Source organism: Cupressus sempervirens, chromosome 2 (genome assembly GCF_028749045.1).
Source record: "Cupressus sempervirens isolate cs-2001-9-10 chromosome 2, ASM2874904v1, whole genome shotgun sequence".
In the NCBI taxonomy this organism is placed as follows: domain Eukaryota; kingdom Viridiplantae; phylum Streptophyta; class Pinopsida; order Cupressales; family Cupressaceae; genus Cupressus; species Cupressus sempervirens.
This window is the reverse complement of record NC_143119.1, coordinates 725,679,890-725,968,247: the sequence shown is the minus strand read 5'-3', so window position 1 is coordinate 725,968,247 and position 288,358 is coordinate 725,679,890. Positions and strand designations below refer to the sequence as shown.

The 288,358-nt window shown below is 34.6% G+C and overlaps 3 protein-coding genes across 3 annotated transcripts; 1 reads left to right on the top strand and 2 right to left on the bottom strand.

The window, feature by feature from the left end:
• The first annotated feature begins 144,667 nt into the window (after positions 1–144,667).
• Positions 144,668–276,929, top strand: PKL (chromatin remodeling factor CHD3 (PICKLE)). The gene is made up of 31 exons (XM_089815178.1): positions 144,668–145,038; positions 181,348–181,503; positions 181,592–181,729; positions 181,842–181,990; positions 182,322–182,483; positions 183,013–183,260; positions 183,345–183,440; positions 183,533–183,672; positions 183,796–184,020; positions 184,199–184,306; positions 191,543–191,593; positions 191,701–191,800; positions 198,757–198,899; positions 198,980–199,083; positions 199,220–199,358; positions 199,497–199,666; positions 199,772–199,838; positions 200,550–200,672; positions 200,838–200,947; positions 201,048–201,129; positions 217,101–217,310; positions 224,076–224,244; positions 224,369–224,465; positions 224,636–224,710; positions 240,578–240,639; positions 240,747–240,823; positions 241,028–241,158; positions 241,239–241,650; positions 275,536–275,668; positions 275,816–275,889; positions 276,047–276,929. Exons 1-31 carry the CDS (start codon positions 144,994–144,996, stop codon positions 276,512–276,514), a joined length of 4,464 nt encoding a protein of 1,487 aa, XP_089671304.1. The 5' UTR covers positions 144,668–144,993; the 3' UTR covers positions 276,515–276,929.
• LOC149575438 (uncharacterized) lies at positions 251,512–252,289 on the bottom strand. The gene is made up of 2 exons (XM_089815180.1): positions 252,152–252,289; positions 251,512–252,047 (listed from the first exon to the last, which is right to left on the bottom strand). Exon 2 carries the CDS (start codon positions 252,008–252,010, stop codon positions 251,633–251,635), a length of 378 nt encoding a protein of 125 aa, XP_089671306.1. The 5' UTR covers positions 252,011–252,047; positions 252,152–252,289; the 3' UTR covers positions 251,512–251,632.
• Positions 252,904–256,002, bottom strand: LOC149575437 (uncharacterized). The gene is made up of 2 exons (XM_089815179.1): positions 253,254–256,002; positions 252,904–253,131 (listed from the first exon to the last, which is right to left on the bottom strand). The coding sequence occupies exons 1-2, from the start codon at positions 253,862–253,864 to the stop codon at positions 253,023–253,025; spliced, it is 720 nt and encodes a 239-aa protein (XP_089671305.1). The 5' UTR covers positions 253,865–256,002; the 3' UTR covers positions 252,904–253,022.
• Positions 276,930–288,358: the final 11,429 nt, after the last annotated feature.

Below are 288,358 nucleotides of genomic sequence, written 5' to 3'. Positions count from 1 at the left end.
TACTACAAGGGAACCTTTAGAAACCTTACAATTTTTATCATTAAAAGTAACTACACAACCCTCATCATCGAGTTTCCCTATTGAAATTAAATTCCTGCTCAACCTTGGAGCAGCCAATGATTCCCATTCTGCAACTTAATTATAACTTCTCCCCTTCCAATAGTTTAACGGGGTTCATTATCCCCCAACTAAACAAGTCCAAAATCCCCTCGGACATAATCAATAAAATAAGCTCTATGAGGTGTAGCATGAAATGAAGTACTAAAATCTAAAACCCATGAATCATCAATACTTTCTAAAGATAGAAGTAAATCATCCTCTTCAGATTTGTTACTTACCACATTTGTCTCCTTGTTCCCTTCTAGTTTTTCTCCTTCATTTTTCTTTCAGTTCTAGCAATCTTTCTTCTTATGCCCTAGTTTCCCATAGTACTAGTAGTTGTTTGGTCCTCTCAATTGAGACCTCTTCCCCTTTCACTCTCCTCTTGATTTTCCATGATTTTTGGAATTATTTCCTCTCTCAATCATTCTGCCTCTGCTTACTCAAAATAGCACCAATCACATCATCATATTGTAGGGTATTATATCCAAAGATAGAATTACTTAGAGCCATTACCAAGCCATTCCAACTTTTAGGCAAAGAACACAAAATCAAGAGAGCCCTAATTTCTTCATCAAAATTAATACCCACAAAAGATAACTAACTAGTAACAGTATTAAACTCATTTAAATGATCTGCAATAGATCCACCTTTTTCCATTTTCATATTAAATAAATGCTTCATGAGAAATAACTTATTTGAAGTGGAGGGCTTTTCATACAATGTCGATAGGGTTTTCATCAACTCTTCTGTCATCTTCACTTTTTTAATGTTAAATGTCACTGATGGTACTAAGCATAATCGAATGCTTCCAAGTTCTTGTTGGTCTAAAAGTTCTCAGTCCTCATTTCTCATAGTTCCCTAGTTTTTTTGTTTTCCCTTCCAATAACTTCCATAAATCCTTCTGATAAAGATAGTCCTCCATTTGTATTTTCCACAACTGAATGTTATGCCTATTAAACTTGTCAACCTTTAGCTTACCCTTTTTTTCCATCACTCCCACTCAACCATGAGACTCCCACTTAATCGTGAAACTTTCCTACAGAGGATAACTGAAAAACAAAACAACCTTTCTCTAATACCACTTGTTAGGATTAACCACAAACATAAATAACAATTACATGCAAATATAAACAATATCAAAAACAAATAAATCACATAGAAGAGAATACAAGACACCAAGATTTAACATGTTCACCCAAACCCTAGGATACATCCACCAAACAACAAGTTCAATATTATTATGATCCAGTGATTACAACCTAATTAAAATCTATAATCCCTTACAACTCAATATCACCACAAGAAGCAATTTTGCATCACTCCTTATAAAAAAATCCCTAACCGTAAGCTCTCTTATACTATTATTTTTACCATTTTAAGGTTATAATTAATTATTACATGTCGGACCAAACACTAAAGAATTATGAAATATGTATAGTGTTCCCTGATTAGTCACCACAAACTAACAAGTACTTCAATATTTTCTAGGTCTCTGGCTCTCAACTTGTCCATACATCACTTTTCTATATTTATGCCCACAAGTAAGGGTTTCAAGAATTTTGTATCAGCACCTACTAGGGTCTCATGAAATTCTTAGAAATTATTGTCTTGGGAACTTATCCTCTCACACATAGCTTCCTCACACATCCCTCCTCCATCTGTATCTCTTTGATTTAACTTCCTAGCACATTCAATCTACCAAAAATAACTTGCAAGCACTGTGATTGCCTAGCCATACACCAAAGGCTTCTCTAGAGCATCACTTGAAAAATAGTAATAAATCTTATCTAGAGTTATCCTTGGCTATGTACAATATACAAGGGTTATCCTTCCACATCCCTCAAGACCATGATGATTCCATTGTGAAGATTCATGGGGGAGCCACATTTCACAAAAATTGTCAAACCAGGAAGAACAAATTGGCTATATACAAATGATTTTTAAAATATAAACAAGTGTACTCTTATCAAATTGAAATATAAACCAAAATACATAGAATTAACATTAACTACAAGGATCCAACATAAAGAAAAGTCCTTCAATCCATTAAAGTACTCATGCAATAAAAAACACCAAAACTATCAATTCTGGAACAACATTTTCGTGACTTTCAATTTTAGAATTCACTTATTACAACCTCCAAACCTTGAAATGGGCCTCCTTCATGGTCTTATAGGTTCCTATAAGGTTTTCAAACAGTTATCATAACTATCAACCCCATTCTCACAACATGCAAAATTCTTGTCAAATATTGTCATGCAACTTTTCAAAGTTACTGACAACATTTTGCATTTCTAAGCATCTTTGACATTGATCACTTGGAATCTTCCAAATAGATCTATTATGACCTCTATATGATTTCTAAGCATTATTTATCCTTTAGGGCATCAATTCACATGTATTTCCTATTTTTTACCACTTTGACCTAATTGACAACTTTTGCAACAAATTGACAACTTTCTAAACATTGTACTAAATGACAACATATGATCTCCAATCTATGAAAAAATATTTAAATACACCACAAAAGACAATTTAAACTCAAATAAAAAAATTGTCTAGACTTCTAGGGTACAAGACCCATAACCCTAATCGTGCTTCCTAAAACCCTAAACACAAGGTAAGCAAAACATCTAGAATGGATTGAACCTAGTCAAACCCACCTACAAATAAACTCACATGACCTTATAAGGCCCAAACACACCCAAATGACTTTTCTAAGGTCAATATAAGATAACAACCAAAAATGTGGAACTAGGACTAGGAGTTAGCCTAGGTGCTCATGCACCAGTGATCAATCTCAGACATGTCATAAGGCTAATGCCATAGAAGGGACACTTATTGGACAAAGGTAGATGGAAAAAAAAAGGAAAAATATCAACCCCCCATGACACTTAATTAGAGTAGTGCATGTACAATTAGGCACAAGATATGGTAGATCATAATAATACATTAATCTATGTGATTTCCCTTAGATGACACTACTCGAATCAGATGGCAAAATAACATAAACAATTGAAGTGAAAATACAGGAGGAATATGGTAATTTATTTCAATGTGTTTGCAATAATACATATCATAGATGTCTACAAATACCAAAAGAGACATAAGGTTGATACAACATAAACTATAGCCAAAGAAAAATCATATGGAGCAACAAAAATGATCCCTCGACTTGAAACATTCAAGTAATCCACCATAATGCAAAAATGCAAAAAAACTAAATAGAATGTTCCTATAGAAAAATCTGTAAAAACAACCTGCATCACTAGAAAGAGCACATAAAGACCTCTCCAATGATATAAATAATTCCTAAAATGGAGATCAAATGCCCAAGATATGTCTCACAGAGTGCAAAATAGAACTCCTAACTTTGATAGCATAAAAGGCCTTCAAAACTGGAAAACAAATGTACCATCACAACAGTCAGAAGACTAGCTTTATGATGATATATTGTTTGTAGACAATGGATTCCATATGCCCAAGATATGAGCAAAAAAACATCGGTAGGTCCAAACTAAGCCAGAAGGGAAAATATGCGAGATGATGCAAGGTTTGATGTCATCAAGTGACGAGTCCAAATTTAATGGTCAAATGGTCATTGAGGAAAAAAATACTAGTTCTTAAAAAAAAGCCAGAAAAGGACCCGCATGCCAATAAAATATTCCTATTAGAAAAAATACTACGTCCCAGGAAAACTTCATCGAAAAATGTGCCAAAGTCAAAATAAAATTTGCCAGTTCCTAAGAAAAAGCCAGAGGCCTTAAAAAATATCTTCTACTACCAAAAAAAGATGTTGTCCCCCCCCCCACCCCCCAAAAAAAAAAAAAACACCAAGCAATGTCCATACAACTAGCTTGGAAAGTGGGAAACCACAAGACCACCTTACATGTTGACAAAACTACCTTAAAATCACTAAAACCACCAGAGGGAGCATAAAAATACCATAAACCCACAATGGAGGGTAGGTCATCTACATGTCATGTAGATATTGGTGGCAATGAGAAGAGATAGTGAGACATGCACATTAAAAACACATATAAAACACACAAAGAAACAATTCCAACTCCCAAAAAAGACTCTTTGAGTGTTGACACTAATCCTAAGGCTCAAGCAACCCAAAGAAAATGTGTGGCTCCAAAATTCCACCAGAGTACGACTAAGATGGGGTTTGATTCAAAAATTCCACACACATCCAAAAATGCTTGTGCCTTCTCAAAAAAGTGGTCTATTGGCATTGACGTCGGCTGAGTCAAATTTGTAGGGGTTGAGTGCCATGTGGGACCCTAAGGGAGGTGGGCTATCCTTGGTTGGTAGTGCAGGGGCTTAGACGTGTGGCTAGAGGCCATGAGACTGAGGTGGGCTACCATGGGGAGGTACCTTGCATCAGCTATCAGAGAACCACAAGTACATGTCCTATGTTGACAAAGGTGAGCTTTGGGGCACGACCAAAAAAGGACTGTTGATGCACTTCCATGTGACATGAGGCCTCCAAGGCAAGGGATACCTCAAATCATGGCCTAAAAAATGTGAAAAAAATGTTGCCTTCAGATAGCAAAAAGTCACCTCTCCCAAAATGCATGCACCCTTTTATTTTTAAAAATATGTATTTATTTTGATAAGTAGTAGATATTTTCCACAAAAAGTCAAATTGTGATATTGCTATGCATTTTTTTTTAAATAAACAAAAAACAAAACTACCAAATAAAGAAAAATATACTTTTGTGGTTATTTTTTGTTGATTTTTAAAAAAATAATTAGTACTGCTTGACTTTTGTGCCCAAGGTTGTATGACCTTGGGCCAATTTTTTTTGCCTCAGAGTCCAACTATGTCAAAATTGGACAAATTTTATATTGAAATGGAGGTTTTTGGGCACTTTTAGCTCAATGACAATGTCCATTTAGGCTCAAAGTGACCTAAAATGGAGATCCCCCCATATCCAATAAAAAATACCTTGGAAAAATCAAACCCTAAAAAACTCCAAAAATCTTCAAGATTGGGAACAAGTTGCAATAGATCTAACTCTTATACCATGTTAGATTTGAGAAATACAAATCTTTTGAACCCAAGAAACCTACATGTAGAAGCTTGTCACAAGAGAAGAATGGAGACCAAACTAATTGCTCTCAAAGAGTAAAATTCACTAAGAGAAAACAAGTAGACTTATAAATACTGTCATTTTAAAAGGAGAAAATTAAAAGGTAAAAACCTTTAAGGGAAATACACTAGGTTGCATGATAAAAAAATAGTAAAAGAATTGATTATTATATGCCTAAAGTTTAGCTTGAGTAAATTATGGGTAATAAGACAATACCTTATTACTTTATCATTATCTTTTTCCTAAAGAGTTTGTTTTATTTGCTAATCATCAAGCTTTGCAATAATTGAATATTAAAGCAAAGTTCAATAAGAGGTACTTGAAATGGGTTGAGGTTTTGTAGAGTTACACCTTTGTTGTAAAGCACAATAGTGGAAAGTCTATTAGGGTGTAGATTCTCTCAATAGGAAATAATTTTACTTATAGAGATGTAGACTGAGGTTTTTGGGTTCAATGAAATCAATATTTTGCACGCAAAGGATCCCAATTTTTTTTAATCCTAGTGAACTTGTGTATAAGTTGTTAATTTAGACAAAACCAAATGGTTGGACTTTGTAGTCTAGGATGTTATGTTATTTATAGGTAGTCAAATGTGCATTTCAAAGAGTTTCATAAGGGTGAGTCTCATCAAAGAGAAATGTAATGGATGGTTGGATAGACATTTTGGTTTAGATAAAATCATTATGAGAGTCATTATTGGCCATAATTGCATTAAGATGTCAGGAAGTTTGTACAAAGTTGTTGAATATGTCAAATGGAAAAAGGAACAAATCATAATACATGATTGTATCAACCATTACTTGTACCTGAGAAGTCATGGGAGGATTAGTATGGAATTTAGAGGGGCAATGATTCCATTTTTGTGGTGGTAGACATGGTTTCAAAGATGACTCATTTTATTCCTTGAAAAAAGACTAATGATGTTGTTCATTTTGCAGAATCATTTTCCAAAGAAGAGGTGAGACCACATAGTTTACCAAAGAGCATAGTTTCAAATCTTGAGACACCAAGTTTGTTGGATACTTCTAGAGAACATTATAGAAGAATTTAAAGATGTATTTGAAGTTTATCTCAGCACACCATCCACAAACATATGAATAGGTAGATTTAGTAAATAAGAGCTTGTAAAATATGTTGAGATATTTAGTTGGGTATAAACCAAATAGATGAGATTTGATTTTTCCATTGGTAGAATTTGTGTACAATAATTTTGTAAATAGGAGTAAATAAAAATTCAATATATTATATGGAATTTGTCTTAAGAATGCTTCAAAATTATAAAATTTGGACAAAGGAGAGACAACTAATGTTGAAGCTAACAAATTTACATGAGGAGGTGAGGAAACATAGTAATAAAATGAACACACAATATAAAGCTAAGGCAAATGAGAAAATGAGGCATAAGGAATTTCATATAGAAGATAAAGTCATGGTTCATTTGAGAAATGATATATTTCTAGTGGGAACATATAATGAATTGAAGATGAAGAAGTTTGGACCATGCAAAATATCGAGGAAGCATGATTCAAGAAATGCTTATGAAGTAGAGTTGCGTAGTGAAGTCAATATTTCACTAGAGTTTAATATTTCAAATCTAACAAAGTACCATAAAGGAAGTGTTGGATTTGAGGTAGCAAGAGCACTATAGAATATTCTAGTAACTACTTTAGTTTCATACAAGATTGAAGACATCTTGGATAGTTGTAATTGGAAAAAGTGTGTGAAACAAAATATATGGAGAATATTTGGTCAAATGGAAAGGAAGACCCTTGGAAGATTCATCATGGCTATTAAAGGTAGAATTTAACTTCCTTGGTTTTTGATGCAGGAGAATCATGGGTGTGAGGGCAATCTTGCATCACCCAAAAATATTTTATTTTCAGTCTTTTCTATTTTAATAAGGACTAATAGATAGGGTGGTTACTATTTTTAGGAGCTTTCTATTTTTAGTAAGTTTTTCATATTAGCTTAGAATGTTCTCATTTTCTACATGAAGGTTCATTTTAGAATTATAAGCCTACCATGAAAATCTCATTGCTCCAACTTAAGAATCAGAGAAGTTATTGTAGATTTTCAGTGGAAAATTTAGGAGAAAAATCTCCAAGCTCATTGTTGGAGGCCTTAGAGCGGTCGGACGAGATTCGAAAACTCAATGGAAGGGTGCTTGCACAATTCTAAGCTTGTAGATTAGGAGTTGGAGTTTCTGAAAAGTGGTTATAATAGCCAATCAGAGCAACAATTCAAAATTTATGGCCTTTCAAAGTTGGCCTACCCAAAATTTCTAAAATAATCGTCAAAGATGTATTTGATCGACTCTATGTGTACTATTAGGGTCTATTGGCTCTAGATATTGAGTTTCAATGTCTAGAACCTTCCCAGGCGGCATAAAATTGTCTATTTAAGAAAGGCTTGAACATTGTCTAGGACAACTCTAGGTGGTAGTTCACAGCTTAGTCTTGTAGATTACTGTAATAAAGGCGCCCATGTAGGTTAGCATATTGTAATTGTGAATTCTATAATTCCACATTTGTGGTGATAATAAGAAGTCTATATTTTTTTTCTCTCATTTTATTGTTGTTGTTTATTTGTTTCTGTTATGTGTTTATGGTATTAAGGGAAGCATCCTTCATCAGTTTTCCTCACACTACCTGAGATGTGATAAGATAACTTTTTAAATTACTCCAGGTGTCTAATGTAGGAGCATTCATGGTGTAAGGGCATCTTTCATCACCCAAAAATAATATTATCTAGCTTGTCAATAAGGGTTATCTTAGTGCAAAGTTACTATTTTTGAAAATTTACTATTTTTAGTAAGTTTTTTTTTTTGAGATTATAATTTCTTCCCTAAAGGTTCACTTTGGACATGCCAGCCTACTAAAAAAGTTCCATTGCAAGATGAAGTCTAGCTTTAAAGATATTTAAAAAAATGGTTTTGGTATAAGGGTACAAAAACTTTAGACTCGATTTTGAATGCTTTAGAGGATACTAATAGGGGTCAAACCTTGGCATGTGTGGCACTTTATTATTCAAGTTTGTATATTACTTCGTGTAATTTTCAAAATGGGATCATAATACCCAATCAAGGCAACAAAAGAACAATTATGGGCTTTAGAAGTTGTGCTACTTAGGATGGAAAAATAAAATTCCTTCAAAAACTCTTTTGAGCCCTTAAAGTTTTTTAGGGCCTATTCCAATGAAATAAAGGATATAATAATATCTTAGAGATGATAAGCCTCAAAGTTTAGGGTTAGAAATTAAAACCTTCTTGGGAAATTAAATTTTCCCCAACATAATAAAGTCTCGTAAGGTTTTCTAGTGTAATTCTAAGGGTGTATATGATGGCATGGGATTATTGAATATTATAAAAAAATATTATGTGATTGTGTATGTTATATTTCTTAATATTAGAATTACATTTCATTAGAGATAATATGAAGCATGCTTCTTGCTCTTGTAATTGTTTGGATCTTGCAAATTGTTTTCATTTCTACATTGTGTTGCATGTGTTTGTGTTGATAAGGAGAGTACCCCTTGGCACACTTAGAGTCCTTTTTGGAACTCTTTATGTTCTAGCCAATATGGACATTATGCTATTCGGTGGACCAAGTGTTGGACCACCTAACCTCCTTATCCCTTAAAGTCTAATTTTTTTTTAAAGACTTTACCTATTCATTGATGGTACAAACCACCATTTTTCACAACCTATCTAAAGAGAATTCCTTTTATTTTAACATCCTTGAATCTCTCTTAGTTAAAATTTTCCAAATGATTATAGTAGAATTTGTATCTCAAGATAGGTGAAGACTAGGACTCAAAACTTTGAGATACCAAGAACTAAGTAGATCAACAACATTCACTCAAGTAATCCAACCGATGTCTTATTTCTTCATGAATCAACACCAAAGCTTTGAATAAGTCTCATAATGTAAAAATAAGTGATCACATTTTTCCTCTTGATCCCTACACAAAACTTAACAAGAGCCAAAAAAAATCCCATAAAATGAAGCTTGTCCCAAGTTAAACTTTTCTTCCTTTTAGGTCAGCCACAATGAAGCACTCATTTGAGGAACGATAAATTTAAACAAAACCTTTGGGTTACATATATAAAAAAACTTAGTTAAGTAGCTAAGTAGGCATCCTTGATAGTCATAAAGCCACTATTCTCGCTTTTCCATATCACACCTTTTTCTTCAAGCATTTCAATTAGAGGCAATTTATTCATCTTCCTTGATATTTCCTTGCATGCCTTGCTCAATCCTACAATAAGGGAGCCAAGGGAATTTTTATATCCTCTTATAGGTATGCCCTTAATATAGTATTTAACATGCATCCCCTCAATAATCCCAACGTGACACATCAAGGGATTCAAAGAGGAGCTTTCACATAAAAGTAATTTTCCAAATGGTAGTCTCTCTAGAACCCAATTTTATCACCCTTCCATAGTCTCCAAGAAATACCTAGCCTCACATAATGGAAAAAAATATTAAAAAATTATAATTCTTGGCTCCTTAGATAGCTCATAGGGGAATAGAGTGTTCACTCTACTTTGCACATATGCAACTTGAAGAACCTTACTATAGAACCTATACCATTTTGTATAGATCCTCTAAACAAGATTCATGCCCAAATCCATATTTATATTTTTACTTTTCATAATTCCTAAGTTGTAACAAGCTACTAACAAATTAACATCATCCCACCTTACCAAATTATATCTAAATTCATCATTATTATCCTTCTATAAATAGCATTTCTTTAGGTCATCCACGCATTTCAAAACCTTGCTAAGAACTACAAAAATTTTTAAAATTAAAATAGGCATAACACAAAAATAGTAGTCTTGACAGGGGTTATCCTAACTACTAGTAAAAGCTACCTCCCCTTCTAAGAGGCTAACATAGGATACATATTGTTAGTGATGGTGATCCAATTATTGATAAAAGGTCTTTGGTTAAAAAAATGTATACATGGTTACTTGTTAGTCTCATTTGATAATGTTGATAATATTGATAATGTTTATAGAAGAGTCATACCAGTTGTTATGTTGTCATTGATGTCGAGCTTGATTGGTAATACATTATGCTAATACAGTAGATTGCCATATCATTTGATTGATGATGAGGATTTGAAGAAAGTATAATGATGAAGAAAGTATTGATAAGTGTATGTATTTCAATCAGCACTTGATGAGTTAGACTTTGATAGTATACTATTGATTTGATTGTTTTACATTATTTTATTAAGGGTTGAGATCATTTATAAGCAAGTTATAAAGTCATGAGGTGGAAGATAGTTTAGTTAATGAATGATGAACCTTGTTATTAAAAAAGCTACTACAGTTGTCATTGAGTGCATGTAAAGTGAATAAATGAATAACATTATTAATTGACCAAGAATAGTGTTAACCAAGTGTAGTATTGACTAAACAAAGTGTAGTGTTAACCAAGAAAGGGAAATAAGAATAGTTGGGAAGAGACTTAATTTCAAATCGACATTTTATGGAAATAAAGATTGCTTGTGAATTTTCAAAGATAAGGAAAAAGTTAGTTACAAGATCTACAAATGGAAAAATTCAAAGAATATCTATTGAAGAAGATCTTATGATTTGAAATGATGCACAAAGTTCAAGGTGTGATACCTAAGTGTCTAGATTCAATGAATATGAGCTGGATGAAGCTCAAACAATTGTGATTAAGTGAAAATCTTGTGAAGTGGAAAAAAAAAATTCTATTTTAGAGATGAACAAAATGTTCATGTTGTTGATCAAGTTGGTGTAAAAAGGTGATAGCCAAGGGATTACCACGTAGAGCTGCATTATGAAGATCAAGCAAGAGAAGTGCTAAGTTGTTGTGTATGTGAGTGGATAATCCAAAAGGAAGAAAGAGGGTGAAAAAATGATAGAGGATGAGAAAAACATAGATATGATCAAGCAAAGGTAGTTGTTATTTCCAATAGATCATTTCATTATTAATTTCTAATTATTGTAGCAGAAAATCTCTTAATCGAGTGGACTTAGAAATCTTATTTGTAAATCCATTGGTATGGTGATATTTAGTTGAATGTTTTATAAGCCCTTTAGATAATGTCACTCTAGATATTGAGAAGTGATCAGGTCTAGATGATCTTTGGTGTAAATCCTCTAACAAGGTCACATTAACAATGTGTATGTAACCTTTAACAAGGTTGGCTCCTAATAGAGCTCACTTTAGAAAAGTGAAAATTTTGGGTTACCAATCCCAAATGATTTTCCCATTTACAAAGGTTCCACATTAAGTACTTGTATCAAAATGCATGGATGTTGATTGTGTTTCATTTTTGTTTTATGTTTATTGTTTATTGCTACAACTTGCTATATGCATGAACTTTACTCTAATACTCAATATATGAAGTCAACAGTTTGCTAGATAGATTAAGTTAAATGTTATTGTGAAGTTTAATTCATATACTGAGCTACTAATTAGAAAGTTCAAAGTTTTAAGTTGTTGAAAAGTGTTTTAATGACCTGTAGGATAACTAGATATATTTGATTCACCCTCCCACCCCCAAGTTATCTAACAATTGGTGTCAAAGCACAAGTGCTTGAAGGAGAAAGCTTGAAGGGACTTAAGATAGACATCCAAATATGTGTAATAGAGAGGTTCCTAAGCTGAACAAAGATAAATTCTCATCATAGCAAAGAAAAATAAGATTCTACCTATCAATAAATGAAGACTATGCATTATACTATTTGGACAACCAGTACACACCTCCAACCCCTACTATGACAGTTGAGTGGATGAGGTCAAAGAAAGAATACAATAGCCCAATGATATAGATTGCTTCTTCTCTAAACAATGTTGAATTTGATAATATCAAAGACTATGCTATTGCTAAAGAGATGTGGGCTAATATATTACTCATTCATGGAGGATATTAGAAAGTGTTCAGAGCTAGAGCTAAGAGCCTAAGAGGAAAATTTGATGATATGAGAATGAAAGAAGGAGAAAACATTGTAAAATATAGTAACTAAATCAAGGAAGTGGTTATGTCATCAAAGTTTCTAGAGGAATCATAAGTGGTGAAGATGTTGTAAGTAAAGTATTGAGAACTTAGTTGCCTATTTATGCTATTAGAGTATCATCTATTCAAGAATTCATAGCTATTCCTAGTAATGTGCTTACTCTTGATGCTTTGGTCAGTAGATTTATTGCATTTGAGTTAGGTAACTTTGATAATTGTTTACCTAAAGTTAAAAATACTTTCAAGACATCACTAACTATTGGAAGTTTAAGAAAGGACAGTTACCCTTAATATGTTTAAAATGTAATGAAGTTGGTCATATTTCTTCTAGGTGTCCTAAGAAGAGCATGAATGAAAAGAATGACAAGAGAGAAAAAAAAATTCTAAAGGAACAAGGATTACAAAGACAAAGGAAAGAAGTCATGTTACATTGTTGAGGAAGAACACACTGAATCAGGATCAGATGATGAACATGAAGGTGAAGAAATTGTGGATGTTGTTGTGAAAGAAAATTCACGGGATTAAAAAAAATATGAAGGAGAAAAAACCCTTATATCTCATGTTAGTAAAAATGATACATGGATTAGTGATAGTGGTTATTCACATCACATGGCTGGTGATATTGATAAGTTTGATAATTTGGAAGAGTATGATGGTGGATCTATTAACTTGTAAATTATGTTCCATGTCTTGTAAAAGGTAGAGGTTCACTGATGTTGAATGACAAGATTAGATGTGATTATTCTTATTAATATCAAGGTCTGAAATATAACTTCTTAAGTATTGCACAGTTGAATAACACAGGTCACTGATTGGATTTTTTGAACAAAAACTAGAAATCTTTGATGTTGGTGGAAAATTTATTAGAACTGGAGACAAAATTAGAATTAATCTATTTTACCTAGATCCTACTATAATTACATGTCTATTTGCTAAAGTTGAAGATGTTTGGTTATGGCATAAGAGACTTTGTCATGTAAATTTTGATAATATGATCAAAGTGATTAGGAAGAAGAAAGTGAGAGGCTTACTGAACTTGCATAAACCAAATAGTACTATGTGTAAAGAATATCAACTCGATAAGATGATTAAGTCAAGTTTCTCAAGAAAGTCACACTCATCTAATGAAATGTTGGAACTAGTTCATACTGGTATTTAAGGTCTAATGAAAGTTGAAAGTTTCTATGGTGATAAATACTTTATTATATTTTTTGATGAGTTTTCAAGGATGATGACTATGATGTTTCTAAAAGTTAAATTTGATGTATTTCAAATGTTCAATTGGTATATAGAAAGAGTGGAGAAGGAAACTGGTAAGGATTTAAAATGTTTAAGATATTATAGAGGTGGTGAGTTCATATCTAATGAATTTACTATCTTTTTTATTGAGCATGGAATTTAAAGGAAAGTGCACCTAGAACTCCACAATAGAATGGTATTGTAGAGAGAAGGAAAAAAACTATTGTTTATTGTGCTAGAACATTGTTGATTGAGAAAGGAGTTGCACAAATCTTTTGGAGAGAAGCTATAAGCATTGTTATTTACACTCTCAATTGAGTTCAATTAAATAAAGGTACAAAAAAGATGCTATATGAACCCTAGTGTGGACACACACCGAATGTAAGTTATTTCAAAATATTTGGAAGTGGGTGTTATATTCATAAGGATGTTAGAAATGGGAAGTTTGATTCAAAAGGAGATGAAGGTATAATCTTAGGTTACTCTTCTATAAGTAAAGCATATAAATGTTTTAATAAAGTGATTGACATAATGGTTGAAAATGCAAATGTTATAGTTGATGAGGTTGTAGATAAGAATTATGAGGAGAAAAATAAAGAACATGAAGGATATAATATATTTTTCTATGTATAAGATGATGCACCTAATAGTGTACTCATGCACCTAGCCAAGTCACTATAGTGGTACACTAAACAACAACATAGAGAAATTGAACAACAACAAAGGGCAAGTAAAAAACAACAAAGAGAAATTGAGAAATAACCTAAAGTAACTGAGCTACAAATAGATAACCCTGAGCACAGTGTTGAGCCCCAACCGAGTGTTGATAATGCTAAAGAACAAAGAACTAGGCATGTCTTAGTAAAGTATGTTAGAAGGCACCATTCAATAAATTAGATAATTGAATATACAAGTTCTGGAGTTATGAAAATAAGTAAGTTGAGATATAATACATGTTTTATTTGTGAGTTTGAGCCTAGAACTATAAATGATGCACTTGAGGATGAAGATTGGATCAATGCAATGAATGAAGAGATAGACTAGATTGAGAAGAATCACACATGGACATTGGTATTGAGACCCAAAAATAAGAATGTGATTGGAACAAAGTGGATTTTCATAAGCAAGTTGAATGATAAAGGAGTTGTAAGAAACAAGGCCAAACTTGTGTGCAAAGGTTATGCACAAGAAGAAGGAATTGACTATGGAGAAACCTTTGCACCTATTGCAAGATTGGAAAGGGTGAGAACACTATGCATACAAAAGATTCAAGGTCTATCAAATAAATGTCAAGTATGTATTTATGAATGGAATTTTGGAGGAAGAGGTCTAGATTAATCAACCTGAAGGATTTGTGGAACTAGATCAAAGACACATGGTATGAAAACTCTAAAAAATCAATATGAACTGAAGAAAGCACTAAAAGCATGGTATGAGAGATTGCATTCCTACTTGATCAGAATTGGATTTATTAGAACCTGTGATAACAATAACATGTACTTGATGAGTGAAGTTGAAAATAAGAAATTGATAGCAAAAATATTTGTTGATGATATTATATTGGAGGAAATGAATTGTTGTGTAAGTCATTTGTTGATAAAAAGAGAAAATAATTTGATATGTCTATGTTTGGTGAGAAAAAAATCTTTATTGGTTTACAAGTTCATTGAATAAAAGGAGGAATATATGTTACTCAGTCTAAATACATCAAGGAGATACTAAAAACCTTTGGCATGGATGAGTCAAGGCCAGTTGGAACCTATAGTCACTTGATGTAAATTGTCTAAGAAAGACAACTCAACATAAGTGAATGAGACTATGTATAGATCTATGATTAGAAAGTTGCATTATATAGTTCATAGCAGACCTGATATTGCACATGTAGTTGGTATAGTAGCAAGATTTTCAAGAAAACCCAAAGAAGACACATATGACTGCAGTAAAGATAATATTCAAATAATTGAAAGGGACTAATAAATATGGTTCATGGTACAAGAAAGAAGGTGATTTTGAGCTAAGAGTCTACATTGATGTTGATTGAGCAAAAAATATTGATGGAAAAAATAGTACAAGCTGTGGAGCTTTATTTTTAGGAGAAATATTGGTAACATGGATACGTAAAAAGAAAAGTTGAATCTCATAGTCTATTGTTAAAGATGAGTATGTTGTTGCTTCAATTAATTGTTAAAACATTGCTTGAATCAAACAACTATTGGAAGGTATGCAAGAAGAATTCACAAAACCTTTTACTATCTATTATGACAATAGTAGTGCTAATAACATATCAATGAACCTTGTGATGAATGCAAAACTAAAGCACATATCTATCAAGTTTCACTACTAAGAGAGCAAGTTTGAGAAAAAACAAGTCATATTGGAGTATGTGAAGTCTAATGACCAGATAGAAAATATATTCACTAAGCCATTTCCTAAGGATTCTTTTAAGTATCTAAGAGGTAAATTAGAGAACCTTCTCCTATCCAAGATTCACTAAGTAAAAGATGTATGCTACATCAATTCATGGATGATCATGGTATCTTTATGGAGTTGATACAGGGGTTCACTGTAGGAATTATTCCTAAAGTTGTGAAAATGAATGTAATGCAAAAGATGTAATTAGTACATGCAAGGTACATGGTATAACTACAAGGTTTTATAAGTTTCTTGTTGAATATTATAGCTACCTTTGGCATTTTTTTTAAAGGGGGATATGATATCCTAAGGGGGAGTATGAAGAAAAGGAGTTGATGTTGCATGGAAATGATTATATTGTCAAAGGGGAAGAGATTGCATAGGGGAGTGGTGTAAAATTGTCGAGGGAGATGATTGCCTATGGAAGAATATATTTGTACAAAAAGGGAGAGATGTATAAGAAAAGAATAATATTGGAACAATGGTCAAAGGGGGAGCACATGAAGAATTAATAAAGAGAGTAGTTGCAGACCGAACAAGAGTACTCAATAAAGAGAATAGAACTTGATGAAGTCAAAGCTAAAGATGTTTATGTGTATTTGATGGTATTGTCTCACATTATAATGATATGTTATAATATGTTTCCATGAATTGCAGAGGGGGAGATTGTTAGTCCAAACTAATAATATTGATGATATTTGTAGAAGAATCATATCAGTTATTATGTCATCATTAATGTCAAGCCTAATTGGTAAGACATTATGTTGATTTAGTAGAGTGTCGTATCATTTGATTATTGAAAATGATTAGATTGATGAAGAAGATTTGAAGAAAGTATAATGATGCATAAAGTATTGATAAGTGTATGGATTTCAATGGGAACTTGATGAGTTAGACTTTGATAGTATAATGTTGATTTGATTATTTTACATGACTTGATTAAGTGTTGAGACCATGTAAAAGAAAGTTATGGAGTCATGAAGTCAAAGACAATTTGGTCAATGAATGAAGAACCTTAGTATTAACCAAGCTACTATAGTTGCCATCGAGTGCGTGTAAACTAAATGGAGGAACAATAGTATTAATTGAGCAACAGTAGTATTAACTGAGCATAGTATTGACTGAGCAAAGTGTAGTGTTAACCGAGAAAGTGAAAGAAGAACAATTGGATAGAGAATTAATTTGAGGTTGGCATTTAATAGAAACAAAGAATGTTCAAGAAGTTTCAAGGATAAAGGTGAAGTTATATATGAGATCTAGGGATCGATAAATTCAAAGAAGATTTGATGAAGGAGATTTGATGATTTAAAATGATGCACAAAGTTAAAGGTTAAGGCATGATACCCGCGTGTCTATATTCAATAAATCCAAGCTAGATGAAGATCAGATGATTGCAATTAAATGGAAAAAACCATGGAAGAATATGGTGAATTAGCAAAAAGTTTTCTATTTAAGGGAAGAACAAGATGTTCATTATTTTTTTATCAAGTAGATGTAAAAAGGTGATAGATAATGGATAACTGAGAATAGTTGTATTGTGAATAGCAAGCAAGAGAAATGCTAAGTTGATGTGTATGTGAGTGGATCAACCAGAAGGATGTAGAAGGAAGAAAGATGATGAAAAAAGGACAAATAATGAAGGAAATGGAGATATGATCAAGAAAAAGTAGTTGTTATTTCAAATAGATCATTTCACTATTATGTTCTAATCATTGTAGTAGAAAATCTATTAACCGAGTTGACTTAACATACTTATTTGTAAATCCATTTGTATGGTGACATTTAGTTGAATGTTTTTTAAGTCCTTTGGAGAAGGCCACTCTAGATATTGAGGAATGATAAGGTCTATATGATGTTTGGTGTAAATCCTCTAACAATGTCACATTAATAATGTGTATGTAACCTTTAACAAGGTTGGTGATGTAGTAAGGTTGCGTGTCTCTTCCAAACTTCAACACTAGACTTTATAGGCTAAATCAACCCTCCAAGGATTGGTTTGGTAGGATATTCAAAGGCTCGTCCCTTAATTCTCTCTCTCTTAGAGACAAGAACTCACTAAATTAGCCCTCAATTCAAACTTTGGTTATAGGGCTCTCCAAGATACCCTATTTTTTCACCAACACCCCCACCCCCCTCCTACAGGATCTTTCAAATTCAAGGTGTCCAATGCATTCCACAAACATCAAAGTAATTTTTTTTCCATTATATAACTTGGGTTTCACTCTTTTCCCTATTCTTTCTTGACAACTCTAAGCTTGACCCAAAACAGACCTAGTAGAATTATTTGGATACCAAAAAAACACACCAAAAAAACTTGATATTTGGATACCCTTTTGGAGGAACTATCAAATTCCAAAGAATCCCATCTGGGTTCCGTATAGAGATACCCTAATCACAAACCCTCCTTTTTAGGCTTAAATCTAGAGTTTAAAATTAATCCATTTTGTTTCATGGTGAAAACCCTTCACAAAACTTCCAAACCAGGCTCAAATATTCCATACCAATATGTATTTTTCATTTAAGTTTCCAAACCTTGTATCCCAACTCACAAGGTTACCCTAGGCATGTTTTTACTCATTTAATGGCTCAACACTACACTTTTTCAGCCATAAACTCACCATTTTGGCATCACAATGAAGGAGGAAAGGTTGGAGCACATATGTAAAGTAATTTTAATCTTAATCCTATCCATCCACAAAGCCATATCCAGTTAGAGGTCATGGATTGCTAGGAATGCATTAGAAACTCCAAAACCCTAGTTGCTAAGAAAGCACAAAAATGAAAGAAATGAAAGAAATCAATTGGTATAAACTACCATACTAATTCAAATCAATGCTTGAACATTTTAAATAAATATAAGGGCTAGATTCAATCAATTCACCACATAAATCAAAGAAATTTCTTGGAAAAGTACGGATCAACACTCTAGAAAGCACAAAAAATTGCTCCAAAACTTATCTTCTTGACTCCAACCCAAAAAATTGGTGATCTCCAACATATATACATTCCTCCAAAACATTTTTTCATTTCCCAACCAAATTTTCCACTTAGTTATGTATTCTTGAAAAATTTTGCAAGAAATTACAAAAATTGCACTTTTGCAACTTTTGAGCAACTTTTTGCACCACTATGCAATTTGACTCCAACTAGATATGGAATTATCCCAAATCATGTCTAAAGACTAAATATGACCAAAAATGGTGAAATACATCCTTGATTAAACCTTTGACCAAGTATTGACTATGTTTGACCAACCTAGAACAACCTAGACCAAGTACTAGGTGATCTTTTGGCCTCCAAATGAGTTCACCAACCTATCAAACATCACCACTAAGGTCTCTAGGCTCAACCTATCTATTTTTGTTGCCCTTAGAGTTTATTAGACAAAAAAATTGATAAGTTCCTTAACTTAACCCCTTGTTTACCTTGTGCTCCTGCACCAGTTGGTTCCTAATAGAGCTCACTTCAAAAGAGTAAATTTTGGGTTGTCAGTCCTAGGTTACTGTTTTTCTTTTATAAGGTTTCCACGTTAAATAATAGTGTCAAAATATGTGGATGTTAATTGTGTTGCATGTTCATTTCATGTTTATTATTTATTGTTGGAACTCGATATATGTATGAAGTTTACTATGATGCTCAATATATGAAGTCAACAATTTACAAGAAAGGTTAAGTTAAATGTTATTCTGAAGTTTATTATGTTTACCGAGCTACTAATCATAAATTTCAAAGTGATTTAATGACCCACCCAAAGATCCTTGGATCAAGGATTCAATACAATCCAAGATATATTTTTTTACAAGTATGAATGCACATGACAACATCATATAGGGATCACAAAGATCGCAACGGAAGACTTCACCACAATCCCAGCAACCAAAAAATCTTCGAACACCATTACCAAACTAACACACGCAAACAAAAGCCAACAACCACCACATACAAGATGAGGGCTCAAGAAATGACCACTCATCAACAAAACACCAAGCTGGGGTAAAATGTAGAATCCTAAAATTTGGCTAAGCCTGAAATCCTGAAGCCCTAAAAATTGGCTAAGTCTAAATTTCTGAAGCCCTGAAATTTCCTAGAATCTTTATCTTATCTCTGAGAGGTCTGAAACCTATCTCAAAAGATTCGACACATATATTAAAATATATCTTAAGTACAACTTATACTTAAATGATATATTTTAAACCCCCGAAGAACGAACTACAAAAAAGACACAACTGAAATACAAATTGCTCTGCCAAGGGATTGAAGAACACCTAAGAGGGTACCCAAAACCATCCCTGAAAAGTTTGGATCAGACTGAAAAGTGCCTACTGCCCACCCATGCAAGTTTCATAAAAATTGTGCGACACTTTATCAGCATTGTGCGATACTTTACCAGTATTGTGCGACATTTCTCCAGAAGGAGGGCGACACAATCAGGGGTTGGGCGATACTTCTCCAAAAGGTGTGCGATACTGTAAGTGTATCGTATGACATTTCTTCTGAGTGTGTGCAATACTTTAAAGTATTGTACAACATTCCTCAAATTGGCATGCGACACTATATTGTATCGCACCATGCTAACACATGGTCACCCAGGGAAAAAGTAAGAAAACTCTAAGGATAAACAAGCTAAAACATAGATAAAAACCTCCACACTAGGGAGTACTAGATCCACATCTCGAGGCAAAAACACTCGACAAACTGAAAGACGAAAATCCAAAATCTAACCATCTAAATCATATATCAAAGAGAAAGAACAGAAGGAACATCACAAAGAACATAAGAAACATCACAATGTATAGAGATAATATCATAATAACAAAACAACCAAATTAACTACGCGGTTCCTCCCAACCGTCAATAGCATCATAAGACCATCGTGGGTCCTAGCCATCCCCCATGTGTAACATCCCAAGCCACTGATCTGATTATCGGTACTATCGTAATAGGGATGTCATTAATAAACATGCTACAATATAAGCATAAGGAAATCTAACATGCTAGTAGAAAAGCATAAGATAATCCTATAGTAGATAACATCACCTATCACATGCTAAACATCAATAAGCAATAGATATGCTACTATAGAAATTCACATCATCTAATCATATGCTAAACATCATAATATGGGAATGTGTCAAATAAATAACATCATCTAAACATGATATCCAAGCATTCCAATGAAAGCATAAATCATAATAAAGAATACTTTGGAACTCGAAGTACCAAGTGAAAACATCCAGCAATGGTTGCACTAGGACAAAAGATAGTCTCTGTACACCGGTACCTAGCAGTGGTGAAGGTAGTTATGCCTCCCAACCACATGGAACCTATAGGTCCACACTAACCATGCTAACGGAGATAAAGATCCAACCACAAAACACACAAAACAACATCCATGGCTAACATTCATGCCAAACAGTATGATGGTTGCAACCAAGAACCTAAGACAATGTAAGGAGTACAGGTCCTGGTCAGACACTCAATAGGCTACTAAGTAGGGGCTGACATCATGGAGAGTCACTTGGCATCAACAAGCCCAAGCTTGGATCGTGTGTTTCAACTCCTCAACAGAGGGCCCCGCACACACATTTTATTATCTTAAGTTTTATTACCAGTCACACATTTTCTTTAATTATCACTTATTTAAAACTTCCTCTGCCAACCCTATGGGACTAAGGTCACTAGGCTGTGAGATAGAAGCCCCCTCCATATGCTACCCTACCCTACCCATGCTCATCCTATAACAAGTGCCCATGGGCATGCATACTCCCATCCCAACCCCAATGATCATAACTTCTGGAAGTACCACAGAAGATTGACCCTCGCAAGTCACCCAACAAATGTACATGCACGTACTCGTGTGTGGCGCACCACCATCACGAAGACCAAAACACAAGGACAGGATGAGAACACAATAAAAAATATAACACCAAACTAAAAGCAACATGGGAAGGACAAATTTTACATGAATCTCAAAGCCAACAAAATCATACATCATGAAATCACTCAATCGACCTCAATCTGAGAGTATGGATTCTACATGAATCCCAATGATGTAACAAGACCAAAAGTCATGAACTCACTCCACCAGCCTCAATCCAAGAGTATGGATTCTACACGAATCCTAGTGTCCATGAAACAAAAGAAAAGGTCCAACAGAAACCACAACAACAGGTATAAAATCATTCAACCGAACATAAAGTCAGGAGTACGAGTGTGACATGCATCCCAATGCAACATAAAAGTGCAATAGTTGTCTAACTAATATCCAAACAGATCATCCAAGTCCACGACCCACATTGTGCCAAGAAAACTCAAGAAAATAAGGTGGTATGCAAAATGAGGTAAAAATCCCAAAATTTTGGAAAACTTCAAAATTAAAACCCATTTGACCTCTGGGCACAAAAACCTCAAAAATCCAAAAATAAATGAAATTGAACATTGTATGCAAAAACGGCCAACATAACCGTGCAAAATCTCAAACCCTCATCTCAAAAAATAAGGAAATGTTTGTACCCGCCCAACTGGATAGAACTAGCATACAGAAATGGAGGGGAACACTAGTTCTCAGCCTCCAAATGAATGGCTATCAAAAAAAAAGCAAAAATGGAGCAAAAAAAATAAAACGGGAAAGCCCTACCTCACAACCAAAAGGGCAAAACAGGAATCTAAACCAGAAAATAAAACACTTGCAGAAGTGGCTGAAAATCGTGACAATCCAAGGTTTCCCCGAGCTGGATCCAACGAGCTCAACCTCGCAACGATCCCACACCCGTAGCTCCGACAATGAACAAAAAAATAAATCCTCATGAAGAGGATTTTGGGTTTTACTCTCCAACTTTCCAATTTAAAATTGAGAAGTGAGGAATTAAATTGCTTTTTGGATACTTATTCACTTTTTGAGTGAATAATCGATTAGGACAAATAACTAGCCAACCTAGTTAAACCTCAAATTGACCCAAAAAAAATTAGGCTATTCCTATAAATAGGAATTCATCTATGACAAAGATGCCAAAAATTAAAATAAATCAATTAAAAGCCCAAAAACCCAAAAACACAGAAATTTCCTAAAAACTTTCGCGATAATGCGAACCTCTAAATGCACAGACACGCTCACTAGTCAAATCACATAATGCAAATGGGTTCAAATTTATTAATCACCAAAAGGTTTAAATTAAACATTTAATTAAAGATACGTCGACCATACAAGGATGACATTGGTAAAATATGAATGGTTGAATCACTAACTCCATGAGCCACTGCTAGGGATATAAATCCTGCACACTAAACAACATGATCAAGTGCAATTGCATATAATAACATAGCCAAAGCAATAAATGCATTAAATCACCTAATTTAATCATTTATTTAATTATATTAAAATAATCTATTAACATCACTCACGTTTGCATAAAGCATAACAATGCAGGAATGAAGTAAATAACCATAGCATTAAATCCATCACCTAACATAATCAGAGGTATGTCCAAATACCAAATAACCAGATATCATCAAAAAACACACTGTCATCTCAAAATGGCATCGTCATGCAAAATGTCAACTGAATAGCATGGTAGTCTAAAATCTATGATACTAAAATCAAGGTATAACATCTGACCCTCAAGTCCTCTCAAATGTAAAACATCACATAAGTAACACATATCTCATAGATCAAAATATGACAAGGTAATTGTCCACAGCACATAACCAAATAATCCAAATGGATAGTACATTTCTAATCATTTAATCATTTAATAAAGGTTGATTACTCTACATTAAAAAGGCACTTAAAACAATTAAGGGAACATAGTCATACACATGACAAACCACTGCTACAGGAATCTAGTCCAGTGTAGCACGGTAATAATACACAGTGCAATTTTTGCACACATCTTAAGGTAATCATAGAACAACCTCATCATACCACATCGATCCTGGTAAGCACTAGCACAAACATCAGTGAACCATAAATCACATCATAATCTCAGCCAAAGCATAATCAAAGCAACTGATACAGAAACATAAATCCAAACACCTCAACGGTGTAGACCACTCAGGGTCACAAACATGATCCCATCACAACAAAAGATCAACAAGGTTGCATCCATTAGGATGACTTACAAAAGTCAAATGGGAGAGGCACTACAATTAAGTTGTCAAAAAGTGTTTTAAGGATATGTAGGATAATTGGTTATAATTGATTCACCCCTCCCCACCCCCCCCCCCAGTAATCTAACCATACTTTCTTGGGAAAGAAATAAGGGAAATGCCCTCATGTTTTTTGAATGTATAGCTTTTCCAAAGACCAAGTATTAAGAATAAAAATATTGGATTGGAAGAAATCAACTCTTTTCACAACAACTTTAGATTTTTATTATAAAACAAAATGATAGGCAACTTCATAGTTGTTAAGCATTGTTTTCATATTGTTGGGCTCTTGAGCCTTAGTGACACCAAGGAGATGAATATTGTCAACAAATTAGAGGTGTGCCAAGTTCCTAATGGCTCTAAAGAAACCATTCAAGTTTCCAAACCTTCTTTCCTTAATCAAATTTTATCCCAACACCTCAATAATACTGAGAAAAAGAAAGGGAAAGAGTTGACCCCCTTGATATATTCCAAGTTGACCCCCTTGATATATTCCACTTTTACCATGTTAAATAACTTTAAAGGAATGCAGTTGACCATGATATAATATGAAGGGGGGTAAGTACAACCTAGAGCACACCAACACCAAGACTCATAAAATTCAATCTCCCATAACCTTGATCAAGAAATCACATGGAATCCTATCATAAGATTTATTCTATTATGAATAGAAAATAATCCATGAGTGTCCAAACAGCATGGACATGAGAAATAATGGCAATGTTGAAAATATAATTTTCCAATATTTTCTAGGTTTTAGTGAATGACATTTTTAGAGGTCTTTGAGGCTTTTTTGGCCTTCGATACTTTTTGGACAGTCCCTTATGAGTATGGTCATATGTAAAATCACAAGGGATTAAAGCTAGAGATCTTGTAGATCTTTTCATGAGGGATTGAAACTAGATCTTGGATACTTTTCTAGCGTGAAAATGGTTCGCAATTTTGAACCATGGGCGAAAAGTTATGGCTTTTCAAAGTTAGATTACACCTCATATATTATTTTGATATTTTTGGTAGATCTTGGTTTTTTATTTTGTAATGAATATTCCAAACTATTATTTTCAATTCTAAGGGTATTTTGGTGACCCTTTAGATATCATAAACATTGTACAAACATATTTGTAAATGGAACATAATCACATTTAGCTTGCATCAATTCTTTTCAACTTTTGTTATTTCTTGTAATAGGTTTGTCAATATTGCATGTTATACACCAAGTATTTTACTAAAAAATCACAACTTGAATAATTGGTATAGAATCTTATTAGATCGTGTATGTCCTATTACACATGATTATCTTACTCATAATTTGAGTGAAAAGTGAGGGATCTTTTAGATTAGCTATTTTTGAGATGCACATAATCACAAATGGTAAGAAAAATCAACAAAGCATTCAAAACATTATAGGAAGAAGCATTACACAAGAAATGTGAGAAAACGACAAAGCAATTTTACTAGATGATTGGAATTTGATATTAAAAAATGAATACCATAAATTCCACATTTGGTGGACATTTCCCATTCAAAATGCAAGTGAAATATGAAAATCCAACATTTCAAGGAGAAATTAATGGATATATGTTGATGACTAGTTATCCAAGCTAAGAAAAAATCACATTTTCCCTCCTCAAACCTAAGACAAGTAAAACTGACATGGGAAGTTAATTTGATAGTTACGAAACCTAAGGTGGCCAAGAATTTGAGATTTTTTATAGAAAACTTGCATGGGAATATTTTGTGGAACATGTAAAAGACGAGTGTTTCCCTAAGGATACATATCAACATAAATATATGCATTAGAAAATTTCTCTAGCAGAAGAAGCACCAATTAGTTCAAGAGTATGCCAACATGTTTCATGCTCTCTCAACAAAACATGGTGTCAAAGACTTGGAGAAACATCAAAGTGAACTTTGTGGGCATATCAAAATTGATGTAGACTTAATGAATATAGAAAATTTATCCAATTCTTTCAAGTATGCTTTAAAGACTGATGAGGACTTTAAGAAAAATGGGAGGAGGGATACTTTTACGAACAATAAATATAAAGGTGCAAGCAAGAAGCTATAAGAAAACAAACAACCAAATAATAATTATCGTGTTCACCAATAAAGAAGGAATGGGTTGTAAAGAAAATGTAAGAAGATATAGGTGTGTGGTGTGAATTTTTTTAAAAAGCTTCTCATAATACAAAAATAATGTAGAACTTATAATATACAATTTTTTGGTTGTCATTACTGTTTAGTGTGTAAATTATTATGCCGCATTAGGAAATTGAAAGTGGGATCTTTAAACACAATCCCTAATCAATATCTATACTTATAGGAAACTTTGTAACAAGGTACTTTACCTTAATTACAATGATGTAAATTGTTTTGAATTAAGTGATTACAAAGTAATAAGTAAATTGACAAATTGAGATGCAAATAATGAACACACTTGTATGAAATCAAAGAGAAATGAAATGATCAAATATGAAGCATCAATATAGACTCCATGAAATTAAAAATGAATTACAAAACTCACCTTGAAGGTTAAAGTTAAATATTCACTCGTACATGGAAAACTACACTTAAAAACTATCAAAAACTAGAGTTGTTATGGACTTGGGACCTACAAATGGAGATCTTCAAATTTTACCAATCTAGAGGCCAAAGGATGGGGATGAATTCCCTGATTCAAGTCAAGATGTAGCCAAGGGAGACTTGGGTAAGGGATCAAGTCATCCCTTACTTGTTGTGCATAAAGCTCACCACTCCATATCAAAAATTTTAACCTAAAACCCTAGTCTATAAATTTAAGTTATGCAACTCTAAAACCTACAAATCTACATGTGTAAGAAAGAAAAACATATTTTTTGGGAAAGGATGGGATTTCCATAGTCAAGCCTCAACTGAGGAATAAACCTAAAATAGATAAAAATGTTTAATAAGAAAGACAAGTGTAAATATTCACCTTACTTATAAAACTTCTGTGGAATGATTTAGGTTTATTCTCTATAAAGATTTGTTAATGCTTGTAAGATGTTGAAGATGAATGGTCTAGCATGTATCCACAAATTCAAATATATACAATAATACCAAAACATAGATCCATGAATGGGGATATTCTCTTGAAATGCTTCTTGAAAACTTACTTGAATGGATGAGGCCTTCAATTAATATTTGGAATGGATGCTCAAAGATAGTTTGCACATGTAATGTATGGGTTTGATGCAGGAGCATCGAGCTTTGATTTTGGTGGAGTTATGCTTTACATGGTTATGGATGTGTTGGAGACACATTGGGGAACCTTTCCTCATGACTGCATAGAGATTGGATGGATTGAGTTGAAGTTTGAGTTGTTTGTACCTTACTGCTGGAACTGTGTTTTCTTGTTTTTGGGTGCCTATTGTAGGGCATGTAACTAATTTTGTGCAATGAATGAGAGAATTCACACTTTATGGATTGAAGAGGGCCTATATCAATTCCTTTTTTCAAGGGCACACATTCTAATTCTTTATAAGTTGGGAGATATGGCAATTCTCCTAGAGTATCGATTTCTGACAGTTTACACGACAGGTTTCTATGCATGACTTTCAGGATGGATGTGCACTTATCCTTGGTGAATCAGCCTTTTCACACTTAAGGGGTTGTACAGGACCTAAATTACTACCCTCAATTTGAATCATGAGTTATAATTCAATCAGAGCTAGGAGATATCACAATTTTTCTCAGGTATCAACTTCTAGATAGTTAATTTATGTTGGAGGCTGACTTGTGGCTCTTCAAGTATTTAATGTTAGTTTTTGGCATTTTGGGCTTACTTGTGGCTTATATTGGTATAATTAGGGGTTATGGTGAAGTATTTTTGTGATTATTATCCATCTTAGAGAAGAGGAGGTGGAGAGGAGTGAGTTTTTCTTAAGTTGTGGACAAAGCACCAAATGTGAGGCAGTTTACAACAAGATTATGATGGAGTTGTGAATGTGTGGATAGAGCACTAAATGTGAGGAATTTTACACTTGGATCTTGGATAGTGTTTGAGTAGAGCTAGGGTTGTAGCTAGAAAACAAGGAGATTTCTTGGTGGGCTTGAGAGCACAAGTTTAGATTTCCTTGGTGGTTTCTTCCAGATTGTTGTTATGTTACACATCTAGGCTAGCTGGGATTGGTTTTGTAAGTTGGATCTTGAGGGATCTTGTAGAACTAATTTTTTAGTTGTTGTATTTATTTGGCCCTAATTTGGAACGCCTTACAACAAGGCATATTGCATGTAATCAGTTATATTTTATGAACAAATTATCGCAATTTGGTATCAGATCTTGCATTGTTGCTTCTTGTTGTTGTGTTTTCGTTGTGCGGTTATATTGTTGGGGGCTAGGACATCTCCTTTGGTGATTCTCCTACCCTACGTTGCATTAGGGTTGCTCCTATAAATCATGTATGTAATGGATATGTAAAAATGAAGTGAGTAGTCCTCATTTTATATCAATTAATGAATCAAAATTGAAAGGGCCAACTATATTGGGTGGGAAAACAAATAGAAAAAACCCGAAGACAAGTTTGGGTTTCAAGTAAAAACCCTTGGGAAAGGGATGAACTTGTCCCTTATCATGCACAAGGGATAACCTTATCCCCTAAATAAGGGAAAGCGATGATCTTGACCCTCACCCCAAGGTTTTTTGGCCTCAATATAACTTTTTGGGTCTCAGGGATACAAAAAGGGTCATAATAATTGGGGCATAAACTCAACAATAGGAACAATTAGAGCATAAATGCAAACATTAATATGGGATATTGTTAAAGGGAAGGATACAAGTTCTGAAAAATTAAGTTCTTCAATTTTTAGATTATACATATATCCCCCACTTTAGTGGGAATATGAGCCCAATTCAAACTCATAGTATAGTAGATAAAAATCACAATATAATATTATCGAGATTAAAGAGACAAGGAAACAATAGAGACCCCAATAGACTTGAGGCCTTATTGGATCCAAAATCATTATAAGAAAGATATCACCAATGAAAAAAAAAAAAAAAAAAGAGTGTGATCAATTTTCCCAATAGGATTTTTATCTTCCATTATGAATCACACCAAATCCATAAATTGTAATAAAAGATGGAATTGATACCTAGAAAGTGTGTGTGGCATGTTAGTCAACCCATCAAGGATATTCGTTTGGAGACTTGTGTCCTCAAGAAGGGAAATCTAAAATACAATTGATGTGTAAGAATATGTGTATCCTTAATAGACTATAAAATGAAAATATAGGGATTGGGCCTCAAGGACTGAAAATAATCCAAAGAGGGATCCAATAGGTGCAATGATTAGGCCTTATAGATGGTTAGTAGTCAAATAAAGGATTCAAAAATGTAGTGGATCATGCCTTATATATTTTTGGTGATGGAGATATTGTCTTTGATGTCAAATGCATTTAGGAGATAAGTAAAAATGAAGAATACAATTAATGCAAGTATCAAACAATGTCAAAGTGAATTAATAAATGAATCAACCTCAATGATGAAAATGGTAATATGTAAATGCATACACTATAAAATTTAAAGACACAATAATTATTGATCAATTTTATATTATCTTTGATGTTACACAAAATATCATATCTTTACCAATTATTTTATGTCGAGCTCACTTAGGCAATGAAGACAGTTTCATGTGTCTACCGAGAATTCTAGTGTTTGACATTGGGTTCACTTGGGTGTCAAAGAGAAGTTTGTAGAAGTTGAGTGTTAACCAAGCTCACTCTAGTAACAAAGGGAAGTTAGATCTAACCAGTATTAACTGAGCTCACTTGGTTACCAAAGGAAGTCTGTGAAGATGCAGTGTTAATCAAGTTCACTTGTTTAACATAGAAAAATCATTCTAGTGTAAGTGTTATCGAGCAAGGTCAACTAACAAAGGATTTTCTTGTTTTGGCATATTGAGTTTAATGGATTTGTTTGTTGGTTCTAGTCAACTAAGGAGATTAATACTATTATTCTAAGTTGTATTCAAGCCAACTTGACAATGTTAATAATATACATATAAGGTCAAGTTGAGGACTGAATGTGTGAGTGTGTAGAAGAGAAGAACATGCTTAGAGGAAGTGAATTGGAAGGATAAGAAGAATATCCTTGTTGGGTGATGATGAGCCTATAAAATGTCATATCTATATCCATTTATTATAATACTTCATCCCTTTATTTCAATATATTCCCAAGTAATTTCCATGCATTAACTTGATTTGTGAAGCATTAACTATGATAAATGATTTATTGATTAACATTTGTATGTGTACCTAGTTGATGCTAGATTATGATGATTTATTATGATAAATGGTTATTGTTGAGTAATAATAATCTGGAGGTGATTTAAATGTCATTTGTGAGTTATTTGAGTCATTCGTGCAACTGGAAAGAAGGAGAAGAAAGTTGACACTTTTCAACATTCAACAGTTGTAGTAAATGCAAGAAAGTTAAAAATTAGTTTTAGAAAAATAGGCATATCTCACTCAATTCTTAATAAAATTAAGAACGGCTTATGGTTTTGAAAAGATAAAAACAAGGAGCAGAAAATCTTTCAAGCATTTGAGTTGGTTCAAAATAGTTAATGAGCACCATAGATCAAAAGTTGACTGAGTAAAAGGTGGCACGTTTTTAGGCAATATAAAACTACTTTCAATTAAATGGCCATAAGTTCCACATTTCTTAATAAAATTCATATTTTAAAAATGATCTAGAAAGATAAAAAAGAAGGAGCACACTGTGGTAAAATGGTTTGATCTAATTTGAAATAACAAAGGAGAACCATGCACTTGAGTGGACTGCTGAAAATGTGGAGCAAAAAATGCACACTTAGTCATTACTTTTGTAATAAAGTTCTTCCTTGTTTAAAGGAATGATGAGACACTTGTTAGATGGTTGTTAGAGAGTCAATAAGCTTATATATTTGAAATTTTAATCAAGCATTTGATATGCAGACATATATGAAAATCTATAGTTTGTAGTATATAGTTCTTGCAACCATTACTATGTATTTAGATTTATTTACAGCATTGTTATAGTTTATATTTTGCAATGATAGAATAGCTTAGAGATTTTTATGGCTCATATACTTTGCAGACTTGTTTCAAGTATACATCCTCAGATTGACAATTTAAATGAATATTCTCTATTAGAAAGATAACTGCTCATTTTGGATGTCTAATCCATGTGTTGAGTTCTTAGAACCAAGTTATTGATCTAATTGGGAAGCCAACATTTTTTGGTTCCATTTCTTGGGATAGGTCAAGCTATGAGAGTCTCTAAGTTTTTAGCAGCTCTTTGTAATTTTTCTAGATTCTTAGTTTCTTTTCAAAGCACTTAGGATCATAAAAGTTTCCAGCAACACAAAATGGGTTTTAGATCCATGGAGAATGAGAATGAAGAGCCACTATCATTTGCAATAAGTTTGGAAATCAATGAAGACATGTTCTCTAGCATCATAGAGGAATTTTGTTCACATATTGATAACAAAGTGTTGATTTATGAGGAGGAAAATGAAGACAACCTTGTTTTGCAAAATGAAGAAATCGCCATACACAAGGTTGTTGATAAAGATGAATGTGATGTCAAATTAGAACTCTTAATTCAAGAAGAGGATGAAGAAGCAACTCATCTACACAAAGCCAACAAGGAGGGTTCAAAATTTGTTCTTTCATGAGGCTTTCCTATTAGACATCTCATTTATATGGAGGAAAAATGTTATCACAAGTTATGATTGTAGCAAAGAAAGAACTTACAATTGCAGCTACATATGCAGCTGCACCTAAAGGGGAAATATTTCATCTTACTTATGCACTTCAAAATGACAATATAAATTGTCAAGATGGAGTAATAAGTGATTTTGTTAATGTCTTTCCAAAAGTATTGTTGTTTGTGAAGTTTCTATTGATGTTGCAACTATTTCTCATTGTTCATAAGCATGTGAAGCATTGGAAGATTTTGAGAAGAGGAAGATACTTCAAAGAACTAGTTATTGGTTTTGTTTGAGTAGGTCATGTAATCTAGTTAGTGTAGGTTAGGATACGTTAGGGTAAGTTTTTCATTCAATAAGTGTTGTTACATAGTGTCTTAGAGTTAGTCGTTGTCTAGTTTAGTTTGTTTCCTAGTTCTTCTTGTCTCAACGACTATTTTGGAGGAGTTTACAGCTAGTTGGTTGGCCATATTTCAAATCATTTTCGAAAGGCCTGAGTGAGTCAAGTTTATAATTATGGAAGAGAGTATTTGCATATATTTCCAAACATTCCATTGAGTATTTGATTCTTCATGATGTCAAGAATTTTCTATTCAATGATGGTGTCTAGTTGGTATTCTCTGTAGGTTTCATATTGTAACAGTCAGTCCTGTAGCAACTACTATTTGGTTTTAGCAATCGGTCTTGCAACCACTGCTCTTTGATTTAAAAGACAATCCTGTAGCAACTACTATGTGATCCAAAAGAAAACTTTTAGAAAGTATGAAGATAGTACTCATATTAAATATGCAACACTCTTGGAGGGACCTGAATATTCAAAAATAAAGGACCTGTACTTTTAGTTATTTGCAAAGTTTGAAGGTTCTCACAACAACACAAATGATACTATGTTTATGATTTCCATTTATTTATAATAATTATCATTTTTAGCAATTGATTATCTATGCCTTTCATTTTGTTTCTTGATTATCATTGTTGTAATTATATGCTTTATAAGCAATTTGATGCTATCCCTATCCATACATTATCGTTTGAGGACAAACAACCTTTTAGCTAGGGGGAGCACATGTATACTTGGTTTTATTGTCATAGACCATAGGAGGATGGCCTTTCGTGTATACCTTTTATACCACCTTTGAAATTATTGATGATTGATTAAAGTTGTCACAAGATTCCATGCTAAAAGCTTTCATGACTAACTAATGTCTATCCTTTGCTTGAGGACAAGCAAGATTTCAGCTGGGGAGAATGATGAGCCTATAAAATGTCATATCTATATCTATTTATTATAATACTTCATCACATTATTTCAATATATTCCCAAGTCATTTCCATGCATTAACTTGATTTGTGAAGCATTAACTATGAAAAATGACTTATTGATCAACATTTGTATGTGTACCTAGTTGATGCTAGATTATGATGATTTATTGTGATAAATGGTTATTGTTGAATAATAATAATCTGAAGGTAATTAATATGTTTTTTGTGAGTTATTTGAGTTATTCATGCAGTTGGAAAGAAGGAGGAGCAAGTTGACACTTGTCAACATTCAGCAGTTGTAGGAAATGCAAGAAAGTCAAAAGTCAATTTCAGAAAAATAGGCATATCTCACTCAATTCTTAATTAAATTAAGAATGGTTTATGGTTTTAGAAAGCTGAAAACAAGGAGCAGAAACCCTTTTGAGCATTTGAGTTGGTTCAAAATAGTTAATGAGCACCACGGATCAGAAGTTGACTGGTAAAAGGTAGCACGTTTTTAGGCAGCATAAAACTACTTTCAATTAAATGGCCATAACTTCCACATTTCTTAATTAAATTCATATTTTTGAAATGATCTAGAAAGATAAAAAGGAGTAGCACAATGTGATAAAAGGGTTTGATCTAATTTGAAATAACAAAGGAAAATCATGCACTTGAGTGGACTGATGAATATGTGGAGTAGAAAATCAGCACACTTAGTCATTACTTTTGTAATAAACCTCTTCCTTGTTTAAAGGAATGATGAGACACTTGTTAGATGGTTGTTAGAGATTCAATAAGATTATATATTTGAAATGTTAATCAAGCATTTGATATGCAAACATATATGAAAAGTTGTAGTTTGTAGTATACAGTTCCTGCAGCCATTACTGTGCAGTTTCCTGTAATAATTATTGTGTATTTAGATTTATTTCCAGCATTGTTATAGTTTATATTTTGCAACAATAGAATAGCTTAGAGAGTTTCATGGTGCATATACTTTGCAAAATTGTTTCAAGTATACGTCCTCGGGTTGAAAATTTAAATGAACCTTCTCTATTAGAAAGATAACTGCTCATTTTAGATGTCTAATCCATGAGTTGAGTTCTTAGAACCAAGTTATTGATCTAATTGGGAAGCCAACAGGAAAAAAGATTAATCTGATCAAGAAGGATCAAGTATCTAAGTTGGAATTGAGATCTAAAATTAGAAATATAGTTGCATCGGCAATCAAGTCATATCATTGTTACTCTCTAACCATTGTAGTAGTCTATCAAATCTCTTAACCAAGTTAGATTAGCAACTATCTGCCAAATCCTCTAACAAGGTGGCATTTATAGATTGAAGTGTCTAAAGACCTCTAATAAGGCCACTTCTAATAGGGTGATTAAATCCTCTAATAGGATCACATCTAACAATGTACTTTGTAACCTTTAACAAGGTTGGCTCCTAACATGGCTCACTTCAAAAGAGTGAAAATTAGTAATAAGTTGCAATTAGTGGTTTTTTCCAATTTGGGTTTCCACGTTAAATCTTAGTATCACTTGTGTTCATGTTATTTCTTTATGAATATGAAACTAAGTTAAGTAAGGTTAATCACAGTTAATATCTTAAGATCTGTATATTTAGTATTTTATGAGTAACAATTTATATTATAGTACTTTTTGAGTTACAACATATTGTTAGTGCTAACCGAGTGCCTATGTGTTAACCAAGTAACAATAGTTTCAGTAGAGTTTATGTTTTGTATTGACAACTAAGGGATCTAGGATTTATTTTAGTGGTAACTAATTCACCCCTCCCCTCTCAGTTACTCCTTTTATATTTCCAAAAATTAGTATCAGAGCTTTTGGTGCTTGTAGAGAAGGTTCCAAAGACCTAAGTTAAAGATCGAGAAGTCTTACATGAGAGAGATTCCCAAGTTGAACAAAGATAACTTTGAATCATGGAAAGAACTTATGAAGATACATCTAGAAATAGTTAGTGATTCAGATCTAAAATATTTAAATATTAAATATAAGGCTCCTACTGGAACAATGATTTTGGAGATTGTTGAAAAGAAAAATCATAATATCATGATGATTGACATTCCATCAACTCTTAACTATACTAAATTTGATTAGGTCAAAGGATGTTATACTGCTCATGAGATGTGGACAAAGCTAAAAGATATCCATGGAGGTGATGATGATGTGAGAAGAGCCAAGGCAAAAATCTTGAGAGGCTAGTTTGATCAGATGAAGATGAGAGAGGATAAAAAAATTGCAAAATATGTTGACAAAATCAAAGCTAGTGTCAATGCAATCAAAGCCTCTAGAGGGACAATTGAAGATGTGATAGTGGTAAGCAAGGTACTCAAAACCCTTCTTCCCATCTATACAATCAGAGTGTCATCTATTCAAGAGATAAGATGTGATCCAAATAATAAAATAACCTTGGATTCTCTAGTGGGAAGATTGACAACATTTGAGATAGATAACTATGATAATTATGTTCCTAGTTCTAGCAATCTTGAGTTTGCATTTGAAGCCAAGTTGTCACTCAAGAAGAAAGCTACAAAGTCTAAATGAAAACAATCTAAAAGTGAAGAGGAAGACAATTTTGATAGTCATCTTGAAGCCATTGAAGAATTTCTTACAAAGAGGTATCTCAAAGGCAAAGGAAAATACAAAGGTAAAATTCCTCTAATCTATTTTCTTGTGAAGAAGTTGGTCACATTGCTGCAAGGTGTCCAAACAGAGAAGACAAAGATGAAAAGAAGAAAAAAAATTATAAAGGAAAGAAAGATTTCAAAATATACAAAGACTACAAGGACAAAGGTAAGATTTATTTTTTCACGGCTAAAGATTTAGATAGTAGTTATGATGATGAAATGGTCTATAGTGTTGTAAAACATGAATCTGATAATGAAAAAGATAAAATGGCACTTATCTCTCATGTTAGCAAAAATGATACATGTATTATTGATAGTGGTTGTTCTCATCATGTGACTAGTGATAAGACAAAGTTTGAACATATGCAACACTATGATGGCGGAAGTGTAAGATTTGGAAACAATGAACCATGTTGAATAAAAAGAAAAGGTTGTATTTCTCTAACCAATGAACTCAGATGTGATAATGCTTATTGGGTTGAAGGACTAAAACATAATATACTAATTTTGGCACAATTGAATAACATTGGATTCAAGGTAGAATTCATGAATGGAAAGGCCAAGCTACTAAATGGAAAAGGAAATCTAGTTGGGTCTGGTAACCAAATAAAAGGTAACTTATTCTACCCAGATCTTAGTGAAACTTCATATTTTATTGCTCAAGTAGAAGAAATTTGGTTATGGCATAAAAGGTTATGTCATGTGAACTTTGATAACCTGATCAAGATAAGCAAAAATAAAAGAGTGAGAGGTATTTCTAGTTTTAGGAAACCTAATATGAGCCTATGCAAAAATTGTCAAATTGGTAAGATGGGCATGACAAGTTTCAAGAGAAAGAACTATCATTCTGAAGAAGTCTTGGAGCTAGTTCATATAGACCTTTGTGGACCTATTAGAATTGAGAGCTACAGTGGAGATAAGTACTTTATTTTATTTGTTGATGATTACTCTAGAATGATGACAATAATGTATCTAAAAGACAAATTTGAAGCTTTTCAAAAGTTTAAGTGGTATCTAGAAAGAGTAGAGAAGGAAACAAGAAAGAAGCTAAAATGTTTGAGATTGGATAGAGGAGGTGAATTCATTTCTAATGAATTCATTGAATTCTACACTAAAAAAGGAATCAAAACACAAGTATCAGTCCCTAATACACTTCAATAGAATGGTATAGTAGAAAGAAGGAACAGATCAATCATGGATTGTGCAAGAGCCTTGATGATAGAAAAGAATATTGCAATCAAATATTGGAAAGAACCAATCAGTACAATAGTTCATACCTTGAACAGAGTACAGCTGAATAAAGACTCAAATCACACTCCTTATGAACTATGGTATGGCTACAAACCTAATGTAAGTTACTTAAAAGTATTTGGTAGCAAATGTTATATTTTGAAGGAGACTAGGAAAGGTAAATTTGATGTCAAAAGTGATGAAGGTATATTCCTAGGATACTCTAGCAGAAGTGACACATACAAATGTTTGAATATAACCACTCATAAGATCATAGAAAGTACACATGTAAAGATTGATGAATTTGTAGAAAAGAGTGAAGAAGAGAGCAACAAAGAACCTCAAGAATACATAAAGTTTATTTACTTTGGACCTGATACATTGCCTAATCCAATTGGAAGTCAGCAAACTTCACCTCCTGAGTCCCCAAAATCTCAAGAAGCACCCAAGTTGTAGCTAGTACAACTTGAGTCACAATCTGAAGGACCTGAGTCACAGTCAAAGGCTACTGAGTTGTAGCCAATGCAACCTGAGTCTAAATCTGAAGGACTCAAGTCACAAACAGTGGGACCCAAGCATGATGTAGATGATCATGGTGACACAAGTGGAACAAATTCTAAATCCAAAGTACTTGTATTAGCAAGATATGTCAAAAGGCACCATGCACATAAGCAGATCATTGGAGACAATATAGATGGTATAATGACAAGAAACAAAATGAAAGGTACATGTTTTCTTACTGAATTTGAACCTAGAATAGTTAAAGATGCTTTGGATAGTGAAAGTTGGATTAAAGAAATGAATGAAGAGATAAAACAGATAGAAAGGAATAAGACCTAGACTTTTGTTCCTAGACCCAAGGATAAGAATGTAATTAGCACAAAGAGAGTTTTCAAAAATAAGTTGAATGAAGATGGAGAAGTTTCAAGAAACAAAGCAAGGTTAGTATGCAAATGTTATTCTTAAGAGGAAGGTTTTGACTATGGTGAAAATTTTTCTCCTGTTGCAATATTAGAAGGGGATAGGACTTTACTTGCTTATGCTACATATAAAGGATTAAAGTATATCAGATGGATGTGAAATTTGCATTATTGAATGGAATTCTTGAAGAGGAAGTTTACATAGAACAACCTAAAGGTTTTGTAGATCCTAGCAAAAGGAATATGGTTTGTAAACTACACAAAGCATTGTATGGTCTTAAGAAAGCTCCTAGAGCTTGATATGAAAGACTTCATAATTACTTGATGAAGATTGGTTTTCAAAGAAAAAATGATAACATCAGCCTTTACATCAAAGAAGAACCAAAAAAGAAGATTGTGTTGGCATAAATGTTTGTGGATGACACATTGTTTACTGAAAATGATGATTTATGGAAAGCTTTTTCAGAAGAAATGAGTACAGAATTTGAGATGTTAATGCTTAGAGAAATTAAAATCTTTATTGGCCTACAAATTCAATAGAAGAAAGATGGTATCTACATTATTCAATCTAAGTATATCAAGGAGATATTATTAGAAAGGGTAGGGTTGTTGTTGCACCAAAAGATCAACCTATTAATGCCCGATATAACCAATAGTCTTATAGAACCACAGGAGTTGGTTAAGTCATGTCATGAATCCTACAAGGGACACTAGCCCACTACCAGCAATCCCCCTTCCAGTGTCACTCATCGTGGCTAGCAAGATTTGAACCTATGACCAAGCTCTGTTACTAATTGTTAGAAAGGAAAGGGTTTTCATTACACCAAAAGATTAACCTATTAATGCCTGATACAACCAATAGTCTTATAGAACCATAGGAAGTGGTTAAGTCATGTCATAAATCCTGTAAGGGATGCTGGCCCACTGCCAATAGATATTAAAGAAGTTTGGAATGGAGGATTCAAGACCAGTTGGAAAACCTATGTCTACTAGACATAATCTTTCCAAAAATTATGATTCCAAGGAGGTAGATCAAGCCACATATAGATCAATGATTGACAAACTTTAGTATGTTGTACATATTAGGCATGATATTGCTCTTATAGTTGGTATGGTGGCAAGATTTTCAGCTACTCCTATAGAAAATTAGATGATGGCAATGAATCATGAGGTATCTAAAGGGTATTGAAGACTATGGATTATGGTACAAGAAAGGAGCCGATTTGGATTTGAAAGCCTTGACTGATGTAGATTGGGCAGGAAGTGTTGATAAAAGGAAGAGCACCAGTGGTGGAGCATTCTTTCTTGGTAAGAGATTAGTGTCTTGGACAAGTAAGAAGCAAAATTACATTTCTCAGTCTACAATAGAGGTAGAGTATGTTGTAGCAGCAATTCATTGTTCCAATTTTGTTTGGTTGAAGCAACTATTGGTAGGTATGAAGGTAGAAATCAAGGATCTAGTGGTTATCTTCTATGATAACACAAGTACAATTAATATATCAAAGAATACTATGATGCATACCAAGGCCAAGCACATTGCAATAAAATATCATTTTATGAGAGAATTGGTGCAAGAAAAAGAGGTAAGATTGGATTATGTGACTACTAGAGAAAAAAATTGTGGATATATTCACAAATCCATTACCTAAGGATGCATTTTTGTATCTAAGAGGTATGTTAGGGGTTATTCCCCTATCTGAAGCTCACTAAATAAATTTTAGTGATGCATCAATCAGAACATGTTGAAAATCAATCAAGTTGATGCAGTAATGAAACGGCAAAATGCATATGAATTTGTACATCAAGTACATTGATATTCACTAAAAAAATTCTCTTAAGAGGAAGAGTTTGGCTATCATATCATAGAAATTTTATTTGAAGATGTCAAAGTGGAAGAACTTGGTCTAATATCTAAGAGGGAAATATTTCTATCAAAAGAAGATGTTGAAAATGGAGTTTGCTGACAAAGGAAGAAACTGAAGTCAAAGGGAGTTCACACTAATAGAAAGAGTTCTCGTCGATGCGAATCAAAATTAAACTAAGGATATTTTCCTTACTTTATTTTTCTCTAAAATTTCATTGTATTATGACATGTTGTGTTGCCATCAATGCCAAAGAGGGACATTGTTGATCAATTGAATATTGTCTTTGATATTACACAAAATATCATATATTTACCAGTCAATGTATGTCAAGCTTACTCGAGTGATGAAGATAGTCTCATGTGTCTGCCAAGCATTCCAGTGTTTCCCAATTTTAGAAGATAATGTCTATCGAGTTCACTTGGGCGTCGAAGAGAAGTTCACAAAAATTGAGTGTTAACCTAGCTCACTTAGTGACAAAGGAAAGTTGGATGGAACCAGTGTTAACCAAGCTCACTCAACTACCAAAGGAAGTATGTGAAGATTTAGTGTTAACCAAGTTCACTTAGTTAACATAGGAAAATCATTCTAGTATTTGTGTCTATCAAGCAAGGTCGACTAACAAAGGATTTTCTTGTTTTGGCATATTGAGATTAATAGATTTATTTGTTGGTTCTAGCTAACTGAGGAGATGACTACTAATTATTCTAAGTTGTATTCAATTCAACTTGACAATGTTAATAATATAAGGTCAAGTTGAGGATCGAAAGTGTTAGTTTGTGGAAGAGAAGAAGATGCTTAGAGGAAGTGAATTGGAAAGATAAGAAGAATATCCTTGTTGGGAGGTAAAGATTAATCTGATCACGAAGGATCAAGTATTCAAGCTAGAATTGAGATCTGAAATCAACAATCAAGTCATATCATTGTTACTCTCTAACCACTATTGTAGTGTATCAAATCTCTTAACTGAGTTGGCTTAACAGCTATTTGCCAAATCCTCTAACAAGGTGACATCTCTAGATTGAAGTTTCTAAAGACCTCTAACAAGGCCACTCCTAACAAGGTGATTAAATCCTCCAATAGAGTCACACCTAACAGTGTGTTTTATAACCTTTAATAGGGCTAGCTCCTAGCATGGCTCACTTTAGAAGAGTGAAAATCAATAACTAGTTGCAATTAGTGGTTTTTTTCCAAATTGGGTTTCCACATTAAAGCTTGGCGTCACTTGTGTTCATGTTATTTCTTTATGTGTATGAAACTAAGTTAATTAAGGTTAATCATAGTTAATATCTTAAGATCTAAATGTTCATTATTTGTTGAGTAATAGTTGATATTATAGTGCTTGCTGAGTTATAGTATATTGTTAGTGTTAATCGAGTGTCTATGTGTTAATCGAGTAACAACGGGTTCAATAGAGTTTATGTTTTGTATTGATATCTAAGGGATCTGGGATTTATTTTAGTGGTAAATGATTCACCCCTCCCCTCTTAGTTACTCCTCTTAATTTCTAACAATAATAATGTGAACAACAAGATTCATACCTCTTATAAATATGTCATAAATTGGAATGGATAAATTCATCAAAGAAGAAAGTAGTAACAAATTCTATCCAACCAAGAGAAAGAAATTGGAAGATATGTTGAAGTCATTATCAATCCTACCAAAGGTGAAGACGGGAATAACCATGTTTAAGAAAAGATAAGCTCAACTTCAAAGGATAAGGAGGACAAAAGCTAAATAACTTTTACAACCAAACTCTAATATGACTTCTATGGATATTGTTATCCACGCAATTATTTTGGTCATAAAGCAAAAGAATGTAGAAATGGATGGAGAAATAGAAATTATTGTAGGTACTCAATGTAACATTGTAGATATGGGTTCACAAATTCACATGAAGAATACAAGAGAAATGTTGATCTCAGATTGGTTACAACAAGTGAGTGTCAACACTTAAGTAATATCAATACATGTCAAGCACAACATGTAAATATTAGACCATGCCAAGTCATAATGAGTATTGAACCACTCATATGCTAAGTCACTCAAGTGCTAAGTAGATAGACCATGTCGAGTGATTCAGGAGCTGAGTAAGTAGTGGATGTCGAGCAATGCAAGTGTCGAGTCACAATAGAGAGATTAGTGCATGTCGAGCATGAGAGACTTTCGATGCCGAGCGACATAGTTTTGACATATTATTTTTTAATGGCACAAAAAAATATGTAAACCATTTTTTAGCCAACATAAAAGTAAATTATGATATTTTGGAGATAAGAATGAATCTATAATTGGTTCCCTATGCAATTACATGCAACTAATTAGAAAAAGGGAAGGATTAAGTAGCAAATTGGATAAATCTCAATCATAGATTTATACCTAACCCTAAGCCACCAAAGTCTTCTTAAGGAGGACAAAGCCCTAAACTCTTTATGGATGAATGATTGATGAAGGAGAGTTGAAGGAGTGAAGAGGATAGTTCGCATGTGCAGACAAAGAATTCAAGGTGACTTAGAAGTTATGACAAGCAAGTGCCAACCGTAGGATCTATGTTGAGACATTTTAATAGTTAATTTCAGTCAAATCTCTTAAAAGAGTAGTCTTAATAGGTTGTATGAAATCCTTTAACATGGTGCTTACTTAGTTGTAAGTTGAAGTCCTCTAACAAGGCACACTTCTAACAGGGTGTTGAAATGCTCTAACAAGGTGAGACCTAATAGTCTTTGTAAGCTGTAATGCCCTGCCAAGGGATCCAAAAGAATTAACCTAAAGTTTCACTAAGTTTGCTAAACATTTTTTTTTTTTTAAAGTAAGAAAGTATAACATACACATCAAACATATAGTAGCGGAAGCAATAACATGTAATCATCAACAAACATACATAACAAGTTACATTCCTTAAGGATCCCAAGACGTTGAGTCACATTTAAATTTAATTAATTCTAAGTCTAACAACTACCACATCCACATGAAAGAATAATAAGAAAGTCCAATATCCACATAATATACAATTGTTTCGAATGCCTCTTGGAAAATTAATTCGGAATGCTCAATCTTCCACTGTACATGTCACAGGGTATGAAAGGCTTAAAAGAATATACATATGTAAAGATAAAGATACATCATCCTCAAATCCATGATACGAAGTACAGTAAAATAAATGAAACTAATAACATACCTAATACATCCATACATCCATAATGATATAACATCGATCATAAAATCTAACCATCCATCATAATAATCCATGAACAGAATGAAAGTATATGCCAACAAGAATACTCCATCCATGGTGTCTCGAACGGATCTCAATGGTAAGAGTAAAAAGCACTACCACCCGACCGTGTGGAACCTAAATGGTCCACTCCCACCATGCTGAGGAGATAGTCTCAAGTCCCAAATAGGATATCAAATCACTTAACACAAGGCACAAGTACTCTCTAAGTCTGGGAAATCCTAAAAGTATACTAACTCAAAGGTTCCAACATAGATAGACATCTAGACCCAGAGGCACACAAGACACGTAGGAAACCTACTATGTAAGTGGTAAAATGTCATCACATGAATCACATTGGAAGTTACCCGAGCAATCCCTTAGGAATCTCGGGTCCCCAGTAATCTTGTGGCCATCAGTATCCTCTTGTACTGACGAGGCATACTATGGAATGCAAGGTCACAACCAAGCATTCTCTCTACCCCATCCTAGTCTGTACTAGCACTCAAGGCATGGGAGAGAACATACAGTTATCTTATTAGGTTCATTTAAGTTAGTATTTAGGTGAGATGTTTTCACTTATTAAAACAAACAACTTACAATGAGTCATCCCCAGAGCCACTTCGGGTCTCTTGTCCCTCATTGCAAGCCACTTCTCGACACTAAACATAGATAACCTACCCTAGGCTCATGAAATCACAAAACACAAAATCACCTCAGTCCTATACAAGCGACTGGAAAGCATCAAAAGATAAACCACAATAGTCACATCAGTTCTCCATGAGAAACTGGAAAGCATCAAATCATAATCATAATGATCACAACAATTCTCTATCAGCAACTGAAGGCATCATTGATAAGTCACAATATCCAATGGTTCTCCAACGAGCAACCAACAAGTATCCCAATAATAGATCACAATATTGATCAAAGACTCCAGAATGGTCAAGTCATACATGTCACAACATGACATCTTCAAGAACAAATCATCCAAAACATCTCAGTCCCCTCAAAGCAACTGGAAGGCAAATCCAATATAACTCATCGATGACTCAAAAATGGTTAAGTCAGGTATCTCATATACATACACCTCAGCGTCACAAAAGGAAACTGGAAAGCAATAACAAATAGTAATTACATCCATCATAGAGCATACTATCACATTACCTTGGTCGGTTTGAAAAGATCGAGAACAAATCATCATAACCTCACATTCACAAACCCCCGAGCCTCTGGTAACGACCTAAGACTGGTCAACATCTGATCAACCCAAAACCCCAAACATAATATCATAAGAAAATAGAACAGTACAGTACAGTTCATAGTTGGATACATTTTCAGAAAACACACTAGGGTTTAAGTTAAAGTTCAATTCACATTTCTATGTACGTTTCTAGTGTAGAATTTTCTCATTATTACCCTTATGCTTAAACCCGATTATTTACTTATAAATATAAGATTACTCTCAGATTAAAAGTCAATTTCTTCCTATCAAAATGATCTAAAATAATCTTTAATTTTTTATTTTTTTTTTTTTTTTAAATAATCAATAATGATTTAAATTAAATAACTACTATTTTATTAAAAAACATTATTTAACCTGTAATAATAATAACTCCTATTATTATTAAACATCATTCTTAATTAAATTACTTAATGTTTTATTTAAATAAAAATTACATTTATAATCATATATAAATATTAATAAAATTTAACATCTAAAACTATCAATAATATTAATATGAAATTAATTTAAAACTTATTAAAAACTAATTTCACTTTAATAAAAAAAAACCGAATGCCAAAAATATGGATCGACATCATATGTTAAAGTTTCTTTTTTTTTAAAAACAAAAATTATAAAGTGATTTAATAAATCGCTGCCTGCGGCTTAATTGCAGCACAGGGACTGCTGCACAGGGTACTGCTACGTCAACAGTACCTGTTGTCACAGCAGTACTACTGCAGCAGCAGTACCTACTGCGACACGCGGGCCGCTAGGTAGGTAGGGGGACGGGTCAACGACCCCCCCCAATATTAATATATATTTTATTTTCTTTTAAAAATAACATTTTGTTATATGTTTAACAATTTCATTTTTATTTTTTTTAATAATTTATTTAGTTTATAAAATTTTTATAAATAATTTAAGATTATAAAATAATTTTTTTAATATAAATTTATTTATTTATTTATTTATTAATATTATTATTTATTTATTTATTTATTTATTATTATTATTTATTTATTTATTTATTTTTATTTTTATTTTTTTTAATTGATTTTATCTATAATCTAATGGAGAAAACATTATCAACCCTCCAAATTTAGAATTTCATTCTTAGATTCTACCCTTTTCTGATTAAAATCCTATGTTCTTTGATTTAGAAACTCGGGATTTTTCTGATCTCTTTCTAATCCCTACGTCTACAGAAGATTAATTAACAAGCATCTGTTAATTTTCAATATTGGAATGTTTAAACTTTCATCACAGAGAATCTACAGGCACGAAGAAGACAAGAAGTAGGAAAAATGCATAATTAATCAATGATCACAAGACCCTACCTGATCCTGATGCTAATTCAAAAACTCCGAAAAACTGTGAGAGAATCTGCTCCTCTCAATAACTTTCCTTTGAAAAACTTTCCTAGAATTCTCCTTCTGAAATTCACTGCCAAAAGATGTCTCCAAAATTCTGTCTCCCCAAAATTCTTTCCCAAATTCCCTCCTCTCCAAAAATGAACCCCAAAGTTGTGATAAGGAGTTTTCTCCTCAGATCGGGGCACTAATTGTGCGTTCACCCGAGAGGACTCTTTGCTCACAAGACTCAACTCCAAATTAACTTTTATTAACCTTTGCTTTTATCTTTTAATGCACCTTAAATGAATTATTAAATAACTTTATTTAATATTCCACTTGACTTCTATTTTTAATCTTTATTACTTTTAAACCCATGCGCACTTTATGAAATTAAAACAATATTAAATTTTCTCTTATTTTATCTTTTTAATTAATTTCTTTTATATTTTCAACTCATGCTCGCATCATGCAATCTTACAACTTTTTAATAATTAATATATTGTGATATGAATATCAGGATTTAACTGTGTGATTTTGAGTCAAACTCGATGACCCATGTTTCATGAGTAGTGATTCAACATGAATCCATCTCTCATGAGAATAAATGGAACACTTAGCACTCATTGGATCTAGGTGATGCTCACAGGGGTGAAGCACCGGGACTTCCCGAGAGGTCACCCATCCCAGTACTACTCCAGCCTGAGCGCGCTTAACTGTGGAGTTTCCTCCATAGTTAAACCCAAAGCTTGCAACCCCATTTGCAAAACCTTCACCAAGTGTTGTGCCTTATGAACCATTCATTAGAAAGCCCCTTAAGCTCATCAATTGATAAGTAGGAGATAATTTCCATAGCTAGTCAAATTGTGATATGAATATCAGGATTTAACTGTGTGATTTTGAGTCAAACTCGATGACCCATGTTTCATGAGTAGTGATTCAAATTAATATATTTTCACTTTTTAATTTATTTTAGAAACTTAATTGATAGAATATTTAATTAACTTAGATAACAATAATATTTAGCATTTATTTAAAAATGAACTCTAAATATATTATTATTAAATTAAATAAATATTATCACGTTCTAAATTTATCTTTAAACTTTTATCTCCAAATTTAATTCTTTTATTTAATTAATTTCTCAATTAATTAAATATAATTAAATATGAAAATGTCATAATAATTTTCCATTAAATTGAAGTATCCATAAGAAAGCACATGGGATAATAAACCATCTAACTAATCATCATCGATAACTGAAAACATTGAGTAATCATCATACATGCATGAAATATAGAGTACCAAGTAATCTCATCATATAATAAACTAAGTGTAAAACAACATCTGAAAATATCTAAAATAATAATACTAATCATCAAACATAAAATTGGCCTAAAAGAGTTTGGCAAGGATGACTGAAATGTGACTTAGGGGCAGGCACTACATCCACCCCCACTAGACTTAGGCTTACCCCTAGAAGCCTACAAGAAAAGAAAAGCTAAGGGCTCACGGCGCGGGTCCCATTGGACCCTTTCCCCCTGTAGGAGGATAAGACTCCACTAAGTACACTCTCTGGGCTCTACCCATGTCACCAACTATAGGTTCTGAAGCTGCGGGTCCCTAGCCTTAGAATTGTGGTTTCCTTTGAGCACAATGAGATGATTTGTGTCCACGTTGTCCACATGTGAAACACTCTCCATCAAAGCTCCTCTGAACTCTAGGTGCACTAGACTGCTGAAAACTACCCCCACTAGGATAAGACTGAACACTTTGAGATGGTCAATCATACTGGTTGGGCTTGTTGTGATGAGTCTTGTGATAGTTCCTAGCATTGGAACCACCGCCACCACCATTCTATACTAGAGGATAAGTACCTTCCTGCTGCTGATTACCCCCAGAAGGAGGTTTCCTAATGCCACCTGCTCCCTAGCCACCCTTCGATCCTGATGCTGAAGGTTCTCCTACAAAACCCCCTTGTCCTAAGTTCATACTCTACTCTACAAGGACGGCTCGATGTACTGCATCCTTGAGGGTTTTAGGTTCAAACACCTTAACACCCCCAATTAAACGGTTGTTCAAACCTCTAATGAAATGTTGCGCCAACTGTGTTGGGTTGTCACTGAATCTCGAAAAGGGCATGAGCTCAAAGAACTTGCACTCATACTCTATAACGGTCATAGTGTACTACCTCAAGTTATGGAATTCATCTGCTCTATTCTGCTTCCATTCCTCTGGTAGGAATCGCTCAAGGAAGCTCTCTAAGAATAACTCCCATGTGACACTATTCATGGTTAAGCCCAACTTCTTTTCCTCGATTGTCCACCAAGTGGCCCCAAAGAACTCTAAGTTGGTGATAGCAAACCTCGCTTTGACATTACTGTCAAAGTCCTGCATAGCAAAAATCCTATCAAGGGCAATAAGCCACTGCTCAGCTACATATCCAGAACCCTGCCCATTAAAGGGCTTGACCTTGGACCTCTGAAGGTCCTTCATCTGTGAAGATACAATGGATTTATGTCGATCCCTCAGAGAGCTCCTAGACCTAGGTCTATGCTCATGTCCTACCCGATGTGCTCTATCCTGATCATGAACAGGAGGTAGGCGATCAATGATGGTTCGCATCATTTGCCTCAGACCAATCTCCTTTGAGTCAGCATGTTCCTCTCTATGGTTCTCTTCCTAATGCTCACTAACATGCTCTTCCCTATTTTCTTCCTGATTAAGGTCTTCATGGACAGACTCATGGACACTGATAGCTCTGCCTCGTCCACGGCCCCTACCACGACCTCTAATGGAAGACCTCGTCCCAGATACCATCCTACAATAATATCCAAGACACAAGATGCTATAATAACCATGAAACATACTACTGAAAACATAGATAAAAGACACATTTTGCAAACAGTAAAAGTGTCATTTTCAGTTTAAAGTCTTAGTGTTGAAGTATGAAAAATATGCAACTAATAGTTTACATCATGTTTCAGTTCAACTAGTTTCAAGTTTCAGTTTGAAAGAGATACACATAATAGTTTAAAGTTTTCGTTCTTGTTCAACTAGTTAACACTAGTGGCATTCCAATATACCCAGAGCTCCCAATGTAGAAACTCGAGCTCTGATACCATATGTAATGCCCCGCCAAGGGATCCAAAAGAATTAACCTAAAGTTTCACTAAGTTTGCTAAACATTTTTTTTTTTTTAAAGTAAGAAAGTATAACATACACATCAAACATATAGTAGCGGAAGCAATAACATGTAATCATCAACAAACATACATAACAAGTTACATTCCTTAAGGATCCCAAGACGTTGAGTCACATTTAAATTTAATTAATTCTAAGTCTAACAACTACCACATCCACATGAAAGAATAATAAAAAAGTCCAATGTCCACATAATATACATTTGTTCTGAACGCCTCTTGGAAAATTAATTCGGAATGCTCAATCATCCACTGTACATGTCACAGGGTATGAAAGGCTTAAAAGAATATACATATGTAAAGATAAAGATACATCATCCTCAAATCCATGATACGAAGTACAGTAAAATAAATGAAACTAATAACATACCTGATACATCCATACATCCATAATGATATAACATCCATCATAAAATCTAACCATCCATCATAATAATCCATGAACAGAATGAAAGTATATTCCAACAAGAATACTCTAGCCACGGTGTCTCGGACGGATCTCAATGGTAAGAGTAAAAAGCACTACCACCCGACCGCATGGAACCTAAATGGTCCACTCCCACCGCGCTGAGGAGATAGTCTCAAGTCCCAAATAGGATATCAAATCACTTAACACAAGGCACAAGTACTCTCTAAGTCTAGGAAATCCTAAAAGTATACTAACTCAAAGGTTCCAACATAGATAGAAATCTAGACCCAGAGGCACACAAGACACGTAGGAAACCTACTATGTAAGCAAGAAAATGTCATCACATGAATCACATTGGAAGTTACCCGAGCAATCCCTCAGGAATCTCAGGTCCCTAGTAATCCTGTGGCCATTAGTATCCTCTCGTACTGACAAGGCATACTATGGAATGCAAGGTCGCAACCAAGCGTTCTCTCTACCCCATCCTAGTTTGTACTAGCACTCAAGGCATGGGAGAGAACATACAATTATCTTATTAGGTTCATTTAAGTCAGTATTTAGGTGAGATGTTTTCACTTATTAAAACAAACAACTTACAATGAGTCATCCCTAGAGCCACTTCGAGTCTCCCGTTCCTCATTGCAAGCCACTTCCTGACACTACACATAGATAACCTACCTTAGGCTCATGAAATCACAAAACACAAAATCGCCTTAGTCCTATACAAGCGACTGGAAAGCATCAAAAGATAAACCACAATAGTCACATCAGTTCTCCATGAGAAACTAGAAAGCATCAAATCATAATCATAATGATCACAACAATTCTCTATCAGCAACTGAAGGCATCACTGATAAGTCACAATATCCAATGGTTCTCCAACGAGCAACCAACAAGTATCCCAATAATAGATCACAATACTAATCGAAGACTTTAGAATGGTCAAGTCATACATGTCACAACATGACATCTTCAAGAACAAATCATCCAAAACATCTCAGTCCCCTCAAAGCAACTGGAAGGCAAATCCAATATAGATGACTCAAAAATGGTTAAGTCAGGTATCTCATATACATACACCTCAGCTTCACACAAGGAAACTGGAAAGCAATAACAAACAGTAATTACATCCATCATAGAGCATACTATCACATTACCTTGGTTGGTTTGAAAAGATCGAGAACAAATCATCATAACCTCACATTCACAAACCCCCGAGCCTCTGGTAATGACCTAAGACTGGTCAACATCTTATCAACCCAAAACCCCATTGAACATAATATCATAAGAAAATAGAACACTATAGTACAGTTCATAGTTGGATACATTTTTAGAAAACACACTAGGGTTTAAGTTCAAGTTAAATTCACGTTTCTATGTACGTTTCTAGTGTAGAATTTTCTCATTATTACCCTTATGCTTAAACCCGATTATTTACTTATAAATATAAGATTACTCTCAGATTAAAAGTCAATTTCTTCCTAACAAAATGATCTAAAATAATCTTTAATTTTTTTTTTTTAATTTTTTTTTTAAATAATCAATAAAGATTTAAATTAAATAACTACTATTTTATTAAAAACCATTATTTAACCTTTAATAATAATAACTCCTATTATTATTAAACATCATTCTTAATTAAATTACTTAATGTTTTATTTAAATAAAAATTACATTTATAATCATATATAAATATTAATAAAATTTAACATTTAAAACTATCAATAATATTAATATGAAATTAATTTAAAACTTATTAAAAACTAATTTCACTTTAATAAAAAAAAACCGAATGCCAAAAATATGGATCGGCATCATATGTTAAAGTTTCTTTTTTTTTTTTAAACAAAAATTATAAAGCGATTTAATAAATCGCTGCCTGCGGCTTAATTGCAGCACAGGGACTGCTGCACAGGGTATTATTGCGTCAGCAGTACCTGTTGTCACAGCAGTAGTACCTACTGCGACACGCGGGCCGCTAGGTAGGTAGGGGGACGGGTCAACGACCCTCCCCCAATATTAATATATATTTTATTTTCTTTTAAAAATAACATTTTGTTATATGTTTAACAATTTCATTTTTAATTTTTTTTAAATAATTTATTTAGTTTATAAAATTTTTATAAATAATTTAAGATTATAAAACAATTTTTTTAATATAAATTTATTTATTTATTATTATTATTATTATTATTTATTTATTTATTTTTATTTTTATTTTTTTTAATTGATTTTATCTATAATCTGATGGAGAAAACATTATCAACCCTCCAAATTTAGAATTTCATTCTTAGATTCTACCCTTTTCTGATTAAAATCCTATGTTCTTTGATTTAGAAACTGGGGATTTTTCTGATCTCTTTCTAATCCCTACGTATACATAAGATTAATTAACAAGCATCTATTAATTTTTAATACTGGAATGTTTCAACTTTCATCACAGAGAATCTACAGGCACGAAGAAGACAAGAAGTAGGAAAAATGCATAATTAATTAGTGATCACAAGACCCTACCTGATCCTGATGCTAATTCAAAAACTCCGAAAAACTGTGAGAGAATCTGCTCCTCTCAATAACTTTCCTTTGAAAAACTTTCCTAGAATTCTCCTTTTGAAATTCACTGCCAAAAGATGTCTCCAAAATTCCTGTCTCCCCAAAATTCTTTCCCAAATTCCCTCCTCTCCAAAAATGAACCCCAAAGTTGTGATAAGGAGTTTTCTCCTCAGATCGGGGCACTAATTGTGCGTTCACCCGAGAGGACTCTTTGCTCACAAGACTCAACTCCAAATTAACTTTTATTAACCTTTACTTTTATTTTTTAATGCACCTTAAATGAATTATTAAATAACTTTATTTAATATTCCACTTGACTTCTATTTTTAATCTTTATTACTTTTAAACCCATGCGCACTTTATGAAATTAAAACAATATTAAATTTTCTCTTATTTTATCTTTTTAATTAATTTCTTTTATATTTTCAACTCATGCTCGCATCATGCAATCTTACAACTTTTTAATAATTAATATATTTTCACCTTTTAATTTATTTCAGAAACTTAATTGATAGAATATTTAATTAACTTAAATAGCAATAATATTTAGCATTTATTTAAAAATGAACTCTAAATATATTATTATTAAATTAAATAAATATTATCATGTTCTAAATTTATCTTTAAACTTTTATCTCCAAATTTAATTCTTTTATTTAATTAATTTCTCAATTAATTAAATATAATTAAATATGAAAATGTCATAATAATTTTCCATTAAATTAAATCATTAATTAATCTTTTTAATTAGACTTAATTAATAGAAAACACATCAAGGACTCATAAGGCAACATACGAAAACCCATCATAGAAAAACACATACTAAATCAAACAAAAAGGGTTATAATCAAGAAATTACATCATTTGATGCATTCGGAGGGTACTTAACTCAGATACTTGTCCTAGTTATCAATTAGGACAATTGGCTAAAGGGTTTAGGATTTGGACTTAAGAGTTTATCTCCCCTCTCTTACCATTGAGATAATGCGATAGGGTATGCTCATCTTGGCAATTCAGGGAAATCGATACCCAGTACCTACAACCTGCATAAAATCCACGCATGTACAGACACAATATTCTAAGCTAAACAGACAATTGTAGGAAGTGGTGCATCGTGTAGATCTCGACTAGCAGGTGACTACGACTCCCTTCCTTAACCACATCAGAAACACCATACATAAAGAAAAAAAACACGCACACCATACACATGCAGTATGGGGTAAGTATCCATAAGAAAGCACATGCGATAATAAACCATCTAACTAATCATCATCGATAACTGAAAACATTGAATAATCATCATACATGCATGAAATATAGAGTACCAAGTAATCTCATCATATAATAAGCTAAGTGTAAAACAACATCTGAAAATCTCTAAAATAATAATACTAATCATCAAACATAAAATTGGACTAAAAAAGTTTGGCAAGGATGACTGAAATGCGACTTAGGGGCAGGCACTACATAAGCCTTTAATAGGGTAGACCTTTCATAAGGTAGATCACGTTTCATGGTCAAAATATTGTAACCTTCATTAAATACACTTTATTTCTGTAGTAGTGAAAATTTGTGGGTGTCATCCCCACCCTGATTTTACCTTCTCACTTGGAGGGTTTCTGGGAAATCATATCTGGTGTTATGTGTGTAAATGCTTACATGTTTATATGATTTAGACGTATATGTTTTACATGTTATTTTAGTTTATTCATTGAATGCATGAGATGGATCTATGGTAATGTTTTATGGGTCCAAGTTTAAACTACTAATTCTTCCCCCCCCCCCCCCCCCCCCCTCCCAAGAAGTTTACCTTTCCTATTTTAATTCCAACAAGAAATTATATAAAGAACAAACAAAAAGGACCTATGTTCATATGGAGGAAGAAGCTTGGCATAGACAAATAAAATAATGAAACCTCATGTACTTCAAGAAAAAATAATCACAAGGGGAGAAATACAAAATTTTGGAGAAAGAAGATAATTAAAGGAGAAGAAGAAGAAAATACAAGTACAAATTGTAGTTCATATACCTCCTAGTTACAAGGAGAAGCCCAAGATTAGGGGGAGATATGAATAAATCTATTCATTAAACCCTTGGAGAAATGAGTAGGATGATTCAAGACAAATTGATGCTTTGAAAATCACATTAAGAAGATTGATAAGTTGAATGCATTGATGTCAAAGTTTGAACAAGAAACCTTTAAAGAGGGAGATTCAATGATGGTAGTAGTAGAGCATGCAGTAGAGTTAAGTAATTATTCTCAAGAGGAGTACAAGATAATTTTCATAAGGGGAGCATTTGAGGAAATATTGTAGATGGAAGCTTGATGGTTAGCCCATTGCGAATGATGTCAAAAGGGGAGAAAAAGGAAAGTGACAAGAGAGGAAAAAGTGTTGGCATCAATGACAGAGGGGGAGATTGATGGAAATGTTATCATTGATGTTGATCTCATATTGGTTTTGACAAGTGAGTGTCAACACACTTAAGTTACTTACTTAGTTCATATGTGTAGAACCAGAATCAGTATGCAAAGAACATTAACAAATGAAGTAAACATTCACAAACCAAAAACTAAATTCACATATATGCTTAGACTAAGAAAGAAAATAAGAAGTGCAAACCTCACAAGAGAAAACACTCCATGCTTTCTTGATTCTGTAGATGTGTCCTTTTGCTGTGGATGTATGCTCAAGATGCTCAAAAGCTGCTTCAATGGAGATGGGTAATGGCAAATTGGTAGCTTTGTGAGCTCTCAATTTGGCATTATAAGGGTATGGTTGATGGCTTTGGTTCTCAAAATAGCATGGTAACTTTAGCTCAAAGATTGTTGATGAAATGGCTTGGGATGGGATTCAATTTATAGGCTAAGGGGTAGAGGGATGGAGGGCTTAGATGCAAGGATGGATGAAGGCTTAAGGAGGGCTAAGATGCACTCAAAGGGGAGAACATGGATTGTGCTTGTTTAGCACCAATGGGAAGGTGACACTTGTCACAAGGAGGATGAGTGTGAGAGGGTAGGGTTAAGGGTTGGTTAAAGTCATGATGAGTGGGGTTGAGTATGTAAGAGGGATGTAAGAGGAATGAGTGTGGAAGAGGGAAGAGTGTGGAAGATGGGTGTAAGAGTCATGAGTGGGTTTGTAAGAGTCTTTTATGTTTTGTAAGAGCACTCATGACTTAGTGGTTGGGTTTTTTGAGGGGAGACTTTGTTTTGGATTAGGAAAGTCTTAAACTTGTTTAAGGAATGTGACAACATTAGGGGGGTGGATTAGGCTTGGGTTTAGGATTAGATTAGGGATGTTAGAGATGTGCAAGTGGATGGCATTAATGAGGGTGGGTGAGTTAGTGGCTAAGCTTGGTTAGTATGGGTGGATGGGGTGGATTAGGCTAAATGGAGGATTAGAGATAGGTTAGGGTTTTTTTTGAATTTGAGGATTTTATTTATCAAATAGATTTATTTAATAAATGGGGATTTTTGGAATTAGATAGGAGAAAAGGATTTAATTGATAAATAATAGATTATTTGATTTATCAATTAGGACTATAGATGATTAATTAAATTAATCAACTAGGGGATGACAAAGGATTAATTAAATAGAAATTTAATTAATAATGCCTTTTTAGATAACTAAATAGGATTACTAAAATAGTGTAATCAAATTTAGGTGTCTACAATATGAAACAAGTAGTACACATTGAGCACAACATATATATTGTAGAACATGCCAAATCCATAGTGAGTGTCAAGCCACTCATGTGTTGAGTCATTCAACTACCAAGCAGACAATGTATGCCAAGTGATTCAGGAGCTGAGTGAATAGTGGATGTCGAGTGATACAGATGCTGAGTCGCAACATAGAGAATAGTATATGCCAAGCATCAAATACTTCAAAAGCTAAGTAAGACAATTTGGACATAATTATTTGTAAAGGAACAAAAAACTATGTAAACCATTTTTGAGCTGACTTAAGGATGAATTATGACATGTTGGAGATAAGGATGAATCTTAAGTTGGATTCCCAATGCAACTACGTGTAGCCAATTAGAAAATAGGAAGGTTTAAGCAGCAAAATCTCATTGATTCATACCTAACCATAAGTCACTAAAGTCTTCTTAATGAGGACAAATTCTAAACACTATAGCGAGTGTGGAAAGCTTGAAGGAGAGTATAGAGAAGTTTACATGTGAAAACAAAGCATACATGGTGACTAAGGAGTTATGAAGTGAGTTTACATTGCAAAATCAGTTAGAGAAGAATAGAGGAGAGAAAAAGGATACAAAAAAGAGACATTTAATCAAGAAGGATCAAGAAGACAACAATATAGAGGTGATCTATTATCTAGCAATCAAGTGCTAACTATAGGTTCAATGCTGAGACATTCTCACAGGTGATTTCAATCAAAATCTCTTAGCAAAGTAGTCCTAACAGGTAGTATCAAAATCATATATGGTGTCATATGTGTGTGAATGTTTACTTTCTTACATGATTTAGATGTATGTGCTTTACTTGTTATTTTAGTGAATGCATGAGATGGATGTGTGGTGAAGGTCCAAGTTTAAACTATTGATTCACCCCCTCAACCCCCCCCCCCCCTGACCCCCCGCATAGATAAGTAGAAATGAAGAAGACAATTATTGCAAGTATCAAATAATGTCAAAGCAAATAAATATATGAATCAATCTCAATGATGAAAATGGTAATATGGAAATACATACACTATAAAAGATAAAGCTACAATAATAATGTGCACAACAAGATTCATACCTCTTATAAATATGGCGTAGATTGGAATGGATGAATTGTAGAATTTTCCATTATAAATAAATACATGTTATGAAAAGAAGAAATTATAAAAAATAAAGCATTCAAATTTGAGACTTGATAATATATACATTAAATAAAATATGCAAGTTGTTGGTTAAGAATATTGTAAGGATTCAAAAGAGGGACTAGACAAAGAACAATCATCAAATGATAGGCGAGTAGCTCGAAGGAGTATGAGAATAATAAAAGGTGAGTTGATGAAAAGAGAAAAGTATAAAATAATCACTGTTTGAACATAGAATATTCATTTTTTAAATTAACATTAAATAAATACAATATATGTGTTATATGAATCAAAAGTATGAACGCAATGACATTGGGTGTCATCATTTTTAGAAAACCATTCTCAATGTTAGTGTCTAGAGATGATCACCACAGGCACCACTAGAAACTAATTGTTGTTGAAATGAGATTGTTGAAGTGAAGAAGATTGATTCAACTATCATGGAACAATCATTATTTTTTCACTGATGTCAAGCCTACTACTTGTTGGTGAGACAATTTCTTACTTTGGTATGAATGTTATCATTTTCTTGATTGATGAAGAGGATTTGAAAAGAAAGGATAACAAGAGAACCTAGAGAAAGGTTGAGTTATTTGGTGTATAAAAGGTGCACTAGGACTAAGAAAGACATTGATAATATTATGTATCGTTGATCTACTTAAGGCTATAGTGAATGATTACTTTAGCTAAGCCTAGAAGAAGTGTTTTCATTAAAAGTGTTTGCTAAGCCTTGCCAAGCAAACAGTACAAGCCAAGAAAACTTAGTTCAAGCCGAGTAGAATTCAATATGTGTTGAGCATTAGAAAAATAATATGTGTTGGGCATAAAAACAAATAGTTACTGACAAGCATCAGGGAAATGATAGTAATGACCAAGAAAGGGAGACTTAGTTGATGTCAAGGAACTTTGTGTTGATCAAGCATCAAAAGATTGTTATTGTCAAGTGAACAATGTGGATGTCGAGTGACATTAAAAGGAATTTAATCAAAGATTTAATGAATCTAAGGTGAAAAAGTTGATTTCTTAAATTGTGTGAAGCGTGTGGAAGATTTCTATGATGAGCTAGTGGCACAAAATTCAAGATAAACCATTTGAGGCAAACTTAAAGAGGATTATAGAAGAAGTTTCTAGAAGGGACTAAAATGGAAAAGTGGGCAGATTCATTGAATCTTACCTAACCCTAGAATGGACAATTGTGGTTAAGTGGCAAAGACCTAAATTGTCTATTTATAAAGATAGAAGGCCAAAAGCTATAGTTGTCATGTGTGAGAACCTATGAAAGACAAGGAGTCTAGGGTGTTACTTCATATGGTGGCCGAATAGAAGAATCTGCAATTGCCATGCAAAGCAAGAAGGCTTAAGAGGTTGAAGGCTTGAAGGGTGAACAAGCAATCAAAAATGAAGGGTATGAATGCCAAGAAAAATGGAGGATTGAATGTAAGATCTATGATCTGCAAATGAGTTGTGTTTTATTATCATATCAAGTCCTACAACTACTTTCTAATAATTGTATCAGTCTAGATAAATCCTTTGGATTAAGGTTGGCCTAATAGTCATTTGTAAATCCTTTGATAGGGTGACATTCTAATAGAGTGTTCTAAAGTCCTCTAATAAGGCTCACTCCTAATAGGGTGATTGATCTCCTTTAACCAAGTCACATTTAATAGTGTGTTTTGTAACCTTTAATAGGGTTAGCTCCTCACAAAGCTTACTTCAGAAGAGTGAAAATTGGTTGCATGTTATTGTATTTTTTTTCAAATTGGGTTTCCACATAAAATCCTTGTGTCAAAATGTGTGATTGATTTTGTGGTTTTGCATGTTTACATTTCTACAAATTTATTTTGAAAAAGAACAACCATATGTACATGTTTAATGTGTTGAATGGTAAATGCATGCATAGGAATAAGTTGCAGCACTGAAAAGTTTTATTTATACATTTGGACCTTGGATAACTGATTCACCCCCCCTCTCAATTATTCTAAAGTATTCCAATAATTGGTATCAAAGTACTAGGTGCTTGTGAAGAGAAAGCTTGAAGGTACTTAAAGCTAAAGATCAAGATGTATGGAAAGGAGGTGCCCAAGTTAAATAAGGAAAAAATTTCTACATGGAAAATCTTGATGAAGCTGCATCTAGGAGGTCTTGGAGACTATGCACAGTCAACTATCACCACTGAGCATGTTGATCCAACTGATGTTGATCTCAAATTGGTTTTGACTAATGAGTGTCTACACACTTATGTCATTTACTCAGTTCATGCCAAATAAGTAACACATGCCAAGAAGAACATGTATAGAATAGAGAATGTCAAGTCCATAGTGAGTGTCGATCCACTCATGTGCCAAGTCACTCAAGTGTCGAGCAAACAGTGTATGCTGAGTGATTTAGGATTCAAGCAAGCACTGCATGTTAAGTGATATATATGTCGAGTCACAGTATAGAAGATAGTATACACCAAGCTTTAGAGACTTCAAATGCCAAGTGACACAATTTCATTATAGTTGTTTGTAATGGCACAAACAACTATGTAAACTATTTTTGAGCTGACTTAAAGATGAATTTGATATTCTAGAGATAAGGATGAATCATATGTTGGATTCCCAATGCAATTACATGCAGCCAAGCAAAAAAAGGGAAGGTTTAAGTGGAAAAATAGATGAATCATAGCCATTGATTCATACCTAACCCTAAGTCACCTAAGTCTTCTTAAGGAGGACAAACCCTAAACTCTCTAGTATGTAAAGAAGGTGTATGAAGAAGTGAAGAGAGATTTTTTCATGCACAAACAGAGCATTCATGGTGACTAAGGAGTTATAATCTAAGATTGCATTGCAGAATTAGTTAAAGGAGAACAAACAAAGGGAAGACCATACAATAAAGAGACATTTGATCAATAAAGATCAAGAATAAATTAGTTTAGAGGTGATTTTTCATCAAGCAACTAAGTGCTAATTACAGGATCATTGCTAAATCATTCTAGCAGGTGAATCAATCAAATCTCTTAACAGAGTAGTACTAACAAGTTGTATTGAAATCCTCTAACAAGATGCTTACTTAATTGTGAGTTGAAGTCCTTTATCAGGGCACACTTCTAATAGGGTCTTGAAATCCTTTAATATGGTGAGACCTAACAGACTTTGTAAGCCTTTAATAGGGCATACATTTCACAAGGTAGATCATGTCTCATGATCAAACATTGTAACCTTCATTGGATACACTTTATTATTGCATTAGTCAAGATTTTTGGGTGTCAACCCCACCCCAATTTTACCTTCTCATTGAAGGGTTTCTAGGTAATTATATCTTGTGTCATACATGTGTGAATGTTTATATGTTTACATGATTTAGATGCATGTGCTTTACATGTTATTTTAATTTATTCATTGAATGCATGAGATGGATGTGTGGTGAAAGTTTGATTGGTCAAAGTTTAAACTGTTCATTCTACTTAAAATGCTTTAGAATAACTTGTGGGGGGGGGGGGGGGGGTGGCAGAATCAGTTATTCAAGGTCCAACATGTCCAATTCAAACTTTTTACTAAGTGTAGTGAGCCCATTCAACTAGTCATTCATTCAAGCTTTAATATTCTTATTCAACAAGTTACTATAAATCAACATGCAAGCATAACACATAAAAGATCAACACATAACATAGTGATTTACGTGGAAACCCAATTTGGGAAAAACCACTAGTAACATGCTACTCAATTCTCACTCTTCTAAAGTGATGACCTATGAAAGGCTTGCCTTGTTAAAGGCTTACAACACACTATTAAATATGACCTTGTTAGAGGATTCAACCACCCTGTTAGAAGTGGACCTTGTTATAGGACTTTAGAACATTCACTTGGAATGCCACCCTCTTAAAGGATTTACAAATGGTTGTTAGGCCAACCTAAGTCCATAGGATTTTCCTTCTATCCTAACTGATACAATTTCTAGAGAGTAACAATTAGGGATTTTGACCTGATTACAACATACAGCTCAACTTGCAGATTTCATATCACTTCTTCAGCTCTTTACATTGCCTAGCCTTCAATCTCTACAACTCTGATAGCTTGCCCTCCTTTCAAGCTTAATCTCCTTGAGTTTCCATGCTCAATGTACCAGTGCAATCATCTCTTCTTGACCACTTGTGGAAGCAAAGTCTTTGTGCTCTTCCTAGATGTCTTCTCCTTGACACCCTTCTAACCACTTCACAATTTGGCACTTCATCAGTAGCAGCATCAGAAGCATTTGCTTCCTAGTCTATGACTCCTTAAATAGAAGTCTTGGAGTTCCTTACCACTTGATTCTTCCATTCTTTAATTTCAATTCGTATGGATTAGGTAGGATTCATTGTATCTAATCCATATTTTATTTCCTCTAGAAACTTCTTGAATAATCCTTTTGAATTCACCCAAAAATGGTTTACATAGAATTCTGTGCCACTAGCTCATCATCCTTATCCTCCAACTAGTTCAAAAAATTCAAGGTAACAACTTTTTTAGCTTAGATTTGGTGATTTTTTGATTTCTCAATAATGTAGCAGCTCAGCACTATTGAAATCTTGATGCTCAGCACATACTAAGTTACTCGGCATCAACTGTATTTTTATTGATGCTTGGCACCTAAAGTTCACTCGACACCAACTAAGATTTTTTGATGTTCAACACCTGATACTTTTCTTGGCACCTGAACTTCACTTGGCACCTGAAGATCACTTGGCACACACTAGACTTTTTCTTTTGCTCGGTTCTAACTAAAAATTTGCTCAGCTTCAACTAACTTGCTTGGAACCCACTAATGAACTTAGTTTAAGCTTTGTAGTCAACCTTGGTACTACTTATTCCTCCAATGTTTCTAAGTGTGAACAACCTCTATATCTTTGAGTATGTTATCAATACATCATTTAACCATTGTCTTAACTGATCCTTGCATTTCATTACAATATCATAACTCAACCTTTTCCTTAGGTACTCTTGTTACATCTTGTTGATTAAATCTTCTTCATCAATCAACTAAGTGATAGTACTTGGATCTTATAAGAAATTGTCATTCCTACAAATAGCAAGTTTGACATCAATGACAAAACAATGATTGAAAACATTCTTTATCAACCAATATCCCTCTTTGATCTTCAACAATGAGCTTTTCAATCAGATTTCCAACAATCTCCCTCTTTGGCATTGACGACAAATCAAACTAATCAACCATTAGACTAAACTATTCAACCATATATTAATTAGGTTAGAATAGTAATTCAAATGACAAAAAGTAATTGTATTACCATCACCATCAATTTTTTTTTACATCTCCCTCTACTATCCTGATTGCTTCATTTATGCTTCTCCCTCTTAGCTGATGTATCCTCTTCCTTTCTTCTCCCTCTGTATGCATTGCTCTTCTTTTGCTATTCTCTTTTCTTATCAGCTTCTTCATTATCTCCCTCAATCTTCATTTGATCAATTTCTGCCTCAACTCTCTCTTTCTTCATTCTTTATCTTCTCAATAGTTGTTGATCAGTTTTATGTTATTTCTCCCTCTTTGACAATAATGCCAAAAAACATATTAGCATCTTACCATGCAAGTGTAGCATTTGTAGATTCATTCAATTTCTCCCTTTGTCACCTTGCTTGTGACTGATTTGTAACTTCTGCACTTGATTACTTCAAGCATAAATCTTAAAGTAAACATCCTCTGCATGAATGTGTAATATCTCAACAATCAACTCTTTTGATGTAGGGCAGTCTTGCTTTTGCTTCAAGTAGCCTTGGTTAGGAGTATCACCCCTAAGTTACCTCTAAGATACTCAAAAGCATCTTTAGGTATTTTTTTTGTGAAGATGTTAGTAATATGTTCCTTTGAGCTAACATATTCCATCTTCACTTGTTTATCTTCCACCAACTCTCTTACATAGTGATACTTGATTGCAATATGCTTGGTTTTAGCATGCATTACAGGATTCTTTGATATGTTGATAGCACTTGTATTATCACAATAAAGTATCACAAACTCATTTACCTCTTCCTTCATACCTTGCAGCAAATGTTTGATCTATACAATATTGGTGCAATTGATAGCAACTACCACATATTCAGCTTCTGCAGTGGATTGTGAGGTACAACTTTGCTTTTTGCTGGTCCATGTAATCAATCTTTTTCCCAAGAAAAGTGCTCCTCCACTAGTGCTTTTTCTGTCATCAATGTTACCTCCCCAATCTACATCAATATAGGCTCTCAGTTTAAAATTTTCACTTCTCTTGTAATACAAACCAAAGTCATCAGTTCCTTTTAGGTACCTTAGTATTCTCTTTACTGCCATCAGGTGATTTTCTCTTGGATTTGCAAAAAATCTTGCCACTATTCCAATAGCTAATGCAATGTTTGGTCTACTATGTACAACATACTGCAACTTTCCAATCATTAATTTATACAATGTCTAATTCACTTCAGCTCACTCATCATTCTTGGATAGCTTATGTGTAGTTGCCATTGGTGTGTTGATTGGTTTTGAGTCTTCTAATCCAAATATTTTGAGTATCCCCTTGATGCATTTGGATTGGGTCACAAATCTACCATTCTTCAATTGATGTACTTGCAATCCAATAAAGAATTTGATTTCTTCAAACATTGACATCTCAAACTCGTATTTCATTTGATAAGAAAAATCTTTGCATAGAACATCTTTTCCTCCAAATATTATATCATCAACAAAGACTTCTGATATAAAAATGTCTTTACCTTTTTTAGCCTTGATGTACAAATTGTTGTTGTCATATGTTCTCTCAAATCCTATCTTCACAAGATATTTGTGTAGTCTCTCATACCATGCTCTAGGTGCTTACTTCAAACCATAGAGTGCCTTGTGCAGTTTGCAGATCATATCCTTGTTCTTATCATCAACAAATCCCTCAGGCTGTTCTATGTAGACTTCCTCTTCCAGTATACCATTTAGAAAAGTAGACTTGACATCCATCTAGTAGACTTTGAAACCTTTGTAAGTAGAATATGCAATTAATGTTCTTACTCCTTCCATTCTTGCAACAAGGGAAAATGTTTCCTCATAATCGAGTCCTTCTTCTTGTGCATAGCCTTTACAAACTAGTCTATCTTTGTTTCTTGTTATCTCACCATTCTCATCAAGTTTGTTCCTAGACACCCATTTGGTACCAATTATATTCTTGTTAGCTAGTCTAGAAACTAGTGTCCAAGTTTTGTTCTTCTCAATTTGATCTATCTCCTCTTCCATAGCTTAATACCAGTCATCATCTTGTAGTGCATCTTTAACTATTTTGGGCTCAACTTTACTCAACAGACATGATTCATTCCTTACTCTATTCCTTGTCATTGGTCTTGCATCTTTGTCACCAATGATTTGATCTACAGGGTGATGTCTTCTTACATACTTGGTTAACCTTGGTTTTGTCCTTCTTTCCATATTTGATACTTCAGCTTCAGATTCATTTTGTTCTTCTTCATCTAGTACTTCATCATTTCTTTCATGTGTATTGATTTTAGAGTTAGAATGTGTATTTTCTACATTCTACAACTTGGTTTTTGAATGTAGCTCGACATTCACTGGTTGTGACTCAGCTGATACTGAGATTTGTTGTTGATTCCCAACTTGATTTGTAGCATTGTCTTCAATACTCATTCCTTTGTAGAAGTATACAAAGGATCTATAATCCTCTTATTGTTTAGTTCCATCAACCTAAACTTCTGCATGCTCATCAAAATTTACATTTGCACTCTCCATAATCTTATTATTGTTAGTATTTAAACACTTATAGGCCTTACTTCTAATGGAGTATCCAAGGAATATGCCTTCATCACTCTTTGAATCAAACTTTCCATTTCTAGTATCTTTAAGAATATAGCATTTACAACCAAAGACTTTGAAATGTTTAACATTAGGTGAGTGACCATACCACAATTCAAAAGGTGTTGCATTTGTACCTTTCTTGACTTGGACTCTATTCAATGTGTAAATAGCAGTGCTTACAGCTTCTCTCCAGTACTTTAAAGTAACATTTTTCTCCATCATCAAGGTTCTAGCACAATCTATTACTGATCTATTCCTTCTTTCAACAATGCCATTCTGAGGTGGAGTCCTTGGTGCTGATGTTTTCCTTTGATACTTTTTTCATTGTAGAATATTTCAAACTCCTTTGATGTAAACTCACCTCCTCTATTTGACCTTAGACATTTTAGATTCTTCCCTATTTCCTTCTCAAATCTGGCCAAATACCACTTAAACATTTGAAATGCATCAAATTTTTGCTTCAAGAACATAGTAGTCATCATCCTTGAATAGTCAACTACAAATAGCTTTATGTATATGTCTCCTAGGTAGCTTTGCACTTCTATTGGACCACATAAGTCTATATGGGCTAACTCTGGTACTTCTTTGGAAGTGTAAGTTTTGCTTTTGAAACTAGAATTAGTCATCTTCCCTAGTTGACATTGTTTGCACATTGTGTTTTCCGGTTTCTTCAATTTGGGCAACCCTCTGACCTTCTTCTTTTTGCTGATACTAATCAAATTGTCAAAGTTAACATGACACAACCTTTTATGCCACAACCACACATCATCAAGTCTAACAAAAAAATAAGTTGCACCTTCCATATCTAGGTAAAACAAGTTACTCCTAGTTTGTTCACCTTTTCCTATCAAATTTCCATCAATGCCATAGATCTTGGTAGTTTTGTTTCCAAACTCTACTTTGCAACCTACATTGCCTAACTATGATACACTCAACAAGTTATAGTTCAATCCTTCAACATAGCATGCATTATCACATGAAATTTTCTCTGTAAGTTTAATAGAGTCTTTTCCTTTGATTTGATATGGAGCATCATTACCAAATCTAACACTATTTCTATCATATTGAGTAAAGGTAATGAACTTACTTTTATCTATTGTCATGTGGTGTGAGCATCCACTATCTATGATCCATATGTCATTCTTGTTCACACAGGTTACTAATGTTGTTGCTTCATCTTCATCTTTATCTGATTCATTCTTCATAGCCACATAGACTACTTCATCATCATTCTCATCAGAATCTTCTTCAACAATGTAGCATCTTTTGCCTTTTTTCTTGTAGTCTTTGTTATCATCTTCTCTCTTGTTCTTGTAGTTGTTTCCTTCTTTGTTGTTCTTCTTCTATGTGCACCTTGCAGAAATATGGCCTACTTCATTACAATTGAAATATATGATAGGGAGCTTACCTTTGAATTTACTTTTACCTCTATGGAATCTCCTAGCCAGCAATGCTTCTAACTGTTCCACATCTTCTTCATCTGTACTATTGTCACTAGATGCATGTTTTCTTTTTCTTATTTTCTTCCTTGATGTCTCCTCCTCGTTGTCTTTTATTATCATCTTGGCCTTGACAGTATATTCAAGGTTCTCAGGTCTGTAGTTATCAAAGTTGGACAATTCAAATGTAGTAAGTCTTCCCACTATTCCTTCAAAGGTTAGTGTGTTTCCCTGTACACATCTTAGCTCTTGGATGTTTGAAACTCTAATAGCATAAATAGGAAGCAGAGTTCTTAAGTATTTTGTTCATAGTCTCTTCTTGCAATTGACCACCTAGACTTCTTATTGCACTTACCACTTCTTTCATTATAGCAGCCTATTGAGCAGCATTTTCTCCTTCCTCCATTTTCATGTCATCAAAATTTTCTCTAAGGCTTTCTCTCTTTACTTTCTAGACATTTTGATCTCCTCCATAGATATCTATTAGGGCTTTCCACATCTTGAATGTAGTGTCACAATCTTTGATGTCATCATATACTGCATAGTTGAGTGTAGAGGAAATCTCTATCATTGCTTGATTGCGTTCCTTCCTTTTGCTCAAATCATCTACAGTAAGAGGTTTAGCTGGATTTACATGTTTTATTCCAATTAAAGTTTATGCATAGTCACCTATTGATCCAAGGTGCAATTTCATCAAACTCTTCCATGCAACAAAGTTATCTTTGTTGAGCTTGGGAACTTCCCTCTTGGACATCTTGATCTTCCTACTTCTAGTACCTTGAAACTAAATCAATAGATGGCTATAATACCAATTGTTAGAAATGCTTTAGAATAACTAAGAGGGGGGGTGAATCAGTTATTCAAGGTCCAACATGTCTAATTCAAACTTTTTACTAAGTGTAGTGAGCCCATTCAACCAGTCATTCATCCAAGCTTTAATATTCTTATTCAGCAAGTTACTGTAAATCAACATGTAAGCATAACTCATAAAAGATCAACACATAACACAGTGATTTATGTGGAAATCTAATTTGAGAAAAACCACCAATAACATGCTACTCAATTCTCACTCTTGTGAAGTGATGCCCTGTGAAAGGCCTTCCTTGTTAAAGGCTTACAACACACTGTTAAATGTAACCTTGTTAGAGGATTTAACCACCCTATTAGAAGTGGGCCTTGTTAGAGGACTTTAGAAAATTCACTTGGAATGCCACCCTATTAAAGGATTTACAAATGGTTGTTAGGCCAACCTAAGTCCATAGGATTTTCCTTCTATCCTAACTAATACAATTGCTAGAGAGTAACAATTAGGGATTTTGACTTGATTATAGCATACAACTCAACTTATAGATTTCATATCACTTCTTCAGCTCTTCACATTGCCTGGTCTTCAATCTTTGCAACTCTGATAGCTTGCCCTCCTTTCAAACTTAATTTCATTGAGTCTCCATGCTCAATATACCAGTGCAATCATCTCTTCTTGACCACTTGTGGAAGCAAAGCCTCTATGCTCTTCCTAGATGTCTTCTCCTTGACACCCTTCTAACCACTTCACAATTTGGCACTTAAGCAATAGCAGCATCAGCAGCATTTGCTTCCTGATCTATGACTCCTTAAATAGAAGTCTTGGAGTTCCTTTCCCACTCGATTCTTCCATTCTTTAATTTCAATTCATATGGATTAGTTAGGATTTATTGTATCTAACCCATATTTTGTTTCCTCTAGAAACTTCTTAAATAATCTTATTGAATTCGCCCAAAAATGGTTTACATAGAATTTTGTGCCATCAGCTCATCATCCTTATCCTCCAACTAGTTCACAAAATTCAAGGTAACAACTTTGTCAGCTCAAATTTGGTGATTCTTCGATTTCTCAATAATGCAGCAACTTAGCACTATTGAAATCCTGATGCTCGGCACATACTGAGTTACTCGGCATCAACTATATTTTTACTGATGCTCAACACATGCAGTTCACTCAGCACCAACTGAGATTTTTTGATGCTTGGCACCTGATACTTTTCTCGGCACCTAAAGATCACTCGGCACACACTAGACTTTTTCTTTTGCTCAGCTCCAACTAAAAATTTGCTCAGCTTCAACTAACTTGCTCGGCACCCACTAATGAACTTAGTTTAAGTTTTACAATCAACCTTGTCACAACTTATTCCTCCAATGTTTTTAAGTGTGACCAACCTCTATATTTTTGAGTATGTTATGAATACATCATTTAACCATTTTCTTAATTGATCATTGCAATTCATTACAATATCATAACTCAACCTTTCCCTTAGGTACTCTTGTTAAATCTTATTGATTAAATCCTCTTCATCAATCAACTAAGTGATAGTACTTGGATCTTACAAGCAATTGTCATTCCTACAAATAGTAGGTTTGAAATAAATGACAAAAAAATGATTGAAAACATTCTTTATCAACTAATCTCCCTCTTTGAACTTCAACAATGAGCTTTTCAATCAGATTTCCAACACATTCACACCACCCCGCCCCCCCCCCCCCCCCCCCCCCCCCCCCGCCTCTCAAAAGTTTACCTTTCCTATTGTAATTCCAACAATTGGTATCAAAGCCTTGTTCTTTGAAAGAGAAGCTTTGTAGTTTTGAGAAAATATCTTGAAATGGAAGTCTACAAGTTACGAAAGATATTGAGAATTAGGAAATTGAAATGCATCTCATTCTACATCAACTGAATCAAGCAAGAGAAGACTTAAAGAAATCTTTGAAGAGAAGGAAAGAAATTGCCATTGAGGAGAATGACACACAATACAAAGAAATTGACACTACTAAGCTATTTGCTAATGGAGACTCTAATGAATTTGATGTAGTAGTTACAAATCTAATGGAAAAGAATAGAGCCCAAGCTAAGGGAATCAGAAATCTCAAGTTAGAGCAAGAATCACAAGCTATACTATTATGTGAGGTAACTAAATAGAAGAAGAAAGCTATGGAAGACAAAGCCATGATTGAAGAAGACAAAAGAATTTTGAGCAATAGACTAGAAGAGAAATCATCAAAGCTTACCAAGATTTCCAACATGCAATTAGATACTTTGAGCCAAATGATGAATGCCAACTATGAGCTAAATGTCAAGGACATTGAGATAACAAAATTGAAGTTGCAAAATGAGAAATTGCAAAGTGACCTAAAAAAGGAAAAGGAATTTTCTAAAAGTTCAAATAAGCCTAATGAATCCATCAAATACTTTGAGCAATTATTGAGATCCCCTAGATCCAATAATGATACATCTAGACTAGGATACACAAGTCTGAAGAATGAGAGTCATCCAAAAGTGTTGAAGAAAGGAGTGATAAAGGTAAGAATTCCAAACCTACTTGTCATAATTGTGGTAAGAAAGGACATACAGCTAATGTGTGCAAGAGCAGAACTACAAATCAAAATGTCAATCATAAGAGCATGGTTCACTATCATAAGTGCAACAAACAAGGTCATCAAATTGAATGTAGAACCAAGACCATGCACACTCAAAGATTTGAAGGGTATTTCTATAACTATCAAAAGTATGAACATAGAGCTTTTGAGTGTAAATCCAAACCCATGTGGTCATCAAGCAGGCAAAAAAATGTAAGGAACAATGGTAACTCTTATAATTGGGATTATAATACACAATATAGCTATCATTATTGTCAAGAATATGGACATGTTCCTAAGAATTGTATTAGTATACACTTTAGAGGTGACTACAACAGGTGGTTGAGTCAAACCACATGTTTTAGTTGTTTGAAGGCTGGTCACATCAGTTGATATTATCCTACAAAGGCACCAAGTTGTGAGTTTGATAAAGGCAAAGGCAAGGTACATGTTGAAAATGTCAGAAATGAAATGAACAAGACATGGAAGAAGAAAGATGATTGTAGTACATCAAATGGAGAAGGGATCACTTCACCCAATGGGTTAGGTGATCACACCTCATCAAACTAAGCAATCAAGAGGTATGTGGAACTGATATTCATAAGGTTATATCATACATCAGTTCCAAAAGGATTTACTACTAAAAAGTTTACATAAGCATGAACAAAGATGCAAGATGTTATTAGGAATCTAAGTAAATTCTTTAAGTTTTTCATGTTGTTGTCAAGCATGAAAAGCTTCCTATATTTGTCGAGTGAAAAACCAATGGATGATGAGCTAACAGATTGGCTAGTTCATGTTGAGATCTTAATGGTTGTCAAATGAAGGAAATGCTAATGGATGCCAAGTGAGCCTAAAATTGGTTGATGTCAAGCTTACAGCTATGTAAGCACTCAGCATTAATTGCAGGTTTTCAAAGGGTATTTGATCAATTTTAACTCATTTTTCATCATTTCAAAATCAAGAAAGAGCAAGGAGAGTAAGAAGTAATCTAGAAATTCATCCAAAGTGACTGGAAAAGATTTGAGCAGTGATTCTAGACCATTTCATCAGATCTTGCAAGGCATTTACCAAGTGTCGAGTTACATTATTTATATTTTCGTAAACCCTAGTTTTGCCCAATGGCATCCAATTCAAAGAAAGTAGAGGGTAAGGAGGTTTTGAATTTTCAGCTAGTTATTAATGAAGTTAGGCAATCTATATTCAAGGCCATACCTGATATTTCTTACAAACAAGACCCCTCCGATGTGTTATCAATAATACCACTGAATGTTTTAATGGTACAAGATGTTAGGAAATGTTATAACTATAAAATTGGTAGCATTGGTGATATGGAGATTAGGAAAGCATATGAAAGACTATATGATAATGGTCTACTAAGGGAAGAATTCAAAATTGTAGAGAAGAAAGGGTTAAGATGAGCCCTAGATTTCCCGAATGTGTTCAAAATGGAATGGATTAGGATAGTATTGAGCAGGGTACATGATAGTTCATTATGTATGGATAATGGACCCATAAAGATAACTAAGAGAATAATCCATAGGGTTATAGGGTATCCAACCTTAGATCAGCCTAAGACTCTACAGAGTGATTCAAAGGAGGTTATTGAGAAGAACACTGGAGCCATATGGATTAAGAGAGGAATGACAATTGATACCATTACATATCCATTGATAGACATTGTAGTATGGGTTATTTCACATGAATTCTATCAATCCAGTAGATTAAATAGTATGCCTTGTATTGCAGTAGATGTTGGTTATAAAATTTTCAAGAGAGATCAAACATATGATCTTGTAAAGCTACAATTATAGCAACTAGTTGAGAACCTAGGAGCAATTAGAAAGACTAAGAGTGCTTAACGCAAATTTGGTTCTATATTGGTATGTATAATCTTTTATGTTCAAAACACTTTTCCTACTTTTGGCATAGTTGGTTGGAAGACAACTAGGTTAGTGGTTGTACAGATAGGCGAATACATTAAACAATTGGGTGACAATTTTGAGTCTATGATGACAAGTTATTTTGAGGAATTTAAGCAATCAAAGAAGAAAAGATTAAGAATTCTAGTGTCACTAGTAGAAAAGCATTATGATGATATTTGTTTTCTAGTGGATGTCAACTATACATTTGTTCAAGCTACTACTTCAAGGGTAAGATGGTTCAGACCCTTAGGATATGAAATAAATTTTGATGAAGCCTCTGCAGCTATCATAGCTTTACTGGTAGAAGAGGTAAACAAAAATGCTAAGGCATTTGGAAACTATGAGTTGGCCAAATCCAAGATTACCATGGAACTCAAGACTGCCTCTATCATTAAGAAGAAAGATAAGTTGGTGAAGAAATTGAAAGCAAAATTTGGTGAAGGTGTTAAGCAGCAAGAGGAAGAGGATGAAGAGGAAGAAGACTCTTGGGCACAAGCACCACTAGCTTTAACACAAGGAATATGAGAAGATTAGCTAGAGGAGGAAACTAAAGTTGTTGAAGGTGTCGAGGAAGCACCTACTCCTATCGGCCAAAAGAAGCGGAAGGCTAAGGCCCAACCTATGATAAGGGCTAAGAAAATTCTCAAACCAAGACAAGCCAAGCCTACAACACCTACTACAAGGGCTAGTGCATGTGCAACTACTCAAAAGGCCAAAGAGAAGATCAAATTAGTAGAGCAGTGAGGTAGTGTGCAGAAAAAGCTGAGAAAATACATGAAACATGCCAAATCCGATGAGGAGAAAATAGAATCAGTTGATAATAGAAAATTCAAAGTGGTGAGTCACAATCCTCTATCAGACTTAGAAAATCTTAATGAAAATTTTAAGAACAATGCAAACTTTTCAGGATTCTCTCATGTTGATTTTGATAACCTTGGTAAAGTGGAGAAGATTCAAGTGGAGGAAGCTATCTATGCCATAATGGAAAACTTTAAGAAAGCCCCACTAGAAATTGCTAACTCTATGCCAAAAAGCTTATATGAGAGAGTTGAGTAGAAGTGGAATTACCATTTAAACTTGGAGAGACAAATAAGGGAGACTTCACTTGCACAAGTCATGCTTGAACTCAGTAAAGCACAAATTGCTAAGGCTATGAAGAAATATGCAATTAGGTTTGTACCTAAATATAGAGCCTTTAGCATTTTGCAAAACAATATTGAAGATGTTGTTAAGAAGTCCACATAGATGTGGAAAGTAACATATGGGCTTGCTATAGTGAAGGAAGGTGAATAGGAACCCATAGTAGTTAAATATGATGAGGAAGATGATAACAACAAAGGTATTGTTAAAGGAGGGATAGAAATGAAAGAAGATGACAAGGCAATAGCAAAGGTAGAAAAATAAGAAGAACAGGGTGTACCAAATACACAATTGCCTAATGTCACCCCTCAACATGTAACAAGTGAGAATACTAAAATAGTAATAGTGAAGGATGTTTCTGATCTCACAGCTTAGAACATCAATCTCCTTATAGAGGAAGATCTCAAGAAGACACTTGGTTAGTCTACACTGTAGGCAAAACTATGTGATAATCATGTACTGGTGAGTGTAGATGAATAGCAAAAACAAGTGACTGAAACAAGGGAAGAGGTGAATACACAAGAACCACCTACTATTACCCTTCAGGTCACTAATGTACAACCTTTGGATAAAGTACTAGAAGCCACATTAGAAAAGATTGATAAATTTGAAAATGTTGATACAGTTGAGAAGAGTATAGTGAAAACCCAAGCCACTACAAGAACACAAAGTGGAACTGGTAAGATAATCTTGCACCAACAACACAAGTACAAGGTGCAAGTCAAGGCATTGTGGAACATAAGGACAAGTTTGAAGAGATCGAGTTGACACCAAAGGTGAAGGAGCAAGTAGCCATTCAAGCCCTAGTAACCTTATCAGCATCTGGCACCCCTTCTAGTCATACTCTTCAAAAGCTGAGCATAGATGCAATGCCATAGTAGATATCAGTGTCAAGTTCAAGCTCATAAAAGGCTAAAGAAGTGATACAATATGGAGATGTGAGCCTTGATGAAGAGATTGTGTTACCAAAATATGATTATGACACAATGACCATAGAGCATATGGGTATATTGAAATAATTCCTAGCAAGAAAGAAGCATCAAGAATTTCTCAAAAGGGAGCACAAGCAGAAGCAAGCATTGTTGGATATCAAAGACATCTTTTTAGATGCATTCAGCCTGCCAACTCCAAGTGAGACCAAGCTACTCATTGAACAACTGACAACTATAGTGAAAACGGTTAGTGATACAGACCTTGACACAAATGCAAAATTGTTAGAATGGTTAGAAAAGAAATTTTAGAATAAAGTAAATGATAAAATATCAGGTGACATAGCACTCACACAAGTTGCATTGGAAACTAAGGTTGAGGAGGTGAAGAAGGTACTTGGGAACATTTTGTCATTGTACATAAAGTTGTGCAATCCAACACTCTTCACACAAGAGACTAGAAGTCACATTTTGAGTTTGGAAAGTAAAATTAGTACATCAAGTGCAAAATTTCCAATTACACTAGCTCAAAGTGAGAAGCATTTCAGAACTTCGCTACAAACCCAGAGTTAGTTTGTTACACTATCAACAGATGAAGCCAATATAAGGGGAAAATTGATTAGCATCCAAACAATACTCACCCCACACATCAAAAATTTTCACAAGGAATTAGGCTACACTGAAACACTTATGAAGAAAGACCCAAATCTTTCAACATTAAATGACCTAGTCCACCTTGTTGTCGTGTTGGCCATCCAAATCAAGTCTTTAGATGTAGCATGTGAAAATTGGGATGCATCTCTCAAAATTATACTAGAGGTCCATAAATATTTTTTGGAAAAACACATTATTAGTGTATAGCCCACTGACATAAGTGTCAAAAAAGGGGAGATATAGCAAGAGTGTATAAAGGGGGAGATATAGATTTTGGAGGAGATAGAGAAGAATGGAGAATAAGAATAGGATAGAGAAAGTTAGAATAAGCTAAGGGGAAGAAAGTAGAGAAAAAACATGAATTTAAAGAGTATCAGTTAAGACATATTTACTCAGTAGGAGTAAAAAATATTGGATATAGAATATACCTATCAACTCAAGGGGAGTGATCAAATTTTGAGGTATCTAAGTTGTTACAAACTTTTAAAATTTTGAAGTTTTGAACATAAGCCAAATAAGAGATATGTTATGCTCATAAAGATTAAGGATGTTAATGCATGACCAAGCATTTTTAACACTCATGTCAAAGGGGGAGATTGTTGATCTCAAATTAGTTTTGACTAAAGACTATCTACACACTTATGTCATTTACTTAGTTCATGTCGATAATTAACACATGCCAAGCAGAACATGTATAGAATAGAGCATGTCGAGTCCACAATGAGTGTTGAGCCACTCATGTGCCAAGTCACTCAAGTGTCAAGCAGAAAGTGTATGCCAAGTGATTCAGGAGTTAAGCAAGTAGTGCATGTCGAGTGATACAAATGTTGAGTCACAGTATAGAAAATAGTATATGTCGAGCATCAAAGACTTGAGATGTCGAGTAACATAGTTTTGTTATAGTTATTTGTAATGGCACAAACAACTATGTAAACCATTTTTTAGCCAACTTAAAGATGAATTACGATATTCTAGAGATAAGGATGAACCTAATTTGGATTCCCAATGCAATTACATGCAACCAATTATAAAAAGGGAAGGTTTAAGCATAAAAATGGATCAATCATAGCTGTCAATTCATACCTAACCCGAAGTCACCTAAGTCTTCTTAAGTAGGACAAACCCTAAACTCTCTAGTATGCAAAGAAGGTATACAAAGGAGCAAAGAGAGAAGTTTACATGCACAAATAGAGCATTCATGGTGACTAAGGAGTTATGATCTGAGATTGCATTGCAAAATCAGTTAAAGGAGAACAAAGGAAGGGAAGAGCATACAACAAAGAGACATCTAATCAATAAGGATCGAGAATACATCAGTTTAGAGGTGATCTATCATCAAGCAACTAAGTGCTAACCATAGGACCATTGTTGAATCATTCTAGAATGTGAATCAGACAAACCTCTTAACAGAGTAGTTCTAACAGGCTGTATTGAAATCCTCTAACAAGGTGCTTACTTAATTGTGAGTTGAAGTCCTTTAGCAAGGCACACTTCTAACAGGGTGAGACCTAATAGTCTTTGTAAGACTTTAACAGGGCATACCTTTCATAGGGTAGATCATGTCTCATGATCAAACATTGTAGCCTTCATTGGATACAATTTATTACTATAGTAGTGAAGATTTGTGGATGTCATCCCCACCTCAATTTTACCTTCTTGTTGGAGGGTTTCTGGGTAATCATATATGGTGTCATACATGTGTGAATGTTTATATCTTTACATGATTTAGATGCACATGCTTTACATGTTATTTTAGTTTACTCATTGAATGCATGAGATGGATGTGTGGTGAAAGTTATATTGGTCAAAGTTTAAACTTTTGATTAACACCACCCCCCCCCCCCCTAGAAGTTTACTTTTCCTATTGCAATTCCAATAGCTGGAGCCCCAACTGCTAATCAATTGAAACAAAAGAAAGAACACAATTAGGAAATGTTAGAGATTGCATCTACTCTAAGTTACTCAAAGTTTGATGACATCAAAGGATGTGATACTACTAAGAAGATGTGGGATTCCCTACAAGTGATCTATGGAGGAGACAAGAATATGCTAAAAGCTAGAGCTAAAATGATGTGAAGCACACAACAGAAGGGTGAATAAGCACAAAATAAAATTAAAACATGATACCTTGGTCGACAAATGCCATCGATTGCAAACACTAAATTTGATTCACATATAATACTATACCTCAATGAAACCCGATATCAATTCATATCCATAAACAAATTAGATTTCAAATCCACCAGTCCTGTAATACTTTTAAATCCATTTTATTTCTGACATGATCATTTTAAAAACTTAGGAACAGATGAATTACAATAAGGAAAAGTGAAAAATCAAGAAGTATAAATAGAGAATTAAATCATTCCTTTTAATTATTTTGTCCTTGTACATTGTTTCCTCTTTCAATTCTCCACATTCCCTACATTGTTCTACTCTACTTTGTAGTCTCTCTCCACTCGGCTTTACATGGTAAATATAAAAAGATTTTCAAAAATTGATAACTCCCATAACCAACTCTAAAATGATTAACCTTATAACTTCCCCAAACTAATCTATCTCATGACCGAGTTATGTAATTATTTGGCAATTTATTATATCTTAGACTACTACAACTTAACCTTTGAAACCCCAAATCAATAAGACATGATGCCACATTACAATGCATAATAAAAATGTATGGTCCAAAATCATTAAAATGTTATTAATTTCTGAATGCCCCTGCATCATACTCTCGGGGACAGAAAAATTCAAGTCTTGTTGAATTGTTGTGATCTTCTTCTGAGTCTTCCAATTGTAAGAAGGCACTAATGTCTCCACAAGAATGACTAAATTGATACCGCTTGCCATAACATGTTGATTCCAAACTGTAGAATGAATACCTTTCATGGTATCTTTGTTGAATTCTAGAACAAATACCTTAGTCAACCTCATATCACCTGCATAAAATACCAATCAGGTGGATCCATAATATGATCTTCTCCTTGCTTGTAAATCTCTACAGCATCACATTCATCAACAAATACTTTATCCCTATCATCAATAGTCTTCTCTTTAGCATCTGATCTTTGCACTACATCTTTTCCTTCCAGATCATTTGTGTCAACATCTCCATCATCCAAGAAAATCATTTCTTCAACCATAACTATCACCAACTCTCCCTCATCTGCAAGAACCTTTTCCTCACAAGGTTCATCAACAACCTCATATTGTTCACTCTCACTCTTTACACCAGCATTCATCTGTTGTCCATGCCCATCCAATGGAATGTGTACCACTTCTTGATCCTTGTCTTCATCAATAGCTTGACCTTCATCTGTTGTTTTCTCCAAAAGCAATGCTATCCTCTCCCACTTTGCAATACTCTTATCTAACTCTCTTCTAAGATTCTTGTACCTTTCTTCTTCTTGCTTCTTAGCTTCCTCTTCCTTCTTCTTTCTTTATCTTTCTTTTCTCTTCTTTTTATCACCATACAAGTACTCCTTCAAGGCCTTAATCAATTCTCTTTCACTCCTCGTCAAAGCCATCTTCTCAAACCAATCTAGGGTTTGTTAGATATCCAACCACCACCTTGGAACACTCTCAGAGGATAGTTCTACTCCAAGCATCAACAAGGGACCTTCAACCTACCAAATCCTAGATCTTCTTCCCATACCTTTTGTTGTGCTGTGATACCAATCTGATGCGGAGCACACAATAGAAGGGTGAATAAGCACAAAATAAAATTAAAACATGATGCCATCAATTCCAAACACTAAAGCCGATTCACATAAAATACTATACTTCAATGGAACCCGATATCAATTCATATCCACAAACAAATTAGATTTCAAACCCACGAGTCCCATAATACTTTTAAATCCATTTTATTTCTGACGTGATCATTTACAAAACTTAGAAACAGATGAATTACAATAAAGAAAAGTGAAAAATCAAGAAGTATAAACAGAGAATTAAATCATTCCTTTTAATTATTTTGTCCTTGTACATTGTTTCCTCTTTCGATTCTCCACATTCCCTATGTTGTTCTACTCTACTATGTACTCTCTCTCCACTCAGCTTTACATGGTAAATATAAAAAGATTTTCAAAAATCAATAACTCCCATAACCAACTCTAAAATGACTAACTTTATAACTTCCCCAAACTAATCTATCTCATGACCGAGTTACGTAACTATTTTGCAATTTATTATATCTTAGACTATTACAACTTAACCTTTGAAACCCTAAATCAATAAGATATGAAGCCACATTACAATGCATAATAACAATGTACGGTCCAAATTCATTAAAATATTATTAATTGCCAGATGCCCCTACATCATAAAAGCCTTAGAGGGAAATTTGATAAAATGAGAATGCAAGAGGGTGGGACTATAATCCAGTATTGTGCAAGGATCAAAGATATTATTAATGTTATACAAGGATATAATGGAAAGATTGAAGATGAGACTATGATCAACAAAGTATTAAGAACTCTATTGCCTATCTATGTTATTAGTCTCTGCTATACAAGAACTGAGGTGTACCCCTGATAGAAATCTGACCCTTGAAGGACTAGTTGGTAGACTCACTGCTTTTGAACTTTCAAATTTTGATAATTTTAAATCTGAAAATGTTGAATCTTCTTTTAAAGCTAAGCTAACACTAAAAGAGCCTAAAGATAAGACAAAGAAAAAGGTCAAACCTACTGCTAGTGATGGTGATACATATGATGAAGAGCTAGAAGAACTAGAAGCATTACTAGCTAGGAAGTTTCACAGAGGCAAAGGAAAATACAAAGATAAGTTACCTATCATATGCTTTAATCGTCATGAGGTTGGTCATATTGCAACAAGATGTCCTAATATGCCAAACACCAAGAATGAAGACAAATTCAAAGGTAGAAAAGATGACAGTAACAAAGGCCACAAGGACAAGGGAAAGAAGGCTTGTTACATTGTTGAAGAAGAATCCAATGATGAATCTAAAGATCAAGATGATGAGATTGTTTATGGTGCTATAAAGGATGATTCTAATAAAGATAAGGCAACTGCATTGATATCTTATGTGAACAAAAGTGATAGATGGATCGCTAACAATGTATGTTCACATCACATGACTGGAGACAAAAGTAAGTTCATTACCCTTGAGTATTACACTGAAATAGTGTTAGATTTGGTAATGATGCACCCTGTCTGATTAAAGAAAAAGGAATAATAAAATTGACAAATAAGATCATGTGTGAAAATGCTTACTATGTGGAAGGACTTAACTATAATCTGTTAAGTGTGTTACAATTGAATAGTTCAGGTTGAAAAGTCCAATTTGATAATAGAAAAAACAAAGATCTATGACACTAAGGGAAAACTAATTGGAAGTGGAGATCAAACTAGAGGTAATCTATTTTATCTTGATATGAATGATGCTACTTGTCTCATTGTTCAATTTGATGATACATGGCTATGGCACAAGAGCTTGTGTCATGTAAATTTTGATAATGTGGTCACTATCAGTGAGATGAAAAGAGTCACAAGTTTGCCAAAACTGAAGAAACCCAATAATGTAATTTGCAAACAATGTCAGTTAGGCAAGATGGCAAAGTCTAGTTTTAAAAGTAAAACTCATACTTCAAAAGAAATTCTTGAATTAGTTCATACTTATTTATGTGGACCAATTGATGTGCAAAGCTACAAAGGTGACAGGTACATTATCCTATTTGTTAATGATTACTCAAGAATGATGACAATAATGTTCTTAAAAGAAAATATAATGCTTTTCAAATATTTAAGTGGTATCTACCAAGAGTTGAAAAGGAAACTGGCAAGAGCTTGAAATTTCTGAGATCTAACAGAGGTGGAGAGTTTACATCAAATGAGTTTGAAAACTTATGTAATGATAGAGGAATCAAGAAACAAACTTCTGCACCTAGGACCCCTCCACAAAATGGGATTTGTTGAAAGGAGGAACAGATCTATAATGGATTGTGCTAGAACATTGATGTGTTGTGATGTGGAGCCTAGTTAGACTCGGAGGTTTATTTGGCACAATTTTCTCCCCATATCATTTTTATAGGGGTTTGGGGGTAGCGCCCCCAAGACAGGGTGTGGGGTCCTAGGGCTACTATTTTTTCCTATTGGACGACTTATTCTAGCCCTAATTTTGTAAGCAACAAAATCTTGCATAAAAAGAATTAGGTTTCAGGATTTCATAATGTAATGGCAATATTGTAGCTTCTTGAAGTGGTATTGAGTAGTAAGGGATTATGGATTGTAATCATTGGATAATAATAATATTGGACTTGTTGTTGGTGGATGTAGCCCAGGGATTGGGTGAACCATGTTAAATCTTGGTGTCTTGTGTTCTCTTATGTGCGTACTATTATTTTTGGATATTGATCATATTTGCATGTAACTATTCTTTCTATTTGAGATTAATCCTAACGAGTGGTATCAGATCCAGACAGTTGTAATTTATTTTTAAGCTAGATCATTGTCATTTTTTTAGCGATCCTCTATAGGAAGGTCTCACAGTTGAGTGGGAGTGATTGCAGATGAGGGTAAGCTAAAGGTGGAGAAGTTTAATGGGCAAAAATTTCAATTATGAAAGATGCAAATGAAGGACTATCTTTATTAGAAGGATTTACGGAAGCCAGTGGAAGGAAAATCCAAGAAACAAGGAACTATGACAAATGAGGACTGAGAGATTTTAGATAGAAAGGGACTTGGAAGCATTCTATTATGATTGGAACCATCAGTGACATTTAACATCACAAAAGTGAAGATGATAGAAGAGTTGATGCAAACCCTAGCGAAACTGTATGAAAAGCCCTCCGCTTCAAGAAAGGTATTTCTCATGAAGTGTTTATTTAATATGAAGATGAAAGAAGGTGGATATGTTGCAAAACATTTAAATGGTTTTAATACTATTACTAGTTAGTTATCTTTTGTGGATATTAATTTTAATGAAGAAATTAGGGCACTCTTGATTTTGTGTTATTTTCCTAAAAGCTAGAATGGCTTGGTAATGGCTATGAGTAATTTTGTTTCTGGATCTAATACGCTAAAATTTGATGATGTGATTGGTGTTATTTTGAGTGAGGAAGCTCATAGGAAAATTTTAGGTGGATCTACATCAAGAAGTGCTTTGAACATACAAAGCAGAGGCAAAATGACTAAGAGAGGAAATAATTCTGGAAATCATGGGAAATCAAGAGAAAAGTCAAAGGGGAAGAGGTCTCAATCTAGAGGAGCAAGAGATTACTAGTACTATGGTAAACCAGGGCATAAGAAGAAAGATTGTTGGACTCAAAAGAATAATGAAGGAGATAAACCAAAAGGAAACAAGGAGGAATATGTGGTAAGTAACAAATTTGAAGAGGATGCTTTGCTTCTTTCTTTAGAAAGTATTGATGATTCATGGGTTTTAGATTATGGTGCTTCATTTCATACTACACCTCATAGAGGTTATTTTATTGATTATGTCCAAGGGGATTTTGGGCTTGTTTATTTTGGGGATAATGAACCCTGTCAGATTGTTGGAAAGGAAAAAGTTAAGATTAAGTTGTAGAATAGGAATCATTGGCTACTACATGTGGTAAGACATGTTCCAAGGCAAAGTAGGAATTTAATTTTAGCAGGACAACTTGGTGATGAGGGTTACGTAGTAATGTTTAATGATAAAAATTGGAAGGTTTCAAAAGGTTCCCTTGTAGTAGAAAAAGGTGTGAAATTAGGCACCTTGTATCTTTGTGCAGGTCATATTGTTCCTTCTACTTTGATTGTTGCAGAGAAAAATGAATGTTCAGGAATAGTTGTTGCAGTTGAGTAGGGAGAACAAATAGCTGCTATAGATTCTGATATAGCACTGTGGCACAACAAACTTGGGCACATGAGTGAGAAATGTATAAAATTACTTCATTCAAAGAAAGTTTTACTAGGTCTGAGATGTGTTAGTATGGATTTTTGTGAAAGTTGTGTGTATGGAAAACAAAAGAGAGTGAGTTTTGTGAAGACTAGGAAGGAAAAGAAAAGTGAAAGATTAGAGCTCGTGGATACAAATGTATGGGGACCAGCTCAAGTATCTTCCCTTGGTGGCTCTCATTATTATGTTACATTTATTGATGATGCAACTAGAAAATTATGGGGTTGTTTCCTTGGACAAAAATCTAATGTATTTCAAACTTTTAAGAAATAGAAATGCTTGGTTCAAAATGAGACTGGTAAGAAATTAAAATGTCTCAGATCTGATAATGGTGGTGAGTATTGTAGACATGAATTTGAAGATTATTGCTCCACTAATGGTATTCATATATAGGAAACTATTCCAAGGATTCCACGGGAAAATGGAGTTGTTGAACACATGAATAGGATTATAATAGAGCGTGCAAGAAGCATGAGGTTGCATGTAAGGTTGCCTTTAAACATGTGGGCAGAGGCTATCAATACTGCTATATATTTGATCAATAGAGGTCCCTCTACTCCTTTGGGTTGTGGTATTCTAGAGGAAGCATGGACAGGTAAGAAGGTGAATTATTCTTTTCTTAAAACCTTTGGTTGTGAAGCATTTGCTCATATAGATTCTAAAAATAGAGCCTAATTGGAAGCTAAGTCAAAGAAATGTGTATTTGTTGGATATGGCATTAATGAATTTGGTTATAGGCTTTGGGATTTTATAAATCATAAAATTGTAAGAAGTAAAGATGTCATATTCAATGAGAAAATGTTGTACAAAGATCTATTGTAGCAACATGAGAAGAAAGAAGATGATTATGTAGTGCTAGATGATACTCCAAAAGCTGATGTTCCAGCAATTCCTTATGATCTGCAACAACCGTAGCAAAAAATACCACACACCTCGGTGAATGTTAGATGGTCAACAAGGCTAAGTAGACCTCTAGAAATATTTTATCTTTCCTTGTATTCTATTTTACTTACTAATGTTGGTGAACCTGAATGTTACGATGAAGCTGTGCAGGTGGATACAAAGATTCAATAGGTGTCTGTAATGAAAGACAGAATGGACTCTTTGCTAAAAAATAAGACATGGGATTTATATAAGTTGCCTACATGTCAAAGGGCTTTACAAATTAAATGGTTTTATAGGTTAAAAGAAGAGGATGGATAAGCAAAGATTTAAAACCAGGTTAGTGGTAAAAGGATTTGCACAGAAAAAGGGCATTGATTTTGATGAGATATTTTCTCCTGTTGTTAAAATGACTTCTATTCACACTGCTTTAAGTATTGTGGCTACTGAAGATTCACAATTAGAGAAGATTAATGTTAAAATAATGTTTCTTCATGGTGATTTGGATGAAGAGATATATATGGCACAACCACAAGGATTTGAGGTCAAAGGTAAGGAGAACTTAGTGTGTAAATTGAAGAAAAGTTTATATGGCTTGAAGCAAGCACCTCGGCAATGGTATCTAAAATTTGACAATTTTATGCATGAGCATGGATATAATAGGTGTCATTCAGATCATTATGTTTATTTTATAGGTTGATGATATGCTTGTAGCTCATTCTAGCATGGATCACATTAAGGGGTTAAAAGAATTGTTAGCACATTCATTTTCTATGAAGGATTTGGGAGCAACAAAACAAATCCTTGGTATGAAGATTTGTAGAGATAGGAAGAATAGAAAATTGGCATTATCTCAAGCTGATTATATTGCGAAGGTGTTGCAACATTTCTCTATAGAGAATGCTAAATTTGTTAGCACACCTTTACTTGGTCATTTGAAGTTGACTAAGGAGATGTGTCTAAAGACATAAAAAGAGGAGGATAAGATGTCCAAGGTACCTTATGCTTCAGCTATAGGAAGCTTGATGTATGCTATAGTATGTACAAGGCCAGATATTGCACATGCAATGGGAGTTGTTAGCAGGTATATAAGTCATCCAGGAATGAAGCATTGGAATGCGGCTAAATGGATTCTCAGATATTTGAGAGGAACATCCAGTAAGTGTCTACATTTTGGGGGCATGCTACTAATTTATAGGGATATATTGACTCAAATTTAGTAAGGGATATTGATACCAGGTCGAGTACCACAAGTTATATATTTATTGTTGGTGTGGTAGCAGTGAGTTGGGTTTCTAGATTGCAAAAGGTGAATGCTTTATCCACTATAGAGAAAGAGTATGTTGTTGCTACAAAGGTAGCCAAGGAGATGATATAGCTTTGGTTCTTCCTGGAAGAATTGGAGCACCCTCAAAGGTATAATTATTTGTTTATAGATCATCAGAGTGCCATTCATCTTGCAAAGAATTCTACTCTACATTCGAAGACAAAACATATATAGTTGTGGTACCATTTCATTCGGTCAGTTTTGGATGATGGATGGTTAAAGCTAGAGAAGATACATACAGATGATAATATGGAAGATATGTTTACCAAGGTCATATTAAAGGAGAATTTGAACTCCTCTTCATCTTCAATTGGTCTTCTAGACTGAACAAAATAAAATGACAGTAGAGTCCAAGGTGGTTTGATATTCCAATGGGAGCTACAGGTTTAGCAATGCTATGATCAGTCTCCAAGTGGGAGGTTATTATTATGGAGTCTGATCAATCTCTAAGTGGGAGATTTTTGTGACATGGAGCCTAATCAGACTCAAAGGTTTATTCAATGTGGTTTTATCCCATATTATTTCTATGGGGTTTGGGGGCAGTGCCCCCAAGACAGGGTCAAGGGGCAGCACCCTAAGTGCCCTCTCTATCACAATATAGGGTGGGGTCAAGGGGCAATGCCCCTATGGGGGTTTTTGGGGGCAGCATCCCTGAAGCCAAAAATGTCCTTATATTGGAAAAGGCATCAGCTACTATTTTTTCCTATTGGATGACTTATTCTAGCCCTAATTTTGTAAGCAGCAAAAGCTTGTATAAAAAGGCTTAGGGTTAGGGATTTCATAATATAATGGTGATATTGTAGCTTCTTGTAATGGTATTGAGTTGTAAGGGATTGTGGATTGTAATCACTAGATAATAATAATATTGAACTTGCTATTAGTGGACATAGCCTAGGGATTGGGTGAACCATGTTAAATCTTGGTGTCTTGTGTTCTCTTATGCGCAACCTATTATTTTTTGATATTGATTATATTCGCATGTAATTGTTATTTCTGTTTGAGGTTAATCCTAACATGATGATGGAGAATAATGTTGCTTTGAAATATTGGAGAGAAGTTGTTAGTACAGCTAGCTATACCTTGAATCGAGCACAAGTCAAGAAAGGTACAGACTCTACACCTTTTGAATTATGGTATGGATACTCACCCAACGTCAAATATTTTAAGGTATTTGGAAGAAAGTGCTACATTCTTAAGGACAAAAAAAATGGTAAAATTGATGCTAAAAGTCAAGAATGTATATTCTTAGGCTATTCCAAAAGAAGTAAAGCTTATAAGTGTTTAAATACTAACACTAACAAAGTTGTAGAAAGTGAAAATGTGAAGTTTGATGAATATATAGAAGTACATTAAAATGAACCAAAGAAGGTACCTAAAAAGTATAGAAGCTTCATGTGCTACTATGAAGACGTGTTTGTTGATGATGAAAATTCTACAAATCAAGTTGCTAACCAACAAGAATTAATGACTATTGAATCACATACAATGGATGTTGAGTTGCAGTCAGGAGAAGAGTTGCAGATAGAAGCTAAGGTACATTCTAATATAGAGATCAGTGTACATGAAAGGAATGTTGAGTTACCTAATAGAGAAGTGCAAAGTGATTTTGAAGTTGACAGACCCATTGTAGAAAGAAGAGCAAAACCAAGATTGTCAAAGTATGTTAAAAGACATCACCCTATTGGAAAAATTATTTGAGGTAAAGAAGCCAAACCAATGACAAGAAATAGGTTGAGAAATGATACATGTTTTTTGAGCATGCATGAGCCTAAGTCAATAAAGGATGCATTAGAGAATGAAGACTGGAGTAAAGCCATGAAAGAAGAGATTGATCATATTGAGAAGAACAAAACATGGACTCTAGTACCCAAGCTAGAGAACAAGAATGTGAGTAGAACCAAGTGAGTATACAGAAACAAACTAGATGATAATAATGAAGTCACAAGGAATAAGGAGAGATTAGTTTGCAAGGGATATGCACAAGAAAAAGGAATTGACTATGGAGAGACATTTGCTCCAATTGCAAGATTGGAAGGAGTAAGAACTCTACATACAAAGGTTTTAAAGTTTATCAAAAGGATGTGAAGTCAACATTTATGAATGGTATACTAGAAGAGTAGGTTTACATAAAACAATATGTACTTGAAGGAAGAAGGAGCTAAGGGGATTTTACTAGCTGAAATATCTTTTGGTGATATCATATTTGGAGGTCAAAATGCATTTTGTAAGACATTTGCAAATGAAATGAAGAAAGAGTTTGAGATGTCTATGTTTGGAGAGATAAATTTCATTGTTAGATTACAAGTATATCATATGAAATATGGTATGTACATCGCCCAGACCAAGTATGTGAAGGAACTATTGAAAACTTTTGGTATGGAGGACTCAAAACCTATTAGTACTCCTATGGTGACAGGACACAAACTATCCAAAACTAATGAGTCCACTAAAGTAAATTAAACATTCTATAGGTCTATGATTGAAAAATTACAATGTGTAGTTCATAGCAGACCTAAAATTACATTGGTTGTTGGGATTTTTTCAAGGTTTTCTCAAAATCCTGAGGTGAATCATTTAATGGCTATCAAAAGGATCGTGAGATACCTAAAAGGAACATAAGACTATGGTCTATACTACAAGAAAAATGACAAGTTTGAATTGAGAGCCTATACTGATGTTGATTGAACTGGAAACATTGATGACAGAAAGAGTACAAGTGGAGGAGCATTTTTATTAGGAAAGATATTGGTCACTGGACCAATAAGAAATAAAATTGTATATCACAATCTACTATTGAAGCTGAATATGTGGTTGCTGCAGTGAATTGCACAAATGTGGTATGGATCAAATAGTTACTAAAAGGAATGAAGGAGGAAATTATTGAACCTTTGGTACTTTATTGTGACAATACAAGTGATATAAACATATCAAAGAACCTTGTGATGCACACAAAGATAAAGCACATTGCAATAAAGTATCATTACTCTAGAGAGTTGGTTCAAGACAAAGAAGTGAGAATGGAGTATGTGAATACAAAAGAATAGATAGCTGATATATTCACAAAAGATTTACATAAGGATGCACATGAATATCTTAAAGGTAAACTAGGGGTGATAGCCCTATCCAAAGCTACTTAAGAAGCAAGAGTAGTGCCCTACATCAACTGATGCAGTGGATCTTACTTTAGGACTTTCCTGAAGTAAGGAAGGAGCTGAAACAAAAGATTTATAGTCATATGAAAGGTGATAGAGGGAGAATTTGAATTTATTATATCTAAATGTATAGATGACAAGTCTTTAGCATTTTTGTCAAAGAGGGAGATATAAGATATAAAGATAAGGGAGGTATAATAGAAAGAGGAAGAGCTTATTGAGAATATGTTGATAGAGAAATTAGAGATCAGATGAAGGCACACATATTGATAAAGGGAGAGATTTCAATACAAGGTATAAAGTTTCTTTTTGGCGTTGTAGTTGTTATTTGTTTTCCATCAATGCCAAAGAGGAATATTGTTGAAGTGAAGAAGATTGATGCAACTATCATGGAACAATCATTATTTTGTCACTGATGTCAAACCTACTACTTGTTGGGGAGACAGTTGCTTACTTTGGTTTGAATGCTATTATTTGTTTGATTGATGAAGAGGATTTGAAAAGAAATGATAACAAGAGAACCTAGAGAAAGGTTGAGCTATTTGGTGTATAAAAGGTGCACTAAGACCAAGCAAGACATTGATGATATTATGTATTATTGATCTACTTAGGGCTAAAGTGAATGGTTACTTTAGCTAAGCCTATAAGAAGTGTTTTCATAAAAAGTGTATGCCAAGCCTAGCTGAGCAAATAGTACAAGTTGAGCAAATTTAGTTTAGTCTGAGCAAAATTCAGTAGGTGTTGAGCGTCAGAAAAATAGTATGTGTCAAGCATCAAAAAAAAATTAGTGTTAAGAATTAGGGAAATTACATTAGTGACTAAGCAAGGACGACTTAGTTGATGCCAAGAAACTGTATGTTGGTCGAGCATCAAAAGACTGTTATTGCCGAGTGAACAATGTGGATGTTGAGTGATAGTAAAAAGAGTTTAATCAAAGATTTAACAAATCTGAACCAACAAAGTTGATTTCTTGAATTGTGTGAAGTGTGTGGAAGATTTCTATGATAGTTGGTGGCACAAAATTCAAGATAAATCATTTGAGGTGAATTCAAAGAGGATTATAGAAGAAGTTTCTAGAAGGAACTAAAATGAAAAAGTGGGTAGATTCATTGAATCTTACCTAACACTAGAATGGACTATTGCTGTTAAGAGGTAAAAGACCCAAATTCTCTATTTATAGAGATAGAAGGCCAAAAGCAATAGTTTTCATGTGCAAGAACCTAATAAATACAAGGAGTCTAGGTGTTGCTTCATAGGGTGACCGAATAGAAGAATCTGCAATTGGCATGCAAAGAAAGAAGGCTTGAAGGGTATGAATGCCAAGCAAAATAGAGGATTGAATGTGAGATTTGTAATCTACAGTGAGTTGTGTTTTATTATTAGATCAAGTCCTACTGCTACTTTATAATCATTGTATAAGTTTGGATAAATCCTTTGGATTAAGGTTGACCTAACAGTCATTTGTAAATTCTTTGATAGGGTGACATTCTAATGGAATGTTCTAAAGTTCTCCAACAAGGCTCACTCCTAATAGGGTCATTGAAGTCCTTTAACCAGGTCACATTTAACAATGTGTTTTATAACCCTTTATAGGGTTGGCTCCTCAAACAAATCACTTCAGAAGAGTGAAAATTGGTAGCATGTTACTAATGGTTTTTCCCAAATTGGGTTTCCACATAAAATCCTTGTGTCAAAATGTGTGATTGATTTTGTGGTTTTGCATGTTTACATTTCTGTAAAGTTATTTTGACATAGGACAACAATATGTACATGTTTAATGTATCAAATGGTCAATGCATGCATAAAGATAAGTTGTAGTATTGAAAAGTTTTAGTTGTACTTTTGTATCTTGGATAATTGATTCATCCCCCTTCTCAATTATTCTAAAGTATTCCAATAATTGTGATGTGGCTTGAATATTTATAACTCACCCAATAATATTATAATATAGAAATATGTAAGAAGTGATGAATAACATATTCAACAATAGTGAACCACATTGATGGATTGTATTGTTCACCATATAAGAAACGATCAAGGAGATCTATTTTAAAAACTAATAAATAATGAAGTCCATCTGCATAAACCAATGTATGATTGATTCCAATGATCATATCTTGAAAGATAAAGAATATCATTTAAAAGAAAAGCACACAACAATATTGGGAAAGGTTAGTCACAAACATATAGAAGAGTAACAAGAACTTGATAAATTCAATTGGGTGGTTATCAAATTATATTTGATGTATTACTAGGACTAAAACAAAGATAAGTGGAGTGAAGAAGAGATTATGATTAGCAAGGATGTTTTTATACAACTCTTCACTCTCCATATTTTAGTTGAGTGATTCTATCATAAGAAGAAACTGTAATCACTCAAAATTGGCCTTGCAAAATCAAATTGCTAAATTCATCAATTCTTATGATCAAAACAAGCAAAATTGAGCAATCACTTAATCAAATTCTAGCTCATACTCATTAATCTCTCATTTCTACCTAGGATTGCTATACATTTGAATTTATTCAAATGTTAGACATTCTAGTTTAATTCAAATTTGAACCCCTTTGAGAAAAATACATGAATATCCATTTTCAGTAAAATCAAAATGAGTCATATTTCCAATCAAATAAAAAATACAAAGTGGAATAAGGGATTTTAATTTGATAATATTCTATCTATAGTGGAATGAAGTGGCCTAATTTAATAATTCACTCTATTTTAGTGGAATGAAGGATCTTATTTTTAAAGTCATTTCACTCCTAGTGGAATAGGGTATCTTAATTTTAAATTCATAATGGGATGAAGGTGGAAGATCGCATACCAATTCTAAATTCTAAATGGATATCTCACCATCATCTTGAACATGCATATGAATTGTCTCTTCCATTAGAATATGATCCACTTATTCTAGATTCATCTCAACCCTTGATTGGGATATTCTTGTTTTTTTATCTCTACCATCCATTTTTATTTAAAAGGGAGAGAGCTTTCCCCCTCAAAGATCCAAACTCTTGAGTATTGTCATGTTTCAGGTTTTCTATTGTGATTCTTGAGAGCCTTTTGTGGAGAACTTCTATTTCTTATCTATATTTATTTCATCCATGACATTTTGTCATATGGCATTCTAGTCTAGTTACATGTTAATATAGTTCTTTTGCAATAGTTTAGCTCACATAGTCTAATTAGTATGGATGTAACACTTTCATTTGCTTAGCTTAGTCGCATTGTGCATTTCATCTTAGTTTACTCTCATTATTGCATTGCATATTCAAGAGTTCTTTGACACTAGCATTCTTTCTCTTGCTCAAAGAATCTCCCATCTCATGGTTTATTGGCAAGGGTTGTGTTTCTAAGGCTCAACTAAGGGCTTCTTTTGTGCTCATTTGTATGCCTCTTGCACTCCATGACTAGGGAGCTCTAAGATGAAATCTCAAGATTTCCAATCTATGGAAAACCTTGGATAGAAGGGTTTAGAGGAGTGCACTTTTCTTAGTGTACATTTTTGGCACCCACTGTCCAATCTTAAATTGCTGGAATGAAGGATCTTATTTGGCAAGGATATTTTTATACAACACTTCACTCTCCATATTTTAGTTGAGTGATTATGTCATAAGAAGAAACAATGACTAAACCAAATGTAGAATAAGAAGGCTAGCATACTACAACATCATTCACATACCAAAAAATCATACACAATCATCATACATAGTGACAAATAAGGGGCAATTGATGTATTGGTAATAAGGAGTGATAAATTTATCTATGTCATGAAGAAGATAGTTTCAAGAGACAAATATATTTGGTGTTGAGAATTTTCAATCACCATACGAAGTTATATAACAACCTTGGAAACACTCATTCAAGGTTTGATATACTAGCACTTGCATCTTTGAAAGGTGCAAGGATTACACTGACAATTTTATATGTATCAAATGATGTCACTATAGTTTTCATAACATTTTTGTGCATAGTGAAACATTGGTAAGATAATTTTTAAATCTTTACAATTTTCTCTTCCTTGATACCCATGGAATACACCTTGTTAAACTTTACAGTTGTCGAGTTTCATCTTGTCTTTTCAATAATTTATCTTCTTTGTATCTTTTGGTAGTATCTTTGCACCCTTTTTCATCTTTAATAAATTTTATAGGCTCTTGGTCATTATGGCTTGTACTTTGATAATCCCCCTTTGAAAGCACGGGTGTTATGGGAACATTTACATAGTTATTAATGAAGTACACAAACTATTGTAGTGGTTTCCATCATGATATGAGGCATGGAGTATGGGAGCATATGAGCTATCAAAATTGTTTATCTGGAACACTTGGCCCTTCAAATGGTGCACATGAATGTTAGTTTGGGTTACCATGGAGGTTGCATAAATCTCACAATGCTCTTCCCAAGTTCGATCTTGTATTATTTTTTCATAGTACTCTTTAAAATTCATCTCATCTTTCTAAGACAGGAAAGCCTCAAAGTTTGAATGATGCTCCATAAGGTAATCCACTACTATACTCTGATACTTTAAGTATTGCTCCTAGTCACCTTCAAGTTGATCTACTAGAGCTCTAAAAAAATAATTTCCATCTAGTAACATTTGCCCCATTCTTATCCGCAATCCATTATGTTGAGAATTTATTTCATCTTGGCTCTCCTCCTCATTTTTTGATTCATCCAACATGACACTTAATTGAGATTATTTGTCTTCTTCTTTGATGGGCATTTCTGACCGAGGAATAGGTAAGTTTGGTAAAAGAGTTATTTAACATATAATTCATGAAATGTATAATTTAGCCTCACATAGAAACCATAAGCATTTTATCTTAAAAGAGCATAATGTTATGTTCAACTGTTCTATAATGATCTGAATCTTTGCATAAATTACCAAATTCATTCATGTGTGATCCTAGAAAATTTGAAGGTGACCAATTGTAAATTTCATTTAGATACAACCTTGCAGATTGTAAATTAGATGAATTTTAGTTTATGAACATGTACACAAAAAATTACCTCTAAAGGTGTAGTACACGAATAGCTATAGTTAGAAGTAATGGGAGACCCAAAGTTGAGGTTAATACATCTTAGCTAAGATGTGAGAATCAAGTACTAATGTGTCTTTTATATATAGAAACCACTTATATGTCCTTGACATAGTGTGAGGAGAATGTAATTGCATGTCTATGATATATGGATACGATTCTACTTAAGGTGGTGATAGATATAGTTTTTGAGCTCTATCATGTTCACATGGATGTTTGGTTGAATTGAGACATTGCAGCTACATTCATTTCTTTTTCATGAGATGATACCGTATGCAGTGGCAATAATTGCATTTTAGAATTCCTTAATTTATTTAGATTCCAAGAAGTTGATGATTATTAAGGAATTGTTTTTATTTTTTAATAAAAAAATTATCAAATTAATTTTTTATGAAGTTATATCAAAATTTTAATTAAAAGTAGGTATTACATCATTAGAGTTGGTAAATTGTAAAAGTATTAGTTTCAAATTTGTTTCAAAATTGGCTATAGATAATCAATTTCATTGATATAAAAGAAAATCAACCTAAATAAATAATAATTAAATTTTTACTTGAAAACTAATTTAACAAAATCAACAATAATATTATACTATATAATTTTTGAATTTGATATTTTAATTTAAAATATTAAAATAAATAAATTACTCAAATATTCTAGTTACTTAATTTTCTCTACTAAGCCTCTGCGCCTTTGAGGGTTGCAAGGGTTATGCCATCAATGATATATATAAATGTATTGAGAAAAAATAATTTATCTATATCCCTCTCTATTAATTCTATATACATGTGTCTCTTTTTGACTCATAATTTCTCTATATACATCTTTATCCTTACCTTTATATCTTTGTTACATATGCACATAGACACTCATTTCTCTCTCTCTCTCTCTCTCTCTCTCTCTCTCTCTCTCTCTCTCTCTCTCTCTCTCTCTCTCTCTCTCTCTCTCTCTCTCTCTCTCTCTCTCTCTCTCTCTCCATCTTTCCCATTTCTTTACCTTTAGCCTCTTTACATCTATACTCTATTTCATCTATTTATCTTTGATCACATTCTATCTCTTCATCTCCCCATCCTCCCTGGTCTTCTCAACTTTGATATCCATTTATCTACAATCTCTCTTTTTCCCTCTCTATTTTTATCTCTATCAATCTTTTCACATCTATATCTCACTTCTTTTATTCTTCCATTCATTTAACTCATTATCTATCCTCTCCTTACTTCTCCTTATTCATCTACCTATCATTTTCTATATGAAACTAACAACCTAAAAATTTTAAAATCAATAATTCAAAATTGGCTCTACGTTGTCATCTCTACATCTTTTCTTTTTGATCTCAATATCTCTCTATCTTTACCTTTCTCTTTACCTCTATTTATCTAGCATACTCCTTTGTCTTCCTCACCCCCTCACCCCCTCTCTATTGCCTCTTTCTCTCCCCATTTTCATCTTCCTAAACATGTACAACATTCAAAAATTAAAATATGTTATACTTTCAAATTAGTTTATAACACATAAAGAATAGAAAACTAATAAATGTTTAATATAATAGTTATTAGTTTTTAAAAATTATTTTTATTAAAATATTAATAAAATTGAATAAAAAATTAGAGACTACAATGATTTGGTTAATTATTATCTTATAAGAATAGATAAAGCTTGCACAAATACTTGAGTTTTATATTTTTCTGTATAAAATATTATGAATGTAATTTTTCTATTTTTAGGAAGTCAAATTTATATAATCATTTTTAATAGAACTGTGTTAACTAAACTATTTAATTATAGTAAAATTACATTTATTGTTTTTTTTTTTTGCCGAAATTTATTTTTATTGTTTATAGAGTATTGGACAAAATATTTTTGAATATATTAGATCTATTTTTCTTTTGTATAATTTATCTTGAGTACATACACATTCATCCTATTATCCATAATTAACATTCTTTACTACTTTTTTCATTTATAAATATAATTTATAATAATAATAACAAAAAATATAACATACACCTATTCAAATGAAATATTTATCATCTAGATATAAATATATCACAATTTTAAAATTATGTTAATATACAATTGTATACACCCTAAAATTGGCAAGTACCTAAAACAACAAGAATTTTGATCAAACAATGAAAATTAAAGGCAAAATCAAATAAATGAGGAAAATAACGGACTTTCAAATCAATCACAACATCAAGTCATTTGAGTGGTTAAGTAATTAATCACCTAAACCCTTGATCAATTTCAAAAATACCAAAATCACTTTTAAAAAGAGGAAATCCAATTCATAAAACCAAAAAATAAAATAAAAAGGAGAAAAGTTGAAAATAAATGCAACATTTAATAAATCATTTACCCTCTCAAAAGTGAAATCCACCTTTTTTAGAATTTAAAAGAATTGAAAATCCCTATTTATCCTCACAAACCAAATCTTTTGGAATGTTTTTCTTAAGGTTTTGAAAGATATTCTCAATTTCACTCTTACCCCCAGTGAAAGGTAAAACCCATATCTTTACCCCAACTCCCTTCTAAAATCCTATAAATAGAAGAGAAAATTAAGAGCAAAAGTACCCAAGTTTTATGCATCTATATTATAGGCATATTAGAGCTATCATTTTGATCATCCATTTGGCATCAATGTTGTAGAGATTTCATGTCATTTTAATGTCATTCTAGCATCCTTTTAGTATTTGTTTAGCATTACTTAGCATTGTTTAGTCTCATGCCTACACTTATTTTAGCATTTTCATATAGATCTCATATAAACATTCATAGATCTGCATTAATAGCATACTCCCATTCTATAACTATCACTAAGATGTTGGCCTGGGAGCAATTTTAGCAATTGTGGTTAGGGAAACATGAGATGTTTGTAGAGTCATTGTTTGACAATGTTTTCTTGAGTCTAGCTTAGTTCATTATTATTCTAATTGCACTCTACATCAAAGTCTCATGAATATGCAATTCCACCATGTACAACAACTATTCAAAATAAAATATTATGCTTAAAATACATATAGTAATGAAATAGCTCTTAATATGTTTTCAAAACTTCAATTTAGCTTTTTGGGGATTCAAATTTTTGAAAACTTAACCACTAAGCTATTTGATAAACTTACAACTTTGTAACACTCTTTAATAGATAGATTAGACATTTCCTTAGTCAATATAAATGAACTCAGTTGCAAAACTATCATCAATATGAAAGCTGAATTGTAAATAAGATAAGTGAAGACAAAAATTTGCACTAACCTATCACATTAACTTTAATATGGAAAGTGCAAGCAAGTTGAGACAACAAAGCAACATTTCATTAATATTGGTAACTGATGCAGGAGCATCCTAGGTGTAAGAGCAATCTTGCATCACCCAAAAATATATATTTTTCAGTTGTTTTCTATTTTAATAAGGACTAGTAAACGGGGTGGTTACTATTTATGGGAACTTGCTATTTTTAGTAAGTTTTTTGTATGATCTTGGAATGTTCTCATTTTCTATAGGAAGGTTCACTTTAGAGTTATAAGCCTACCATAAAAATCTCATTGCTCCAGCTTAAGTATCAGAGAAGTTATTGTAGATTTTCGATGGAAATATTTGTAGAAAAATATTTAGGCTCACCATTGGAGGCCTTAGAGTGCCCGAATGAGGTCCGAAAACTCAATGGAAGGGTGCTTGCACCATCTCGAGCCTATAGAACATGAGCTGGGGTTTCTGAAAAGTGGTTATAATAACCAATCAAGGCAACGGTTCGAGAGTTATGGCCTTCCAAAGTTGGGCTGTCGAAATTTCTAAAATAATTTGTCAAAAAATATGCATTCTTAGGGTTGGTCATCCCTAGGTATTAAGTTTGAGCATCTATAACCTTCTCGAGCGGCATAAAATTGGGTATTTAAGAAAAGCCTGAACATTGTCTAAGACATCTCTAGGTGATAGTTTGTAGCTTGTCTTGTAAATTATTATAATGAAGGCAACCATGTGGGTTAGCATATTGTACTTGTGATTTCTATAATTTTGCACTTGCAGTGCAAATAAGAAGTCCATATTTTGTTCTCGCATTTGCTATTGTTTCTTTATTTTCTATTATGATTTATGGTAATAAGGGGAGCACCCTTCATCAGTAACCCTAAGGCTCACCTCAAAGCTATCTATTATTGTCTCTAACTCCTTCAACAAGTAAATTTTGTATGTTTCATAGAAAAACTAAGTAGAATTGATAATCATCTACTTAGCACTCGTAGATTGGTGGTGTTGATCCACACTCCACAATTTCTTGTTTTAGAATAGTGAATTCTAAATAAAATTTAAATATGTTATAAGTGGACTACATCTATTTTCTCAAGAAATTAAGTGAGGTTTATGCACTTTATGTAAAACTAAATAGAAATGTTGCACTTTATCATAAATTATATTATATTTACTATAGTTTATCTTTCATCTTATCTATCTATATATCTATCCATGCATCTTTTAATCTATCTATCTATCCATCTTCATCCATCTATTTAAATATTATTCATCCATCACCCCATTATCTATTTTTTATTATTATATTATTCATTTTACTCATCCCCCATTATCTCCTCTTGAATCTTCTTATATTATACCAACCCTCAGCTGTAATTTTTTTGGTATGAAATGGACTTACCTAGCATTTTGAAATCAACAATTTAAAATTGGATTTGTCTTTTAACTTATGTTTCCATGGATTAAAATAGGAGAAATAATGGAAAATAATATGAAATCTATGCATCTAAAAAAGTGTAATTGGTTGTTCATCTCTATGAACATTACATGGATGGAGTGAGTACTAAGCGTTCCATTCATTCTCACGAGAGATTGGTTCTTTTGAACCACTACTTGTAGAATATGGGTTGATGAGTTTGAATCAATAAGCTAAAGATAAAGCATTTAGATTCACTTTTATGTATGTTAAAAATATAAAAGTCAAGCTGAAATAATAATCAGAGACAACAATTTTAGTAGGAGATGTGTGAGTCTAGTACTATAGAACATGATAAATCATCAATAATTTGATTTTATGCCTTTGTACTATCTCAAACAATCTTCCAAATCTTAAAATTTAACAAGATTCTAAAATACTTTTAAAAAATGAACACTAATTGAGGGTATAAGGGAATCTTAATACTCAAAGACATTTTTTAAGCATGAAAAAGACATCCATTCTCTATTAGTGGAGTGTACAAGAATTTATAGATCACCATTTAGAAAACAATTGAAGACAAGGTGGCAAAATACCTATAGTTTAACAACTACAAAGAACTTTTTGAAGACTTGAAAGTACCCACAAGATAATTTGAATTGACAAGTAACTTGATAAGTGAGTATCTAATGAGTAATTTACTAAATTTGGCAAATAAAAATTTTAAGTACATACGAGTCCAAGGAACTTTTTTTATGTGGTAATTCATTTTTATTACCTATACATGCATTTTACTGAAAGATAATTTTAAGCATGGATTAAACTAAAGATATTGAGCTCTAGTATTTCCTTTCATGCCTATAATGCGATGGGAAATATAAATTAGATATAGTATAAACTAAAATACCATACTACTAGAAAAAACTGACTACCCTTTTAAGAAAGATCCATGGATTTGTCACATCTTGCCAAAATTTTAGGTAAAGTGTAATGACAAGTTTTGAATGTTATTTTTTTGAAACATTGCTCATTGCTAAAGTAATAAATTGGATGTCATACCAGTAGATGCTTATTGTCCTAAATTTTTCAAAAATTGACAATTATAATTATTATGGTACAACTGTACTAATTTTTAATTTTGAATGTCAACCAACATGGCCACAATTTCCATCAAAATTAGTAATTGATTACAATGACAAAAAAATTTAATAAATCTAATATATCACTTCCTCACATGAAATGTAAGTCATTAGCATGTCGAGAGGCCTTCCCACTCAATTTTGTTTTCTCTTTTTGCCTACTCACACCTCTCACCTCTTGTGAAAAAGTTTTAAAATCTATTAATACCACATCGTTGTTCATCAATACCCAAAAGGACAAAAATTGGTGCCATCACATTTAACTCACCATTAAGTGAAATTTAATGCTTATGAAAGCTCCAATTAAGCAATTCTTGATCAAGAACACTTGACTAGGTTTCAGAAATGGTCCCAATTTACAGCATTGGCTCACATGGATGCTCTGATATTGATGTTGAACTCCAATAAGAGAAAAGATTTACATTGCAGATAATAAGGAAAATATATCTATTCATTAGCGACATTTGAAACCACCACTTAAGATGGTCCATTTTCTTCTATATTTACTAGGATAATTTTTCTATTTAGCAGTGTCTTACTACTGGAAAGTATGAACAAATGGATCAAAGTTTCTCAAGGAGTGAATCTTATCAGCTTAATTAAATAAATCTTGATGTATTAAATTCATAAATTATAAGGGCATCTTAAACAAAATCTAATCTAAAAGGAATGATTAGTTTGAAGATTCAATGTTGGAAAAGTTGAAATCTAAAACTAGCACAAGCTTCACCTAGTGAAAGGTGCATAGGTGCGCACCTGTCCAAGGTGCACACATGCACAACTTTACTAAGGCTTAACACCTCCCTTTGACACTTGTATATTCGACACCATCATAAGGGTGCACACCTAACGCACCCCATAAGGTGCACTAGGTGTGCACTCTTAGTGGTGTTATTTTTCTTTAAGGTAAAGCGCACCTAGCACACCTCCAAGGGGCACAAGGTGCACCATAATTTTGTCCTCCAGAGTTCTAGAGTTAAGTTTTTAGGCATTTTTTAACAATTTGTGTAGCATTAGGGTTTATGGGTTATATTTTTTAGTAATTAGGGTTTATGTAAGTTGATTTTTTTGGTCTCTAGACTAATGGATGTTGGTTTTGGGTAGATTAAATAGCTTCATCCTTGTCTTCCCTTGCTGCAAAGATGGCTCTGAAACCAGTGGTCTTCAAATTTCAAGGTGTTCCAGCAAAGTCACGCTTCTAGGATGAATATTTAGAGCTCTTGGATACTGAGCTCGGCCACATCGACTAGAACATGTTCCTAGTTTTATGCAACAAACCGACCAAGAGGTCTCCAATGGTATCTGCACTTATCAGATCAGGGTTAGTAAATGCAGTGTCACACCTGGTATCAATAGAGTCTTTAGAATTAATCATGCCATTAGCAGAGAACTATGTTTCAGAGGAAAGGGTTGTGAAAAGCATAACTAGAGAATCATCCTAGATCTAAAACCTAGGAATATAGAGAAGGTATTCCATCTTCCAAGAGTAGATCAGTACATCAGGTTAACATATCATCAAGCAGAAAGGTGGTATAAAGAGCATGGAGAGGAAGCATAAGAAATCATCTAATCTTTGTATCTCATCGATAAGACTCCTCTTGGATGAAAAGTAGGCAAAGTAGACATGACAAGGGGCTATATGAAAGATGATATTAGATATTCTACAGTACTCTTGAGTAGAGTCATGGGATTACCAGCATTAGGACACTTGAATATATGGATGGTACACTTCATTGAGACAATCAAAACAATGCAGACACCAATTGATTGGACTTCAATTCTCAGTGAGAATTTATATGAGCAACTAGTGGTGATCAAGAATAACCAAAAGTTCTATATGACATCTTATTTGGTGTACCTATTAGCTGCAAGAGAAACAGATTATTCGGGATTGTTCAAAAGAGGCAACTTGCAAGATGCAAATGCATGGCTTTATGTGGTATACCCCCAGTTGGTAAAGAAAAAGATTTCAAAGCATAGTTAGGAGTACAGAATAGTGAATGATGCCTTCATTTTTGTAATCATTTGGTTCATTGAAGGAGGTTATGCAAAAAGGATGTTAGATGAGGCAATGACAAAGATCACAGAAATCAATTCCTATTACATCCAATTTAAAACATTCACCTATTTGAGGGTAGCAGGTATGACTATTAATCCAAAGAATCTCCCTAGGTATCCATGTGACAAACTCATATTGCTGGAGATTGCACGAAAACTCTTGTTTGCATATGAGAGAGTAAGGAAGCAACACAAGAGAAACCTTGGTGTGGCCCATCACTATAGGTCTATTTAGTGTTGTCCAAAAACATGGTATTACGAATTTTGAGTTTGAGTCTCCCTTAGAGGAATATAACTCTCCTCGTCCCTATTTTGATAACATTAGAAGAGTTCAACACTTGGCGGGGAAACAATTCCAACATGAAGATGCCATAGAGGATCATTGGATGATCACAGTGGATGACTATGAAATCTGAATAAGGGATTATTGTAGGATGATTCTCTATTTGGTAGCTTTTAAAGATAGTATAGCAAGACAATGAAGAGGTCCTAGATCCCTTATACAATAAAGATAAGATATCTGATTGACCTATTATGAATGCAAAAATTGATAAAGAGGAAAATGCAGATATTAATCACAAGGCAAGGCATGTCATCCAATTAACCAAGGATTGGATCAAAAGACCATTCAAGCTAGATCTGATTCCATAAACTATAGTTTTCCAAGCTATAGCCCACCCATTGAAAGGTAGAGGAGCAAAGGTGACAGTGCCCACATTCACAGCTCAGTCTCCAGTAAGGTTGGAAATAGTGCATCAACTTGATAGAGAAGTTGGATACTTTAGGGTGCAGAAGGGTAAAGGCAAAAGGAAAAGAACTTCCCCTTAGTAGGCCAAGCCTAGAGAAGAGGCAACTCAAGCACCAGAACATCAAGAGGGAGAGAATGTACAAGGGATAGAAAATGTAGAAGTTATCCAGACTCAAGATAATCTGCTAGTGCCATTGCTAGAACAAGGGCAAGGAGTTCAAGTAGAAGCATGGAACCTACATAAGAGGAAGAGGCATCTTTGTCAGCTCCTAAGAGAAGAAAAATGGAAACTCCAATTAAAAGGAGACAAAAGGTGATAAGAAAGGTTATTCCTTTTCCATCAGTTCCAAAAGTTATTCCAAAAGAGGAAGAAGGGGACGAAGAAGATAACCTTCTCTTGAGTCAAAGGACTCATCTTGCTAGGGCTACATAGATAGAACAAAGAAGAAGCTCCAATATAACACCACCATCTATTCCTACATAGCCTATTCAGGCTATAACTTCAGAGGATGAATTACAATAATGGATTAATGAGCAAGAGGATGAAGGGGTTGATGTCTTTCAGATGTCAGATTTTGACTTCATGCCTGTAGGCACTGAATTGGTGAGTGACAAGATAAGGGATACCCTGACAAATAACCTCCACCAAAGGATTGGAATCAATTGCCACCTCAGTCACCAGAACCTTCAAGTGCTCCACCATCATCAAGTCAAGATTTATCTTGCTTGGATAAAGGTTCAGCTACTCCTCTTCCTCTGGGTAATGAAGAATAGGTGCAAGCTGGACAGGAAGAAGAGCCGCAACATATACCCATTGATGAAGTGTTAGAGGAGGGACAAATATATGAGGAACCTCAACAGACTTCTAAAGATACAGAGGTGAGGACTATGGACTCGACTAACACAGAGATGCCTGATGTGGATCTCTCACAAAAGGAGAAGACTCAAAAGAGAAGTGATAATGGAGAAAGTGTAGTAGTACAAGCTCCTTCTTCATCTAAGGATAAATCTCTGATGGAAGATGCTCAAAGATGATTGAGAAAAGAGGTGATGATTAGGCATAAAAGGCAGTTGTATTCTACTGAGGAAGAGGGAATGGAATAATTAATTAAAGCTCTCAAGAAACCTGAGCCACCCGTAGGTGATGCACGAATATTGGCCTTTATCACGAGTGATCAAAATCAGGATTTGTTTGCCCATGTTGCTATCCCTCCTCTGCATACAAATATTGAGGATTTGACCCCAAAATATTGTCAAATCAAGGATGTCTTTCTTGAAAAACCCACTATGGATATTGCCAAGTTGATGGTTACTATAGGAATCTAAGAAGTGTTTAGGCACTTGGAACAAGACGAGTCTGAATTGATAACCCTTTGCAAGTAGAATGAAATCTTAAGAGGATATTTGAACAAAGTAGTTGGTCCATTGGATCCTGAAAATCCCAAGGAGACTCTAAATGTGGCACTTGATAGGAGAGATAAGGAGAGTTTGCAATTAGATCCATTTTTGGAAGCTTGTCAGCAATGGGGAGAAATTTTTGAAGAGAAAGGTGTGTTAATTATACAAGGAAATCTTAAACTGGTACACCACATGTAGAATAATGTGGATAAGTTGGTTGCTATATTAAACTAGGATTTTGGGTTAATGGATGAAGTACATACCTAGGGTAAAGACCTGTAAGTGTTACAGTCAATAAAGGGTTAGGGGTGAACCCACAGTACTAGGTACCACTTTTGTGGCGTGAAGGAAATCGTGAAATGATGCAAAATTCCCATAGTCAATTTTACGTATGTCCATGTAGACCCATTAATGATGTTCGCACGAGCATAAAAGTATTGCATGTTCACATGAACATATTTAGTTTAAATAAGGGATGCTTGTAGGAACATCCCTTATTAATATGTTCATGTGAACGTATTTTTAAAGCGATTTTGAGCCATTTTTCTATTTTCCATTAGGCTTGTATGTTCGTGCGAACATTAGTATGTTCGCATGAACATTAATATGTTCGTGCAAAAGTATTTTAATGACAATTTTGAGCCAATTTTCCATTTTCCATTAGGCTTATACATTCACACAAACATATAGAACATGTTCATGCGAACATGTTAATTTATAAAATTTTGGTGGTCTTTTCTTTAAAAAATGAAATTAGCTCTTTTGACCCCCAAAATTGAGATTGAATGATCTACTATAAAGGGTAAAAGCACAAATCTGTGTCACCGTTTGTGATATCAAAAGCTATTTTGGTCAAATTTCATTTCTCTATCAAAACTCAATTTTATTCAAAAAATAAAAATACCCTTTTATAGATCTTAGATTCAATATCATCGTTATATAAATTTTTGAGTGTTTTGATTAGTTATAATATGTTAGAATTTAAAAATATTATAAGTCGACATTTCAACATTTCAGAAGATGCTCAATTAAAAAAAGGGAAAAAATAGTAAATCATACCAAAAAAAATAAAAAATTATATTTATCTCTAGAGGAGAGAGTCCTCTTCATGAATATGTAATTTTTTCTTAAGAAGGTGTAGATTTGATTAGGAAGTTTTGACGGGAGGAAAAAATTGTTGGCTTCAAAGAAGGTCGAGCTTGAGTACTTATAACAAAGAAAATATAGATCAAAAATAATTATTTCTTTTTTTGTGCACTAGATATACATGTCATCTATAAGATATTTTCAAATCAAAACAAAAAAAGATGATTTGCATTTTTTTTTTGACGGGAACTACACCCTATATTTTCTATAGTTAAAAAAGGGACTTCAAAATAAAAGAAATGAATAAATTCTTACTCAAATTTTTTAAAAAAAATGATAGACATAAAGTTCATCCAATTCTACACATTTCATCAGTTTACACCATGTTCAAATTCTAAACACAAATACCATTTTTTTTGTCATTAATGTTGAACTGTCGCATTCTGATATCACGTTTTTTCATAAAAGGTGACACAGGTTTGTGCTTTTACCCTAAAATAAAAAATGCTAATTTGTGCTACTCAAAGCATGCTTTCCAATTACTATAACTATAATACATATTATATTTATTAAGACTTTCAAATATGAGTTTAACTCATTATAGGTTCATTACTGATTGAACATCAACTAACTTTGACACTTTGCGAAAATTTGTAAATTAGGTCAATTTTTTTTTGGAAAATATCTAGGAAATAGGCTGTTGAGATAGCTTTCTATTTTAAAAAATAAAATTAGATTAATGATAAATTGAGTTCAAGTTATCTATGTCAAAATGAACGTATGTCTAAATTATGATTGATGTCACTTGAAAACTTCATAAACTATATAATATTCAACCAAATTGAATCAAACAAAATGCATCCTCTAGATACTGATGTTACAAATCCAACATTGAAAGAATTAATTAATTAACATTTCTAGAAAAAAAGTTATGCGTGTCAAACAGACTATCACTCTTTAAAGATATTGATTTTTCATATGTACCACTTTTCGGAGGAGAAGAAAAAATTGACTTAATTAATTTTTTTCTAAATTAAAAAATATGATTACAAAGTAGGAACAAAGTATTAGAAATAACAAGTTTACATCATCTTGAAATTATTCATAGTTTTAGAGATATAGTCACTTGAATGTGAGGTTTGCTTCAAAAATATTGATTTTAATGTCAAAATTGGTCAAAAAGTGGAACCCATTATTGTGGGATCACCCTTAGAGGTATTGGATGTTGATGGATGTATATACTGCAGATGAGTTAGATAAAATTGATGATTAGATAGAGAAGATTTCAGATGGAAATAAAGTAATGGAAACATTACATGCAGATATTCATAAGCTCAAGGATCAAATCCAATAGCAAATTTTGGAGGCAGAGAGATATTACAGTGATGCTTGCTTGGACATTTTTGAAGACAATCCAATGGATAAACTGATAACCACAGAAGTCGTTGTTGAATAGTTTCAAAAGACTTTTGAAGAAATTTCCATTGATGAGGATATTAGATAGGCATTACTAGATTTGGATGTGAAATTGGGAGATTTTGTCGAAACTTGCATAGAGGTGAGCAACTACAGGAAAAAAGTAAAGGACAGATATGAAGCTTTAGATTTTCCAGATACAACTCAAGTCATGGAGATTATAGAGAAATTCAAGAGAAAATACCTAGACCCAGCTCTGGTAGGAAAGGGAACAAAACCGATAAGCTAGAATTTTAGTTTTGACACTTGGTAAATTCTTGCATTTTTTGGACCTAGCTTCTAAGGTGTGCTAGCTTCCGAGGTGCGCAATCTTTCAAGGTGCGCTTCTTTCAAGGTGCGCTAGAAGTTTTTGAAGAATTTAGAGGTGTGCCAACAATTAACTTCCAGTTCCAAATTTAGAGCTTTCCATGCACCGAAAATGCATTCTAATGGCAATTTAACTCCTACAAACATCTAGTGAAGGTTGAGCTTCTATTTTTGGCATCTCCAAAGACTCCTACACCATCTAATGGATTTCTTCTTCTTATTTTCTCATGCTTTCTTTATTTTAAGAAATGTAAAGGCTCATACATCCATTAAATGGTATAAATAAGGATGGAGTCCTACTTAGCACGAGTCAGAGAGTCAATTTGTATATTAATAGATTTATTTTATTGGTTTAGAAGCATATGTTTGCATAAAGAGATCTCTCACTTTCAACACAAATTGAGGAGAAGATTTCTTATAAATTCAAGAATGTGATATGTATTCCAAGTTGTTATTTTGATGCAACAATATATGCTATTGATGCTCTCATTCGAAGTGTAGTTATTCTTTCCTAAGTGTCTTATATTTTGTGAATGCATGTTCATGGAGTGTAATGAAGCCAATAGTTTTATTATGTTATTTTGATTGAGTGATCTTTTAATTCTGGTGTTTGTTATGGGTTTACAAATTTTGCTAACATGCTTAGTTTGAGAAGAGATCACCTTATTGTTCCTGCATAGCTTTTTGTCTCGCATGAGCACATTTTTGTGGCCTTGCGATCTGATGAAAAGTGAAACATCTTACGATTACGAAATTCTCATCGACAATTGTACTAGTGGAATTAAGGAAGTGTTGCTCCTATTTTCATTGGTTACCTACCGATCTTTTCAAAGGCTTGATTCACAAACATGTTGTTTCTATGGCTCAAGTCATTTGCTTAAACTTCTTGTTACCCTGTCTTCATTATTTTCTTTTACAAACACTTGGTTAATTTAGGAATTCACATAGTTGCATTGTTAGATGGCATTCATTAAAAAAATAGAAAAATAGAAAAATATATTTCTTTTTGTGTGGTTATTCTTTTGACATAACAAGTAGATTCAACATCTTATCTAAAATCAGTCAAAACCAGCAAAAGCCTCCCTGTGAACAAATATATTTATCTTCTACCAAGCGGATTCCAGTCGGTCACAAGATTGCTTGGAACCTTGGAGTTGATCCGAGATTATCTTTTAAGAGAGGAATTTGAAAGGATTCCTATCATTAAGCATCGTGCAAAATGACAGCTCAACAGGTATAACTAAGTGTGTAGAAGTGTGGTGGAGTATGAGGAGATAAGAATCAAAATTAAGAATATTTGAAGAAGGCACATATTATATAAATATATATGTGTGTGCATGTTTGTATGTGATATATAATATTTGAGAATAAGAATTAAATAAAAAGGATATATAGCTAATCAAAAGAAGTATGCACATGTACATTTGTGGGAATTATTTTTGAAGAGATTAAGAATATCCATCATCAATTGAGTAAGAAACATTGCGATGGTGGAACATGAGTTTGTGTGCAATGGGTTGGTGCTCACGAAGACAAGAAGAGGGAATTGGAGCTTTTTGTAGGTCAGTGCCTAGGAAGTGTGGGAGTTAGAGCTTCCAGTGAGTTGGTGCTCATAAACATAGGGGTTGGAGCCTTTACTAGGTCGTAGCCTACAAAACATTGTAAAAGAACAATTTATATAAGAAAGCATTTATTTTTCATGGTTTTCTCCTACATTGGGTTTCCACATAAAATAATGTGTCATCACATTCATGTGCATAATAGTTTATTTCAACATTTAAAGTTAATTATTTGGTTAAAAGATTTAAATTGTCATTGTACTGATTCACCCCTCCACCCCCCTCTCTCTATGTACAATTATGTTCTCTTTAGTTAGTACTAAAATAAAGGATCCAAATATTCCAATGATCATTGTGTGTGCATGCACGCACGCGCATGTGCAAAATGTGAGTTGAGTGCATGCACCCATGTTAAAGCGATTTCTAATACCTCAACGGGTGTAATAAATTTAACATAAGCATACATGCACCCACTAGAGATGTTTCCACTATGAAATGCCCCCAAACAAGGACATGTCAAGAGAAATAGGCACATGACAAAAAGAGAGAGAGCACATGAGGAATCTACCAACTCTGGGGCTAGTATGATCATATGATAATATATGAAATATTATGTCAACTATGAAATGTCATCATCCCCTAAAGGAAATATAACTACAAGCAAATTTAACAAAGACACACAAGAGTTACAAAGAAGAAGCTTTTTGGGATGATATCATAGAGACCAAAAGGATTTCAGTGCTACCATGCCACAATATCCCAAGCAGACTACACAAAGGCACGTTGATACCAATAACACATGTATAACATAACATGCAACAACGTATGCAAGATGATAGATAGAGATAGAAGAATGACTATGACATGTTCAATTATGTTATCACCTTGCACGAACAAAGAAACAAGGATTTTTTAAACCAATCTTGACATAACTTATAATAAATAACACATTGTGGAGGAAGCACATCACAAAAGATAAACACATAAAGACCACTGCACAAGAAGAGTTGTTCAAGTGTATTTCCTACACCCACATATCAATCTATCACATTAAGGAAAGTGGAAAACTTGCAATGGGAGAGATATCGAGCATAATGGAGGAACAATAGCTAGTTCTAAATAAGGACCATGTTGAGAAGCTAGGTCACTACATTCAAGACTATGAGTGATTATTAATCATTGAGAAATCATATGGGGTAAGTCATGATCAAGATCAATAGTCTCATTTAAATCATCAGAATCACTAGCATGTATATCATTTTTAGCATTCTTGAGTTGTAATAAATAGAATAAGTTTGACTAGGTGTGTTAATTTTTTGTTCTACCTTATAACCAATCCACTTCAAGCACATGGTGCTTCTTTATTGTTTCAAATTAGATAAAATCCTCTTACCATGTTATGCTCCTAAATTTTATCTTTCCATATCCTTTTGAAAATTCAAATTTCATTAAGAAAGTGGAAGACGTGATCATTTTACTAAAATTGAGTTTCTATTGCCTTCAAACGTGTCACCTTTTACTCATTCAACTTCTTATCACTAATGTTCATTTACTATTCAAGATCTACTCAAATAGTCAAAAGGGTTTGTGCACCTTATTTTTAACTTTCTGAATCTGTAAGACATTCTTGATTTTCATTAATAATTGATTGAGGTATGCCCATTTTACTAAAATTGTCTTATTGACTTTTTCTTCATTTCGAACAAATATTGATTATTGACAAGTGTCAACTTGCTTCCCCTTCCTTCCAATTGCATAAATGATTCAAATACCTAAAAAATAACCTGCTAATTATTTCATTATAATTATTATTCAATACTAACCATCTAGCATAATAAATCATCACAATTTAGCATTAACTAGTTATACATACAGACACTAATCAATGAATCGTTAATCATAGTTAATGGTTCATAAATAAAGTTAATGTATTTATTGAAATGATTGGGTAAAGTATTATAATGAGTGAATATAAATATGACAATTTATATGCTCGTCAAGCATCAATAAGATCATAAAGAGTGTCATCTTTGTCTAAAATAATTGTAATAGAACCCAAGACACAAAAATATATCATCGTCAATTTCATTCATAGGTAGATCAAAAAGAGGGAAAGTAGGAGTTATATGAGAGGATGAAGCATGTTGAGAATCATGTGTGTTTTTTTCTCTAGCTTGGCATTTTTTATGTTGTTCATAGGTACATCAGTTATGTTTAGATTTGGAGGATACTTGAGATGGGTTGGGATGAACTATAATAAGGCACCGGTGTACTTGTGATGGGGGAATAAAAGGAACAATAATAGTTTGCAATGTATGAATATGAGTAGGTGATGGAGACAAGGGAAAAGAGGAATCAACAGGTGTGGATGAAGACCATTCTTAGGCAAGCTAAGTTCAATAATCTTTTGGACCTTAAAAGCTTGATAAGAGAAAAAGAGATGATTAAGATGTGATGGTGTTCAACTATTGACATAAGCTGAAAGGAAATCAACAATATCATAATCACTAGGACCAAAGGGATGAAAAAGGTTTCAATAAATGGTTTTGATCTCTTTGTCATGAATAAATTTAAGACATTTATGCACAGGAGAAGTTGTAGCTTGCATGAAATAAAAGCAATAATACCAAGCTCAACTTGAAATTAATTGAAGGTAGGAATAACCACATATTTAGTATCCGCAAATTTACCACCAAGTATGATTGTAAATGATGGAATCGCGTATTCATGAGACCTTGATGTAGAGTGCAATCAAAAGAACAATGAAATATTTTAGACCCAAGAAAACATTGTCAAATAACAATTCTAAAAACATCTCATGTTTCCCTAACTACAACTGCTAAAATTACTCTCAAACTAGCATCTTAGTGATAGTTCTAGAATGGGAGTATGTTATTTATGCAAATCTATGAATTTTTATATGAGAACTATATGAAAATGCTAAGATAAGAATACAAAAATGCTAAAATATGTGCATGTATTAGACTAAAAAATGCTAAATAATGCTAATAAGTACTAAAATGATGCTAGAATGACACTAAAATGACATTAAATCTCTACAACAATTATGCTAAATGAATGATCAAAATGATAGCTCTAATATGCCTACAGTATAGATGCATAAAACTTGGGTCCCTTTGCTCTTGATTTTTCCTTCTATTTATAGGATTTTAGAAGGGGGTTGGGGTAAGGATCTGGATTTTACCTTTTACTGGGGGTAATGGTGAAACTGAAAATATCTCATAATGCCCCAAGAGGAATAGTCCAACAGACTTGGCTTGTAAGGATAAATGGGGATTTTCAGTTGTTTTAAATACCAGAAAGAGTGGATTTTACTTTTTGAGAGGATATATATTTTTTGTTGATTTATTAAATGTTGCATTTATTTTTTACTTTTGTCTTTACCTTTTTCCCTTATTATTTCATTTTATTTGATTTCATGAATTGGTTTTCCTATTTTAAAAGTGATTTTGGTCTTTTTGAATTTGACGAAAGATTTAAATGATTAATCGAATAACTACTCAAATGACTTGATGTTTCTAGTTGACTTGAAATTCCGTTGTATTTTTCTCATTTTATCTTATTTTGTCTTTAATTTTTGTTGTTTGATCATTCCCAATTTTAGGGTGTCTACAAATGCCCCTCTTTGAGCTAATATGTGAAGCATATTAGTTCAAAGAATGTTACAATTTGCTGATTCTTAGCCAAATTCTAATGATTAAGTATCTAGTTATTGATGATCTATTGAACTAATATTGATACAGTGCCTAATTTTTGGTGATTTGATGCCTGATATTGATGTTTTGTTGATTCAAAGTTGATACGATGTCTAATTTTGATATTGCAGTGTAGATTTAGGTATACTACCCCCTCATAAATAAAATTGGAATGTAGATTTGTGAGATATGGAGAATCCAATTTTATTTCTGAAAAATATTGATGGTAAAGTTTGTAGATAAACTGGGTTGTAGGTATGACATTTAGTGGAATGGAATGGTACCCAATTCGAGAAAATGACTCTAAAGGTATTAAATGGGGTGAATAACGTTCAAAAATATCATAAAACACCCCAAGTAAGGGTTAAGTAGGTCAAAAGACCTTTTACCCATTTAATTTTTACATGCCCTTTTGACTTTCCTCCCTTTTGAGCGCTGAGCCAACGAAGATGGTGGTCCCATTACAAGAGCACAGATTTGAGCGGGGTAGTAGATACAAGCATTTGATCGAGTATATGGTGTCCCAATAAGTCATCGAGCACCTCCATGATATTGGATTTTTAAATTTTTGTAGGAATTTGTGAAGTTTTTGCATGATATGGTCCAATAAATGCATGTGTCAAATGTTGGAGCACATTTAGAGCCTTTTGTAGTGCATTTAAATTTATTTAAGGCATATGAAGCGCATAATAGCGCATCTGTGTAGTGGATTAGCACTTTTAAATCTACCCTAGTTTCATAAAATAATGCATATGATAAAATTGTAGCACATACAAAAATAATTATAGAGCTTCTACTTGTTTTAGCGCATACGTATCCAATTATAGTGCATATAGAGATTGGATTATCGAATTTGATTTTTGTGATAAATTTTGCATAATGATGAACATTGGTCGGAGTCCTATAGTGCATTTGCAATGGTTGCTAGCACATACATACTATGTAGCACATCCATGTGATAGATTACTACATATGATGGATTCCATATCATTGTTATGTCTGATAGCACATTTGCTTTATGTAATAGCACATGTATAATTAACTTAGTAGCACTTCTACCACTTGTAGCACATCTATGTAATGAAAGAGCGTGTATGATAAATGGTATAGTGCTTTTGATTGTCATGGCATGTACACTTTGTAGAATAGTGCATACGATGGATGAAATAGCGTGTAGTAACCTTGTAGCATGTTTGTTGCATCTAATAGTGCATTTGGTCAATGTAGGGTTTGTCAAATAGCGAAGTTCTAATAGGTAAATGTGAACATGCACACTATTGATCAGAGTCTGAGATAGAAGCTTGATGTCCAACTGATAATGATGAGGTTGATATCGACTTGGAAACTTTTCCTCATTATTAATTGAGACAATAGTGCATCATGGTCACAAAGTGATATGTAGGATCAATCGATGGATTTTGGATAGATAGAAAAAGTGCCCCCTTCAGGATACAAAGTAGGGGAAAAGTAACATGCCATCTCAAGATATAGAGTGGGGAAAATAACAGGTTCAAGATAGAACCATTAGCTAGGTAGCTAGATGTTTATTTTTTATTGAGGTAGGATAATCACTTATGATGAAAAACTGATGTCATTGTTGGTGTTTTATGTGAAATAGGTGTGTGGGCAGAAGCTCATGGTATATTATGATCAGACAGATGATGGGACAACCTTCAGAGATGTATTTTCAGATGATGATATTGGAGATGATAGTGTATCATGGTTTCATATATTGTAGTATGAGCCCTTACCAGTGGTGTTGACTAGATTAAGAGGAGGATTTATCTTTCTAGATAGGTGAGGGCGCAGATGTCCAATTGGATGTGGCTGCATTATTCATGATATGATGGAGCGACCATAAAGATTTACATGGGGTAGCTACATTGTAGCCCACTTTTATCAAGATTTGCATCAGGAGGCATATTCAAGGGCGACATCATTTTCAGCGAGTGTGGTATTATTGCAGATATGGACATGGGAGCATCTTCCCATTACCCAACTGATATGTCTGCATTACCAACCATAGGATATGCCATACATATATGTGTATTCAAGTGTGATTGTCCAACCCCATCTAGGCAAGACAGAGTATTAGTGACAGATGTTGGATGACCTTGATGAGATCATGTGGTGGCCATATAGGTTTATAGAGTCGTGGGCTAAGGATGACGATGAGATGGTGTATTTGTCTTCCCCTTGATTTTTGCTTGGTTGGATCCCCTTAATGATTGAGAGATTTTGTTTTAGGAGGGTAGTCAGACAGTTTGGTCATCGATAGGGGATGTCACGAGGACTGGCACATTATGTCTGTATTCAAGCAGAGAGACCAGTATGGGGTCTGACATTGGAGTGTAAGGCATTTCAAGAGGCTTTTATTCAAATGATAGGGACTCCATAGAGATGGGAATTAAGGGATGTCAAGGTGGATGTAGGGATAGAGAGGGACTATGCTCAATGGTTTAGAGAGCATCCCATTCCGAGATATACAGATCTAGCAGAGCCGGTACCTAGGATAGAGGAGCAGTTAAGTAGTGGAGAGGATGGGAATGATGGGGGTGGTTGAGGGAGAGGCGGGGCTAGAAGCTAAGCCAAAGGTAGAGCTAGAGTGTGAGGGAGGTATGGAGGTGGAAGTAGGGTTGTGGTGTTGTCGTAGTAGAGAGTTGGACCACAAGGTCTAGTACAGAGGTAGATGTTGATACAGAGGCCAAGAGATGTGGGTGGTGGTGGGCCTAGGGAGGTTTGTGGGAGAGGTGGGATTGTAATGGGAGGAGGCACATGCAGTGGTGTAGGGCCAAGTAGGAGGGTAGATGATTTGGGTCAGGGTAGGGAAGCTCAGACCAAGGCCCTGCTATCAGAGGATGTTTAGTTTGTTAGGAGACAAAGGCCTTGGGTTCAGGATCCTACCAAAAGGGTACAAGGCTCATAGACATAGGTATCTATAGCTCCAATGCCACCGCTAGTTAGACCAAGTGGGCCATTCGATATGGAGGCCCGTATGAGTTCCATGGAGGCACAATTCAAATTGATTGACATGTAGATTAGTTAGTTTTTAGCATGGTGCAAACATTCATAGTATCAAAGACAACAAGGCCTCCACCTCCACCTTTGCCACTGAGCATAGATGGGGTGCCCACTAGTTAGATGGTTGTCACCATTCCTGGGACATAGGCTATAGGTTCCATAGATCGAGCACCACGAGATGGGATGAGTGCCCCTAGTGATTAGGCACCTCCTGATCAAACACAGACAAATGATGCAGGTGATGAGACACAAGAGTGATCATGTGTATCATTTTGTATGGCATGCTATTGGCTTATCAGATGTATCATTGTTGATGATGACCTTTTGATATATGATTATTTTGATCAAACTTTTATGTTAATGTTTATGTTGGATCTTTGTGTCTTTATATAATGGACTTTATATTACTGATGTCATGGATGGGTTTATGTGATGTGCGTATGTTGTTTTATTTTTATGATATTATTATGCAGATGAGAAATATAGAAATGAAACATATGAATGCAATGAAATGTAATGTAATGATATGATAATGAAAATAGGCTAATGGAATAAATGGTAATTTAGAAATATAAAAATGATTTAGTGTAATGATGGAATGAGAATAATGAATGCAATGTTGTAATATGATGACATAAAATAAAAGTATTTAAGAAAATATAAATGTGATAAGATGAGATGAATTAAGAAAAAGATGTAATAGGACGATGTGAAGAACATGATGTGAAACAAACAAATGAAGAAGATATGATTAATAGAAGAAGAAGAAAATAGAAATGAAACGAAAATAAATTGGAAGAAAGTGATTAAAGAAAATGAAACGTAATGCAATGAAGTGGGTTAATGACAAAAAAATGAAATGATTCTCATAATAAAATGGAATGAAAAGGAAAAGGTGTAAAATAGTTTGAGTGGCACAAAGGTGAAATATGGAAGGAAATTATAAAAATAAAGAGCAATGGTTCAATGTTTGACATGTAATGAAGATGGAATGAAAATGAAATATTGAGATAAATATGAAATGGTGTAATATGAAAATAAAATGAAGATGATTCAAAAGAAAGGAAAATGAATGTAATGATATATGATATATGAAATGAATATGAGATAATGGTAGTAAAAAATGAATGTAAGGAAAATGATGAAAGATTAATGAATTGAAAATGTAATGAGAAATAAAATGATACAAGGAAATGAAATAGAATGAAATATATGAATAAAAAGAGAATGCACACGATTAAAATGATAAAATAAGGATGAGATGAAAATAGGTTTGATGTAATCATAAAGAGATGAAAGGATCAATGAAAGATGAAAATGAGTGGTATGAGGTGAAAGTGGAACTCAAATTTTTGAGATTTGAAGGCCATAACGAAGCCTAGATGCATTGGTGAGAAATGTGAGAGACTAAATGAATAGAACATGATTTAAAATGGAAGAAAAAGAATGGTAATGAGAGGAAATTGTGATTGGAACTTTTGAGATTTGAAGATCACATAATGCAATAGGTGGAATGTATATTATGGGATAATGCGGCGATGAAGAGTGACAAATAGTGGTAGTGTTGTGATGAAACAATGTCCACAATACTTGAGTGTTGAAAGCTCACGGTGATGGTGATGTTGTTGTCTACCATTTCTTGTCATATCTCAATTTTGTCACCAATCATGTGGATAATATTGTCTAAGCATTCCTATGTATTCCCCATTTATGTGGCAACCATTTGTTTTTAAGGTACCTTATATGAAATGCAATCAAGATGGATGCAACTAACTATCACAATTTGTAAAGAGATTCAAATTAAATATCATCATTGAGCACGTAAATAAAAGAGATATAATACAAAAGAGAACATATAATGTACAAGAAAATTATGATACCCATTATCAAAAGCTTTGTCGTAGTAAAAGAAAACATACATGTTCATAGACACATGTCAAATAAGGAACCTCACCCGAGATGTTGTGCAAAGTTGGTTGAGGTACACATGGCCTTCCAAATGAGAGGAGGCACTTACAAGTGGACACCAATAATGTGTAAAATCAAAAAGTCACTGGAGTAGAATAGTGAAAATCGAAAGCAAATAAAAGGTCATGGCTTCATCTTGGTCCCTCTAGTCAAATGCATCGTCGAGGTACTAGAAGCACATGACAGTGGAAAATCTAGTATTTGTGGACCATTATTCTAATAATTGTGTGCAATAGTGTCAAGTTTGTTGAATTCCCTATGGATAAAAGTCGTTGTATGATTCATCGTGGAGTGTACAAGTGGCAATTTTGTAGTGGGATGCATGGTAATTGCATTGGAAGATATGTGTTGGTGGGGGATGAGTAGGTGTATCATGGCACAATAATACTAGAGTAGAGTGATGAGTGTACTTGGTACTAACACATGGCAAGGATAAGGAAGTGTAATGCGTGTTGAGTAATGGTTATAAATATATGAGCATACAAACATGAAGTGACATGCGATGAGGGAATAAGTATCATAGCTATGGGGAGATTCATTTGTTAGAGGGTTAAAGTAAGTGTGAGGTTGTTAGCATGGCAGGCTCACCAGACCAGTCACAGTAGGAGGCAGAGATGGGGGATGTCAATTAGGGAGGGTGGGTGAGGCAAGGATGGAGGGTAAAGTGTGTGTATCATATGTCAAGTGAACTGGTGTATTAGCCTGAGCTCCAGGTGTTAGTTCACAAGCATGGTGAGTCAAGTCAAATAGGATTGGTGCAAGCATAGCTTGGGGGCTTGGGAGGCAAGGTAGAAGAAGCACCTTTGTCAGAATTATTGATGTTGTCAGGGAGTGCAGTACAGTAGGCACTACACAAGGAGTTGGGTGACGATCCTATGATGTGAGTAGAAAGTAGTCCTCTTGGGATGAAAAAAAGTGTGCCAAAAGTGATAAGGGGTGCAGGGAAGATGGACTCTCTTGAAAGATTGCAAGAAAACTGCAGAGGGTGACTGAGGATGTTAGTGTGGGTGGGGTGGTGAGCTTAGCAACTTAGTTGATTAGACTCAGAATCCTAGTACAAGGATCAACGAGTGAAGAGATGGGCACATTGGGTACAATAGAGCCACAACAAGAGGCAGAGGGTGGGGCACAAGCAACAAGCAAAGTGGTGGAATTATGGAAAATGCTAGTTGCGGAGAGAGTCTAGGCAAAAAATGCAGAAGAATAAGTCACATTTTTGTTGGGTTTGATCAATACAGATAGTGAGGATGGAGTGCAAATAGAACCAAGATGACTCCAAGTGGTAGTGAATACAAAACAAGTGTGAGCCCCATGGTGGGTGCCAATTTTTACATGGTGGAATCATGCACTCATGAGATCTTGGTGTAGAGTGCAATAAGAATAAAAATGATATGAATTAAGAATTCAGATTACAATATCTAGTGTAGAATCTGCAGTATTGTGTTTTAATTGAAAGCCATTAAAATGCCACAGCAAATGTTTTGCAAGAAAAAAGTGATACATTCCATTCAAAAATAGAGTTTATACAAGTACCATGGATCCCAAGGGTCATCACTCTCCTTTGGAAATTAAACTGAAGATTCCACAAGATAAGTAATTACAAAATAAATTCTAACAAATATAAAAATCTAGATTAAAAATTATGTCTACTTGTAGAAGTCATAACTTTCTACTCGTAGCTCGAAATCATGAACCATTAGAACTTCTAAAGTTCTCCATTTAGTCTTTGAAGTCTTAGACGTTGTTTTTATAACTTGTTAACACTGTCAAAGAACAAAAAATGCCCCGGAGACCTCCAAAAATGTAAAATACTAGAATATAGAAAATACTGAAAAAATTATTTTCCTATTTTTGCTTGTGCCAACATCCTCTACATCTTTCAAGATTGTGTTTTGATCATTCTTTCCTCCTTGAGATGAAATGGGCCCCATTTCATCCACACTTTCCATTAGATGTGGAAAATGAAGCTAGATTTGTTCATGTGCAAGCCGCTTTCCCTAATGAACAAATTGTCCTACTTTTACCATGTGGTATAAATAGATTGTCTAGTTCCTTAAATTATTCATGAAAACTTCCACAATTTGGTCACTTTGGAGTGGATTAATAGCTTCTGGATTCAACTTTGTATGAATGATTTCTTTAGCAACATTTGCAATGTCTAGTAAAGGAGGGAAATACGACTTCAATAATTCTACATTGAAGATTGGGTGAACATCCAAAAATGGAGGCAAGGTGAGTTCAAATGCATTTTCACCAAATTTCTTGATGATCTTGTAGGGATCATAGTGGAGGACAAAGCTTCCTATGAGGGCCTTGCAAACATTCCTTCCATAAATGCAACCATACCTTATCCCCAACCTAAAAATTATGAGGAGTTTGAAGTTGATCATGTTAGAATATATAGTTCACTAATATAGCTCTAAGAGGAGGGGGGGTGAATCAATTATATAACTATTATCATAATCATTTACTGTAAACAATCCTAACCATATGAGTAATTTTAACTAAAACCACAACAAGATACTCATACACAATTAACACTAGATATGTTAATTAGGGAAACCCTTGATTAGAGGGAAAACCCCAGTGGGGATGGTACCCACAAGATGATGTACTAATATAAATCTTCCTTGTTAGAGGATAGACCCTATTATGAGTATGTTACAACATTTAGTGCATGTGAGTCCCTGTTAGGAGACTTTGAATCCTTGTTAGGAGTTGTGGAAGACAACTGGACCCACTGCCCAAACAACTTCAAGCTTAAGATCAAAGAACCCACTGTCCAAATGATCTTTGTATTATTCCTTATAGAATAATAGAACTGAAATTTAATCCTTCCTTTGTCTCTATCCTTTCAACCAAACTTTTGTTCCTTCAGATCTTGTAACTAGATCTCGTGTTGCACATCCAATGATCCCTTGGATCACTTACACACATTTAGTAAGCATTCTGCTCCTTCTCGCACTGTGTACTAATACTTCACATTCTACTTGATCCTCTAAATCAAGATCACTTCATAAGAAAGGAAAACAACTTTCCTTTATACCTTATCTTCATAATAATTCCTTGAGTCGGCCTTGAGACTTTCCCAATTAATTAAAATAAGATAGTTAATTATTTCACAATTACAATAACATTGTCAGCTCAAAATCTATACAAAACTTCACACATGTGAAACCAGATCTTGTGCACATGCTAGCATCATCAAACATGTTGTCCTTTATCACTATGTACTTGTGCATCTCTTCATTACATGTTAGATAAAAGATAGTGATAGATCATCAAAACTCTATTTTCCAATGCTTTGTTTCTGCATTGCTTCTGGTAAATTAAGTGTAACTTCTATACAACATTGACTCAAACTTAGTCCTATTAACCATGTCATCAGGACAACCTTAGGAACATTTCATCCACTGCACATCATTTAAAACTTCCTCAGCTTCTACGCATCATAAGATTACTGACTGTTATTCTTCTAGTCTTAACAAAATTATGGCTATGTTGACATCAATGACAAATACAGTCATAAATAAAACATGTCAATACTCTTCAATGCTTAGGATACTCCCCCAATGTAGTATCATCATAATAACTGCTAACAATCTCCCCCTTTGGCATTGATGGAAACATAGATGAAAAACATCTAAGTTCTAAGAATACCAAATTGTACTATGTTGTTGATGTTGCTGTCATCTTCTCATATCCTCTTCATCAATATGAAATCTAAAATCCTCTGGAAAACTGCATTAGTCTTCTTCTTCTTTTAGGATCGGCAACAATTGTTCCCAGTAAACAACTTACAATAATCTGCGCACTTACACTTCCTTCTATGCATTTACATTTTTTACTGTGCACTTACATGAATCTTTTAAAATCTCCCTAAAGAGATAACTCTCCCCCATTGCCATCTCAACAAATGCTTCTCTTACCATTGCTTATGTACATTCTCTCCCCCATTGACATCAATGTCAATCACAATACCAATTGTTAATCAACTGCTCAAATTATCAACCAACTTGAGTGTCTAAAGACACTGTTCAACACCAATTACCAAGATTCTTTCATGACTTAGTACATACTAGATACTCCCCTGTTCAGGAAGCATCGGCATTCAGTCCAGTCTAACCGTAGTGCTCTGTGCCACTAGACTGATGCACTCTTTGCATCATCTATTTTGAAGTAGGTAAGGGCATAACCCCTAACATACCTCTTATGTACTCAAAAAGTATCTATAGGCAAAGGCTTTGTAAAAATATCTGCAATTTAATCTTTAGTGCTTACATACTCCAACCTTATTTCTTTTTATGCTTCCTTCTCTCTCAAAACATGATACTTCATGGATATGTGTTTTGTCTTAGAATGCAATACCAAATTCTTGGACATACTTACTGTACTTATGTTATCACAATAAATGATAATAGGTTCTGTAAACTCAATCCCAATATCCTTCAACATTTGTTTCATCCACATAACTTGATTACAGCTATTTTTTGCTGCAACACACTTTTCCTCAATTGTACTTTAAGATATACAGTCTTGTTTCTTACTCAACCAAGAAACCAATCTTTCTCCAAGAAAGAATGCTCCACCACTAGTGCCCTTTTTGTCATCCACACTACCTGCCCAATCTGCATCAGTATATGCACACAAAGTGAAGTCACTTGATCTGTCATACCAAATTCCATAATCAAATGTACCCTTCAAATATATGAATATCATTTTTACTACTGCATAATGATATTCTTTTGGATCAGCTTGGAATCTTGCCACAATCCCAACTACATTTGTTATATTTGGTCTGTTATGAGTCAAATATTGCAATCCTCCAATCATAGATCTATATTTCTTCTTCTCAACTATAGGTGTTTCATCTTTACTAGATGACTTGTGACTAGTTATCATGGGTGTACCAACAGGTTTGCAACTTTCTAAACCAAATATTTTCAACAAATCTTTCAGATACTTGGTTTGTGAAATAAATATCCCATCTTTGTTCTGCGCAATATGCAATCCTAGGTAAAACTTCATTTCTCCTATCATGCTCATTTCAAATTCATTTTTCATCTTTTCAGTAAACTTATCACTTTCTTTATCATTTCCTCCAAATAATATGTCATCCACAAATATTACAATGATAAATAAACCATCATCATTTCTCCTTAAATACAAATTACCTTCTATTGTACCTTTGATAAATCCAAGCTTAGACAAATACCTATCCAACCTTGCATACCAAGTTCTAGGTGTTTGCTTCAGACCATACAGTGCTTTCTTTAGTCTGCATACAAATTCTTTATCTTCTGTCAGAGGGAATCCATCGGGTTGCTAAATGTAGACTTCTTCTTCAAGTTCTCCATTCAAAAAAGTTAACTTGACATCCATCTGATAAACCTTGAAATTCTTGCTCACTACATCAGCCAAGAAAATCCTTATTGCTTCCATTCTTTCCACAAGTATGTATGTTTCTCCATAATCTATGCCTTCTCTTTGCAAACAAGTCTGACCTTTTTTCTCACAACTTCTCCTTGTTCATTCATCTTATTTATAAATACCCACTTGGTTCCTATAACATTATTGTCTTTAGGTTTAGGAACTAATTCCCATGTCTCATTCTTCACAATTTGATCTAGTTCTTCTTTCATTGCTTTCATCCAATGATCATCCTCACATGCCTCATCTGTGCTCTTAGGTTCCACTTGAGAAATTAGACATAATTCCTCATTCACTTTGTTCCTTGTCATCACATCTTTATCCTTTCTCCCAATTATTTTCTCTAGAGGGTGATTCTCTGTCATGTTCCTTCTGGAAGTAGGAGTTGACATCTCAACTCTTATCTCTTCTTTAGGTTCATATCTTTGTTCTTCTCTATACTCGACAGATACATCATTTTTCAAGTCATTGTTTGTCTCAAAAAGAACTTCAACATTTTGTCTAACAATTCAAAAAAATTCCTCTTCTTCATCAAAATTATAATCTACCACCTTCTCTTTAATACCAAAATTTTCATCAATCCTTACATTTGTGCACTCAACTATTGTCTTAGTTCTATAATTGTAACATCTATATGCTTTATTTTTCAATGAGTAACCAAGAAACATACCTTCATCACTTCTAGGATCAAACTTACCAATATCATCATCTCTTTTTATGTAACACTTACTTCTAAATATTCTAAAATACTTGACTGATGGTGAGTCACAAATCATAACTCATAGGGTATCTTGCTCATACCTTTCCTGATTTGTACTTTGTTTAGAGTATATACTGCATTGTTAACTACTTCTCTCCAAAATGCCTTTGAGACATCATTCTCAAATAACATCACTCTTGCTGCTTTTGCTACTAAGTTGTTCTTTCTTTTAGCAATCCCATTGTGTTTAGGTGTTCTAGGTGAAGATAACTGTCTTTTGATTCCATTCTCTTCATAGAACATGTTGATCTCTCTAGAGGTGAACTCTCCTCCTCCATCTAATCTCAAACACTTAATCTTGACACCATATTCATTTTCAACTCTATTCTTAAATATATCGAATTTCTCAAAAGCTTCAAACTTCTCTTTAAGAAATGCTACCCACATCATCCTAGTGAAATCATTAACAAAAATCATAAAGTACCTTTCACCATAGAATCCTCTGGTTCTTGTAGGACCACTCATATATGTGTGAGCAATCTCTAATTTCTCTGTCGTAGAGAACTTCTTGCTAGGAAAAGACACTTTGCTCTACTTAGTGAAAATACATTCCTTGTAGATAACATTAGTGGGCTTAATAATCTTAGGCAGATCTCTTACTGCAAATGTACTGCTAACCTTCATAATATTATCAAAGTTTATATGATAGAACCTTCTATGCCATAACCAACTATTGTCAACCATTGCAACTAAACATGTTATTTCAGTAGGATTCAGCTGAAATACATTACCTCTAGATCTAGTTCTAGTACCAATCAGCTTACCATCTTTGTCTTTCAGAATGCAAGTCTTCTCTGTAAACTGCAACGGATATCCCTTATCTACCAACTATCCAACACTTCACAAATTATGTTTCAAACCATCAACAAAGTAAACATCATCAGTGTTAGTTTTACCATCAAGAGTAATAAATCCAATCCTTGTAATATGACAAGTTGCATTGTTACCAACTCTAACAATACCTCCATCATGATTTCTAAACTAGAAAAATTTGTTCATATCACCAGTCATGTGATGCAAACATCCACTATCAATTATCCAATCTAATTTCTTCTCAACTTGGGTAACTAGAGCTCTCTCTTCTCTAATTTCTCTATCAAGATTATCTTCCTTGATTGCCACAAATGTTGAGATTATGGGTGTTGCACACATTGCATAATATTGTTATATTGTATTATTTTATTTTATTGTGTAATGTTGCACTTAGATGGATGTGCAACATGTAAAAATTCCCATGGGATATACTCGATGAGTTGTTTTGTAACATTGTGATAATATTTCATGTAATTATTTAATATTGGGGAAAAGAATTAAATTTTCAATATTAAATGTGGGGTCAATGGGTTAGGTAGCACTTGCCTTACGTAATACCACTTGGTGGTTTTGTGGGACTTGCTACTATATAAGCAGCCACAAGGGTAGTTGTTGTGAGTAAAGACAAAAAGACAAAAGGCAAGAGTCGAGTGGGACAAGGCTTGACAGGTTAACCAAGGGAGCATTTGTGAAGGTTGGAAGCATGTCATGGGATGTGTGGATTCATGCTTGTTCACATAGATTGCTTAGTTGTGGCTATGGCATTGAAGGCTTCCATGGTTGTATTGCAATGGTGTTTTTTGCTAAATAATACATGGTGATGGATGCTTTTGGAGGCTAGATTTTTTTCCCTCAATGAGGGTTTCCCAAGGTATATCTCATGTCACAATTTTTTGTGCGTATGTTGTCTATTCTCTTGCATGTAAAATTTTAATTACATATTTATTTCAAATCTATTATGGGTTATGTGGAAATGGTTATATTCTTTGTTGCAAGTTTCCTTGCAACAAATCTTAATTCATCATCACTTTCACTCTAATCACTTTCATTAGATTCTTCATCCTCATTAGCATATAAATAGTTTCTATCCTTATCTCTTCTAGGCTTAAATTTTCATCTATGCTTTTTCTCTCTTTTAGGACATTCAGATGCACAATGACCATATTCATCACAAGTCCAACACTTAAAGATTTTCTTACCATCTTTCTCTCTTCTTACCAGAAGGACTATTCCTTCTTCAATATTTTTATCTTCTTCAAATCTGCTACTACTAGAAAAGTCTACTCTTGCACTAGCACTTCTTGATCGATTAGGTTGAATGTTCGTAGCACTTAAAGTTGTCTCAACTCTGGCTAATTCTCCAGACTATCTTATTTATGCTTCTACAGATTCTAATCTTCCAAGCAATGTTTCCTTTGTGAAATCTTTGGTGTAGGGCATTACTAGCTGAATCATCTAAGTTGTTTGCTTGAATGGTGGTGATAAACTTTTCAAGATCTTCCATACAACCTCATCATCTTGTTTAGTTCCACCAAGAGATCGAATACTTGCAACAATTTCTAATATTCTAACAACATATCTTCTTATGGATTCATCTTCTATCATCTTAGTATCTTCAAGTGCGCAAATCCAATTTTGTAATTTCATTATTTTTGCATGATCATCATCTTCAAAAGTAACTTCTAAGGTTTTCCAAATTTCATGAGAAGTTTGAAATTTATTTACCTGATTTTATTCATTCTTTGGAAGAGCTGACAGTAGGGCTTCTCTAGCTCTCATGTTACACATGAAGAGATCTCTTTCTCCCTCACTGCATTCCTCTAGCTTTGGTTCTTTGACAATTGCCTTCTCAGCTTTCATTAAAAGCCACTATCCTAGACCCATGCAAAGTAGATGAGTCTCCATCTTTTCCTTCCAACTATCATAGTTGGCCCCATCGAATCTTGGACTATCCTTCCTAAACATAATCACCATCGATCTCCCAAAGCTGTTAAGCATTATCTTCAAGGACTTGATGCTCTGATACTAATTGTTCGAATATATAGTCCACAGATATAACTGAGAGGTGGGGGGTGAATCAGTTATATAAATATTATCATAATCATTTACTTTAAACAATCCTAACCATATGAGTAATGTTAACTGAAACCACAACAAGATACTCATACATAATTAACACCAAATATGTTAACAAGGGAAACCCTTGATCAGAGAGAAAACCCTGGTGGGGATGGTACCCACAAGATGATGAGGTGCAATGAACCTATGGACTCAACCTTGTCCCTGGTTCCACTAGAGGAAGGCATTTATCTCCCGGTGGCCTACTATGAACTAGAAGATGCCTGGGCATCAATGCATTCTGATATAGAATCGAACCTGCACCTGCTTTGCCAGAGACTATGACTATAAAGTATAAACCAAATGCTCTACAAGATAGAGGATAGACCCTGTTAGGAGTTTGTTACAACATTCAATACATATGAATCCCTGTCAAGAGACTTTGAATCCCTGTTAGGAGTTGTGGAAGATAGCTAGACCCACTGCCCAAATAGCTTCAAGGTTAAGATCAAAAACCAATTATCCAAATGTTCTCTGTATTATTTCTTGCAAAATAATAGAACTAAAATGTACTTCTTCCTCTACCTCTATCCTGTCAACCATACTTCTACTCCTTCAGATCTTGTAACCAAATCTCATACTACACATCCAATGATCCCTTAGATCACTTACACGCATTCAACAAGCATTCTACTCCTTCTTGCACTGCGCACTAATACTTCGCATTCCACTTGATCCTTTAAATCAAGATCACTTCATAAGCAAGGAAACAAACTTTACTTTATACCTTATCTTCATAATAATTCCTTGAGTCGGCCTTGAGGCTTTCACAATTAATTAAAATAAGATAGTTAATTATTTCACAATTACAATAGCACTATTAGCTCACAATCTATACAAAACTTCACACATGTGAAACCACATGCTGGCATCATCACACAAATGTCCTCTATTACTATGCAACTATGCATCTCTGCATTACATCTTAGATGAAAGATAGTGATAGATCATCATAACTCTATTTTCTAATGCTCTATTTTTGTACTTCTTCCAGTAAATCAAGTGTAACTTCCATACAACATTGACTCGGACTTAGTCCTCTTAACCAGATCACCAGGACAACCTCAAGAACATGTCTACATCATCTAAAACTTCATTAGCCTTTGCGCATCATAAGATTACTAACTGTTATTCCTCTAGTCTTAATAGAATTACTGCTATGTTGATATCAATGACAAATACAATCATGAATGCAACATATCAATACTCTTTAATGCTTAGGATACTCCCCCAATATAGTATCATCAGCGTTCATGCTAATAGATCATGCCTCTATTTATACTTCTTAGTGGTCTGCTCCAAAATTTCATGAACTTGTTGCTGCAAATGATGATTTTTATCGATGAACTTCATAGATTTGTCCTTCTCCTTATCCAAGCATGGTAACAAGTTAGATTGCACAACTAGAATATAAACATTTATTGGTGCTAAGGGTTGATATCCAAGAAAAACTTCAAATGGGTTGTGGCCAGTTGAACTATGAATTGCCCTGTTGTAGCTATGTTGTACATATGGAAGACTATCATCCCATGTATGAGGATGTTTGGAGTGATACCTACGAGAGATTTGAATAATTATTCAATTAACAACCCCTGTTTGACCATCTGTTTGAGGATGGAATGCAGTAGACTTTGTTAGTTTTGTGTCCATCATTGCCCATAATGAAGACCAAAATCTACTAAGAAACTGACTACCCCTATCTAAAATAATGGTTTTTGGTAGCCCAAAATGAACCCAAACATGCTAAAAAATAGAGTTTTGTAGTTTCTCCTGCAAAGACTGCCTTTCTACAGGCCACCAATATTGTCATTTTTAAAAATCTATCTACTACAACATATACACAATCATGCCCATGTTTAGTGGTAGGAAGACCAGACATAAAATCCACTAAAATTGAATGCCAAGGTTTATCTGGAATAGAAAGTGGTAACTATAAACCTAGCTTACAATTTGTAGGCTTTGCAATGGCACATGTTGTACATGCTTGAATGTATACTATCACATCATTTTTCAATTTTGGCCAATAAAAATATTTTTGCAGTATAGCGGTAGTCTTACCTATTCCAAAATGACCATCAACCTTACTGTAGTGAGCTTCCCATATTAACTTCTTACGTTCTTCCTCAGGAACACAAATCTGGCCAAAGTGGCAAAACATTCCATCTTACAAGTAATAATCATTCACATGTTTACCTTCCACAAGTTAAGTATAAACAACAAAAAGTTCATTATCATGTCCATACAAGTGGGCCCAATTTTTTGTTTGGTGACCACATGATTCTAATACCATACTTATTCTTGCAATTGGCGGCCTACTCAAACAATCTTCTACCTTATTGGTGCTTCTTTTCTTATGACAAATGTTGAGATGAAATTTTTGAAGATAAGTTGACTATCTTTGGTGCCTGTCATTCTGTTATTTGTGTTATGTTTACAAAAATTGAAAGGGTTTGTGATTTGTGTGGAGGATCAAACAATAAACTAATTTGGACCCAAGAAAACATTGTCAAATAATGACTCTACGAACATCTCATGTTGCCCTAACTACAACTACTAAAATTGCTCTTAGACCAACATCTTAGTGACACTTCTAGAATGGGAGTATGTTATTGATGCAAATATATGAATGTCTACATGAAATCTATATGAAAATGCTAAGACAAGAATATAAAAATGCTAAAATAAGTGCATGCACGAGACTAACAATGTTAAGTAATGCTAATAAGTACTAAAATGATGCTAGAATGACACTAAAATGACATTAAATCTCTATGACAGTGATGCTAAATGGATGATCAAAATGATAGCTCTAATATGCCTATAGTATAGATGCATAAAACTTGGGTCCCTTTGATCTTGATTTTCCCTTATATTTATAGGATTTTAGATGGGGGTTGGGGTAAGGATCTAGATGTTACCTTTTACTAGGGGTAATGGTGAACCTAAAAATATCTCATAAGACCCCAAGAGGAATAGTCCAACAGACTCTGTTTGTGAGGATAAATGGGGGTTTTCAATTGTTTTAAATTCCAAAAAGAGTGGATTTTACTTTTTGAGATGAAAAATATTTTTTATTGATTTATTAAATGTTGCATTTATTTTCAACTTTTGTCTTTACCTTTTTTCTTTTTATTTCATTTTATTTGATTTCATGAATTGGTTTTCTTCTTTTAAAAGTGATTTTGGTCTTTTTGAATTTGATGAAAGATTTAAGTGATTAATCAAATAACCACTCAAATGACTTGATGTTTCTAGTTGATTTGAAAGTCCATTGTTTTTTTCTCATTTTATCGGATTTTGTCTTTAACTTTTGTTCTTTGATTGAAATTCACGTCGTTTTAGGTCTTTGTCAATTTTAAGGTGTCTACAATGACATGAAGAGTTATCTTACCATGATGATGATAAACAAAGCTATTCCAAAATCTAAATCCACATGGTATATGAATTATGAACATCATTGCGTAATAATTTACTAAATATATGTTCTTCAGTTATAACATTTGCAATAGAAGAATGGTCAAATAAAACACCACAGGAAGGGATACGAGCTACCCTAGCAAAAATGTAAAGATGACTATCAAGTGCATTAATCATCTTAACATGATTAAAGATAATACAAATTTTTCGTTGAGATCAAGGTTAAACTTTAGGTGGAGAGGTGTAGGTTTGGTTTGAATGATATGGTAAAGGGTTGGTGTAAATTGGTAAACTATTATTAGGAGGTGCTACAGATTGTTTCCTATGAATTATAAAAGCATCAAAAGATATAACCTTATGATAAATAATATCTTGGATAATACTTTCCAAAGATTAACATCCTTTAGTATCATAAATGGGATGACATTGATAGTGACAAAAAGCATTGGCATCATAAGACTTAGGAAGGGGTTTACTAGTATCCAATGAGCTAATGGTGGGAAGCATAATAGTATTGGCGCTAAGAAACATTGTCATGACATTGTGCAAATAATTAGATAAAGGACTAGAAGCACAATTAGGTCTAAAAATAAAGGACAAGAGAGACACACCTTTAGACATGATTGCCACTTGATTATCTTTCACATTAGATGATTTGTTGATCTTAATGCAAATTTTAGGCTTTTGAAACTTATTAGGATTAGATGCAATGTCACTCTTACCAATGTTGATAGGATCCATTGAAGTGTTTCTCTCAAACTAGCTCGCTTGTAATTGATAATGATGAAGCACTGCACATAATTGTGAAAGAGACAAATATTCAATTAGAACAATCTTATCTGTAATGTCCTTTTGAAAATTAAAGTAAATATATTTTGTATATCTACATCAAGCCTAGTATAATATATTTGAGAACTCAAGTGTTTAAATCTACCAATAAAATCACTAATCCTTTTTTTAATTGCTTGTTTAGAATGCATTAAGTTAGCTAAAGAAAATTGAGGGTCAATATTATTTTGAAATTATTGGATATAAGCATGCGAAAGTTTTTGAAAGGAATCAATACAATAAGGAGGCAAAGAATAATACCATTGGAAGGCTTTATCTCAAAAATTTCTAGTGAATAACTTAGCCATGAACCTATAGTTGTTAGCAAGATCACTACACGAGGTTTAAAAGGTTTGTACACGAAGCAGGGGATTACCCTTACCAAAAAATGCCAAGATGGGGAATCTCAAAGTTAGGAGATATAATATCTTGGATGATGTCTAGGACAAAGGGCTAACAATGTCACGTGTAGGGATGATATGCTTAAATTGTGTGAAAGAAGCGCATTATTGTTGTAAGGTGGGCATTGTTTGAACAAGGCTATTAATGGTTGGATAGCTACAAGGATGTTCTGGGAAAGTTATGGGACATAATGAATGCCACATGAGAAATTAATTATAGTGGAAGTGGTCGAAGGAGGATTGGTATACATAAAGGGAGAAACATTATAAGAAGGCATATATGAAGGCAATGAAACACTTGGGACACTCATAGGGAGAGTGAGACTAGGAAGACTTATGTAGGTGTCACTACAACATTTGGGGTTAAATTGCGATGGCAATTTGAGACAACGATGTAGTTTGTGGTGATTTTCATTTTTTTTGTTGCAATTGTCCCTGATGCCATCACAATACCAATGTTGGCATCTTAATTGTGATGCCCGCGTGAGTATTAAAAAAAATGACATAAGCAAAATTCCGCATTTGTTTAGATTGTGAGAGTTGTATGTGAAAGAGGGTGGAGAGCTTTGAATGAGGGTAGAGAGCTCTGAATGTTGTCATACCCTTGTGATTGATGCATTTTTTTGTCATTCCCTTGTGATCTCTACATTTCATTGCCATGCCCTTGCTTTATGATTTCATTGTCATGTCATGCCCTTGTGATCTTCGTGCCCTTACTCTACAATTTTCTTCAAGGGGCTATGTAAATGTTCTTTTATTTTCCTTCTAAATATGTATCTCTTTATATTTCCTTCTAAACATGTATATCTTTACAACAAAAAAATTGATCCAATTGCATACATATTCCAAAATCTAAAAAATAAAATAATAAAACTCTATACCTTGGCTCAACAATGGTAGCCAGAGATGTAACCATGCATGTATTGGCACACTCTCCCTACGAGGATTCCAGGTATCTATTTTTGTTGTTAATTTGTGCATCACTATATGATCTAGAATGTTATAAAGTACTGAAGCCAGTAGTAACTTATCCCATGTCTCTAGAAAACATAGCATAGGTTCAGGGTCCCTTGGCTCCCAAGAATTTGTAGCAAGTATTCTCATGAGGCTTATTCCCTTGCAGAAGCATTTGCCACAATGGTATTACCTCTAAACCATGCAAAGAATGTTTAAGTGGTTCCCAACCTTGAAACACTCTTATAAGCAATTGATACTTGGGATCATCATAGGGAGACTATGCCAATACTTGAAACGCTCTTATAAACAAATGCAGTTGCAATGCATGACAAATTGCACAACTTGTAGTCCTCCTAAATCTGGACTATAAATTCTCAAAGACACTTGCAAGTGATTCCAATGTCATAGTACCTACCACAACACTTTCCTAAATTCTATTCAGTGGCTCCCATAATATCCTTTGTGTTTTCTAGTTGTTGTTTCCGTCATGCAGCCTCTTTCTAAAGCCACTCCTCTTCTCTTTCTAAAGTTGCTCCTTCTCCTTCTCTCTCGTGCCTTCAATTTTGATTATCAAACTTTTGAATATCTACCTCTACCATATCTAAAATCAACTACATATTGTGTTGTAACTCTAGCATAGGTGTTTGATCATCGATAGCTTTCATTTTAGCATTCAAGTTTTCACAATTGATCAACACCCTCATTTGTGGACCTCTCATGTCAAGCACTTTATGTACTATTTCAACACCATGTTCTTACTTCTGGGCTAATAGTTCTTCAAGTGCATTTTCTTATAAAACATTAATTTTGTTGAACAATTGTAAACTCTTAGAAAGTGCATTGTTGTTTTCATGTATGTATGCATATATGTATGTATGTATATTTGTACATATGTATGCATGTATATATGTATGTGTATATGTATGTAGATATGTATATATATATATATATATATATATATACATGCATGTATATATACATATATATACATGTGTATATGTATATATGTGTATATATACATGCATATGCACATATCTATGTGTCTATGTATGTATGTATGCAAAGAGATCTTGTGGATTTTGGATTATAAACAAAACAAAAAAAACACGAAATTAATCATTCCCCATTTGTTTTGATCGATTGTGGAGATTTGCATGCAAAAGAAGGTGGAGATCAAGGATTTTGTTGTCATTCCCTTGTGATCATAGCATTTCGTTGTTGTGCTCTACACTTGTGATCTTTGTGCCCTTGCTCTGCAATTTTCTTCAAGGGGAGAAGTGTTACCTATGTAAATGTTCTTTTTTTTTTCTTCTAAACATGCATCTCTTTATATTTCCTTAGCGGGTGAATAGAGAAGCTTCTCTTTATGTATATGTATGTGTATGTATGCATACATACACACACATATATGTGTGTCTATGTATGTATGTATGTATGCATGTATGTATATGTTGAGAAGCTTCTCTTTATGTATGTGTATGTGTATATATACATACGTACACACACATATGTGTGTGTCTATTTATGTATGTATTTATGTATGTATATATATAAGTGCTTATTACATCTTAGCACAACATAAAAATTGATCCAACTACATACATATTCTAGAATTAAAAAACAAAGCAATAAAACTCACTCAACTCATGCTAAGTGACTTACCTCGAAATCCTACACACAAATAATGGAGACCAGGAAAAATGGGAAGAGTTCGCAAAAAATTTTACAAAAATATATCATAGCAGATATTTTTAGAAAGAAACAAACCATGACCCAGTTAAATGGGTCTAGTTGTTGATTGGTTGGGTTGATTACAAATTCTTGTAGAACTATCATCAAATTAGGTACAGTAAAATGAACAATCAATTGTTCCCAGCTAGCAGGATGAAATATAGTTTTCGAAGGTGATAAAATTGCACCTTGCATGCTAGGCATGAAGCACATTCCCTAACTTATAATAAGTAGTTGGATATATAGGCTCCATATTGATGCAAAGGTAAGGGTGGTGAGAGTCAAAACTAAGTTAATCCCATTTAAACCTATAAGGGAAGTACAAGGTTCCCCAAACCCTCTACAAAGCAAAAAGTACACAAACAACTCCAACACCTCTTTAAAGATTAGGATGGGTGTCTTAGGCCAAATCAAGGTGAATTCAAAAGGTTTCAATTGATTTTTGGTCCTCAAGTAACATCCAACACCCAAATCCCTCAAACTGTCCTAGTGGCCTAATTGATTTCCTAGTAGCCCTGCAAAACACAAAAGTGAACTTTCCTCTCAAACTTCCCAAAACACTCCCCCAAAAAATGGTGGATTCAAATACCCATTAAGCCATACTACAACATATCAAAAGGGTTCCATGTGTTCCTTTGGACCATATCTTGTTGTTACCATACTATAGCTCAAAAACACATGGAAAAGAGGGCAATTTAACAAAGCAACTACAAGTTTATTGTATTCCCAAGACCCCAAAATCTGGACACTCTCTCCTTATGTTTTAAATGTTCCAAATCCAAAAGGAATTAGTGCCAAAAATTCTGTAGCCTCAAAAGTCCCAATCAGTCTCCTATAAACCCTCAAAGGTAGGGTTTTCTAAATCTCTACCTTCCAAGCACCTTTAGAATCAATTGAAGGTTGTTTCACCTTGTCTCCAACATACCAAGCACTTCCAATCATCAAGCACTGACCTCTAATGGCTAGAACTCCCCTTGTTGCCCTTTACTTCAAAAACTCCAATGGTGATCACCAATCCTTAGAACTTCTTGTCAAAACATTGTTAGATATGATTTTTACATACTATTAAAAGATCATTCCATGAGAATAAAACTCCCACATTCATGAAAAGATTGACATTTCAAGTAGAAACTCAAACTTGTTAATAAAAACAATGAAACTCTTAAAGCAGTGACAACAAACTTGAAAGGATTGAACTTCACAAATCTCAGTGCATAAGGAATTGATAAAATAATATGCAAAAAGGCTAACGAGATCATAAGACTATGAGAAATCAATGTTAGTCAAGCCACCATGCACCAAATGCTTGAAAAATGAAGTTTTTATTGGCTCTCTTTATACAGTTTGTACAATTGATCAATCCCAATATTGCTCTCTCCATACAATGCCTCAAACTTGACTTAATAGCATCCCTTACAACTATCCCAATTGATTTGAATCAATTTCAATGCCTGGTCATGCCTAAAACTCATTAAATCTAATTTCCTCCTAAAATGGAACTAACTGTTAGGATTCAAATATTTGAATTTCCCAACTTACAATTTATTGAATAAAACAACTAATTAACCCACTAAACTTGCCTATTAGGTCCTTGAGACCAATTTAACCAATCCTAAACTTTTTCTAAGTCTCCTAAGGACCTAATTAACTCCAATATTCCATTATGCCCATATTTCAATATCAAAGATCGTACGGTCCTTAATAGGTTCTTTAGGGTTCATTGCATTTTTATCATTTTTAAAGCATTCTAAGGCCACGATTGGCTTCAACACATGCCGATTGATTGGTTTGAACTCCTCCTTTCCTTTGATCCATCTTTTTTCTTCTTTAGGGATCCTTGCATGTCTTGATGTTCCTGCGACACATATATTGGCCCAACAATGGAAGCCAAGGATGTAACCATGCATGTATTAGTACACTTTCCCTATGAGGATCCCAAGTATCTAATGTTGTTGTTAATTTGGGCATCGCTATATGAGCCTAAATGTCATGAAGTACTGAAGCTGATAGTAACTTCTCCCATGTCTCCAAAAAATGTAGCATAGGTTCAGGGTCCCTTGGCTCCCAGGAATTTGCAGTAGTTATTCTCATTGTTGGAAGAATAAATTTAGTGAAGAGTTGAGTGTAAGGAGTTGAAGAAGCAAGTTTTTTGTAAATTCCATAATCACGAGGCTCGTTCCCTTGCAAAAGTCTCTGCCACAATGACATTTCCTCTAAACCATGAAAATGATGTTGAAGTGGTTCCCAACCTTGAAACACTCTTATAAGCAATGACAAAGCAAATGCAAATGTAATACGTATATTATTATTATTTATGTATATGTATGTATGTATGCACATATGTATATGTATATATGTCTATATACATACAAACACACACACACATATGTGTGTGTGTGTCTATGTATGTATGTATGTATATATACAAAGAGATCTTGGCAAAACATAAAAATTGATCCAGTTACATACATATTCTAGAATCTAGATAATAAAACAATAAAACTCACTCAACCCATTCTAAGTGACTTACCTCAAGATCCTGCACAAAAATAATGCAGACCAGGAAAAATGGGCAGAGTTTGCAATAAATTTAAAAAAAACATATCATAGTAGATATTTTTAGAAAGAAACAAACCTTAACCCAGTTAAATTGGTTTAGTTGTTTATTAGTTGGGTTGATTACAAATTCCTATAGAATTGTCATCAAATTAGGTACAATAAAATGAACAATCAGTTGTTCCCAGCTAGCAGGATCAAATATAGTTTTCCAAGGTGATAAAATTGCATATGCATATGTATGTATGTATATATGTATATATATGTATGTGTGTGTATATGTATGTGTATATGTATGTATGTATATGTATATGTATATACATGTGTATATATACATAGACACACATACATGTGTGTGTGTGTCTATTTATATATGTGTGTATGTATATTACAAATAGATCTTGTGGATTGTGGAGATCTAGGATTTTGTTGTCGTGCCCTTGTGATCACTGCATTTCATTTTTGTGCCCTTATGATCTATGCATCTCATTGTCGTGCCCTTGTGGTCTCTATATATGTATGTATGTATGCATGTATATACATATGAATATGTATATATATGTGTGTCTATGTATGTATATAAGTAGAGAGATCTTTGTATATATACATACATATATACATAGACACACAAATGTGTGTGTGTATACACATACATATACATAAAGAGAAGCTTCTCTAATCACCTATTGGGGGAAATATAAAGGGATACATGTTTATAAGGAAAAGAAAAGAACATTTACATAGTTACCTCTTCTCCCCTTGAAGAAAATCATAGAGTAGGGGCACAAAGATCATAAGGGCGTGACAATGAAATGCATATATCACACGGGCACAACTCTGAAATTTAGCAATCACAGGGGCACAACAACAAAATCCTAGATCTCCACTGATCTCCACCATGGGCACAACAATGAAATGTAGAGGTCATAAGGGCATGACAATAAAATGAAACAATCACAAGGGAACGAAAATGAAATCTCCACCAATGTTCAGAGCTTAGAGCTCTCCACCTTGTTCGGAGCTTTCCACCCTCTTTCATGCACAACTCTCCACAATTGATCAAAACAAATGGGGAATGATTTATGTTGTGTATTTTAAATACTCACGCAGGTGTCACAATTGTGACACAAATGTTGATATTACGATGATTTCAGGGAAAAATGCAAAAAAAACATGAAAATTGACAAATTACCTGATGTCGCAATTTGACCCCAAATGTTGTAGTGAGAACTTAAGTATTTTTAAGACTTTTAGTTTTAAGATAGAAAAACTCGTGGTTGAGGTTCCTACTATTGAAAGATAGTTATTTGATCTTGTGATTAAGAGCAGAGGAAGAAGAAAGAAAATTTCTAATTAGATGAAGGCTTGTAACAAGTATGATTCATTTGATCTTGGTAGTTGCAGTAGCAAGAGAAGAGTGGATATTTCTGAGGATACAGTTGGTTGCAGCAGTATGTTTGGACAAACTTCTACGATGATTGATGAAAAGGATTTATGGATTAAGAAGGATTTATGTTTTGAATTTCTTTAGATGTTCATAAGTCCTTTTGGAACATCTTATTTTTAAAACCTTGGGTTTCTAATGTAGGTGCATCCTTGGGATACTTACAATCTTGCATCCTTGGGCTATATTACCTTAAGCCCTACTTATAGTATCCCCTCAAGAGAAGTCATAGACTCATGGATCACTTTGATCAACATTCCTCTTCTCCTCTCTTTAGAAACCTTAGTGATCCAATGGTTTCTCATGATACTAATCCTTATATGGAGCATGACTCTTCTTATTCATCTCACGATGAGGATGAGGCTTTAAGGGTTCCTCATGAATAAGTTCATAAGATTGGTACTAAGATTGATAAAATGCACGATTGACTTGTTCAAGAGAATCACAATACCGATACTATGGCTACTTTTGATGCTCTTTAGAAAGTGATCTATAATGATGAACATGGACCTTTGTGCAGTCTTACTCACCTTGTCCACACTCACGTTAAGCCTTTAGCTCAAGCCCCATCTGAAATAGGAATGACTTCATGTATCACTAATGTTGGACCTACCTTGTCTCTTTCCAAACCTATCTCTAGCATTACTTCTTATGTTGCTCCTATTATGACTACTTACATTCAACCATTTAATCCTCCTATCAGTAGTCTTACTATTTCTTCTCTAGTTGTGAGTGTTCCACCTACTTCATTTCCTATCTTGCAACCTTCATATGTGTGTGTGTGTGTGTGTGTGTGTGTGTGTGTGTGTATGTACAAAGAGATCTTGTGGATTGTGGAGATCTAGGATTCGTTGTTGTGCCCTTGTAACCACTGCATTTTTTTTTTGTGTCCTTGTGATCTTTGTATCTCATTGTTGTGCCCTTGTGATCTCTATATGTATGTATGTATGTATGTATGTATGTATATACATATATATATATATACACATATGTATATGTATATATGTCTATGTATGTCTATAAATAGAGAGATCTTGGCACAAAAAAAAAAAAAAAAACTCACTTCACGTAGCATGGCCACAGATGTGATGGCAATGCCTATTGCTAAGTAGATTCCTCTTTTTCTCTCTCTCATTTTTCATGTGTTTATTTCACTTGAACTATTATTTCTTAGGGGCATTTTGTAATATTGGATTCATTTTACATAGGAGGCGATGAAGACATTCCTGGATGTACATGTGTTAGATGTATGAGAATCACTAAAGAATTGTGATGAATTGCTCGTGAGCAATGAAGATGGACTTCCCTTAAGAGCAGGAAGAGGCAATAAGGACATTCTAGGTACTATAAAGACTAATCCTTTCTTAAATATTTTAGATGTTGGGGGGGTGGCAAATGAGCTTCCACCTTCATGTGGTTGGCCCTAATTAGTAGAAAATATTAAACTATTCTCAAAACCAAGTGAAGCTCAATATTAACCTATGATTGCATGAAAACTAACTATGTGAATCTCTTGGTTTTAGGCAATGCAGAAGGAGGCCATAATTCAATATGCAATCTCAATTCACATGCATATGACATCAGGTGAAGTTGAAAAAACCCAACAAGTTTGCATTTTTTTTAGAGGTCTTTAATTAGGCATTTTAAGTTATAGACTATCACGAATATTGTAACTTTAACTATTATAGGCAAGGGTAATGTCCTCAACATGCAAGCAAACAAGACTTTCTATGTGCTGGCTTGCTAAGGACATTCTCTATGCCATAGCAGCTAGAGTTCTAATGTTCATGTTGGTCTATAATCTTAAAAACTTAATAGACCTATTAAATAAATGTAAATGTGGTGGGTTTTTTTAGCTCCACCTATTGTCCATGCATATATAACATGGCTGTACTACATTCTCAATTCAGAGTGGTAAAATCTTATTTTGGATGTGACAAAAAAATGACATACACTAGAAGATGGGAAAATGATGTCACTTTTGTAGGTCTAGAACCTTTTTTTGTACTTTAAAGATTGATCCTTTCTTAAATATTTAGAAGTTAACAGAGAATTTAGATGTTTGTTGGGGGGGGGGGGGGGGGGGGGGGGGGGGGAACAAATGAGCTTCCACATTCATGTGGTTGGCCTTGATTAGTAGAGAATATTAAACTATTCTCGAAACCAAGTGAAGGTCAACATTAACCTATGATTGCATGACAACTAACTGTATTAATCTCGTGGTTTCATGCAATGCAGAAGAATGCCATAATTCAATATGCAATCTCAATTCTTATGCATGTGACATCAAGTGCAGTTGAAAAAATGCAACAAGTTTGTATTTTTCTTAGAGGTCTTTCATTGATGGGACGTTTGCCTATTCTCAACGAAGTTTTGAAAAGCCACAATCATGCCTGTGTAGATAAAATAGATGCCAGGGCATAGACTTAACCATTATCTTATAAGCTATCCCTATGCTCTAATTATGTTTTGTACATGACAATATGTACTCCTACAACTAAAATTTGAAAGGACAATACAAGATTAATCGAAAAAATAGAATCTTTATGTCCTATAATTGAAATTTGAGATGTGATTCTCTTTTCACTTTATTTGACATCAAAATAACAATAAAAATTTTCTTTCTATATTTATATTTCAATTATTCTTAATGTGTTCTATTTTATTTTCATTTTAAACCATCCAATTGAATTCCACTTACACTTCACATTTATTACATCATTGTCATGTAAATGCTATTGTAATTCAAATAGATTTGAAGTTTTGAGAATAGAACCCTATACACAATTATATGTGAATGATAACCAAAATAGATTGGTTTGATAACAAAAATCTGCATCCACACAGATGCCACAACTATAAAGGATACATTGATATCAATTGGCACTTGTATGACAAATGATTACAAATAGCCATTTACAGACATTTGTAAGTATATACAAGGAAACCTAACCTGTCAGGAGCATGCGTAAAAAAGTAAACATTAGTTGTGCATGTATATTAAAGATTGAAAGTAAATCAAAATACAACTAACCCTATACTTGAGTTTTATAACTCAATGCAACCGAAAAGAAAGAGTCCTCATGCAACCTTAGAGAAGCTCAACAAGGGTGCCCACGAGAGGCCTTATTGGTGTGCTAAAAAATGAGGGATGTGGATGTGCTCTTCCAAACACAACTATTGAATGAATCCCAAGATGATTTGAAATGAAATGCAAGATGTATGAAGCTAACTAGATGTGAAGAGAATGCTTCAAACAATGGTTATGGATACAACCATGCTCAAAGCATTCAAGGATGGTGAATATGGATGCAAGAAAATAAACTAAGTTATCAATGTCAGAAATGAAATCTAACAACTACCAAAGAGTTAGCAACAATGCATTAAATCATCAAGAGCTTTAGAACTATACTAGCATGATAAAAATGCAAATGAAGGAGATGAAGAATGCTTGAGACACAGGCTCTATTTATAGGCTTGAGAGAAGCCTTGGTGAGATGGCATCTACGTGGCATCCACATAGGTGCCACAAGAGAGACACATGGGCTAAGGGGACAAGCCATGCAAAGCTCAACATAAGTGTTTTTGTGATTGAGATGGCTCAAGGTGTGCTCACAAATGTGTGACCAACTTTAGAGAAAGGAAAGGGAACAAGTGTGTAAGAGGCTTTTTGGATAAATTAATAAAGGGCAGGGGGGGGGGGGGGGGGGGGGGTGCTTTATTGAATTTTGAGTTGCTCACACATGTATGAGAAAACACTTAGGGACTAAAAGGTGTTTAGGAGGGTATTTATGATAATAAAGTGGGATTAACTAGTGGGTAGGCTTAGAAGGATGAGAGTGATGGGCGGTAGAATAGGTTTTAGGTGGGATTATGATTAAATTAAATATGATTTAATTTAATCATAGGATTATAAAATATAATAAAGTGGAGGGAAATTAAATAAATTGAAATTTATTTAAAAGGGGATTTACGGAGCACTATGCATTAAATAAATTTAACACATTAGAGGGGATGTATTTAAATTTAATTTAAATACTTTAGGGAAGTGAACCTATTTAATTAAATAAATATAAATAAATAAGTAGAAGACTATGAAAAATATAATTAATTAATAAATAAATAATTATAGTGTCAAGGAAGATATTAAATCAATTAATATAATGTTTAGGACAATTTTAAGTGTCTACAGTAAGATGTGTCAAATCTCTGTCCCTTGTATAACATTTTTTATATTATTGAGCTTTGCATGTCTAACTTGGTCATGTAGCCCTCGGGATTGCTTCAAATGACTCTGCTCTCAAGATGATCTAAAGTTAAACACATATTTGTCTCCTTTTGCCTATGGCCTTCAAAAGCATATGAGTACTTGAATCCTGTTCACAAAACCAACTAGAAAAAAAGGCATAAGATACTCATTATTATACTTTTAGAAATATCATCTATAATATGGTTATATAAAAAAATTAGAATCCAATGTCCCATGGTATTTTGTACGTAGAATATCTGCCCATTGAATTTACAGGTCAGTTATGTATAACTAATCTTCACTGCTGCAAAAAAAAACTAATAATCTTTTTAGTAGTAAAAGGACCTCATTGGACAAGTAACAATGTTTTTTTTAAAATAATTCGGCTACCCGTCGCAAGTGCGATGACTTGTTCTGACGGATAGTCATCACTCTAACTGCACAACTATCGCATACCTGCCACACTTGCGATGACATGTTCCGATGGATAGCTGTCACTCCCATGGTACAATTGTCACATACCTGTTGCACTTGCAATGCAAGACTAAAAGCTTAAGCCATCATAAGTGCAATGGTCTACTGTCACAATTGTGATGACATTAAGATGAACTATTTCCCTTGACTTCTTCCAAATTATGCCAGTTTTATCCATTGCAATTGTGATGGACACCCTTGCTATTGTAATTTATTATAACAAAAGTCCAACGTGCGTCCGACGAGAGCCAATTTGTGGTATTCAGGCCCAAATTTAGTAGTGTATGAATGTAACTTTGGAAAGAAGTGGTGATAATAAGTGACACATAAGTAGGAACATTATGAATGAAATTGGGAACGAGAAGGGAAGGCTTAACACTCATAGGAAGTAGAACATATCCAACTAAGGATTTTCCATTTGAAGTAATAGGTTGGGAAATACTATATAAAATCTCAATGTCATGTTAATCATTTTTAATAAGTTTCCTTATGGATTCTATAGTATAAATGACCTTGGGATTATGATTATCTTGCACTAGTTAGTTTTCCATTTTCTCAAATTCATTGTTAAGATTTTAGACTCGATGAGGAGAAAAATGAAAGGTCTCACCATTGTCATGGGAAGAATGAGACAAATTATGTTCCATACTATGATTAGGGTCATTAGGAAGCATGTTGGTTTCATTAAGGGATCCTAGGAGAGAAGAAAGAGTCAAGATCAAAGGAACCCATCAGACTACGACTTCTTTGAACCATGATGCTATATGTGGGACTTAAAGTGATAAAGCCCATGCACAATGCAAAGAATTACAATACATAAATTTCATGCAAAGGTAAATCAATGCTAAAACTAATGAAATAAATGCAAGGTCTAACTATGAAAGAGATGCAAAATCTAACAATGAAAGAAATTCAAATTCCAATAGTACATACAATGTTGTAATGTAAGAGCAATCTAACACAAGAATCAATATGGGGGGCAGTATTTTAGGGTCACCAAGATGCAACATTTTTTTTAAAGGTTAGTGAATAATGTTTACTGTGTAAATTCTTGTGCCACATTAGGAAAGCGAAAGAAGGACCTTTAAGCACACTCCTTTAAAAGGTCTCAAACTAGATTGACACAACCCAAGGGAGAATGACAATGCCAAATCTAAGCCCCTAATCAAGATCTATTCTTAGGGGACATTTTATAGCAATGTATTTTCCATTAATTACAATGATGTAAATTTATTTCGATTGAGTGATTATGAAGTGTGAGTAAATTGACTAATCGTGATGCAAAGAAAGAACAAACTTGTATGGAAGCTAAGAGATGTGTTATGATCAAACTAAAGCATCAATATAGACTTTATGAAATTATAAATGAATAAAAAACTCACCTTGAAGGTCAAAGAGGAGGATCCACTAAGATCTGGAAATTTACACTTAAAATTTGTCAGAAATTGGAATTATTTTAGTTTTGAGACTTGTCAACTGAGATCTCTAGATTGTGCAAATTTGGAGGCTAGAAAGGATAGGGAATAATTACCTAGTCTAGGTCAAGACAGGTTCAAGGATGACTTGGGCACAAAGTGTGGCGCTCTACATTAGGACTTGTAATCTAAAACCCTAGTTTACAAATATGAGTTTTGTAGCTCTAAAACCTATAAATCTAGACCTAAAAACAAGGAACATGTATTTTTTATGTTGGATGGGGGATTAGGCTTTCCTCAATCAATACCTTGTCGATAAATTGAACTTAAATAGATGAAGCTTGTGAAGAGAAAGATAAATGTAAATATTTACCCTGTTTGCAAAACTTTTGTGGAAGGATTTGAATTCGTTCTCCACAAAGATATATTAATGCTTGTAAGAAGATGTTGAAGATGAATGATGATTATGTGTCAAAAAATATAGATAGATCCACTAATATATAATCATAGATCCATGAATGAAGATATGCTTTTAAAATGGACCTTGAAAACTTTATTGAATAGACGATGCCTTGAATGAATCTTGCAAATGGATGCTCAGAGATAGCTTACACATGTAATGTATGGGGTTCTCTTAGCAATCATAGATGCAATGAATATGGTCAAATGTAGTAAGCACGCCTTTTTTTATACTAATTTTAGAACATAAATTGAAAGGGCCAATTGTATTAGGTCAAGTAAAATAAATTGAAAAACCTAAAAAATAGACTTGGAATTCAAGGAAAAACCCTAGGATAAGGGATGACCTCAACCCTTACCCCAAGGTTTTTGGGCCTCATGATGACATTTTGGTTCTCAGGGATACAAAAAAGGTCACCATAAATGGGGCAAAAACTCGAGAACATGAGAAATTAGAGCATAAGTGCATAAATGAAACTAGGAGATTGTTAAAGGGGGGATAAAATGTCTTACAAAGGAAGTGATTCCATTTTTATAGGATGACAAATTATAAAAAAAATTAATGATGGTGACACATGAAGACAATTTTGAGCCCAAGATAGTACATTCTTGCAAAGAAAAAGATAATGAACATATCATTGATGTTAATTCATGTGGCATAATAGTCACTCTAAAAATATCGCCACAAGAGGATAATGAAAGATTTTTGCATTCACATATGTGGATTGGAGGAAAGGCCCTACACTTTATCATTGATAATGTTAGTCACAAGAACTTAATATTTGTTGAAACCATTAAAAAAATGAATTTGAAAATAGCATCATCCCGACAACACTCATCAATGGGATGGGTAAGTCAAGGGTGATGTATTCAAGTGAACAAGCAATGTCATCTTCCATATTCCATCAAACCCTTTAAAGATAAGGTAATTTATGATGTATCTCCTCTTAATGTTTATGATATTTTGTTGGGACAACCATACACATATTGAGTCTAGGCCACGTAGGTTTAGGCCATGTGTTGTGAAAATTAATCGGGTATACACAAGTATTGGATGGTAGAGGTAATTCCTATATACACTACATCTTTAATGACTAAACAACATAGAAAATTTCATAACAAAATTAGCAAAATTGTATTATGTATGATTCATCATGAGGAAGAAATCAAACAATTATTTAATTCTCATGTCACTGTGAACACCACAATAAAGAAAAAAGATCAACAGACAAGATTTTGACAAAATATTATAATGTACTTGAGTTACCAAATGAGTTACTCTCACATGCCAAGTTAGACATTCTATTGACTTGATACCAAAAACTCTTTTGCTTAATGAACCAATGTATTAGAGGTCAACCATAAATAATGATGAAATTAGAAGACATGTAAAATAATTGATTTAGAGAGAACATATTTGTCCAGGTGCATCACCTTGTGACATCTCAATTGTTCTTGCAAATGAAAAGGATAGAACATGACAACTTTACATTGCCTATTGGGCATTGAATACAAATTGTTAGAAACAATAGAAACTTAGAAAAATGCAACAATTTGAGCATAAAATAAATCAGTGTTCTAGGATATCACTAAAATGGGGCTTAAGAAGTCTTTAGAACTTCCAAATTAATGGGTGCTAACACTTTAAGGCGGTACAAATTCAAGCAAACATCTTGATTAATACAACATATATATATCTACAAAATGATGTAAGTTGTGATACTTTCAATATTACAAGAAGTAACAAATTCATTTGAAGAGAGAATATGCTATTACAACTTGCTATCTACTAAATGCTGCCATATTATGTACAACTGAATGTGTACTGGGTGAAAAGAAAATGAAACCATTTTTTATGTAGAATAAAAAAACTCATACGGAAGAAGACCTAACTCATTTCAAGCATCTTAAAAGTCACACGCGTGTCTCTCTTTTGAAGAAGTGGAGAGGATTCTTTGTAAAGTATAACTCATTAAAGCTAATATTTTATTTTCCACTCTTTGATTTTGAGAATTCATTTTTATATTATATATAGAATATTCTTTCATAACATTTATCTAGAGTTTATTACAATTTCAACAAACCAAAGTCTATATAGCGCATCTTAAACAACAACTCTATATGTTTATTACAATTTTGTCTAACTAGTTCGTATCTTAAACAACAACTCTATATGTTTATCTTAACTATTGAACCAAAGTCCTAATTATTCAATTTACTCGACTATATTGAACAACAAACTTGAGCAAAATATCTATACTTAAAATTCATATGACTAAAAAACTTCAAAAAAACATTAGAATGAAGTAAATTCAACAACGACAAAATACAAAATAATTCTACCCACACCTTACCTTCCAAATATTTATAAAATCAATACTTCTAACCCACCTCGAAATGATTAAAAAATTAGGAACACTCAAGAACCTTCATTTTTCCCACAATTTTCTTTTCTTTTATCCTTGATGATCTACATATTTCCATTGTTCTCTCCTGCCCAACCACAGGAAAAACTCATTTGATTCATTTTGTAAGGTCTCTATCTCCCCGAATCCAAAAGTAAAGAGAATAGTGTAACTACTCAAATAGCATCCATGAATGAGCCATTAGAAGTTAATTTTGCACTAAATCTCTTTGTCCATTTCTCTGTATTTTAATTAATATTGGAGGAGAGGTCTTTTCTGCTGTTTGGCGGCCAGGGGGCTACAATTCCCGCGGTCGACCGCTAAAGTCCACCTGCTGCTGCTAAGCAGCACATTAACCAGTTGCTTGGGTAATAGCAGGTTCCGAGTTCGAATCACAGGGAGCAGCGCGAGAAATTCTCATCCAATGGCAAAGAGCGAAGGCTCTTCCGATGACTCCAAGAGCAAAGAGGCGAGAAATCCCTTCTCTTATATTTTTAAATTCCTGCTTATGTTCATTTCCCTTGCAAGGCTTCCGATCTTATTAAATTGGGTTCTCCACTAGGGTTAATTGACATATTTTTGAAAATATAAAGCTTTTGGACTCGTATTTTTTTTCTCAAAAGTAAAAAGAAATGTGAAAACTAGCAACGCAGTATATATGTTTTAGCTTTTGTTCTGGTTTGAATTAGTCGAGCTTTTAAAAACGTAATGGTTCTTAGTGGAGTATAGTGTACTTCTTTCTCTCTTTTTTTTTGGTTTTTCTTTTTTTTTCTACACAACGTGGCAGATGCTATGTTTTACTTGGATTCCATTGAGGCAAAGCTATAGAAACCTTGGTTTCCCTATCTCAATGAGATACTTGTTTCAAACTCTCCAACTCAGCACACCACAAGGTTAACGTGGGCTGGGGTTTGAAAATGTTTGAAGCTATTCTCTTGGTTTTGTTACTAAGTGCTTTCTCGAACATAATAAACATTTTTTATTATATGTATTTACCAAGGCAGAGATGGGAATCCTTGATTTTCTCTTACCCGCAGATCCTTGTGGCGAATTCCTGAGCTTAAGACGTTTACTCACTCAAGTGTTCTATGACTGCATTGTAAGACCTCATCATTACATTTAGATCATCGACAGGCTCAGATTTTCTTTTTTCTTTTGTTAAATACTTTGCATTCTGATATTTTTGTCCTCTTCCCACTTTACTTCCCTTTAAAAAATTAATTTGTAGGTTGCTTAGTGGGTTCCCAAACTTAGCATCAACTGGCTCAAACATCAGAATCATCTCGACAACAAAAATCAAAAGTGGTAACACAAATTTTGCAAACTTTTTCACTCACATGCATCACGGCACATAGTCAAGAACTGAGAGGAAGAAAATATTGATAAATTATGGTGAATTAGGTACGAGAGTTCTCGTTGAAGTCGTAGGACAATTCGAGAAGATAAGAATTATGGACAAATATCACGTTCTATACATGCTCGTTGAATGGTATGAGATATATTTAATGAGGAAATACTTACTTTAATATTTAAGAGCTGCACATTCAAAGATTTAAAGACGCTCTTGATACTGGTTTTATATGACGTGCAGACTTTGCATGCAATTTACCGTCAGTTATATCTGCAACTTTTTAGTGTCAAAGGTTAATTGCCATTTAATTTTGTATAATCCTGTTGTTCTGTTCGTACAAATCGTCTCATTGTTGTAAAAGAACACATTCAGTTCCTGTACATGTTATCACCACCCAATGCGCATTTAGTCGTCTTCACATGTCATATTTCCATATAATGGCTATTAATGTAGATCCGAGGGGCATTTCTTATGTAAGTGCCATAGTTATGGATATAAAACATTTGTTTTCAGTGAGACTGGAAGGGAATCTTGTTTTGTGGAAATGAAGTTTGCCACTTGATAGATAATCTTAGATCACCACAATTCGTGTAATGAATTAAAAATCTTCCAGGGGTAAACAGTGTATAACTTTTTTCCCTGACATTTCGAATCACACTTTCTATAAAAATAATACATTTTTAAATATTTATAGAACCAGCTCCTTATAAAGAGACAGAGGCTTGACACTGGAGAAACGAGAAATATGGAGTATAAAGAGATAATCAACACAAAAAGTTAGTAAATATAAATATCTGAAAATATAAAAGAAAATTAATAGATTAATATAGTAAATATAAATATCTGAAAATATAAAAGAAAATTAATAGATTAATATATAAAACTAATGAGATATGTTTTGAGGAAAGATGTCAGGGAAAAAACAATAACCAAAATTAGAGAATATTGAAAGTAAAAATCAAGATTCAAAGAATATGATTGTTTGATTTATTATAGTAATCACATTGTCTTAATCTTGACTTTTTTCTTGGCCTTCACATTTTGTTTTAACAATATGATGTTTTTTTTCTTCAATATTATTCCGTAGATCACCTCCCACATTATTTTTATTTATTCATTTACTTATTTTGGTTGGAGTAAATATGGATTTATTTACTCACGCTTAAGCTTACTTAGGCATCACATCATCATTTAATAAATGAATAATTAAGTAATTAGGCAAATATTATTTACTTATAATTTCCTCGCATTTGATAATTGTTTGTGGGTAGTTGTTGGCACTTGAACTCTGCCTACCCTCGCATATGATTGAGTTACATGCCCATATCATGTGTTCTTGCCCCTTGCTTTATGAGTAGGCTTGTTGTACACATTACATAATCTCAAATCAATTCATATGTTCGTGAAATATTTGTTTCTCTCTATGAAGGTTATATTGCAGGTTGTGTTCTTGGCAATGCAGTTTTACTCCAACATGGTATTAGAGCAGTCTTCCTATGTCTCCTTCCACATTTGAGAATTCTCATTAGAAAAGTTTTGAGTTTAGATTCTAGGGAATTTTGATTTGCGGTTGGAGACACTAATTATTTGGGGCTTTGAATTAATTGCACATCTCATTCACCATCAGTCTATTTAGTGCATTGCCCTCATCTGCAAACTGTGATATTAGTCATCCTCATTAGTTTGTGGCATCCTTATTATCCTAGGACTTGGCGACATATGAGCAGATTTCAGAGACATCATCATCCAAAATTTGGATTTAGCTTCCTGCCAATTTCTTTGCAGAATGGGAAGAACTCCTACACTTATACTTGGTTTATCTTTTTCCTATGGGGATAAGTGATGTTTGGAGGTGTTGGACTATGTTTTGAGTTCAAAAACCCACCATCTGTAGGACATTATTCATTATGGGGGTGCTATGTGGTCTTCTTTCCTTCCAATGGGGGGACAATCGTATATACATGGCGTGTGAAGTCCTTGGGTGTGTGTGTGATTGAGTCCTCCATGCATCATCTTGTTTCTTTTCTCTCTTTTGGAGAGGAATTTTTTCTTTTTCTCTGCTTGTGAAAGATTGCATTGCACTGTAGATAAGTACCTAAACTTGTTTGTAGCCAGAACCCATGTTGAAACTTGCTCGTATTGCATAGTAATATATTTCTTAGTCTCAATTAAGGTGGAGTGTTGGAGTAAATATAGATTTGTCCTATTTCCTCATGCTTAAGTTATGCATCATCATTTTCTAATTAGATAGTTATCATTATTTACTAATGTTTGCACTGCATTTAATAATTGTTGCTGGATAGTTGTTGGTAGTTGAACTCTGCCTACTGATTGAGACACATGTCCGTATCATGTGTTCTCTTACCTCTTGGCATTTGCTTTATAAGCAGTTTTATTGATTATATCATCTCAAATCAATTCATCTTCTTAGTAAAATTATTTTTTCTTTCTGTGAAGGTAACATTGCAGGTTGTGTTCCTGGCAATGAGTTTTACTCCAACACTTTTCTCCTGTTATTGTTTTGTTGTATTATATTTTCAGAATTTATCTTCGGTGGCTTTTTGTCTGAATTGTTTCTCAATGCTGCCTCACGTTTCTTCTTTTTCCTGTCAAGTACCTATCTACAGTTTTAAGGAGATGGTTTTACAAATTTTCTATCATTTTTACCTTCTTCCATTGTGATGGATCATGGAGTGTGATTAGTAATGTCAATGCAAAAAACCTGTACACAGCTTTTTATTAAGAAGATTTTTAATCCATCATATGGAGTTTTCAGTAAGTCTAAAAGTTATTTGTGAGTGGACTTAAATTAAAAAGGAAATGTTTCCTATCTCTCATTTTAAAAAGCCAGTTCTGCTATTTCATATCATTTTCATGTTCTTACTGATGATGGATCATGGAGTGTGATTAGAAATGTTGATGCAAAGATTCTCAAGTAGTACAGCTTTTATTCAGAAGATTATTAATCCCTCATATTGGGGTTTCATTAAGTGTTAAAGTTAGCTGTGAGTGACACTTTTAAAAAGGAAATGTCGATCTCTTGCCTTTATTCCCATATACATTGGCTACCTAGCAATTCACTGTTATCAAACCCAGCTGGATATAAGCGTGATTGGTACAATATCTTTGACCTCGTAGTGTAGACTTGTATTTGTTGATGTATAGCATCAGTTGAAGTAATATTAATCATGATTTATACGAACTCTGTTTCTTTACTGGTGATAATATATACATATATATACCTACACACACACACACACACACACACACATATATATATATAGACACACACACACACACACACACATTCTGTTCACAAGATAACTTCATCATTATCAGGCTCATGTCTTGAAGAGACTGTTACAATCGGGGCTTTATATTTATCTGCTCTGCCGCTGATAGCAAATGAAACAGGTTACTAACGATTACATTTGTTAATGCTAACAGTTGCATTTGTTAATATGAGAAACTAACCATTGCATCTGTTAGTATGGGAATTGATGATTAGTCATGCCCACGTAGAGGCATGACCCCACGTAGAGTCACGTCTCTACAGGGACATGACTCTCCGTCCGAATATATATAGGTTTGCCGAGCAGTCGTTGGAAAACATATCAATACAAGGCATACAAGTCCCAGCAATTGCTCTCTCTCTCTCTCTGCAGGTTAATATAATCAGGGTCACCGATCCTGTACAAGTTTGAAGATCGCATTACACTGACTACTATTCAAGGAAGAAGATCTGCATCATTCATTCAATAGTCTGAGATTACAAGTAAGGTAATTTGTATTTGTGCAAATCTGCTATAATAGTTTCTTTCTATCAGAGATCCTTACATTTAACATGGTATCAGAACCATCCTGATAGGAAAATCTATTATTCAGAATTAAAACTAAAATCTCAGATTTACCAATATTCAAAATTTTATCCTCAAATTCAAAATGGTTAATCACGTAAGATTAGAGGATAGACTTAAGGGAGCATCAAACTTTTCATCATGGAAAATTCGAGTCATGATAGTACTAAGAGAAATGGAATTAGAAGAGTACATAGAATCAAACAAATCTATTCCTGAAAATGAACCAGATAAAACAACATGGAAAAGACACAACAAGGCCATGAAAATTATTATAGACTTGGTGAAGGATCATATTCTTCCTTCTATATGGATTCTCAAAACTGCTTTTGAGATGTTCTCCATTATAAAGAATACTTTCGAAATTAATAACACAAGCAAATTGCTAACATTGAAGTAAGATCCACCATACATCAAGATGAATAATGGAGAAACTGTTACGTCCTATTTCCTAAGAATCTCATAATTAAAAGATCAACTTGCGACCACTGGAAATGAAGTAGATGTCAAAGAACTTAGCATTATAGCCCTAAAAGGACTACCGCTGTCTTGGGAGACATTTATTCGTGGACTAAGTTCTCGACCAGATCTTCCGAAATTTGAACTACTCAAAAACGAATGCATTCAAGAAGAGTCAAGATTAATTACAAGAGGAATCATTTCAATTCAAGAGGGAGAATTTGAAGCTCTTCAAGCCATTACCAATAATAAGGGAAAAAGAAAGGGAATTCATCAAGACAAGAAGGAATTCAACAGATCATACAGGAAAAGAGATTGGTCCAAATTACAATGCTTCAAGTGTGACAAATTCGGTCACACTTATAACTTCTGTCCAAAACGGGAGAAAATTCAAGTAGCCCTAATAGAAGTTAAGTATGAAAAGGCTGAAAATCTTGCATTTTAAGTTGTTGAACAAAGAGATAAAGTGGAACGAGAATCCCATAGTGAGGAATCAGAGGGAGAGTGATACATTTCCAAAGTTTGAATACATAAAGTGACATATGCAATGTTGTACTCAGATAAATCAGTTATCTATAAATTCAGTTTTTGAATCAGAGATATTGTATATCAAGATTGATGAGCAAACGACAGATATTCTTACTGAACCTCTTACCAATGTTAAATTGGAATATTTCAGAGGTGAACTTGATATGATCGAATTGTAATTTTTGAATATTGAACTTAAGTTTCAATTTATATGTTTGTTTATGCTTCTTAGTTGAATAGTTGCATCAGATATGTAATGAAAGATGACAATCTTTCAGAGACATATATATTCAAAATGTAATCTTTGTAAGGTGACGATCTTGCAAATGATAGGCTTGTTATTATGACTTTTTTTGTTCTGGATATTTCGGAAGCTATTAATAAAAAAATGCATTATGATTACTCTAGATATTGTTTCGAACAATTAGAGATCATAATATATGTTATGATAGTGTTCATAACATGGTGATTAAAATTATTTGACAAGTCACTATTTCAGAGTGTTAAAGTCAGATAATGTGTTGTGTAAAAATACTCTATATTCAGTACTTCTTAAAGAGTCTTTACTTCTCCCTTGTTAAGAGGGAGTGTTGATGTATAGCATCAGTTGAAGTAATATTAATCATGATTTATATGGACTCTGTTTCTTCTCTGGTGATAATATATACATATATATACCTATATATATACACATATGATTATATATATATACACACACACACATTTTGTTCACAAGATAATTTCAACATTATCGGGCTAATGTCTTGAAGAGACTATTACTATCGGGGCTTTATATTCATCTGCTCTGCCACCGATAGCATATGAAATAGGTTACTAACGATTACATTTGTAAATGCTAACAGTTGCATTTGTTAATATGGAAATTGATGATTAGTTATGCCCATGTAGAGTCATGTCTCTACGGGTACATGACTCTTCGTCTGAATATAGCTATGTGTGTGTGTGTGTGTGCGCGCGCCAAGCAGTCGTTGGAAAACATATCAATACAAGGCATACAAGTCCCAATGATTTCTCTCTCTGTGTGTAGGTTAATATAATCAAGGTCACCGATCCTCCATTGGTGTACAAGTTTGAAGATTACATTACACTGACTACTATTCAAAGGAGAAGATCCGCATGATTCATTCAACACTCTGAGATAAGAAGTAATGTAATTTGTTTTTGTGCAAATATGCTATAATAGTTTCTTTCTATTAGAGATCCTTACATTTAACAGTATTGACTGTATATTTTTCATATTGTGTAGGCTTGTATTTGAAAGCACTTTTACTATCTTCTTCAGAGGCCATCTTGATTCCTAGTTTCTAAATTAATCTTGGGAACAAATCACCAAGTTGATGCTGTGCTACTCTGATTGTTGAGCCCAATTTTGAGTTGCATCCTTGAACATTCTTGGGAGTGTTCACCATCTACCTCTCACCTGAAATGAATGTCATGATTTGTCCTATTTTTGACTAAAGAATGGACTTGGTTTAACCATAGAGTCAAACTCTTAGGGTCCGTTTGGTTGATGGAATTAAATAACACTGGCGTTGTCAAATTCCAGAATTTGACAATTCTAGAAGCTTCAAAACTGGAGAATGATTTTGGGAATATGGCTGGGATTGTTTAGTTTCCGATTTTTGAAATTGGAATATCACCCGAATAGGCATAATTTAAATTTTATTGAATTGGGGACAAACCACATAGTGATGGATGGAATTGGCGTGGTAACTGTCATGAAGAGTCTTGCTTCCTTGGCTTCAACAAACACCATGGCCATCATCCCCAACACAGATAAAACCCCGTTCAGAGTCCTCGCATTCACTTCAGCCTATTTCTCCTCACTACATGGAGGAATGAAGAATAAGAGCCATTAGGGGTAGAGAAACATGACAACTCCAGAGTATCTTGGAAAATGATAGCAATTTGCTTGACCATAATCATCATTCATCACTATCCAATCTTTGATTCTTTAGATTGCTAGGAAATGTAGGATTGTCCGAATGGCATGCACTTAGGTGTAGGAGATACTTGATTTTATCGTTGCCCTGGATGTGAAGGAATCATGTGTGAGGTAGCTGATACATTCTTCCTTACACTAGAAAAAAAATGTGGAGAAAGGTAATATTCCACCCTAACCTTTGTGTATAGCTGAAGCGATTGATGAGATTGCAAAGGAGGCTAAGGAGAAAGCTACTAAGTACACAGGTTTGAATGTTTCACAGGGTCAAACATGTCAGTTGGTGCGATTGATTGTCTTGGAATTGGGAATAAGACAAAGAAAGCGAAGGCTGAGAATAAGAAGGATAAGGAGTTCGCAGGAGCGTCTGATTCCAAGTCCTGGAAGAAGGTTGCAGCGGGAATCACTTTGTACAAGTTATGCAAAAGTATTGATAAAAACCCTGATACTCCCTATCCTGATCCACCTGAATTGTGTGAGGAGTTACTGTGTCTTAGTCGCGGGCTCCAGTGTTGGTTTCAACTAGTGGGCTTCTCATCTACAGAGAAACCCAACTAGCGTGCTGTCAGAGAAGCTAGTCCAACAATGTTCATGAATATGTTCAATGGGCCATAGATTGGCTACAAGATGCCACTTCAGGGTAAATGCAAGTATGGGCCTGAAATCTTTATAAAATTTGATTTATAAAAAAATGGAATTGGAATTTCCAATTCCACCTTTTCATGTGGAAGATTGGTATGCTCATTTTGGGGAGAAAATAGAATTTGGAAATTCCAGTTCTAGTTTTCATATTTGGAAACAAACAATGAAGTTGGGAATTCAGGTATTGAAAATTTCTAATTCCTACTCAATACCTAGAAACAAATGGGCCCTTAATAAAAGAAAAATCACTATTGTTCCAACTTCATGTATGTTATATCCCAATTTTTGGCCCAATTTAAAATTGTTCATATAGTCGCTAAGGTTTCCTATGAAGTCAGTTGACAAGTAAAATTAGTTACGATCATATGAAATGGTAAGATGGGTAATCGTTATAATTTCATATGAAGTTGGCATGCTAGTTAACTGCTATGATGATACTTTAATATTATCTTGGAAGGTTGGTTATTCATCGTGAGTTCATGAGAAGTGAAATGGTGGTTAGCTGTTATGATAGTTAATGAATAATAGCTTGTTATGGTAATTATTATTGTATTGAGGAATATAATTTAATTGTGGAGAATTTCCTTGTAGGGAGCATGTCAAAGGGGTGGAAGCATTGTCAGAAAAGAATTGGGCACAGGGGCACCACCATCACTGGGCAAATAGGTATGAATCTTGAATCACCATGGCTAAGGGTAAACAACTAAGCAAGCAAGAGTGTACGTTGGGCAATACCATGAGCTACTTGGTCAAATTTTCTAACAAGAAAAATATTAAACATTTAATATCATGATAAGAACTATTGCCTCTCTCTTGCTTTGAGACCTCGAAATAGATCAACATTATGAATTTTCACACACACACACACATATATAAATATGATGTTACTATGATACTCTGATGATATCTATCAATTATTCTTATATATATATGTGTGTTTGTGTGTGTGCACGTACGTATATAGAGAAGATATAATAAATTATACGTACTCTCTAAATCGCACATGTATATAGATATATGTGTACACATAGGGACAACTATAGATATAGCACAATAGTGTGATGACTTTATATATTTAATTATATATTTATATGAATATATAATTTTTGTTGTTTTGTTTTTAAACCATGGAAATATAATCTTTATAGTTTCATTTGTTAAGAGGTGGCCATATCCACTTGGTGCCACCTTTCAAATTCGGTGATCTTATGAAACCGATGATCTTTTTGAAACTGTCAACTTGAAAACAAGACGAGAGTTTAAGACCTGCGGCTTGCTACGCTAGAGAGGATGTTATATTTGCACGTCTTGCATTAGACCATATACGATTTTACCAACCAACAAATTATTCTATTCTTTCTCGGTCTATCTTGTTACATTCCTTTCTCTCTCAGCAACACCAGCGATCGACCTTCTGAGCCGCACGGCGTAGACAAAGCCAGCTTCTCCTTGGCATCACTCTTCCCGATCAGGTCATGTTCTTTTACAGTTCCAAGTCTATTCTACCATGATTATACTATGGTCTTTCTTTTTGCTGTTGAGAGTGCAATAAAACATTTTTGCAAACCTTTAAGTTGGCCATCCTTGAGGCTCGATATGTAGAGGCTCTGTTATTAATTTGTTTGTTCATTTTTGTTATTTCTTCTCTGAAATCTGAGTATCTCCTTAGGAGAGTTTTGTTATAAAGATCTGATAACCCAAAACAAAATGTGCGATTGTACATGGTAGTACTTGCGGTATATCAGCTGGTGGAAAATATTCCAAGATCACTATGTGATAATATCCCAGAATGAAATAATAGTCTCCAAGGACTTGCCTTGGCTAGTGAAGCCAATGAAAGAGGGTGGAGAGGAGAGGATCCCTGCAAGGGAGAAGTAACAACAAATCAAAACTTCCATGTATGAACATGTGAAAACTTTATGATGATTACTAAAACATCCAAGCCAACTCATGATTGTCCAAGTATACTCAGTTGTCAAGTCAAGTGGTGAAATTAAGTACTAGGATGCTCAGTGGCTAGACAAGGTGTTCTATGTCTATTCCGGGTAGGGAGGGCCTTTCTCGAATGAGATTGTGTGGGGATAATTAAGGGTTTGCGGTTGGGAGGTTAAGCCCCTGACAATGTTTCCCTCTCCACTAGATGCCAAGACATGCACAAAACAGAGAATAAGTTATGCATTCAATATCTGTTGGTAACATGTATCTTACTTTTATAATATTTCAAATTACAAGTTGTAGGTATGAGAGATCGATTTATATTGTTGAATCAATTAATCCCTTCATTGAAATCTATTTTCTCGTCAATGTAAATGATAAGCAGTAAAATCAGTTGATTTTCTAGTTGAACATGAAATATATCTGTATGCATGAAATAGGTTTATTTGGCGGTTGTCATTTTGTCTTCCATTTATGTGAATAATGAATATGAACATATCTTTTAAACTATATGTTATTGCTATATTTAGCTATAGGAAAGAAAAAGGATGATATAGTGGTATTTGATGCCCTAAATGGTAATTGTCATTTTGATAGTGGTATAACTATTTGTGTCCTAAGTGGTCTATGTGGATTAACCTAGGTTTTGCAAATGTTGTCCTAGGCAGATTCCGGTTTTGGAATTTAGGTTATGTAAAACTCAAACTCTATATTTAGAGTTATTGATGATACTATCAATTGTTAGTTATGAAATTTCCATTTAACTGATTGTACCCATTAATCTCATTCACATGAACATAATTGTCTTCCTATGAATATGAAGTAATAACTGTATTTCTTTGGTATGCTAGTTGTTAGTTAAGACACGGAAAAAGTGGATGTTACAATGTAATCATTCATGACTTAGAAAGTTGGTAAATGTCTTTGTCTGTTGTGACGGGGTTAGGAATCTAAATCATTAACCTCTTTGAATTTAGAGATGTTACAAGGTTCAATTGTTCTTCCATTGTTGTCACCATTAATTGGAACATAATGGTAGCCAAACCTGTCTTCCATAAGATATATGTGGTGACTGTAACTTCTCCTTGCTATCAAACTCAAACATTTAATTCTTGATCTTTGCCCTAAATAAGGAATCTTTTTATGAAACATTGTTTTGTAGTTCAAGTGGAGAACATTGAGAGACAATATCATTAGGTTTGTCCCCTTACTCCCAACCTGCTTCTATATATTACTGATAGAATTGCACAGGGGTCCCAAGTTCTGTATTCAGTGTTCACCATTAACTTATATGTGTGCAAAAGAGCTCCATCGTTCCATTTGAAGAGTGAGTTGTCATTAGTTTGGTTCATTTCTACTTTAAACAAGGGATTATGAATAGGTTGAAGATTAACACAAATGTATCTTCTACCTGCCTTCCTTTATCTAATTCCTTTGGACGACCTTGCAAGTCATCATCATCTCTTTTGTTAGAACTAGGTGTCACGAAGTGCTTAGCTACCATACCTTGTATTCTTGATGGTGAGGTTTCTTTAATAATCCCTGACTTTCCTTCTTTTTCATATGAGTTAGGGTTTCATGACATCTAGATGTCCTTCTATCCTTGTTTACCATCTTCCGTGTTTCATTTCTCCAAACTTTCAATATTACACTTGTTTGATTGTCTACCTCAAAGTGATTTGATTGGATAAGTAACTATTGATTTCTTTGCACTAGAAGCATTTTTCATCTTTTTTCACAATAATTGCTGCCAAGTTTTCTTTTGGAGGTGAAAAGAGAATTTTGGTTGATATTTTTATCTCTAATCAATTCCCTAAAACTTGACTTACAGTTCCAAGATTTAGCCTCTATTTTGTCATCCCTTTTGCATGATCCTTGCAGTGATATGAGGTCAAACTCATCCTTCTTATGGATGCACGTACTTACTTATTTCTAATACACGAGGATCCACATTCTTCTTATTCCCCTTGAAATTTTTGATGACTAAATTATGAGTTCCTTATGGTGCTTGATGGTCCTCTCTTGCTTTGTTCTTTCTTAGGGCTTCATGTCTTGGGATGGCACTGTCTTCTTTTTTTGTAATCATGTCCAATGCCTCCAATAACATTTATTGTGAGGAGTGGATGTGAGGTACTCTCGATGCGATTTTTGAATTGCAATCATTCATTTTTTGTACTTTAGAGTGTTCGTGCTTGCTGCTTACTCTTCTTAGGTCCAAGTGATGACTTCTTTGTTCTTGAGGTGAATACTTAATCCTTAGCTCTATGTAATTGTTGGAACATGTCATGATGTAGTTTGCTTTCTACCCAATCTTTTCTAATTTGTTCATGTAGATGCCTCGTTGTTGGTTCATTGCTTAGATGTTTGGTTCTAGATGGAACCGTACATATATGCTTATTGGAAGGGGTTGGTTGTCAATGGATAGTTATCTATTGATATTCCTCTATAACCTTTTATGGTTGTTATTATTACTTGCTTGTTTTAGCATGCCCAATTATTGAGCCAATTTCTCTTGAGTACTTCCTCAACCTTCTATATATCCAGTGCCCCACGGGGACACATCCCCTGCCCAATCTCCAAACTCCCATCCCAGGGATGGTATGGGGACAGGAATGCTGTTCCAAAAATACAAAAAAGGAAACGCCTTGGAAACAATGTTTCATGGGAAACAACGTTTCTGATTAGCCTTCTATGCATGCGGTACAAGTGCCGTCTCTGATCTGCATTGTGTAACTTGTAACAGGTGTGCCAAAGGCGTTTGCTCTTATTGAGCAGATCCAATAAGGATTAAATAAAAGAGATAAATTTCCAATGGTGATTGAACGAATGTGATCAATCTCCCTTTTGTATCTTTATTTCCTTGTGAGCCCCCTTCTTCAACTAGGCACAACCATTTATTAAGTCATACTTCTTCCTAATTGCATCCCTTAGAAAATAACCTATCATTAATAATCAAAGTTATGGAGACAGTTAACATGTTTGCTAATTCTTACTATCAGCAGTGATACTTATTTTTGACTTTTTAAACTATTAGTTTGTACTGCACCCGAATATCTCAATTTGCTGTTTGTTAACTCCTTTATGTATTTTTTGGTAGTTGCTGCTTAGTACTTTAATGAGGTCCAGATCAATATTGCTGACAGATCCTTTCAATATACTCGATGTTTGACAGCCTCTGGTTTCCCATAAAGGATATCCGCATGGGACATAAGTTTGAACGTGTCGATGGTGCAGGAGCTCCTACAGGGCTAAGTGGTGCCTATGAAGAGTTTTTGTGATCGAGAATGTAATAAGGTCCATTGGACCATTTTTATGTCAATTGTAATCTCTTGAAGTCATATTTTGTAAGGCCAATGAGTCAAATTGCTATTGTAAGACCAATCGGGACCAAGTAGGTTAAATTTGGTCAAACAGGTCAAACACACAGGAATAGGGTAGGAATGGTGTTTTTGAGTCATTTGGGCCATGTTTTGCGCATATCTGATGTAATTGGGTTCATATGTAGTTGGAATAACAAATTGGCAAAACATTGCAAAGTTGCAAAAAAGTTTCTAAGCAACTTTTGCAACTTTTGAGCGCTAGAGTGCAACTTTTGAATCCAACCATCAATTGGTTTAAAAATCAGTTGGATTCAGTTGCAATGGTTCATATATGTCTATTTAAGCCTCTGTAGGTCGTGGCAAACCAGTCGTTGAAGTTCTAGCAATTGCCATTAAAAAAACAGAATTTCCTTTTTTTCTTGCAACCAGAGTTGTTGTATGAATTGCCTTGAGGGTAAATTGCACATGAACATATAGCATTTTGAATTACTTTCAATGTGGTGTTGGTTTAGTGTCTTTTTATCCCATTCTGTTCAAGTTATAGCCAAAATATTGCTGACTGGTATGAAACCCTCAAGCTAGGGCTTTGGTGAAGAAATGCCTAAAAACCAAGCATTCCAGGGTTGACAAATTCTGACTTTCAGGGGAATGTTAGGTTGTACAATGTACTTTAGGATTTTGGAAGTGCTAGATTGGGCTCAAAAAGTGGCAATCTGTTTTGATGCAATTTGAGGTCTGACATCTCAATGTGACAGATCGAGGACTAGGTTTGGTAGCAAATTGTGTTGCAGAAGCAGTTGTGAGGGGTTTAAGCACTGACCTATTGTGGATTATGTGTTATTAGATGGATCCTGAATGGTATTCGGTTAAGGAGTTGGAGGCATTCCAAGTGGTGTTCCTTTGTTAAGGGAGGCCTAGTAGCCCTATTAGGTCACTTCACCAGCCAGGGTTAACCCATCAGTTTAGGTGATCCAAAGTTGGTTTTGACATATGTTGTAAAGCTCCCAAAAGGGTATCCTGATTGGTATTTGGTTTGGTCATATGGTCAGAATCTACAAGTTATGGTCATATTACTTACTGGATAGGGCTACAAGGTATTATGTCTGTCTAGTAGCAAGTGATATAAGAACAAGTATTGGGTCTTGTTTGAAGGGTGATAAAGGGTTGTAACAAATCATTTGTGAGTAAAAGCAAGTATATTAATGTCCTTGTCATGGTTGTGTTGTTCTAGTGCCTAAACCCTACTTGGTCCAGGGGTATGAGGTTGGACGAGATAACCTTGGGGTAAGTTTGAATTGTTTTTAGAGTCCAAATGTGTGGGACATATAGGAGTCTTTGAGTCTGTCAAAACCTCTTTGTGAAGTCACTTTCTTGTATGGGTCAAGAGTGAATTGAATCCATGAGAAGTATGTTGAGAAGCACAGTGTTTGCTTTGATAGTCTCCTTTAAGTCTTCTTCCAACATAATAATCAATACCAGCTTAACAAATTGATGGCATTTCAGTCTTCCTCATGGATGATCAGTTGTTAATTTTAAATTACCGTCCACTGTGTGTGCCTTGCTTATAATCAGTTTTGATTGGTTTGTCTACCTTGCTAGGATGTTGCTTAGATTGATATGTAGTAACTAGCTAAGTCACAAGGGTCGCCGAATTTTTGGCTCCAAGTTTGAAATTCGGCGAACTTAAAATTTTTTAAAAAAAATTGAGCAAATTTGTCATAAATTCGTGTAGGCACTTAACAACCTTTTTTCTAAGGTTTTCAATAAAAAATTGAATATATAGATGCCTTTGTTAACTTCACAGTGAGGGCACACTGTGGCGGAAATTATTTGCCATTCTACTCGAGTGGCCGTTGCTTGCAAATCGTTGTGGGTTGCCGTGGGTTGTTGTGAGTTGTAGGTTTTAAATTCTTCTACAACCTCTGCTTTTGGCGTCTCCTGCATAACCTACAAAATCTCCGCCAATCTTGCGAGCGAATTTTCATATCCCTCGACATTTCAACCAAGTTGGGCATGCTTATTTAATTATAGATTTGGTAATACTTTTAAGGTTTGAGAGTATTTAATTTTAGGTTTAATAATAGTTTTGAATTTTTATTATTATTAATTTATTAGTGTTATTAATTTTATATTATTTATCAAATATTAAAACATATCAATCTTATATTTTGTTTTTTAATTGTTATTAAGTTAGTTTTATAAATTTAGTTCATATTTATTTAATAATACATAAAGATTAAATATTTATTATTTGGTATGGTTGCTTCTTAAATTTTTAATTATTTATTACAATTATTTTATTATTTTTAATCAAATTAAGTGATTATTATACTTTTATTTTATGATTTTAAATTATTACAGTTTATCAATTTTATATTGTTTCTAATATATAATTTTGTGTTCAAAATAAATATTTCTTTCTTTCTTTTTAAGTCTAATAAAATTATTTATTGTGAAGTTAATTAAAGTAGAATTTAATATTTATTTAATTTTCATAATAGAGTTTATTATTATTTTTTTTATCATTTAAACTGTTATACTTAGTAGCTTTATTTTTATTTTTTAAATTAATATGATGTTAAAAAGAATATTTTTAAAATTTTGATAAATTTATTTAGTTTATAGTTCATTAAAATGGATTTTATTATTTATTTATTTACATTATAGAATTTAAAATAACTATTCCTATATTTGGTTTTAATGTTTTTCAAATAAATATTAAATGATTTAGTGTTAGAGCTTGTCTGCAAGTGACTAAGGAATTGAAAAGTTCTTCACATGAAATTCATAAACATATAATAATAAATAACATATACTTTTTTTTTTGGAAAATCACATAAGGGGAATTCAATGTCGAATTTTTTTCGATTATTTTGACTTGTCGAACTTCATCCGAACTTCATAGTTGTTGAACTCGAACTTGAACTTGAACTCGAACCTTGTGACTTAGGTAACTAGTATTTAATATATGTAAAATGATATCCCTTCATAGAAGTCACATAGACAACCATTACACTAGTAGTGTTTGATAATACCTTAAGATAAACTGATTGAGGTATCTCTGTTGCTACTTGCATTCAATCATAGTCAAGCCATTGACTGTTCTACGTAATTCACTGACCTATTTCATAATTACAACCGTCCGAGTCATTATTACAATTTTTTCTTTCCTTAAGACTTAACAAAATTGAAAGTCTTGGTTGTCATGACGTCGAAGGGTGAGGATATTACAAAAATTAATGACGTGTTTATTATACCTTGCCCATTCCCTCAACATGGCTGATAAGAGCTTTTGTGGATTTCAATTTGAAAAATTTACTAATTACTATCAAGCACAGACTTGTGCACAGATAACATTGGAAATTCAATAAAGAGCAAGACTTATACATGCATATAATATATTTTATTTAGAAAGGATACCCAAAAGGGTTTTGATCCAGAAGACTGCCACAATCTAAAAGTTATAGATTCCGATAATTAATGGGATATAACAACTTGAGAGAAACATTAAAGGTTCACTTATTTTCCTCAAAATTCTTGGCACATGTCAAAGATAGGCAACTCAGGTAATATAAGATTTCTTTACTGAGGGTTGCAAAAATTATTTGCAAAACAAATCCCACATTTTGGTTGTAGCTGGCTGTTTGCATTTGTGATTCCAGGTTGTGTTACAAGTTACAACTGATTCCATTTGGGCTCGAGAGTAACTCTAAGCTCTTTTGTAGTTGTCTCGTAGGTAACATAGTTAATTGGGAGGTATTCTTGATTTTCTGTAGTTTCCAATTTGTCTGGTTTACTTAATCAAAACTTGAGTTTAAGCATCAGGGACCTTGATAAAGGTCCAAGCAGGTTTGAAGTCTTTGGGTTCATTCATCAATAAGTTCATTTGTATTCAACCCTATGTCCTTTGATTCCTTGAGACAAACATTCAGACCAGATTTAATTTATATTTCTTCTATGAGGACTTTACTTTTGAACACGTATGAGTGTACTTATGGAGATGTTGAGTGGAGTGTGTGGAGCTGGGTTTGGCTCTGCAGCTAGGGTTTCAAGTTTGGAAGGGGATTTGGAGGATGATTCAGACGAGGATAAAGATCTAGTTGGGCCTTTGCTCTCTTGCAGGTCTCTTGTTTTCGGGGGGTGCCATGGGTGTTGTGGGTGGGGGATGTGTGCCTTTGCTGCCGCTGGTTGTTACCCATGTTTTTGTGATGTATTGGATAAAGCCCACCGAGTAATGCAAATTTCTCGGCTGAGTTTGAGGTGGGAGACAAGTGTCGTTGGCTCTCTTCTTTGCTGGAACTAGTGTAGCTTTACCGAAAGGACCTCTATGTCTTTTCTTGTGCTTTTTTCCGAGTTTTCTCTTATTGGAGGTAGGGTTTGTCGTAGAGACAGTGTCGCTGCTGAAGTAGAGGATGAAGTTGGAGAGGAGATTTCTTCTCTGGGGAAGGCAAGTTTGGTTGTTTCTTCCTTTGATGATAGTGGCTGCCTTGCTGAGGGGCCTTTTTGTTGGATGGTAGTCAGTTTGGCTGCATTGCTTTGCCTTTTGTGGTGTTGTGCTAACCATTTTGGGTCGAGTTAGTGTGGTTTCAAGGAGGAGGGTTCAACTCTACTGGTGTTGGTTGCAACACTTCTTGGTATGACTCTTGCCACAAGGTGTTGGCCCCAGAGGGGGTTGGTTGTTTGTGGTTGGAGGTAAGCTTTTTGCCTTGGGGTCTTGTTCTTTCTCGAATTGATCCCTTGGCAGAGCTTTACTCCTATGGGACTCGGACAAAACCCTTTGTGGGTTCCTAGTGCCTGGCTCTTACCTTGTAAGGTTGTGCCTATTCGAGTCTTGGAGCTTTTGCTTTTTGTGGTGTTTGGTGAGTTTGTTTTCCTTCTGTGGGCTTGGCTCTGAGGCACTGTGGTTGTGGTTTCAGTTGTAGGGTTCGATTGGATCCAAATGGAAAGGCTGTTTGTGATGGATCTTTGGCTTTGGTGTTGGAGTGAAAACCAGAGTTTTCTGGGTAGTCCTTTGTGTTGATGTGTAGTGATTGATCAAAAAACTACTATACACTTTTCATAATTCTTTGAATTTTTTTTTATGGTTAACTCGTATAGGATTTTTGAGTTGACTCATCAACCATTTCCCAAGGTTGACTCGTCGAGTATTTTTTTAGGGTTAACTTGTTAAGAAGAAATATTCTAGCCCTAATTTTGCAAGTGGCAAAAAGCTTGTATAAAATGGCTTAGGTTTAGGGATTTTATGATGTATGATGATTTAGTAGCTTCCTGTGGCGATATTGAGTTGCAAGGGATTGCAGATTGTAATCAGGTTGTAATCATCGGATAATAAGAATATTGGACTCACTGTTTGGTGGACGTAGCCCAGGGATTGGGTGAACCGCGTTAAATCTTTGTGTCTTGTGTTCTCTTCTATGTGTTGTATTCCTTTCTGATGTTGGTTGTATTTCCATGTAATTGTTATTTCTATCTTGTTAATCCTAACACTTTGCTGTCCTTTTTTGTTATGGAGATTGGTTGTTTAGGCTGCTCTTGCAAATATTGGAACCCTCTAGGAGCTTAGTTTGATGGTGCTCTGAAGACATGGATAGTAGCTTCTTTCCTGCCCTTCCCAGCTGCTTTCCTATTGTGGTGGAGCTCTGCCGTCTCAAGGATGGGAGGTGTCTTGTTTCTATGACAGCATTATGGTTTTTGATTCTTTAGTGGTGTTCTAGTTGGAGATCTCTAGCTGTTTTGCTGTTGAATGAAAGTTGGGCAAGGATGTTTGGTGGGGGAGGAGAACATAAGGGGTGCTGGTGTCTTTGCATGAGCAGGCTTCAGTTTCTCCTCTTCCTTGTTCGGGTGCTGGCAGTGATCCCTTTTTGGGACTATGTTTTGAGGGTTTGCAAATCCCTTCCTTTTTTGAAAGACTAGTGCCTGCAGGGTTTTTGGTTCTATGTTTTGTAGCCTTAGAGCTTTAATGTTATCTGCTCTCTGTGCTTTTCTGTTTAGAGGGTAGTTCATCCCCATTGGCTTGGTCTCTTTTTGGGTTGTTATTGCAAGACGTAATGTTTTTACAATTTGGGTTTGTTATTTTTGGTTTTTCTGTAGTGGTAGTGAGGCATGCAACCAATTTTTAAGGGCACTTGCTGTTTTGTTGTTGTTTTTGGTTGGGAAGACATGGTGTTTTTGGCAGGCTTGGTAGGTTTAGGATCCTTAGGAAAATCCTTGAAGGTTTGGGGTCCTTCTGAAAACTTTACAAGGTCTTGGGTTCCTTTCAAAAACTCATTGGACTTGGTTTTGGAAGCTTGTTTCCTTAGCTAAGTTTTCGTTTGCAGATCTGTTGTAAGGATGTTGTTGCTGTAACAGGTTTTGGGGGCCTGCCAATCCCTGCCTTTTTAAATAAAAACATTTGTGGATGTGATTAAGTGATGAAAAAAAATTAAAATGATTTATATTTTGCTTGAGGCCTGTTTCAGTTTCTTCTCTGTCTGCATCTTCGTGTTATCCCTTGATATGCATATTGCTCTTTATGTTTTTAGTTGCAATATCATGCTTCTTGTACCACTGCATTCACTGTCACTCTGTGTAACCTCAGATTGGGAGGTGCAATATAGATCCAGTTTGATTCGATATCATGTTCATATTCCCGCCAGGGTCCCTTTTGACAATTTTTAGTTCAAGGGTGCAGTTGCTGAGTTGTTTGATAAACCCTGGTTTGCATTGTACTACCCCTGAAATGGCAATAGTCAGAGCACAAGCTAGACTTTGTCAGAGCACAAGCTAGACTTTGATTATGTATATGTAAAAATAAATTAGGTAGATCAACCCTTATTTAAAAAAATATTGTATGTAACAAATACTCTGCATTGGCAAAAGCCAGGTTTATTATCTGGGGACCAGTTTTCAGTGATGAGTCGTTTTTGCATGTGGGTTTGAAACTCAATAATAAAAACAGAGACCATTAACAGATCAAGAATTTGGTTGCAACTGACACTGCAATCAGAATAAATAAATCGGGAATGAAATGTCATTACTTTGTGGGATTCCCTAGGCATGCTATCAAACTTGAGAAGCAACTAAATTAAAACTAAGTGATTTGCTGGATGCACCAGTTATATTGCACTCAAAACATAAAGTTTTTAATGCAAGAGCACAAGAAGGCTGTGTGACAAAAACTGCATTGGAACTCAGATTACACTTGGTTTAGAAATCTTTGACAATAGCACATCTGGGTTTAAGAATTTTCCAGGGCCTACTTGTAAATATCAAGTAAAAGATTAGATAGTATATGAGTATAATTACCACGATAAACCAAAGAGACTCCAAGCTGAGCCATGCAAACTACTATACACCACAAACCCCAGCCTCCTGAAAAAACCTTATCCGCCAAAATCCTATCCCCACTGCAACATACAAACCAAAATCATATAAAAAACCAATCAACTGCTGCAGGAAATAATGAGAAGGCACTGGGACTGCCCCCAAGTCGCCTCACCAATCCCACACCTGCTACACAGCCCAACCACAGGCTCTACACAGAAGAATGGCCCCTGCAAATTAAAACAGCCGCCCCTGTGGATCAAACTCCACCGAGAACCGGTCAAAACCCTAGTTACCGGATTCGTGCCTTAACCCTCGGATCCGGATTCGGGTCCGATTCGGATCCGGATCCGCGTATGGATCCTTGAGGATCCGGGCAGGATCCTTAATCCTGCCTGTGGATCCGTCAGGATCCCTGGATTAAGGATCCTGCCCGGATCCTCAAGGATCCACGTGCGGATCCGTGTGAATCCACGGCAAGGTCAAATAAAAATTTGCAAAAAAGTGGGAATTGTAGTTTCATATTTTAGCCTGCCAACATTTTCAACCACCAACACCTCTTTTAGCAGTCAATTTTGTGTCGACTCCAAACACTGACACAAAGCACTTTCAATATGGTATCAATGTGACTTTCATTCTGGAAAGAGAAGGCAGGACCGTTGACATAGACTGACAGCAGCTGCTGGTGTTACTGGTACATAGACTGACAGCAGCTGCTGGTGTTACTGGTACTGTTGACTGTAATGGCTGGAAGGACTGTCAAAGGCTTTGTCCAGTCGTTTCTGGAAGAATTTTTTTAGCAGGTATGTTAACCTTATTGATCTTCATCTTCCCATTGGTGCTGAGTCAGACAGCACTTGCTGTCTTCAACATTTGGGAACCACTGCAAATGAATTTGTATTTGAACAAGCGTCCTAATGCGAGATCATTATAATGCATATATATATATATATATATATATATATATATATATATATATATATATATATATATATATATATATATATATATATATATATATATATATATATATATATACACGAATCCTCCACGAATCATAATTGGAAAAAAAAAAATCCCCGAATCCACGGATCGGATCCCGTGCCCGAATCGGATTCTTGGCACGAATTGGTAACTAAGGTCAAAACAGAGAGCTAGGGCACACAGGCCCTAGCTTGGCTCCACCTGCATGACAGAGCCCCATTTCTTTTCCCTATCCTTGAATGGAAATCCCTATTTGTCAACTCATTGGATTTAAATAAATCAACAAAACATTGCAAAGTCTATTCTCGCTAACTTTAGTAGTTCTCCACGTGTGGCTGCTAGTTGCTGGACATATATATATATATATGTTCATTTTAGGAACTCTAGGTCACAAGTGATTGAAATGATGGATTAAAACACATTTTGAGAAGTATTCCTATAGTTTGAATACTTCTTCCCCAAATTCTAAATAATGGGCGATTTGGAATATTTGGAGCTATTATTCTTTTGTTAACCTTGCAACCCTCATTTAACTTATTTTTGCAGCATTCAACCCAGAAGCTTCCTCTCTCAAACGCACAACCGAAGTAAACATTTTCTTTGGGTGACATATGCCGGGAGAAACACCTTTACTTACATTGCAGGTGCTGAGATCATTGGCACACACTGTTGTATCGCCTCCCATGAGTCCATGACTATAGGAGAGGAAGGGTATTCGGAGAAAGTCCTCCAAAAAACCACAATGATCCTCAACTTTGGACCTAAACACATTAATATGTGCCAAAATCCCCATGTATGGGAATCTCTGAATCATGTACAGATTAGAGTCAAGCAAATGACTATGCTGAGTAGTAGTTGCACGCTTGTAGCCATCAGGATGTTTACAAAATTACGCATATGTCATATAGTACTACTATAATGATTTATGTGTATTTCTCTAGTTTATCAACATGTATATTGGAAATAGTAGGGAATAGTTTACAGATTTGAGCAACTCTGATAGTGATGGAGTTTTTTCTGAAGTCAACAAAGGAAGTGAAGGGATCTTTACCATTATCATGCTAAGAAAATGATAAGGTAATTGTATGATATGGTGGTGTCTTATTGTGACGTAATGTTAATATATGAGCCTTGTGTTTTTTGACGCATTCAATTCTTTTAGCTGGTGTTTCAATACAGATATAGTTTTTTCAATAATTTAACTTATGAGAAGCAATTGTGATACTTTGGGTGTTCACAATGGGTTTTCATTGTGTGCAACAACTATCTCTATGTGCAGAAATGCAAAATAAGGCATTATGAGAGACATCGGCTGCTGCAATAAAACTTTAACAGAACGTAGTCTTTTGTGAATCCTATTCTGAGAAAATACATCTGTAGGAAAAGCATTGCACTTGATGCAGAATTCTCTCTCATGTCATCTCTTGTTCTCATGCTTTGCCTGTCAATTAGCAGAAGAAAGCAAAAGTACACACTTCATTTTGTTAAGAATATAACCAAGATAAACCTACAGGTCTGACAGTACAGACCGTACTTTCTCTTAATATATATATCTCTAATGATTGGCATTTAATTTACATATATATTTCTCCTAGAGGTGCTGGCGATTTCTAGGATGATGCCTTGTTTGGTGCTTGACTAAACTAACAATTAGTTAGTCATGACTAATCTGTATCTGCTAGATCGCCGACTTAGCATTAATAATAATATGGTTAGTGCCAAGGGTTATGTCTCTTGAGGGACATACCCTTTAGAAAGGGTATGTATATAGGTTGTAAATGCAGTTTAGAAGACACACAGTAACAGCAGTCTGCTCTTCTAAGTATTTTACATCCTGCGATTTATACTTGAGATTCTCCCTCACATTGAAAGGTGCAATATTCATTACTGATCTACATTATAAAAGGCAATAACTTCATCTATATTCAGAATACATAAAAGGATCTAACTCAGCATATAAGACTGGATTGAAAGTCTGATTAAGAGATAAAGATTTAGCAGAAACTTTACATGGTATCAGAGCCAAGTTATCAAATCTAGGGCTCTGCAAAATTCAGTCATCAGACTTTATATATATTTAGTAATTTTCTCCCATCTTCAATGGCATACACAATCAGACCCGAGGATAGGTTTGATGGGAAAGAACACTTTGAAGTTTGGAAATTCAAAATCTTGATGATTCTTGAAGAGAACAATGTAAAACAATTCGTTGATGGAGCATCCAAACAACCCCCAGTTGAACCTCACAAATCCATATGGAGCAAAGGAAATAGAAAAGCTATTCAAATCATCTTGGATGGAGTTAAAAATGATATCGTACCTATGCTTACAAAACATCAAACTGCTTTTGATATGATGAAAGCATTACGAAATGCATATGAAGTAAACAATGCAACTAGGGTTCTTGCACTAAAAAGGCAACTGAATCACATTCAGACAAAGAAAGGAGAATCGATAAACTCTTATTTCCTAAGAGTTGCCGGCATTAGAGATGAACTATCAAGCATAGTGTTGATGCGAGTTTTGTACCACTTACATAACATATTAGGATTTGAATATTCAATATGGGATATCAAACATGCAACTCCTCTCTTGAAAAGTTATTACTCATGAAGACATAAGCAATAGCTCCAATGTTCCTTACACCGTTGGATACTCGCTCAGTTTTATTGATGTGATTCGTTGGTAGTCACGTAGGCAGCCTTATGCTATTCATTCAAGGATGACTTGGTCTTTGGTGGAATGAAGGTGACGGTGACTCGGTTTGTGAAATGTGCGGAGGTAGATAATGTTGATGATGGTGGTGATGGAGGATGTGTCTGTCAGTGATGATGTTGATGGGAAAGCGATGGTTGTGGAAGGTGAATGGGTGAGTTCTATCACTTGATCTACTCTAACTTTCTTCTCTCTAAACTTCAACTACCCAACTACTCACTATTCTACTCCTATTCCTACGAATGGATGGTTAGCAAATGGACGGGGATCGAACCTAATGAGAGCTGACCAACGGCCTCACTTCCACAGGTGCAATGATTCAAAGGAAAAATAAACTAGCTTACCACACAAAGCTTCCCAACCAGCTGCTAGGATGCTAGTGGTCTAGTATTGATCCCTATCAAACATTTGCCAATGCTACCATACAACTATTCATCTACTTTAACTTCACTTAAACAACTTCAAATGCAACCAACTTTAACAACTTGAAAGAAAAATCTAACTAAGTGGAAGTAGAAGACATGCAATAACACCCAATGTTCTTGATCAACATGCTAATCGCAACAATGAAAAAGAGAGCATTTTGGTATTATCTTCGTAACAATTTCTCCGACCCTTTACAAATGAGAGCAAATGGCCTTTTATAGAGGCCAAAAATACAACGGATGGTGGAGATCAAAACAAGATCAACGATCCAGATTGGATCCTCAAAACCCTAATTAGGGTTGCCACCCCATCAGTCAATGAGAAGCTACCACCTCATCAATGGATCAATGAAAAAAGTGCAAAAAGTGGCAACCAATGAGACGGCACCAAAATAGTGGCCAATCAGAAATAGACACTTGTCCTATTCTAGAAGAAAGGGAAATTGCCACTTGGGCTTACATCAAATGATCTTCTAATATAAATCTTCCCTTTTCTTTCATTTTCTTAGCTAAGGAAATGAACTTAGCTAGCCTTTCGTTAACTTCTTCCATAGGAGGACAAGGTGTGTGCTTTGCCTTGAGTTCCGTTGACTTCGCCACGCTGTTCGCTGCTTGCAATATCTTTTCATGATCCTTCTCATATTCCTTCGCAAATCTAATAAAAGCACTGAGAGAGGAAAGGGTGCCCAAATGCTTCTTCTTGATAGCAACCTTTCCCAACTCATCCAACCTCGATCCAAAATTTGTTTCATTGACATCCTCTTCTCTAATATCCTCAAAATCAAGTGCCACTGTAAGCCTCGATGATTTGTTAACTCCTCTCCTTCCCTCGCGTATCCAATTCTGCTTTAGATGAGTGTAATAGGCCTCTTGGTTATCTTGAAATGATTTAGTTGCTTGGTCCATCATTACAACATGCCTTTGTACTAGTGAATGTTAAATGTTTCTTCAATCGCTTGTTCGCCAATGCTGGCCAACTCTCTCTTCCCTTCATAAAAAATGATGGAATTATTGTTTAGATCAAAATCTGGATGCACATTCCATAATCAATTTTGGACAGGGCAATGTGGGAGGAAAGGCCATTTCGTGTTCAATTCCACTCTTGTAAATCCTTTTTGCCAAGGGGGATTGTCCTTCCTTCAGTCTGTCCCTCATCCGTATCATGTCCACTGTACAGATATTGGTGTCAATTATTCTCTTCATTTTCGAGAAGAAGGAAGTATTGGGCATCATATCCTCTTTGTCTTTCTTAGTGTTCGCCCGCTTGGGATTCTTACTTGCACTATCATCCTCCATGCTCGTCGCCCTATTACGGGATGGTAGAGTGGTGGACCAAAAGGCAAGAAGAACCAAGCGGAGCAATCCTTAGACTAGAACGAAAGATGGATGTTAGCTTAAGCACTCCTTGCAACTCTAGATGATGAAAATTCACCTTAACCGATAAACTTACAGAGACTTTTCGGGACCTAGGATATGACTTTCAAGTAGTTCAAATCCCTTTGCAAATAGAAATTAACACTCCTAAAACCATCCAACACTTGCCTTCTATGCAAAAAATCAAACTTTCATATGTATTTCTTCTCCCAACAAAATTGCCAAAATCTGATATAAAAAATGCAGTCCTAAATAGGAGAAAAAAAACAGACCTTCACCACAAATTGCTCAAAAATCAGAATCAGATCTGCCTAAATAAAATGCCAAGAATGGAAAATTTTGCCTTTGTCTCAAATTCGCCCAAGCATGAGGTCTGAAATCTGCCCACAAATCTACCCAGGGCACAAATCACAGCCCACAAATGGAGGAAAAAACCATCAAAATCTGCAAAAATCTGCCCACAAGAAAAATCGCCAAGGCCTGAAAATGGAGGAATGCAAGCAAAAATCGCCCAAGCATGCAAAAAACTGCCTTCCACTAAATTCGCCCAAGTCTGGAAAAAATCTGCTCCTCCACAAAATTCGCCCATATGGAGAGGAAGAAATGATTTGTGAAAATGAAATGGGGAGGAGACTCCCTTTATAGCCAATTTTCTTTCTCCATAAAGCTGGCCTACATGGTCTAGGAGAAAACAAAAAACAAAAATTAAATTCAAGTTAAGGTCCACAATTAAATATTTAGCTCAAAAAAATTAATTTTGCCAAAAGAAAATTGCACTTTTAAATTTACTAATTAGCTCCAATTGCAAAACGAAATTAAATGGCCTTGAGGGTGTTAAATATTTTCATTTAATGAGGGTTTAGTGATTAATACGTCATTAAATTTGGATTTTGGCTAACTAAAAGGCATTTTTTCAATATTAAATTACTAAATTCATTAAAAAATTTAAAAGTTTTCAAGGCAATTAATCCAATTAAAGCTAATTTTTTGCAATTTTCTATCAAATCGATTTTGCCAAGCTAAAAATTAAAAAATTAAAATTGCATTTAGAACCAAAAATCGATTTTTTGCACTTTTTCTCAACAAAATTAAAAAATTTTCACCAAAGAAAAATTTGAGATTTTCCAAAACTTAAGTCTAATTAAAATTTCTCTTTTGAGAATTATCCAAATTTACAGAGTTAAGACCAAATTTTCAAAAGAAAACGTCTAAGTACAAAATTCACAACTTTATCCTGCCAAGTTGAAATTAAATTAGAAAATTATTTGGCCTAAGGACAAAATTGATAGCTCTGGAAAATTAAGTTGAAACCGGGTGAAAATATATCTAACCTTCTCCCCACTGGCCCTGAAGGTGTCCAAAGCTCAAAATTTTCAAAACTCAAAATTGTTGGACAATCCAAAAATTTGCCAAGGCGATTAGAAAAAAGGAGGTCCCCAAAAATTTTGGGGCGATGGTGTGAAAACTTCACAACACATAGGAACCATCATTAATGACACAAAATTAACGCTTATGGCTATAGATGGATTGCCAGATTCATGGGAAACATTCGCACAAGGAATAAGTGCCAGAGATCAGCTTCTGGACTTTAACAGACTCAAGAATGATTGTCTTCAAGAGGAATCCAAAAAACTAAGAAAAGAAGGGAAACCAAAAATAGAAGATGAAGAATTTCATGTTCTTAATACAAACTCTTATAAGGGCAAGAAGAAGCATTTCAAGAAGAAAAAAGGAAATCAAAAGAATGGAAAGCCCAAGAAAGATCTATCTAAAATAAAGTGTTTCAAATGTGAAAAATTTGGACACTATAGATCTAATTGTCCTGAAAATTCCAAACAACAGGCAAATTGTACAAATGTCATTAGAGAAGAAGATACTTTTGATCTTGAGAACCGTGTTTTGTATTCCTCTTTATCAAATGAAATTTCAAATAAAGCATGGGTAATTGATAGTGAATTTTCTAGACATATAACGGGATACAAAGAAATTCTAGATTCTTTATCAGAGAAAGTTAACGGTGAAGTTACCATTGGTGATAACTCTGCACACTCCATTGAAGGAATTGGAAATTGTACTTTGAAACTAAAATCAGGAAATACTCTTCTTCTTAAAGGTGTACCCTATGTATTAGGGATTAAAAGAAACCTAATCTCAATTACAATGCTTGAAGATGATGGACACAATGTTGCATTCGTGGATGGCAAAGTATTAACTTGGGCTAAGAATTATTCCATCAAGAAAGCAAAGTTAATTGGTCAAAGAAAGGGATATTTGTATGAACTGAATACAAAATTTAGTTGATCCATTCAAGCCCTAGTTCACGAAGCTAAAGATTCAAATGAAATATGGCTCAGGAGATTAGGGCATCTAAATTTTAAAACTTTGTCAACTATGGAAAAGATGGTTATTGGATTACCCAAATTAAATAAAGATCACCCTAGTATTTGCAAGGGGTGTGCTTTGGGTAAAAGCACCAGAAGTCCCTTTCATGATAGTACTAGGAAAACAAATAATGTACTAGAATCAATTCATTTAGATTTATGTGGACCTATGTCCGTTCCTTCTCTTGGAGGATTCTAGTATTATATCTTGTTCATAGATGACTTCTCTAGGAAAAAATGGATTTATTTTTTAAAATGCAAGGAATCAGCAGAAATCCTACAAAGATTTAAAGAATTCAAAGCATTAACTAAATTTTTTTCAGGACATAAAATCAAAACCCTTAGAACAAATAACGGAGGAGAATATACCTCAGACTTTTTAAAAAGTTTTTGTTAAGAATTAGGGATTAAGAGGGAGTACAATGTTCCTTATAACCCAAAACAAAACGGGGTAGTAGAAAGAAAGAATAGGACAATTATAGAAGTTGCTAGGGCTATATTTTTGACCAAAATCTAGAATACTATCTTTGGGCAGAAGCCTCTTGTACTGCTATATATATTCAAAACAAAAACCCTCACTCCTATCTTAAAGATAAACCCTCGAAGAAGTATTTACTAAAGTAAAATCCAATATAAGTCATCTTAAATTTTTTGGATGTCCTGTATATATCCATGTTCTAAAAGAGAAGAGAACCAAGTTAGAACCCTCTGGGAGGAAAGGTATTTTTGTAGGATATAGTGAAACTTCTAAAGCATATAGGGTTTTCATACTTGGACAGAAAACTATTGAACTTAGCAGAGATGTAATCTTTGAGGAAGATCTTGCATTCAAAAGAGCCATAAGTTTTGATGAACCTTCTCCTTTATCTAGTTCTGAAAGAAATAGTGAATTTGGATCCTAGAGGGAGAACTTAGAAGAGATCGAAGATGAAATCCAAAATATGAACCTTGAAGAAAATTCAAAGAAAAGACCACTTTGGGCCATAAAAACAATTGAAGCAGCTCAAGACTTTGCTGCACCTTCAGGAACAATCAGAGAAAGGAAAAGACCTAAAAGATTCTCTGGTTATACAACAAACATGAGTGATTTATCCAAAACTGAGCCAACCAATCCTTCTGATGCTATTAAACATTCAGCCTGGAAAGAAGCTATGGTAGAAGAATACCAATCTATTATGAAAAATGATGTTTGGGAAATTGTTCCAAGACCTAAAGGAAAATTTGTTGTTTCTTCCAAATGGATATTTAAAATAAAGCATGCTGCTGATGATAGTATTGAGAAGTATAGAGACAGATTTGTTGCCAGAGGATTTTATCAGAAAGAAGGGATTGATTATGAAGAAACCTTTGCTCCTATTGCCAGATATACCTTCGTAAGAGCAGTCTTAGCAATTGCTTCATCAAAGGGATGGAAGGTACATCAGATGAATGTAAAAACAACATTCCTAAATGGAAAGATTTCAGAAGAAGTATATCTGGAACAACTTGAAGGATTTGAAACTCATGATCCTAACGCTTTTGTTTGCAGGCTCAAGAAAGTTCTCTATGGGCTTAAACAGGCTCCTAGGGCCTGGTATGAAAGAGTTGATAAGTATCTCACCAGCTTAGGATTCTCTAAGAATGAAGCTGATCCAAATTTATATTATAAAAGAGATAAAGATGATATTGTAATTTTGATACTGTATGTTGATGATCTACTAATTATAGGTGATGATCATCTCATAGATCAGTGCAAGTAAGATCTAACTAGAGAATTGTAGATGAAAGACTTGGGACTCCTTCATTACTTCCTAGGACTGGAAGTACGACAGAATTTTGACTGTATAATATTAAATCAAGGGAAGTATACATCAGGTATTTTAAAGAGATTTGGAATGTGGAATTGCAAACCTATGTCTTCTCCTATGGAGACTAATCTACATTAGCTTAAGGAAGCAGCTGTAGAATCACCATCCATAGATTCTACTCTCTACAGATAGATGATTGGATCTCTTATGTACTTAGTAAATACAATACCAAATATTTGCTATGCAGTTAATGCCTTAAGTCAGTTTATGTGTGAACCGAAGGAGATTCATCTAGTTGTAGTTAAACACATTATGAGATACTTACAAGGCACCCTTAATTTTGGTCTCAAATATGAGAAAGTTGCTTTAGATTTGCATGGATTCACCGTCGGGTGGAAGTGTTAAAGAGAGGAAAAGCACTTCAGGATGCTGTTTCAGTTTAGGATCAGCTATGATATCTTGGATATGCAGAAAACAGTCTTCAGTAGTTTAGAGCTCCACAAAGTCGAATACATTGCAGCAGCAATGGCCTCTCGTGAAGTAGTCTGGCTGAGGAAGTTACTTGTAGGATTATTTGGGCAAGCCATGAATCCTACGATTATTCATTGTGATAATCAAAGTTCCATCAAGCTCTCAGTGAATCCAGTTTTCCATGACAGGTCCAAGCATATTGAAATTCCTTACCACTATGTAAGAGATATGGTAGATGAAAATTCTGTAAAATTGGAATACATTTGCACTACAGATCAGACAGAAGACATACTCACCAAACCTCTATCTAGAGTAAAGATAGAACATTTCAATAGGAGACTTGGTATGGTTGAGTTGTAATCCATTTGTACTCTCTTGATTATTAATAAAATAATTTTATTTTTGTCAGGCTGTTGACTGTTATGGGCTCCACCATGTGTAATCATTATTTAAAGAGGTGACGATCTTTGAAATAATGAACACCTGTATAAAAGGCATTATGAGAGATGACGATCTCTTAGATAATGTACTAAACATTAGATTTTACTATAAGATCTAGATGAGTTTTAGATCATATTGTGATGTTGACATTACTATGTTCATGGGTCACAAATTGGATAAAGGAAGAATCTTAGTATTCTTTGGGTTTATCTTGTATTCTAGTAGATCTTAAACTCAGGAACTCGTTGTGATATAGAAACACCAGTTTCTATGAGTCACAACCTGTGTTTTATCGCTAGTAGCAGTGATTTGTCATATCACAGGTTTAGTAATATGACTTTGTATCATGTGTTCTATGATACCACATACTAAGAAGAGACAGACAAATATAGAGTATTAATTCTTGCTTAAACATTTGTATTGGTGTTGCTAGATATAATATCTCTGTGTAGGATTATCAGGTTAAGAGGGAGTGTTAAGAATATAACCAAGATAAACCTACAGGTCTGACAGTACAGACCGTACTTTCTCTTAATTATATATCTCTAATGATTGGCATTTAATTTACATATATATTTCTCCTAGAGGTGCTGGCAATTTCTAGGATGATGCCTTGTTTAGTGCTTGACTAAACTAACAATTAGTTAGTCATGACTAATCTGTATCTGCTAGATCGCCGACTTAGGATTAATAATAGTATGGTTAGTGCCAAGGGTTATGTCTCTTGAGGGACATACCCTTTAGAAAGGGTATATATATAGGTTGTAAATGCAGTTTAGAAGATACGCAGTAACAGCACTCTGCTCTTCTAAGTATTTTACATCCTGCGATTTATACTTGAGAGTCTCCCTCACGTTGAAAGGTGCAATATTCAGTATTGATCTACATTATAATAAGCAATAACTTCATCCATATTCAGAATACATAAAAGGATCTAACTCAGCATATAAGACTGGATTGAAATTCTGATTAAGAGATAAGGATTTAGCAGAAACTTTACACATTTGTATATATGCTAGGCTGTTATTTTTTGAATTTTGTATGTGCTTGTAATATTTGATGTATTTGGAGGGACATGTTTAAGCAGGTGGCTCTTTATATTTTCATTGTTATCGATAGCCAATAATAAATGAAAAGTATAATACTGCTTTTGTTTTTGAATTTTTAAATAATGTCTGGGTTGCACCAATATTTATATTTAATGCGGAGGTAGTGTTTAATGATGTGTTTGTTCTTGTTTGGAACATTTTACCAAGCCATATTTTCTTACTTTTTATAAAATACGCTGATTCTTTTTTGAGTAATTGTTAATTATCCATGTTTCCCAGGAAAACAATTCCACCTTAATTGTCAACGGACTGGAAATGGAAACGGTTTCAAGGATGGGGGATAGCTGGAAACATTTCCAAGCTGTCCTTAGTTATGCAAAAAATTTGGAAACTGTCCTGGAAACTTGGAAACAGTCAATTCTTGTAGCAGAAACCATTGACTCTTCCCCAGATGGCTGGGGACTCGTCCCCCAACTGTCCTGGGGCAGGCAGCCATTTCCAGTGATGGCAGTCATAAAGCAAGTGGTTTTATAATTTATTGCAATTCTTTTTATTGTAATGGGGGCATCAAATTCTGCTTGTTCACATTCCATCAAATATTAATGCTTTTAACTTTATTTTTAATTTTACTCTTTACACTTTGCTCTGATTGCATGAAGCATCAATTTATTTGCTGACTCATTATCTCTATGTGGGCTGCTTGACTGCACTTTCTTCAAGCTTATGCCTTTAACTACAGTACCAATATTATTATTTTTGTTGCAAAATATTGTAGTGATCCATCTTGTGTCTTTTGTGAGTATGCAATGATGGAGCATGTAAATAAATACGAGTTCATCTGCTATGCATTGATCTAGCTGTCTTACTAGTCTAATTTTCATGATTAATACTTGCTAATATATTCTCTGGAGATTTGTCTGTTTTTTAGGAATTGGAATCCATTTATATGTTAGATCTCAATCACATATAAAACTTTATTTTAACATCATTTAGGAAGCCAGTTTTACATATGGCATTTTTGTCCAAATGTTTGTGTTTGCCATTCCCATTATTAAATGCAGTTGCCACCTGTTGTTACAGTAATAGCTTCGGTTGGGTCTGATAAGCATTGATATCAGTATATGGAGCAACTATACACATTCATATACATATGTATATGTATACGTATGTATATCTATACATACACACATATGTATATGCATATACGTACCTATATGCATATGTTGTGATTACTACACATACTGATATCATAAATATTCTAATACCTGTGATATTGCCCAGATAGGGCCACATAAAAATATGATCAAATTTATGTACTGATGTATTTATCTGCCTAAGGCAGATTAGTTCTCTCCCTGTGATTGGGCTTGAAATTACACAGCGATAACCTTAATATGAGTTGCATTATATGCTCGGGCACAATATGTATAATGTCTAAAGCTGTTCATGGACTTGTTAATGCTTGTCATTGATGGCATATTAGTTTATTAAGGCACAACAACTAGTCAAACCATGTAGGGTCATGACCCTATTGCCACGTAGGGGTCATGCCCCTACATGTATGTGACGTTTCGTATTATATATATGTGTGATATTTGCTGTGGGAAAATATCAATCAAGCGGCATACGATTACCCAGCAAATATACATTATCATCTGCAATTTATTATAGCAATCAGACTTTTGTGATCTTCCATATCTGCAGTAAGTACAGACCATTATTATTTATTAAAATAACAGTAGACAACAAAGAAGTATATATCAAATCTGTGAATAGTCATCTGATTGAATCTGAAAATAAAACTGTTATCCTCTATCTCTGATCTTATTTTCCTTAACACCTGTTAGCCTATTTTTTGTGCCCATGGTTTTTTCTTTTTGATCTTTAAATGAAGTTTTAATTGCAACAGAGGTTTTTCTATTACAAATAATTTCCTTGGATTAACTTGTTTTCTGTATTGCTATAAAGCTCCCAATCCAAATTTCACAATATAATAAACAATTGACTATTATTAGTTTTTTTGAATGAAATTCTGGATTTCCTTATCTCTCTATCTATCTATGTATAGCTGTCACCAGCCGTCCTCTGCTCCAGGGGAAAACCCCCTCCTTGAAACCATTTCCCTGCCCCCCCGTCCTGGAAGCCTGTTTCCTTGTCCCCTTGTCCCAGAAACCCAGGTAATACAAGTATGGTGTATGAAGGATGTTTGACAAATTTGTTGTCTTTCTGTTAGTAGTTCATGCACCTGTTTGAAGAAAAGGCAATCTTTTCAAAGATAAAGGTTCTTTAACTTATTTACAAAAAATAAGATTTTGAAATTTAATATATAATCTATCATGTGTATAGAGCTGGTATGTCTTATCTTTTTAAAACTTGCTCATCCCAGAAACACAGGGTGACATAATTATGGTGTATGAATGATGTTTGATAAATTTGTGGTCTTTCTGTTAGTAGTTCATGCACCTGTTTGAGAAAAAACAGCAATCTTTTCAAATACAAGGTATTTTTTTAACATATTTACAGAAAATAAGATTTTGAAAATTAATAAATAATCTATCATGTGTAAAGAGCAAGTATGTCTCATCCTTTCAAAACTCACATTTCTCAAGCCTATTAAAGAAGTTATGGGACCAATACATATTTTTCACTCTTTTACTTAACCCACTACACTCAAGCATGGGAAGACAAACTTGTATGACGAAAAGATCAATACTTGGCATATTGCTTTTCAGAGATTATTATGTATGCAAGAGGATTTTGAACAAAAAGTGCTACTTATCGCTATCCTTGTGAAGAAACAAGGATGGAGCAAGTTTTATGGGTTTGAAAAAGAAAATATCTTGCTCTTGTCATCAAATTTTTATTGAATGTTTCTCCATTATAACTTAGAAAATCCAAAATCTATATATTGAGAAGATCTGAATGGTACGATTCTTTACTCAACTAGGTTCTGGTGATATGTAAATGTGGATTTTCCAATTTTTGCCTTAGGACATGAGATTAGTAGATAAGTAATCTATAGATAAGGTTATATAGGTGCACAATTATGAGGGTATACAAAGTATGGGTACCAGACACCCAGACTGGACCATCAAAACTTGGGTAAGCAGGTTCAAGGGCACAGCTATTTAAGAATCATAACAAATTATAAGTGAGTGCATTAGTATAATATGAATTTTAACTTTGGTAATTAATACTTAATGTACAAAAATGTTTTATGTATATATAAACATAGTCACACATTTAGCATCATTAAAGTAATAGATTTATCAATCCTAAAACTCAAACATACATGATATTTAAAAAGTCAGATTACATGTAAGCTACAACATGACTTTGTTAGTGTTTACCTTTTTCCAATGCCTAGTGTGTGGGAGTAGGAAATGCACCTTGAATTTGCATCTGGTGTAGGATTAGGCTCATCTCAGGAGACTGCTTGTACTTTAGTTGGGTGCATACCAGGTGTGGTTGAAATTTAGCTGCATTCATGCGCTGATAATGCTGCTATTCAATAAAGGAGAGAATGCAGGGAGATTACATGATTGGAACTTTTCCGATGGATTGAAGATTTGAGCTTTGTAGCAATAGTTTGACTTAAGATTATTGAACAGAGGGATCAAATTGATCAGATTTCCTTGTTATTCTTTCAGAGCTTTTCCAGAATCCAGGACACTGTCTTGATTTACACATTTAGAAAGTAATTTAAAGCTGTTAGATTCTATTTGTTTTGTGGAAATATTGCTCAATTTTAAAAAAAAGAGCTTAAAGCCATCTTATATATATATGATTTCCAGGAAGTGAATTGCATGGCAGAGAGACTTAGAATCAGGTCAGGAAAGAAGCCATCTTACAATGAAGCAGATGAAATGGAAGATGATGCAGATTGGAAAGAACAAGAAGGAACAGGACATGATACAAATCAGCCCGCAAAAATAATTAGATCAGATGCTGTAATCATTTTAAAATGTAATTTCTGTTTAAATTAATGCACTTTATTAGTATTTATATCTCTGATATGCATTGTTTGTCTTTTTGCAGAGTGATGATTCTTGCTATGCCTGTGGAGGCAGTGGAAAGCTTCTCTGCTGTGATACATGCACTGCTGTATACCATCTTAAGTGTTTGACTCCACCTCTGAAACTTGTGCCTCGTGGAAGTTGGAGCTGTCCTCAGTGTGTAAGTTTCCAATCTTCACTACTCTCTCTCTCTCTCTCTCTCTCTCTCGATACAGACAAGAAATCGGTTGACATTGGACTAATGTTGACACTTATTTTTGTAAATTTAACAGGTCAATCCCCTTCACGAACTTGATAAAATATTAGATTTTCAAATGAGACCGGTAAATGATAGCAATGACGAAGGGGAGTCTTCAACCAAAAAATTAGTGAGGCAATATTTAGTGAAGTGGAAGTCAATGTCTTATCTTCACTGCTCATGGTAAATGGCACAATCATTGATTTATACTCTCTCCTAAATTTAAAATTCGCATGTGCATGCTCAGTAGAGGAAGTCTATTACATATTTGTTACAAAAAGATACGTACATATAATTTCTGGCTTTATGTGGTTGCTCTTTCCATTCTGTTTATTTGTGATTCTCATTTTGTGTTATGCTAACATTATCACTTGTCCCTCTGCTTGGGTCAACCTTAATTTTTGTGTTGTTGTGGGATGAGGATAAGACCTCTCTTATGTTTCTGACTTTTAATTTGTTACGATAAAATATTCAAAGTTATTAACAATCATGCATTGGACTTGGCCATCTACAGGATTCCCTATGAGGATTTTGAGAAATCTTTCAAGGAAATCCCACGCATCAAGACAAGGATCAGTAATTTTCATCGGCAAATGGATTCTATGAAAATCTCAGATGATGATTGGATTCCAATTCGGCCTGAGTGGACAACTGTGGATAGAATCATTAGTAGCAGGTGATTCCTGTCTTTTTGCATATTGGAATGCTATTATAAAAGCTCAGAGCAAACAAAGGTGAACGGTTGGGATTTTTGTTAACTATACTTTACTTTCAGAGGTTAATATTTTGAGTACTTGATTATTTTCAATCGGATGAGCTGTTGATATTAGATATTGTCTTTTCTAATGTTCTCTAAGCAAATGCGATTCTTTAATTTTCTGTAATTGTTTCAACCATGAAATATGCTAAACCTCATGTGAAATTTTATATAATCTATATATGCTTGTAATATATTATGTTTGCATTCTGTCAAAGTTTATAAGTGGGTTTGCATGGCATGTTTTCTTACTCTTGGTGTTATGGTACATGTTTTGTAATAATAAACAGTTTTTTGTGAGGCTTTATTTTTGTGGTAGAATTTTCTAAACAAATGTTTTAAGATGGTCATCTATCGAATTCATAGTATCTTAGATGCATATAAAATTTGGGCACCTTGTTATTGTCTGTTAACTAATCTTGGAGTTAACATTAAATGTTTTTCTCAGAATGACTGGTGAGTTACGGGAATATTTGGTCAAATGGAAAGAGCTTCAATACGACGAATGTACATGGGAAGTTGAGGAAGATATATCTGCTTTTCGTGCTGAAATTGAAAGGTTCAATTCGATAAAGGCTAGAGGACAATTGCAAATGACTCGAAAGCGGAAGGGTTCAGTTTTTGATGGAAAAGAAGCCAAGCGTCGTCGAAGAGATTTTGAACAGTATGATCAAACTCCAAGTTTCCTCACGGGAGGTATTTGAAGGATATATACTGTAAGTGTTGATTTTTTGAAATTTTGTGTTGTGCATATTTTTTATTGGAAATATATATTGGCAGGTACGTTGCACCCATATCAGCTTGAGGGATTAAATTTTCTACGGTTTGCATGGCTCAAGGAGACTCATGTTATTCTTGCAGATGAAATGGGACTTGGTAAATTTTTGTGAAGTAATTCCCTTAATCTGATTGCAAATTGCACATGGGATAAGTTTCTATCAATTGCTGAAATGATTCGGTGATGGCAGGCAAAACTATACAGAGCATCGCATTTTTAGCATCTCTCATTGAAGAGGATGTAACTCTTCCTCATTTGGTTGTGGCACCTCTTTCTACATTGCGAAATTGGGAGCGTGAATTTTCCACCTGGGCTCCACAGATGAATGTTGTATGTTGTATATCTAGATTCTACCTTGTTAATTCTTTAGCTATTTTATATTTCACAAACACAGTGTGGCTTGTTCTTGTACAGGTGTTATAATTTTACATTGACAGATATTAACTTCTGCAGGTGATGTATGTGGGGAATGCTCCAGCTCGTGCTCAGATAAGACAGTATGAGTTTTATCATTTGAAGAAAGGCAAACTGTCAAAGAAGCACAAGGGAAGAAAAAAGCCAGCTTCCACTTCAAATCAATCTAAACAAGAGAGAATAAAATTTAACGTTCTTTTGACATCATATGAAATGATAAACTGTGATACTGCAGTCTTAAAACAAATCAAATGGGAATGCATGGTAATTATTTATTTCCTATAATTGTGGCTTTTTAATTTGTCGATTTCAGTTTTATTAATTTTTTTCTGTAATAAATGTTTCCTCGTAATGTTAATTTATTTGATCTTGGGCGCATAGTCTTTGTCAAGAAAATATATGCTTTCTTAAGAGTGGGTTTTAAAGACAATTTGAATTGCAGATAGTTGATGAAGGTCACAGGCTTAAGAACAAAGATTCCAAGCTTTTCCAGACATTGACACAGTATTCTGCAAAGCATAGGGTTTTGTTAACAGGCACACCACTTCAGGTTGGCAGAGTTTTTTATCTTTTTAAACTATGAGATGGCCTTGAAATGTCCTATAAATAAAGGTTTGGGTATGGAATATCTACTAGACCAGGGGACATTTTGAAATTTTAACCAAATTTGGACTGCTTAAACACTATATTTGGTATTGAACTTCAGAAATTTAATAATGGAATTGATAAATGAACAAATTTGAAAGCATAGTAATTGATGAAGTTTGGGATGTCATTTTGCTGTTTCAGAAGTTTCTCAATCTGGAGTAAGTTATCATTTTATTAAATTATTTCTTTTAGTGATTTTATCTGCATCAAGCAGATGATGAGATTCTCTCCTACAGTAGCAAGCCTGATGAAAAAATTCTGTTTAATAGTACGGCCTACTGTTTACATCAGAACCTTGTGATTGCTTCTTGTCTTTCGTCCTGGTTTTTAACTGCTGTTACTACTGGTAGTTATTTCGAAAGAACATTTAGCAAGGTGTTCTTTACAACTATGCAAGGAATGATCGAACAGCTGAATGCAAATAATAGCAATAGAATGGCATGTTTACATGATTGCACAACTTGGAATTGATTCATCTAAATTCGAGTATATGTTTTGTGACTTGTCACAGAGGAACAACCTTTTATGACAACTTTTGAAAATTATGATTGAACGTTTTTAGAATAAATGCAACACAATTATTCAAACTCAGTATATTTGGTGCTCAACCATAAAAAAAATGCATCTATGTACCTCTTATGTTGCCATTAGGCTTTAACACATTGTTTTCCACTGCCAAAGTCACACCCATTATAAAAGTCATCTGAGATGTCCTTGGAAGCTTAAATTTGAAATGCATTAATACTTTATTTGTCAACTGTTTCACTCTCTGATTTTTATCAATATTTCTTGCTGGCATCTTTTCATTTGGCAATTCCTGTTTTTCGTGATTTTTTATCTGGACTCTCGAATTATGTTCATTAATTGATGTGTGTTAGATGCGACCTTTTGTTGGTATCTGCTGATTGTGTTACACTGTTTCACATTGCATCTATTTGTGAGCACTAAATCTTGTATCATTTTACTTTTATTTTTGTCTTTTTCTTGATCAGTGGTTTCTCAATTTCAGTAAAATGGACTAAGTATGCAAGTTCTAGCATGCCATATACTCCATTTGCCAATGTAATAGGCTCTCTTTAGTTCACCTAGTGTCTTAGAGTATTCATCTAGATGTAACATAACCCTTTTCAGTTATATTCAATTTATGAGTCAGATGCACTGCTGGAATTAGACTGATTGTCTCCGATAATTTTAACTTTGAGTTTGTCCAGGTTGTCCTGCTCTTCCAATTTTTATTGCTATGGTTTTTGAGCTCCCACTAATCAATGAATTTTACTTATTCTGTGGATGCCCCTACCATTACAGATACCACACCTAACTTTTCTAATCTTGATTTAGCAGGAGACATATGGGCACAATCCTTTCTTAGTTTTGCTAATTTTTAATCTGGAATATGTGATATTTAATGGTGGTCTTTCCAACTTTGGTATACTTTTTCAGGATGAATATTTGCCCCATATGAGCCACAATTAATCAAAGATTTTGGAACATAACATTCCAACAGCAGTGTGTCTGGGCATTCTGTTGGGTGTTATTATTATGAAGTAATTGGTAAATATTTGCTTGATATCAACGATGTTCAAGAGATCAATATATACAAAAGAATGAATGATATTTCCTTAGGAAACAATTATAATGATAAAAACATCTTATTCTAGATACAAGAAACTAAATATTAGAAGCATTCTAATATTTACAGGAGATTACAATAGATAACCATTAAATAATAAATAATGATAATAGCAACTATCTATTATTGTAATGCCCTCCCCAAATGGCTAATCTATCCACAACACTAAACTATCCTCTGAATTGGACAAACTTATCTAGACAAAGAGGCTTGGTGAGAACGTCTGCAGTCTAATACGCTGTAGGAATCCACTACAAGTCAGTTGTCCCGTCTTCAACCAGCTGCCGTATGTAGTGACAGTGAACATCCACATGCTTGGTTCTTTCTTGGGAGATTGGATTTCGAGCTAACTTGATAACACCTTGGTTATCAACAAACAAATCCCTAAGCATCTGATGAAGCCAAACAACTTCATAACCTGCCTTAATTGTCCCTTTATATTCAGCCTCTATAGAGGAGAGAGAAACTGCCTACTGCTTCTTATTGGTTCATGTGATGACATTGGAACCCAAACGGAATACATATCCAAGATTTTCTTTTTCATCATCAACAAAACCTGCTTAGTCTGAATTTATGAATCCAATGAGTTTAGGATTAGAACTCCAAGAGTAAAGAAGTCCATAATCAGTAGTACACTTCACATAACAAAGCACACGCTTTGTTGGCATCCAATGATCAGTCTTAGGAGCTGTCATAAAACGTGAGATGTAGCTAACTGCGAAGCTGATATCAGGTCTAGTAGCAGAGAGGTAGATGAGGCTACCTACTAGTTGCTTGTATGTAGTATCATAAACTGGAAGAGGATCAGACTTGATTGATAACATCAAACCTTTCTCCATGGGTGTAGATGTAGGCTTGCAATCTTGCATACAAAACTTGTCTAACAGAGCCCTGGCATATTTGGATTGAGAACTGACTATACTAGTAGATTGTTGCCAAACCTCAACATCTAGGCAATATTGCATGAGCCCAAGGTCAGTCATATCAAAATACTGGCATAAACTCTGTTTGATTCCCTGAAATCAAAGATGCCGAACTTCAAGTGATGATTAAATCATCCACATAAATGACCAAAAGGATGATGTCACTGTCAGTAGTGTTGATATACAAATTTGAGTATGAAGAACTCCTCTCGAAGCCTTAATCATTTGAGGTACTTATCAATTTTTATGTACCATGACCTAGGGGCTTACTTCAAATCATAGAGAGCTTTCACCAGTCTAAGAACCTAGTGTTCTTTGCTAGCAACCTTGAAACGAGGAGGTTGCGTCATGTTGACCTCTTCTTGTAGGTCACCATTCAGGAAAGCACTCTTGACACCCATCTCATGGACCTTCCAACCAAATTGTGTTGCCATTTCTATGTCTAATTTGATTTGGTCATCTTTGCAGTAGGAGCAAAGGTCTCCAAATAATTAATGCCCTGATGCTGAGAAAAGCCCTTTGCAACTAAATGAGCTTTGTGCTTATCCAAAGTACCATCAGACTTGTATTTGATTTTGTAAACCCATTTGTAGCCAATGGGTTTTTTCCTTGGTGGAAGATCAAGAAGGACCCAGGGGTTTTTCTTTATAGTAGGCGTTGCTGTTCAAATGTCGTAGCCTGTTCCCACTCCAAAATTCCTTTAGCCTCGGAATATGTTTTGAGGTTCAAACATGTTGTGAGAAAAGTTAACTGTAGGTTTGCTCTTTTTTCGAGCAGTGCTCTTGTCAACGAGCTCATCATCTCGAAGATCAACAAGTGTCTTAGCCCACCACTTGGGCCAGAGAGGAGAAGTCCAACATCCTCAAATACACTATGAGTGCTGGCCACGAAGCAAAGTTAATTGTAGGTTTGCTCCGAGTAGTTCTCCCATCAACAAGCTCATCATCTCGAAGATCAGCAAGTGTCTTAGCCCACCACTTAGGCCGGAGAGGAGAATGTCCAACAATAGAATTAGGAGATGCTCTATGATCAGGTTCCTCATCAGAAGAATCCGGATCAAATTTAGGTGAAGCATCTGCATATCTAGGTGATCCCAAAGGAGAAGTCGAAGGTGTCTGTACAAGAATCACTGGTATAATTGGAGTTGCAGGAGCTGCTGGAGTTCTCCCATCAGGGGAACCTAATGGAGCCAAACTCCCAAATCATTAGCCTTCATAGGTTGGTCTGCCGGATCAGGAATAGGAGAAACATGCATGAATGGTCCTTGTTGCTCATCAAAGACTACATCACAACTGTACAGGAGACGAGATGTCTCAGTGTCTATCAAGTGACAAGCATTGTGAAGACTGCTATATCCATCAAGCATGAATTTCCGACTCTTGGCATCCAACTTGGTGCATGTCACATCAGGGATCCAAACAAAAGCAAGAGAGCCAAAAACCTTTAGCTTACTGATTTTGGCAATTTTCGGAACTTAGCTACAGTTGCTTAGCGGTCTTTTGTCAACACACTTAGGCATTAGTGGTATGGGCACTTAAATGTGCACGATCTCTCTCATCTTGCTTGGGAAGAACTTGTCCTTGGATTGCCAGAGATTCAGATACAGCAGCCTGGAGTTTGTGATGCATGTTAGGATGGGAAGCAACATTGCACACCTTTCACTAGTGGCGATTCATGGTGATTAAATCTTTGATTGCTTGCCAATGTCAAGTTGGTTCATGTTGCTAATTTCTCAATGCACGAAAAACAAAAAACAAAGAAGAGGCAATAACACAAAATTTGGAACACGAATCCCAATGCAGAAAACTGAGGTAGATGCATGTAACAATTTCAAAAAATTAGTTGATCGTTACAAATTTCGAGACAAATTTAGAAAAACATGCCAAAAATCTGTCAAGAATTTGAAATCAAAATATTTTTTTGACTTAAACTAATGGGTGAAAACTCTAGTGGAAGTTACAGAAACCCTAGATGACCATGAATAAATGAAAAATATTTGTGCAAAGTCAAAACATGAGCCGAAGGAGATAAGATAGTCCCATTTGCAAACAAAAAAATCGTAATGCCCCATTGACGACAGAGAAATCGACCAAAATTGGGTCATCAATAGAAAACAATAAGTTGCATACAAAAGTATAGGTTGTAGAGGACATAGCAAAAATGATTGTTGTCGCTCCAAAAAAAATAGCACTGAGCAAGGAAAAAGCCTTCGAGTTGAAGAGAGAAGGCATTGTTTGCGGAGCGAGAGCCCTTTGAAACAAAAATACAACAACAAAAATGGATGCAAGTTCCAATGATTGAGCCGTTGTTCTAGGGTCTTCCAAAGAAAGCACGTTTTTAAAAACATGAGAATGGCTTTGATCAAGGAAAAGATGCCCATGCAGCAAAAGAGAAAACACAATTTTTTTTTTTTTTTCGAGTGAGAAAACTTGACCTCTACAAAAAAGTGACTGTTGAAAATGGCCCAGGAAATGTGTTTCCAAAATCTTTAAAATTTTTCAAAAATTGAAATTCTTAATCTTCAAAGATCTTATACCAATTATTGAAAAGTAATTGGTAAAATATTTGTTGTAGTAAGAGATGATTAGAAGGATCACTGTAAAGAAATATATTTTTTCTATTAAATGAGTCTATTTGTTGGTAAATATTTGTTGTATTAAATGAGTCTGAAAATCCATGAGGAAGTGTTTTATATCAAAATTGATTCTTCAATATATATAGATTACAAATGCATCATCATTTGGAGCCGGAGAGTGGCTACAATAGCTAGATGGCTAAAAATGCATCATCATGTGGAGCTGGATAGTGGATGCAATAGCTAGCTGGATAACTGATAAGTAGGAGATATTTCCAGAGCAAGTCAAATTGTTATTTTGCTCTCAGGATTTCACTGTGTAGTTTTTGAGTTGAACTCATTGACCCATGTTTAAAGGGCTTTCTAATGAATGGTTCATAAGGCACAACACTTGGTGAAGGTTTTGCGAATGGGGTCAATGAGTTTGACTCAAAAATTACACAGTCAAATTTTGATAGCAATGTCACAATTGACTTGCTGTGGAAGTATTTCCTACTTATCAATTGACGAGCTTAAGGAGCTTTCTAATGAATGGTTCATAAGGCACAACACTTGGCAAAGGTTTTGCAAATGCGGTTGTATGCAGAGTGAGTTTAACGATGGAGGAAATTCTGTAGTTAAGCATGCTCAAGCTGGAGTAGCATTGGGATGGGTGACCTCCCAGGAAGTCCTGGTGCTTCACCTTTGTGAGCATCACCTAGATCCAACGAGTGCTAAGTGTTCCATTTATTCTCACAAGAGATGGATTTGTGTGAATCACTACTCATGAAACACGGGTCAATGAGTTTGACTTAAAAACTATATAGTTAAATCCTGATAGCAATATTACAACTAACTGATAACTGTTATAAATCAATGGCAATTAGATTTGAAAATTGTTATCATAAATTTCACTTCTAGGCAAGTAAAAAATGCAACAAGTTGAAGTCGTGCTGGTATGTTGAGTCAGTTTTGTTTTTTCAGCATCATGAAACAGTTAACGGTGAGCCTAAGGTAGTGATGTATGCACTGTGTGCACTGAAGGTAGAAAGTCTAGGCCGAAGAAGTAAACGGTTAGGGGCTGTAATTGGAATGACACCTATACATTTTGGCATTTTGGCCATTCAACATGTTTGGTGATTTTTTTGACAGTTCATCATGGTTTTCTTTTTGCAAATTTAAATGGTTAGAAAAAAGGAAAATGAATGTCCGCTTCATATTTTCATGATGGATTAGTTGAGTAGTCACCAAAAAGTCCTCGTGAGGTTACACTAGAGAATTGTTCCTGCAGACTCGTGAGGTAAACCTGCAAGTATTCATCTCAAAATAAATTTCATGAGTACTTGCAGGGTTGCAAAACTTGGCTGATTGATGATACTCCAGATACACTTCTGTAGGAATTGTGGATGTTCATCTCTTGAAGATTGTGCCAGTTAGGCAGCTGCAGTTTCAACAAGGAGAGGTGAAGAGGTGATGAGCATTATCTTCACCCAAATAAAATATGAACTGTAAACTAGGGATAGTTGTATACATAATATCTGAAATAGCACTATATGCACAGAAAATACAACCTTGAAGAGTTGCAGGATGCACATGGCAGAGATGATCAACTACTTGTTTAAATTATCATCATAATATTCTGAAGAATAAGATATCAACAAGGAACAAAACTTAGAAATATACTATATAGACATTTCAGACATCATTTCCCAACTTTAGTGGACCATCGTACATTTTTGTCAACTTCATTCATTTGTATGGTTTCTTTAGACAAAAAAATGTATACTATATATACTTTTTAGTTGCTTTCTCGCAGAGAATGAGAGATAGCCAACTCGAGGGTGATGTGAGCATAATCTACCCAATACTTTGTTCTTTAATAACTGATGAGCACATTCCAGGCAGTCAACTATGTAGATTTTTCCATTTGTGTCAACATTTTCCCTTTTTTTAGATTATCTTATATACATATCAAATATTCACCATCTGTCTGTGTGCCACTTACATTTTAGTGTTTTTTGTGGCTTTCAGAATAACTTGGATGAGCTTTTCATGCTTATGCACTTTCTGGATGCTGGGAAGGTTAGTGAATACTTGATTTTCCATGACTGGATGCTCTTATTAGGAACAATGATCTTTTACACTATCCTACATTAAACTATTCTCATCCAACCTTGACATTTTTGCAGTTTGGCAGTTTGGAAGAATTTCAACAGGAATTTAAAGATATTAGTCAGGAAGAACAAGTTGGGAGATTGCATAAGATGTTAGCACCACATCTTCTTCGAAGTATGTTGAATATCTGTATCTTGTTTTACATTTCTCTATCTCTTGAACACATTTCATTGCATTCCAATAAAATATTTTTTTATGAAGCAAGCATCATTTATTTGCAGAGGGAATTAATGTGTCCTTTTAAAGTAATTAATACACATATTTTAATTTTTTAAAAAGAGAGCTTTGCTAATAGTAGTTAAATGTTATTTGTTACTAGCCTGAAAATGAATTAAAATGTTAATTCATTTTTTATAGTAGAGTCAGGTTGACAAAGTAAAATTCTTGTAGAGAAACATCCCATGTGAATATTTGCCTTATGAATTCCGTGATCTATCAGTAAGTAATGAAAGTACCCATTGCAAGCAGACTGTTTCTAGTTATGTGTATCGAATATTAGTTTTGTTGTGAAAACAATTTTTTACGTAATGCTGTAATGTCCCTTTCTTCTCAGTGCTCACACGAGCAGAGTGATTACCCTATTTTCCACATCCCACGAGGCTAATTAGATGACAAATGGATGCTTTGCTGGTCATTTCATTAATTTTGATGGAGAAATAAAGAAAACAGAATATTGTTTTATGTGGTTTAATATTATTATACTTCATGTTATAAAATGACACTATGAAAGTAAAGTGACTTTATATGGAGAGATAAAATTTAAAGTGAGTTTTAATCCCAAATTGAGGAGTGGAGGTTCGCCCAACATTTAAGAAAGGGAAGCCTGTCCTCTTCTATTGTCATGTTATGTGATTACTTGTTATTCAATATTTCTTCATAGTTGCTGGTGCAACTGTGACAACTATTTGTAAGGATGAAACCCCTTGGGAATACAAAGAACGGATAGAAACCCAATCTTTATTGTGAGGCAGATTCATTCCGAGTTCACTGCTACACTTTTAGCAGAAGTTTAGGTTCCAATGACAGGAGTTTGTTGCAAATTGAAGCCGTCATAAGGTTATGTAGACGTGAAGTTATCTTTCAGCTGACCCAAATAGTGGTAGGCGGACCATGTGAAGCTCCTATCACATTCTACAGCAAGGAGAAGAAGTGTCCTTGAATTCCTCAGCATGTGAGTATGAGTTGATGGATTCCAGATCACTATCGTAGGAAATAAAACTTTTCATAAATAACCAACTTAACAGAAAGAAACTGTTTTCCATTTAACATGAACATGATAACTTCCAAAATTTGTTTAACCAACTTCAGTATAGAAGATAATAGTACACTCACTCTCTCTCTCTCTCTCTCTCTCTCTCTCTCTCTCTCTCTCTCAGTCACAGGGTTTGCCGAATTTCAGCCATGGAGTTCAAAATTCAGCAAACTCCAAATCAGGTCTAAAAATTTCATTAAAATTTACCCTTTATTTGTATGAGCAGAGAGCATAGTTTATTTTTAATAAATTTATTTTAAAAACATTTTTCTCAGAGATTTTTCTGTTTGACCGGAGTGAGTATGTTCAGCAGCAAGTGTTTTTTAAACTGCCCCAGTGTGAAATGACATGAATGTATTCTTCTGGAGCCATTCACGATGAGGACTTTTAAATGTTTTCCAATGTCAAAAAGTGGCAAATGACAAAACACACTCCAGCAGGCTGAATCCTTTGGAAATGAAATTAGTGACATGGACATAAGGTCATGGATTAAAGAAACAACGCACAACTTCTATGCTTTTGTGTTGGTTTAAGGTCGACTCCCCTTTAATAGATATAATTTTGAACTTTTGCTTTTATTTTAATTTTTAGTTAAATTAATATTTATGTTATAAACCATGTATATTCGTTATTTAATTTGTTTTTATTTAATAAATATATCTATAAGTTAATATTTTAATTAATTATTTTTTTAATATTCAGTATATAAAATTTAAGATACTTAGTATTTATATATTGATAATATTTGAATAAAATTTTAAAATATTCTAAAATAAATACATTTTAAATTTTCGTAAGGCATTTAAATTGAATACAATATTATGTATATTTACAAAAAATTAAATCTAGTTATGATGGATTTAATAACAATTTGTTTTTAAATTGTTTATCCTACCCGAATTTCATTGTTGTCGAACACGAATTCGAATTCGAATTCGAACCTTGTGATATATATGTTTATAAACACACACAACTTCACATTACAAGGAATTAACTACTGTTTAACTCCTGTTACTGTTTAATTTGAAAAGAACGTAGTTTAATAACTGAAATAACTTACAATACATGGTATGAAAGAACTTGTGAGGGTGGAAGTGTCTGACCCTTGTTCCTTTTTCTGCTATTGGTCCTGATTGTCATCCAAGACAGGAAGAGTATCATCAGAGGTTTTACCTCCTAAACATTGACCTTTTGGTCTCGACCTTTTATTCTCTCGCAGCTTCCTTTTAAAAGAGGTCTGACACTACATGAGAGGTGTAGAAATGGGATCTTCTCTTATTGCCATTCAAGTCTTGGTGTTTAGAATCCACAACCGTCTTAGTCGGTTATGTCCTATAGATTCCCATGCCTATAAGAATGACCTTGGTCATTAGACATGCACTTCTAGTTCAAGTGACTGATGGTTAGTATACCATTGCATAGCATCACCGTGGCCAAGGTTTACATGTGCAAGCATTGTACTTCATGCTTTCAATATTACCACCATATTCATATGATGAGTCCAAGAGACTCTTTTGGTCTTCCCCAACCTTAATAGGACTTGTTATCCAACATGGCATATATAGTGTTCATTGGCATAAGGAAAATATACACTTTTATTAATCCACGGGGATGTCCCGTTTCTGCCTTCACCTTATTTGCTTTTGATTAAGGAGTAGGAGCTTAGTAAGCTTTTTAGTAATTGCCGCTAACCAGGAATCTCCATCTGATTACTTCCTATCACAGGCTTACAACCTGTGAAATTTACCCTTTCAAGGATTCCATTGACATTGCAACAATTATGTTTAATGGTAATCTATTGCTAGCATAATTAAATTGGAATAAATGTAAGTATGGCTAATTTCATCTTTTAAGAATGATTTACTGATGATATCAATTCAGTAGAAATGCAGATTAACTGAACAGATTTTCTCTATGATGCTTTCGGCATTCAGGTAACTTAGATTTTGCTTATATTTTCTTAAAGTTCCCACTAACAGCAGATTGAGATGAATTGGTCTTGACGGTAAGGTCTTATTTCTTTTAATAATTAGCTATTGAAATCATTCCTTTTACCCTGTATTCATATCCTTTTATTGATTCTGTATTGGTAACAATAAGCATTAATATCAATATGCATCTATGATGATTTCTGAGTGCCATTCGATATTGGCTGGTCAGAACTATATTTGATTGCTTTGTTAATTACAATGATATTCTTAGCAGCAAGATGATCCTCTATATATATTATAAACATGAATCTATATTCTTTTGGGATGTACACTTTTGCAATCACAATAATTTTACAACAGTAGTTGAAGATCAACTTATTCAAGAAAGATTTGCCCGACTTAAATTGATTAAAGTGAAATTAGAAAAGACTTCAATTACCGAGTTGAGACTCATACAACTCAAAACAATGGAGACACAGATCGATAAAGTAAGTCCATTAGCAGCTCGTTTCTATAAACGCTATTGATTGCCTACATGATGCACTTAGTAGCTTGGTACACCAAAATTACCAAATGATGAAACTTAAGATGCAATGCAATCTCGGTAATCCCTGTCTCCTGATGCAAAAAGTGTTTTCGGTAATGAAGATAAAAAACAATAAAAGACAAACACCTGAGTTACCTTCCTTGTCATAATACTTTTGCATATGATGATAGATATTACCTTCAAATATATCAATAAATGTCCAAATGTTATAAATATATCCAAACTCACACACAATTATATATATATATATATATATATATATATATATATATATATATATATATATCGTTTAATGCATGCATCCTCAGTTTACTTAGTGCTAATATTTACGTTCATGTATTTAGATGTTCAAACTCATTGTAGATATGTGACATAATACTTTACTGTTTTATGACTATATATATGTAGTTATTATGAATTTGTCTATATGCACATGAAATTTGGCATACAATGCACACAACATACATACATACATACATATAACAGGGAGAGGGATAAGGTTGTACCATTAAATTGATACAGGAATATCTCAATGAAACGTTCTTATTTACAAGGAATTATCAATTCTTTAATCAGATAAGATAGTGAAATGAGATCCAAAACCCACCATCACCATAGCAGAATAATGCTAACAAAACCGTAACTCATTGACCTGGTGATCAAGATACTTAGCTATAGTTTCTTGATTGGATGGCAATTCCAACCTTCCATGCGTCTGCACTCTCCTTCCCCCCCCCCCCCACCCCCATGACACTCTCCCTCCTTTCTCCTGCATCTGGTGACATAAGACAAAATTAAACATAACTCCTGCATCTGCTGACATAAGACAAAATTAGCCATACTTACATTTATTTCAAAATAACATTTAATTAACATAATCATCTAGTTAATTACATTAGTATCCAACACTATTCATCGTTGAATTTTAATTTCCGTATTCATCATTATTTAATAAACCTCATAATTAAATCAATAACTTAATTATTTCCACAAAGTTCATAATTTAATCAATAACTTACTTATTTCCACAAAGCTCATAAATTAAATCAATTAACTTCATTATTTCCGTAATCCTCATAAGTAAATCAATAACTTCATACTTCTGTGCAATAGTCACTACAGTTATTTGAAAAGTCTTCAAGGAAGGTATGCAATGCCTTTTTGGCCCATGGGGGAACATGCTTAATATATTCTGCCCTCCTTTTTCTGGTCATTTTATTTCCATGGTTTGATCCTAAAATTATAGTTCAGTTGGATGTAATTCGTTATGCCAATCCATCTGTATTTCATAATCTTTGCAGTAGACTTCTAATTCCTTTCTAGTATAAGCTGATGAAATAATTATCTTTGCTATTCAGAGCATTTAGATTGAAGACATTGGAATATAAAATTTTGTTTGTTTCTTAAGAAGAATCTCTTCCTTCACAAATGTTGACAAATTCTTTCATAGTTATCGCTAGGGAGGCTTTCTTGTGGCTTGCGTTTCTTTGTAACTAGCCTTTATAAGGGTGACTTGTCCCGAGTTGCTTGCCAATCCTGTTTGTATATCAGAGTAGTTTCCTTTCTATCAACTGGAGAATTAGCAATTATAAAAGCAGATTGTTCTCTGTATTGAACAAGTTTACCTATTTTTTGATTTTATTGTAAAATCTAATGAAGCTCTCCCATGTCAGATTTACATCGAATGCATTTAGCAGTGTTGCCACATCAATGGATCCTAGCCTGGTCATTCACAAGCTCTTATCGACTGCTTAGTTAAATTTCTTAAAACTGCACCTAGCATAGTGTCCATTCACTTATGTGGTTGAAGGCTGTAGGCTAGCATGAGCTAATGTTAATTTCACCATGGAATATTGGCTTTATGTACAATAGCTCTTATGCATATGCATTTCTATATCATGTGTCCATCTTCACTTGGGACTCTGAAATACTGGGATCAATCACAATAGTTTTGCTTAGAATTTTGAAATTTCTTGTGATATTAGCAATCACAAACATACTTCCAGGTGCAAAGAACGGTTTATTTAAATTCATCTTGCTTTTATTGTATCTATTTTGAAAGCGTATTCCAAAAATATTTCTCTATAATTTGTGACTACAGTTGAATCATGTAACTTCAGTTTACAACTTATTTCTGGTCTTTGTATCCGCTTCTTGTAATCAAGCTTATTGCCTTTCATGCTTCTTGCATTATTGCTCCACAGTTTTACAGTTCGAATACCCTCAGAAGGTTGAGATGATAATTCCATTTTCTTGAATTCCCAATCAGTGAGTAATGTCACTTTCCTCTGTTTTTCTCTTTGAAAATAATGTTGAACTTAGTATCCATGAGCTTATGCTATAACATGAAAAAGAAGGTTATTTTGCTGGATTCAATGAACAGTAAACATTCAAATACATTCATGTTACATGCCCTATAGTTTTGGTTAATTATGTGCCTATGTTTGGTGTACATGATGCATATGCCTATTGTTACGAGTCTCACCACATCTTCTGACAACTTGTTTACATGTTTGACCATTCTCAATGAAAACTGTATGTCAAGTTTATCAGTATGGGATCTTGCTACTGTCACCACATTGTAGTGAATTCCCTCCAATGGTTGTGTTTCCCTTCCAAAGTCTATCGTTGATCTTTTCTTCAAATTGTTCTTGTCTAGCACATTGGCATTGATGTGTATGCTTCTTTAGAGTGGATAAATTCACTGGCATCAGCACTAATTGTTTGTATCACATGGACCCTTTTTGTGCAAACATCTTCCTGATTTGCTATAAATACAACACATAGTGTGCTTGTCTCAACAAATGCCTACTATTTTTAATTTAGTTACAGTATGACATATCATTTAACTATTAAAGACATATAAAGATTCGGAATTTATATGTTCAAAGGTAAATTGATGCATAGTAAGTGAAGTCAAACCCATTTGGTACTTTGATGGTCTCTCAAGGGGACTGGAGAACCCTAACAAAGCTTTAGATACCCTAGAGTTTAACCACGAGTTCATATTGTCTTTGAATTCATACACCCTATGAATAAACTTTTTACTGACATATGACATTATTTATTTGGATTGCAATTTCAATCTTACCGAGTGTCTTCTTTATTGACTGTTATGTACGTATCTGTATGACCTATTGTTTTGTGCTTTAGTTTTGGCATTCTATCCTATTTCTTTGGAGTATCTCAATTGCTTTACTAATAATGCTGTCATCAGTAGACTGCATTGTACAATCTCTTCGAACAAGATTTTGAAAGTTGAGACGTACCGATGAAATCAGTAAACTAGATTGTCTGTGGAACCTGCAAGTAATTATTATAAAACTGATATTTTTGGCAGGAGTAAAGAAAGATGTGATGAAAGAGTTACCACCCAAAAAGGAACTCATTCTACGTGTTGAATTGAGCTCTATGCAGAAAGAATATTATAAGGCCATTCTTACTCGTAACTTTCATGTACTTTCCCGCCGTGGTGGTCCACAGGTCGGTGCCACATGTTCTTAAGTTTTCAATGGTTTGTGTAGGATGAGTTTGTCATGATCTAATATGATTTTATGATTTAGATTTCCCTCAATAATGTAGTAATGGAACTTCGGAAGGTTTGTGCACATCCTTACATGTTAGAAGGAGCAGAGCCAGTAATTAACAATGCACATGAAGCTTACAGGTCTTTTTTTGATTATATTCCTGTTTTCTGAATTGTTTCTCTTAGCATCAGAGAAGTGCAAGGTTTCTAACGGTGGAAACTGTCACTGCTTGTGGATTGTCATTTAGGGTTCTTAATTTTTCCTATTGTGTTGCAGGCAGTTGTTGGAGGCTTCTGGTAAACTATATTTATTAGACAAAATGATGGTTAAACTCAAAGAACAAGGGCATAGAGTACTAATTTATTCACAATTTCAGCACATGCTAGACATATTAGAAGATTATCTCAGTTATAAGGTATTTATTTGAGTCTCTTATGCTTAATGCTTTTCTCAAGGAGATTTTATGCTATTATTATTATTCAGTGGTCTTGTAATTGTGATATTTGGAGTTAACAGTTGCCATTTTTTCTAATGTCATTATATTTGATTGAAGAAATGGAGCTATGAACGAATTGATGGATCTGTAAGTGGGGTGGAGAGACAAATAAGAATTGACCGGTTTAATGCACCCAATTCTGCAAGATTCTGTTTTATTCTTTCAACACGAGCTGGTGGACTGGGGATTAACCTAGCAACTGCAGATACTGTAATAATTTATGACAGGTAATGTATTTATTATATATGGATAGTGGGAGTCATTTGATTTTTTCAATAATAGTAGGCTTCTTAGTTTATTAATGTATTTCACATTGTTCAAACTATATGCAGTGATTGGAATCCACATGCGGACTTGCAAGCAATGGCTAGGGCTCACCGCTTGGGACAAACAAACAAGGTATATACTGATTTTTCCTTGTACTGACAAGTATTGAGCTCTATCTACCTCTTCAAACCAGAGTTACCGGAAACTCCTCTGTCCCTCCTTGGGCGTACGTATCCCCGTATCCAATTTGGAAACGTATCCAATACTGCTCGGATACACATTGAATATTGTACCCATGTCTGCCTAATAAACTTGATTTTCCAACTGTACCAAATGCTATGGGATTTTTTTTTTTTTTAAAGATTTGGTGTAGATCTTCCCTTTAATGTTAAAAAAAAATATATTAAAGCAAATTAAAAAAAAAAAAAAATAGTATTAAAAAAAGCCTCCACTGGACGAGAAAGACAAATAAAATGTTTTTTTCTATTTCAGCAACCTGTTTTTGGGTTATCTTCTAATGCAACTCTACTGTGTTTACAAATTGTAAAGCGTTGAATTAACTTATAAATATTTATGTCGCATTTATGTGTCAATATTACTTTTGAAGTAATGAAAATCTCCTACAATAACTTCGAAAACTATGTTAAATATATGTATATGTATTATTTATTAATGTTGTGTCCAGCCATATCCATATTGGGTGTCTAAATAAATGGCCGTATCCATACCCAATACAGTTTCTGTATTTGTATTCGTATCCGTATCCGTGCAACTTTGCTTCAAACTTATACTCTTTTTTTTATTAGAGACTCAAAAATGAATTTGGATGATCACACTTGACAGGTGATGATTTTTAGGCTTGTTAATAGAGGAACCATTGATGAGCGAATGATGCAGCTAACAAAGAAGAAAATGATTCTTGAGCACCTTGTGGTTGGACGGTTGAAAACCCAAGTTCTTAATCAGGTATTTAGAAGCAAAGCAAATACACATTTATTATGAATGTCTATTTTTATGGCATTAATGCGATTGCATACATTTTTTAACCATGGCATGTTTACAATCAAGTTGAAGTAGCCTTCTTACAAGCAATCTGATTTTCATATTCCTAATAGCCAACTCCTTTTTTAGGAAGAGCTGGATGATATCTTACGTTATGGAGCAAAAGAATTGTTTGCTGATGAAAATGACGAGTCTGGGAAGGCCAGGCAAATTCATTATGATGATGCAGCTATAGACAGGTAGATTGTATGGCATTCACATCTAACCATGAATCGTGCAATTTGATTTACTGCTCAATACCATTCTTTCTGATTTTTGGGTTATGTGTTTTTTTGAAAGATTGCTTGACCGGTCACTAGTTGTTGGTGAGGAGACAGTGGCAGATGAAGAAGAAGAGAATGGTTTTCTAAAGGCTTTTAAGGTAATCAGTTCTAGCCCTGGAGTATCTGTGATGCTGTCATTTCCCCTTATTTTTGTTTCTTGCACGTGAGACGTGGTCGTTTCTACATTTTACACTAACATATAGGATTATGTTGTACTCTTCTTTCCTTTTTTTGGCTTATAAACCTCTATTTTGGTTTTTCAATTTCAACTTGTAAAGCCATATTGATTTACCTATAGGTAGCCATAGGAATGATAAATATAATAGATGGAGGATTGTAATGTCTTTTAAGTTTCAACCATACATTATCTTATAAAGAATTCGAGTAATTTCAAGATCTTCTGTTCTATAATGGGGTCTCATCATAACCGTTTGTTGCTTATTTGGAACTTCTATTTTGGTCGTTTTAGCATAGAAGTCTGATAATTAAGTCTTACAGTGACATTAATAGATGTCGACATTAGTGATAGAACTAATTGATGGGGAATTGGATGTCAATCAATTAAATAAATTTTTGGTTAAGCATTTGAGCAGCTTCACTGTCTTCTATATTTAAATGGGATCCAACATAAATACAAATTAGGTATTTTAAGAAGCACTTGATGGTTATATTGTATTTCTGAGTCTTGAATTCAGCGCTAGCTGAATGAGGGTGTTCAACTTGGGACTTGGCACTCGCAAATTTTTTTTTTTTGGTGCGAACTCAGCAAAGTGAAAGACCCGAGAAATTTAGAGATTTTTAAGGATTTACACTTGTTTCATGCATTCTTTATTAATTAACTCTTAAGGACTGAATAACATCATCAAATAGAAGCTAATTTTGATCATACAGGCAAGTTTACATTGATCACATAATTATAAACACAAATTGTAGGTGAAGGAAATAGCACACTTGGATCAATAAATGTTGTCAAATATATACTTAACTCATGGAATATGAAATCCATGACATTAAATGTTCTAAACAAATTTTAAAAAATAACTACAAGTTTAAGCAATAGAGGGGTCTACATCCCTCTGTCAAAGGCATCTAGGTTAGGTCTTGGAAGATGCAATAGCCATAATCTCTGCGTATGGCTCCATGCCACCCTCATCAACATAACCCATGCCTATGTATGCTTGTGCCCTATCCTTCTGTACCATTCTACAACTTCGGCCTCTCTATCCCCCTTGACAATCCACTCAAGGTCTTTGTCACTAAAGACGTGTATTGTAGCCTAAATGATCGATTTAGATTTTGGATTGTTCTCTTCTAGCACAATTGAAAACCTGTTTGTGTCTTAGATGAAAGTTGTAATGAACATATACTATGTAACAAACGGATTTTCATAACAAAATAAAGGCAAACTAGAAAGAGTTTTCCTCAACTAATTATTGAACAATTAATAATGAATTCCTTTTCATGAGACATTAACTGCTTTTAACTACCAACGATTAACTGAAATAACAAGGCTCAACTAAAATAACTATAACATTGATCAACTGAAATCGCTGTAACAATGATCAACTATAATAACTATAATAACAATTTATATACATACATGTAAAGTAAATGCATAACATGAAAAAGAAAGAAGAAACATACATGTAACGTAAATGCATAACATGAAAAAGAAAGAAGAACATACAAGAAATATTCGGTGAGTCATTGTTTGCTTGTGCAAGCCTCTACTTTCAGTAAGAGGAGAAGCATTGACTTAGGCTTAACCTCCCAACCTCGGACCATATTTATCCCTACGCAATTTATTGAATAGAAAGACCCTCCCTACCCCGGGATCAGGCTTGGGATACTTTTAATCCAGCCACTGAGCATTCCGATGTTTAGAATGTCTGCACAGTTATGGACGAACATGTCTGAATAACTGGCTGTACTGACATCAAGTGATCATAGATGGCAAACATGCCTTAAAATGACCTTGGCCAAGGTTTTTTGATGGGTACAATGATCCGATCGCCACCGCTCGATTTGACAATAGGTGAACAATAATATGAACGAGCATGAGCTATTAAATTAATTTAGGTTTATTGTGTTATGTTTGACTTCTATTTTCATGTCATTGCAGATTCCATCCCACCTCTTCACCTTTTCCATGGCTATACACCGGTGGTCCTAGGTGTTCGAATCTTAGAGCAATCGGCTCTGTCCTATTGATCCTCATAAGAATATCATATGTTACCAGGTTATCACGTGTGATTTGAGAAAAGTAGCTATAAGCATTGCAGAATAATATCATTTAATTTTGACTTTCAATGCCATAAATAAAATATGAAATCATATCATGGATACTTGGCCTTTATTAATCTTAACCAGTGATATTATAAACAAGGATGATTTGCTTCATAATCTGGATTTGTATCTAACTGCTATAATAATCAGATTGCAGTAATAACTGTTATAAAATATATTGCAATACTTGGGATTTGGATCCACATAACATGGTAGAAATCTGGAATAAGATGAAGTCTTGCTGGGTGCTAATAATCAGCTTCTCCATGGAATGAATCTTTAGTCGTGGTTTTCAATGTAAATCACAACCACGTTTTCAGCGAAAATCAATGAAAAAGGCATTTGTTGCAAGGAAAATGCATTAGAAATCGGGTGGTATATAGCAGGGATATCATGAAAAAAAGTTGTAGAAGTATTTGGTTGATTTGTGAAGAAGGAATCGGGTGATATATTTTGTGTTCATGGTCTCTCTTGACTTCATAATATATGAAGTATTCGAAGTCTCTTTGGCTTCCAAAAAGCTGTATCATAAAAAGAAGAGACTTGGCTCTTGGACGCCAAATAAATATACCAAGTGTTCATTCGGTTCTTAGCAAGAAAAATGAATAAATATGGAAAAAGATTTGAAGGTTATAAATCGAGAATAATTATAATTTATATCTATCTACTTGCACGTAGATATACTTATGAGGTGGCATCATATTATTTATAAAAATAATATTATGGTGTCACTTTATTCTTATATCTATGTGTACGTACATAGGTATACATTATAATGATGTGGTGGAAAGATCAATCAAAAACCTTTTGAGGTATGTATTATTTTTAATTAAATTAATTTATGTTTTAAAATGTTATTTAATAGCTCATGTGGGTCCATCAATTGTATCTTGAAGTTCAACTCGCTAGGTCCTTACCAAGGCAATTTGTCCTTACCAAGGCAATTTATGGTCATACCTGTCAACCTGATAATTGGACTAAGCTGCTATCCCATTCCGTTGATCCCGTTTAGCAATGCTTCCCCCCTTCATCTTCTCCTGCAATCACCTGTGCAATATTTCCATGATAATAACAAGTTACATAATAATTTCATAATAACATTTGATATGGATAAAGAATTCAATTATTAACCATAATTCCAAAATCAAACAATTGCTAAACATCACATGACAAATAATGGATAATGACCATCTTCATTAAACAATTAACATAATGAATACAACGGATATATTTAACTACCTTCTTCACATGATATTGAAGAAAATCTATTTAATCTAACGGCTATAAATAAATTTAAAATTAGGTCAAAATTTGGGATGTAACATACTAGATCATATAACCTCTCCACTGACAATTATTGCGCCAAAAGAATTGTTTGCTGATGAAAATGACTGAGTCTGGGAAGGTAAGGCAAATTCATTATGATGTTGCAGCTATAGACAGGTAGATTGTATGGCATTCACATCTAACCATGAATCGTGCAATTTGATTTATTGCTCAATACCATTCTTTCTGATTTTTGGGTTATGTGTTTTTCTGTGAAAGATTGCTTGACCGGTCATTACTTGTTGGTGAGGAGGCAGTGATAGATGAAGCACTTTCAACTCGAAGCATTGGGCTAGCTCGATATGTTGGCAATGCTTTGAAGGTTTGGTATTTTAGCACCAAACATTTATCATCTATCCAAGATGAGAAAAAGAAAAATATTCAATGTCATTTCCAATTTTAAGTTTCAAGTTTCAACATTTAATAATAATATAAGTAGAGGAAAATTTTAATTACATTTCTAAACTTAAATTATGGCCATAAATATATTTTATCCTAGCTGCAATGTTGGCTAACTATCTTTGCACATGTGATGAGAAAATGGCTCTTCTTGTGCATTAGTAATGGTGTCTACCTTTTGGACTATATGGCTGGTAGCACTAGTTGACATCTGCTCTATCACTGCCCATTTAGAACCATCCACCTTGAAGTCAGAGCGGTATAGGATTGCCTGATCTAGGAAAGAAGTGGTTACATTGAGGGGTTTGTCTTGCCGGAGGTACCATCTTTCAATGATCTATGAGAACGTAGCCTCAACTCTCTCATAGATGGTTCTTATCGCCTCCTTGGCCCTATCCATGCTCTCATATATGTATCCCATTACATGCTTCTCTCCGTCAACAACTTATAGGAGAACTGCTAAGGGCTTGGTGAACTGCAAATATTGCAATGTAACATGGGGATGCACACTCGGCCCCAGACCCACCCAAGCCGAGTGCAGTGATGTCCCCCAGACATGTACTTGGTGCACTCAAGCACCCCCATTGTTGCCCAAGTGTTGTCGCTCCACAACCGCACCCATCGCCGCACCGCTTGGGTACTTGGGTGCTTCATCCACTCTATTAAGAGGAATAAACTTACCTCTAATTGGGTGCTTGCGTGCTTGGGTGCTACGTTCACTCCGTTAAGAGAAACATACTTATCTCTAAGAGAGGGGATAAGCTTGTTGCACATAGTGTCTTGCATATTGTAGATCGCAAGAGACACATGTACAAAGAGAGCCTAGCAACATGCTGGGCTGTAGAGCTAGAGGACCTGTCTCATTTTGATGAGGATGAGGTTGCATAATAAAGAGATGTAGGGTTGGTTGATGTTCCTTTTGCAGAAGTTGACCATGAGCTAGTACTTCTAGTGATGGGTACTTTGGCTTGGGGGATGATTAGGGGCTTCCCATCACTACATTTTATCATTTTGACACGATTCTGTACTCATTTTAATATTGACATTATTCCAATCATTCATTGTGCTACTCATTATAATCATCTTTATCATTATGATGTAATTAATATTTGATATAGCTATTTGTTGATAATTTGGATTTCTATTTGAATCTCGATATATGAATGTTACTGTCGGGTATGTAGTATGTACTATGTTACTATGTTGAATGTTCAATGGTTCTAGTTCGTGTTGCAATTTCACTATGCACAAGTATTTCAATTTGTTATGTTATATTGAAACACCATTTCATAGCTAACATTTCATGTACTTTATGTATAGTATGCAGCATCCCTCCCCCCTCTCCCTCCCTCCCAAACCCCCAACCTCCCTGTTGTCCCCAAACTGAGGCCCTTTTTTCCCATCCCAAAAACTCATCCCGACGTCCCCCCTCTCCAGTGTCATACTGAAATATTGTGAAATGTTAAGTCTGAATAGGAATAAGAAAGTAAAAGAAAAATTAATATAAATTAAAACATGATGTATAACTAGAATCACATTTTACCTTCACAAGTTTTCCAAAAGCCTTGTTCATAAGAAATGCAATTTATCACATCAATACATGTAGTAGTCTTGGCATAGGATAAGGAAGTCAACTACTTATCGACAAACATGCACCTCAAAGCTACTTTTTATTGAATCAAGGATTGCAATGTGAGGAAATTAGTAACAAAACTCTTCCAGGATGAGCTGGCTCCCTTAGCCCTGTGTATTGCCTCATTAGGCTAAGGACCCATGGATGTCTATATATTTTGGCCATATCCACACATGTTTTGATCCATGGAAGTTTGTTAAGATCCTTCAGTATGAGGTCATGGAAATCGGGACACATGCAGTCCAAAATATTCCTCTCCATAAAAGGTCTACCAGCAGCAATATAATTTGCTGCATTACCACATTCTCCTCAACCACCTCAAGTAGGATTTACTCAAAAGCCTCACGAATATGTGTGACATTTTAAACAATTCTTGAGGTATCAATTAACTTCATGAATGCAGTGCTGCCTGAAAAAAGAAGAAGAATCAGTAATTCAAGTTTCAATAAAGCATAATATTAATTGCTGAATCAAATTCAATGCATTGAGGGAAGTACAGTCACCTGCATAAGAAACAAGAAATTGAGCAGTGTCCTATTCTTCTATAGCAAAACCCCCCCCACCATTGTTATGGCATCAATCAAATTTCTAAAATAAGTTGATTTGAACGTCACAAAAAACAAGTATTATAAGGGTTAACCTTAAATTTGAATTCAACGTACATCTAAAATAAAAAAATTCATGGGACAAAAGAAGCGAACTATAAATTTTAAACCAATCAAACAAATAAGAGTTACCTGTCTGCATGGAATGGAATGGGGTGATAGTACCAAAAGTCTCCAATTACAAGTTTAGTTGCATTGTGCACCTCTTTGTTCCAACCCATGCTCTAAAGAAATGGTTGGGGAGTGGGACTTGTGTGTGGTGGAAAGTATGAATGCATCGTAGATTTGCAAATTTGAGGGCCAAGTTTAGCAACAACACCAGCACAAACACCCACACAAGCACAGGCATTAGCACTATCACTAGCACTAGGATGAAATGGAGCATAGAATGAGCCTCTCCAACACCACCAATGGTAGTTAATTCCTCCCTTTTGTAATGTCCCTTGTCAGGATCTTAGATTATTTAGCTTAAATTTCTGGACTGACTTTTGTAGACCAACTCTATATATCTGATTTTTCTCCTATATGTCTTTTTGGGTGATTGATATTCCTTTATATACCTTGATATGAGAAAAGATGCGAACTTTTCATTATATAATATGTTAATATTAATAAAATTCACTTTATATCATGATTATTAATATTTAATCATTTTATATAATAATATTTAATTCTCATATATATATATATATATATATGAAGGTCACCAAGAGACGGGGAGACTTGGAGGTCTCTGGTACTGGAACTGGTACTAGTACGACAATTTTTCAAAAATAGGAGATGGGGTTACTTGGAGACGGCAAGTTTTTTTTTAAAGTTTAAAGAGTCTAATGCTAAATACAAGATTTGAAAATAGTAATACTATAAGACTAAAAGACTAAAGTAAATAATAATAGTAATGTCACATTAATATAGAGTCAAATATTTCAAAACTCACACAATCAAATTATTGTATCTCATTGCTCTTAATTTTTCAATTAAAAATATTAGAATGAGGGCTAAAATATATAAAATTATTAAATTTTATATTTTGCATTTATATTTTATCATGAGACTTCAGGGAGACTTCACTTTTTGGATTAGGAGATTGGGAGACTTTAGGAGACTTTGTCATGAAGTCTCCAACATTTTTTGAGGTCTTCGGAGATGCGAAAAGTCTTCGAGACGTGACTTTTAGGGGGGAGATGGGTCTCCCTGTAACCATGATATATATATATATATATATATATATATATATATATATATATATATATATATATATTTTGATCGGTAAAAGGCCAAGGTGATATAATATTTTATTAAAAATGACAAAAAGATTACACAAGTCTCCGTTCAAACAGGCACTGGTAGGAAAGAACAAAGAAGAAAACCTCCAGTCTTGCCCTGGACAAATGTCCTAAACAAATTACATAAATAAAAGAGGCATACCCTAGTTTAATAGTGTTACAAACCTTAGCTCTATCAAAATGGGGTTGTTGATTTCAAGAGTCCCTTTCAATCTTCGGGGACTTAGGAGGGCATTCCTTCCTTTACATACTTCACATATTTTGTTGAATATCTATCATTTTGAATTCGAGTCTGCAATTTGAATAGCTTAGGTCAGTCTTGGAGGCTGAATATAGAGGCTTCCTTGTGATATTTAGAGCACACCCTTGGTATTTTGCATCTCACAACAAACTTCAAACTCATTTGTTTATGTTAGTTAGAATCATTAGGGAAATGACTAAGATAGTAGAAAATTAAAAGAGTAAGATTGATAATTCTGGTAAGGGATCTATTAAAGTTGAATTTGTCGAATTTTTTAAATTTTAGTGTAGGATCTTTATGTTTATTGATTCACTTATATTTTAAATATTTGGAATTAAGTTATATAGATTGTTGCTATATATATATATATGTTTTTTTTTAATATTAATATATTATTCAATATTATAATATAGCAAGGTTACCAGGAGACTGGGGTACTTGGAGACTGGTACTGGTACTGGTACGGCTAATTTTCAAAAATAGGAGACAGGGGTACTTGGAGATGTTAATTGTTGTTTAATAAAGAAATAATTATACATCATTGACAAGTCTTTCTAGAGGCAATTAAGCAAATTGATTGGAAAACTATAGTGGCTATCATTATAATTACTAACATATATGATATAAGTAATAACAATTTTTTAAGGGGTGATGATAGAGGATAAGATTTAGGAGTTTTATTATGCCTTATGCTCAATATTTTTGGTGGGAGACATCAATTGTTGGTTGGGGGACTTTGAAGATGGCAACCAAAACCTTTTGCATCCAAACATTTTTGGGGACGTCTCCGGTACCTAGAGACGTGTCTCCGTTACTGGGGGACTCAGAGACGGGTCTCCAAGTGTAGGAGACGGGTCTCCTGGTAACCATGTAATATAGTTATTATAAATTGTAACTTGTAACTATACAATTATATTATTATTATTTAATAAATTTATTTTTTTATCTATTCATTTATATATATCTTATTTTGATGGGGATATTACACCTTTGCCTTTTTATCATTGCTTTTTTCATGTTAAAAGGTTTAAAATTGCACTCTCAAACTTCACAAACAACCTTAGATAGTGTGTGATCACATACCATAGCATCATGGATGGGAACGCATGCAAGATGATACTAAAATCCAAAGTAACAAGAATCGGAATCGGATCGGAATCGGCAAGGCCGAATCGAATCGTGAATCGGCAATGAATCGGCGATGAATCGGCAAATTTGAAAAAACCCTTTAAATTTAAAGATTTTAACAATTTAAAACTTATTTCATGCACCCTTTATTGAATATAACTTAAACACACTATAACATCATCAAATAGAAGTAAAAACTTAACATACATAAACATGGAACATAAAATCCATCACATATGTAACTATGTTATCTAAAATGTAAATTGTAGGCTAGCTGAAGTAAATAGAAATCAAATGATCATAATGATTTAAATCATAGAATGTATGTAAGATGATCCGTAAGACATCAAATCATAAATGTATGTAAGAATCTAAGATGAAGATCCATGAAAGTTTGAAACATATGTCTATCAATGATTCAGTATCAATATCTGTAAACAAAATATAAAAATAAGGCTCTAGCTCAAGCTTCAGACTCATAGTCATCATCATCACCCTCAACATCATCCTGAAGCTCGTCTGCAGCCTCAGCCTCAGCCTTTGAGTATCCAGTCTGCCTAGTAGCAAGGCGTCTAATGTAGGTCCTAGAGGACTGCCGAGCCATATCTCCTGCATGTAAGATGGGCTCATGAACGTCGCTAGGGCCTGTGCCTGTGCGTGCACGTGTGCGTCTACCAATGCCTGAAGAACGTGCTCTAGCTGCCTCAGCCTCTATATCCACCTGGTCAACCCACAAACGGTCTTCCTCAGTGAAGACTGGGTCCACAACCTCTGTGAGCCACTCTGATTCTGGATCAATCTCCTCCAGAATGATCGGAGAGGAGTCAGTGCCCAAAATCTGTCCGATCTTAAGACGAAGGTTGCAATGAACAAAGACAATATCATTCAACTTCTGCACTGTCAACCTGTTTCTCCTCTTTGAATGGATGTGCTCGAACATGGACCAACTGCGCTCACATCTAGAAGCGTTGCTTGGCTGACTCAGAATACGAATGGCAATTTTTTGAAGTTTTGGGGTTGTGGCCCCAAACATTTGCGATCATCTATCTGCAATAAGGGAAAAATTGAAAATAGAAACAATTAGTCTCATTTACAAATTACAAGTTAACTCTAAAATTACATAATCAACTTTAAGTTTAGAATCTAGATTCATGAACATTGAATATATTATTCAATTTTTACTTGGCTGTAGTGTTGTCTGAGCATTTATGGCCATCCTGCCAGAGAAAAGTGGCCCCTCTTTATTGTTGAATTGGTCTAGCTCAACAATCACAGCAGCACTATCTTCATCGCTACTCAACCTCTGCATCACTATGTATAAGCCAGTGAGAACCTCTACATCCGCCTTGAACTCAAGACGGAAACGATATGCCAGATTCAGAAAGTAAGTTGTTGCATGGATGGGTCGATGGAGCTGATTCTGCCATCTCCTATCAATGATGTCCCAAATAGGGCCATACCTCTCCTGCATTCCTGCATATTGGGCTCTGATGGCCTCCTTCGCCCTATCCATGCCCTCATAAATGTAGCCCATAGAGGGCTTCTCCCCATCAACAGTTCGTAGCAAAGCTACAAGGGGCTCAGTGACCTACATATAAAGTAAAACAAAAAACTTGAGTCAAAACTTAAATATAAAATAATATAACTTAAAGTAAAAGTAAAATACTAAATGTTAAATTGCAATAAATTTACGTGCAGGATTTCTCTAGCGGGCTTCCAAAAACCATCCTCATCAAATATGCAATCTGCCACATCTATCCCTGCAGTGGTCATAGCATAGGAAGAGGAAATCCACTCCCGCCCAACAAACATGCTCCTCAATTCATCCCTTGATGTCAACAAGGACTGCAAGGTGATGAAATTCGAGGCAAACCTCGTGATACCTGGGCGAGCTAACTCCTTGCCTTTTGTGTACTTCCTCATTGTGCTAAGGACAAATGAATGATTATAAATGAATTTGCATATGTTTTTTGCCCTTTCCACACATGACTTGACAAACTCAAGTTTGCCAATTTCCTCCAACATGAGGTCAATGCAATGTGCTGCACAAGGGGACCAAAATATGGTGGGGTGCCTCTCCATCAAAAGTTTACCTACAACAATTTTAAGTCAATTAGAAATTCAAATTTCAAAATTCAAATAAATTTATTTTCAAAACTTGAAAAGTTAAAAGTTTACTTGTAGCAACATAACTTGCTGCATTATCCGTCACCACCTGTATCACATTTTGTTCTCTCACCTCTGCTATGACTTCCTCAATAGCCTCACATAAGTATGTGGCATTTTTTACATGTGCGGAAGCATCGATGGATTTGATGAACATGGTATATCCTACAAGTAACAAAACAACGAATTAGAATATTAAAATTAAATGGATCATCAACAAATTAGCATTCAACAAATCAAAATTTACAATTATGTATGTAGGAAAGTAGAATGATCAATTACCTCCACAGGATACAAGAAAATTGAGGAGTGTTCTATTCCTTCTATCTGTCCAACCATCAGTCATGATGGTGCAACCCTTTGCAATCCACTCCTTTCGGTTCTCCTCGAGCTCAGCCCTCATGTCCTCTACCATCTCATCCAAGAGGTATCTGCTCAACTCAGCCTCAGTTGGGGCTTTAAACCTCGGACCACAAATAGCAATCACATCTATCATGTTCTGCCAATAAGGAGCCCTGTCACAAATAAAAATTTAGATATCAAAGACTCAAATTATAAAACAAGTAGATATAATTAAAGTTTTACATTTACTTTTAATTTTAACTTTAAAGAAAACAAAGAAAAAAGAATCAATTACCTGGCTGCAATAAATGGAATGTTGCAAAAGTACCAAAATTTGCATATCTCCTTTCTGGCAGCATCATGAATCTCCTTGTTCAAACCCATGCCCTCAAGCGTGGGTTGGGAACCAGGAGCAGTGCGGGGCACAAAGTAACTATCCATTCTGTTTTTCCGCACTCTAGGCTGCAATAGGTTGGTGTGGGACTCTGTCTCGGTATGTGACCAACTAGCACTAGCACGAGCAGAAGAACTAGGATAAAAAGGAGGCCTAGAAGAACCCTCTCCAACACAACCTACAGATGCAGAAGCTGATGCAGATGCAGATGTGGATGTGGCTGCGGATGCGGATGCGAGAACAGGGGAGCCAATACCCCTTAACCCTTCAAGTTGCATTTTCCTATTGGTTGTCTTTTTCAATTTTTTCTAATGCCATTAAGCAAGTGCGTTTTGCCTCAGGAGTTTGGTGCGTGCAAATTGTAACATCGTGTCCAGGTATAGTAGCAATTTGGTATTTCAATCTATAAATACCCCCAAAAGTTATTTTTTCTTTACAAAAAATACATTTTGTTTGATATTTGGTTCTTCCAGGAAACTCTTCGTTATATTTCCAACATTCATCTTCTCTACCCATTGCGAATTTGCGAAAAATGAAAGCAAAGGCTGCTGCAATAAAAATTTATATGTAAAATATCAAAGTTTGAAGCTAATAAAAGCTACAAAACAACAAACCCTAGTTTGCAACTTAGTAAAAATAAATAACATTCAAGATCTAAACTAAAAATCTTGAAAACTATAAAAATTTAACAAAAAATGCATAATACACTAACATGCAAAAAAAAAAAGAGCACTTACCTCTTGCAAATGAGTTGAGGAGTGTTGAGATTGGCTCTTTAATGCTCCCAATGCAATTGATGGCCTCCCCAAATGGAGTGCTGATCTCTTTTGTGCTCTTTCTTCTTGCCGGTTAGAAACCTATGGCTTTTCTTTTCTCTTCTCTCTCACTTTTCCTCTCTTCTACTCATGTTAGACAAATAGAAGGCCCTTTAGGGTTATAACAAAGAGAATAGGTCAAAAACAAAGTAAAAAAAATAGGCAATTTTTTAAAATGTTACAAGTCTATACTTTATTAGCCGCGGGCGATTCATGCCGATTTTTTCAGGCGATTCATGCGATTTTTTGGATGAATTGCCTGAATCGCCGATTCAAGCGATTCACCTGATGAAATCGGCAATGGCGATTTCCGACTCCAAAAAAATGCCATCGCTGAATCTAATCGCTGAATCGCCGATTTAGGCGATTTTTGGGCAATTCTTGTTACTCTGCTAAAATCTATTTATGCCTCCATGAAAAGTTGTTTTGCAATGTGTACATTTTGCATCTCCTTTTTTTGTCCAAGTTCAATGTCAACATCTCTCCAAAGGGTTTTTCTAACTAGGTTTCTAGATGTAGACATTGTTATTTTTTTAAAAACTGCTCAATAGGTGTTGCATTGACACAATTACAAAAAAGCTAACATTTGTGAAGCGTGATTTCTAATTATTGAATTAATCCATACAAAACAATGTCCTATTGTTTTTATGTAGGGTTTGTTTTTTCTTTGATTTAGTACAATATAATATGGAAAAGAATTGAAATGGAAAAAAAGCTAAAAAAAAGTAGTTTGAGGATTAAAATAAATAAATCAAGCTTGCCTTTTCAATCAAACTTAAAATCAAATGCAAACTCCTTGCAATTGAACTTTGACATCTCCTGATTCATCAAATGTGAGAGTGCAGCTGCACAAGTACGATTTGATGATGGATTTTTGCTCTCTCCTTCTCAGTTGCCTTGCAATGCACTCTTATTTTTCATCACAGCTCTCTTTTCTCTTCTTACTTTTGTCAACCAGATGAAATGAAATAAATTTTAGGGTTGTAGAAGAAATATAAGTGGAAAAAATAAAGTTTGAAGTGTTTGTTTTGATTTCTTGAGGCAGCTGTGCTGGCTGAGACTAGCCATCAGGACTCATCCAGAATTGGCATGTCTGGCAAGTCACCGAAACTCAGCCAGTGTGGCAGAGTCTTGTAACTCTGGGATAAATATACGTAATGAATTTTAATGAATTTCACTAAATCCATTGGTTATAGTTCGACAAATATATTTTAGCAAATGCCTTGTATTCTGTTGCTCTACAGATAAACATTTCTTTCAATTTTTCTAAAGATGTCTTGAGAAGCATGTTCTAATGAAATTATTTTTGCATGAATCTATGCTAGTTCCTTTTTGTGCTATTCATGTTAACAGTTGTGTCAAGAAATTTGGATGCGCACAATATATAAATGAAAATGTCTTTGTATTTTATTTAAGGAGTAATAGAAATTTGCAGAAATCCAAAGGACATTCATATTAATAAAGATATTTAATATTATATGTTTGCAAAATATGAAAGGAAATTTGACATTTATGCCAAACTCTTAATATATGGTCTTGCTTGGACATTTTAACGTTATACAAGTTAAGGTCTCTGTTTAGTATTCCCCGGGAAATGAATATTAGGTTAGTAAAATAAGCTTATCCAAAATATCTGACATATAATCAAAGAAGCAGCCTATGCCGACTTTTATATGGAAGTGGGTGGTGATTGGTTGTGCCATGGTACTTAATTTCATGCTTTTGGCTTTCAAAACTGGAAGCTTCCTGTATATTAGTTGCTTTACAGTGAGATGTCTCATGTTCTAAGACTATGGCATTCAATTGATTAACATACTGCCAATCTTCATACTCTGCTATATTTTTTTGTTAAGGTTGGCTCAAGTTATCTTGTGATGTTAGATCTGATCTTTTTGGAGGAAAATTCAAATTTGCTTTGTTTAACTTCGTTCAGGATAATTAAATCCAGTTTTAATGTATCCCTTTTTTGAGTTCAATGCATCCTTTTTTGAATTCGTATTATTTGAAGATTTTTCATATGATAAATAACGAATTCTGCTTATGCAGAACTGGATACAAAGACAAGCTCGCTATTCTCTTATATTCATAATTGGAGGTTTATTTACACCCAGTATTTTCATTTAACTGAAAAAATATTACCTGCATGGAAATCTTGGTATCAGCTGCTCTTTCTCAGTTATAAACACCCCAAAAATCTTTAAAATGTCTTCAAGTGATGAAGCTATAAGCTAAAAATCTACCATTTGAAAGGAAAATTTATCCTCAAAACATAAAGTTTCAACTAAAAATGGTGAAGTATGTCTATTTCATACCTTGTATAAAAGTTTTTCATTGGCACGGGCAGATTGATTTAGATAGGATGTTGCCAGGCAAAAAGTTTAGATTCGAGGTCCAGTTTGTATGAGGAAAGGCAAACACCCATCCTTCTGGAGTTTGTCTACTCCCTTCCAAGACATATGAGACAACCAAAGTCTTAAAATTTTGTTAATGTAATGATTAGGTTTTTCCAACCCAAAAATAATTGAATGTAAAGTCGAGGTCAAATCTTGGAAACAGAATATATTGTACTTATGGAAGCACTTTTCCCTGCTGAGGACACCACAAAATTCTCCTTTGTTTCATGATTAAAGTTGTTATTGTTTAGATTGGTTTTGGAATCTGCATTTATCAGCCTTGACTAATCTGAATGGACTTTTCTTTTCTTAAAGAAAACTGTTTTTTTGCTTTATTTGTTAATCTATCAGCAATAATACTTGTAACTTTAGTGTCCAATTATTCCATTTTATTCTGACTTCCACATGCACGTTCTCTTTGCTTGAATTTTTAACATTACAAGTGCACATGCTGTTGATGTAACTCATGATATCTATTTTCTTTATTTAAATGTACACAGATCACCAATTAGCTGCACACGGTGGATGAATATAGAAAACCTGAATCTAAAATTATATGCAAGTCTACTTTTTTAGAAGATAAATTTGTTTACGTTTCACTGTTTCAGTAAGACATACTTCTGTTGTAGGTTCAGAGTACTGATATTATCGTGAAATTAGGTGACTTAATGATGATTTTTAGTTCCCAGCTTAGACACTATGCTAACTTCAAGTACTATACTTCCTTATGGGACCAAGGGGACTTTTTCAATTTTAGCTACCTTGCACATGATTCAAATTTGTCATCTTGAGTTTTGAGTCTTGACCTCATTATCAAGCTTGAGTGTGAACCAAGCCTCACCAGTCTTACAGCAGGAGCACAATTGTTGCAGAATAGCCTGTTCATGTTGTTTTATCATTATGATAAATGAAACTCTTATTTCAGATATCTGAGGTGAACAGGATTAGTAACTTGCACCACTTGCCCTTGAAATTATTGTTTTTTTTCTGAATATGCTGTGTTTAAGGTTACTTCAAAGCAAAAATTAATTGCTGTCATCTTACAAACTTTATAGGTAGCAAATTTTGAGTATATAGATGAAGAGGAGGCTGAAGCAGCTAGGGCTGAAGAGGCAAGGAAACAAGCAGAAGCAGATCGCAAATTTGCGGAAGTAAATGCAGCTGAACGAGCCAAGTACTGGGAGGATTTGCTTAAAGACAAGTATGAGGAACAGAAGGTTGAGGTATTCACAGAGCTTGGAAAAGGAAAACGCAGTCGGAAACAGGTACATAACCAACTTTTCTTGTATGAATGCCATATTGTCTTGCAGTAGAATATCCAGTTCCTTATTGATAAAATCTTGATAATGTGTCTGTCAATTTCTACGTGCATGGAGTCATTCCTCACATTAATTGGCGTCTGAAGTTTGTGCTAGTGCTAAATTTCTTTAGTGCATTTAGTTTGATGCTATGTACTCTTTTTGATGCCCGAGTGCTGAAACAGTTCACTGCATAAAGTGCGGGATAAAAGAGCTGATTTTATGAGGGAGCTTAGTCTTTTCAATGTATAATTTGGTATTTGCTACTATATTTCTCTATTTATTAGTTATTGCATTAAATATTAAAGGTTCTGGTTCTTTTAATATCCTTTTGTCTCAATAAGGTAGAGAACCTGAAAACTTGCCAGACACAGCTCTGTATTTTAAGACAGAAGCTCATTTTGATTAGTTGGGAAAGTGATATACCCCGTTTATTGTCTGCTGGTCCGCATTGGTGATTTTTTTTTCCTAACATGAAGTGGCCTTACTAGCATGTGCTAAATGGCTCCCTCACTCCTAGGAAGAAATAATTATCATTCATTGTGAACAAATTTGTCAGTAGACTCAGACTCGGGGAAAACTTGGCAGACCCAAAACTTGACAATATAACTAATTGCTTAAGTTTCTTTAGAAACCCAGTTTTTCAATTTAAATTACAAGATATATTTAGTGAGTGCATAAATGAGTACCAAAATGTTTTCAATTAAATTTGATTTATTTGAAATTTTGAATACAAACTGATACAAAATCACATCGTCATGTGGATTCCTGATGACTGATACAGTAGATAGCTGACAACTATTATGAATTTATGATTATTTGCTTTTGAAAATCATTATTATAATTTATAAACTACATACTACAAAATACAAGATTTACATCTTCCTCTTCTACATTCGAGTGAATACTTGGAGAGTGCATGAGTTTCTAATTCTTGGAGTTTGTTGTGGTTCCTTGCTTGGTGTAGAAGGCTGTACTTGTAGATCTAGGTCGACCTCCACCTTGCTAGTAGATGGCAATGATGACTTCCCGACCTCATCAATGTCATCCAATCCTGTATCTCCTACTGCATCCACATCATCAAATGCTTACCTTTCAAAATCAAGAATTTAATCTTCAGTAAACAATGGGGTCTTCTCATCCTGCCATGTTAGATTGCTACAAGGATCAATCCAAATCGATGAGTTCATTTCATTTTTCCTTTACCCATGTCATGTGAAGCCAAAGGTTATATTGCACAAAGATGAGGTCATTGAGGCTTTTGGAGCTAATTTTATCCTCTTCTTCCTGTGGATGGCCTCAATTAGACTCCATTATGCTCAAAGTTGGATGCATGACAAGATTGACACAAAATGCAAAGAGTATATCTTTAGAGATTTGAGTATCATGAAGAATCTAAGAACTAAAATATTGAAAAGTTAGGAACAAAAGTTAAATCATATTTTATCAATTTATTAATATTTGATAATTTAAAATTTTTTATCTTGTAAGATTCATGTGATACAAAGATTCCAAATTTTATTTCTTGGTGACTAAGTGATTCTTCCTCAAAAAGTTAGTTTGAAAGAAAGGGGCTTATTTTTTCCAATATCTTGTAATTGTGCAATTCTTGCATGATGAGGTCTCTTACCTCAACTTGGAGCATCTAGTGTTACAAGCCTCGGACTCGGCAAGCCCAAATTGGGCTCGGGCTTGGGCTCGAACTCGGCGAGGACTCAACAATTAAGAACCCATGAAATTCAAAGATTTTTAAGGATTTAAAGTTTTTTTCATGCATCTTTTAGCCAATTAACATCAAATACACAATAATTGCGATAAATAGAAGGTACTTTGCACACATACACAACTTTTCATAGATCACATTAGTATAAATGCGATTTTTTGAAAGAAATTACTTAAATTGAATAACATTGTAGAATTATTGTGCCATTGTCAACTGTTTATAACATTAATGGAATATGCAATCCATCGAATTATAAGTTCAAAACATATATCAAAACAAAGGCTCATAGTAGCCTATGTCCTCCTATGATTATGCTTGAGATAGGTCATGGAAGACTCTAGAGCCATCCTCTTTCCTAGTGTGTCAGGTTGAACCTCAGTGACATGCTCATCATGATCATCCTCCTCATCCTCATACTTATCCTTGTAATCGTCATCATTAGAGCAAATCCATCAATTTTGGCCTTAGGGTCCTGCACTAGGCCTCCTTGTGCTCTAGCCTTGACATGTGTGCGGGTCACAAATACGAATTTAAAATGTTGGAAAGTTGTATATTTTAAAAGTGGTAATTTAGAAATTTAATGTAAAGGTTGATGATTACATTTAATAAATAAATTATAAAAAAGTGTTTATTATTTTTTATATTACATTGAAGTTTATGAAGAAAACATATAAAAACTAAATTGTTTAGAACTAATTTGCATCTTTCACAAATATAAAAATAATTAATAATTGCAACAATAAGTCTACAAAATTGGAAATATGCTAATTTAACTTAAATTAACATTATGCACATTTAATATGAAACTTTTATTAAAAAATAGTTATTAAAAAATTGAATAAATTATTAAATGTAATTTTCAGTCTTTTTCCATTCTTCAATATATTAATCTGTTATAATATATTCAGTTCAAATCTAGAAGATTCCAGCCTAGATTGTGGATTTATTTTTTGTACAATCGACTATAAAGACTACATAGACAATATTAAATAATATAGTATACTATTGGCTAAATTATTGCACCTTTTGGCGCAAATGCTAGTAATAAAATAGTATAATTATTATATTATCATATAATATAATCATATCATTATAATAATTATATCTCAATAATTGTATTGTGAATATAATTATATTATCACAACTATATATGTTATCTATTTCGGCCTGAAAGAATCTGACCATAGCTACAATAACATCAACAACATAACCTCCATTCTTTCTAGCAGAAGTGCATACTACTTCCCAGCCATCGATGGGATGTTTGGAGTTCAAAAATAGCAGTTTGTTCACTAAATCATGCCCAATATTAAACAGCCACAGCCCACGTGCCTTCATGGAGCAGCTCTGTTCAAGTTACAATCATTCTCTAAGTTCCGAAGGCAAAACAATTACACAGGTGCATAACAAATATTAATCGCAACCCTCCAAATTTGAGTTTTATTTCTTGTTGCTCCTTGAATGGTAGTAACAGTGCGTGCAGATCAGTATCTTCCAAGCAAACACAGAGCCATAGAATCAGACCACTGACACCCTCCAGGTTTGGTGTGTTAGTTGAAACACCCAGCTGAGATGCATGTACATGAATTGGGTTGGAAAGCTACAGTCCGGACATAAAACCAGTTCACTTCAGCCCAGACTTATGCCAGCATACCATAGGCTGTTTAACAATACAATTCAGGGGAATCCTTAGACTTTTCCATTATTTTCAGTGCCGGTCAATTTGATCTAGGTTGACGTCATTCATGGTTAGACATTCATTGAGCAGAGCATTCCAGAAGCAGAGTGATATTGTCTCAGAAATTCTAAACTACTCAGAATTGCCTACTACACTCATCTTTGATTGGACATTTGATTTTGCAAGAATAAAGAAATCTAAAATTTCTTTAAGTTCAACATAGATTGGATGTGTTAAATAGTTGTAGACGTTTCAAGTTTTCAAGTATATTTAGTTTCAGCATCTTGCATTCCACATCCTTGAAAAACCACAAAATAGTCTGCAAACATCAAAACCTTAAAATTCAGAATATGCAAAAGAATTCAAAACAGACATCACGCTGGTTAAAAGAAGGCCACGGCAATGTGTTGTAGAGGAGGTCCAAAAGAATGACCATTGCTCGTCTTGTAGCAATCGCCCAAACGCCACTGGTGCTGATGCATTGTTAGTTATGATTTGTATGACCTTTTCTATGTCCACATCCTTGACAAGTTCTTTCAACATTAGACTCAATGTTTCAGCATTTTTACTTTGTTAAATCTATTTTCACTCCTCTGGCTCTCTTCATCCTGATGATGGAGTGTGATCTGAAATATTGATGTTTAAATCTTGCACATGATTTAATCCAGAAATTGCAATACCTTGATATCATGGATCGTGGAAATCTTGTCACTGATATTTCAAAACAATCATGTCACAATTTGAAGCTACCCAAATTTTTATAATGGTGCAATCTTTTCTGTTTGTTCACCGATTTAGATGAATATTGCAACCTTTTTTTAACATTTCTTTTTTGGTTCTTCCACTTCTAATTTTGTCTCTTCAGTTGCATCCATGAGCATCCTACAAGTACAATGTGAGAGTACAAAAAATTTAATTGACATAAATTACTATAAAGTAGCATAAGTTTATGAATATCCCATATGAATCTCTCACAACTATCAATATAGGTACCAAATTCGCTTAGTAAGAATTGATCACCATGCTGAAAGGAAGGCTTTTGAAGCACCTATTGACACATCTTATCTGCTCGTCAATGCACCTCCTTCTTCCACTCTGCACTTTCAATCATGGTTATGCTTCAAGAATGTTTCTGGGCACAAAAAAGCTATGTGGTGGGCATGTAGGTACTCTTTAATGTGGATGAAAAGTACGCCAATGTGTTTTGCACGTGTACCATGAAGGGAGCCCACTATGCCTTAAAATGTTGTTTCTTCATTTGTTTTTGTTTGAGGACCAGGACCACTGCCACTGGCTATGGATGTTGCTAGGGCCGCCATTGTTTTCTCCCTTTATAATTTTTTTACTTCTGCTGATGCAAGGTGCACATCATCTCACGTTTATCTCTTTCGTGGTGTTTGTCATAGGGCCAAGCAAAAACAAGACTAATTCTTGCAACTTGCCATTTGAGACAATTAATGCCTTCATGCTGTAGATTTTGGAATAAAATGAAAATAACTATCTCAGTGTGTAGGTCCTTGTACACCATATTCCAAGGAGGCTCCCTAGCTATTGATAAAGAAGTGTTTACAATCGACATTGGTTGGGTTGAGCTTGAGCCAGATCTAGAGGCCTCTATTTGCCAGTGCATCCAACAGTTAATCTACACGTGCAAAGTGAAATTACAACATTTCATTTTCAAATACAAAAAAATTAGCCTAAATCAGCATAAGTTTAGCCTAGAATCTATATAAATCAACTTAGATTCATTATAGCCTAATTATTTAATAATTTATTCCAAAATGAGGTTAAAATAAGAAAATATTTTATGTATAAAAAAACCAAGGTTGCTTGAAGATGGGTACTTGGAGACGTCATTATTAAAAATAATAAATTAATATTTTAAAGTAATGAATATTAAAATATAATGATATTTATATCAAAATATACTATAATAAATTCTACATATATTAAATTTATTATAAATGATTTTTTTTTTGCATATATTAACACAAGAACTGAGTTAATATTAACAACAGAGCAAATATTTAAATATAGGGTCACTGTTTGCAATAATTTAAACAAAATGCTGCTAAAATCCTTCACATGCCTTAATTTGTGGCATCGTAGCTAAGAAAGTGAAGGTAAAAACCTTCACAGAGCTGAAAAAGACAAAATCTTAAAGGCGTAGTGTTAGGTTTCAATCCAACTGTTTTTTTTCTTTGAAAATTTCAGGTTTTAAGTTTTTTAAATTTACAGTCCAGAAACTGTCACAGTAGCAGTTTCCCGCTGACATCCCCTGCACCTGGAATTGCCTCCTTGCACGTCACCAAGATGGGAAATGCGTCCCAGGGTGTTCCGGAAACGTATCCCTACGGGCTATGACTCTGAAAAAAACAGTGAATTACTCAAAAAAAAAAACATAAATGAAATAAAATCATGGTGATAAACTTTTTGGAAGTAAATTTGAAATGCTACCATGTTTTGGGAAATTGTGATTTTTTCATAGCCTATATGCTTGATTTTAATTTTTAATTGTCAAAATGAATATAAGTGCTTGAAAAGGAAAAAAATAATTACTAACATGCCCTTGAAATATTTGAAATTCACTCTCCAAATTCGTCTAGAAATCCTTTGAAGGAGCTGAAATGTGCTTTTCAACTGCTGTGTACGGAATAGTGGGGGTGTTGATGAATTTTTAAGCAAAATAAATTTGTTTTAGATCCATTTTTGGTATTTCCCCTTTTATGAAGAATCATGTGAGTTTCCCTCATGGACCCTGAGTTTCTATCGAGTACATGCCAAAAGAGTGGCAATTACTCGCCAGAAACTTGGCAAGTTTTGCTCACGAGTTATAACTGGTGAGCAATTCGCCAAAGACAAAACTCCACAAGTACGTGCCGAGGGTACGAACTATTGAAACAAGCATGGCCAAGACCTTGTCAAAAGTGAAAAATTATAGAGATTCAAGTACAAAAATTAATTTGTGAGGATAAACCTTTCTTGGTTATGCTCAAATTGTATTTGGTTGTGCAATTGAAGTATTTTGTTCTGTTTCTTACATGAAGTTTCAAAGTAATCACTTTTCTTTAAGCAAAATTTATTTGTTGATTACTTTCAATTTTTCAGAAGAAAAAAATAAGATATTTGTCTCCTTGTGCCCGAACCCTTATCTCTGTAGATATCCAGTTTGACACTATTAGTGTATCTGGCTTAAGGGAAACTCTTTGGCCTGAGTCTGAAGGACTTAATAAAGACCACATGAATTTAAAGCTATTGTAGGATGGTTCAAATGTAAATGTGTCAGGTTCCTTAAGTGAAGAAAATAAACATTTTCACTTGTCCTCTTCAGCTTGTGGCTACTGAAGAGGATGATCTGGCTGGATTGGAAGATGTCAGTTCAGATGATGACGAAGAGGATCAGGAAGCTGACTGGATGGAGGCGGAGCTGTCTGGTTCAGGGAAAGGATTGGCAGATCTATCTGCAAGAAAGCCTCAATCTTCAAGAAAGCGAACAAGGGGTTGTTAACTTCATTTTTTTGGCAGAACTGCTAGCTGTGTATATTCATATTGTATGCCATTGATTTTTTTTTTAAGGTTTAATTTTATCTGACTTACTGGCATTGTAACAACTGGTGGATACAGGAGACCCGCCACCTCTTATGGAACGTAATGGAAAATCATTTAGAGTTCTTGGATTCAGTCAAAATCAGCGTGCTACTTTTGTCCAGATATTAATGAGGTTGTGCTCTGTATCATTAACATTTTTATTCGATACACTGAATATGCTTTTCTGGAATAGGTCTACAATTTTGGTTTACTGAGCCTTTCATTCATTTCTCGCTTAGTGCTATGTGTTCTTTCTTATTCTGTAGTAGATCTGCAACTTAATTTTTTCATTTTTGAATGTAGGTTTGGTTTGGGTAATTATGATTGGAGCGAGTTTATTCCTCGAATGAAGCAGAAAACTCCCGAGGAGATTAAGGAGTATGTATCTTGATATGTTTTTAATAAATTTTAAATTGTTTTATTGTATACTTAAGTGTCTAATAAACTTTCAAATTGCTTATCTCGGTATGTTTATAAGTTGACAATGGACAATTCATTATCGAGCATTTGTTGTTATGCTGAAATGCATTCACCTACCTGTTGATGAGTGTTTTGTGTTCACTACAACATGCAAAATCATTTACTTGACATTCCATGATGAAACACTAAATCTCCAACTGTCTCTTGAATAAGGATGCTCATATGCTAAACAATATAAATGAATTGTGTGATCAAATGAGAAAACCTCAAGATTCTTTCTTATTGTGGACTTTCACTCAGTTTTATGATGTGATTTGTTGGTTACCACAAAGGGACTTACGCTATTCACTCAATGGATATTAACTACTTCAACTTGTGATATTGCTATTAGGATTTAACTGTGTGATTTTTGAGTCAAACTCATTGACCCATGTTTCTTGAGTAGTGATTGAACATGAACCCATCTCTCATGAGAATAAATGGAACACTTAACACTCATTGGATCTAGGTGATGCTCACAGGGGTGAAGCACCGGGACTTCCCAGGAGGTCACCCATCCTAGTACTAGTCCAGCCTGAGTGCACTTAACTACTGAGTTTCCTCCAATATCACAATTTGACTTGCTGTGGAAATTATCTCCTGCTTATCTACTTCAACTTGTCCAATTACTTCCAACCAAACAATTGCAAAGAGATTTGGAAATTCCAACTCTGAGAATGTAAAACAATGTTGATGTTGGGGTGAACCTCTAAGCAATTCTTGCTTCGCCGTGTCAATTAGGCATAGGAAGGTCATATCTTCTATGGATATAGGAATGCTTTTCACATTGTGAATACTCATCCAAATACCCTATGAAGGTGCACTCTAAATGAACATATCCAACAAAAGTTAAAACACTTACCATTTAGGCCTAGAATAACCTTGCACTATTACTTACAATCAACAAGTACCAAAAGGTATGAACTCTAGCTTAATCATTAAACACCATTCAATAATATCTTTCATTCATCTGCTTCTATTTCTATTCAACATGAAATAAAATCTTAAATGAGGAATTGAAGAAACCGTGCAATACTGCAAAGCAATAACAAGTAATCCACCATGAAGACCAACAATAAATCAACAATTATTTTAATATCATTATAGCAACAATTTCAACAAAGTCTCCCCCTACTTTACTTTAAAACTAATCTCCTCTCTAATAGATCTAAAATCGAACTTATCCTTTACAAATGAGAAAGCCTTGGCCTTTTATAGTTGTTCAAATACAATGAAGGGCCAAGATCAATTTAAGATCAAGGGCCAAGATTTATCCAGTACAAACTCTAATTGGGGTTTCCACCTTATCTCGAATTACATGAAGGCACCTTTTTGTGGGCCAATAAGAAAATTACAATGCTTTTGAGAGTTAATGAGAAAATTGTACACTTGGCATAATATGCTTGAATGTGTTGAACACATCTAACTGGAATTTTCTAATTGGTTGAAGACAAGTGGGTGTCACCTCAGCATCCTTATCTTGTAGACTTGATCAATTACTTGGCGATGAGAATGTATCTCTTGATATCAACATTATCAAGTCTTCAATTGTGATGACATATTCCCAAATTGCTTCATCTTCTCAAACAATGTTTGTTCTTGGAGATTTTCTCATTGCCATAATTTGAACTTGCTTGTATTTTGTAAACTTGAATCTTGAACTTGATGAAGTCCTTCACGTAGCTGGATCCTTCAAAATGAACTTGGTTTTCCGGAGGAAATTCTAGCTTGTGATATGTTTTCTCTGATTTTCTTGTATCTTTTCTTTTTTGGACTGATCTTGCCTTGAATTTGTACTTTAGTAACTTAAGTCTTAAACTTCGTTTCTTGTCCTTGAACTATCTTCTTGCTTGAAGTCTTGAATATGGCTCTGTCGTCATCTCTATCTTTTGCCTTCCAAGCCTCTCCTTGCTCCATATTTGCCTTGCAAAACAAAGGAGATAAAATGCACAGTTGGAAAGCTCAGACTCGGCAACAACTTGCCAAGGCCCCAAAAGTTTATTCGGGAAAAACTTTGGAACCTAAAAATCGCTTAAATTTAATTAAAAATACATTTTTTTGCAAAATTCAATGAGAAGATGCATGTAATGAGTTAATTAAAGAGAACACAAAAGAAAAAAGCAACGTGTAGATATATATAAATCATAGTAACGAGAATTGCTCGAAAATCGCGTGAATCGGTGATTCAGCGATAAGATTCAAGGTGGGTGATTTTTTTGGAGTCGGGAATCACTACACCCGATTTTTTTGGATGAATCGCATGAATCGCCGGTATCGGCGATTCATCAAAAAAATTGCATGAATCGGATGAAAAAATCGGCGAGAAATCGCCCGTGGCCAGAAAAGTATGGAGTTGTAAATTTAAAAAAAATAACTTGTTTTTTTTACTTTCTACATTTAAAGTGTTTTTTCAAATTTGCCGATTCATCGCCGATTCACCCCCGATTCACGATTCGATCTGGCCGTGCCGATTCCAATACGATTCCGATTGTCATTACTTTGATATAAATGCATAGTGGGTACAAATGAAAATTGGTGTTGCAAAAATCATTTTTTTTGCATATATCGCTGCTGGAAACACACAGACGAGTTTTACTCAGAAAATCACTAGTTTTTCATAAAATCTCGCCGATAAATCTGCAAGTAATCTGCGATTTTTTGAGTGCAACCGAGTTTTTAAATTTGCGATTAGTTTCGTCAAAATCTCGCCAGGCTATAATACTCGGTGATTTCCTGCTAATCATGGATTAATCTGCATGTGTACCAACAATGATAAAATGCATTAAACTCATGAAGTAATGGAGGGAAAGAAATGTGAATGCTTGCATGAAATAAAATAGCATCAACATCAAAATGAGGAGGCATTTTCTAAGTTCAAGACCAAATTTCTTCTCCAAATCTTGAGTTTTGATTTCATTGATAAAATAATTTTAATCTTGCAACTGTATATGAATTTATTTAAAATCTGGAAAATAAGTGAGTTTTTCAATGAGTAGCATGCCCAGATTTGACTCTCCTTTATCCCCTTTGTCTCTGATTTCTGATTTTAGGAAGAAGACTACCATAGATGTTCAAATTCACTACAGCCAAGGCAATTAGCTGCTTTCTAAAGATAGTTTTTCCACCTCCTACATGGTATTTTATTTCAGTTTTTCCACCTCCTACAAGGTATTTTGTTTCCCTTAAGAGACAATTAGCTTCTTCCCTCAATAATCTTCTCTGCACATACATCCACTTCAAGACTTTTGCTGTCTACAAGGAGATATTTTACTGCTACTTTAGGAAGAAAGTTGCTGTCTACTAGCAGAGGTGACTTTTCTTGTATTCATTGTTGCAAATGAATCATTGTCATCCTTCTTATACAGGCAATTAACAACTTCAGATGACATGGCTTTGTAGGGGCCAACTTGGTCTTTTGAACAAAAAAACATTTAATTTATTCTCCATTTTCCTCCTTGAAGGTGGAAATGATAAGGGGGGGTGGGGGTAATTGTATGTTTTGCTTCCTTAATCATTAGTTAAATCACATTCTTTTCTCATTCTATTGGGCCTCTTCATTCCTTGGTGGACAATGGGCATTGGACGGTTATTGATTCATTGGAGGGTGGCAGGATTTGCCACCCTGCAAGGTTTTTTCTTTGTTTCATTCCAGCTCCCCACTTGGTCTTCTTGCCAACATTTGTCTTATTCACCATTTCCTTCCATTTTATGCAACTTCAGAAGTTGAAGATTAGCATTTTAGCCCCCATAATGCAAGGCTGTTTTTAGGCCTGCTAGAGGATAATCTATCCTTGGGGGATGGTGGAAGGAATTTCCTTGATTTCTATTAACTCAAATCTATTATATATTAAATTTATCCTAGCTGAGAACTGATTTCCATTGTTGCCTCCATATTTTTGTTCTTTGCTCTCTCTCGATTGTGCAATCTAGAGAATTTTATTCATGCTCCGTCCACATGACAATGAGGTGAAAATTAAGGTGGGGGAAGAATTTAGAATTTTAATCCTGGACTTCGTTTTAAACTTGGTTCCAATCCTCTATCTTATCATTTCTCCACCTTGCCTCTCATTGTGCAAGTTGAAGGGGTTAAGTGCATGTTTTGTCTCTCATGGTTGCAAGGCTGAATTGATGGGGCTTTGAGGATAATGACTCCTTGGAGCGTGGTGGAATCTGCCACCCTTCAAGGAATTTCCTCGATCCAACTTTCTTTCCATTGACATGTTAATTATGTTGCTCCATGCCTTCGATCTCCATTTTGTGCAAGTTTCATCTTGATTGCAAATATGTCAGAATTTAAGGTGCTTTGAGGATTTTTAATCCTCCCTTTCAGTTCCTCCAATTCGGTTCTACACTTTGCATCCTCCATCCTTGTGTTGATCATTCCTCATAACACCACTTATAGGACTTAGTTGAATTTTCATCACATTCCACGCGAGGCAGAAGTTGAGAAGGTGAGAGGATTATCAATTTTTGGAGGGTTGTGAAATCTGCCACCTGCAAAAGATTTTTTTCTTTGGTTTATGCTCATTCCCATGTCTTGCGAGTTCATTATGTTGATTAACATGGATCGTTTTCTGCAAATGTACTAACACTGCCAATGTAATTGATGTGTTCCAAATACATATTTAGATCTCATATAAATATGAGAGGAGACATGTCTCATGAAGAGACATGTCTCTAAGGTTTAATCATCATTTAATTTATATATTTAATAATAATAATTTGTATAATATTTACAATATGTATATATATATATATATGTATTATATATAATATAATATATATATATTATATACTATAATATATATAATAATATATATTTTTATTACATGAATACGTATATATAGGAAATGATGATTTACTAATAACAACAATGTATCTCAGATCGAATTAATCCAACTGAAGCTACAACTTTAACACTCCCTCTTAGCTAGAGAGGATTTGTAGAACACATTATTCTCTCAAGTATGTGGATAGATATCATCTCAGTATGATATTCAATTCACTATGAGGCTAAATTTCCCACCTTTTATAGCACACAATTGAAGCAATTTCCATAACTTTAATATAAGCTTAAACACCACCTTAAGTGCAGTTTATTATAGTAACTATGTCATGGTGTCTGGGAAGATCTGGCCCAAAGAACCATAACAAGTTGGTTATCATCATAGTAACACGGGGACGCGTCCCCCCCCTTTTTGCTCGACGTCTCGGAGACTTCAACGCACCGGAGACTTGGGGACTCTGTCTCCCCGTCCCCAGCGGTGCCACTAGATTCCACCACCTCCACCGAGGATGGGGGACATCCTGTTATTCAGTATTTGCAAATTCGACTATTTATGTTTAATGTTCGATGTTCCAATTCAATGCAATGTTTCAAGTATTCACTCTTTTACATCTTTACATCCTATATTGCAATACATATTTTCATAACTAACATTTTTAAATACCATATGCATAGATATATACACCCCTCTTGTCCCCTACCGCCGTCCCCCCACCGTCCCCCCGCCGTCCCCAAATTAAGGCCCCTCTGTCCCCCCGTCCCGGAAACTTGTCCCCCCATTTCGCCGTCCCCCCGTCCCCCAACATGGTGTAACTATGGTTATCATGGTGTTCGGCAAAATCCGGCCCAAAGAACCGTGATGAGTTGTTTATCATGGTGTCTGGCAAAATCCAGCTGAAAGAACCATGATGAGTTGGTTATCATGGTGTTTAGCAAAATCCGGCCCAAAGAACCATGTTAACACTTGCTCTTAGACATCCAACACATTTAGGTGCTACAAGTTAATGTAGTGTATCTAGGAGATCGGTCAAACTATTGATAAGGTTGTCACCTTACAATAGTGGCCTTACACACATGAAAGAGTCACCTTTCATTACATATCATATGTGAATTAGTAACCACCATGAACCGAGTTAGAGGGTGGTACAAAGGCTTTCACCTCAATTCTCTCACACAGAGAAGAATGCATTACAAGGAATTTCACTTAGAACTTCTCCTCATATAGAACATATCATTTACAAAGGATTGCACCTCAAAATTCTCCCTCTGAACAATGATCCTAGGAAGTCAGGTCCTCTAGTTACTCCCTTAGAGCTCTCTTTGCCTAAAGACGTCTATCGAATTCCCTCTGAATCTGATATCAATCTTCTGACTTTTCGGTGATAAGTCATCACTTCCTCTTGATATACATAGGAGTAGGCCCATCAACTATTAGAATGTTTCTAATAATGCTCTATCTATCGTATGTAGATAGTTTCTATTTTTTGTATATTCGTTTTGTATATATATGAGCTGGTAAGCTCGTTGTAATCATTCATTGTTTTATTGAATATAATCTTTCGATTATTTTATGGTATCAGAGCTAATACTTAAATTTTTTTTGGAAAAATTTATAATTTCTTCATGAAATTATTTGTTTAAATTTCTTCTGGGTACTTGTCATTTTTTTCTTGGTCAGCCTAAACATTGCCTTGAACTTCGTGCAAATGGCATCGTTGACCAACCTAATGCTGGAAAACAGTCAACGGTTTAATGGCAGCAATTACAACCAGTGGAAGCAGCACATGTTAACCATTTTCAAGTATTGTCGTTTGGATGCACTTGTTCTAGGCACATAAACTCATCCTGCCACCACTAGCACGCCTGGTGGGATCAAGATAAGTTTGATGATTAGAATCGCAAAGCTATTATGCTTCTCAAGCTTTCTGTCACAGATGATCAGCTACCTCAGATTCCCTCTGGCAAGTCGGCTGCAAACATATGGAAATATTTAAAGGAGCTGTATGAAACATCTGACAAGAGTTGAGCATTCTTTTTGAAGAATCAGTTGTTTTCCATTATGATGGATAAACTTATGTCCTTATAGGAACATCTCACGAAGATTAAGGACAATTGTGATCAGCTTGAGGCCATCGGTTGAACAATGGAGGAAGAAGATATGTTAGTTATTACCCTGAAAAGCTTGCCAACATCTAATGAGCATTTCATAGAGACTCTCAACATTACCTCAACTAATGTTGATCTAAAATTCCCAGAGTTGTGCACTAAACTCCTATAGCAAGATTGTTGGAAGCAATAGTTTGGCAGCCGTGCTTCCTCACCCTCGTCAGAACAAGCCTTTGCAGCTAAGTTTCAGCCATCTCGATCATCTCCACAGGGTAGTTCCCATCAATCCTTAGGCAGTTTTCAACAGAAGAGTGTTCAGTGTCATTACTGCCGTAAGTACGACCACATGAAGAAAGATTGTCGTCAACGACTTGCTTCCAAACAAAAGAAGCTGGGAGGGTCCAATCAACAGGCCAATGTTGTTGAACATTCTGAGACAAAGGAGTTTGTGTTCTACGCTTTCATGGCTAAAAGCCCTTTTGATTTAGCTCGATCCTCTACTTGGTATATTGACTCTGGTGCTTTACGTCATTTCTCTCATCGGCGTGATTGGTTTATGGATTTCTATCCATACAGCAATTCAGTTGTGTTTGGCGAAGGAGAGGAGTTCAAAATTATTGGCAGAGGAAATGTTCAGATACAGTTTGGTGGGTGTCAACTCATCTTTCTCAATGTCTGCTACGTTCTTGGTATGGCACTCAATTTTCTCTCTGTGAGTCAGATCATGAGAAATTCTCCTTAGTTCGATGTGGTGTTTAGTGCCCACAAATGCTCCGTTATTGATCGAGAGACTCGTCTTATTGTTGCTACTGGTCTAGAGAATCATGGCCTATATCGGCTTACTGACACTGGTGATTCTCTTGAAATAGCTATGGCAGCTCGTGATTTGTCTCTCAGCACTTTGTGGCATCAGAGATATGGACATCTCAACATCCAGCATCTCTCTCAACTATCCGGGGAGGAACTTGTTTCTAGACTACCTCCGATTCAGCCACAACGTCTTGGAGTATGTGATGCTTGTCAGGCTAGCAAACAACATCGGACTCCCTTCAAAGATGGAGATTCTTGGCATGCGTCTTAGGTACTTCAATTACTTCATGCTCATATTTGTGGTCTGAATACATCTTCAGTTACTGATTGCAAATATTTTTTGCTTATTGCTGATGATTTTAGTAGAAAAATGTGGGTGTACTTTCTTAAACAAAAATCAAATGCAGTTAGTACATTTTAGAATTTTAAGTTGTTGGTTGAAAACGAGTCTAGCTGCAGTATCGTTTCTCTTAGAATAGACAATGGGGGGGAATTTTATTCTCATGCATTCTTCGGTTTTTGTGCTGAACATGGCATGAAGCGCCAATTCACCACACCTTACGCTCCTCAGCAAAATGGTGTTGTTGAGCGTTGCAATTGTACGATTGTTGAGATGGCTTGTTCTATGTTACAACACAGGAGTGTTCCTAATAAGTATTGGGTAGAAGCAGTGTTTACTGTTGTTTACCTTTTGAATCATTCCCCTACTCAGGCTGTCAAGAACAAAACTCTTGAAGAATTGTGCTCTGGTCATAAGCCCAAGATCAACCACCTGAAGATTTTTGGCTCTCTTGCCTATGTCTGGATTCTTGATGCTAAACGTTCCAAATTAGATTCCAAGACTCTAGAGACTCATGATGACAGGGTATAGTGACAACCATAAGGCCTATAGATTGATAGATATCGACACTGATCATCTTATCTTTAGTTGTGATGTTGTTTTTGATAAAACTCGAGGACCATTTTTGTCCTTTTCTGAGCAATGTTCTAAAGAACAGCCACATAGTGTTCCCCTTCCTTTTGCACCATCTGATGGGCAGAATGATACAGATAATGCCTGCCTTGGGACACCTGATGTTGATCCTGTTAAGAGTCTTGAGAATGATCCTCCTCCCGTTGTTTTTTTTGAACCTCTTCTAGCTTCTCTAGCTCCTCTAGAGGTCAGCTCTTCTACTCTCCGAACCAAATGGTGGGTTAAAACTATTAGTGATCTAAGGGATGATGAGCATATTCAAGGTAGAGTTTCTCGAAATCAATGCAAACAAATAGTTAATTTTTCTCTTATGGCTAACATTCATAGTGTTTATGAGTCTCAAACTTATTCCGAGGCTAAAGGTATTCCTGAATGGGAATAGCCTATGGAAGCTAAACTTAAGAGCATTCAAAAAAATCAAACTTGGGTTCTTTCTGATCTTCCTACAGGGAAGAAGCCCATTAGTTGCAAATGGGTATACAAGGTCAAATATAAATCTGATGGCACCTTAGACAAGTATAAGGCTCGTCTTGTTGCTCAAGGGTTCTCACAAAGGGAAGGTATTGACTATGAGGAGACTTTTGCTCCTACAGCTAAAATGAGTACAATACGGTTCGTTCTTGCTCTAGTAGCTCAATTTGGTTGGAAAGTTCATCAAATGGATGTCAAGAGTGCTTTTTTGAATGGTGACTTATAGTAAGAAGTCTACATGACGCAACCTTTTGGATTTAAGGTTGCTGGTCAGGAACACAAAGTCTGTAAACTTGTCAAAGCTCTCTATGGTCTGAAACAAGCTCCTTGGTACATGAAAATTGATAAATATTTAACCGGCCATGGTTTTTAGAGGAGTCCATCGGATTCAAACCTATATATCAAACATGTAGGTGATGATGTCTTGTTTATCATTGTTTATGTGGATGATTTGATCATCACTAGAAGTTTAGCACATTTGATCACAAAAATCAAATAGAATTTGTGCAACACTTTTGATATGACAGATTTGGCCCTCTTGCACTATTGTCTCGGAATTGAGGTTTGGTAGGCTGAACACAATATCTTTCTTTCTCAGTCCAAGTATGCTAGAAGTCTTCTGGATAGGTTCAGAATGCAGGATTACAAATTTGCTCTCACTCCTGTGGAACCCAGGCTTGATTCACCTATTGTAGATGAATCCTTGTTTAGACAACTAGTGGGTAGTCTCATTTTTCTTACTGCCACTAGACCTGACATTAGTTTTGTTGTAAGCTATGTCTCCCGCTTTATGACAGCACCCAAGATTGATCATTGGACAGCTGCAGAGTGTGTCATGCGCTATCTGAGTGGTACTCTTGATTATGGTCTTCTATACACTCAAAAGTCTGATTCTACACTATGTGGCTACACAGATTCAGATTGGGTTGGCTCTGTTGATGATTATAAGTCTACTACCAGGTATGTGTTTAATTTAGGATCTGCTGTTGTGACATGGACTAGTAAGAAGCAACAAGCGGTGGCCCTATCTTCAACTGAAGCAGAGTATTGGGGAGCAGTTAAGGCAGCCTGTGAGGCAGTTTGGCTTCGACGGATGCTTGCAGATATGCATGTTCCTCAATCAGGACCGACTCCTATATTCTGTAATAATCAGGGAGTACTCAAACTTGCAAAGAATCCGGTCTTCCATGAATGAATGAAGCATGTCGAAACACATTGTCATTACATTCATCGGCTAGTTGAAAACAAATCTATTCAGTTGCTGTATGTTCCCACCTTAGAGCAGTGCGCTGATATCTTCACCAAGTCTCTTGGTTCTAATAAATTTGTAAAATTCAGGGAGGCTCTTGGTGTTATTGATAGATTAAGCATTATGGGAGGGTATTAGAATATTTCTAATAATGCTCTATCTATCGTATGTAGATAGTTTCTATTTTATGATAGTTTCTATTTTCTGTATATTCGTTTTGTATATATGAGCTTGTAAGCTTGTTGTAATCATTCATTGTTTTATTCAATACACAAAATAATCTTTTGATTATTTTATCAACATCATGCAGTCACACACATGTACTTCTAGACTCCCTCTGAGTATCAATTTTTTAAGCTCCTGTGTTGCCTTAGAAGAAGTGTTAGACTCCCTCTTAACGTAGAAGTATCTCATAATCTCAACCATCAAAGATGTTTGCTTCAAGAGCCTCAATTTATCCATCTTAATCATCAGCATCTTTGGAGCTACTATCATTAGATTGAGTCTGCACAATATTTGGTAGCATGTGTAAAGTACTAACCTTCTTTTCATGTAAGAACATCCTCGAATATAAAGTAAAAGATCAAGGCAAATAACCCTTATAGTATGTATAGAACTACAAATAAGAGAGAGACTACAATGAGTAGATAAATGTAAAAGATGAGAATACTTATTTGCACATGAAGATTTAGAAATTGTCTTCTTAGATTATTTGAGAATGGAACATCTCTCCTCTAGAGAAGGTTCAAGTGGGAATGGAACATTGACTATTATTCCCCGCACAATGTAAAATTCCCACTCCTTATATTGTTGAACAATTATGCATCAGATCAAATATGGATTCCTTTGGCATCATCTTTCGTGTTGATTGCGCCAAATCTATGATCTACCCCTTTTGCAAGTAAAGAGCTGACCCAAATATCGGATCTAAATCAACCCATATCCGTGCTCTCATGTTATGTATGGCCCAATGATTCCTTCCCACTGAGACACTCTTCAATTGTCGGGTTGTCTATTCGAGATGATCTTAGACAATGCTTGATCCACTTATCCAATCTGATTTGTGTTGCTCTTGCTAGCCAAAATGAGCTGAACATCTTGATGAACTAGGTAGATAGTGGAAACATTGAATCTGCATCCTAGACTGAGCTCCATAGTTCCACACCAATAGTACACAAAGATTTTCATACCCAAGCTGTGATAGCAAGCCAAATAATAGATGTCCTTAGATTAGAGGTAACTATTAAAGTTTATTTGATCCATCTTGTGTGAATATTGAGTTATATCTGGATATTCCTTCCTTAAGGTTCTTATTTTATCTCTCCCTCCATATTCTAAGCTTCCATGGGGATTATCCAATTTCATCTTTCATACTTGATGCATCGCCGCCATCAATTTGTAATTAGAAGCTGCCTTGTTTACAACATTATGTCTAGGTTAATCAATGAATTCTAGGACCTATGATAAAGTATAGATTCTCTTTTAGTAGCCCTTGTATTTTCTTGATGAGTGAGTATATGTCACCTTGATTTAGGATTTTCCGAATAGTAACATTCTAACATCCCACACTAGATGTCTCAAACTTGAATGGATAGACTTAGTTCTGAGTGTCTTGCAACCCCAATCTCAAAGTCTCCAACTTTGATAATGTATATTGGATGCCCAACTGATCTCTTCATAATTTTATTCAGAATAGGTACAAACTTCACTTTGGCAGAAGGCTTGGAGAAAATATCTGTTGTCAAATCTCGAGTAATAATGTACTATGAATGAGCAATATTCCAAGTATCCATCTAATTTCTGGAAAATCCTTCTCGACATGTTTTACCCCCTCTAAATAAATATGATCAAGATACTTAAAGGTCAACTGAAAACTCTTTCCAATTTTCTCATACATGGAGTTGGCTCCTGCAAAATAATTCTCTGCTCAGTGATTATCTATTGTAATTTCCTCATCTTTGAAGAAATGTCTTGAGGCACAAACTCAGTCTTATGATGGAAATTATCAGTTTATTGATTTTCGAGTCAACACATATCAATTTTGGGCATTGTGATTCATCTACTATAAACAAAATTGTATCATTGATATTAGTGGGTGAGAATTCACAAGAGGATAAATGTAAGTCGACTGGTATACATTGTCAACGCATTCATTAAGTCTTCTAACTTCATATATAGTCAACTTTTCATTGATACAAGACATCCAAGTTTTATATCTCTGCAATGGGGTGTCGTAGAGGTTGATATTGAATATACAGACCATGTTAAACATTTGATGCCAAAGAAAAGCAATTATGGTACTTCCCATTTATTTCCATCGTCGTCCACCCTTCTTAAATTACTCTATTTATTTTCCATTGTTAATGGTGGGTCCTTGTGTACCCGTTCGTGCATATAAGCTGCCGAGGAAAGGTATCCTTTATTTATCCATTCACAGTGGGTCTATTTTGATGTGGCTGCCAATGGACTGAGTGCTCAAATAGTTTCTTGTTTCTGAACAAACTTATATTTCTTTAATCCATTTTTTCCCTTTCCCTGGCAGTATTCTCTTTTAAGTAATTTGTGGTTGATCTCGACACCAATGTCTTTGACTGTCCCTGTGGCCTACACTTGATGCACTTGATTTTAGCGCTAATATGATGGTTCTTAAGTCCTCCCCGACATTGTGCATGTGAGATGTCAGTCGTGTTGATTTGCGTTTTTATTTATTTTTGGGCGGACTGAATGCAATTTGATCTATCTTCCCAAATTTTGGGGTTTGTAGCAGGTGTGTACTCCTACGTTGATTGTTATTAAATGGAAATGATATTATCAGCACGGCTTAAAACCTATGACTGGTCGTTTGAAACTACAATACTAATTTGCTTTCTATTATATGTGATGACCAATCTTAGGAAGGATTGATATTAGACGGTAACCTTTTATCGATATCCCATTTTATTTTTATTATTATAAATCAGTTAACTATTGATATTCAAATATCCATGTCAACATCTTCTCTTTGATAGGATATCACTATCTTAATTTGTCCTCAATCCCATATGTATTTCTGCAAGGAGTAATAATTTCTGATATAATCCGCTAAACCGACTTCTACAATCCAATTTGATGATGGTATAGTTGTTTATCTTATGTCGTCTATATTTATTTCTGTATTTTCTCTCCCTTACTATATTTGACGGTAGTTTTGTCACTAGCTTAGCTATTTTTGTTGGTTGTGAATGAAAAGCCTTATTCCATTTATAAATTTTTATTCCTGTTCATGCACTGACTGTATATATCATTGCGCTGTGAATTTATGACTTGGATTGTTCAGTCACCATTTTATATGATGATCTTTATGTCTTTTTAATAATGTTTTGATTCACTCTTTTTATCTCTGAATTCTGCTTTCACTCCCTCCTTGCTTGCTGCTGACCGGGTACCTTCACTGAGTTGGATTCTCCATGTTGGTTTTGTGGATAGATTAAACATAAATCAAACGTGGAAGCAGAATCAAATGTTCAATCTTCTTTTACACTTGCAGCCTTGCTCTGATACCATGTTGATTTACATGGATCGTTTTCTGCAAATATACTAACATTGCCAATGTAATTGATGTGTTCCAAATGCAGATTTAGATCTCATATAAATATGAGAGGAGGAGACATGAAGAGACATGTCTCTAAGGTTTAATCATCATTTAATTTATATATTAAATAATAATAATGTGTGTGTGTGTGTGTGTGTGTGTGTGTAGGTATATATATATATATAAAAGATACTATAATATATATAATAATATATATTATTATTACATGAATATGTATATATAGGAAATGATGATTTACCAATAACAACAATGTATCTTAGATCAAATTAATCTGACTGAAGCTACAACTTTAACACATTAGCCACTTCATCCTTTTCCCTTGCAAATAAGTTTCAAATTCATGGTTTCATCTTACAACATACTTATCTTTCTCCATGTCATCAAATTATGTTTCACATTGTCTTTTTCTAGATGGCGGAAATTCTACCCTCTAGAGGATTTTTTTCACATTCACGACTTCAAAAGTGTCCAATTATGCTTGCCTTGCATTTCAAATTTGCATTTTCATACCAGATAGGAGGGGAAGCAATTTTGTTTGTCTTCATTATGTCTTCCCTTACTCATGTTCAAGGACAGAGTCCCTGCTGTCTAGAGGATTAGGAATCCTAGGTTTGGAGGGTATTCCACCCCTACTTGAGGATTTTGACATAGTTTGACACTTCTTCATCATCAAACCCTCTGACTTCACTCCTTCACTTGTCTAATCGTTTGCAACTTTGGTTGCCAAGTACCAATTTCATCCTTATTGTGTTTGCCTTCCATCATGTCATCAAACCTTGCCTCAAATTGCCTTCTCCAAGGTGGTGGAAATCTGACCCTGTAGAGGTTTAATAATCCTAGGTGGGTATGGAATCTGCCACCTCTAGAGGATTTCTTCATTGTCTTGGGATTTCATCCCTTGGTGTAACTTGAGCTACTCCTCGCCTTTTGAGTTGTCTACTCTCCAATCTTGCTTCCAAGGCGAACTGATAATCATTAGAATCTGATTTGGGTAATTCAAAAATCTTTTTGATGCTCATCTTCCACTTTTTCTCTCTGACTTTCAATGATTCTGACCTCTAAACACGCACTTTGCTTATCTAATCACCTCATTACTTGCTCATGGGGGCAATTTGAGGGTGGCACAGGATTCTAAGCGATAGAGAGGGAGGAACATTGGGGTGCTAGAGGATTTTGAATCCTCAAGTGCAGGTGGATTATGCTCTACCTAGAGGAATTTCTCTTATAGCATTTGCTGGCCCCATGTAGCATTTTTTGGTTTCTCCAAAGCCTCTTCAAGGTGAAATTGCAAGGGTATCTCATCTATCGGTTATACCTCGTCTGACTCAACACTAACACCTTCACTTATCCATGTTCAGACTCAATTGTAAGGATTTGACTGATTTCCCCAATTGGCTTCATCAAACTCTTCCTACGGCTTGGATACTTGCCAAACTAACTCTCTACACCTAGCAAACAAGAGCCAGAGCAAAAAGAAGGGGTCCCCATTTGCAATGGGGCAATGGTGTGGAAACCTTTTAACACCACCCTTACCTTTGGTGTAAACTAATAATTTGGATCAACTCCGCCTCTTGTCAGCTTCTCTAGGTGTAATGCAAACTAGTTTGCATATTCTAGAAAGGTTTAAATGATTATATATAATGATTTTTTTCGCTAAACATTTATTGAGAACTTAAGAATGTTTGTCTATAGCAAAGTCTAAAGAAAGCATTTATTTTGCTCTGCTATTTACATCTTGAGACATAAGTGAGTAATTAAACAAATTTTAGTCTCATCTAATTGAAAGCGGTTTTTTGCAGCTATGCAACTCTATTTCTGTCTCATATTTCTGAGGAGATAACCGAATCACCTACATTTTATGGTACTTAAAGCTCTTTTCAAACTTGGACTTGATATTGATTCCTCTCCTTGTTTTGCATCCGTTTGTGATAAATGTTTGACTGCTTTGGATTGAACTTGTGATCATAGATGGGGTTCCAAAAGAAGGTCTACGGATACAAGATGTGCTTGTTCGTCTTGCACTTTTGCACCTCATAGGAGACAAGGTGCACTTTCTTGATATTTTGTTTTTCATTTGTACCTTATTTGGTATTGGTTTTTACTATTTTGCTACTTCATCTACTTCATGTTTTCCAACTAGGTGTGATTTCTTGAAAGTTGACTCCGTGACTTGAATAATCCTATGTACGCATTGTGAGAACTATTGCTTTATGATTTACTGATGAGGGGTTGATTATGCCAATGTCCAGGTAACATTCCTAGCAGAGAATCCAGGTGTGCCATTGTTTTCCAATGACATTTACAGTAAATTTCCTGGCCTAAAGAGAGAAAGATATTGGAAGGAGGAACATGATTCCAGGCTGTTACAGGCCATTTTGAAGTATGCACAAATTGTGGTTTCTATAGATAAAATATGCATGTGGATTAGAAAATGGTCTGATTGTCTCTTGAATTTTGCAGACATGGATTTGGTAGATGGCAGGCAATTGCAGAGGATTATGAACTTGGATTCCAGGAAATTATTAAAATGGAGTTGCAGTTACCATCACTAAATTCATCTACTTTGGGGGCTTCAATAAAAACAGATGCTGGAGTGATTCCTGCTGCAGTAAACAAAGGTCCCCAGATACAGGAGGATGGGGTAGAGGGTCATGTTAAACCACTTTCTGGAGTTATTTCTGCTAATATTGCGAGTGAAACTAAGAAAGAAACTGCAGCATCAGCAATTGAAAAAGGAAACCAACTAAATCAATCTGGTCTGATTTCCTTGGAAAATTCAAGAGAAGTGCAAAGGAGGCTTGTTGAGTTTATAAGAAAGAGAGTGTCGCTTTTAGAAAAAGCTCTTAATATAGAGTACTATAAAGAACTAATTGTGAGTATTACCTGTTCTCTTCACTGTTGATCTCTTATGCATACCATGAAGCCCTTTCTATTATTATATCCCTATGTTCTATTTCTTAAATAAGAAAACTATGAATCTGAATCAGTAATGTCATGTTTTATTGTTTGTGAACTTTTGTTTACATGCATCATATATGATCTGCTAGTTGGTTCATTGACAGCTTAAGCTATTTCAGGGCGTTCAATGTTAGTTCTGGTATTTCTTGTACACAAAGGAAAAAATATTAATGTGGGATGAAATCTTGTTATAAAGAATGTACAACTGATATTTGTGTTTCAATTATCCAAAATCTAGAAGTATGAATTGATAACCTTCTACAAGTGAGCAATGAAGCATATTAATATGTCTATCATATACAAAATGTGCATAAAAGTCTTGCTTATATAGGAAAAAATGATGAGGTTAGAAGATAGTAGACAATGATTGACTATGTCTTCAAGTGTGCGACACTTATGAGCTTACTTAGCAAGTGCAGGAGCAAGTGGCAAGTATGCGTGCACAAGTGTCTCAGGTGATGAGGACATGCCTTAATGGTATGAAATGAGATAAAAACATAAAATGGCCTGAGTAACTAAGTGTGAGAAGGTCAAAACTAGAAAGGTGATTGTAGGTCATTTTAGGTACTCATGTATAAATTCCTCATAACTGGAGGAAAACCTAGTGGGAAAAAAATCCCCCTTTAAAAGAGAACTGACACAAATGCAATGAAATGTACAAAGTGAAAGAAGGCATGAGATAGGAGGACTCATGATGATCCCATAAGGACTACTATTAGCACAATGTACAATGAATGTTCTTCATGAGAGAGGAATGAAGAAATGGTCTCTGTGACCCCCCTAGAAACAAAGAAGTGATGAACTCCATGTGAGGAAAGGCTTCCTCCCAAAACATAGGAAAAGAGAATCCATACAACCTCTTCTCGAAATGATGTCTGTAGTGTTGATAGATGCCTGATGCTGGATGCTGAAGATGATCCATTATCATTGAATAACATTTCTCCCCTTTGGGAAGAAACAATAACACAAATTTGTGCGAAATGACTTCCCATTCTTGAGAGAGGGATGCTTGAGGGAAGACAAATGCCTTTGAATTTTGCACATGATCTAAAGATTGATATGATGCCTAGGATGTCTTTGAATGATTCTTATATATCTTCAAGCCAATGTTGATAAGATAGATCAGATATCGTATAAGATTTAGAAATAAGGACTATGGATGTATGGTAATAATTGGATTGATGAGAATTTTATATTACTGCAGAGGATGCCAACATAAATGATAACTGAGTTGGATAAGTGAAGTCATAAAAAATTGTCACTATAGAAGCTGATGTAGGCAATATAAGAGCAAGATACGGAGGTGGCAATGGTGTGACAACAGTGTTGATGTAACTGTCATCAAATAGAAAACGGATGTGCTCAATAGTGTCATCCAAATCAGTGAGGTGGAACTCTACAAACAAAGATAGATATGCATCCCAATGTGGTCGATCTAGAAAGATGATAGGAATGTCTTGATGGAAAGAGTCACTAGAACTCATGAATGATTCAATGCTAGGTTCTGATGTAGCATTTAGTGATGTAAGAGATGAGATCTCAATGCAAGCCATGTTTGACAAGACGTTGTAGTGAGGTTTTTGGTTTTTTTAATTGAGCTCCAACAAGAATCACATCAGTTGATGTTAGACATGAGAAACTTATTGCCTATGTTGATTGCTCTTTTAATATTTGTACTTCATTTTGCATTTTTTGGCCATAGCAAAAAACAATAAGAGGCATACTACCAGGCTTAGATAACCTAAGAATTGAAGGTTTAGAGTGACTTTCCACAAGTGAACAATGAAGTACAATAGTATGTTTATCAATATAAAATGAAGAGTACATAAAATGTACATAGAAGCCTTTGCATATATAGGCCAGGTAGAGGAGATGAGAAGTTAGGAGCAAAACTTTGACTGATCCTCTAAGGATGCAACCCCTGTGCACTTGCTTGGAAAGTGTGAGCAAGTAGCTTGAATGCTATAAGATGTGAAAAAAACAAGATAAAGCCTAAGTAAACTTAAGCTAGTGTGAATGGTTCTGACTCTCACGTGAATATATGCAAGATGATGAATCCTAAATACTAGGACATGTTAGATGCTTGTACAAATTTCTCATATAATAGAGAAAGGGAGAAAACATAGTGCGACAAAAAACCCTCTTTAAAGTAGAAATGATGCAAATCTATGCTCGCCCAAGTTCTAGGGACAAGGACAGCAAAGGATAGCGAGACATGTTTATAGTAGGAGAGTACTTTTGGCCAATTTTTAAGAAACGACTGTTAAAATATAGAGAATTTTAAAAAAATACAGATAAATTTCAAATATTCATATTGTAACATTGATAAAGCATTCGTCATATGCATTGTGGAAGCTTAATACATAACATTAGACTTGAATTGGGATTTCAAGTGAGAATCGACAAAGAGACTAACAATATTGAAATGCTTTCATTGTCATTGTGCATACATATTAAATAGAAATTATAACAGAAAATGCTAAAAGGCTTTAAGTTTCAAAACTGAAATGATATAATCATAAAACTAGGAAATATATGGCTGTCTTTATTTAAATGATGCAACTAGGAGGTCTCAATCGAAATTGGAGATCAAGTCTGAATCACTGTCTATATGAGGGGCTGGTCCAGGCAGTGGTATTCCAACCAATCTCTCTTATGCCTCATTGATTTGTATAGCATCTTTGAGATTGTTATCCCGACATAAGGTTGGAGTTTGACAATGCTCAGGAACCTGGAAATCCTCTAGTTGAAAAGCATTGTGTGTTGCCGCTAACTTCTTCTATTGTATATTTGCTATGCACAAATACAAGCAACCAATTCTTTGAACTCCGTTGCATATTTTCTATGCCACACCCACCATTTCATAGGCTGGTCTAAGCAAATGTAGCTATATCCATCCTCATATTCGCTTTGCTGATGGTTGGACATAGAGATTGGCAAGTGCAAGCTAGTTTGTGCAAGGTAAAGCGGATTCCTCATGTTTCGAGAAGAAGAATAGAATACAGATTGGTGAAGGAATCATAATGACCATCATCCACTGAGGGAGAAACATAGAGGGTGGTACTTGGTTTGGAAGTTGGTGCTTTCCTAAGGAGATATTGGTGTCTCTAGAGTAGGTTGGTGCCTATGTATCTAGTTGTGGGAGATGGTGCTCAAAAATTGAATGAGGGGTCGGTGCCTACAAAATTTGTAAAAAGAAGAATTCATATTAAAGCATTATTATGCTGTGGTTTTCTTTGGAAAGGGTATCCATGTAAATATCATGTATTGTGTTTTTCTCATGTGCATAATTATTGAGGCTCAATAAATGATATTGTTATTGCTCAAGTTTTAAATATGATATAAATTTAATTCACATGATACCACTTCTCTATATAACCGTGTGTTAGTCAAATGTGGCATCAAATATTGTGGGAGTTGAGATCATAATGCAACCCATGTGACTATGATGTCATAAAAAATGAAGGTGATGTGTTACAAGAAGTCTTAGTGAGATTATTTTTTTCAAACTCCTAGAGCAATTCAATGAAATGAGGTTATACGTCACCTTGTGTTACTTCGAGACGTGTTTCTGGGAAAATTTGACTCGCCCCTGTTTCCAAGATGTTCTGGAAACTTGGAAACTTCCGGAAACCTTTCCCTTGGCTGTCCCAAAAAGTTGATGTTTCAGTTTTGATAATTTATTTGTTGATTTCCATTCTCATGTGACCTCTATTGTTAAATTATTTAACACAAACATTATATGTTAAGGTTCTATAATTTATATAAGCATGTTTTATTAATATTTTTATATGAATATTGAAAATTTCCCTATATTTTTTCTCCCTATTTTATATAGCTGTTCCCACTGCCGTCCCTTGCTCTAAGAAAAAAAAAATCCATCCCAGAAACCTATTTCCCTACCCCCTCGTCTCGGAAACTTGGGGTAACATCGATGTCATCCCTATGTCGATTACTCTTACAATATTTGCATTTTCTAGACATGGTGTACTAATTAGCAAAATCAATGTAACATGCAAGTATACCTTCCTAGATTGATTAATGTTGAAACATACCCCCAAGATCAACGTGCAAGAGAAATTACTACTTGTGTCAAGATTGATTGACATGTCATCCTATTTATTAGGCATGGTGATTTATCAAAATTCTGAAAGAATGGACAGTCCAAAACTTCAAACTACAAGTGAATTCAAGGTGAAAACCATGCCCTTTTAAAATTCACTTATAAATATGACTTGAGGGGTCAAAAGATGCATTAAAATAAAACAATTTACAAATTTATCGATGTCAAATCTCTTATGAGCTATCCATGGTTACTTGGTAGCTAAACAACCTCGTTGTTTACAATAAAACACTAGTGATAGACCATGAACAATTACATAAATTGTTGGGAACAAGTGTAATAGTAAAAGACAAACTACCAAGTGAAAGAGACAATTGTAAAAACGCTAAGAGGTGTGGCATGATTTGATTTTTTTATATGGGAGAAGATTGACACCAAATATACCATGCCAAAGATTTGTTGTTATTGTGGAGTAAATGTGTCTGGAAGTATGAAGTTTGCCTTAGGGGGAGAAAAAAACCCATGGCAAAGGTCGTTGGCTACCAGTGCATGTGTCATGCTACCAATAGTGAAAGTCATTTTCACCATTGATAAAATTTGCTTTAATATAATCCAACACTAATGTGGTAGTCATGGAAATATATTCTAGCTGCAATATATTAAATGGCAGGGTGAAGGCCATAGATGAACCATATATGCACCAATGAACACCACTTGCCTAGATCTATGACAAGTTTTCGATCTCAGCAATATCAAAACTCTCAAATGTGGCAGTATGAATATCTTATGCATATGGTGTGCCCTTAAAGCCATGGGGTTAGAGCTTGCGAGAAATGTATTGGAAGGCCAACAAAAACATTCTGAACAATGTGCGCATGAAGGCACTGAAGGTTGATGCCATTGAGAAGATTTTGATAGGTTTTCTTTTGCAGTAGAAAGGCTTGCAATAAAATATGTCGAATACCTATAGAGATGTTTGAGTAGGTTAAGGCTATTTAAGGGGGCTTGTAGTTTAAGATATTTGGCTTGCTGGGTGTTGCTAGTGTGGAGGGAGGTGGTGCCTAGGAGAGATGATGTTTGTGGGGATCAATTCATTGTTGTATGAAGCCAATACGCATGATGTAGATGTGTTAGCGACTAAGTTGTTAGTGTGGACTATGGTACAGATGCGGGTTCAGTATTCAGGTTCGAAACTCATCTAATTTTTTGGGGGGTTGGGTTTGGACTCATTTTGAGTTCGTCTATAGAAGAATATGTATAAACAAAGAAATAGATAAATAATAAATGTCTTAGAACCATGTCGGGCTCTTTAGTTTAGAAGCCACAAAAATTGGACAAATACACATGAATTACAACATATAGTTTTGGGGGATAAACATTTTAAATGAAGGACCAACCCTATCACTATCTCTTAGAAGTGGATTTTTTAATACATTTCAACATGAAAAAGCCTGCCATATATACATAGCACAGAGCTGACTTCCATTTCAGGCTGAGTTACTATAACAACTAGTTTTCCCGGGTCTTAATTAACAACTAACATATTTCAAGAAATATAGTTATTACTTCATTTTCATAGGAAGACAGTTATATCAATCATGTTCATGTGAATGAGATTGACGGTTAAAATCAGTTAAACAAAATTTCTTAACTAAGAACTTAAAACACCATCAAAGAATTTACTATAGAAATTAAAGTCCACATACCATGGAATTCGATCCAAGAAATCATTGTAGGGATGTTTCTGCAATCACCTAGATTAGTCCACAAATACTACTATAACAATATCATATAATGACTTCCATCCAATACCACTATATCAAAAATCAAATGACGATTACCATTAAATACCACTATATAAAATTAGGGTATCACATACCATTGTATCAATTAGGTTATCGAAAACCATTGGATCATTTAGGGCATCAAATACCACTGTATCACTTAGGGCTTCAATTACCATTGGATCATTTAGGGCATCAGTTACCACTATATCAATTAGGGCTTCAGATACCACTAAATCAATTAGGGCTTCAAATACCACTGTATCATATAGGGCTCCAGATACCATTGTATCATTCCTTTCTGTGGCAATAACATATGATTAGAAGATATGCTCCTATTTATTATTCATATAAATGAAAGGTTGATATAACAATTCATCAGATAAATCTATCTGTCGCAACTAAATGTAAAATAACTGTAACGATGATACAACTCAATTAATCTTATCTTAGTCTTGCATATAGATCATAAAAGTGAAAATACCTGTTCCCGACAATCAATTGAGTGTATAACTTATCTTTGTCTGTTGTACGTCTGACAACTTGGGGAGAGGTGAAACATTGTCAAGGGCTTAACCACCTAACCTCGGACCAAAACTTATCCCCATACAATCTCTAATGAGAAAGGCCCTCCCTACTCGGAATAGACGAGGAACATCTTGTCATCCACTGAGCATCTTGGTATCTAAACACACCACTCGACTTGAGAACAGGAGAATACAATAAACAGGATCATGCATGAGCTATTAAATGTTTTCTTTTTTAAAATGATAAACATTGTTATGTCATAATTGATACTGTTTCATGTTATTGCAGATTCCTTTCTCTCACCTCTTCACCCTTTTCCTTGGCTATACAGTCGGGTGAGTCCTAGGTTTTTGAATTCTCAGAACAACCGATTCTTTCTGTTGATTCTCAACTATTTCATAATCAACATATATTCCAACTTATTACAATTTGTGATTTGAGAGATTACCTTCTTTAAAGATTTCAGAATTGATTGTTTAATTCTAATATCCGGTGGCATAATGATTTATGGATCCATACTTTGGTTACTTGGTTATCATTGGACATGAACAAGGCTAAATTAAAGAAGTTCAATCTGTAAATTCAAACAAGATATCAATTAATGACAAATGATTGCTTCTAGCATTTCACATTTCTGTGATTTAAAACTTACATAAACTCTCTGTATTTTAGCTTCTATTGGTTTAATTCTTTATGATTCCAAGACTTGGTACTTTACTATGAACCATAACAAGGTTTTCCTATGATTATTCAAGATTGAATATAGATTGCAATTCTATTGTTATGGAAATTGGAAAGCTTAACTGATTATGGAGTAAATTTAACAATACAGAAACATTGATCATTCAGATAACCTGGTATATTATCTGGAGTTGCCTAAGCTTTGTTGGACACTAGATATTCGTCCTTCTTCAATCGAATTCTCAGACTATAATGGCAGCTTCGACTTCAAAATAAAATATATACGGCAACATGCACAAAATGCCAATACTTAATTTGCAGAGGTTTCGAGTTTGCCAAAGGTTCGATGGTAATGGAAACCTGAGCTAAGAGTATGGAACTTATATGAGGAATGAGGAAGAGTCAGGTTATAGCAGAGGTTATCATGGAAAAGTACCTCCCACAGCAAGATAGTCCGATTGATATATAGGACCTCCGTTGTCCAGACACGACTTAGTTAAGAGAGTCGTGCCTCCTTGGCTTCCGTCGGTTTAAAAGATTATAGCTGATTCAAATTCCAAATGTTTTAATTTGATTAAAACAAAGAAGAGGAAAAGAAAAATTAAATGGTTGGAAGATTAAGTTGGAAAGATTATTGTCAATTTATCATGCCAAGTGTTAATCAGTTAAAACCAAAGAATATTAAAATGGAAAGAATAGAGTTGGAAGATTATAATTCGAATGTTATTATATCTTGAATATTATTATTATAATATGTACTTGCATACTTTCATGTAAGTATATCAACAGGGTGACATCATTATATTAAGTTATTATAATATAATGGTTCCATTTCATTTTTATATTTATATGCATGTATATAAATATTTATTATAATAATATGACGAAAGATCAATTAAAATCCTTTGAGGTACAATTTATATTTTAATTAGGTTGTTTTATGTTTTGCTAGATTATTTTCTTAATAGCTCAAGTGGGTCCCACAAATATATCCTATGTTCAAGTCACTAGGTCCTCAATCCATTTGCTCAGTGATGATGATGCTCCTGTGCCTAATTCTTTTTTGACAATGCTTCCACCCCTTCGACGTGCTTCCTACAAGGAAATTCTTCGCAGTTAAATCATATTATCATAACAAGTTATAAATAATCATAATGGCTAGCCACCTATTTAATTTCATGAATTCGTGATAAATAATTACGACGACTAACCATCTTACCATTTCTCAGGATTATAACAAATGCGAACCTTAACAGCTATATTTTAAGTTAGGTCAAAAATTGGGATGTAACAGTTACCAAATTCTCTCTTGGACTAAGAAATTCTTGGTTCAGTTCTCTCAAAAGTCTGGTCCTCAGATTTTGTCAAAAGTCTGCCACAGAGAGAAAAAATTGTTGGAAATTTTCTGAAAGGAACCTTGGCAGAATTCAGACGACTTTCCATTCCGGCATAGGAACGCGGACATAATTTTGGAAATTTTGGTCAAAAAACACCTTTTTATTTACTTTTTCATAAAGCTTTTAATGCCAAATTAGACTCAGAATCAGACTCAAGCACATGATCTCAACTTACAAATCATATTTAATTTGAATCAAATGCTACCTGAAAAGAATCAAGATGTATAGAAGTGTTACACATCTTTTATGGAATGCATAGTAACGTGAATCGGAATCGTATCGGAATCGGCACGGCCGAATCGAATCGTGAATCGGGGGTGAATCGGGGGTGAATCGGCAAATTTGAAAAAACCCTTTAAATGTAAAGATTTTAACAATTTAAGACTTATTTCATGCACCCTTTATTGAATATAACTTAAAAACACTATAACATCATCAAATAGAATCTAACATACATAAACATGAAACATAAAATCCATCACATACGTAACTATGTTATCATTATGTACTAAAATGTAAATTGTATGCTAGCTGAAGTAAATAAAAATCAAATGATCATAATGATTCAAATCATAGAATCAGTAAGATGAAATCATGAAGATCTATAAGACATCAAATCATAAATGTATGTATAAATCTAAGATGAAGATCCATGAAAGTTTGAAACATATGTCTATCAGTGATTCAGTATCACTATCAATATCTATACAGTGTAAACAAAATATAGAAACAAGGCTCCAGCTCAAGCCTCATCATCCTCTAGCTCTACTGCGGCCTCAACCTCAACCTCTGAGTATCCAGTTTGCCTATGAGAAAGGCGTGTAAGGTAGGTCCTAGAGGACCGCGGAGCCATGTCCCCTGCATGGGCAATGGGCTCATGAATAACGTCGCTAGGGCCTGCGTCTGTGCGTGCGTGTGTGCGTCTACCAATGCCTGAACGTGCTCTAGCTGCCTCCTCTGCCCTAGCCACAGCCTCAGCCTCAGCCTCTACATCCACCTGGTCAACCCACGCGCGGTCTTCCTCAGTGAAGACTGGGTCCACGGTCTCTGTGATCCACTCTGATTCTGGATCAATCTCCTCTAGAATGATCGGAGAGGAGTCAGCGCCCAAAATCTGTCTAATCCTAAGACGAAGGTTGTAATGAACAAAGACAAGATCATTCAACCTCTGCACTGTCAACCTGTTTCTCCTCTTCGAGTGGATGTGCTCGAACATGGACCAACTGCGCTCACATCCAGAAGCGCTGCTTGGCTGACTCAGAATGCAGATGGCAATTTTTTGAAAGTTTGGGGTTGTGGCCCCAAACATTTGCCACCATCTATCTGAAATAAGGAAAAAATAAAAACAATTAGTCTCATTTACAAATTACAACTCTAAAATTAATGCATTATATAATCAACTTTAAGTTTAGAATCTAGATTCATGAACATTGAATATATTATTTAATTTTTACCTGGCTGTAGCGTTGTCTGAGCATTTATGGCCATCCTGCCAGAGAAAAGTGGCCCCTCCTTATTGTTGAACTGGTCTAGCTCAACAATCGCAGCAGCGCTATTTTCATCGCTACTCAATCTCTGAATCACTGTGTATAAGCCAATGAGAACCTCCGCATCCGCCTTGAACTCAGGACGGAAACGAAATGCCGGATTCAGATAGTAAGCTGTTGCGTGGATGGGTCGATGGAGCTGATTCTGCCATCTCCTATCGATGATGTCCCAAATAGGGCCATACCTCTCCTGCACTCCTGCATATTGGGCTGATGGCCTCCTTGGCCCTATCCATGCCCTCATAAATGTAGCCCATAGAGGGCTTCTCCCCATCAGCAGTTCGTAGCAAAGCTACAAGGGGCTCAGTGACCTACATATAAAGTAAAACAAAAAATTTGAGTCAAAACTTAAATATAAAATAATATTACTTAAAGTAAAAGCAAAATACTAAATGTTAAATTGCAATAAATTTACCTTAAGGATTTCTCTAGCGGGTTTCCAAAAACCATCCTCATCAAATATGCAATCCGCCACATCTAACCCTACAATGGTCGTAGCATAAGAAGAGCAAATCCACTCCTGCCCAACAAACATGCTCCTCAATCCATCCCTTGATGTCAACAAGGACTGCAAGGTGATGAAATTCGAGGCAAACCTCGTGATACCTGGGCGAGCTAACTCCTTGCCTTTTGTGTACTTCCTCATTGTGCTAAGGACAAATGCATGATTATAAATGAATTTGCATATATTTTTTGCCCTTTCCACACATGACTTGACAAACTCAAGTTTGCCAATTTCCTCCAACATGAGGTCAATGCAGTGTGCCGCACAAGGGGACCAAAATATGGTGGGGTGCCTCTGCATCAAAAGTTTACCTACAACAATTTTAAGTCAATTAGAAACTCAAATTTCAAAATTCAAATAAATTTATTTTCAAAACTTGCAAAGTTAAAAGTTTACCTGCTGCAACATAATTTGCTGCATTATCCGTCACCACTTGGATCACATTTTGTTCTCCCACCTCTGCTATAACTTCCTCAATAGCCTCACATAGATATGTGGCATTTTTCACATGTGCGGAAGCATCAATGGATTTGATGAACATGGTATATCCTACAAGTAACAAAACAACGAATTATAATATTAAATGGATCATTAACGAATTAGCATTCAACAAATCAAAATTTACAATGTATGTAGGAAAGTAGAATGATCAATCACCTCCACAGGATACAAGAAAATTGAGGAGTGTTCTATTCCTCCTATCGGTCCAACCATCAGTCATGATGGTGCAACCCTTTGCAATCCATTCCTTTCGGTTCTCCTCGAGGTCAACCCTCATGTCCTATACCATCTCATCCAGGAGGTATCCGCTCAACTCAGCCTCAGTTGGGGCTTTAAACCCCAGACCACAAATAGCAACCGCATCTATCATATTCTGCCAATAAGGAGCCCTGTCACAAATAAAAGTTTAGATGTCAAAGACTCAAATTATAAAACAAGTAGATATAATTAAAGTTTTACTTTTACTTTTAATTTTAGCTTTAAAGAAAACAAAGAAAAAAGAATCAATTACCTGGCTGCAATAAATGGAATGTTGCAAAAGTACCAAAATTTGCATATCTCCTTTCTGGCAGCATCGTGAATCTCCTTGTTCAAACCCATGCCCTCAAGCGTGGGTTGGGAACTAGGAGTAGTGCGGGGCACAAAGTAACTATCCATTCTGTTTTTCCGCACTCTAGGCTGCAATAGGTTGGTGTGGGACTCCGTCTCAGTATGTGACCGACTAGCACTAGCACGAGTAGAAGAACTAGGATAAAAAGGAGGCCTAGAAGAACCCTCTCCAACACAACCTACGGATGCGAAAGCTGATGCAGATGCAGATGTGGATGCGGCTGCGGATGCGGGAACATGGGAGCCAATACCCCTTAACCCTTCAACTTGCATTTTCCTATTTGCTTTTTCTTTTTCAATTTTTTCTAATGCCATTAAGCAAGTGCGTTTTGCCTCAGGAGTTTGGTGAGTGCAAACTGTAACATAATGTCCGGGTATAGCAGCAATGTGGAATTTCAATCTATAAATACCCCCGGAAGTTATTTTTTCTTTACAAAACATGCATTTTGTTTGATATTTGGTTCTTCCAGGAAACTCTTCATTATATTTCCAACATTCATCTTTTTTACCCATTGGAATTTGCGAAAAATGAGAGCAAAGGCTGCTGCAATAAATTTTTTTATGTAAAATATCAAAGTTTGAAGCTAATAAAAATTAGAAAACAACAAACCCTAGCTTGCAACTTAGTAAAAATAAAGAGCATTCAAGATTTACACTAAAATTCTTGAAAACTATAGAAATTTAACAAAAAACGCATAATACACTAAAAATTTAACAAAAAATGCATAATACACTAACATGCAATAAAAAAAATAAGCACTTACCTCTTGCAAATGAGTTGAGGAGTGTTGATATTGGCTTCTTAATGCTCCCAAAGCAATTGATGGGCTCCCCAAATGGCCTGCTGATCTCTTTGGTGCTCCTCCTTCTTGCCGGTTGGAAACCTATGGCTTTTCTTTTCTCTTCTTCTCTCTCACTTTTCCTCTCTTCTACTCATGCTTCACAAATAGAAGGCCCTTTAGGGTTATAACAAAGAGAATAGATCAAAAACAAAGTGAAAAAAACAAGTGATTTTTTTAAAAATTTCAACTTCCTTTTTTACATGCCGCGGGCGATTCACAACCGATTTTTTAAGGCGATTTTGGCGATTTTTACATGAATCGCCTGAATCGGCGATTTAGGCGATTCATGGTTCAGAAATCGGCGATACCGATTCACGATTCAAAAAAAATCGCCTAGGATGAATCGGGTCGCGAAATCGCCGATTCAGGCGATTTTTGGGCGATTCTCGTTAGTATGACATTGGAATGTATGTAATACACCATAATTTGTCCATTTAGGCTAACAAATTGTGGATTGAACAAAATCTAAAGAGATTCATTCTGTGGTTAAATTTGGATCCAAAGCCTGCTTTCTTGGCTTCGTTTACTCTAATCCAAAGTTGCTTTCTTTGAAACATCGAATATGACAATTAATGTGTGAAGCTTACAATATGGCACAATCGCAACATTGGCCTTAAACGGGCCTATAGCATTACTTTTGTGCTTCTAATTTGCAACAGCAAAATGTTGATGATTTGCTTGATGTTTTTTGATGATATTTGATCATGATGGCTGATTATTAATGTTGACATTATTGTTTTTGAATTGAAACATTGATATGGTGGTGTATTTTTTCTCAGTTGCTTTAAAATTAGCATAGTGGTATATGAACTTATTTGTTGCTGCATACATATACATATGTGTATATATATATTTTAAAAACATATATTCTTTATATAGATGAACCAAAACAAATCTGAACCCAACCCCAAAAAAAGTTGAATGAATTTCGAACCCAAATCTTGAACCCGAATCTGTACCCAAATCTGAACCGACAACGTAGATTTCAAGTGATGATTTCAACTGTCTTTAAGTTTGGCATTTAAAACTACGGAAATTGTATTCTCTCGACTTGTCGATGACATGTATTGTCATGTTGTATGTGTGGCTTCTTAATTGAACAGCCCGACATGGTTCTAAGACTCGTCGATTTTTATATTTCTAGACCGACAATGGAACTTGACTCCACGACATAAGCATATTATAAAGGCTTTATGGACAATGACTTCTGACTCCACAACATAAGCATATTATAAAGGCTTTATGGACAATGACTTCATGTTTTACAAATTACATTAGGTAGGTGCTTGGTTTGATAATATCTATCAATTCGACCCAAATTTGCCCTAAATTTGTTTTGGGCTCATTTGAGCATCTTAGAAGTCTTGCAAATTAGAGGAAAGTCATCACGGGTTTCTACAAGTGCATTTGGTGCAATTTGCTTAGTTTGCAACCAACTTTCAAGCGAAGTAGCATCGTATTCGACTTTGACAAATGGACTCTTGAACTTGGCCTTTAGCAGGCGAATGTCTTAACTTAGGTTAGCAATGTAGGATATGTTGCTCGTGTTACATGGTACCTCTTGGAGCTGTTGTAGAATGTTAAAATGTCAAAATGGAAACCCTTTACCCATTGTTACCAAGTGAGAGAAGAGAAAAGTATGTATGACACACCAAATTTTCACCTTCTTTAGTTGTGTAAAAAAGGCCAAAGAGAAGCCACTTCTTGAAGAAAGCTTCATTTTGTGCATATTATTGTGGACACCTATCTCTTAAAAACCACCAAGGCACTATAGCCAAGGCAATAGAGGAAGTGACTTGTAGGTATGAGATCCTTAAGAAAAATATCCAAAAAGAAAAGGTGATGAAAACCTGCAAACACGATGATGAAAGCCATAATTTTTTTGCACATAGGCCAAACTGGCCGAACATGCTTGCACAATGACTACCCCTAGTAATAGATGAATAGGCTAAAATCTTATAGATTAGGCTAAATAGGCTAAATCTCTTGCATAACACAAATGTTAAATCGAAATGGGCAAAGGGGACATAGTAGATTGATCCTTCACTATTTTCTTTTTCTTTCTTTTATTTCACCAACTTTTCCATACAAGAGCAAAATATTTGCAAAAAATTGAAAGTTATTAAAATTTTCAAAACAAAGTTTTTTTTCATTTTAGAGCCTTGTAGATGCAATGATGGTGTTTGTTTGGCTGCACAATGTGCCAAAGATAGGCTATGTGAAGGAATAATGGTATGGGAGGAAACATGCAACATTTATATGATAACATGTGGAGAAAAGCTAAGATCTAAAAATTTCAAATTGACAACCTTCGTCAAGTGAACAATGAAGCACACTAGTATGTTGATCAATATAAAATAAAGAGTATGTAAAATGTACGTAGAAGCTTTACATATATAGAGGAGTTGAGAATGTAGAAGTGAAACTTAGGCTATCCCTCCAAATGTTCAACAATAGCAATAAAATGCAAATTGTTGGGAATAAAGTATATACATTGATAACAATAAAAAAAAACTATGAAATGAAATAGGCACCTGTAACAACGATGGGAGGTTTTATTGATACCAAATGTACCACATGAAATATTTGATGTTGTTGAGGAGTTGCGTAGGGTGTGTGAAAAAACTTGAAGCAAAGGTTGTTGGATAGCAGTGTATATGTCATGTTACGAACAATTAAAGCCTTTTAAACCATTGAAAAAGTAGAGTCCAACACGAATGTGGTAGTTGTGGCTTTATATCCTAGCTTTAACATATCAATTGTTAGAGAAGAGGTCTTAGATCAAATTGTATACGCACCAATGAACACCTTCCACCCAAATCTATAAGAAGCCTTTGGTCTTGACAATGTCAAATGCCTCTAATGTGGTAGTATGGATAGCTTATAAGGATGGTGTGAAATTGGGTCTATTGGTGCAAAGGCTTTGAATATTGTGTTGGTAGGCCAACTAATAACTGTTGGACAATGTGCACATGAAATTGCCAGCTATGGTGATCAATGCACCCTTGTATGAGGCTAACTTGTTTGGTGTAGATGTGTGAGTGATGTAGAATGTGTTGCTAATGCTTGAGGGTACGTCTCTGTGCTTGACCCAAGGCTAGGTTGCCCAAGAAACAATCCCATGCTACCCTCGCTAAGAGTTACACACAAAAGCCAATGTATAGGAGAAACCACAAGAAATTATATAGAATTCAATGCAGATATGGTAGGACAATTTTCCGTTAACATGCTAGGCATAAGGCCGACTTTGTTGCAGCCATAAATATCCAAAATACAATCTGCAAGCTTAGAAGCTCGGGCTTACAGAGCCAAATCTCAATGTATTTCTTCTATCTAGCTTTATTGTACTTGTCCTAACTCTAGATTACAAAATATATAGCCAACAAGACCACAAGTCAGTCTGTTAAGTGAATTATTACAAAATATAGGTCTTGGCCCAAAATAGATTCAATGACCTTACAATTAAGCAAAAGAACATTTGTGGGGACAAAGATAGGTCCACACATGATCCAAGAAACAATCCCCAAGGCTGCAGAAATCCTTGATACCATACAAAACCTCGCCAAAGCCAAATCCATACATTACTCGGACTGCTAAGAAAGAACATGCCACAAGCAAAGGGAAAGGATAACTCCAACATATGAATGAATTAGTTACTGTGAGCATTGGACAAGGATCCCCGATAGGTTCAAATTAAGTGGCCAACTGCACGAAAAGAGAAAACATGAACGACAAGGATCATTCCTCAAACAAGAGACATGAACAATTGAAAGGAAATATTTTTGGTTGATGGAAGATGGCCAAAGTATCCAAGATGCTCCTGCATCGGACACTTGGGGTAAATAAAGACTGATGTCCACATCAAGAAGCCTTGGTGTTTTGTGAAGTATCATAAAGATCCAACTCAGCTTGTGATATCCAAGAACTGTTTTCAATTGGTTTATTCTTCCATTTCACTAAGTATTCATTGTAATCTTTTCCTCTGGTGCTCTTACTAATTCTGGTAACCAAAATTCTCTTAGTTTCTTTTGTCTTCTTCTTAGGATAATCAGGTTTATCAGGTGTTTCTTCACCAAATTCATGATACCCAGAAGTGTCTGAAATATTGAAAATAAGTGAAATATTCATGTCATCAGGGAATTCAACTTCAAAGGCATTTCCACTGTCACACTTCCTCAAGATCCTCCAACAACCAAACTTTTTCATCTTCAACTTGCTATAATTTCCAACAGGAAATCTGTTCTTCAAATGTACCATTACTTCATCTCCAACCTCAAAAGTCTTAGGTCTCCTCTTCTTAGTTGCTCTCTCCTTATACTCTTCATTACTGTAATTCAGACTACTCCTTACTTCATGCAAATTCTTCATGAAGTCCACAAATTCCTCAGCTTCTGCACTATTTTTCAAATTAGTATTCAAGTTCCTCAATTCTGCATTCCTCTAGGATGCATTGCATTCACAATCTCAAAATGTGTCTTCTTAGTACTTTTGTTCACTTATCAAATCCCAATTAGTATGTATGTTTCCAATCAATCATCTTGATAGCTTACCCAAACTTCTATTTACAACTTCAATTTGTCCATCTGTCTGTGGATAAAATTTAGAACTAGACTTAAGCTCAGTATTCAACTTCTTCCAAAGTGTTCTCCAAAAGTATATAGTAAACTTAGCATCTTTGTCTGAAACAATAGTCTTAGGTAATCCATGTACGCTCACAATCTCTTTGAAAAATAAATCTTTTATGTGTACTGCATCTGATGTCTTCTTGTAGGGTATGAAATGTGCCATCTTAGAAAATTTGTCAACCACTACAAAGATAGAATAATCACCTCTTTGAGTTCTAGGTAATCCCAGAACAAAGTCCATACCGATATCTTTCCAAAGCTTACAAGGAATAGACAAAGGTGTAGACAACCCAACATTTTGACTAGTTCCTTTAGCTAGTTGACATATTTTGCGACTCTTTCCCATCTTTTGAACATCCTTATATTTGTGGCCAAATATATCTCTCTGAAATCAACTTGACTGTCTTATCAATCCCAAAATGTCCTCCAACTCCACCACTATATTTCTCTTAAATGATATTTTTTTCTCGTAGATCCTCTAGGTATACACAATTGGATTCCCGTAAACAACATGTATTCATGAATGAAATAAACAATCCACTTATCTTGTTAATCAGTCACATGATTCTTGCAAGCTTTCTGAGGTTCTGCAAAATTAGGATCTGTTTCATACAAGTTCTTGTGATCATCAAAACCAAGCACTTCAACTCTCATCTCTATCAACAAGCTTCTCCTCCTACTCAAAGCATCGACAACTTTGTTAGACTGTCCACTTGTATGTTTCAATACAATAGAAAAGTTTTGCATATATTCAACCCAATTCACATGTCTCTGATTCAACTTATTCTGACTTCCCAAACACTATAAAGCTTTATGATTAGTGTACAACACAAATTCTCTAGGTATCGAGTAATGTCTCCATTTCTCCAAGGCTTGAATAATAGCATAGAACTCCTGGTCAAAAACTGAATATATCCTCTTAACATCATTCAACTTCTCACTGTAAAAAGCTATAGGCTTACCTTCTTGACTCAAAACGGCTCCAATTGCACTTCCACTACAATCACAGTCCACTTGAGAAACTTTAGTAAAATCAGGGAAAGCAAGTGCAAGTAATTCTATGACCTTTTTCTTCAAATTTTCAAAGCTTTTATTTACTCCATGTGTCCATATGAACTCCTTTTATCACCTTTCATAGTCTTTTTCATAGCATTACAAATTGAGCTGAAATTTATGATAAACTTCATATAAAAACTTGTCAATCCATGAAATGATCTAACTTTTCCAACCCTCTCAAGTGTTGGTCACTCAAGTATAGCTTTCACTTTCTCAAGATCCATCTTCAAACTATCAACAGAAATCACAAAACCAAGATACACAATTTCCTCCTTCAAGTTTATCAACAATTTTTCTTCTATCAAATTCTGCAACACTTGTTTGATATGCAGTAGGGGTTCTTCTTTTGTCTTACTGTAGAATAGTATGTCATCAAGGTATACAATCACAAATATACCCAAGAACTTCAAAACCTCATTCATCAATCTTATAAAATTACTAGGTGCATTGGTTAAACAAAAAGGCATAACCAACCACTCATACAAACCTTTATTAGTCTTAAAACAAGTCCTTCATTCATCTCGTTCTCTGATTCTAATCTGATGATATCCACTCTTCAAATCAGTCTTTGTAAAGTATTATGCTCCACTCAAACAATCCATTATGTCATCCATCTTAGGAAAGGGAAATTTGTACTTAACTTTTATTCTATTTATACTCTAGAATCAATGTACATTCTTCATTCTCCATTATTCTTAGGTGCCAATATAGCAGGTATTACACAAGAACTCAAACTTCTTCTAATCAAACCTTTCTCTGTAAAGTTTCTGCAAATTCTATGATTGAATCAGAGACTAGATTCCACCTTCTTCCTCTCCTTGTAGCTTGCTATGAATAACTTCAAATTATTGTCTTAAATTAAGTTAGAAATATTATTCTGAAAATTGTCTTTTGTTCGACAAGTCGTATATGGGCAATATTGACTAAGGAGTAGACTATTTGTGTTCTTGTGTGCTCTTAGACTTCAACCCTACCCATTATAAATGGAGACCTAGGGACATGTCCCTTCCAAAACATTCTTTAACTTATCCCTAGAAGTTGGCGACCTTTTCCATAAAACAACAAGTTTAATTAATACTAACACAAAGGAGTTTGGTTTAAATTTAAACCAGCATTTTAAGGATAGACACCGATGTCGTTCAGAGGATAAAGCAAAGAGATTTGATCAATCTATATCATGTAAGAACAGAGCAGACCGATCTGTTATCAGATCAGTAGGATTACAAATTACAGAATTAACACCCCCTCTTAACTTGATAATCATATTGAGAGATATCATATCTAGCAACATCAATAAAGATGAACAAGCAATAATTGATACTCTATATCTATCTGAATCTTCTTAGCATGTGGTATCATAGAACACATGATACAATGTCATATTACTAAACCTGTGATATGACAAATCACTGCTACTAGTGATAGCAATATATAGGATAAATTTGAAGAATAATTTAAGTTCTTTATTTATCCAAGTTGTGACTCATAGATACTGGTATTCCTATAAAACAACATGATCTTGAGTTAAGATCTACCAGAACACAGGATAAACCTCGGAGAATAATAAAATTCTTCCTTTATCCAGATTGTGACTTATAGACATGGCAATGCCTACATCACAATATGCTCTTGAACTCATCTAGATCTTATAGTAGAACTCTATTGTTTAGCACATTATCTAAGAGATCGTCATCTCTCATAATATCTTTTATACAAGTGTTCATTATCTCAGAGATCGTCACCTCTTAAATAATGAATACAAATGGTGGAGCCCATAACTTTCAATAGCTTGACAATAAAATTATTTTATTCATAATTTAAAGAATACAAATGGATTACAAATCAACCATACCAAGTATTTTCTTGAAGTGGTCTATCTTCACTCTAGATAGAGGTTTGGTGAGTATGTTTGTTGTCTGATCTGCAGTGCAAATGTATTCTAATTTTACAATATTCCTATCTACCATATCTCTTACATAAAGGTAAGGAATTTCAATATGCTTGGACCTGTCATGAAAAACTAGATTCACCGAAAGCTTGATAGAACTCTAATTATCACAATGAATAATCATAGGATTCATAGCTTGCCCAAATAATCCCACAAGTAACTTCCTTAGCCAAACTACTACTCGAGAGGCCATTTTTGCTGCAATGTATTTGGCTTCTATGGAGCTTTGAGCTATTGAAGATTGCTTTCTGCATATCCAAGATATCATTGCCGATCCTAAACTGAAACATCTTGAAGTACTTTTTCTGTCTTCAACACTTCCACCCCAATCTGAGTCGGTGAATCCATGCAAATCTAAATCAACTTTCTCATATTTGAGCCGAAAATTAAGAATGCCTTGTAAGTATCTCATAATGTGTTTAACTGCAACTAGGTGAATCTCCTTTGGCTCACACATAAACTGGCTTAAGGCATAACAACATAGCAAATATCAGGTCTTGTATTTACTAAGTACATAAGGGACCCAATCATTTGTCTATAGAGAGTGGACTCTATGGAAGGTGATTCTGTTGCTGCTTCTTTAAGTTTATGTAGATTAGTTTCCATAGGAGAAGACATAGACTTGCAATTCCACATTCCAAATCTCTTCAAAATATCTGATGTATGATACTGTCAGAATTTTGCTGTACTTCCAGTCCTAGGAAGTAATGAAGGAGTCCCAAGTCTTTCATCTCAAATTCTCTAATTAGATCTTTCTTGCATTGATCTATAAGATGATCATCACCTGTTATTTGTTAATCATCAACATATAGTATTAGAATTACCATATCATTTTTATCTCTTTTATAATATAAATTTGGATCGGCTTCATTCTTGGAAAATCCTAAGTCGGTGAGATACTTATCAATTCTTTCATACCAAGCCCTTGGAGCTTGTTTAAGCCCATAGAGAGCTTTCTTGAGCCTGCAAACAAAAACATTAGGATCATGAGTTTCAACTCCTTCAGATTGCTCCAAATATACTCTTCTATAATCTTTCCATTTAGGAATGTTGTATTTACATCCATCTAATGTACTTTCCGTCCCGTCGATGCTGCAGTTGCTAGGACTACTCTTACAAAGATATGCCTAGTAATAGGAGCAAAGGTTTCTTCATAATCAATCCCTTCTTTATAAGAGAATCCTCTCGCTACAAATCTAGCTTTATACTTCTGAATGCTACCATCAACAACATGCTTTATTTTAAATATCCACTTGGAAGAAACAACAAATTTTCCTTTAGGTCTTGGAACAATTTCCCAAACATCATTCTTCATAATAGATTGGTATTCTTTTGTTATAGCTTCTTTCCAAGCTGTATGTTTAATAGCATCTGAAGGATTGGTTGGTTCTGTTTTGGACAAATCATTCATCTTTGCTGTATAACTAGAAAATCTTTTAGGTCTTTTGCTTTCTCTGATTGTTCCGGAAGGTGCAGCAAAGTCTTGCACTTTCTCGACTATTTGAATGGCCCAAAGTGGTCTTTTCTTTGAATTTGGAGTTTCTCCAAGATTTAGATTTAGAATTTCATCTTCAATTTCTTCTGTGTTCTTCCTCTGAGACTCAGACTCGGGGTTTCTTTCAGAACTAGGTAAAAGAGAAGGTTCTTCAGAACTTAGGGCTCTTTTGAATGCTAGATCTTCAAAAATTACATCCTTACTAAGTGCAATTTTTTTCTGTTCAGGTATGAAAATCCTATATGCTTTGGAAGTTTCACTATACCCTACAAAAATACCTTTCCTCCCGGAGGGTTCTAACTTAGTTCTCTTTTCTTTTGGAATATGGATATACACAAGGCACCCAAAAATCCTAAGATGACTTATATTGAGTTTAACCTTAGTAAAGACTTCTTCAGAAGTTTTATCTCTAAGGTAAGAGTGAGGGCTTTTGTTTTGAATATAGACAAGAGTACAAGAGGCTTCTACCCAAAGATAATATTCTAGATTTTGATCAAATATCATAGCTCTAGCAGCTTCCATAATTGTTCTATTCTTTCTTTTTGCTACCCTGTTTTGTTTTGGATTATAAGGAACGGTGTACTTCCTCTTAATTCCTGTTTCTTTACAAAACTTTTTAACAAATCTGAGGTGTATTCTCCTCCATTATCAGTTCTAAAAGTTTTAATTTTATGTCCTGATAAATTTTCAGTTAATGTTTTGAATTTTTAAATCTCTTTAGGATTTCTTCTGATTCTTTGCACTTTAAGAAGTAAATCTATGTTTTCCTAGAGAACTCATCTATGAACAAAATGTAGTACCAGAATCCTCGAAGAGAAGGAACAAACAGAGGTCCACATAAATCTAAATGAATTAATTTCAAAACATTATTTGTTTTTCTAGTGCTATCATGAAATGGACTTTTGGTGTTCTTACCTAGTGCACACCCTTTGCATATGCTTGAGTGGTCTTTATTTAGTTTAGGTAGACCAGTAACCATTTTCTCCATAGATGATAAGGTTTTGAAATTCAGATGCCCTAATCTTCTTTCTTTATTATTCCAGCAACCCTTAGGAAATAAGAATTCATTGATTCTCCTTTCTTTATTTGTATGTGATTTAGTTGCCTTTTTAGTACGAGAACTCTAGTTGCATTGTTGACCACATATGCATTTAGTAATGCCTTCATCATGTCAAATGTTGTCTGATGTTTTGTTAGCATAGGTACAATATCATTCTTTACTCCATCTAATATGATCTGAATGGCTTTTCTATTTCCTTTACTCCATATAGTTTTATGAGGCTCAATACTAGGTTGTTTGGATGCTCTATCAACAAATTGTTCAACATCATTTTTTTTCAAGAATCATCATGATTCTTAATTTCCAAGCATCAAAGTGTTCTTTGATTTCCCATCAAACCTGTCCTCAGGTCTGATTGTGTATGCCATTGAAGATAGGAGATAGATGCTAGATATATATAAAGTCTGATTACTGAATTTTGCAAAGCCTAGGTTCAACTACCAGAGCTCTGATACCATGTAAAGTTTCTGCAAATTCTATGACTGAATTAGAGACTAGATTTCGCCTTCTTCCTCTCCTTGTAGCTTGCTGTGAATAACTTCAAATTATTGTCTTGAATTAAATTAGAAATATAATTATGAAAACTGTCTTTTGTTGTGCAAGTCGTATGTGGGCAGTATTGACCAAGGAGCAGACTATTTGTGTTCTTGTGTGCTCTTAGACTTCAACCATACCCATTATAAATAGAGAGACCTAGGGACATGTCCTTACAAGGGACATGTCCCTTCCAAAAACATTCTTTAACTTATCTCTAGAAGTCGGTGAGCTTTTCCATAAAACAACAAGTTTAATTAATACTAACACAAAGGAGTCTAGTTTAAATCTAAACCAGCATTTAAGGATAGACACCGATGTCATTAAGAGGATAAAGCAAAGACATTTGATCAATCTATATCATGTAAGAATAGATTAGACCGATTTGTTATCAGATTAGTAGGATTACAAGTTACAAAATTAACATTCTCAAGCAATTCATGCACTTGTATTAGGAAAACTAGCTCCAAGTATCAAATCAATACAATGACATAAACTTTTCATAGGAGTTAAACCATCAAGTACATTATTGGAAATAGTATCTTGAAATTTAGTCAACAAAGATCTAATCTCAGGTGAATGCTCAAGTTCATCTTGTTTCTCAGTCTTTCTAGGAATCAAAGCAAGCAACATTCCGTCTCTTCATTTCATTAGCAAATTGATTTCCTTCAACCAAGAAAATTCGAATTGTAGTACAATGGTTCTCTTTAGGTTTATCAATCAAAGGCAACAATACTTGTTTCTTCCCATTAGCCCAAATAGTATACTGATTCGTATCATACTACCAAGGTCTTCCCAAAAGAATACGACAACAATCCAAAGGCATAATATCACACAAAACTTCATCAAAGTAGTTCCCATCTTGAATTTTAGAAGGCATTGTTCACTTATCAATAATTTATTTTCATCCTTGATCCAAGCAATGTGATAAGGGTTAGGGTGTTTCAATCTTTGCAATTTCAACTTAGATACGATTCTTTAGATGCCAAATTATTAGAACTACCACTGTCTCCATTTTCAAGTTCATTCAGAGGATCAATAGCTTCCTCTTGAATCAAAGCATTTCCGCTACTACTTCCTGTCTTCTTTCTAGAAAATGTACATTTAAATGTTTTGTCCTTCTTTTCCACATTTAAAACATGTTCCTTTAAACTAAGATCTATCTTCTCTCTTACCATTACTGTTATTCCTAGGGTAAGCAGAAGAATTACCTCTAGTGTAGTTATCTGTTCTTTTGTTAGCATTATCATCTTTCCATTCGGATTTACCTTTGTCATGATGTGTAGTTAACCCTTCTTTTGTTAGCATTATCTTCCTTCCATTCAGATTTACCTCTCACGATGTGTATTGTCAGATCTGCTACTCTCTCCATAAGATCTACCTCTACACATTTGAAATCTTCCACCTCTTGCTCTCTATCTATGTTCATGTTTCTTTGTCAATATCTCTTCAGCTCTCATGGCATACAAGTATGCTTCTTCTGTACTTTCCATCTTTAGAAAGCTAATTTCATCTTGTATAGAAGTCCTCAAACCATTTAAATATCTAGCAAACTTTTCAACTACATCATTGACATGTCTAGATCTAATATCCAACTTATACAATTCCTCAATGTAGTCTTTCATAGTGATATCTTTTTGTCTTAAATTCTACATTCTTCTCAACAAATTAACTTGATAATCAATAGGATGGAATTTCTTTTTCAACTTACCAACCATCTTTACCCAAGTCTTGATCTTTTTCTTTCCTCTTCTTTGTCTATCATTCTGCAAGTGTTCCCACCTAAGAGAAGCATGACCTCTCAACTTTGTAGCTGCTATCTTCACCTTTCTATCTTCAGGAATACTTTCATAATCAAAAACCTTTTTGATGTAAGACAAGGTAGCTAACTTGCTTAGTCTTTAGGTCTTTTGCCTCAGGGACTTGCTTAGGCTTTCTCTTAGCCTATTAGGGTTCCCCTTGATACCCTAATCCCTAGGGGAGCTCTTCCCTATCCCCTAACTACTTCCTACCTAGATACAGCAATGGGATTGATTCTTGAACTCATCAATGCCTATTCAAACCATTCTACCATTTGCCATTTTTTATCTTTCTTCATCATTCCTGCCACTAGGAGGAGTGGGGGGTTCCCTTAGGAGTTGTTGGACTTCACCCAACTTGTTGGACTCAAAACCAATAGGGCTTCCTACTGATTCTTGCAAAACTACCCAAATTGCACCAATTATGCCTAATTGAGTTAGGCCTCCTACTTGGGTTTTTGGGTCTTAACTCCAATTTCCTTTGAACAAGCTAGAACACAAACTTCAGATTCAAGTACCCTTTTGGAAAACCTCAAGGATTTTGTGGGTCTCAAGTCTCCAGGCCATCTGTACACCTAAAAGCAATTTTTATGCCTATATTTAAGGGTTTCACTATGAGCATGACAGGTTTGACTAGGGTCTGATCATTCTCTCAACAAAATTTGTCATGAAACCTTCCCCTTTGGCATATGATGACATTACTCACCCCTCCTTCTGCAACTCTTGGTTTGAAGCATCTTTCACTTTCAAACCCCAAAACTCTCTGTCAATATTGTGATCGCCTAACCAAGTATCAAAGACTTGCCTAGGGCATCACCTTTGAATAGCTTAGCCAGCTTTCCAGGGCCCCAAAACCTGTGTACATTATGTACATTGATTCTTCTCCCATGTCCCCTAGAACCATGAAGAACTCATGGGGGAGCCATTCTTGCACAGATAGTCAAAACTGCACCAACACACAGGGATTTTACAACTGAATTTCTAAGCCTAGTTAAATGAATACTTACAAACTTGCAGACTAAATGGAAAAGTACTATAATAACATGTATAACAAGGATCCAATAGTAGAACCAATATTTCAATCCATCATTCTATACAACCACCAAGAACCTCTAAAACTGTTAAAAATTGGACTGTAATTCTTGAATCCAATTGCACAAAATTGTTGATTACAACTCCCAACCCTTGGAATGGGTCGTTTCATGGTTTTTAGAAGTTCCCCAAGAGGTTGCAGGCAGTTGGAATAACCATCAACGTCTTCCTTGCGTTTTGCAACTTTCTTGTCAAAAAGTTGTCAAGCAACTTTTCAAAAATTGCTCAACTTTGACAATTTTTTGCATCTTTGAGCAACTTTGCTTTCCTTCACTTGGGAACTTCCAAACCTGTCCATTTTGATCTATCAATGATGTCTAGGCATGATTTAGCATCCAGGACATCAATTTGCATGATTTTTGCCTTTGTGACAACTTTTGCACAATTGACATCGTCTCCCAAATGACATGTTAGGAGCTCCAACCCATGCAAGAGGGTGTAAAAATATCACGGAGGACAAGATGGGTTAAAAACCATACCTTCCTCATGCTCTAGTGGTCCTAGACCCACAACCCCTAACACAAGCACACCAGCAACTCCTAAAAATGCAAACTTCAGCTCGGAACAAACTCCAAACAAAAAGATGACCTTCAAAGGTCCAAACTCACACTTCTGACTTGGCTAGAGTCAATACATGCCAAAAATCCAACTAGAAACCAAAATGAGAGGCTTTTGACTAGGTGCTCGTGCACCACTTTTCAATCTCAGAGATCCAATTCAACAAGGCATCAATATCCAACTTCCCACTTTAACAAGAAAGTTCAAAATAATGCCTGGAATTTTCTCTACTCAAAGCTCTCAAGAGTCTTTCTTCATCTTGTTCAACCTTGGGTTCAAGATTCGATGCAACTGCTTCATCACTAACATCATCAAGATGTACTCTTCTCTAAGATGTTTCAACAACTTCAAGTCTAGCTGCAATTTGTCTGAACATGTCCATAATATCATTATTTGCATTTCCTCTACATCAAACCTTTTTGACTATAGTTCCTGCAAAAATCGTAACCTTTTGCAAGTTGTAGGCCAAAAACTCAGTCTGCCACCCTACAACCGGTCCACAACAAAGTTCTCTAGGATCTCAAACTTGGCAAGGAAAGAAAGTTTCACTTTGATACCACGTGACGCAAGGGTAGGATGTTCAAGTGACAATCCCAAGCTACCCTCGCTAAGAGTTACACACGGAAGCCAATGTATAGGAGAAACGACAAGAAGCTATATAGAATTCAATGCAGATATGATGAGACAAACTTCCATTAACATGCTAGGCATAAGGCCTACCTGGTTGCAGCCATAAATATCCTAAATATAATTTGCGAGCTTAGAAGCTCGTGCTTACAGAGCCAAATCTCAATTTTTTTCTTCTATTTAACTTCATTGTATCTATCCTAACTCTAGATCTCAAAATATATAGCCAACAAGACCACAAGTCGGCTTGTTAGGTGGATTATTATAAAATATAGGTCTTGCCCCAAAGGAGAATTCAGTGACCTTACAATTAAGCAAAAGAACATCCCCGAGGACAAAGATAGGTCAATGTGGTCGAAGAAACAATCCCCAAGGCCGTGAAAATCCTTGATACCATACGAAACCTTATCGAAGCCAAATCCATACATTACTCGGACTATTAAGAAGGAACATGCCACGAGCAAAGGGGAAAGATAACTCCGACATATGAATGAATTAGTTTACACCTTAGTTACCGGTTCGAGTTTGGTTCAAAATACGGGTTTGAAGAACCGGTTTGTCGGTATGGCAAAATTTTGGGAAGGGTTTCGGGTTCATTCATACAAAAATGTGTAAAAAATATAAAAAATTATATATATATATATATATATATATATATATATATATATATATATATATATATATATGAAACCTAGAAGCATAGAGTATCATAAAATCATATGATGTAAACTCCACCTTGCACAAACTTCTTTTGCTCACAAAATCACCTATTTGCACACCACAAATGATGTTAAAAGCCAAAATAACCTACTTACATTCACTATTTTGGGGAACCGGAACTCAAAAAATATAAAATTCGCCCAAATTCAATTTGGGCAGCCAAAATTCGCTCGGGTTCGAATTCTGGACTGTAGGTTTGAACCAGCCCAGGGAAAATCGAACCATGATCGAACCTAGGTCGAACCGGACAAGTATTTCGAACTAGTTCAAACCCAAGCAGGGTTCTTGGGCCAAAACAACGAACCCGGGTAACTAAAGTTTATGCGAGCATTGGACAAGGATCCATGATTGGTCTAGATTAAGTAGCCAGTTGTGTGGAAAGAGAAAACACGAATAAGGGTCATTCAAGGAAATATTTCACATCTGTGAAGGTTATATTGTGTGTGTTTAGTATTCTATGTTACTCTCTGTCAGTGTTATTAGAGACATGTTGGTGTATTCCATCTATAGCCCATATGTCACTCTTTTTGTGATTGTCAGATTTGTGGCATCAGAAGGTTTCTACAGTTCATGCCATTCATTATAGTTACCATTTATGTCATTTACGAAGGAAAAGATTAAGTGTCACCAACTCATAATGTTCTTGCAACTCTTGTGACCTTTGGTGGATTCGAAACATCATGGAATTGTAACTACCGAGCGGTGACTCTTCAACTACTGACAGTTGTCTTTTTGGGCAGTGACTTAGAAATGTGATTTTGTGGAGTGTCATGTTGTTTGAGTAAAGCTAGAGGGACATTGATATTAGATTTTTGAGAGTTATTGAGTTGATATTTAAAAAAGGACATCATGGTGTCATGATGATTACTGTGTCTGTTTTAGACATTAAAATTCTGTTTATTGGCATACTAATATTTTTGAACAGACTGTGAGGTATGATTGTAGAAGATCATTCTTAATGTGTGAATTTCTTATATTTTGTAATTTGTGAAATTTATAAGGTTCTGTGCATTTTGTAAATGCTAAGCAAGTTGTGCTTGCACTATTGTCAGGCCCCGACTATTAATTGTTATGTGCTAACAATCTCAGAGTTGTTTTAATTTATCTGAGATAGCTTGAGATCATTGTCCGAGTTTTGATATTTCAGTAAAGGATCTATTTTTGGGGTGTGGCTGGGTTTTTATTTTCGTAGGATAATAATTGTGTCATTTGTTATTGTATTTCTGATTATTACATTTCTATATTCTGGTTCAAAAACTCAACATGGTATCAAAGCGGGTTTAAGGAAACCATCTGAACCATAATAGGACAGTTGGATTCTAGAAGAATCTTGAAGTCTAATGGGTGTTGAATATGTTGATTGATGATTTGCAATGGGTGTTTCAATCTCAGCTATTGAAGCTTCTCGTGCAATCTTCTGTACTGGGGTTTGAATTTGCATTCTTTGCCTACACTATAACTGTGTGATGGTGAAAGATCTATTGGCATATTGTGAGGATGACTGAACTATGAAGAGATAAGTATTTTATATATTTAATTCATGCAATAACATTGGGAGTAGTGAATTGTGTATGCTTCTAGCATTAGTCTATTTGATTCTATTACTAATTTCTCTAAAATGCTACCAGTATGGATCATGAAGCAATAAGATGATCAGAGATTACATGCGAAGTCATGAACATAGGAAGTGCTGTTTGCAAAAGTTCGAGGCGATTGAGCTCTTTTCTACGAGAGAAATTTGAGGTGAAATCCCTTGTTAATGAGTTCTCTGCGAGAGAAGTTCGAGGTGAAACCCTTTGTTAATGAGTTATCTTTTGCGACAGAGGTTAGGTGAAATCCCTTGTTCCACCCTTTGCAAGTAGGTATGGTGGATCCATCCTCTGTGAGTAGGCATAGTGGAGATGCATTCTTCTCTAGGAAAAGTCTGGGATGAAAGTCCTCGTTCCACTCTCTGAGAGTAGGCATGGTGGATGTCATGGAAGAAATTCCATGATGTAGCACTTTTGTTTATTTGCCCTCTGAGATTGTCATATTGAGATGACAATATTATGTCGAGAAAACCTATGATGAGATTTTTTTGCTACTGATGTTTGTTTTGGCAGCTTCTTGTGTTTGTTATGTTGAGAGAATCCATGACATGAGAAACTGGAAATATCTCCTTCACTAAGAGGGAGTGATAATGTTTGTAGCTGCAAGAGATATTTTTCACGCTTCCAAAGGTTATACTATGTAAGTTTATTATTCTGCATGACTCTTTGTTGGTGTTATTAGAGACACGAGGATGTATCATCCAGCCCATATGTCATGTCTCTTGGTGATTGTCACATTTGTGGCATTGGAAGTTTTCAAAAGTTCATGCCATTCACTGTCTTACCGTTCATGTCATTTACGGAGGAAGATTAATTCTAGCCAATTCATAATGATTGTGCAACTCTTGTGACATTTGGTGGAATCGAAACATCATGGAATTGTAACTACCAAGTGTTGACTCTTTGACTATCAATAGTTGTCTTTCTGGGTGGTGGTTTAGATATGTGCTTTTGTGGAGTTTTGTGTTCATTAAATAAAGCTCGAGGGACATTAATATTAAACATTTGGCAACTGTTATTGAGTTGATATTAAAAAAAGGGCATCACTACATCAGTGTCATGATGGTTACGGTGTCTATTTTAGACATTATAATCTCTGCTTATTTTTGTATTGTGCTTTTTGAACAGACTGTTGTACAATCGTAGAAGATCATTCTTGATGCGTGAATTTCTTATATTCTGTAAGTTGTGAGATTTATAAGATTCTGTGCATTTTGTAAATTCTAAGCAAGCTAGGCTTGAACTGTTGTCAGACCCCTACTATTGATTGTTATGTGCTAACAATCTCAGAGTTGTTTTGGTTCATCTGAGAAAAGTTGAGATCATTATACTAGATCTAATTTTTGGGTGTGACTGGGTTTTCCCCTTGAGTAGGAGGGTTTTCCTAGGATAATAATTGTGTCATCTGTTATTGTATTTCTGATTATTATATTCTTATATTCTGGTTTGAAAATCTCAACAGAAAGTAGGCTGTGCCAATTTTAAAACCTCTATGGTCTGACTGGGTTTTCCCCTTAGAGTAGGAGGGTTTTCCTAGGATAATAATTGTGTCATCTGTTATTGTATTTCTGATTATTACATTCTTATATTCTGGTTTGAAAATCTCAACAGAAAGTAGGCCATGCCAATTTTAAAACCTCAATGGTTGTCCAATAAAATCCAATGAGTGGCCACTTGCTGGAGACAGCCTCACACAGTGCCAGATTATTGTGGACGTCAGTCGCTATAAAAAGACCAAAAATATTCAATTCCGAGGAAACAAAGGAAGAAACTCTTATAGGTATGAGATCCTCTACAAAATCTCCAAAGGGAGAGAAAAACCTGCAAATAGGCCGATAAAGGCCACAAATTTCTTGCAAATGGGCCAAAATAGCCAAAAATGCCTGTAGAATGGCTGCTCCTGCAGATAGGCTGGTAGGCCAAAAGAAGAAAGACTGGTAGGCCAAAATATCAAAAAATGGGCCATAATTCTTGACACATGTTGAGCCAAAGTGGGTTGATGGCAAATGGCAGATTGACCCTCTGCTATTTTTTTTTTCCCCAAAGTTTTACCGACTTTTCCATACAAGGGCAAAAATCTTTAAAAAATTCAAAACTACCAAAATTGTCAAAGCAGAAGGCTGAAGGTATTTTTTTTTGTTATCGAGCCTTCTGGATGCAGTAGCAATGTTCCTTTGGATGCATGATTGTGTGGGAGTCATGATATAGGAAGGAACGTGCTAGCATGACTTTGAAAGTTTGAACCATGTCAGAAGTAGCGAAGATCTGAAAGTGTGAACTGGTAACCTTCCGCAAGTGAGTAATGGAGCACATTAGTATTCCTATTCATATACAGAATGAAGATTGTGCAAAGCGTACATAGAATCTTTGTTTATATAGCTGAGGTTGTTGAGGTGAGAGGGTAAATGACAATGACATTTAACCCCTCCAGATGTGTGATACATGTGAAGCAAATGGCAATGGCAATGTTCGTTTGGCTCCATGATTGTTCTGATGATAGGGTTATGTGTGATATAGGGAGGGATGTGCTAGCCTGACTTTGATACCATGTTGGGATTAGCCAAGATCTGAAATTGCAGTTGATAACCTTCCACAAGTGAGTAATGAAGCACATTCGTATGCCTATCATATACAGAATGAAGATTGTGTAATGCATGCATGGAATCACTGTTTATATAACCAAGGATGATGAGGTGGGGAGGTAGCAGACAATGACTAATAACCACTCCAAATGTGCAATACATGTAAAGCAAGTGGCAAGTATTCATGATGATGTCACATCTCAATGCTAAGAAATGAGACAAAAACATAAATTAGCCTCAGTAAACTAAGCTGACTTGGAAAAGGTCATTGTAGAAATTTAATTAGCTTGCTAGTTATATAACGACTCTGTTTACACTGACAGTTTTTGTTTATTGACATCACAAGATAAAACAAGTTAACAACCATAAGCCAGACAGCACCTATAAGACATGACACCAGAACCACAAGCATTGTTGGTTTTCCACACAGAGAATATGTTAAGTGGTCAACCATGAAACAGTGGATCAAAACCATTTCTCAGATAGGCAAAACTTTTGGTACAGGGATATGACTCACAAACCACCTCTTTTCTCAGTTGTCATCCTTGAAGGACTATTCACAATTTTAGTGCTGCACATAATGAGAAGTGCTATTTTGAAATGAATACCATGTGCCATTATAGTAAATAAACTTGTGAGCAAACATCAAAAGTAGGATGCCTAAACATTTCCCAAGGACTTAACCTTAGCCTTCTTCTAGAGTAAATTACTGACCACAAGAGCAGGTGATTTTAGGTTGTATAGTCCGTTACAAAGGAATATGTATGGTGGGAGTCAATTTGTAAAATAACTTGAATAGATTTCAGGTAGTATATATTGTTCCAGGAATTTGGAGCTGTAGTTTGACTTGTAGTTACAGTTGTCTAGCACTCATAAAAATTAGGCTATACATACATATTGGTTATTACCATGAAGGTTAGGATTGTGGAGACATTTCAATTTAATCTTCTCTCAAGTATAGACGATGAATATAATTTTTTGATTGCTTTGTGGTATGCTTGCTTCAGACATTAAGTGTTTGTTACCGTATGCTCGACCTTATCTATCTTTTAATTTTTGGGGTTTTTTTCCCCTACATTGATAATTTCAGTGGGGAAAGAAGTTTCCTTTGGTGCCGATTGCCCATGAAGACCTTTCACTTATGTACGTTGGTTATATGACAATACCAGTATCTCTAAGCGGTGTTAATTCCACAGAGGAGAATGTGAACACAAAAACGTGGGGGTTTGGACCCCAAAATCATTTGCAAGGATTAATAAAGGTTTTTCATTGAGCGGACAATTCTTATCAATGTAGGATAGTGCAACTACACACGTAGCAGAGTTGTTTTATATTGTGCTTATAACTTCATAAGCAGTTCCCTTGTCATATTTATTCTTCAAATGATTATGTTTCTCATGATACATTGCTTATTGTGATTCAAGAGTGTTAATTGATTATACTCGTATCTTTCTATATGTAATATATTGTTTGTCTTTGAGACATTTAATTCCAAGTTTTGTTAGTAGTTTTTTGTTATTTCTGGACTTTCAAAATATTCATTTGTAGACTGTTAGTTCTTCATTTCTTTGACAAGCATAGTTTGCGGTTGTACACCATAGATAGTTGGGTTTGAAATGCTTATTAGATTACAAAATTGTCTTGTTTGCTATTACAGGCATCACAAAAGGAATCTGAGACTGAAAATGAAGAACCAGAGCAAGAGCCTCCACTAGCGGATGTTCCAAGCCCTGTGAATCAACAACAGACAGAGATGGCTAGTTCCGATTCACCTGTCCTGTTGCCAATAGGTTAGTCTTAATCAAGATTCTTTTCACCGATTAATTAATTAATTTGATGTTTAATCTTCGTAGTAGTAGTATTAGGGTTTTATTCAGGAGGGGAAACTTTTAGCAGTCCATTTGTATTTATGCCTAAAACTAACTTTTAACATTTAGGTCCAGAAGAGGTGTCGAGATTTGCATCAGACAATGAGCCAAATCGGTTGGAAATAGCTCGACTTTACAGTGAGGTCCGTTGGCCAATTACTTTATAATCTAATGCTTGATATTGCTTTACCTAATTATAACTAGATGGCTAATTGAAATTCAGCTCTTAACATTATGTATATATATTATTATTATTCTCTATTTTGCAGTTTTTTTTCTAAATCTTATCTTCAAGTGCAGATGTGTAAGGTGATTAATGACAATGAGCAAGAATCAATTCAAACATATACTGGGAACAAGTCAGCGGGACTTCGTTTGAGAAGAAACCTTCGTCCTCTTGACAACTTCTGTCAAGAGGTTCGAAAGATTCTCAGAGGCCAACAGATAACTACAGATGTTCCCGGTATGAACCAATTGTCACCACCTTCTGAAAACGGTGATGATGCTGATGCTCGATCAGATGATCCTGAGCATGATCCTGGTCCTGGGATCGAGGTCAATTCTGATAGCCAGCAACATTTTACACAAGTGAAGGGATCCCCGATGAAATCTGGAGATGTGCACGCCCAGACGAACTCTCCGATGCCATCAGCCGTGCCCATTCTCAGTCATGACATTCAAACTGGACAAGAGAAGAAAGATAAAGGCTCTCTACTATCTCCAAAAGCAGAAAATCAAGATACGGGAGTCATTGTCCTTGATGACTGAGCACTGGGAGCACTTGTTAGCATTCATTCATGTATATTAGAAAAGTGAATCTAGCCGGCTAGCTTCAACACCGTCCATGCGCTTCTTTTTAGTCCTTAACAAACTTTTTGAGTCATTTTATCACAAATTTTGAGCTTGGGTTTGCAACAGAACTTTATCAGAGACTTCGTCAATTGATTCTTAATTATCCATTTTTTCTTCCTGTACAAGGTATCGCATAAATTATCATGCTTCTAACCAGTGATTTAAATCTAGTTCGTTAAGCATTCTGAATATTATGGCATTTGCCTGGCGAATATAAAGGTGTTGCCAATCCATTTCAACTTATTATGCGCTCATCTGAGCATGGAATGAAAATTATTGAAAATTATTGTTTCAGGAGAATTTATTTCCTTAATAAATTTCATATTAGATATTTATTTGTTAATCAAAATAGCCTACATTTTTTCCCTTCAACATTCTGATGATGGATCATATAGAGAATGATACAAAAATTTATGCACAGAAAATGATAAAAGAAATGTACACCATTGAATCCACAAAGTAAGAAACATTATAAAAGCATTCAAATGACAGTTTGAAGGGATGACCTTGTCTGATGTCATGCTAGAAATCTGTGTATGTAGTTTTGTTTTCGTATTTTTTTAGTTTCCCTAGTAGCCTTGAGATTATTAATTCCATGACGAGCTATAAATGTTTCCTGAACTTATTTGGTCTGTGGGACCTGTTAATAGACGATATAATTATTCATCCTCTCTGACGCAATGAATTCTCAGAGGTCTATTCGTTTATCAACTTTGCAGCATCTTTACCTAGCCATCTGACTCTAATTGAATATCCTAATCCAATTGAAGTTGCAAATCATAATTAAATGAAATAATAACTATAAAAACAAAGAAAGTTAACGATAAGTTTTAACGTCCTCTAGGTCGAACATCATCTGCAAGACTTACTGTTTTGACCAATTCGTAATGCCCATTGTACTATTCGGTTTGGTTGAATATATACATTCATTATAAGCCTTTTAACTATCTAATATAATGGATGTCATTAAAAATACTTTAGTCAGTCATTCTATGTACTTTATCAAAGATTGTATCAAGATATTCGCAGTATAATAAAGATATATTAAGTGTGAAAAACATTAAGGAACTTGTATATTGCTATTAGGATCTAACTGTGTAGTTTTTGTTTTTTAGTCAAACTCATTGACTCATGATTCATGAGTAGTGTTTACACAAGTCCATCTCTTATGACAATAAACGTAGCTTTTGAGTCAAACTCATTGACTCGTGATTCATGAGTACTGTTCACAAAAGTCCATCTCTCATGAAAATAAACGGTTTATTGTCATGAGAGATGAACTTTTGTGAACACTACTCATGAATCATGAGTCATTGAGTTTGACTCAAAAACTACACAGTTAGATTTTGATAGCAATGTCACAATTTGACTAGGTGTGGAAAAAAACCTCCTTATCAACACTAAAAAATATTTTGATAAGACGAGAATTCACAAGGTGGCTATCTTCTTAATGCAAATCCACAAAAAAAAGGTGCACACTGGAGAAACTATAGCAACCGGAGTGATTGATCCTTAGTGTGGTCCCTTAGATCATTTGGTCTCGTGAACGTCATTAAAACTTTTCATTTCATTTCACATGTCCTTGCCCGCTCTTAATCTTACGTGTTGCTACCCAATGTTCAATTATCAATTACAAATATCCATATGAATAATGATTAGTTAGTGTCAATAAATTAGCTTGTAGCTATTTGTAATGGTAACTACATTTATCAATCATTCATAAATTATTATTCTCCTAACACATTTTTAAAATAAATTTTGATTAATTATATCATGATGAAAAACTTCAATTGAAGTCCTAGAATTATTGTCTATTTTTTAAAATTAAATAAATATAGCATTTAATATCATTAATAGATACTTAAGGATTTATGATATGAAATGTAATGTCTAGAGGTGTACCTCTATTAGGGAAGTGATTTGTATTATTATTTTTAATAATAATTTTCTAATGGATTAAAAATTGTTTTTCACTTAGTTTCATTATGTTTGTATATTTAGTTAAACAAATTTATGTTTTGTATGGTTAGATAGATATAATGATTTGATGAGAAGTTTATTATATTATATATGATGATTTATTTAAGTTGAGATGAAGATAGTGAGGTCCTTTAATAATAAATTTATATTTTGTATATACGAATATGTTGATTATTGTAATGTTCAAGTATATAATGTATTATAATTATAAATTTTACATTATAACATTTTTATTATTGTCAATAAGCAATAAGCAACTAAGCCACCATTTTATTAATAATTAATATTAATATTAAAAGTTTACATTTTATCCCTGTTAAAATGTGAGAACTAGGGGAAAAGGAAAGAAGAAGAAAACTCTTGGTGCAGTTTGGGACAAAGGTTACAATGTCTTCAAAGGAAAACAAAGAGAGTATACCTCCTTAGCAATGTGATACCTCAATAGGGAGAGAAGACTTGGGAGTGCATACCCTTCCATGCAAATTGGAAATAATAGGCATAACAATATGCCTCATTAGTACAAATGCCTCATTAGGAGGACTTGGATCGGCATATCCATCCTTAAATCAAGGAGAAAGATAATCAAGATATGTCCCTAATGCCTCATAATAGGACTTGGAATGGCATACCCTTCTTTACAAAACAAGAATAAAATAATCACATAACTCGAGAATGATAGGAATACCTAAAACTAAATAATATCTCAGATCATGAATCAAACAAACGACAGATCCTGTCGATAAGGAACCAAATCTCAACTTACCATTATCAGTTGAAAGTTGATAACCAACACTTGATGCCATCGAGGAGAAGTTGCAACCACAAAAGAATCCTACCCTCCCAAGGAGGAAATTAAAGAAAATCTCTAGATCGAGGAGAAAAAGGGTTCCTCTCAACCAAAGATGACATCAAAGCATAGACGAACAAAACATATCATAGTCCAATCATAAAGGAGAAAAAAAAAGCGTCAGTCCGAAGATCATAGCACACCCAAAAAGCCTTAATCCAATAATCATTGAAGACTGGGAGAAAATTATCATGCTCCACTAACTATGTAATAAGGGGCTAAGTATGGAGGGAGGAGATAGTGACCAAACGTTGGCTCCACTGATATGTATATATGTATATGTAAGCAAGCAAGTATGTATGTATGTATATACATATATGTATATGTATATGTATATATAGATATACGTGTGTGTGTGTGTGTGTGTGTGTGTGTGTGTGTGTGTGTGTGTGTGTGTGTGTGTGTGTGTGTGTGTGTATGTATGTATGTATACATGTATATATACATACATACACACACACACATACATATGTATATGTACATATACATATATGCACGCGCGCGTGCACACACACACACACACACATATATAGTAACAACAAACGAGTTATAACAAGTCATAGAAAGTCTTGAAAACGAGTCTGATGTCCAAAAAATTAACATGCTGAAACCAACCAGATATATAGTCAAGTAAACCAATCTATAGATCATATATATTGTATGGTATAGTTGCATTATACTAATCTAAAATAATCATCCTTTGAACTCAAACTAGGTTTGGATTCTTTATAGTTGTCATCTATCTTATTAGCTTTCAAAAACCATTCCGGGCCCTTCTATTCCAAGGGGAAGGACATGCATGATGCTAAGAAGGAACTTCTAGTTTCTTTTAAGGGAGGGGCACCTCTTGAGAAAAGAAGAGAGACTATCAATAATGAGAATGGGATGGATGTCTACCATCCTATCCCTATTACCAAAGTTGTTGTGTTTAGGGATACATATATTCTCATCAATGTTGTCGAGAATAAGGTCCAATTCCACTAACAGGTGTCTTTTAAAGAAACCTCTACGAAGGTCCAAATTGACTCTTTTATCTTTGTCCACATAGAAGATAGACTAGATGAAAACCACAATAATCTATTTGTTAGTCTTAGGTCTATCCATCAACATAGAGAAATCAAAAGCAACAATTTTTCATAACCACTTTGATGACCAAACTATGCAAGGCATAAATCATAAGCTTCAAGTGTTGCTCAACAATGTCACCCCAAAACTACATTTCTGTCTTACCAACTTTCATTTGAATGGGAGTGTCCATGATGGAAGCAGAGAGTGAGATGAGAATGAAATAAGGAGTTGTTAATAACCCCTAAAAATACCCATAATCCATGTGAGGCCAAAGAAGTAATAATGATCAAGTAGGGTACATGCTCCTTGAAATCATAAGAAGGCTACTCCAAAAAGGAAGAGGATTTATCAAAGAATGATAGCTAGAAAATGGGAGAAGGGAATTCATTAAAGGATGGATTTGCCAAACATACACCACTTTATTGTACATGATAAAACAAACAATTCAAGCTATCAATAGTAGGAAAATATTAGCCTATCAAGCAAACCAAGATGGGGACCACTAATAGTCCTTGGAAAACTAATTTGATAAAGAAATAGAAAGGGAGGAAGAGGTGACATAGGTGCCACTAGCACCCACATTTGCCAAATGGTTCGCATCTCAGTCCCCTTCTCGATAGATATGCAACAATTTAACTACAAAAAAGTAATTGAAAAGACCTAGAATCATTGCTAACCTTAATTTAAGATTCTAATTGGTGGTGGGTATTTTCTTAGGGCATTTATAATGATTCGGTAGACCTTCAATTTTAATTTTAGAGATACCAAACATCTTACACATTAAATGACCTTCAACCAAATCCCTCTAATTCAACTATATTATTAGACGCGATACCTATAGGTTTGGCTAACTGGCCACATATGTTACCATCCCAATCATGAATAATATAGTCAATCCTGACCTGACCTAGGTTTCCCTTTAAAGCCACATCAAAATTTAATTTGTGTCATTCTAAGGGAGGCTTAAACCAAACACAATTTTGTCGATCTTTAAGAGCTTTTGAGCCACCTTTTCCTACACACAAGGGAATAATTAAATGATACCATTCTTTTTTCATGCTTGAATTGCAAGCTGAGAATGAACCTTCAAAGTGTGTTCTATGCCTAATTCTATTATTTGTGTTTTCCACAATGGAACCTTCAATTGTATTGCAAGGGGAACTAAAATGTTGTGGTTTCTTTCCTTCCATAATTCTAAAATCAGGTTTGTAAGGGCTATGGTCCAAATTATATCATATTTATTTTTTATTCTTATTACCTTCAGAGGGCCATGCTTTAAGATGACATAATATATTATTATTCATCCCTAGAGAAAACTACAATTTTCTTGACAACCAATTCCAATAGTTCTGGGCAAAGGGACATTACAAAAAGATATGGTCCACAATTTCTTCTCGTTCTTTACAAAGAGCACATCGAGAGGGACCTTCAAGACCAATTTTTTAGAACCATTTAGTTATCAAAATTCTCTTTTGGACTACAATGCAAAGGAACATGACTACCTTTGGTAGACATTGTTTGTCCCAACATAGACGTAGGGAAGATTTGAGTCAATCCATTGCTATAGTTGAACAATAATTTTGTAGCCATCTTCAACATTGTATTTCCTGTATTTAGCCCCAACCCAAACAAGAGAGTCATTCCTAACTTTGGGAAAAATCTGGAGGGAACTAAGAACATTAATTAATTTAGGTTTCTCAACAGAAGAAAGAGGAGTATCATCTAAGGATCTTCATGCCCATCTTAAATTGGGATCCTCCGATGGGAATCTAATGCAGTTGCTTAAGGTATGACCCCATAAATCCTTAAGGGTGGTAATGATGTTGAGAGAAATTGAAGTAGATAGAGCAGGATACCCTCCCCATGAATCTTCCCAAAAAAGAGAAGCATCGCCATTTCTAGTATCCCAAGTGAGCTTTTGACTAACAAAACTCCTGTTATCCAGCATAAAATTCCAAGCTCTTGATCCTTTAGGAGGTTTTTCCATCCTACAAATACTAGTAGGATCACTAGGTTTTAAATATTTATGAAAGATAATCTTGGCCCATTTCTATTACTCTTTGAACAACCTCTAGGATAATTTATCCTTGAGGGCCTTGTTTTGCCAAAAAATAATTTTTAACCCAAGACCTCCAAACTTAAGAGGTTTATAGATTTTGTCCCAATTGATAAGCACCGTCTTTTTTATTCTTAGATACACCTTTCTAGAAAAAGCTCTTCATTTTATTCTCCAAGTTCGCTTTTGCTTTTTGGGATAAGGGTAGACATGACATCCGGTATGTGGGGATAATAGAGAGATGAGGCATCCTAAATAATGATATAACATCAGCAATTGATATACCTAGGACAAACCCAATTTTCTCTAAATAATATGGGGGAGAAGGGTTTTTAATCTCTTGGCAAGAGATTTGGAAAGGATCTTATAGATAGTATTACAAAGAGAAATACGCTTGATGTCACAATGTTGATCTTCTTGCTCTTTTTTGGGAATAAGAGTGAGAAACATGTTATTAATTTATTTGAGCAACATATCTGATTTTTCTAGTGCTTTCAATAGCTTCCCAAAATTCGTCGGCCATGAAGTTCCAACATTTTTGAAAAAAACCCCAACTTGAAAACCATTCGAGCTAGGGGCTTTGTCAATATGCATTTGGAACAATGCTCATTTGATTTCATCTTTAGTAAAACATCTTTTGAGCACGGTATTTTGATCTTAAGTGATATGTTTGGGGATATTGTGAAGCATAGAGGTTTGAGCATTAAGGTTAAAGAACTCTTCATTGTTTAAGATAGATTCAAAATAATCAATTAATTATTTGGCAATCTCAACAAGATCCTTTAGGTAAATACCATTACCATTCTTTAATCTAGTAATAATGTTGTTACTTCTTAATTTTGTGCTATTGTGGAACTATTTGGTGTTTCTGTCAACATTTGAAAGCCATTTTTCACAAGATTCTTATTTCCAAAAGGTTTTCTCTTTTGTAAGTATGTCTTCAAGTTTACCTACAAGATCTTTTCTTTGTAGTATATATTGTTATCCATGCCATTGGTCAAGACTTCCTCATTGATTTTCATAAGGTTCATTTTCAGCTAAAATATTTTCTTCAAAGATATTTTTTGAAGGTAGAATTATTCCATTCTAGAATTTTTAAATTTAATTTTGTTAATTTGGAAACGAAACAAAACATCTTGGACCATTGAAAGGATTCTTCACTCCACCAAGTTTGAAGTAGGGAGAATTTGTTTATCTAAGAACCACATGTTTCACATTTAAAAGGGTTGTACATTGGTTTAACTTCTTCAGAAAGAAACAAGGAAGTGATCAAATCCTAAAATGGGACAAATGACTGCTAAGAGAGTGTGATTAAAGGTTGATAGATTCCCAACAAAAAAGAATCTATCCATTTGAGGTAATGATGTCTAGAAGGCTTCTAGAGGAAATCAAATCCATGAAGTTCCTTGTGGGTTCGCTAAGAAATTAGGCTCCCCCTCTCTTCTCCTTAAGGTCAGAGATAACATTAAAGTCACCACCTAAATGTAATTTTTGTCATGATTATTTGAGAGAAAGATTGTGATTTCCTCCTAAACATTTAGTTTCCCATTAGTTGTAATGTGGCCATAAATGTCAATGATATAAAAGGAGAGACTGTTAGGGGTATTTCTAACCCAACCACCTAGCCAGATGGGAGTACACATATCTGCAAATAACTTAATATTTTGGGGGTTCCAAAGGATATCTATACCTCTATCTAGGCCAAAGCAACTCTATAGTCGAATAGTTTCCAAATGCTTAATGTCTTATCTAATCTTATTAGGTAATATGAATTTAGTTTTCTTTCTTGTAAAATGATAATGTCAGAGTCTAAAGTTTTAAGACATCATTTAAGGATATATACATTGTTTACTAGGGGCATTGAAATTCCTAATATTCCATGTAGCGATCTTCATGACTAGTGAGGAAGACACTTACCCTTCCCATTATTAAAAATACTAGTAAAATTACATTGACTCTCAACCCTATCATCTGTTTTCCTTAAATCAAAGCAAGTTTTCCTCCCCCTCTTATTAATAGTATTGCCACCATTAGCAGAATGCACCCCCTGCAAGGTTGAAAAAATACCTTAGTTTTTTGACATATCATTCGTGATAATGTTGAGATTATAAGATTCATTTTCTTGCTCTAGGTTAGATTCTAAATCATTTGGAATAAGGTTGTAGGACATTAGGTTGTTAAGAGAAGGTGGGAGTTGCAAAAAATGACATTCTCTTCTTCGAAGTCTTGGTGAATGCCCATTATGTTATATACTGCATCCAACTTCATAGGAAATTATTTTGGCTTGGGGTTGTCTTGAGGTTGCATAGGAACATTTTTATACTTTGAAGTGCTCGACATGGATGAGGAATGAGCTTGCAAGTCATGCTGTCTTAGAAATTCTTTTAAAACCCTATTGTATATATACATGACTTACCTAATTAGATCACTCAATTGACTCATTTTGATTTCCAATTCTATAACCACCTCAGCATGATCGAGGTTTGGATTGACAAAATGACTTTCCTCTGAAGAAAAAATTGGTGTTGAGGAAGATGGTTGATAGCCAGTGGGGGTAGAGAGATGGTTCCTAACCATATCCATATCTGATAGTCATAAACCACATGGGAGATTCTTTTCATGATTAATGTTGGAAGATATTTTGATAAAGTTGTTATCAAGATTAATAAAGGGAGGGGAAGGAGAAATATTGGCATTAGAGATGATGACTGATCTAAGAGCAGGTTTAGGGGTGGGGTTACTCGCCTTGGGGGGGAGAGTGAGGGGAGACAAAAGAGGGGTCATTTTTTAAGACAAACCCTCCTTCTTCCATGAATTTGACATTTAATGGTTGTAAAGAAAGGACTTTTTCTTTTGAAACTACTCCAAAGAGGATAAAATTTGAGAGGAAGAGACAAAGGAATAAAAAAGAAAAACCTTACTTTTATCAATAGGACTGATCTAAGGTTTAGGGAAAATATTGAAACTTTAATTATCCGAAGATATGGGCATCATTTGAGGCTTGCAAATGGGATTAATAATATTTTTTTTGCATTCATCTCAATTAGAACTAGGATTTTCAAAACCAAGGAAAGATCCAAAACAATTGCTAATACTAGCTAAAATATCCCATTTAACAAGTTCATTTGACAAATGCCCCAGAATGAACTAGTTAGGATAAGCCCTTGACTTGAAGGAAAGGGGATTGAATCTAGGAAATGATTTGAAAAATTAGAATGCATATCCATTGAACATTAATTTATAGTCTAAAAGAAAATTCCTTTTAAGGGAAACAAAATGAAATTCTAACATAATATATGCTTTGCTAAGAAGCAAAATACCCATCTGGCCCAAAAATGAAGAACTTCACAATTTTTTCAATCCTTTCATGTCGAGGCCACACCACATCACAAATACCTTATGAAATTTTGAAGGTGGTTGCAAAGAAAATGAGTCTAATTAAGAATTTAATTTCAGTCTCCTCCTAGATGGACTAGGGTTAAGAGAAGAAGGGAATTCATGTGAAGGAGGAAAGCCATTTTGGGTGAAGGTTGAAACACCTGAGAAACTGAGAGGGACCTTGTTGACTCTTGAACCAAAGGAAGGAGTCGAAGACGATAATGGATTCTCCCATATCTCAGTGACCCTATTTGGGAGATTAGGGTTCAAAGGAACTAGGGGAGTCGGGTGCAGAGGAGATTGCTGACCATGAGGCCAAATTCAATTCCTATTTTTTGATATGTAACTAATTTTCATTAAAGGAGGGTTGTGCTTTCTATCAAACATGCCTCGCGAAGGATTTTGGTTTGGTATCAAGGGTCAAAATCTGGTTTTTGACTAGGCTTTTCTTCTTTGGGTTTTCCTAATTACCAAATTTCAATCTCATGTGGGATCATCTAGTGCTGGACATAATTTAGTGGGTGAGAATTTGAAGATCCTCATGATCCATCAAAGGAAGGAGACTGCGTCAATGGAGGAGAAGAGACTACATTATAATAAATATTATTTAACTATAAAGCTTTTAATGAAAAAAAGAATATTAAATTAGATCATCGAATTTGTAAATACGTGAGCATTGGTTATTTGGAAGGATTTGCATGATGATGTTACAAAGACACAAGGAAGGATATGGAAGGAATAAAGGTAGGGAAGTACTAAGCTTTGAAAAGATTGTTGAATGATTTTTGATGTCTACTTATCTAAAATAATGAAGTTAAGAGCTAACAAGACGTGAATAATTATTGAAACAAAGTAATGGAGGGATTTTTGTTAAAGAGAAATGCAAATTGAGGTTCTCTTCTACATTAAAAGTTGGATTAATCATAGTGGTGTTTAATGGGAACTTGTCGACCCAAAATTATGAAGATGTTGGAATTCAATAAGGCTCATGCTTGCCTTAATCTATTATTTTAATTTTCGAGCTCTCACTCTAAAGCCCAACCATGTATAATGGTTCATGTTGCATTAGGAATAGAAACAATAACAAATTTTTTAAAATGATTAAGGTGTGGGTTCTACAAAGAAGAAATATGATGCATAATATGACAAACAATAAAAGAAATAAAAATAAGAATTTGTGTTAGTGAAGCTTTTTCATTTTAACAAAAATCAAAGGCACGATGTCAATATTTTTTACTCTTATTATAATTTGATAGAAAAATAATATTTATATTTATATTTAGTAATTAAATTATGAATAATATAAATATCAAAAATATCATCTATTAATTGTAATATTTTTAAAGGTATAATTAATTTTATCTATTTTGTGGTTATGCATTGTTAAAATGAAGAAAAAAAATCATTAACACACATTCTTTCTTTTATTTCTTTTATTATTAGTCATATTATGTGTTGGAATTCCTCTTTCAGGACCCACACCTTAATCATTTAAAAAAAATTGTGGTAGTTTCTATTCCACATGCAACATGAACAATTATACGCACCTAGGCTTAAGAGTGAGAACTAGACAAGTGAAATAACAAAATAAGACAATTGAGAACCTTGTTGAATTCCAACATATTCATAATTTCTAGCTGACAAGTTCCCATTAAACACCACTATGATTACTCCAGCCTTTCAAGTCGAAGAGCAACCTCAATTTGCATTTCTTATGAATAGAAATCCCTACATTACTTTGTTTCAATAATTAGTTGCATCTTGCTAGCCCTTATCTTCATTATCATTCAGATAAGTAGACATAAAAGATACTTCAACAACCTCTTCAGAATTTAGGACTTCCCTACCTTTATTCCTTCCATATCCTTCCTTGTGCCTTTGTAACATCATCGTGCAAATCCTTCCAAACAACCTAGGTTCATGCATTTACAAATTCAATGATCTAATTTAATATTGTTTTTTTAGTTAGTAGCTTTATAGTTAAATTATATTCATTCTAAGATAGTCTCTTCTCCTTCTCCTCCCACTCGGTCTCCTTCCTTTAATGGATCATGAGGATCTTCAAATTTTCCCCAAATAAGTTTCATCTCATACTAGATGATCTCATAGGAGATTGAAATTTGGTAATTGGGAAAGCTCAAAACCCTAATGCCAAACTAGAATCCTTCACGAGGAAGGTTTAATAGAAAGCATAACCCCACTTTGATGACAACTGGTTCAATATCAAAAAGATAGGAATCCTCCCTAACCTCATGGTAAGAAACCTTTTCTGCACCTGACTCCCGCAATTCCTTTGAACCCTAATCCCTTGCATAGGGTCAGTGGGGATATGGGCATTTCCATTATCCTCTTCCACTCCTTCCTTTTCTTCAAGACTCAAAAGGGTCCCTCTCAGTTCTTCAATTGTTTCCTACTTGGCCAAAAATGCCCC

What these genes read in the sequence shown, in the direction of transcription:
- PKL (XM_089815178.1), top strand. Translation starts at nt 144,994, where the DNA reads ATGGCAAAGAGCGAAGGCTCTTCCGATGACTCCAAGAGCAAAGAG. An exon ending in GATAGAATCATTAGTAGCAG is followed by an intron (nt 182,484 to 183,012) that starts GTGATTCCTGTC and finishes TGTTTTTCTCAG; the next exon opens with AATGACTGGTGAGTTACGGG. An exon ending in CTGTTACAGGCCATTTTGAA is followed by an intron (nt 241,159 to 241,238) that starts GTATGCACAAAT and finishes TGAATTTTGCAG; the next exon opens with ACATGGATTTGGTAGATGGC.
- LOC149575438 (XM_089815180.1), bottom strand. Translation starts at nt 252,010, where the DNA reads ATGGGGAGAAGCCCTCTATGGGCTACATTTATGAGGGCATGGATAGGG.
- LOC149575437 (XM_089815179.1), bottom strand. Translation starts at nt 253,864, where the DNA reads ATGGGTAAAAAAGATGAATGTTGGAAATATAATGAAGAGTTTCCTGGA. An exon ending in ATTCCATTTATTGCAGCCAG is followed by an intron (nt 253,132 to 253,253) that starts GTAATTGATTCT and finishes TATTTGTGACAG; the next exon opens with GGCTCCTTATTGGCAGAATA.